At 42.2% G+C, this 288,358-nt stretch overlaps 15 protein-coding genes and 1 long non-coding RNA gene across 36 annotated transcripts in view; 11 read left to right on the top strand and 5 right to left on the bottom strand.

Moving 5' to 3' along the window:
- Positions 1–6,021, top strand: part of si:rp71-39b20.4 (potassium voltage-gated channel subfamily V member 2) — a 6,309-nt gene extending 288 nt beyond the window's left edge. The window contains exons 1-4 of the mRNA XM_056420417.1: positions 1–251; positions 374–1,007; positions 2,109–2,234; positions 5,680–6,021. The exon at positions 1–251 is cut by the window's left edge and continues 288 nt beyond it. Coding sequence (XP_056276392.1) covers positions 1–251; positions 374–1,007; positions 2,109–2,234; positions 5,680–6,009 — 1,341 coding nt within the window. The 3' untranslated portion in view covers positions 6,010–6,021. The remainder of the gene's footprint in view (positions 252–373; positions 1,008–2,108; positions 2,235–5,679) is intronic.
- A 3,986-nt stretch (positions 6,022–10,007) lies between these two features.
- insl3 (insulin-like 3 (Leydig cell)) lies at positions 10,008–10,762 on the top strand. Its single transcript, XM_056421580.1, has 2 exons — positions 10,008–10,200; positions 10,566–10,762. Exons 1-2 carry the CDS (start codon positions 10,008–10,010, stop codon positions 10,760–10,762), a joined length of 390 nt encoding a protein of 129 aa, XP_056277555.1.
- A 20,247-nt stretch (positions 10,763–31,009) lies between these two features.
- LOC130197659 (uncharacterized) lies at positions 31,010–32,422 on the bottom strand. The gene is made up of 2 exons (XR_008832512.1): positions 31,624–32,422; positions 31,010–31,463 (listed from the first exon to the last, which is right to left on the bottom strand). It is a non-coding gene; the product is annotated as an uncharacterized LOC130197659 (long non-coding RNA).
- Positions 32,423–46,077: 13,655 nt separating this feature from the next.
- kcnn1a (potassium intermediate/small conductance calcium-activated channel, subfamily N, member 1a) lies at positions 46,078–91,456 on the top strand. 2 transcript variants are annotated; one of them, XM_056420415.1, is made up of 9 exons: positions 46,078–46,135; positions 65,336–65,809; positions 70,067–70,162; positions 70,900–71,318; positions 82,030–82,171; positions 82,553–82,663; positions 83,176–83,303; positions 85,904–85,973; positions 87,186–91,456. In XM_056420415.1, the coding sequence occupies exons 1-9, from the start codon at positions 46,085–46,087 to the stop codon at positions 87,489–87,491; spliced, it is 1,797 nt and encodes a 598-aa protein (XP_056276390.1). In that variant the 5' UTR covers positions 46,078–46,084; the 3' UTR covers positions 87,492–91,456. The 2 variants fall into 2 exon arrangements, with proteins under 2 accessions (XP_056276390.1, XP_056276391.1); XM_056420416.1 differs by lacking the exon at positions 46,078–46,135 and adding an exon at positions 46,601–46,687.
- A 2,366-nt stretch (positions 91,457–93,822) lies between these two features.
- On the top strand, positions 93,823–114,705 carry LOC130197658 (uncharacterized). Its single transcript, XM_056420446.1, has 16 exons — positions 93,823–94,870; positions 95,736–95,820; positions 97,091–97,140; positions 98,376–99,572; positions 101,382–101,590; positions 101,690–101,861; positions 102,038–102,088; positions 102,431–102,543; positions 104,581–105,130; positions 105,782–105,985; positions 106,044–106,205; positions 111,294–111,436; positions 112,100–112,357; positions 113,054–113,225; positions 113,453–113,494; positions 114,196–114,705. The coding sequence occupies exons 4-16, from the start codon at positions 98,448–98,450 to the stop codon at positions 114,295–114,297; spliced, it is 3,303 nt and encodes a 1,100-aa protein (XP_056276421.1). The 5' UTR covers positions 93,823–94,870; positions 95,736–95,820; positions 97,091–97,140; positions 98,376–98,447; the 3' UTR covers positions 114,298–114,705.
- Positions 114,706–114,799: 94 nt separating this feature from the next.
- On the bottom strand, positions 114,800–123,906 carry nr2f6a (nuclear receptor subfamily 2, group F, member 6a). 2 transcript variants are annotated; one of them, XM_056420436.1, is made up of 6 exons: positions 123,196–123,905; positions 122,153–122,887; positions 120,581–120,675; positions 118,284–118,612; positions 117,855–118,101; positions 114,800–117,020 (listed from the first exon to the last, which is right to left on the bottom strand). In XM_056420436.1, exons 2-6 carry the CDS (start codon positions 122,419–122,421, stop codon positions 116,746–116,748), a joined length of 1,215 nt encoding a protein of 404 aa, XP_056276411.1. In that variant the 5' UTR covers positions 122,422–122,887; positions 123,196–123,905; the 3' UTR covers positions 114,800–116,745. The 2 variants fall into 2 exon arrangements, with proteins under 2 accessions (XP_056276411.1, XP_056276412.1); XM_056420437.1 differs by having other exon boundaries at positions 118,284–118,609; positions 122,153–123,906.
- A 10,525-nt stretch (positions 123,907–134,431) lies between these two features.
- On the top strand, positions 134,432–139,325 carry plvapa (plasmalemma vesicle associated protein a). Of its 2 annotated transcripts, XM_056420418.1 has the most exons (7): positions 134,434–134,540; positions 134,704–135,104; positions 135,719–135,788; positions 135,936–136,657; positions 137,464–137,599; positions 138,405–138,462; positions 138,831–139,325. In XM_056420418.1, the coding sequence occupies exons 2-7, from the start codon at positions 134,709–134,711 to the stop codon at positions 138,862–138,864; spliced, it is 1,416 nt and encodes a 471-aa protein (XP_056276393.1). In that variant the 5' UTR covers positions 134,434–134,540; positions 134,704–134,708; the 3' UTR covers positions 138,865–139,325. The 2 variants fall into 2 exon arrangements, with proteins under 2 accessions (XP_056276394.1, XP_056276393.1); XM_056420419.1 differs by having other exon boundaries at positions 134,432–135,104; positions 135,939–136,657.
- Positions 139,326–143,937: 4,612 nt separating this feature from the next.
- Positions 143,938–157,056, top strand: LOC130198416 (anoctamin-8-like). The gene is made up of 18 exons (XM_056421579.1): positions 143,938–144,184; positions 146,638–146,748; positions 147,935–148,067; positions 149,329–149,467; positions 149,659–149,755; positions 149,927–150,043; positions 150,219–150,346; positions 150,476–150,637; positions 151,289–151,441; positions 151,950–152,076; positions 152,308–152,363; positions 152,455–152,529; positions 153,391–153,888; positions 154,242–154,382; positions 154,481–154,672; positions 154,781–154,912; positions 155,261–155,371; positions 155,849–157,056. Exons 1-18 carry the CDS (start codon positions 143,938–143,940, stop codon positions 156,476–156,478), a joined length of 3,249 nt encoding a protein of 1,082 aa, XP_056277554.1. The 3' UTR covers positions 156,479–157,056.
- A 338-nt stretch (positions 157,057–157,394) lies between these two features.
- LOC130197655 (DET1- and DDB1-associated protein 1-like) lies at positions 157,395–160,404 on the bottom strand. Its single transcript, XM_056420443.1, has 5 exons — positions 160,115–160,404; positions 159,839–159,919; positions 159,661–159,712; positions 159,316–159,377; positions 157,395–159,211 (listed from the first exon to the last, which is right to left on the bottom strand). Exons 1-5 carry the CDS (start codon positions 160,121–160,123, stop codon positions 159,110–159,112), a joined length of 306 nt encoding a protein of 101 aa, XP_056276418.1. The 5' UTR covers positions 160,124–160,404; the 3' UTR covers positions 157,395–159,109.
- A 1,025-nt stretch (positions 160,405–161,429) lies between these two features.
- Positions 161,430–162,575, bottom strand: mrpl34 (mitochondrial ribosomal protein L34). Its single transcript, XM_056420442.1, has 2 exons — positions 162,467–162,575; positions 161,430–162,003 (listed from the first exon to the last, which is right to left on the bottom strand). Exons 1-2 carry the CDS (start codon positions 162,520–162,522, stop codon positions 161,685–161,687), a joined length of 375 nt encoding a protein of 124 aa, XP_056276417.1. The 5' UTR covers positions 162,523–162,575; the 3' UTR covers positions 161,430–161,684.
- Positions 162,576–164,569: 1,994 nt separating this feature from the next.
- Positions 164,570–170,847, top strand: LOC130197647 (protein ABHD8-like). The gene is made up of 5 exons (XM_056420420.1): positions 164,570–164,676; positions 166,992–167,818; positions 167,932–168,102; positions 168,261–168,477; positions 168,592–170,847. The coding sequence occupies exons 2-5, from the start codon at positions 167,001–167,003 to the stop codon at positions 168,790–168,792; spliced, it is 1,407 nt and encodes a 468-aa protein (XP_056276395.1). The 5' UTR covers positions 164,570–164,676; positions 166,992–167,000; the 3' UTR covers positions 168,793–170,847.
- A 681-nt stretch (positions 170,848–171,528) lies between these two features.
- On the top strand, positions 171,529–191,242 carry LOC130197641 (lysine-specific demethylase 4A-like). 2 transcript variants are annotated; one of them, XM_056420411.1, is made up of 23 exons: positions 171,529–171,649; positions 173,438–173,599; positions 173,710–173,885; positions 174,032–174,146; positions 174,308–174,501; positions 175,610–175,659; positions 175,748–175,851; positions 175,971–176,108; positions 176,247–176,464; positions 177,432–177,598; positions 177,709–178,442; positions 178,703–178,801; positions 178,996–179,110; positions 179,339–179,514; positions 179,697–179,910; positions 180,177–180,256; positions 181,484–181,539; positions 183,069–183,177; positions 187,640–187,831; positions 188,896–189,066; positions 189,224–189,343; positions 189,619–189,711; positions 189,854–191,242. In XM_056420411.1, the coding sequence occupies exons 2-23, from the start codon at positions 173,459–173,461 to the stop codon at positions 189,989–189,991; spliced, it is 3,600 nt and encodes a 1,199-aa protein (XP_056276386.1). In that variant the 5' UTR covers positions 171,529–171,649; positions 173,438–173,458; the 3' UTR covers positions 189,992–191,242. The 2 variants fall into 2 exon arrangements, with proteins under 2 accessions (XP_056276386.1, XP_056276385.1); XM_056420410.1 differs by having other exon boundaries at positions 178,993–179,110.
- A 12,985-nt stretch (positions 191,243–204,227) lies between these two features.
- On the top strand, positions 204,228–240,092 carry st3gal3b (ST3 beta-galactoside alpha-2,3-sialyltransferase 3b). Of its 15 annotated transcripts, none has more exons than XM_056420425.1 (14): positions 204,228–204,609; positions 206,892–207,039; positions 212,052–212,114; positions 212,566–212,607; positions 213,868–213,910; positions 215,218–215,310; positions 218,488–218,585; positions 221,762–221,825; positions 221,931–222,026; positions 222,212–222,398; positions 232,623–232,769; positions 234,451–234,597; positions 234,755–234,869; positions 236,915–237,002. In XM_056420425.1, the coding sequence occupies exons 2-13, from the start codon at positions 206,931–206,933 to the stop codon at positions 234,860–234,862; spliced, it is 1,197 nt and encodes a 398-aa protein (XP_056276400.1). In that variant the 5' UTR covers positions 204,228–204,609; positions 206,892–206,930; the 3' UTR covers positions 234,863–234,869; positions 236,915–237,002. The 15 variants fall into 15 exon arrangements, with proteins under 15 accessions (XP_056276400.1, XP_056276406.1, XP_056276405.1 ...); XM_056420427.1 differs by lacking the exon at positions 204,228–204,609 and adding an exon at positions 204,873–204,969; XM_056420428.1 differs by lacking the exon at positions 204,228–204,609 and adding an exon at positions 205,021–205,092.
- Positions 240,093–244,806: 4,714 nt separating this feature from the next.
- LOC130197653 (uncharacterized) lies at positions 244,807–263,936 on the top strand. The gene is made up of 5 exons (XM_056420441.1): positions 244,807–244,848; positions 245,797–246,092; positions 260,442–260,512; positions 261,662–261,875; positions 262,154–263,936. The coding sequence occupies exons 2-5, from the start codon at positions 245,996–245,998 to the stop codon at positions 262,663–262,665; spliced, it is 894 nt and encodes a 297-aa protein (XP_056276416.1). The 5' UTR covers positions 244,807–244,848; positions 245,797–245,995; the 3' UTR covers positions 262,666–263,936.
- A 1,318-nt stretch (positions 263,937–265,254) lies between these two features.
- Positions 265,255–266,841, bottom strand: ptger4c (prostaglandin E receptor 4 (subtype EP4) c). Its single transcript, XM_056421578.1, has 2 exons — positions 265,987–266,841; positions 265,255–265,851 (listed from the first exon to the last, which is right to left on the bottom strand). Exons 1-2 carry the CDS (start codon positions 266,839–266,841, stop codon positions 265,255–265,257), a joined length of 1,452 nt encoding a protein of 483 aa, XP_056277553.1.
- Positions 266,842–283,561: 16,720 nt separating this feature from the next.
- pif1 (PIF1 5'-to-3' DNA helicase homolog (S. cerevisiae)) overlaps positions 283,562–288,358 on the top strand; it is a 7,214-nt gene continuing 2,417 nt past the window's right edge. For all 3 annotated transcript variants that reach the window (XR_008832511.1, XM_056420413.1, XM_056420412.1), the window contains exons 1-9: positions 283,562–283,621; positions 283,871–284,437; positions 284,589–284,712; positions 284,990–285,115; positions 285,281–285,434; positions 286,278–286,392; positions 286,951–287,057; positions 287,795–287,934; positions 288,171–288,277. Coding sequence is in view for 2 of the 3 variants with exons in the window: in XM_056420413.1 (XP_056276388.1) it covers positions 283,886–284,437; positions 284,589–284,712; positions 284,990–285,115; positions 285,281–285,434; positions 286,278–286,392; positions 286,951–287,057; positions 287,795–287,934; positions 288,171–288,277 (1,425 nt within the window). In the remaining variant the exon portion in view is untranslated. The remainder of the gene's footprint in view (positions 283,622–283,870; positions 284,438–284,588; positions 284,713–284,989; positions 285,116–285,280; positions 285,435–286,277; positions 286,393–286,950; positions 287,058–287,794; positions 287,935–288,170; positions 288,278–288,358) is intronic.

Below are 288,358 nucleotides of genomic sequence, written 5' to 3'. Positions count from 1 at the left end.
TTGGTCCTGAAACATCCAACAACCAGGATTGGAGTCCTTGTCCTCTGTAACAATCCGGTCAAGCGTCTGACACTCTGTGACGATTACAATGTTCAGATTGACGAGTTCTTTTTTGACAGGGACCCCATGTTTTTCCACTACATCTTCCACTTCTATTGCACTAATGTCCTGTGGGTGATGGATAGTCTCTGCCCGGTCAACTTTGAGCAAGAAATGTCATTCTGGGGGTTGAAACCGAAGGACACTCCAAGGTGTGCTGTCGATACTTAACCCTTACTATATGTATTGTATAGCTTGGTCTGTTGCTGTTTGTACATTTCAAGAATTATTTTTTCTTGTAAAAATAGACAATATATTCTCTTCTCCTTCTCAGGTGCTGCCGCATTCTGTTTGAGGAGAAAGTGGACGACATCAGAGACCAACTGAAGGTGAACCAGGAGTTGATTGATGAGATCAAGCCTCACCAGGATGGCGAGGGATACAAAGCCATGTTTCTTGGAAACCTTCGGGAGATCATCTGGGACTTGATCGAGAATCCTTACTCCTCACTGTCAGCCAAAGCCTTTGCTGTGTTTTCCAGTCTCTTTGTGCTCGTCTCTATTGTTGCCATGACAATGAATACAGTAAATGAACTCGGGCAATACAAACTTGCTGGCAAAACCTACATGGAGTGGATAGAGGTATCGTCCATCCTTTTCTTCACCTTGGAGTACTTTCTGCGGTTACTCACAACATCCAACATCAAACATTTTTTGAGGAGTGGCCTCAACTTTGTTGATGTGGTGGCTGTGATGCCCTACTTCCTCCAGATCATGTTTGAGACATTTGTTATGGATTCAGAAAATGTCGGTGCAAAGGAAGACTTGAAGGCTCTGGCGAGGGTCAGTAAAGTCAGCAAGGTGCTCAAGGTTGTCAAGTTGATGCGCATCTTCTGTATCTTGAAGCTGGCCCGTCACTCCACGGGCATGAGGGCGTTTGGCTTTACCATCCGACAGTGCTCTGAGCAGGTATGGAGAAACGACACACATCTCACAGAAACACAAAAACAGTACATTCATGGAAGTCACATGCTCAAATGAAAAAATGGAAACGCAGGTTACTCTCATATAAGCTGAGTTAAAGCAGCTAAAATCACCACTTTATCAGTGGATCACATGGGGAAACTTGTACATAATTATCACACATTTTAGCTTATTTCAGATCGTTTTTGTTTTCAGGCTGCAACTTTACTGTTTTCGTCTTACTGCTCTTATCAGAGTTGTTTCAGCTGTTTTTAGCTTTGCTTTATCTGCCCCACACCGAACTGCAGACAGGCAAAGTAAACTGCCAGCTGGTGAAGATAGTGCACTATTTAGTGGCTAAAAAGAAGTATTTTCCTCAGGGGTTGGAGACCAAAACCCGAGTTAAAAGTAAAGTGAATCTTGGACTTATATTTATCAGGGGGCCAGAAATAGTGCAAACAAGTTTGATTGTCTGATTGTCTGATGATGATTTAACTTTTGATTTGTTGAAATGGTGTGATAAACTTGCTATTTGTAAAACCATACGGTATTACATTTGTCTCTCAACTCCAGCCTTGTATGTCAGGTTGCTAATCAGATATACAATGAGCACGGAAAAGGAAGTCTTGGCCCTGATATCCGCTGGCTACACCGGATTCACAGAAATAAAGCATATTGCCTCCAAAGGTTTATCCGTCGTCCTATCAATAGCCATTAGGTTCTGAGATGGCTCCGAAATGAAACTTTAATTAGGAAGAATAGCAGCACGGAAGATATTCTGACAAGTTTCATGTAGCCACCAAGATGCTAGTCTTGTCAGAGGTTAAGTTGAGGCGATAAACAGTCATTTAACAGCATAATATGTTTCTATATCCATACACGAAGAATTAGGGATGCTTTTCTTCTTTCCTTTTGTCCAACTTACAACTGTTCCCTCTCAGTGCTGCCCCCAGTGGTGAGACCAATCTAACATATAAAACAAACTTCTTCTCAAACAAGCATATATTTCATTCTTGTCTCACTTGTTTTTGGTAACGACTGTATTGCTGTTTGATTTTCAAATATGAATGGCCGCGGTTATTGACATATTCTTTTGTCGTTATTCAGGTTTGCTGTTTGTTTCTGTTCATTGCCATGGGCATCTTCACCTTCTCTGCTCTGATGCACTCTGTGGAGATGGATCAGCCTGGGACACCGTTCAGCAGCATACCAGATGCCTGGTGGTGGGCTGCGGTGAGTCGGATAAACGTCAACATCCCCATTCAGTAAAATGTTTGGCTGTGCATTAGAATTTGGAGTGCAGCATTTAGAGGATTCGACAAGCTCTTATGGCTGCCTCTTCCAGATCAATTATTCTGGTTATGAACCTTAGTAAGCTCTTGCATTTGACTCTGCTGAAGAGATGGAGGAAGAGCTCAGGAAGGGGGGTGTCAGTAGGATCTAGCAGGGGGGTGCAACAGATTAGGCCTCATGAATCATGATGTGTGCTGCCTAACCAGGCAGACAAGACAAAAGTGCACCGAGCTAGAAAGAGGCATGTTCTTAGCTGGTGGCTCCACCAAGCAATGAACCCATGACGAGATTCTCCAAAAAGGACTGAATTCTCACCTTCATCGGGCAGCAGATCTCTAACAACAACAAAAAACATGGGGACCAAATCTGTTCTCTCCTCCAAGTTAATTATGTTAGGGTGAAATACTTTTGGTGATTTCAAAGTTGCATTAGTTTTCTTTTTACTTTGAGTACATACTAACTACCCCAACAAAGTACATACTCTTTCTTTTTTTTTTTTTTTTTTTTTTTTCATTTTTTGTTTCATGCACAATACAGTATATACTATGTACCTTTCTGTAGTTAACCGTCAGATCACATTTAAATATTTTTTTTAATACAGCAGCAGGGGCAGGCCTCACTTTTAATAAATAATGCTATAGCATAAAAACACACACAAATCTTCAAGGTGTGGAAAAACACTTGAGGGAGCTTGTAAAGGCTTTGATGGTGGTGGGTGTGTGTATGATCCAGAATGTATGATGGGATGATGCGATCAAGTTCATGTTGGTCTTCAAAAGGCCTGACAGCCTTGTACATTCTTCTTCTACAAGGGCTACATGAAGTGCAGAAATGAAGGGGCAGTTTGATCTGAAAAAAAAGTGATTCTTTCAAGTGATGTTTTACATTACATCAAGTGTAACAGAGGGAGAGATTGATAGTGCACTGGGATAACACTTTGTTAAACTTTTTTTTAAAGAAATTAATCTTGAGGGCTCCAACAAAAGCTGTTTCCAAAAAGAAAAAAGTTTACAAGAAACAAAAAAAAAAAAAAAAACTCGCTGTACAAAAAACAAAAAATGGGGAAGAAAGAGGAGGAGGTTCTGAAGGAAGAAGGGAGATGGAGTGAAATCATGGTACAACGGAAAACGTCAAGTTTGTTGAAATGGTGAGAGTTGTTGAAAAAACATAAGGTTTTTTTTTAATTAATCCAGAAGAGACATTACACTACACTCTCTCTGCATGCTGGCGTGAGTGTGCATTTCCATTTCCAATTCATATATCTTCTGGTCTTGCATCTTTTTGAATTCTTTCTGGCAGCAGGTGGATGGTTAGTGGAAATAGTATTATTTCATTAAATTGATAATTATTATTTTTTGGTTTTGAAAAGTTTTCTTGTTTCTCAGAAAGACAGATATCTTCTGTTTAGAATCCTTGCTTGCAAGAAGGCAAAGGCAATCACCAGAATAAGGTTAAAAAACCTACTTTGTGGATTGGATTGATGTTTGTGACATTTTAATGGAGAGATAAGATGGAGAGCTTTGCCTTTGCTTTGAGACTGCAACAGGGAATCTTAAAAAATGGATAATTTATGTTGTTAATTTTACGTACACCCATCATTTGTTTAGAAGGGACTCTTTATTTATATATATATATTTTTTTAATATTTCAATACCCCCCTTGTTTGAATAAGTTTCAGGTTCACCCCATAATTTTGAAAGTACATACTCTTTCATGCAGTATGGATTTAATTGTGATTTACAACTTCATCAAAATATTGCACCTTTTAATTTTGACCCTCTTGTTCAAATATCCACTGTGCAGAGACTTGTGGGTCAGAATAGCCAAATAAACATTCTTGCTTGTACAATACAAAATGCAACCGTATTTTGGTATTTTTGGCACACTGCATTGGAGACACTTTGTATTTTTAAGTGCTAAATCTTTTTCTGGCATGTTAAACATTGTGGTAGTATGGATATTGGAACGCTCGGTGGTTGTTCACTCTTTGTAATTGTGATCCCTTCTGCTAAAGAACATCAGTTTCCTCTTGTGAGCAGATTTGTGGCAAAGCATTTGATTTGATTACCCCATGACGTGTCCAGCCTCTACCTCTGCGCCCAGCCAAGATGTGACAGAGTGTAACTCACTTTAAAGCAATTACTTGTTGGTTCTACAATTTTTGTGTGTGTAAGGAGTAAACAAACGAGACATACCATACTAATTAGTGGCTTTAGAGACGCTGACAGGTGGATTTTTCACATTTTGTACGGGGCCAGGCTGGATTTCTTACACTGTATCTAGTCTTTATGCTCGCCTGAGCTAACTGACTGCTGGCTTTGCTTCATACTTAACAGACACACATGAGAGTGGTACCAATCGACATATTTCAGAAATTATAACATAGAAAAATAGGGAGCGCTGCACTGGTTCAAGACACTGAGTGAATGTAATGTTAAAGTAGAAATTCAGGTGATCCTCAAGGATGTGGGTAGCAATCAAGTACGAATATAAAACAACTATTGTCAATCTTACATAAGAAAGAAGTATGTGATATGAGTAGGAAGCCTTGAAATCATCCGAGGTCCTCTGATTTGATTTGATTAGTTGTTGGATTTCCATGATGTAATAAAGACTTTCTTATTTAAAATCAGAGTGCCTTGGATGTGTTCCAGACATCCTACCAATACAAAGGACTTTTATGTGAGATGGACAATCATTTTTTGATAGTATTAATGATCTGCAAAGTGGAAATGGTGTGTAGACAAAATATTGGAGGCAAGATATTGAAGAAAACACATTCTGAATACTAAAAAAGTTGCAGATTCAATCATAGTTAATATAATTGTGTCAGGCACATTTGCAATTGACAATGTAAACAAATGGTGCACTATATTTAGCCAATTAGCTATTTAGTAAAATATTGTACTCTGATATATGTTGTGTTGCTCAGCATAATGGTCATAACATCCTCAAATGGTACTGGCTTTGTTTTAATTACTAGGGTACTTGTATACCATCAATCTTTCATGCACTCTCATTTAGGGACTTGTGTTTATCCGTTGGCAGCTGTTATTTATGTGTCTAATCCCCCCTGATACGATGTGATGCGTCTAGTCTGTGGCCAGACACAGTGATTGCATTCGAGAGCTGGAAAGTGTTGCAGGGCATTCTTGGAGGTTTATTTGACCTGTTCATTCTCAACGTTGCAACACGCCAACTGATCAGTACAAGACACATTTTTAATTGTTAGACTCTGTCCAAGGAGTTGTATTCAGGAAGACTGAGCGGCACCATGAGGATGAGCTCTTTATGTTAAATGTAAATTAAACAACAGCACAGGAGGGTTGAGCATGGGGTGCATCCTTCATGTACAATGACTCACTTTCCTCTTTTCTTCCTGTAGGTGAGTATCTCCACTGTGGGCTATGGAGACGTCGTCCCTATCTCCTATCTTGGCCGCTGTGTGGCGTTCGGCTGCATCTCTTTCGGCATCATCCTCAATGGAATGCCCATCTCCATCCTGTTCAACAAGTTTTCTGACTATTACGCAAAACTGAAGGAACAGGAATACATATTTTCAAACACTGAGCGCACCTTCGAGCTCAAGAAACATCTGCGGCGTAAGTTTGACAACTGCTTTGAACCCCAGATAGAGGAGTCTGATTACGAGATACACTATCGGCCCAGTGGCAGGCAAACTATCCGCGAGAGCGAAGAGTTAGCTGCCCACTAGCTGCGATCTCGCTCAGCCCTAAATGGCCTCATCGTCCAAGGGTCTGGATACTGTAGGACCCCATCTGCCTCCAACTCTGAGCCTATGGGATTTAAGATAAACAATCTAGGGGAGGGGAGAATGGAGGCAGCAGCACGTTGAGTTAAGCTTTAAGCTTCAGCTTTACAGTAGGTGCTGTTTGCACGCTATGGGCGATGACTCCTCTGTCAAATGGACAAGATGCTCCCATTTGACAGCTTGATTATTTTTCCAAGAATTGCCCTCGGCCACATGTAATTCCAGCGAAACAGAAATAGATGTTTGACACATGGATGTAAAGTAGTACAATTATTAAAGAGGCAATGTCAATAGCTTTAACATTAGTGTGTTCCATCTGAAGAACTGTTCGCATTTGAAGTGCTAGTAATTAACTGTTTTTGCCAACTACATGATCTCTTACAATTTAATTTAAGTTGTATTCTTGACACAAAAACACTTTCTCTTAAATATTAACCATTTTAAACACTGGTCAACTGTAGTCATTTTCTTCCACTTTTTTATGTAAGGAAATACAGTGAACATCCTTTAGATTTACATGCTCCATAGAAATATATAACTTCGCCAGTGCAAAGCTCTTCCATGTGCCATGCTTCATGTGTCAGCTTTCTCTCTGTCCAGTCACTCAGTCTGCTCCAGATAGCACCTGACTGGGAGGAGAGGTACAGCAGGCGATGTGTCTGGAGCAATCAAGACCATAGGTGTAATTTTGTTGTCAAGGATTTTACTTTTCTGCATTTGACCGATCCTTAGTTCTTAAGGAGCAGTGGGCTGTAGTGAAGTGCTCTGGGAGCAACTGGGGTTCAGTGTCTGGCTCAAGGACACTTCGACATGCAACTACGAGCGGGGATCGAACCGGCTACCTTGTGGAACATAATTACTGTATATTTACAAAGACTATTGCATGTTCAATGTGTTCAGGGGGGGAATAATCAGAATAGCATAACTATAGTTCTTCCTTGTTTTCCGAGTTGTCTGCATGCAGTGCACTTTGTCCACTTGTGTGTCAAATATACATTGACATCTTTTCTGTTTTGACACGACGGTACCCACATAATACAATTCTGAGGAGCAATTTGACAGTTATTGTGCATGAACATGTGTAACTGTATGAATGTGATAACAATTGCATTGTGTAAACAAAAAGTCCCAAAAGAAGGACGCAATATTTATATGTATTTCACTTTAAGGACATTTTTATTTATTTCTTATAATTAAAAATGTATAGACTGGTATTCCTTTTAAATAATTAGTGAAATGTATTACTCAGTTGTTATAAAGAACAAATAAACTTTCCATGTGCAAATTCCATAAATGTAACATTATTTTATTGTCATTATATTTTTTGTTGAGCATAAAAATGCAAGAAAGGAATAGGAATATATGTATGTTTTCAAGGCACTTCAAAAAGGAGTATTCCTTGCTAAATAAAAAGATCTGTTTGCCTAGCATTGTTGTATTATCACAACTAATCTCACGACCATCCACATTCCCCCAGATAGAAGTGGACCTTGAAGTCCATTGCTATTAACAAGCACTTGGCTCATTTGTCTCAGAGACGATGCGGCCTGTCGAATAGTATTACAGGATAAGGTCAGGAAAGATGCCACGGGTTTAATAGTGTCGTCTGCATCAATTAAAACTCAAGAGTTCTGAGAGATTCTGTAAATTAGCCAGGACTGAGAGGACGGGAATAGATAGTCGAGAAGGACACCAGGCAAAGGACACACACGCACGCACGCACACGCACTCACACGGTAGAGATTACCAACATGGCTGAAGGTTGGTGGTATTCAAACAGCAGACACAGCATGATTTGAATTATTTTGGAGTCAAATCAAAGTATTTTATTCACTCTCCTTTGAGCTCTAATATGTTACCAGCCAACGCGATGACATATCAGAGGACATAACAACACAACAGGTATCCCAAAGGCAGAGACACAGTAGATATTCACCGTGAGTATTATACCCTAAACAAGAATAAAATCATTCTATTAAATTCTATTTTTCTCAAATACACTCATTTTCCTCACAGGGCTTTACAATCTATACACACACGACACACGACATCCTCTGTCCTAGGACCTCACATCGGATCAGGGAAAAAAGGAAGGAACCTCAGGGAGAGCAACAGAGGAGGATTCCTCTCCCCAGATGGATAGAAGTAGAATAGATGTCGTGTGTAGAGAATGAACATCAAAACAGAGATACAACACATTAAATTCATGATATAAATGATTAATATTATGAGAATTAGAATAAAGAAGGAAAAATGCGGACTACTCATAACAGAAGCAGTGGATATAGTAGAATAACAATGACAATAAAAGCAGCAATGGTATCGTAAAGATAAATAAATCAGTACGGCGTGAGTTTTTAATTCACTATCCGACTCTGTAATAATCTCTGAAGGATATACTCAGAGGTTAAAATGCCAAGCATTGCTAGAAGTATAGTTATGACATTAAAGTGCCACCTTAATTTAATTGCATCAGTGCTGGATTTATGTAACACTTATGTTGGCTGTTTATGCAACTACACTACAGCCTGGGGTGACCATGTGTGTGAATAGCTGCGTCAATATCCTTGACATTTTTTTGCCAGTCACACTCTGTTCCAATTAACTCGCATCCCTCAAGATGTGTCAAGATTAGGCACAAAAGCAACTGATATTGAAGGGAAATAGTTCACTGTAACATGGGTGGATTATGGGACAATGTGTCAGGTTCTTGTGACGGGGTGAGGCTCAGGCGCAGAGTGACAGACTGGACGCAATATAAAAAAATAAATTTAAAAAAGCACTCCTTAATGAGGCAAAACAGTTTACAAAAAAAACAAGGTCCAAACGGGGCAGGCAGATAATCCAGGTTCGGGGCAGGCAGGGTCAACTGGCAGAACCAGGAACACGAACAGGACGACAGGAAAAGGACACGGAACTAGAGACGACAATCCAACACCAGACAAGGGAAAGACTGACACAATATATAGGGGGGGAAATACAGGTGTACGACATCAGACAGTAACGAGACAAGAGTGGCTGAGGGCAGGTGCAGGGAATTAAACAATTAAGACAGAGAAGACACAGAGGAGACATAGGAGACACGGAACACAGGAGAAACAGAACAGGGTGTTACACAATGGGCCCTTGGGCACCACTGGCCCGACAAAGAAACAATAAGGCTTTATAGTTGTTTAGCATTTGTTGTTTTTGTGTCTCTTTTGTCGTCGTTATGCATCCCTCTGTGTTTGTGTGTCTCTTTGTGATAATGTTGAGTGTCGTTGAGGTTGTTTCGCCCCTTTCCATAATAATTTAATGTTTTTTTTGTGGTAATTTTGAGTCTTTTCCTGGTTACATTTTATAAGTGCCCCTGACACTTTGGCCCCTGGCCCGTGCCCATGTTGCCAGTTATGCATGCTCTGTAAGATGAGGATATCAATGAAATGACATTAAGATTACTTGAACCACATTTAGATCAGTAAGCATGGCGTTGATAGCGTTCACATCTACTTTAGTTAACAAATGCCCAAATTCAGACCTCTGTTTCGACCCAAAGAGCTGTACAATGTTTTATATAATGTTTTTCTCAATAGCATAAACAATTTGCAAAATGTCTCACTTAATACCTCGGATGTGTTTAAGACTGAGCCATAGTTCATTGTCAGACCAGGTTTTTTATTATCTCAATGAGAGTTTAAGCCTTGAGAAGACTTTGCATCACTTACGCTGAGCTTTAGATCAGGACATGCTTTTCCTTTACCAAGGCTGAATACATATTTTAAAAGACTCTGTGGCCTCAGCATTTTAGAAACCACCGCTCCGGGTAACACACATTGACTATATAAACCTCCTCAAGCTCACCTCATAAGTTATCGCACAGCTTTATTGCTCTCTTCACGCGCATCCTCACCGCTCATCTAATCGTCCACTCTGACCAACCGAGGAGCAATAATAATCACACAATGTCTGCTGCTAAGTGTTTGGTGTCTGTCATGGTGGTGCTGCTGGCTGCAGTGTGTGTGGTTCATGCACAGGAGAGGATTAAGATGTGTGGGAGAGACCTCATACGTCTGGCTATGTTGTCCTGTGGAAACTCTCGGCTGAGGAGAAGTATCCCGGACATAGAACCAGGGCAGGTTCAAGAAACCTTTCACTGTAAGTCATTTATGATATCTTTTCACATATCAGGTGCGTGTATTGAGACCCGTTGCTTACTTAAACTGTGTTGTGGATCAATTTGAGAGATATTTAAAATGTTTAACATTTAGAGACCGATTTGAGAGTTCTTGCTGAAGGAACTTTACTTAAAAAAAAAAGTGAACTTTTTTAATGTCTGACCTCTTATCCAGTAATATATACATCGGTCTTTTTTAAATTGATAACTTAAAATACAATGTATTGTTTGAGTTAACTCCAAACCAATCTAGTTCTTCTTATTGGAGTTTCACAAGAGATTTCTATCGCAATACTATCAATTTCCAGGGTTAAAACCCAGATGTCTTTCTACGTCCTCTGCACAGGGGACCAGGATCCCTCCGCAGAAGAGCACCAGGCCACGGAGACGGTCCACATTCCTCCCGAATCTGACGGGGAGAAGGGTGTCTTCTCCTGGTACTCCCTGTCCTCTCGAGTTAGACGAGCTGCTGGAAAAATATCTGATATTTGCTGTGAGAAAGGATGCAGCATGAGAGAGTTGATTCAGTTTTGCTGGATGTAGCCCCTACTTGTCAAGCAATAACCGCATTGTCTTGACATTTTCTGACCTGTGCTGCGAGAAGCCTTTAACAAGTTGCCTTATCCTTGAGAAGAATGATTTAAAAATGTTCCAATTATGTGGCAAACACATCAGTAATTATAGACATTTGATGATATTTAATAAATGATTTTCTCTGCCATACTGTAGACAAAACAAATGACATCTTAATTTATGCAGGTTTTTACATAAAACAACTGTTTTATGCCAAAAATATTCAAATTGAAATTGTTGTTAATATAATTCCATTTGCTTGTGTTTTCTTGTGTTTATTTTCGCTGGACGACGCTGTAATAAAGCTTTTGATTATCACTTATCAGGGTTAATTTGTTATCTGTTATTGCTCAGCTGTTTTGTGATGTGTTTCTACTCAAATGAAATACAAAGTAAAACTATCAATGCAAGGTCACAAAATTCTTTGGAATAACACTATCAATAGACACAAAATGTATAAAAATCAAATATATATATATATACATATTTCCAGTCTTAATTAAATAAACTAAACTAAACCTGCGGAGAAATTAACCTTGGAATTGAAAATTAGTTTATTAAACTGGAATGCAAGTATAGACTCATGGAGGAACATGTACACACACAATATGCGGCAGTGTGTGTGCAGTTTACAACACTGGTGCTCTCTCCGATAGAGCTAAATCATATTGAGGCCTTTGGCCGAGCCATTTAGCTCCATAATAACAGAAATAATCTCCGTAAACCGGCTAGTTCCTCACGCTGAGGAGTGTATAATTCTCTCAATGGATAATCAAATGTGTGGCTGATTATCTCCCACTCTATACTGTGGCCTTCACTAAATGAAGCTTAATAGCAAATGAAATCAGCCTACAGTAACTGATTGGTTAATTGGTTTTATTTGGGGAGGGAAGGATTGCGTCGTCGTGCATGCGTACAATTGTTTTTTGTGTAATTGGTTTTAGCTGCGTGACCAGACAAAACACCCCAAGATGAATTTAAAATGTAGATCTCATTGTAAACATAATTTAGTGTGGAAGGGTTTTAATTGGATATATTTTTGCGATTAAAAACGACCCTCTCTGCATCAGAAGAGTGGAAACACCTGAGGTAATCAGCAGCCCTGGCAACACCTGAGCCTTGTGTGCAAGTACTGCATTTAAGAGTCTCTCTCTCTCTCTCGCTCTCGCTCTCAGCTAAATAAAACCCTTTTTGTTGACTACTTGTGTGTATCCCCCTTTTGTTGTTGTGGCTGTCATCCAGATTTCAATATATGGGCTTTTGAGGAAATTCTTCTGGAAATTTAAAAACTGTATGGAATCATTTGAAACCAAACTAAATAAATAATTATAAAATTACTTTTAAATACATCCAAATAAAGTGCAACCACAAATTTAAGTAAAACAAGCACGCCCTGTTTTATGGCGTGCATGCAAAAGAGAGAGAGAGAGAGAGAGCAGGAAGTTGTTTAATGGGGAAACTGTATGCAGTTCCTCTTGCTCACCAGCAGAGAGCGACAGATATCTGATTTCAAACGTGTACTTTCTGTATAGGTTTTGCCTCTGAGCAGGGTGGGCTGCCAAGGGGGATACCGGGGACTTCAGTACGAGATTGGGTTGGGCTGGTCCAATACCGGCCCTCCCTCTGACATCACCAGCCCGACTGTATTCTATAATTCACAGAACACGTTAAATTTACTCTAATACATAAAGCCAATAATCACTGACTGATATTTACTCCTCGCGATCTGTATTCACACTCATGGTTTCCATCTTCTTGACTCATTTGGGTTTAGGTGTTATTAAATGCGAGTAGGCAGCATGGCACCGCCACCAAAACGTAAAGCTAATGTTAGCGAGATAAATGTCCAAAATTGAGACTGTTATGATCTGGTCAAAGAAGCAAGCTGACGCTGTCATCGATAATTATCTCATTTAACATGTCAGCCGTAGTCACATGCTTACAATCGATGAGCAAGCTATCCATGGTGGTAGTTGTAAATAGGGCAATCTTATAATATTTTATAAGATGTCTTTTTTTACAAGATGTTTTTTTATGTCAAATAACGCTTAAATTAATCAGCTAGCTTCTTGTGCACACAATACTAACACTATAATACAATGTTAATATGTTATCTATATTGATGATTCTGCTGCTGGAAGAAGCAGCCAGGGGCCTCAGAGCCAAGATAAGCCCCAGGGCCACACGGTAATTAGTACAGAAAAGTATACTTGGATGTACTTTAAAAGTACTCTTAGTAAATCAAAGAACAATTTACGGTAATCCCTATTTACCACTCATGCTGAAGATGACAGCGACAGGGAAAGCAGCCAGGATGACAGAGAAAGTCAAGTCCAGGATGACGGGGATAGTCAAGGGCGTGATGACAGAGAAAGTGAAGGCCAAGATTGTGATTCCACACAGGAATGTCTGGCTTTAGCTAATCCCAGAGAAAGGAGCTCTTTCATCACTGGCATGTCCAACCTCACACACGTACACCAGAGAGTTGAAGAGCATGAGAAGACCCACCTACACAGAGGTTGCTCTGAGGCATATTTCCTCGGATCCTCAAGAAGCACGATACAGGACCGCAGATGTCGCTTCACAGAGAGCAAGTCCGCAGGCAAGTGTTGGAGCGCATTATAGAAGAGATGAAGCTCATCGGCTACAGAGGCAAGCAGGGAGAGGCAGCACACACACTTGATGACGACACCATTGACCACGGTAACCTTTTGGAAATGATAGTTTTACTGGGAAAGCATGACATCTGTCTCAAGGAACACCTCAATCTGAATCGAAAAGAGCAAGCAGATACACCAGTCTGGTTCAAGAGGAGGCAGAGGTGCCCTTGTCACTCCCCGACGACAACATCACCACCGAATGAAACTACCATCGCTGCTGCAGTCCGAGAATCTGGGCTGTACTCGGTCCAGATCGACACCACACACGACATGGCAGCCCATGATCTGTGCTCTGTGGTCACACAGTACATAGTATGTTCATTTATTCAATATATTCATCATAATTCTACCCTCTGATTCCAGTTTCTTTATTGTGTGGTATTTCTCTGCTGACATTCATTCCTGAAAGCTCTGTAGTTATACGTATAACCATCTGGGTTAGGGTTCGGGTAACTAGCCCAGAGTTAAGCACATTCATATAGCAAACTACCTTGGAGTGTTATAATAGCCAATATCATTGTATTACATGTCTCCAGCCAGGCAATTTGGTGGATCCAAATGTTATTAAAAAACCCCATATATGATGTAATTTCTTTGTAATCATCCAAAATAATTTTCCGTGTGTGGGTATTTTTCCAAGTAGCCACTGACTGGTCGATACGTGCGATGCATTGAGTGGGCAACGCGCCGTGTAATGAGTGGGCCGGTCTGACTTCTTTCCCCCAGTCCGCCCCTGCAGGGGGTGTTGCCGTTAAATGCCGATGTAACTGTTTCAAGTTTGATCATTACAGCCACATCGCCCCTCCTGCTGTAATGACAAGTCTCTCAAAGCTCATTATTGTAAACTGCTCAATCATCTCAAGTGATCCTTTATTTCAACAAGCGACAAGAGGGTAAATCTGATCAGAGGACACTTCTAGGCCTCAGCCCATCATTACTCAGAGCTAACAGGAGATGACACACACCAGGCTGCATGGGGCCTCTTTGATGGCTCCTGTTTTGCCAGCTAAAAATCTGCGAAACTGAAAGGGGAAGATGAAATCAGAGCCTCTATCTCTGTCTTTATATCTCTTTGTGTTGGGTTTCAGTGATCAGGAAAAGCAGCAGGACAGAAAAACACCTTCACTGAGTGCCAGCAGAGCAGCTACACTGCTCACACACACACACACACACACACACACACACTCACGCATGAACACACTTACAAAAACATACAGGCACACACACACACACATGCCAGGCAGGGGAGTGTGTGTGTGTGGACTGGTGGGTGTCAATTTGCATGTAAATGAAATGTCTCTCAGTGCTCTTGTTTTCAACAGTAAAAGTGTTGTAGAAAACCTGCTATATCTGATGTGTGTGTATTGAGGTGTTAGTGTTCATACTCTGCATGTGTCCATGTTGGGACATAAGTGTGTGTGTGTGTGTGTGTGTGTGCGTGTGTGTGTGTGGTGAGCTCTAGGGACCTGCAAACCTGTTTAAAGTCCATGATTACACTTTTCTATTAAGGCACACTTTTGTGTGTTTTATTTTGTGTGTGCGAGCAAGTAAAGACTGACCGATGTATCCGTTTCTGTGTGTTCATTATTATTATTGCTGGAGGCACTAATAAGTTACAGGTTGTCTTGTCCAAAGGGGTTGGAAGCAATTTGGTAGATGTTCAATCAGGGCCGTATCTTTTGGCTGCATATGTGTAAACATGTGTCCGATCCTTCATGTGTCCCGTCCAAGCAGCTCATTTATTCTTAGATTCATTGTGTCACGAGCATGAGAGCTGTGTCTGTGCATCACATATATTGTCCTTTTCTTTTTCTTTCCGTGCTACGTTATACATCTACACTATATTCATCTGACGGCTTTCGCTACTAAAAAAAAGAAAGACGATTTTTCAATGGAAAACACACGGAAAGATTGACATTTGAAAGATTGTAAAATGTTACTAAAGAGTTTTGAACAGCTGAAATGATTAGTCGACTAAAACTATTTTTAAAACTATTTTTAATTTATTTGTTACTGTTTAGCATTTTTTAATTATGTGATTAATCTTAATGGATTAATAATTATATTATTTCAATAATATTCAAATATCAGTAAAACAAATTACACGGTTAATTTATTAGTCATAATTGAAATCATATTAATAAATTCGTAATAATAAAAAAAGTAAACATTGTGTCAAATAATATATTAATATATATTTGTTTAAGTCAAATAACAAATCTGATTAATATGCTGTTTCCACCATGTTTGGTGAAATATATTTAGTATTAAAACAATTGTATGACATTATGGTGAGTCGCAGAAGTATTTCTATTTAAGTTGAGATTTTTTAACACTTAAAAGATGGTTACAAATAAATGGTTTTGTTTTGGCTTCATAATCCAATGGACAGACACACCATCAACCGAATATGTGTGGCCTGCTTGTGTCTAGTAAATCGGTGCCCTAACATTATCCCATATATTGTGCAACTTGGTTGTCTTTCTATTCGCACCATCCTCCATCGTGATGAGACGCGTCTGTCCTCTGTCTTGCATGACAACATTTAGAGGCCCCGACCAGCAGCGACAGCTTCAGGAGCATTGTGTGATTAGCCGTTGCTCCCAGGGGACGAGGAGAGGAAGACAGAGCCACCAAAAGAGCTTTTGTGTTGTCTCTGATCTCCCTTCATGTAGCTGCATGCTGTGGGACAGTTTTTCACTATCTTTAGCATTGTTACTATGACATTGTTATCAGTAACTATGTTACTGGGAACAAAAACTGTTGTGAAGTAATACATGTATTTTCATATTTTATCCAATAAAACACAGGCTGCTTCGAATCTCTTCATTTTATATTGACACATACATTAAGATATTATAATAAAGCTCTATTAGAGCTGTGTCAAAACCTCTGTACTCTTCATGTTGAACTCTGAAGACGGATGCTGTGGTACAGAAAAGACAAAAAACGCTGGAGGTCATCGGTGGTCTCATATTATCCTCATCATCCTCTGTGATTGTCCATTTGGTTTGTCTTTCTTCGATCCATACCATTTTAACAGTATATCATTCTTTGTAATGGCACATTTGGCTCCTGAGAAGTATTTTGCTATTTTGGTCACTGTCATTTGTTCTTTGGGGGTCTTCATTAATATTGAGTAAGTTTTATGTTTTATTCTTCAACTACTTAAATGTCCCCATATTCAGCGGGAGCCTCTGAACCAAAGACAATTATTACCTCAACTCCCTAATTAGTTTCTCGCCCTATGCAGTCTTGCATATGCATGTCATTATACCCGGGTAATCTGTCCAGTGTAAGAGCACATGCAGCAAACACACACACACACCTGCAGAAAGTGTGTGAGTGAGTAAGAGGTGGGCTGGCCCAGAAAAATGATTGCTCGAGCTGCTCTTTCACAGCTGCTCCCAATTGCTCTATTGCACCTCTTTCTCTCTGTCCACCCCTTCTTCCATCTCATCGCTCCATACACTCATGTGTGACTGGCCTGTTTGTAGCTGATGTGATGTTTTCCAAATACTCCTGTGGGAGTACTTAGCAACGCGTTGCACTGTTTCAATGAAGTCCAGTTGGAAGACGTTGCTCTGAGGATGTAGGAGAGGATTATTCTTGATGTGATGGTGAAACACTGTGAGTGGATTGAACGATGTAGTGGAGGAATCGTTGCCTTTATGGCTGTCTATCACTTTTTGTTAAATGCATTGCAGTAAAATATGTTGTCATTATTTCTGACAAATGAATAAATGTCTTAAGTGTGTTATATATTGAGACACACACACACACACACACACACAGATCTGCATCACTGGCTTGCCTCCTTCGATCCTCCTGTCGCTGTTATCAGCCGGGTCCATCTCGGGCAAGAGGCTGCTGGTAAAACATGAGCAGTGCATCCGATACACTTCACCTGATCAACGCTACGCTGCTCGTGTAGCTTCCAGTTCTCCACCCCATGGGGCTGTGGGGCGAACACAGAGCGAGAGTGCATGGGTCCCCTGGCAAGTTGAGGTGTGTTTGTACATGTTCTGTGTTTTTGTTTTTGTGGAGCATGTGTATGTGTGTGTGTGTGTGTGTGTGTGTGTGTGTGTGTGTTTGTGTGACTCGGGGAAACCTCAGCCCTGAGGAGTAGAACAACAGCAGGTGCAGTATCTTCGTACAGTGAAGTAGCTTTTTAAGAAATTGAAACACAGCCTCTCAAATTGGACCTATTTATGAATACAGAGGGTTTGGCTCCTTGCGGATACATTTTCCATTAAAGAGGGTTCACCTGATCCTAAATGACATTTTATGACTTATGATTTCTTGTCTTTGCCATAACTATTTGCCTGCATTTGAAATTTTTTTGCCATTCATTATCTATTGCTGAACATATGTCTACACTGATAGATGGCCCCGTGTTTATGTGAAGACGGCTGTCTGCGTCCTTGCAGAAGATATACTGAATAATGTCATTGTTTATCTTATAATATAATGAATAATGACATTGTTCATTTTGTGTCCTTCCCTGATCAGACCAGATTTACCGATCAGAAGAATAACGTGCAGCTCAGTAAACACAATGGGCAAACCCCCCCCCCCCCCCTCTTCCTCAGTTGTATCTCCTTTACCCTGCCTACTCCGCCTACTCTCCACTTGCCCCCTTTCCCTCTGCGTAGGTGGGTCCTCTCCTCTCATCTTTCTCTCTCCATCCATCTCTCTTCCTCTCTTTCACTCTAGCTTCCCAGCCATGCATAATTAAGTTTCAAGTAGAAGTGCATCCTCCCTCTTCCCTCCTCTATTTCTATTCTCTTACCTCCTGCTCTCTTTGGACCTACTCTGGGACCGAGTGCCAGGCCTGTCTTGTTAAGTGATAATGTTAAAATGCTAAATCACACCACCATGGCCACCACTGCCGCCGCCTCCCTCCCCGTCTCATTCTGCGAAAGGTCTCTGGTTTCACTTGGCTCTGTCATCCTATCCCGTCCCACTCATCAATACGCAATGCAGGAGCTCCATCAGCCTGTGTATTTCTCTTCAAGCGGTAGACAAGGTGATGTTTGGGCCCTGACCAACTCCATGTTCATGTGCATGTTAATGAGTTTGACGTATCAGACTTCCTCCTTTCTTCAGTTTCATGTCTTTTTCATTTATTCAGTATAAACATCGGGTCAAATGCGGGGTCTCTATTCGTCCTGTCTCCACTATACAGCAGTATAGTACATACTGTATTTTAAGAATGGGAAGATGATCTTTGCATGTGGTATAGTCAGTTTCTGTGAATAGTCTATACACCACTCTGACTCAAAGCAGAAATTCCCTGATTTAAGATGTGGGATTTTATAGAACTTCAAATCTTCAGCTGTATAAAATTGCACTTTTAGAGCACATGTATTGCCCTTTAACCTTTTTAAAATCCAGCTGCCCTGGTGGGTGAGGGTTAGGATTGAATGATTGGTTTTAAATGATAACATTAGTGTAATATTACACTCTTTGGTAGATAAATCCAATGATTAAATTACAGGTAACACAGTAACTGACATGTACGTGAGTCAGCTTGTTCCTTGGTGTACTGGGAGTTTGATGCAGGGTTATTAGTTTGGGCTTTCTGTGTTCAGTGGGACGACTGCTGTACAATGTGTTGGCTCAAGGGGCTTGAGTCAGCTCGCCAAAAGGGTAGAAATGTGATGCCATGTTAGAGTTAAATGGTCTAAATGTGTGCTTTAAGCTGGCTTGCTAACATCCACTACTGTTACTCCAAGATTCAGGAAACAAGTGTTTGTTCAGGCTTGTCAGGTGATTGAATGTACAGGCCAATGTTAAGCTAGTTGTGTTGATAAAAAGAGATAACTGGCTAACAGCCTTTTTAAATGTAACGGAACCGGGTGAAATAAAAGCATCTGATTGGTTGAAGTTTCACTGTGTCATTGGAGAGCTGAAAAGAGTTGAGACCAGCTCAACTGTGATTTATAGCCCGCTACGCCCATCACACAGCGACAAGTATTGGGCGTCAGTTTGTGGCTTCATTTCTCTGACTTCCATTGAAAAGGACTTGTGGCCTGTTGCTGCTCGTAGTGTGAACACGGAGAACAGAGACGAGCTTGAACGCTCCGTCAGTGTGGAACTGGAGAGTATTTCTTCATTGAAAGAAGAGTGGTAAAGACGTTTTTGCCCAACTTGCTTCAGTAAGAGTTTGATTGACAGATGGTTCATCCAATCAACTGCCAAGGACTTATTTTCAAACAGTTTCCAATGAAGGTTTTTCAGATGGTTCTGAGTAACAAACCATCTGGCTGGTCAGGTTACCAGATTGAGACATTTTCTCATGTTTGCTATGTATGGCAAATACCTGCTATTCCCCTGGTTTCCACTCGGTGCTGTAGAACGGAGCGCTGCAGTTTGATGTCAATGTTGTTGTGAATCATTGAACATTGAAATTGTTAAAATTCTCCAAATGAATGAATAGTTACTAGTGAGTAGGACTGATGCTGGTTCAACGATTTTAAATATAATGTGTGATTAGTTTTGGTTACATTTGTCCTTCAAAGTTTTAGTCTAGTTTTAAGTTTTAGGTGCCAAAAAAATCATTACACTTTTAATCACTAGTTTTAGTCTAAATGTTTTCTCTCAGCTTTGTCAACAATTTTTAAAGTATTCTTAGTCGTGTGTCAAATGTCCTTTTTTATCGGATTGTATTGAATCTTTCAGTTAGTCTAGTCGAGCCCCAAATATATTTAGTAATTTTAGTCAAATGTATAACTTTATTCTTTATATCTTTCTAAAAGGCTTTATCTGGTTATCATCTGATGGAAAGACTAGAACTGAAACATGCTGTTTTTTTTCAAGCAACAATACAATTTGATAATCAATAATTTCTTTCAAGATTCATTTATTATAAAATGCAGCATAAGCTGTTTAAACCGCGACTTTAGCACATTTGCTCTCAGGTCCAGTCCTCCCTTGTTAGCTTATTTTGTTTCAGTACTATTACACAAGGCAGTCTATCTTATCAGCTCATGGAGTTTTTCACATCTACTGTCCCACTGACCCTCTGGCGGCCCTGTCACCAGCTTTAAGACTTTACAGGATGTAGGTTGTATGGTTGCTCAGCCATAGTCGAATAGGGTTGGATGTCACTGAATCATATAGGCATGAAGTAATTCTGGAAGGTAAACTTGTAAAATGTTTAACATTGTTGGTAAAGGCTTGGCCACTAGACTCTCTGATTGCAGACAGAGAGATTCAGTCTTGAAACTTCCTTTTTAACAGAACACAAACGTACTCAAAGTTAACTGTTAGCTTCACTGGAGGGTGTCCAAAGAAAACCTCTCCTGGAGATCAGTTAAGTGTCTATTCATGATTATATCATGTATCTATCTCGCTGCCATGAGCACACAGAGAGGCAGTTCCTGTGTCAGACATTTCCATCGCACTCATTTGAGCCAAGTCTTGAAAATAATCCAAGGCCATCTGTTGGGTAGATTCTTCGATATGCTAATTAGGTAGTGCCAATCTTTTCTTTTTACATTGAGGCCTGAGAGTGTCTTTGATTAGGGGATTTCTACTATGTCATGGATGCTTTTTAATATAAATTAAGTTACAAATTAACCTGTAAACTCTTTCCTGGAGAGGCAATGTTATATATATTAGAATGTCCTGTTAATTGTTAAATTATAGATTTTTTAAATTGATAGAATACGTTTGCTTATAATAATAATAATAATAATCATTTATTTTATATAGCGCTTCTCAAGGCATGTCGACATCCCGAAGTCGCTTTACAGAGTCCAGTAGTCACACACACAGTCATCCCGGTGGTGGTAAGCTACATCAGTAGCCACAGCTGCCCTGGGGCAGACTGACGGAAGCATGGCTGCCAATCAGCACCTACGGCCCCTCCGACCACCACCAACATTCATTCACATCCATACGAACCGGGGTGAGGCTGCGGTGCATGTCTTTATGATGGTGGGGGAAACCGGAGGACCCGGAGGAAACCCACGCAGGCACGAGGAGAACATGCAAACTCCACACAGAAAGGACCTGGAACGGGACGACCGGGATTCGAACCCAGGACCTTCTTGCTGTGAGGCGACAGTGCTAACCACTGCGCCACCGTGCTATAAAGGTAATGGGAATGTAGATCAGGGGATGTTTAGTGATGATGAGTATGTAAAGTACATTGTCTCAGCACATCCCAATCAGCACATTTCTGGGTAACGCTTTAGAAAAGCTGGAAGTTTGGGGGTTAAATGTCGTTATGAGTTCTGTATATTACTATAAATCAGCTGTGATGTATTTCAACATATACCACTTACCAGCACTGGAGGCGTACACACAATAATGAAAAGATGTAAAGTAGGCCTTCTTATAATAAGGCTCCCAACACTACTTACAGGGGACTACTGTCCCAGTGTAATTGCCATTAAAATGAAGAATACAAGGGTTTAAGGATCATTTCTGTCTTTATGCAACGAAGTGTTGCACAACGAAAAGCGACACAAGGAAACACGACAAACAAAACGAGAAAGTAGTGCATTTTTTAAATTTTCATCAGGAGGAATGTTAACAGCAGCAACAAAAACAATAATCTGGTAGGATAATATGGTCGACGTCTAATGTGGCCAAACATGAACTATTTGACATCAGGAAAATATTATCCACGAACTTTCAATATCTTAGAGCACCGAGCATCATCGGTGTAAACAGAGATTCCACCTCCTCTCGTAACACCAGAGGACTGCACTCTGTCCTGAGGTTCGCCCATCTTGATCCAGGATGCCAGGATGGAGCCAGGTCTCTGTAAAGAAGTGGGCTCAACAGCTCCTAGCTCTACATTTCAAACTCAAATCTCAAACTGAGTAGACCTAATGTCAAAACCACACTAGAAAACTTGCCGATAGAAAACATCTCTATTGCGTCTTTCAACAACATGAAGACCCTCTCAGCTGACTTCCCCGGCAAACATTGATGGTCTACACTCCTTTATGACCTGTGCAGGTATGTTTTCCTTAATTCCTTCCAGATTGTTTTTTCAGTTTGTCATATTTTCCTTTTTTTGTAGCTTCTCCAGTGGTTTATTATTGACAATTTAAGACTTTGCCAAAATGGTTGTGTTCATGCAATGGAGAAAAACTCAAATGTATGCAGTGAATGTTAACACAGATCACCAGTTCTTAATACTGCAAATATCTATCGATCTATATATATATATATATATATATATATATATATATATATATAAATACTGACTTACTTTCATCAGTGGGCCATAGATTCAATCACTTTTGAGTTACTTCCTTCGGTGATAGAAATTCACTCAATAGACATTTATTGAAATCTAAATCTCCAAGATTACCACTTTAAAGGAATAGCATGCCATTTCGGGAATATTCAATAAGATAGAGATATTTCCCTCATGTCTGTACGATAAGTTTGCTCATGAGCATTTTTTTAAAGATAAATAATGAACACGTAATATCTTGTTTGTTTATTTCATACAAAAACTGAAGTCTGAAAACAAAAAGTCACGTGCCAAACTATTACTATGAGAACTTTCTGGAGACTTTCTGGTGCTTTGGGGAAAAGCTTGTCTCCAGTGTTCATGCTTAGCTGAGCTAACAGGCTGCTGGTGATGGCTTCATATCTACTGCACAGACATGAGTGTTATCAACCTTCTCATCCAACTCTGCAAGAGATAAAATAAGAAAATGTATCAATTTAATTGGACTTCATTAGAGATCGACTGGCAAATTAGAGTACACAAGTTATGTTGCTTGATTGTTTCTGTGGATCAGATTAAACCCTCTTCTCTATGATGTAGGGTTATTTTAAATATATAATCATATTAATAATACAATACCTATTTACCAGCAGAGAAAGCTGGCAGGCAGACGAGAGTGGGAATATATGCTGTTTTGTTTTAAGTACAGAAATAGAATTGCTAAAAGTTAAACTCCGTCCCAGCGTTCGCCCGGCTCTATGCTGCAACATAAATCTGAACATTTAAGTGGAACGTTACTTTGTTAAGTAGCCATTCACTCTTGTTGTTCTACAAAATAATGATGAAAAAATGCGTTCATTAATGTTACAGGCACTTGTGTGAGACTTGTGTAGTAGTGTGTGTGTGCATCTGCATGGTAGTAGAGCACTTTGCAAGATTGTAAAGGCCCATTACATAAAGTCCCAGTCTGTTTATGTGTATGGTTCCTCTATGCCAGGATGTCGCTCGATAACATTGTATCATACATTGCTAGAGAGCAAGTGTGTCATATACAATGAAATATGATGGTAATGTGTCAGCATCAATTGCTCAAGTCCAGGTCTTTTTGATGTCAAAATAAATGAAAGCAACAATGTCAACAAATCAAAATGTAACTACACAGACCATGAAGGATATGGATGTCTGTAGATTATGTTTCAGTCCCTGTTTTCTCTTAGTTCAATTACTCTGCTTATTCAAATCTCCAGCAAGATCTTCAGTCAGTTTCTAAAAACAGGACTGACTTGACTTAATGGGAACATTGTGAAAACAACCTCACTCTTTAACTCTTCTCTTAAAGGTCCAATCAGAAATTCTCTTGACTATATACATTGAGGAATTTCCAAATACAGTACGTAATTGTTTGAGTCACAGATGAAAAATCGGAGTTTTGTGTGCTTTATAATTGACGCAAATTTAACCTTTTTATTAAAGGCTCAAGGACTAGCTTCGACTCCACTAAGTCGGCCATTGCGGTTCAAACGGTACCATCCCTGAGCTTCTAGGACATCGGGAAGTGGGAGGGACGCATTTTGCGGGTTGTGAATGTCGTCTATAAGAAAACTCGAGATATATATTGATTAAGTCAGCCATTGCGGTTCCAACGGTACCATCCCCGAGTCTCAACAACGCTCCTAAGTGGTTATTCATTGTGTTAGTGGACTGTTAGGTAATTGGGTTAGAGGGTAGGGTTAGGGTTAGAGGGTTAGGGTTAGGGTTAGAGCCTTTTCCTCTGTATTTTAAAATATGTGTTAAACCAATCTATTTGAAATTTCCGAGTATTTAAATCCCAGAATTTGTCTTCAAGAAATCAGTAAACTGGAGAAAGAAGCTGTCCTGTGAAAAATATATATGCTGAGTAATTTAATATTAAATTATTCATTCTCATACGCTCAGCTGCATGTCTGCCCATACAGTCAGCAAATTACATGCATGGAGTGTATTCAAAGGCCACGCATCCATATGTACATACAAAATCTCTGACATGCAGCTTTTCAACCCTCCTTGTCCTTCTCACATTTAACAACAACAAAAAGTATGCCTTGAAATCCACCTCTGACTGCCGAGGCTTTGAAATACAATCCATTACAATTCATGATGAAGAGGCATCTCCTCTAAAATCCAATTGGAGATGTTATGGAGATGAACACCTCTCTTCATCATCCCTCTTTCTTTTTATCTGACGTACAAATACACAAATATGGATGGGCACACACTCGCAACAGTGTGCAGCCTCTCTCGCCTTACTGGGGGGAGGCCTCCTCTCTCTATTATTATCCGTACCATCTAATATTCATCAGCTACTGGGAGATCCGTGACGTCAATTTGATAGGCTAACAAAGCACCGCGGTGGTCGTTGTTGATGTGTGCACATGCAGGTCCTGTATGTGAGTCCACACTAACGAGGTATTAACAGTACACACGTGTGGATGAAGGCCGGATGAGCCATGAGAGTAAGAATAGACTTGTTTAGTGGTTAGGTACATGCCAATTGATTTACGCAAGTGTTTTGGAGAGGATGACATGCGATGGGTCATGTAACAGCACACGTGTCCACTTTGTGTTTCAAGTGTAAAAGCGTTCTCATACATCACAGGTGTGCTGTTAACATGTCAACACTTAACATCAACCCACTACCAAAAAGGGACTTTTATTTGTTTTGTTTTCTTCGATCTTATCAAAAGACACAATATCATGAAGTGTAAAAAATCATGAGATGAACTTAGATATATGACAATGAAACATGGGCACTCAAACTTACTGAGCCATTGGAAAAAATGCAAATGCATGCATACACCATGGAGTAAATAATGAAGAATTGAGTGTTCTGCATGGGATAATATCTTTTATAGAAGTCTTAATAAAGGTAAATATTCTTATAAAAATGCTTTTGATTGATAGAACAGATCACTGGCACAAAACACTTTTCATAGTCTCTATTCAAATGTTTTGATACCTGCATAAGTGACAAAAACAAGAAGTTCAGCTGCAAACCATTCAACAGCGGATGTTCTCACTGAATCCCACAGTGTGTCTACATGCACACACACACACGCACACACACACATGCACACGCACACAAATGAATCCTACCTCTTCCCCTCATCTCTCTTCTCTCCCTTTCTTTTTGGCATTCACCACTGTCTGTGGCAATGGACTGCACAACTGATTTATATCAAAATACATTACAGGTTAAGAAAACGGAGCCGGGAATGTGTTATATATATATATATACAAATATATATCTATACATATATATATGTATAGATATATATATATATATATATATATATACATATATATATATATGCTTGGTTCAATTTGTATGTATCGTTTACAGGCTCCTCCATCATTGCTCTGCAAAGCACCCTTTTGCACTGGGCCCCTGTAGAGATCTGGTCTTGGCACCTCTATCTATCACCCTCCGCTTGCCCGGGCCCGTGCCGAATGTGCCGGAGGGGGCATGTGTTGTAGCTGCGGGTCTCCCTGCCTCCTGCTCCCTCCGCGTCTCTGTGATGGTGACGTCAACACACGCGGTCATTTGTCATTTGAATGGTGCGGTGATATGTGTTTTTCATATGTGGGTTCATCATCCGAGCGTGACCTCTGTCAGCCTTCATCTCGATCTCAATACTACGGAGGACCCTATTCTTTTTATTACGGGAAGCAATTGGGGAATAATTGTGCAGAATGGGGGGAAGACTAGGTTGGTTTTGACCCCTGTGGCACCACTCAGCCATGCAGTGATACTTGGGTCAGAGCCATTTAGAAAACATGAGTTCAAGCCTTCTTATCCAGCAAGGGGAGCGTAATAAAGTGACTGCAGATTGCCTTAAAGTGCATCAGGGGGTTTTATGCAGTGCAGTACTTTGATTTGTGGCTTCATCGCCTGACATCATTTTGGTCTATCAAGACCATGGAGGAATAAGCCTTCTCCGCTCTGATGGCTTAATATGTCCATTTACTGGCTCTGTGTTTTTATAGATGACATAAAGGGTTAAACCCAGACAGGATGCTGAAGTGTGTGCCTTTGCATGGCTGATCGGGCTACCGCGAGACTAATCCTTTTCCTCCCAAAGTCAGGCGGATTATAATTTGAGGAGTACTCCTTCGCCCTTCACGCTCCACGATGAAAGTCACGACCTATCAGAGAGCATGGAGGGATTGAGGCGGTATAAGGCGGGTGGGTGCGAGAGAAGGTGGAGGAGCGTGGGGAGAAGGAGGGAGATGGGGAGAGGGCTTAATTAGGCCATATCACTGTGGCTCTCCACCACCACCATCCCCAGTCCCCACACTATTCCCTCAGATACCATCCACTTAATGTTGTGCGAAATCATATTCCACTCCCCAGAGAAGGGAGAAATCACAACAACAAAATGAGACATTTTAAAGAGAGACAGCACCACAGGGAAATAGACTGTTAGTGACACATGGAGGATGTTGTGGGCTGATGGATAGCAAGCACATCTGTCTGGCCCATTACCAACAAACAGCACCAGGCCCAAAACACAGCAGGCTGGAAGAGGCTCCTGCACTTCAGGCAACTAAAGACAATTTGTCCGCATTATTTCATGTCCAGTTAGTTGGCTGATATAGTCATAGTATCTAGGAAAGGCATTTTCTTTAATAAGGGACATCCTAACAAATGAAATGTCCCCCACATCTGTTTCTATTTAAATACAAAAACAGTTTTTGATCAAATAACTACATGCTTTGAAGTTGATTTAAAAACAGGCTTTAAAGTGTTCAGGCTAGCTGCAAACTGTGAAACAAATAAAAAGTAAGGCCCTCCTTGATTATAGCTGATTATTCTACCTCTAGTCATCATTGCCACAGAACTAAGCAGATATTCTAAATGCTACTCTGATACTACTACTACTACTACTACTACTACTACTACTACTACTACTACTACTACTACTACTACTACTACTACTACTACTCACTACTACTACTACTACTACTACTACTACTACTACTACTACTACTACTACTACTACTACTACTACTACTACTGCTACTACTACTACTACTACTGTGGGTCAGTGGATAGCAGGCGTGTCTTTCAATCAGGGGGTTGGAGGTTCAATCCCTGCCCTAGTCGATGTGTCCTTGAGCAAGACACTTAACACTGAATTGCTCCCTGTAGCTGCGTCTACGGTGAATGAATGTAACAGGATTGTAAGTCGCTTTGGATAAAAGCGTCAGCTAAACGACATGTAATGTAATGTACTAATGTTACATTTGAACTGATATAATAGATCAGAATACATGTGTAAAATCCTTTCTCGGTTTCTTTCTTTAGCTTGTATGCACATTTTGATATTGAGAAGTGGAAAAAAGATGAAATCCTCGTGTTCACAGTGAATCTCCAGGAGGTTTATCGGCTAATAATACTTTGTAGCCTTAAGGACTTGGGAAAATATACAACCGAGCTAGATTTGAAATGCCACTGTGTCCCTTGAAGGTTACAACAATGCTGCTATCATACTTAAGTTTATAAAGATGACGTCAGCTGTGAATTAGAGCTGCAGCCTACGACACTCGAGTTAAATTCTCGGACCTTGAAACATAAGCTGCTTTAATTCCTTAATTATAACTGTGTCTGTGTCGTTGTTATTTCCCTCAGTTCCGTTTCAAACTAGCCACATCTACTAAGATGAACACATGCAGAGCAGTACAAATGTAAACGTATTTTCAAAAGGTTGCATCGTGAATAACAAAGACACGTTGCTTCTGGGCGGGGCGTCGTCCTGCTTTCTCTCTTTTCTGAGGCAGTGAAGCAGACCGGCCGCCCGGGTCCGTGTACGTTTTGTTAGTTTGTTTTTTCGTTTCATTCCAAATACGGAATACGGAAATCACGTGGTTTTTTCGTTTTCCGTTTGAAAACCAAAAACGGAAAAACGGAATACCACCTCCGTATTTCGTTTCTGCTGTCTGAAACCAAAAACGACAGAACGGAAGTGCTTAAAATTAAGTCAAAATAAAAGCCAGTGATACATATTCGTATTAACCTTAGAAGAATATTAATTAATCAATATAAAGAATAAATAATTAAACGGGGATATTTTAACGATGCAAACACATAGCAGGGTAACGTTAGAAGAATATTAATTTGTCAATATAAAGAATAAATAATTAAACCTGGATATGTTAGCGACAGTGGTGACGACGGGAAGTTTAATATTCATGTAGCCTACACAGCAAGAATCACCTTCTCACTTAATCGTTGCCTTGTTTGATGCAACACAGTTCCTAATATAGATTAATCAAAGTAATGTTTCTGTGCAGAGACTATATTTCCACCGCAGAGTAAACGGTTCACCTTTATACCGCTAGATGGCAGTATACCTGTTATTGATACATATGTATTTAATGCCGTTTATTTCCTCTGATATTTATGTTCATGGTTAATTTCCAGCATAGTTGTATACATCATGTATTTACTTGTTTTATTTGGGTCATTTTGGAACTAAACATTCCCACATGGAAGAGTGAGGATATGATGACCACGAGGCAATACATATTGACAATTGAAAAATAAAGAGACAGTTGAGTTTTTCTTATTAAGCAGCGTTCAGTTAGCACCCAGTCACAGCACCACCTGTGCTTCACCTGTAACCTTCATTACTACATCATCATTACATCACCGGTTAATGGGGACACGTTTGTTTTGTTTTTCGTTTTATGTTTATATGCATGTGTGTGTATGTATAGTGTGTGTGTTTATATGTATATATGTGTGTATATGTATGTATATGTATACGTATGTATGTGTGTATATATATATGATTCTTTGAAATAAGTTTTAGAAATCATAGGTTAGGGCACTTATAAGCTCGTTAGCTTCAGCCTCGACCCTTCGGTCAGCCACTTTCTTCTTTTGTTGAATTATGATTGTTGTATATTTTGCTGATCGAAATAAACTAACTCATCATAAACATGTAACCTGTTCTGTTGTGACTCTGCTGTCAGTGTCTTTACTCCTCTGACTACATCACATCATCATCATGTCGTACTTTGGTCTCCAGAAGGATGGAGCTCTGTGTTGTGTGTGAACATGTTTGAGGAGCTGACTACATGAGTTATTGTATCAGAGTGAAACATGGAGAGCACAGCTCCTCACATCTCTAACATGTCTCACATAGATTTAGATAAGCCATATTCATTGGATTTGTACACACTTAAAGCTGATTCTGGTGGGGGGGCTTTATGAGTCCTTATACCAAGATCGGAAAGCTACAAACAAATACTTGAGAGTATTATGGTTAACTAGTTAGGGTCTCCAAACTAGATAACCATAATATCCTTTCTTCTTTTTCCCCTAACATGTAATATTTCTCCAGAGCAGCAAGTCATGACCTTGTTTAGCTAATAGCAACAGGTTTAGCTCAGAGCAACAGGTCGTGGCCTTGTTTAGCTCAGAGCAGCAGCTCACATGTACTTATATCTGATCCAATGACATCTGCACACTTCTAGATTCGTAAAGAAAGACAATCTTTGGTATTTTCTAATTATTTATGTCAAGCACAAGTTAACTACTCCCCTAAAAGAGGCAGCCTTCAGAATTAGTGGTAGCATTGCATTAGGATTACATTCTTGTATTTGAATTGTATTGCTGGATCTCAATTCCTCTGATTCTTCCATCTGCAGTCAATCTGCTCGCATGATTTACATCATCAAAGTTTTGCCTTCCAAGAGCTGTTCCAAATGAAAAGTTAATGTCAGATGTATGAACCGTCCTGACTGAGCTTCACTGAAGCTTTATACCTGCTACAAGCTCAGGTCAAAATGGTGTTTAGTATTATGTGATTTCTGAGGTTGGCTCAGATTGTTTATCATTGATGTTTGTTCCTGCTGTTTGATTGTAGTGCTCAGACATCAGCTGTGTTCTTAGTAAAGCAATAGGTGTCAGATTGACATCCAAACTGAGGGTGTCAGGGTCCTTAAGCTGCCCTTCATAAACAAGCGAGGTTCCCAACCACATAGGTGTTCTCCTCCAGTGGGAAATCTTCACACTGGGTCCAAATCTGTGATGTCCGGCTGTCGGGGAGACCGACTTATGAGCCTGAAACAAGTGATACAATGGTGGCTAATGTATGAAGTTATCATGGCTTCACCGCCCTAAACCGGCTGCAACCGTCTTGTGTGTGTATATTTTGGGGTGTACGTTAGTTACCTAGGTCAGAGGTCACTGAACAAGCTATCTTCCAGTGCCTTACTCACACTGGCAGGGGGTCAACACACCGTGTCACTATCAATAGTTGGTGTTTCAGGTCCAGCCTTTCCCATTACAGATTAAAAATGAAATTCGTGCCAGACTTTGAAGACAACAGAAGTGTTTATTCAAAAAGAAAATATTTCTCCCTTTAGACCCCCAACATTTGAAGAAAAGAAAAAAACATTCCGTCAGTTGAACCAATTAAAAAGCACAGACAATAACAACTTAGACACACAAAAAAACATCAGCGTTGGCAATTTCTCCTTGAGATGTCGATGAGGCCTTTGAGTCCATCTTTGAACGGTTGTGGCAGATTATTCACTGCATTGTCCAGCAGGACACTTGTATCAGGGCACTGCAGAGCAAATTCCCTCACTGCAGCTTCCTGGTCCTGTAAACTTGGAAATGGGTTGGTGCCAAAGTCTGACACTCGTGTCAGTGACCCCACTTCCTGGTCGTACCAGTCTGCAGCCACAGATGCATTTGGCAAAAGGTCTGTCGACAGCTTCTTTGGGCATCCATCTCTGGCCAAGTAATTTGGTATCCCCCTCCCTGTAATAATAATTCAATGTGGCTGTCACAACCATGCCATGTATTGCAACATGCTCCTTCTAGTATTTGATTAAACATGTTTAAGAAACATTCAAGAGTAAAACATTTTGAAAATAATTATTCACATTAAAAAAGGCTTGAAAGACCAACCAAGACATACCAGGAATCCTGTGTGCATTCCATGCTTGCACAGTTCGGTTAACACCGATCTGGGCCAACTGGCATGTCAAAGATGACACACAGAACCGAGTCATCTGGTCCTCCATGTCCAGCTCCTCCTGATCCACCAGTTGGACCAATGCAGCTTTCAACGGGTAGTTAACTCGGTTGTTAATTTCTGGCCAGATTCTCTCGATTCTGTGATTCTGTCATTGCAAAATAGAGACATTTTCAGATTCTTGATAAACAAATATTTTCCCCGCCCCCCCAGACTAACTTACTTTCACACATTTCAATATCTTCAGTTAACCATTCTGAATAATTAATGAAAGTGTGAAATAGTTATTTAATTACATGTTGATTAACTGTGTTGCATCAAACAATGCAACGATGAAGTGAGAAGGTGATTCTTGCTGTGTACATGAATATTAAACTTCCCGTCGTCACCACTGTCGCTAACATATCCAGGTTTAATTATTTATTCTTTATATTGACAAATTAATATTCTTCTAACGTTACCCTGCTATGTGTTTGCATCGTTAAAATATCCCCGTTTAATTCTTTATTCTTTATATTGATTAATTAATATTCTTCTAAGGTCAATACGAATATGTATCACTGGCTTTTATTTTGACTTCATTTTAAGCATTTCCGTTCTGTTGTTTTTGGTTTCAGACAGCAGAAACGAAATACGGAGGTGGTATTCCGTTTTTGGTTTTCAAACGGAAAACGAAAAAACCACGTGATTTCCGTATTCCGTATTTGGAATGAAACGAAAAAACAAACTAACAAAACGTACACGGACCCGCCCGGCATGTAGCGAGCAGTGGAGGCACCAACAGAGAGAGGCATGCAGCGCCAACATGCAGGGAGACGTGAGAGGGAGACTGTCAGGTAAAGATGCACGCACACACACATGCACACACACACGCACACACACGCACACACAGACACAGACCATGCTACCCCTTCACCTCGAGGACACTTTGGCAGTAAAGAGAAGCTGAAGTTAATCCCCCCCGATGTGCTTTGCCAGTTAGGGCTCTTAAAGAGGAGAGAAAGTGGCTTCACACCCCTCCAGGGGGGGGGGGGGGGGGGCAACATTATCACACTGAACATCTGAATTCACCCCATCCACTAAACGCTCCCCTCCAATCATTTCTAATGCATGCCCTCCCCTCTCACTCCCACATCTCCCACTCAATCATACCCCATGTGTACCCAACAGCACCCTCAGTCTCCTATTGTTCTCAATTTCCATCTTTTTCTCTTCATGTCTTGGTCTTTATTCTTCTCTTGCTCTTGTTTCCGCTCTTTATTCTTTATTATGTACTTTTCAAGATGCTTTTTACACCAATGTTGGCCTAATGTCGCTTTGGTGAGAACTTAACATCATTTTTGTTGCCTGATGTTTCCCATGCCCAGACGTTGAGGCTAATTATTTTTGTAGGAATACGACAAGATATCTGTCTGTATCCAGGAAAGGTGACCCCTCCACTGTATACTATCACAGCAGCTCTACTGTAAGCATATGGGATCCCATTAACGTGCAGTTTAAGTAATTGTGTTGGCAAAGTGACGCAATGATGATGAAACAGCAGGTAGTATATACGGTGTTCATTGTTTCTAATCCAGCTGTGGTTTAAAGCCATTGCATGAATTCAAGTCCACTTTATATTCCAGACAACAAGTAAGGAAAATAAAACTTGCCTCTAGATGTTCAAGTTAATTAGTAATTCAACAAAATCTAAAATATGAGGTTATGGTAAACAACAATTAAATAGTGTATTGCATGAGTGGTTATATATTAGTTTGCAGGTGTGCTTCGCAGGCGTGCTGTCTGTCTGATGGCCTGCGGCTAGCTTGAAGGTTTCACGACAATCTGGTTTGTAATTTGAGTTTCTTCATCACCTGGGCCACGTTATATACGCCCCCTCTGCAGCAGTTTGGCTGCTCGTGTTTCTCTCAGTATTTATAAGCCTCTGATTAAGTGTGTGAGTGAATAATTCAACCAGCTGGAGTCCTCTCCGATGCCTGCGTTTTCCCCCCCTTCCTTTCCGCGGTATGGTATGCCCGGGTCTCCCCCGCCGGGTGACCTGCGGGTGATGGGGAAACCTGCCACCAATGTGCCCGGAAACCCTCGACGCCAACACGGCAGCATGAGCTAAAAATAGTCAGCTGGTGATAAATAATAAAACCCCTCCCCATGTGCCAAGCTTCCCTTTACTTTCCTCCAGATTTCAGTGTGCGTGCCTAATTGTATGACTTCATTTGAATTGGCTTCTTGTTGAAGGGAAATGTAAATGTTCAGGATGTTTTATGTTTTATGTTCGGCTATTATAAGAGGAGATAAATGGACCTAAAAGCTTTAATATATCTTTCTTAAATAATGGTATTCTCATACCCCATCAGATGTGCATGTCTAAAGCCTGTTTAAATTGAGTTTTAATATGAATGAATATATTTCTCTCAGTAAAGGTTATGGACATAACAGGTCTAAAATCAGACATTTAAATGACAAAGAGTTATAACACATAGGCCGGCATGAGTAAGAATAGCTGTAAAAATACTGTGTATTATACAACTAAATGCCATTACAGGTTCATGACTGAACTCTCTGCCTGATCAGCATCCCCATATCCCTCTTATTTTCCACAATATATTTATACTTTATAAATATAAATGTCTCCCCCTCCCCTCCATCTTTTACCTTTTACAAAGAGCTGTGAAAGTCAAGTCTGGTGTAAAAAAAGAAATCGTGCTAAATCAATAAAAGCGGTACCGTCCTGTTGGGAGAAAACGACACGGCGCTCCCTTTTCTGTTTCTCCGGGCTGTCTGGTCATGATTCAAATCCCTCACAGTTGGGAGCTTTGTGTTGATGCTGCTGCAGTCCGCATGCATGCATGGGAACCCCCCATGCATATCTACACCCCCCCCCTTTTTCTCCTCCTCTTTCTATTCTCCTCTTCCATGTCTCCCTCCTCTTCCTTCTCCCCCTGCTTTTCTTTCTCTCCTCCACCCATGCACGGCTCTCCACGACTAAGAGTCTAAAAATAGCATCAGGAATCCCCCATCAATTCAGAGGGAGGAGGAAGGGGGACGTCTGTGCACACAGAAGGTCATAAAACCCCCCTCCAATGTTTTTCTTGATTTGTCACAGCTCCCATCAGCAGACCCACAACCATGTCAGATTTTATGTTTATCGTCCTGAATTTATAATAATTTGTATCGATTCTACTGTAAAGAATTTTAAACGCCCCTCCAATGATTCATTTCAAGACACACAGTATCATAAAAAAGACTTTACACAGTCGGGTTCTTATCGGAGCAGAAACAGTTGGAGGACATGGGGAGAAAATATACAAGGAGAGAAGAGGGAGCAGCCAATAGCTGTAACAATAAGCTGAGCATGTGCTTGCAAGAATTCAGAGTGTGTATTGCCCGTTATTCCATGCTGCAAGCGACAGGAGATGGCAATGACTGGGAGAGCCCCTCTTCTTAAAGGACACTATTGATTTTCTTGCTGTCATTTATAAACACCGCTGATGTGCCTTCTGCTCGGAGAGAGCTTGCGTGTGCAACCTCCATCAGATAAAAGGTATGCCTTCCCTTTCCTTTCACTTCATTCTCTTTTCTTTTAGTATTAGTTTAGAAAAGTGGGGTGGGAAAAGATTGCATGATGAAAATGCAATTACAGTCTCTAATATCTGTCGCTAATAACCTTTTATAGCCCAACTCATTTGCATTGTCACACCTAACAGCACTGGTGCACGACTTTCTTTGGAGGGATGGATTTCCTTATCTGACACAGCTACACCTTGAGGACACAGCAATGAACCATGTGTGTGTTACTGGTGTGCAGTGTGGAATATAAAGGGACATTCACAACATTAAATCAGGCTGAAAGGTTACCAGTATTGAAACTGTTTTTGTCCCTGTGCAGATGATGTGAGGTGAGATATGCTCTTCTTGAAACCATCTCTGAAGGGTGTTTCTTGATGCTTTTCATTGAAGAGTGAACAGCCCACCTCTGGCTGCTGGTGGTAAATATGGGGGGTCAGTTGGTCATCTCCTTTGTGTGTGTTGCTGCTCTGATGATGAGACAGGGACCGAGTCTTTGAACCTCTGCATTAGTGATGAGCTTTCTCTTCTCTTTATCTCTCATCACCATAGTTTACAACTGGGCAAACCTCTCTGAGGCTCTCTTGTCGAGTCCCTTTCGCCCACACAGATATGCACATGTGTTCACATGTGCACCTAAGCATAATGCCATAGCAACCATACCTCACACTCATCAGACTGCATTCTAAATGGATCTTCCCCTCTTTGTATGTCTTTCTCTTTGTCCTCTTCACGTCTACTCATCTACTGCTCCTTTAATGTAGTGACATCATTGGGCTCTGTGAACAGAAGTTGATGGTCCAATGCTTCTGCAAAGGCCATGTCGGAGAAATCAAGGCAGCTGTGTGTTGAGCGAGCAAAGAAGACGTCATGTGCAACCAGCAGAGAGCTCTCTGTCTTTGCTGCATTAACACTCATAGAGCGTGATTAAAAGGTAGATACAACTATGACGTGCAACATTTTAAAGCCAGTGAGATCATGTGTCACACAGAGATCAATGCGTTAAATAAAAGGGGGAGCCATCAAATGAAAAACAAATTATATATGAAAATGTTGTCTGCACTACAGCTGTCTACTCGCTAAACATTTGTTTTTCTGCTTGTGGATACACTTGCTGCTGACGACAATATTTTCCTCATAATGCCATTTCTAATGTTAAAATAGAAAAAGAGAGCAAATCTAATACTGCAGTAAATTAATATAACTGTGATGTCATAGCCTTTTGTTTGGCGAGCCAAAGAGAACACCTCCATAACAAGGCGGCGGTATCCGTGTGTGCTGGGGGTCGTTCTGTGTGGACGATGGTGACTAATTGCCCTCGTGTTCATCCTGTGAGGTGGACGAGAACACTCAGCCCTCATGGCTGCGTGTCAGGATTACCCAGAATGCTTCTTGAGTATCCCCTTATTCCTTCAATGGGATCTCATCTCATCTTGGATGTTACCTGACATGCCCATGCATTACAGCTGCTGCCTGCACGGCCACTTTATCATTCCCGGCACCTTGCTTTCTCTTGTGGCGGTAATAGAAAACACTTCATCACAGTTGTCCGCCTTGTGCAGACCTCTCCACTCATTTATGGGACTTTGGGATGCTAACATGTCAGCTGATATTTAACAATGACTCTCCCTATACCTGCCTCTTCCCTGAAATATGGCAGACCTGCTTATTCCTTTGAGCATCCTGAGCAGAAGTAACGAATGATCTTAGCTGCCAGAGATGCGTTCCACCATTAAGCACAGGGCCCAGCCGCCGCCGCGGCCGAGGCTGGTAGCGTGCATCTCTCAGACGCTCTGTCTCAAGCATGCCCTCGGTATCATCTCACACTGGCTGCACCGAGTGTTCGATGACGCCGCAGCCCAGATTGAGTCACGACTCGTCTCTTATCTTTGGGATCGCAGGTTGTTTATCACGTGCGGAGCATATCAGTGTTTACGCAGGCCAGCCGATCTGTCCAGCTGAATTTGTGTCACATTATTCACTGGTCTTTACACGTCGTTGCTCCTGCAGCCCCACACTCTCTATTCTTGAGGAATCACTCTAGTCATAGTGGAGTAAGATGACAGACATGGCCATGACATGCAGTGGTTGGACATACTAATTCAAGATGGCTGTCTCACTCGGTAGTGTTTTGGAAAACCTCTGCATTGTCATTTTTGGCCAAATCCTCTCGTGACTTTCTCTTTCTTTCTCCCTCTTTGTCTCTCGATCGTACGTCTGTGTCTTCACACCAGCTGTTGGTTTCACCTCTGGAGAGATTCAGCAGTAAACATGAACTTGTATCTGTAATGTAGGACGTAAAAGAAGTCAATCTCTTTCTGTCTACATTGCACAGTGGAGGTCATGATTTATTAACACATAACACTATTTAAGATGGAAATAAGCAACGATACCCAAGTGATTTTTGTTTTCTGAGCCAAGATCACAGATTTATGTTTAAATACATTTACATATGACACCCTCTATCCTTAGATCATCCATTTGGAAACCCTTGAGCAGGAACTACAAAGTTAAAACAACAACACGACGGCTCTCTTATGATAAAAGAATATATTTTGAAAGCAAAATGTGAGTCTCTGTGGACGGAGGCACAGTCACCTGGGTTATTTCCACAGGACATGGATCCACTTACATGACTGTGATCATTATCACGAGAGCAAACAAACATGCAGTTCATTGTTAGAGGGGCAGAAACTTCAAACCTAATATCATCAGGACCGTCTGGCGGTCTGGCAGTTAGAGTCTAATAAGTGGAATGACTGTAGTTTGAACCCCAGCCATATGTTCTGCCAAAGCAAATGTAAAACTGCTCCGACAGTCATTACAACCAGGTGCATTACACACTTACGATGCCAAGAACAATGAAATACGACTCAGAGGCCTAAGTATCTTTAAGAATAGTGGCTATAGAAACACATGTGACTTATCTTTCAGCGTAGATGATTCTGTGCTAAAATAATAGGCTAATCTCTGTACCTGTGTGTAATTAATTTTGGTTCACTTCACAGTACAACACATTTTCTATCTTCTTCTTCTTTTCAATTTGAAGCCTTTATGATCTATTCTGTGTTGGTGGACATGCTGTTTTCAGATATCTCTCCCACTCGGTCCGGTTTCTCTTTCTCACACACCGTGCACACTATCAGTTTCTCTCTCTCTCTTCTCTCTCACGCACGCACATGTCTTTACTTTGCCCTGGTTGGTTTCTCTTTCTCTGTAATTACAGGCTTCTTATCTACTTTGTGTGTTACGTGCTTCAGCCATTGGGCTCCTCAACATTTCCTCCTCTATCGTTTTAGTGTCACTGATCTTCTGCTGCTTCCCTGTCCAGAAGACATCAAGGCAGAGCCGCACATTATGCTTTAACATGGCTGGACTGGCACGTTCGACAGCAGTATGGGACAAATCCAAGAGACACTAAATTCTGATGGCAGCTTTTGCTAGAAAGAGGCAGTTCGAGTGAAATATGGTGCCGTTGTTATGGTTGTGTGTGTGTGCGTGAGAGAAAGGGAGGGAGGTGAAAAGAGGGAGAGGGGGAAAAGGAAAGACTGAAAGAAAATGTGGGCTGTGGCGTTCACAGCCGGTTGGTGAGTGAGTGTTTGTGTGTGTCCAGGAGTTGTAAAGTTTGATTTAATTATTAATGTGGAAGCAGTAACATTGCTTCCCAAACTAGCAAATGAAACTCCATCTTGCCAAGGAACTCACACAGGTCACAGTGATCAATTACTTAATGAAAATGATCAGGTTTCTATCGCAGCCCTGGCCAAGCTCCATTCCAAATTCCTGCAGTACTTCACGTATATAAAACAGAGTGCACCTGCAGCTTTCTTCCAGTGGTGAGGCAAAGTGTGCCACCGTTGCAGTCTTTAGACTCATCAAAACTCCAAATGGCTGAACCAGCTTTAAGGAACAGATTATTACTTATTAAGAGTGGCCAATGTATGATATACAATTTGGCACCCTCGTCGTCTCTATCCCCTCCTGTCCTTTTGGCTCAGCCTCAACTTCTCTCTCTGTACTCAAACGGCTATGTGACTTTAAGCCACAACGGTTGTAATCGTTTATCATCTCCAAACTGACTGTGAAGACACGATACTGTAAGAGGTGGGGACAAAACCCACGGTCCATTCCACAGACACAAACGTACAGTGGCCAAACATGAACCGGAGAAAATTTGTTTATCAGGCAAAGTATCTGCAAGCATCCACGCTTGGGATTTAAGTTACAAAATGGTCGTATATTTTAGATGTTCAAACTCCATATTCTGCACCAAGACATGGAATGCAATACACTGCTGTTAGAAGTTTCCCCAAGCTCAATACTGTGCAACAAACTCCCCTTCAGTCCATCAGATGACGTTTTATTAATGTGGTATTGAAAGTTCACTTACTTAGAAACCCACCACGTGGTGACCTGAGAGGTCCGATTAAAGGTTCAGATGAACGAGTTTACTAATCAAGGGGGTATCTTTTAGTTTGTCTTTTTTTAGTAGCTCTTTAATATCCATCCATATAATGCAGCACAAGGAAACTGTCCACGGAAATGGATGCACGGTTATTGATGGAGAGTTCACCTGTGGCCAGTATTGATAGGAGGAATGTAACCTTTAATCCACGTAATATATTATAACATTTCTAATCTTCACAGCTGCGAGAAATTTCGAAATGCCACGTGATGGACAGTGTCCATCCTCTGGCTACTTGACACCACGACGGAGTCTATTTTAGTGGTGTGTGTCCTAACTCCTTCAACACCCTGGACAGCGTCGTCTGCGCCCAGTCTCTCTATCTCTCTCTCTCTCTCTTTCTCTCTCTCTGTCTCATTCAGCCGCTTACCTTTCCGCTGTGACAGTGACGCCTTTATGTGAGAGCGCATGCAAACAGCAGCGAGCAGCGGCTCACACACATGCACGCTGCGAGGCAACATGCAGGCTCTGCATGCATCACCCATTCTTAATATTTCTGCCTGGTAATACAAAACCAGGCATATTCTGCTAAATTATTAAATACCAGACTGCAAGGCTCAGATTATATGGCATGGGGTAATCGGTACTGCCATATTTGTTTGATGCGTTCCTGTGGGCCAACAAGTGGAAATGGGTAATATAGATATCAAGTGTGTGTTTATTGTGACACTTTTTAGGCATCGCACTTGGATAGAAGGACACTCACTTAGAGTTAATCATGCACTAAATTGACGTTCGGGTTATATCTTGACAAACATAATGTTTGACGGGCTGGGTGACGTATACGTGATTTGTTATAATGGGTTATGGCAACATTGACAACATCAATCTATTGGATGTATTTCGATGATCGACTGAGTGCAGGATTTAAGCACCTTTCACGTCTCAATAAGTCCATATTGTAATATCTTAACAGTCGTAAAGAGTGATCGATCCGCTGCAACCTGTACGCAGGCGATGGACAGATCTCCCGTGGAAGGCGGTGTTTTGGCTTTACGGTGACGTTTTAAGGCAGGTCTTGGTCAAACCTACCAATGATACAAGTCGGTTCTATTCTGCTGGGACTGATCGCAATGAACGGTCGGAGCTCTGCGCGGCAAAGGAGCAACCACAGCGAGACGAGGCGATCAAGGGGATGCGGCATCGGTACGCGGGAGCTGTCCATCAGCACCAAGTCCCCGACGAGAAGCCAGCGAGCAGCGAGCAGAGCCGAGACCCAGTCGCCCCTGTTTTCAGCCTGCCGCCCCCGCCCTCTTCTCACCACCGAGACTGCGCTTCGACCACCACCGCCGCTCAGCGCCAGAGCCTCCAGGAGCTCCCGTGTCTGAGTCAACCCTCTCGGCAACCTGTTCACAGCGGCGACCCTCTACCTCTGGCCAGCTACGACACAGCCCAGCGACCTTCACACCGAACCAGTGAACCCAGTACCGGGCAGCCGGCGCACCTGCAGCAGGATCCCTGGGCCCCGGCCGGCTCTCAGCAGCAGCAACCGACGCACTCGAAGAAGCAGCCTGTTTTTCCGAGCTGCCACTGCAGTTTTTCCGAGCAGGAGACGAGCCTTTCTCAAAACCATCACCATCCTGCCGATCTTCTCCCACCGCAGCCCTCCCCACTTTTTCTTCCGCTTATACCACCGCCACCAACGTCGTCCTCCTCCTCCTCCTCCTCCTCCTCCTCCTCCTCCTCCTCCTCCTCCTCCTCCTCCTCCTCCTCCTCCTCCTCCTCCTCTCTGCTGTTTTCCCGGGAATCTAAAAGGGCAGATTGTCTCCAAAGGAGTGCCAATAATTACCAACAGGCAAGCATCGTGGAACGCTGCAGGGGAGGAGGAGGAGCAGGAGGGCACCGAGACCACAGGCAGTTGTTGCAGCAACAGCAGCAGCAGCAGCAGCAACAGCAACAGCACAGTCATTTAAGACTCCAACCGAGGGACCCCTCCCCTGAAGAAACCCGCGCAAACTCGCAGAAAGGGCGCTCTTTAAATACATGTGAGTCAACCGAGGCTAACAGGAGAGCATTTGAGTCTCAGACTCAGGACCTGCAGCAGCAGCAGCAGCAACAGATCCCACAATTACGAGCGCAGCAACAGCTACTGGTGGGGAGCAGCTTGCCGATCAACTACTGCGCCAGCGGCTCAGGAGAGCTATGTAGGACTCACCAGGCTCCACTGCTGCAACAGCAAGAGCAGCAGCAGCGGCAAAGCGCACTGGCGCTCTGTCCCCAGCGTCCGCAGCACTGTGAACAAGACCGCAATAAGTCTGGGAGGATCACCGCACAAGGCGAGCAGGCGCAGCCACACAGCCGCGACTCCCGCGTAACACCCCCGGTGACACAACAGGCGTACGCGGGGAACTCGTCTGCGACTGGCAGCAACAGCAGCAAAGACAGCCCCAACTACGACTCGAGCTATCACCTGTGGCCGGAGAGCCCGCATAAAGGAGAGGAGAGGATACGCATCGACCTCCATAAGGTAGATTTCTTCACATTTTTTTCTTGCAATACCGGAGCGTAATTGGCTAGGACAAAAAACAAACTGTCCTCAACGTTTCCACTCAATGACCACGCCTGTCATATGATTTTGATTCTCACATTCTCCGATATGTACGGTGTGCACGCGCGTGGAATGTGTGTATGTATCGATGTGTGTGTGTGTGTGTGTGTGTATTTGAATCGTCATTCAGTATTTGGCAGCTTTTCCAAACGCGCCGATGTAACTAACCCAATGCGTGATGTATTTGATCTAATCCGGCATTGGTTTAATTTGGTCACACAAATAGGCGCACGCACGCACAAACGTGATCGTGAACACACGCGCGCACACACACCTGTTCCATGTTGCAGTGTTGTTTTGGGGAGCCTACTGAAAATATTCTAATGACGCTCCACGGCAGCTAAATTAAACAAAGCATGTGTTGTTTCCACTGAACCGAGGGATTTCTGAGCGGGCGGGTTTCAGTATCTTGGCTTCCAGACATTGCTCTGACATAACGGGAATAGGCCTGTATACCTGCCAGTGTGAGCAGCTCCGGGCAGGGTGCTCACTCACTTTATTGTATCCAGTAGTGCTGAATGTATGCTTGGAAAGCTGCTCAACAGTCAAATACAGTGTAATATATGTAGTAACAATACTTGTAGTAAAATAGAAGTAATCAACCAGGACTTATATCATCTGGCGAAACAATTGACAGCAAGAAAATCAAGATGACAACAAGAATGAAACCATGTTGGGGGGATAATATCATGTTCGCATGGCCCTGCAGACATTACGATCGTATGTAAAGTAAAAGTGTGGCAACAAGTTGGAAGATCAGCGTGTTAAAACAAGAGAGAGAGAGAAGACACAACGCAAACAAGTTGAAAGCAGTTTGATTTAAATGATGTACAATCAATTTCTAATTATTTACTGTGTAGCACGTAACAATTCATGTAGCTTATGGAAAACTCATAATCAGGGCAAATCATTATCATGTATTAGTTGAAAATGAAATGTAATGTTTTCCCTGGCTGCTGGGAGTTAAAGAATACATTGTTTTGGATCTTGCAGATGTACCACAACAAGCAACATCAAACTGAACATGTTAAAGTTGTTGATAGCGAGAGAGGAAATGCATTACTTGCTTTTTAATGTGCCACCAGTCATCTCCCCGGAGACATCTGGTTGGCCAAACATGATAATGCTTGCTAGAACATTTGAACAGGTGTTCGTCTTGGTTGTTAAAGTAATGATTCAATATTTAAACATGACTACCAGTGTATTCCCCCTAGCACTTCCTTCAGGTGCAGGAGATGTTGTGTTTTTATATCGCAGGATAGAAGAAAAAAAAATACCTGGAGGCACTGATGAGGTGCAGCATCTAAATCATCTTTGTAAAATACTGCAGCTGTGATAGGGCTGAGCTGGCTCCAGTACAAAAGGTGGTACATTGAACCCCCTTGACACGACTTTTCTGAACTTGGCTATATTTTTGAGCATCGGCAGAACACCAACATGACCAAATGGCTGAAGGGAAAGTTCTAGTTTTAGTTTTTTTCTTCTTAGGTTGCCACCAACCTGTTTCAAGTTAAAGTGAACGGTTGTTTTGCTGAGAGGATAAACAAACCCTATACACAAGGTGAATTATGAAGAGGGACAATGTTGTCCTCTAGTTCCATAATATTGATCAGACACATATTTCCAGAAATATAGTCTGCCACTTTGTGTTAGAGCATTGTGTACGAAGTATAATCCATAAAAGAGCTTTTCTTCCAATCTGCTGTGTGAAATGCATCATATAGATGCATCAAGTTAATGGTGCGTGCATCACCTATAAAGTAAAACTCCTTTTTGTGAAGACTATAAGTATGTTGTGTGACCATTATTGAGAATAAAAGCCCATATTGGACTAATAATAGAGTAAAACGTTAGTACAAAGAGTCGTTGGTAAGTCGTAGAATAGTCCTATACAGTGAATACTCATTCCTGTTTAAGGCATCTGGGATTTTCACAAGCTGCATTGATCATGATGTCTTTTAAATTAAGTCTCATTATTATACTGGGAGATTTCTTTTTGTCTTTTCCAAACTGATCTTGCTGGTCTCTGATGGGTATATGACCTAAAGAAAGAAAAAAGCTGGAAAATGGTCAGTACAGCAGGACTATTAATACAATATGCAATAAAGACCTCATATTCATGTAAATATAGCTTTTAGAAAGATTATAAAAATGGCAATACACTATAGCTCTGGAGGCAAACTGAACGTTTATTCATAATACAACTGTTTAGACATCTGAAAAACAAATCTTAGAAGTACTCCCAGGACAAACTGAGCCTAACTATCAAACCTTTTCCACTCGCTCAGATCTGACCGTGCCAAGTATTTTGTTATGGCTGGACACGCTTATCCATTCACGGATATTTGCGGGATCGTGGTTACATCTTCTAGACTCAACCTCAATGAGACGGCCCCTACCCCCGCTCCCATTAGAAATCCCTTAACCCTTGTGTTGCCTTCGGGTCATTTTGACCCGATTCAATATTTAACCCTCCTGTTGCCTTCGGGTCAATTTGACCCGATTCAATGTTTAATGTCGGTGTTCTTTCAGGAGTCAACAAACAAACATAAAGTACCTCACACTTAAACTTGGAAAACAATATTAATTCTAATAATTTTCTGGAGATTTTAATAGCTGGGGTCATATTGACCTCAAGGGTAAAATATGTTAGTAAATATAAAGGTAACAGGAGGGTTAAACATTGAATCGGGTCATATTGACCCGAAGGCAACACAAGGGTTAAACAAAACACTTGTGACAGAACAAGCCTGGTAAAGTGTATACGATTACAGTATCCCGCCGCACACCCTGAAACTCGATGCCCACTGAAGGGATGGCAGCTATACTACATATTGTGTCCCGCCTCAATAACATTGTGCTTTGAAAGGTGCATTGCTGCTTCTATTGTGATATGCTGTGAAAGTACTCTAATGTTTGCCACTTACTGGTGACATCTGCTGCATGGACACTATATAAACACCGGTGGATTTGCTCTCGTTAAAAAACAATCTGCATTTTGAGGATACAAGGACGTCCTGTTTAGCAGAAACCTGATAACTTTGCTGTTTGTCTGATTTGGTGCCTCTCAGGGCCAGAAATGATCATTTTAATGGTGACTTACTTTTATTCAAGAAACTCATTAGCACATCTCTAGTAAAAACAAGATGTACATGATTCTTTGGGGTGAAACTCGGTTCAAATGTATATCAAGTAAAAGAAGGAATGAAAAATAAAAAAAACATAAAGCCATGGTGCTATCTCTCTCCTTTTCTGTCACATCGTTTGTGTGAGGCACACGCACGCACACACACACACACACCACAAATACACTTTATATTTGAGTATTTCATTTCTCAAGTTTTCTTCAGTTTTTCCAAGAACCAAGATTGTTTATTCCGAGTAAAATCCTCCTTTCCTCCTGTCTAAATTAAGGAACAGGCTGAGGTCATTGGGCTGCCGGCGCTCTTTAAAAAAGTAGTTAATCTTATCAGTTGTGTGTTTGTGTTGGCTTTGCAATAACGCCAAGGTTGAGTGCTCGGGCTTCGGAAACAATTGATGTGGACAGATCTGCTTCCAGCGTCATGATTCACTAGCAGGCTGATGCCAGGAGAAACATCACGTGGATTTAAACTTTCTCTATCGGTCATCTGACTGTTGTTACAGGCCTTGTTTTTCTCTAATTAGGCTCCCATGTTCCCACTGCCCTCTGTCTATAAGTGTGACAGGGCAGCCAACACCTAGAAAGTAAACACAGCTTCACTAAACAATTTAAATGTCAGACATGCGGCAGATCCTAGTTCACATCCTCTGTGATCTCTGATAATGCTCACAATATGAGCAGAGGTATGTGTTGGCGGTGGCAGCCTCTCAGTTTTGCAGCTGGCAACACACAAGCAGTAAGTATGAACATGAAGCTCTTTTAATAATTGGTTTGCTGTTTTCCCTATTTCTTTTTTGTGTGGTCCGCTGTGTTTAAGTGCTACACTGCGCTGCTGCTCTGAAATAGATTTGCGTTACCATGTGTGTTGCTATGGAGAGATCAGCCTCGTATTGTTGTGGCGGTCTCTCTCAGGGGTGTTGAGTTTGGTCAAGGAATTATGTGCAGAGCAAGATTAATCTTTTGAATTTACGATCCATTTCACACTCGCAATACCTCGTTTACAGCGCGGGCTCGCACGCATGTCGACGTCACACGCACGCGCACACACAGTGAAGGGTTACGTAGCCAACAGAAACACTGACATTACTGTAAGTGGTGTTCAAATAGTGCTCCACTTTATATAGTTCACTCGCGTTTCATGTGAGTGCGCCTGCACAAGGAGAGGTGTATTGGATTACTCGCAGTCCAGTTGAAGACAAAGAGAGGGAAGACGGCGTGTTGGGGGTTTCCTCGGTCGCTGTGAGCCTCGCTGCTCCACGGACTCCGCGGGTAGAGCCCAGCATGCCAGGTATTTGTGCTCTGCCAGCAGTCAATGCAATTTGTAACCCGGCGGTTTGACCTCTCGTGATGTTTCTCTTTTCTAATGTGTGCTGTAACTCACAATTTCTCTTTTTTTTGTTGCCAAGTGCCAACCACGGCTCTTTGTTTTATAAATGACCGCAGTTCATTTATATGCTAATTCCTGTGAGATGCCAGCCAAGGGATGCCAGGCATATAATGTATCACCTCAATGCATATGCTTTATGGCTAATTAGGGTATTGATCTGAGGCTGTCCCTGCATTAGAGCACGATCACAACACAAAGGAGGAAGAGAGAGGAGTGCAGCTGCAAGCAGATATTTGTCATCATGCTGCTGTAGAGACTCAGTCGTACAACCATTGCTGCGTGCGTGCGTGTGCGAGTGTATGTATGAAGTTGCAGGTGTGTGCGCACACGTCTTTCCACATATTTTATGATATTGCCGACGTGCAAGCTCATTGAGTCATTTCAATATTGCCCGATGGCTATTTTCAAATGTTTGTGAAACAGTGTGTTTGGTGGGAGAGCAGAGTGCAGTAACGAGATGTGAGAGATGTGTGATTTCATCATACTTTGCTCACACAATCGACTAACGCTCCGCTTGCAGCCTGCCCTTGAAAATGCCAGTTTGGAAAGCTCCTCCTGCCATTGTGAAATTCCATACGGATAGTGTTTGGTCTGTATGCGTGCTAGTCGTGCAAATTAATGCATGTTTATTTGTGATGAGTTTCCTGCTCTGCCTCCTCCTCCTCCTCCTCCTCCTCCTCCTTCTCCTCAGTTCTCTATGCCTTCAGGTCAGCGTTTGACTGTTGATCCCTTGAGCTGCTGTACTTAATTTACAACACATGATACACAACCGTTCCCCTGTAAAACTCAATCACAGCTTCCTCTGGCCACTGATGAATATTCAGTGAGGAACAAAAAGCCTCAGCTGATCTTCATCGAGTCAGAGCTACTCTGCCTTTAGCTGTTGGTAGAACATGTTAGTGTGTTACCTTTACACAAACACACTGGGAATTCATATTTAGCCCAAGCTCTAATCAGGCCTCTGTGTATTTCTGTTTAGTATATATTGTATATGTTATATCCATAAATTATATATTTTATATAAATTATATTTTTTATATATATATATATATATATATATATATGTAAATGTGAGACAGCTTTCAGCTTTGTCTCCCCCTCCCTCTGTTACCTAAAATCCCCCAGCTGGAGAAAATAAAACAGCCAATGCAGCAATAGAGTGATGTGTTGAGGGTCTTCTGAGGTTGAGTACATGGTGATGTGAGCTGCAGTAAAACATCGGTTCCACTGGACATATCTGTGGTATGTATGTGTTACATGTGGTTTGTGTGTTTTTGCACATGTACGTGTTTGGTTGTACCTGTTTGTGTGTAAGGCGAGCTTGAGTGTATCATTACCATGTGGATGCCACAGTCTGCAGATGGCAAAGGTCACATTACCTCTGTTGCAGCTTCTAGTCATGTGGAAGAGCCTCTTCTTCAGGAATCCAGTCACAACATCGGGGCTTCGTGATTAATTATGCATCTGCAGTGTTTCCAAAGAGGGTGAAAGTACCAAACAGTATGCGTTAATGGGTGTGAACATGTGTTTGCAGTCCATAAAAAAAAGCATTGATTTTATGACAATATGAATGCTGTTTTGATTTAACTTGGTTTCTGAGTGTTCACACGGTGTCAACATGAATGTAGCACCTCACTTCCTCCCTCTGTCTTTCTCCAGTTTATGTTGAGCGGTTTCTATGGTGTTCGGCTCCTAGCGTGCTGTAGTTCTTATACAGCTGCTCCTGCCTCCATTATCAGCCTCCCTCCAACTGTTAACTCTTTGATGAGCCAGCGGTCTGCGTACTTCATCTTTTGTCACTGCCATTTTCTCTTTAACCCTTTCACGAACAAAGCTGCCTTCCATCTTTTCACTTCTCTTTCTTTGAGAGAGTCTATTTTGGTTTCTGCTCCCTCGCCACCTCTTCTTCTTCTGTCAGACTGGGGGGGGGGGGGGAGGCTTTTTAAGAATAGAATCAATCTACGTTAAAGGGCCCAAGGGGCATTAGAAACTGCTGCACTTAATTTCATAACCAAAAATAAATAAATAAACCATAGCTTGAGGCAATTAGCACATTTCAACTTTCATCATGTGAGCTGGATTGAGTAGCATTAAAGACGGCTACTCTTGACTGAAGTACAGCCCCGTGTGGGGTCTGGGTATGGTTCATCTTTGAAAATAGTAAATATATCTGTGTGTGTGTGTGTATATTACAAATGTGCCGCTTTTCCAACTGGCCTTTGTCTCAGTTCACCAGAGAAAAGAGGGTGTTCACATCCGGATAAGGATATTCAATTAGGAGACGGCTGCACTCGTCCGAGCATGCCGGAGCCGGCTGGTAAGGGCTTTCTGTTAGTGTGGAGGAGCCACAAAACCGGATATCTTCTCATTTCATCTTGTCACTTTCCGAAACGTTACCACTGGAATGTCAAACATAAACTGTCTGCTTCGTTATATACCAGTTGTATTTCCTATTTTCTTCATGGGAAAGTCTCAACTTTAGAAATAATAAATGGAGAATAACTAGAATATCTGGAATAAATGCAACAGTTTGAGATTCAACTTTTTTTTATGTTGGTGTATATTATCACAAAAAACTGCACATTATGTTATTCACTGGTGTATTAAACATTGACATATTCTCTCTGAGATATTGGTGATAATTCACTTTGAACCTGAAATGCGAAAGAAAAGAGAATTACTCTGATTCCCGGTCCCTCTCTCGTCTTCTCCCTCTCGTGTCCTCTAGCTTCTCCTCATGGCTCGTGTCCTCCTTACGTCATAAATCTCAAGCAGGATGTTTCCAGGCAATTTTCCAGTCAATCTCTACTGAGTTTGTTGCGCTATCGATCTGTCACGCACAATCGGTCGTCCCGGCTTCTCTCTCCTCTATTGATGTTTTTGCCTCTGGAAAAGAAAAAAACTGTCTCGGCCTGAATTTACAGAGGGCTCGTCTTCAAATGACTCACAATCACCTCGCAATGAAAACGGAAGTTGTCAGACAGCATTTATACATTAATACATTAATACATTTGTTGAATCTCATGAGATTGAAGGGAGATTGATGAGAGGTCAACGCTGTGGGATTGTGGAGTGGGTTATGGGGCATTTAAGAGTGATAATCTCTGTGAGGAATTTATGGCCACTGTGGTCCTGTTGGGATGTCAAATAGCCGCCAGGGGAACAGTCACCTAATGAAGATGGTTTAGTCCTCTGGGACCACATGTACTAAGTCATATTTTATGCTTTTGTGGTTTGGTGTGTTTGTGTGTGTGTGTATGTCTTCTCTCCCTGACCACATGCATTATTGCTTGTTTCGATAAGTGGGTTGAAGTATTGATATGTGAGGCCATTTAGGTCATAAATCATTCTAGTTCTCAACATCATAATGTTCCACCACACGCTCTCCTTCACACTACTATGCCCTCTTACATGTGAAATCACTAATAGCATATGCACTGTTTTCTGTAACACACAGCTATACTTATACTCATGTGACACTTTGGTAGAATAGTATGAGAGGATAATTGTACAGGTCAATGACAGTGGAGGATATTAGCATTAATGCACACTGAAGGGGTTGTTTGGCACACACTTTTACGACTTTTGGGGTTTTGCCCTAAAACACATAAAATTACACTCTCTCTCATATACTACCGTTTCTTAAACATAGATATCCACATTTCTCTCAAAAACAACGATTATCTCTTTAATAGGTTAATATTATTAATAACTGTGTGTGAGTATGAAATCTCATCGATACACTACGATATGTCACTATAGTCATATTCTGAATTTGTAGTTTTACTTGAATAATTGCATTAAAAGACTGAATCTGGAAATCATATCTTGAAATTTAATTTATTAGTTTGGGACGGAATTTTACTCTATCCAAATGAATAACATTTCTCTGAAACTGTATTTGAAGTCTCTGTACTTCTACATTTAGTTCTTACAATTCAAATTCAGTTCTTTAAATTAGATTTTCTCATTTACTTTTGAATTTACTGAGACACACGTATGCTCGTCGAGGAAGAGCAATCAACTGCAGCTTCACAGAATTCTGCTCCGTGTATGTTTTGATAGTTTATTTATTGGATTAAATCCAAAGTGGCAGAAATGAGAAAATCTCATCCTTTCTGTTGCCTGGCGACTACTACCCTTGGAGGAGATCCTGCGGCTCGGTCTAACTGTTACACTTTCAAAGTTTGCTCAATAAAGTTTCTGTTGCAGCCGTTAAACAGGGTTGACCCGCCGGATTTCACAGACATTTGCAAAATGACCACAACCTCTGAAGAGCATATTAGGTGGTGGTGGAGAAATATAGTGATGGCACAAGGAGAAGGGTGTTCAAGTTGTAAGTAAAAACCAAATGTCAGTGTTGACTTATTATATTATTTAAATTACATAGGACATGAGCTATGAGAGCAGTGCAGAGCAGCCGTGTACGCTGACATGCACGACAAACTGCTCAGCTATAGCTATGCTTTTATTTGTGTGTAATTGCCTGAAGAATTGTTGAGCTTTCTTAGCTTGGAATGAGCCCTACACATGTACATGTACATGTCTTCACTGAGTCCACCATGGTGAAAATGTGTGAGTGAAACAGCAGGGAACTGCCATCCGCCGTCTGAGTGTTGTTATTATGGTGAGAGGACGACCTCTAAGCGAGGAGAACCTTCGTAACCACGATTTTGGCAATGTTGTTGAGCTTCAGAAAGCTGATTAGTGCAGCATTGAAATGCGGCCATGGTCCCATTTCCAAGCACAATGTCAAACCTTCAGGAGCAGATTTTATGGAGCATCAGCATCATCACTGAGAAAATGTGATGTGAGACATAATATTGACCTTGGAATAGGCTCTTTAAAAAGACAATGACAAGTTAAGTGCAGTTTCATATTTTTAACTTAAGGGCTGGGTTATTTCTCTGTGTTCCAAAATAGTAATTTAACCAAACTTTTGCTCTTTCAATTTAAAAAATCAATATTCTTCCTTTTTAAAAACTTTTTTACGTAAAATAAACAAAATAGAACTTAATACCATAAACAGTAACGCAAAGATCTCAAGAATCTGACAGTAACTTTTCAGAATTATGGAACTAAAACTACAAACGCTTTATGATTTAGCCAATAATAATTAGGAGTCAAAATGTAATGTAACGACCTCTATTAGCAAAATCTGGTCCATTACAAAATCCATTTGAATCCATTTTAATTAAGTGGTCCCAACCTTTTCTTGTTATCTTTTTTTCTTCTTCTTTTTTCTCACGCTCAAAAAACTGAGCTATGGCTAAAATGCGCTCTTCTGGAAACCCTGCTGCTTGGACTCTTCGACTGTTGTCATTTATATATATGTTTTCTAACCACTTGTGAGTGAACCCAAACTCACTGGGCTTCAAGTGCCCTACTGGCTCGTTATAAGTCTTTCTCTGGGAAACCATCTTTGCTTAAGTGACATTTACTGGAATATTCTGCAGCAGTGAGGGCTGTGGATGCTTTCTCTTTTCCATTTTATTAACCACATCATTTAAACATACTGTTTCTTTGGAAAGCTCAAGAGCAATCCAACAGTGATGTTTTAAGAGATTGATGAAGGTCCATTTCTGTCGAAAGGTTGCTGTAACGAGCTCCTGTTACCAGCAGGCTCGGTATTCAGGTTCACAATAGTTTTTATTCCCTGTCGGTTCATCTGACGGACTCTGTCTCCGGCTTTCTCTGGCCATGTTGCAGAATGTGACTCCGGTCTTTACATTACATTACATGTCATTTAACAGACGCTTTTATCCAAAGCGACTTACAATAAGTGCATTCAACCTAGAGTACAAACTAAGAACAACAAGAATACAGAAAGTAACATTTCCTCAACATAGTCGAACTACAAAAGTACCATAATAAGAGCTATTTATGTGCCACTGAAGTGCTAATCTGTGTTTTAATCCAGATATAGTCGGAAAAGATGTGTTTTTAGTTTCCGGCGAAAGCTGTAGAGACTTTCTGCTGTCCTGATGTCAGTGGGGAGCTCATTCCACCACTGAGGAGCCAGGACAGCAGACAGTCTGGATTTCGAGTGATTAGCTCGAAGTGCAGGAGTCACAAGTCGGTTGGCTGTTGCCGAGCGGAGCGAACGTGCGGGGGTGTACGGTGTGACCATATCCCGGATGTAGATGGGGCTCGATCCGTTCAGAGCACGGTACGCCAGAACCAATGTTTTGAAGCGGATGTGGGCAGCCACCGCGGTAACCAGTGAAGCGAGCGGAGGAGCGGAGTGGTGTGGGTGAATTTCGGGAGGCTGAAGACCAGTCGAGCTGCTGCATTCTGGATGAGCTGCAGAGGTCGGAGGGCCTTAGCAGGTAGACCAGCCAGGAGGGAGTTGCAGTAGTCGAGGTGTGAAATGACCAGAGCCTGGACCAGAACCTGTGCCACCTTCTGAGTAAGAAGAGGACGTATTCTCCTGATGTTGTGCAGCATGTACCTACAGGAATGCGTCGTCGCAGCGATGTTGGCCGTCAGGGAGAGTTGACTGTCTAGTGTCACCCCGAGGTTCCTGGCAGTCAGGTTAGGGGCCAACACGGAGCTGTTGAAGGTGGTAGTCAGGTCATGGGTGGGGGAGCCTTTCCCTGGAAGGAATAGTAGCTCGGTCTTGTCAGGGTTGATCTTCAGGTGGTGTGCAGACATCCACTGAGAGATGTCGGTCAGACAGGCAGAGATTCGTGCCGCCACCTGTGTTTCAGACGGTGGAAAAGAGAAGATCAGTTGGGTATCATCGGCATAGCTATGGTAGGAGAAGCCGTGCGAACGAATGACAGAGCCGAGAGAATTAGTGTACAGAGAGAAGAGGAGGGGACCCAGGACGGAGCCTTGAGGAACCCCAGTAGTGAGAGGACAAGGATCAGACACAGATCCTCTCCAAGTTACCCGGTAAGTGCGGTCGTTGAGGTAGGAAGAGAAAAGGGCGAGTGCAGTGCCTGAGATCCCCAGGTCCTGAAGAGAAGAGATAAGGATCTGGTGGCAGAGGAGAGAGAGGCTGCTCTAGCAGTGTGAAGCTGCTCAGAGACAGCAAGGAGGGCAGTCTCTGTTGAGTGGCCGGCCTTGAATCCAGACTGGTGAGGGTCAAGAAGGCTGTTGCTGTGGAGATAGGAGGACACTTTGCTCAAGATAGCTCGCTCCAGAGTTTTGGAAAGAAAAGGAAGAAGAGAGACCGGTCTGTAGTTGCTGACTTAAGACGGGTCAAGCGTGGGTTTCTTCAGGAGAGGGTTGACTCTCGCCTCCTTCAGAGAGTTGGGGAAACAGCCAGTTGAGAGGGAGCTGTTAATAAGATGGGTGAGAAAGGTCAGAAGGTCAGGAGCAATAGCCTGGAAAATGTGAGACGGGACGGAGTCAAGGGCGCAGGTGGATGGTCGAGCGGCGGTCACCAAGCTAAGAACTTGATTGGTAGACAAGGGGGTGAAAGAGAGGGGGATGAAGAAGAAGTTGGTGAAGTGATAGAAGATGGATTTGTAAAGGAGGAGCGTATGTCGCCTATCTTGTTTGTGAAGTAGTCGACAAAGTGGCTCGGCAAAAGGGAGGAAGGAGGAGGGGGACAGGGGGGATCAAGGAGGTTGGAAAAGATAGAGAATAGTTTTTTGGGGTTAGAGAAGGAAGACTGAATTTTGGTCAGGTAGAACGAGCTTTTGGCTGCAGATATAGAGGCAGAGAATGAGGAGAGAAGAGATTGATAGAAGAGCAGGTCTTCCGCTTGATTCGATTTGCGCCATTTCCTTTCCGTCGCTCGCAAGGTGGCTCTCTCGGCGCGCACCGAGTCAGACAACCACGGAGCCGGAGAGGAATTGCGAACCGGTCGCGTCTAAAAAGGACAAAGAGTATCAAGAGATGAAGACAGGGAAGAGAGGAGTGTGTCTGTGGCAGAGTTAGGCTGCATGAGTGAGAATGAGTCAGTTGAGGGGAGAGCAGATAGGACAGAGGAGGCCAGAGAGGAGGGACAGAGGGTGCGAATGTTGCGGCGTACAGGTGCAGGTCTTCCCTCGCTCCTTCTTCTATCCTTCCGCCTATATCAGGGAGACACAATTATTTGCAGCTTAGGCCAATAAGGCCTCTTCCAGGCACCGTTCCCCAAGCCACTTCCCCCCACTTCCCTCTACAGCTGAGCCCAACCACACCCCCACCACCACCACCACCACTGTTGCCTTTTGTGGAGAGATTGATTGCTGTTTATTGTTAAGTTGTGTGTTTGAGATTCCTCTCTTCCAGGGGTTTCAAAAACACTTTCGTCCCCCCTTTTGACAAAATGTAGACCGCCACCGCCGTGCCCCCCCACAGCACCTCTTGATTGTAAACAAGAGGAGATTTTGGAAAATTGGCATCATTAAAATCATGAATTAACGATTCGCAATCCATGTAAACTACATATCACTGGATTACTTTTACAATAAGGACAACTACACGATGACTCAAGTTCTGGAGTTAAGGAGAGAAAGGTGAGACTGGAAGGAGTCGCTCTGGAATGGGGTACTTTTTGTCAAGGTTGAAAGGAGTAATACAGTTTGCTGTCCTGCATAGGACTGTGGAGCTTCTCTGTTGCACACTATGTGTATGTTAAACATATGGGCCTTACGCAGGACGCGGTTGGATGATGTCTTTATTCATGGTGTGAAAGCTAGCCGACCACATTTTCTGGAAAAAAGACGACATCCCTTTTTCATAATGCGTACTATTTGTGTTCTGTGTGAAAATATATATATTGATGTGTGAATTAATACATGATTAATAAATCTTGGCTCCCAGGATCATTCCATTCATTACGACTTCAATCTAGAAATCAGGTTTCTAACAGCCTAGCCCCATTAATTTGATGGCAATTAGAATAGTTTCTAATGAGGCAGTAGGTGTGTGGCACAGGGAAAGTAACCCTCCATCCATGCTAACCCCAATCTCGCCAGGACCTATATGAGGCGCACACAGGTTAACATGCAATAACCTTGTTGGGTCCTAATTATAATAGCATTCTGCCTCTGTTGAACAGAGCACGTTATTAGTCCTAACAATCACACATTCCCACAGGCATGTACAAGTCCTTTTTCTCCATGGAGGTTATGTCTTGTTTTTGCCAACTTTTATGTTGTTGTTCTCTAAAATGAGGAGAGCAAGAGGGGGAGAGGGAGGGAGGCAGAGCTCTGCTGGATAAATATTTCTGTTATCAAGCTACTATCATTGTTAACTGCATGTTGTGTCCAGTACATTTTGCAGACAGTGAATTTTACATTTTACATGATAAAGTCTAATATTTAATTTGCTTTTTAAACACTAAATAGCAAAATGTATATGTATATATATATATATACACACACATTGTATATAATTAGCTGTTGTATTTATTAGCTACAGCCCTGCATTTATCATGCCTTATTTGTTTTGATGTTTTTTAGTTTTGTATTGTAATGTGCACATAGTAATATTACTCTCTCAGAGTTTGTCTATTACACTTGTCCGTCTGTGTTTTTGTCACTGTAAAATACTCACAAACAACTTAATGATTCATAGTTGGAGTGACGGGGATCTTTAAATGATGCCAACGCTGAACTAAACATGAAAGATAGCTTCTTGTTTCAGCTCTGACCTGGTGCTATTGTCTATTGCATATTTAAAGTCTAGTTATTTGCCTCCTTAAAGGTTAGAGCATCCCTGAGGCGACTCCAGTGCAGATCTTGATTTCTATTTTGTTCACTCCATTATTTGGTCGCACTTTATTTTTATGTATATTTTATTGTTGCCTTTTATTCTCTTGCCGAGTTGTCTTCGCTCTGGAGACTTCAATAAGGCCAGTGGTAGTAATGGACGCTGCATTGCAGACCCTTATCATTTGCAACTAATCGTATTTACTGAATGACGGTGAGCACTTGAGATGTGAAGGTGGCGGTCGTGAGACTTGGGTTTGTTAAATATCCCTGACCCTGCCACTATCAAGAACCATTAGTTCAATACACAATACTTTGGCACCTGAAACAGGGGTTTGTGTCTTGTCACGTGTGTATTTTCAGGTGTCGGCTTCCAAAACACCTCGGTGAAGACGAGGGAAAGATTGTGGGTTTAGTTGAATCTTGAAAATGAATCGTGGGCTGTCTCACGCTTCAAGTCGGTGCTGGCAAGCAATATTTTTGTGAATAAAATTGGCCATAATGGCTAACAATTTTTTTTTGTTCAGGCAACAATAGCTTCTTTATCATAGAGATGTTGACTCTACGAAAAAAGGCAAACATTTTTTTTAGAACCAACTGTGTTCAAGTACCCTGGATTACAAATTCTGAGCATTAATAAAGCAGCAACAACAACAATTCTCACGTTCCCACTGTTAACCCACTTGAGAGACACTAACATTACTGCAAGGCAATTGCATTTTAAAATCTCAGGTCAGTCTTGCACAATTGTCCCATCTTTAGTGTTCAATCCAAAATGCTTCCACACATTGGATCTCTTATGCTGCCATAGTTATCCATTCAGCAGAGCGTGGTAGTATTCAAATGCATCTTCACAAATGTAAACAATTTTCCTCCACATTCTAACTGTAGTTTGAATATCATGTTAAATGGGACAGCCCTAGTAGATCCCTCCAGCCATATTACAGACCATATCAAATCTCACGTCACAATATCCACGTTAAATGAACATAAAGTGGCTGTATTGTGTGATGTTTGCACAGCTTCTGTTAGAGCTATCAGTTCTTAATTACACCAAGAGTAGCCCTGGATGTGACGTCTGGTTTATATGACCTGCCAGCTGTTTAAGAAGAGTGCCTCCCTAAATTTTCATGTGCTCACTTGGGTCTGTCCCAGAATCACTGATGTTATACACTGAGAATGGACACCAAAATGCAAAATTATACATGTGAGATGGAAAATGTTTGAATGATTGTATGAGGTCAAAAGCACACTTGGCAAAGCGTTTGCTATGCCTATCAAGAGACGTGTTCGGGCGTGTCCCACTGTCACAACGTGGCTCTTAGGCCATTACAAATACGGTGCAGACACAGCAGATTGCAAAATAGTGTTTATTTAACTGAGTAGAGAAATAGTTAACGGTATCGTGTGTGGTAGCCAGTAACATCAGGACTGTCAATGTCAATGTGTGTGTAACAGAGTGCAAGTGCTGTGAGCCAAACCAAAACCAAAGTTACCGGCAGCAAAGTTCTGTGACCACTTCACCTGATGACAGATAATAACCTGTACAACGTGAGCGCTCAAGAACTTTCTGTTGTCCCTGCTCTCGGACCAGTTGCACTGCATCAGGAAATCTGCTCTCCAGGGGCAAGAGCACAATCAGTAATTAGAGGGAGGGACCGTCACCGGTAAAGTCGGTGTCCGAAGGGATCACCGCCATTATACCGCTACTCAATGCAACAGCGCCCGTGACAAGGCATCCTATCTCCCCATGCACCAAAACCTCAGAAGCCACAGCAAGAGTCGTAGGAACACCATCTCTCACCTCCCCTCTCAAGTCAGTGTCCAGCACACGCCTGCAGCACGGCCCCAGGAGAGCCACATGGCCGAGATGCCCGACCCACCCACGCACCCATTCTCCTCTCCAGGGACCTAAAACGCTGGCGATAGGCCTCAGGCACCAACTCATACACCTTAAGCACTGCAGCCTTTATTTTAGAATAACTAGAACTGTCTTTCAGACTCAAAGAGGAATAAGCTTCCTGTGATTTCCCTGAAAGGACACACCGAAGCATAAGCTCACAGTCCTCATCGGGCCAGTCTCTAGTCTTAGCTACCCGTTCAAATAGCAAGAAGAAAGTATCCGGATCCCTTTCATTAAACGGTGGCTACCAGCGCAAACTACAAATATCCACGCGATTCCCCGCAGGTCTGGGCCCCGGTGGGCCCTGCCCGTCACAGGTCAACTTGCCATCTTCGATCAGTGACAAACAATATCCCTCCAGTTCTATCTTTTCAGTCTCTGACTCTTTGACGGATTCTCTCCATTTCTATCCGCTTCCTATTTTCCTATTCACGTTTACTTTTTTCAAGTTCCATCTGCAACAGCAAAATCTCCTTCTGTTGCTCAAACGATAGTCCATGAGTTCAAAAAGACCCAGTCGTAGGAATTGGACCAGACTCTTTACCCTCAGACATAATTCCTTTCTCGATCAATTTTGACGTCATAGCATCTTTAATATTCTCCTTGAAGCGTTTATCCACTTCATCCACCACCACTGAATAATGATCTGCAATCCAGAGCAGCTGCTCTCTTGTGCACACATCTAGGGACTAAGTTTGTCCCGAGTCTTCAGGCAGCTACTTGTGGTGGGTAATTACGCACTGAAGACCGCTGGTTTAGCAAAGCAACTAGCAAACTAGCAACTCTCCTGAAACCAAGGCCATGCTCCCAAGCAGGCTTCACCCACGTTCGCCACAGCTCAACGAACCCAACAGGGAACGTCACTGTGGCTACTAGGGGAAACTCCACACTACTTTGACAGATTTAAGCACAGATCAACCTGTAATAGTCATCTGGATCCGCTGCAGCATAAACATAACGAACCTCCTCGAAGACGGATGAGGAAAGACCACACAATAAATATGAAAGGAACTTGCCGAGTAGCTCTATCCAAAAAACGCTTAAAACTAACTTTTATTTGGATGTGCATCAAATACACATAGTTTACGATGTAAACCAACCTCCAGACCATGTTTTACCATTTAGTAGTGTTGTTACGAGATGTGCCGACACTTCGAAGCGTGTGTCGAGTAATGGAGGGGGCGTTTCCTCGAAGCGCGTATCGAGGCTTGCTTCATTTAGGGGAGGAGCCAAAAATGATGACGTCCGAAGCCTCGCTGCCCGGCTGTACCACGTGTCTGCTTCGGGAAGTGGTTCAGATATTGCCGGGAGGTTTGACAGCAATATAAACCCCTCAGGCTCCACTCAGAATGTGGGTTGTTGGTTGAGAGTTTGGGGAGTTTAGAGAGAGAGATAGTTTGGAGAGTTAGGAGAGTGAGGAGAGAAGGATAGGTGATAAGATGGAACTGTTGAGAAACTTATTTCTGAATAAAAATGAATAAAATGTCCCCTGTCCTGTAATCACTGTCCAAGTTACACACGCATATTCAGTCCCCTCTTCCTAGTTACACACACACACATTCACTGTCCTCTGCCTGCTTAAGCCCATGCCATTTTCCTAAAGTGACATAATAACATTATTACACAACCTGCCGTCTCATATGATACTACCATTTTGGGAACATTTACACACACAGAATACATTCAAAACATATTTTATTATGCACATATGTGATAATTTATGTACAGAAATGATTTGGTCATACATTTTTGTAATTCAGTCATTCCCAACAGCCATAACAGACACACAAATTCAATGCATCACATTATGTGGTTCAGATACAGCTGCCTGTGATTATACACTTGGCCAGTAGGTGGTTTCGTGAGCACATGAAGCTTCGAGAAATGAACCCTTTCTCGAACCAATTGGCTGAAGTGGTTCGATGCCTCATGAGGCTTCATCTCACCATCACTAGTTAACGGTATGGAGTGTGTTAGTCAGTAACACCAGTAGTGTGTGAATGTGTGTGTAACGGAGTGCAAGTGTTGTTAGCCAAACCAAAGTAACCGGCAGCGAGGTTCTGTGACCTGATGACGGAGAGAATAACCTGCGCCCAGCAACGTGAGAGCTCAAGAACTTTGTGCTCTCCCTGCTCTCGGACCAGGTGCACTGCATCAGACAATCTGCTCTCCAGGGACAAGAGCACAATCAGTAATTAGAGGGAGGAACCGTCACCCCCACACACACATGTGAAGTCAGCGCGAGAATATTCTGTGAAAACTCTGAACGTCGGCAGCCTCTGCAATCTCTGGCACGTCTTCATGAAACACTTACAAAAGCTTCGACTTATCCAGAAGAGGGGCAGAAGCAACCATTTTTTAACAGCAGACATCCCTACAGAGATATGAGGACATGAAGTATAGGGTGATAAGACTCGGCATGCAGAGGCTCGACATTTCTACAACAAAGAAATAGCCTTTCAAGACGCTGATAACGATGACACATTTAAATTCATAGTGTTACCCCTGATACATGATATATCAAGGTTCAAGGTTTTTTATTTGCCATCTGTGCCTAGACCAGCAGTCCAGACACATCGGAATTATGTTTGCAGGGTTCTCCGAGTCAAGAGGTACAAAACAAACACACTATAATAACAATAACAGTAACCGTAGTAATAATAGAAATATTAAACATATCTAAAAAAAACACCGTACAAAAAACACACTGTACATAGTGTGGTAAAGTGTAACCCTATGTCATTCATTTTGTAGCATTAGATGCTTGAACATGTTCACATTAAAAATACATTGTTTATTTCCATCTCCGCAGCACACACAGAGCTGTGATGGAGGATTTTTTTCTATGAATGTGGAACTGTAGCCTCCGGTTTCCCTCTGTCCTTACTAGCGCTGAGTAATGATCCACATGCTGGTCAGGGATGGCCGTTGGAGCCCCGATGCCTGCTGGCCTGTCAGAGAAATGTGACAGCGTCTAGTGTGCAGGGACAAACTGGAGAGTGTAGCCTGCAGCTCTCAATCACTCCAGGGGCTGGCAGAGACACCCACCGGGAGCTGTCTTTCCTCTATTTCATTTATCTCTTTCTCTTTCACCCTCTCCATCTTTCATGTTACCTCAATTTCTGCCTTATTTTTGCCGCTCTTCCGCCTTTTGTGTTTCTCCTTTCATGTCAGTCTTGTCAGCATCCGCCTGCAATTCGAAAATTGTCCACGCTCAGATACACGTGGATCTTCTTCAACAATTCCTCCTCGCGCTGGGTTCGTAGTTACACACTGTCTGCGTCAATATTCGACCTAATCCGGTGCCTGGCTGAGGCTCAGCTTCTTCAACGAGCACACATATGCACACATACAACCCAACCACCCACCCACCCACATGCAGCACAAACATAATTAAACAGACGCGCACCCACATGCACAAACTCACAAACAAACACACAGAATTGAACACACTTGATTTTCTAATGCACACTTCCATTGTTCGGGTATATAAACCTCTAACACTGCAGCACAGAAGCCCCAGTGAAGAGTGTGGATGTTCTATTAGATATGAGCGGGCTGGAGAGAGAAAGAGAGAGAGGAGCAAGGCAGAGAGTTGCCTTCATTTAAACTGTTCTGCACTGAGGCTTTTCAATTTGATTATGAGGCTCCATTTCATAGAGCCTGGATGCTGTGTGCCATTCAAAATGAAATTGAACCTTCGGTCGGCTGGACAAGCAGCCTCCCCACGTCTCCTCTTTGGGGGCAACGCTGGCCCGCCGTGCCCTTTAAAAGCACTCTTTAGTCGGGTTGCAGGGGAAATGTTAAAATTGACAGAGCTTGGGTAGCTGGTTAAGTGGGCGAGGGTGTGGAATTGATTGAGGCTGCTTTGAGGCTTTGGAATGTGATGTGAGGACCTCCGCTGCAACGTCTGTGAAGGACTCTTTAGTTTTACAGAGGAAAACATCAGGCATACATCTTGGTATGTTTTCTTACTTCCTCAATGTGCCTGTACATATATTCTCTCTCGTACTTGTCTCTCTTTAAGCTCAGTCTTTTCCCCGATTAGAAATGCAAACAGTTGGCATTTCTACTGACTGTTGGGACGGTCGCCATATTTGGGTCAGTCCTGACCTTGTTTCGTGACTGATGATCAGTAGAAACGAGTAACTAAAGTCGAGGATGTAAGAGCAGCCTTGCTCTAGTGTCCATAATCAATCCCTTTCATTTACCTTATTGGAACAACACTTCCTGGGACCTTCTCCTTTTACATCTCAGGCTCTTATCGTCACAACTTGCCGTTTTTACTTAATCAATCGACATATCGAGTATATTGATTGTTGTTTCTAAGCATTTCTCTTCAAAATGTATAGAAATGTTTTTGAAAGGGGAGATTAATTATGTTTAAGAAAAGGCTCGTGTTTTTGTTGAACTTGGAGAATGGAGGAACCCACTTTACTTTTAAATGACTTCCTATGTATTTGAATCCATTGTTTTAGGTAGTTGAAAAGTATTTGTCAAGCACATTATTCATGTGTGTTCATTTACAATTCCAAGGGTAAAATACTTGAGAGCCCATACGGGGAGTGTTGTGTTTGTCAAGTCTGGAGCAGGAGGATTCATGTTCTTGAGGCTGTCAATCATTTATTGTACTCAGAGTTCAGAGTTTATAAACTGTGGTGATAGAACAGGTTGGCTATTAATCAAAGTGTTGGTAGTTCCCACCTTGGGCAAGAGGCTAAACCACAATACTCCAAGACCGTGTTCAGACAATAGTAAAATAAACTCCAAAAATGTCCTATAAATTCACAAAACAATGTTTTCTACAAACATTCACCATCCTTCGTTTGAGATACTTGTTATGGCATTATTTCTCAGCTATTAAAGTCCAGAAATCAAATTTACATATCAAGCTTCTCAGAAGCACTCTGAAAGTTTGACTGAGTCTAAAAATACTCAAAGCTTGGAACAGGAGCTTCAGAGTTATTTAATTCATACACAAAAGCAGGAGATTCTCTTCTGACAAGAAGTCATGTTGTGACACTCAAAACCGAAAGACTAATGATGTTTTGTAGTTGCTCAGTTCAAGTTATGCCTGAGATTCAACACACTCAAAGCAGCAGGCGGATCTACCGTGAAGCTTGATGCAGGAAAAAAGCAAGCTATTTATGTACTAGTAAAGACCTATAAACCTTTAACGAAACGTATTAAAATAGCCTACTAAAATGAACTATAGTTTTATTGCGAACACCAGTTTTATTTCTTATGGATCTTAGCCAGGAAATGCATTAGCGGATTAGTCACTGCTGCTGGCCTCCGGTCTAAGTATTCAGTGACAGTTTTTATATTGATATTACGTTATCATAGCTGTGTGTGCCTGTCCGGATGCTGAGAAGATCAAAACTTGAGTGTCACTGAGTGTAATGTGTGCGTCACTGAAACAATTAAATTTGAAGCGGTTCTAATCCTTGTTACTGCATCTCTTTGTTGACAAAAAAAAGTAAATGACAAGAATTCCCCTTTTGCAGAATAAAATCAAATCAGAAGCAATCATTTCATTCAACCCACATCTTTAAGGACCTTTCTCTTCTTTTTAAAATTTAAATCAAATAAGCAAAATTCTGCACTAAGCAAGATTTTGACCATTTTTGCCATACCCGCATTTTTTTTTCAAACCTAAAGTTCACTCACTGCACTGTCACGAAAAGTCTAAAGGGTCCTAATGGCACAGATTAAAAAGCAATTTAATATAGAAAAGGGGATTAGAAACGCTATGGCTGCACTAATCCTTAACCTTTAGCCCTGTTCTCATGGAGCCACAATATGCGCAAGACGATAACATCACAAGAATGGAGTTAGTAAATTTCCATTAGGGCCACCGTTCTTTATTCCCACGAGCACATTTAAAGGCTTTAGGCATGCTTTGGCAAGTCTAATAAAAAGGACAAGCAGTGCCATCAAACACTTGTTTCAGAAAAGCACTGTTCCATGTGAAGTTTTCATAACCCATTATGATAATCTGCCCGAGTCTCTGAAGGGCAGAGGATAGACAGCCAGATAGGGGTGACTGCTCCACAGCCTCTGGATGGATTGAACATTTTCTGTCAGCGTAACCGGGACAGAAACTCACTCCTATCTGCCAAGAAGAGCAGACATAATGGACGACTCAATGCAAGAAGAGAGAAGTCTGCATGGCATCGGGTCAGAAAATAAAAATTGCATACAGCTGATAGAGAGGTAAAATAATTTTAAAAAGTAAAATGTATTCTCCCCTATGAGAGAATATATAAATTATATACTCAATATAATATACTCCTATTTATTTATTAAACGTGATGTGAATACATGGTTCACTTTGTTTTTCTGAACTTGCCCCGAAGTTGCCCCTAACCTCAACTCTATGTATAGTATACACAATTCTTAGAGTTTCAAAGGAAATGGATTTTCTTTTTTCCTTGTTTCCCCTCTTAGGGGAACCTCACATTTGGTCTCTTTGGTACGTCTGATTGGAGAAAGTCCGTATATCTTTTTTTGGGTTCCCTGTTGAGCATCCCACTTCTAATCTCTGCAGGAGAAGAGTGTTTCTCTGAAAGGAAACAGGGTCATGGCGAGCATTAATCATTCATATCTAAATTTGTGCAGCGCAAAGATTCAATTTTCTGCACTTTGTAGGGTCCACTATTGGTTATATGGTTTTATTTTTACATCAAAGTCCATCCATTATTTAAGAAAGAAGAAAGAAAGAAGAGTATCTGAGACTTTCAAACAAGAACTGGTGATAATATGGTGCTATGTTTGGCCACATGTCCAGCTGAGCACTAAATCTGTCTGCTTTTATACCCCAAATTGTTTTGCAGGATCCTTCCTCTCTGTGCCCTCTCCCGAGCCACAGGGATGTAACTCCCACATCAATGCTATCTAAAGTCTAAACCTGTATATGTCTCTTCAACCTTCTTACAGTTGTTACACTCTTTTTGATGTGATATTTGATGTATCACTCTTCTTCCTATTTCACAGGCCACTACTGAGCAGAAGAAGCTGAGCCATGCTGGATCCAAGCCCTCCCTCTCTGAGAGCAGCGGCCGACTCCCTCAGATAGCCATGAACACCTGCAAGTACAATGGCGGAGTGGTGAGACCACTAGTGGGCAGCCTGGCGTCCTCGTCGCGCCGCAACCTCGCGGAGCTCGACTCAGAGACCCAGCCCTTGCAGACGCTGAACAGCTCCGGACTGGAGGTGGTGGTGTCCAAGGGCGACGGCGGCGAAGACCCCATCAAGGCATCCAATGAGAGCTTGGTCAGGGAGGGCAGCGGACGTAGTGGGTGCAGTGAGACGCAGAAGAAGAACAGGGACATTGGCTACAGGCTCGGCCACCGGAGGGCGCTGTTTGAGAAGCGGAAGCGACTCAGCGACTACGCACTCATCTTTGGGATGTTTGGGATTGTTGTCATGGTGACAGAGACGGAACTGTCATGGGGGGTTTACACTAAGGTAGGTTGTGCATGTGTGTGATGCATGAGTGGGAGCTTTGTATCTTGTCACTGCTTTTGTTAATTTAGGATTTGTGTGGGATTGGCAGCTGTCACATTTATGAAACGTGATTATTATCCCTGACACTGACGTACATTATCTAACAAAGGTGATGGAAATAGTGCACTACAAATTAAAAAAGATTGTCATGTGATCTATGACTAACAGTGTATCGATTGGACATTTTAGTTTTGAGTAATTCTTTGATTAAAGGTCTGGTTTCGTCACCAGTAGTTTTCTCTTGAATATTTTCTCCTTGTTGGCATCAGAATGGAGTTTCGCCAAAGGATGGGTTCCACGACCAGCGCCATTGTTGCTGTCCGTCATTCCCTCTGATACCAGCCTTTGAAATCACTAGATCACAGAAGCAGAGCAGATGGAGAGGAGGATAGCAGAGGAAATGGAATGAAGAGATTTATATTTATGGAGATTTAGGCAGAGCTAGAGAGATGCAAAGATGAAGAGAAAAGGTCAATAGGAATAAAAGATGGGAATTACGTTCAGGTTGCCTCACAGCATCTTTGAGCTTGTAGCAGATCCGAATGGAGACAACATAGCACACGTTTGGGACATGTGCGCCTCACAAGAACATCAGCAGGGCAGTCTGGTGTCAGGGCCATGGCTACCAGGTCAACACCCCTTGACCTTTTGATGTATAATTGTGTTTACTTGGGAGCCGACGTTGCTTTGCTCTGCAGTATATAATAATAATATAAAGTCACAGAACAGGTATTGTTTCATTAAAGGGAATAAGACACCTGTTTTAACAAAACAACTGGTATTTCAGTACAAAATGTAACGGGTCTTTATAGATGTTTTTTCCATGTTTGATCCCATTAACTACAAATTATGTATATATTTTAGTATTATTGATCACTTGGGGTAAAAATCCTACAAACAGAGGATCACAATAGTCTTACTTAATAGCGCTGTGAAGTTGATATGGCTAAATTGCTCACTTTGCTTGTTCCCCGGCTAGTTGCTACCTTGATCTATTCACCTGCTTTCACTTACTTGGTTCTGAATAGGCAGTGTACAGGGTGCAAGCCATTGTTCAGACGGCCCATTATTTCAAGACCCCAATAATTCACAAATATTGATGTCCAATGACGTCCTACGAAATTAATAATGATCTATTTGCTTCTGTTTGTTGAAAGGGGAATGTGTATTTTTGGAGCAATGGGCCTTCAGAACAAAACTACCGTTTGTTATCGGGAGCACGGGCTCTCAAACAAATGGACTTTTGGTCCAATGGTACATTTATCAGATTATTGGGGTTTTGGAATAAGAGCCCGTCGGAACAATGTGGAGTCCCCTGTATAGTGAGTTTAACAGAGTTTGTCACTAAAAACCACTTTCGGGTTGGAAAAGATGTTGATGAAAGTGAAAGAATGAACCAACGCAAAGTCGCCGGCTGCATAACCAAAACAATGTTATTGATCCCTTTCACTTTTCACCTTTACTGTGCAGATTTAACATTGTTGCAGGTTATTGTATGAAGCACAACACAACATTTTTCATTTACCTACCAAGCAGCCATTGGTTTTCACTCATTTTACTGTCCTGAAATGGATTTGCAGAGTCCTAAAACATATCTGTGATAGGTAATATTTTCAGGCTGTAAAAAAAGACAACATCGGGTTTAACAACATCTGGGACAAGTTGTTTTGTAATACAGATGTCGTCTCGACTACATTTGTGGGTGCTACTCATGCTAATAAGAGAGTTTCAGTGACTTTTCAGAGAACATCACAACTTCTTACTGTAGGGAAAGGAGCCTTTTGATTGTATAACATCCTTTAAAGCTACAGTCGGTAACCTTTTCATATTTACTCAAACTGTCACTATATTCTGAAAAAAAGTACATGCAACTGATAATATGTGACATCTGGTTCTTGTCCTCTTGGTGCTTAAAATGGCAAGATTCCAACACGCACGTCTCTATACTTCCACATTTTGAGTTTTATTCATGAGACTTTCAGAAATCTTGTATGTCAGCTGACACATGTTTGGCATTTAAAAGCCTTTGGTATGCTTTGACTTATCAGCATTAGGTGTACCAAACCACTGCAACATTCCTGTCGTAAGAGATGGATTTAAATTGTTAGTTTGTGTGTGTGTGTGTGAGTAAGTGTGTGTGTGTATGATAACATTGCCGTGGTAACTATATGATGGTTTAGGGTTTTCTAAGAAAGTAATAGGTTGTTCTGTGACTGAGCGTGAATGTAAATCACCTTCCATATCTGAGTGGCACAGCAGCTCCTCCTCCCACATCAGACAAGTAGCATGTGCTGGGGATGGTCCCCTTCTACATCTTATTTCACAACGCATAGCAGACACTTGAGGCTCAGCCAAGGTTTTCTGAGCCCTGAAGGAGGGAAACACGTTAAGAGGCAGTGAGCACTGGGACTGAAACATCCTCGAACCTCTGGTAGGTGGATTAATTGGTTTACTTAATGTTATTTCAACAGGGACTTCTCAAAACAATTGCAGACATTACAATGTCTTGAGAACATGTCGTCGACCTGAGGGGCAAAGCAATCTAGTTAATAGCTAAAAATACATTGTGTAATATGGACCAGCGAAGGACAGACTAATATTGAACCGCTCTCACTGTCATCACACTGACGATTCTAAACGATATTTCCACTCGTTCTCGTCATTTGTTGTTGTAGTTATTATAATAACAACCCTGTGATCATTAGCCTGATGCAGCGCACATTTCTATCCCATGGCTGTTAAATTGATTTATCAAATGGCATTTCACTAACATAGAGAGGGGGGGACTTGTGTTGTACAGGTTCCTTGATATATAGTTCCTGTGAACACACACACACACACACACACACATGCACTCAAAAATACAACACTGCAGCGCTGGCATCCAGCTGGCCTATTTATCATCAGCAACACTCACTGTGGTGCCCCCCCCCTGCTAATGATAGCTTTGCCACTTCTGCGCCTCCCATTAAGTGAAAAGTTCCCCTGTTAGTGCTAGGCTTTGATTAATTGGTAGTTTAGATGGTGTAACAGCATCCATAGATAATATCAGGCTGCTCCTGCACCTGCAGCTGCATTGTTTAGCAACATCCTGCGCTGTTTGTGTGCAAAACCCCATTATCCGTTCTCACTTAGACATTCAAGCTAATAAGTACTGTTTGTGCGTATCCTCTTGTGTGTGTGTGTGTGTGTGTGTGTGTGTGTGTGTGCCCGTGCGTATCCGCTTGTGTGTGTGAAACAGAGATATGTACCTTTTGTTGGCACACTTTTGCCTGTGCATGTGTTTATATTTGGATATTTATGCATTTCGTTTAACATTAGAAGCATTTGTTTTTAATGTAACACAACACTTCAAGATTTGAACTTATGAGTAACAATAATTACTCTCAGCTGTTGCTTGGATTTATTTTGATCAACTACCTCATTTCACCTTGTTGCTAAGCAGCAGTGGTGTGTTCAGTGTGTTCCCGATGTTTTTTGATGTTTCTTTTTTTAGTTTTTTCTGTAGTAACGAGTACTGTTTCTGTTTCAGGGCAAAAACAAGTTTAAATTGCAAAAATTAAGTAAAAAAAAAGTAAAGTAAAAGTAAAATAAAGGTAGTAAAATAAAGTAAAAATACCCAAAAAATTACTTAAAAAGTAAGTAAAAACTACTTCGTTACTATACACCACTGCTAAGCAGTAACATGTAAGGTTTATTTATTGCCATTGTACAACAGGGTTGTGCAACTAAATAAAATGTATAGTCCTACTATACTGCATAAGAGAAACACTGATAAACGGGTGCCAATGATGTTCAGGGCAGTTTTAATCGCCGACTGCAGAGCCTTCGAGTCCTGGGCCATGCACAACTCATGCCAGTTTTTTATGTTTGCAGTTAGGGTGCTTTCTATTGCACCTCCTAAAAGTTAAAAGTTTGCCAAATTAAGTTTCCCTAAGAAATACAACAAGAGAGATGTGTGATGCTATGTCAGGTTGTTTGTGTGATGCTAAAAAGTTAAAACTGTTCACTGCCTCGGCTCCATTGATGGAGACAGAAATCATTGGTTGTAAAATGATCGGCCACTCGTGCCATCTATTGAGACTAAATATACAAATGTATTTAAGTAACAGTTTATCTTGTTATTCCTTTAAGATGTGCTTGTATATATGTTAATTGTGTTCAATTAACAAGGTTATTTCTAATATATTTTCCCTGTTTTTCTCTCTCTCACCATAGGAATCTTCATACTCATTTGCACTGAAATGCCTTATCAGCCTTTCCACTGTTATATTGCTTGGTCTTATAATAATGTACCATGCCCGGGAAATCCAGGTGAGTTTAACACATACAAAATAATGTATTTTAGTCAGTATACCAGCAGATTGTGTGTGGAATATAATAATGACAATAATGTGTTATATTATAACATAACACAAGAGGAACGTTCACAAATGCAATAATTTGATTGAACATATTGACAGTCCCACCATTTAGGGTAGATTGTTTGACAATTATAAAGCTATTACAAGGTTAGTGCATAGCACCTCTTTTTATGACATTACACATATAACAATATCATTAAGTTTTCTTGAAAAATATATGTAACCCCAAAACACATTGCAACAAATCTGTTGTCCAAACCTCTGGTATTATCTGCCGTTTTCTTTGCAGCCTTTTTTATTGCATCTTGGTTTATGTTATTGTTGTTGTTGTTGTTCTGCTTGATGAAGCTGCATCAGACTTATCCCATTTGAACTAAATGAAATATGAAAATCTTATTTATCACTTTTTTTATGACAACATCATTACACCAAATGCAAAATGTCTCCTTAATTGTATTCACATTTTAATCTAATTGAGCATGTCTCCCTCAAATATTGACTAGAATTTAAAATATAATATATGGGTTTGATTCAGTGTGGTAATAATTAACAATTTGAAGATGTGGGGGGTCAAATAGAATAAAACATTTGAAATTCCAGCTTTTTCAGCATTTTCTTCAACACTAAACAAAAAAAAGTGAAGACCATTTTAAAGCCAGTCCTTGGCGTATGTCTGCTTCTCTACAGCTGTTTATGGTCGACAATGGTGCGGACGATTGGAGGATAGCCATGACCTATGAGCGGATATTCTTCATCGTGCTGGAGCTGCTGGTGTGTGCCATCCATCCCATCCCGGGCCAGTACGTCTTCACCTGGACGGCACGGCTGGCCTTTACCTACACGCCATCGGTGGCCGATGCTGACGTGGACATCATCCTTTCCATCCCCATGTTCCTGAGACTCTACCTGATCGGCAGGGTCATGTTACTCCACAGCAAGCTGTTCACGGACGCTTCATCTCGCAGCATCGGCGCCCTCAACAAGATCAACTTCAACACACGCTTTGTCATGAAGACCCTCATGACCATCTGTCCAGGAACTGTTCTGCTGGTGTTCAGTATATCCTCCTGGATCATTGCTGCATGGACTGTGCGCGTCTGTGAGAGGTAAACACAGGGTTGTGAATAATGGATGTTGCTAGGGACAGATTGAAAACAAAATGGCTGATGCATATTCTTGTGGATTACTAGACACCTTTCTTTCTTCACTCCTTTGTTACCTTGTTTTCAGTTACGAAACTGCACTGGTCCAAAGAGTTGAGATGGAATCAGGATAGGTTACATATACAAACTGTACATGTGTACAGGAAGCCATGTACTACTGCGTAAAAACACCCTGACATACGTTCATTAGCTCAGTAATCTCTCCACGACTCCCCACTCCTTGTTTTTATCGCTATTTTAAATGGTTTGTCCATAATTCATGAGTCTAATTGTTTGTTTGCTGAATGGTTTGTTTTGGTAATGCAGAGCAGCCCCCAGGATCCCCCTACCCTGTTTTCCTCCCAAAACTGCGCATCGAGCTTCGTCTCAAGGGGGCAGCAACGATTCCCCCTGAAAATGAAAGAGGCAGGGAGAATTGCAAAGCTTTTTTTCTCATTTTCATTTGCATAAGGAAATGAGACGTTAATGCTAGCTTTGATGTTTCAAAGTCATCTGTGCATATTTGGAGTAGAAGGGGGACTTGAGTAGGATGGGTGGAGAGTGGAAGGTCCTTAGCAGCAGTTCTTGTCAGACCCAAGATGAAGCTGTACATGTCCTGCATCAGCTCTATCAAAGGCTTTCATCCAGGCCCTGACTACGGATGCTCAGTGTCCTCCTGCAGCTCCCCTAACCTGCCATTACTTAGTGCCTCCCCTCCCTTCCTCTCCCTCCCTGCCCCCCAACCCCGTGTCACTAACCCCCGCTCACACTCCTTTTTCGGACCCTCAGCTGTTGGTTGGTGGGTTAAAACCTCAAAGGTTGAACTATCAGTGCAAGGAGCAGCTGACCTTTGACACCAGCTGCTCCGGAACACAGTGAGGTGTAATTGTAACGTCACCTTAACTTAGTGTAGGAACATGTTTAAAACAGAACATCTAGTTTGTTTACTATTAGTGATGTCTCATTACAGTCAACCGTAGAAAGTTACTAGAAATTGTATTTGGGGAATTTCATGGCTTTTGCTATCTATCTTTCTTATTCACAGCCTAGTAGGTCGATATTTTGGGGAAAATGCTGCTTTCACTTTCTTACTGAGAATGACTACTCTTGTGTTTGTATAGCAAACATGTAGCTGGAACCAGCAACTTGGCACAAAGACATGAAATCAGCGGAAACTCCAAGAAGTTACTCGTCCAAGCCCAGAAATAGTTTGGCACCTAGCCAACTTTAAAATGCCAAATGATTGTTTTTATACTTAGACAACAATAAAAAAAGGGACAATGAGTTAGTTTTAGATGATTTTGTTAGCTTTGCACAGAGCCTGGCTTGCAGTTTCTAGGCTTTAAGCTAAGGTTACTTGATCTAGCTATATATTGAGCTACAGCACACGCATGAGAGTGGTATTGATCGACTCATTGAGAGTCTCTGCAGGAAAGCAAATGTATTTTACAAAATGTTGAACTATTCCTTTAAATTGAATAATGAAAGTCTTGGCTAACCTTTGAGATTATTTAAATGATTGGGTCTTTTGTATCTCATTATCAAAGACCCCAATTATACAAGAACTACGAGAACAGATATCTGGCACTGCAAATCCCTAATCCTACAAAGTCCTGGGGTCAATTTGTAAATCGTAATTTAAATTAATGATTCGATGAGAAGCACAGAATCTCTAACGGAGTTTTGGTTTTCACACACATGTTCTGTGACACACTTTCCATGAGCAGTGCATGCCGTTGGTCCTATGGTTTCAGAATAACACGTGAGTTCAGTTGGGAGGATCTGTGTGTTCCTAAATTTGGGTGCAAGCATGTACATGTGTGTGAGTGCATGTGTGTGTGTGTTTGTATAATGTTTTGTTGTACTTTCTATTTCCCCACTTTGCTGCTCGTTCTATAGCCGTGGGAAAAAACAACAACTTATCATTTTGCACCGAGCTGGCGCCACTGCTGCCCTTAGTGGGGTTGGAGGGTGGGGTGGTCGTGTGGAGAAGGGTCAGCCCCTCTAAAACTATTTACCAATGATCCTTTCCAAACTCAGTATGGTAATGGAGGATGAGGCCCTCTAATTGGCAGGAAAGTGAAGAAAACAGGCGTTTAGTGGCTGTAGGAGCACAGCAGAGACCAACGGTGTGAGCAGCACTTTGAAGCAAGAATCTCTTTGCTAACTATTTTGTGTTAGGCCGGTAGGGGATGGAGGAGGAGTTGGAAGTGGAGGTGGAGGAGCAGGAGGAGGAGGACATTTGTGATAAAATGGAGCAGCTCCTTCAAGTCACCTTCATGAATCTGCCAGAGGGCAATTTGTCTTTCCTCATTTTTTTCTCTCCCTGTCCTTATGCAATTGTTATAGATCCATATTGCAAAAAAAATCTTTTTAGCAGCGACTCCAAAGATTGTCGAGAAGCAAAAGCCTTTCTGTCCTGTGTGTCACACATTACCATCCCATTGTGTGTATCCCTTCACAAAATGAATTGAACAGTGTTATAATGGTTTTGCACAGACTCTTGTTGCTTCTGCCCCAAAGATTTTGTTCTCAAGGGGAAGGCGGTTTGTCTCTGGTAGCCAGAAGAAAGTCTGATTATGCAAAACAAGGACAAATGTCAAGTAATTAGGTAATGTCATTTAGTTCTGGGGTGTGTCCTACTAACCAGCACAGCATGATTTTAATAGCCAACTATATATGAGTAATTTTATGTAGTTCAGAGCTTGGCAGGTAAATGAGGACATTGTTTCCATTGTTTGACGGTTTCCTAAATGCATTCACTCTGGTGTCTCCAGTTTTAGTTTACACCCATGATGAGTTTCCTCGTCCCCCTTCGTCCCTCCTTTGGTAAACATCAAAACAGCACGCACGTTTTTATTCTAACTAAATAAATAAAATAAGTTGGGACAAAACAAGAGGCGCTTGTTTCCCAAAGTGCTGTGTGTGGCTTTTGTATCTTCCGTTAAACGCTTCGTTAAACTGCCACATTGACCACGCTCCTGAGCCAATCAAAGGGCAGTATGGTGTGGGATTTGACGAGCACGGAGTCTACCTGGAAAATGCCTAGATTGGGGGAATGAAAGACTCACAACCAGGGGGCACAGAGGGGTGGAGTTGGGAGCAGATCGATTCAATGCTGGTCACTGGACCGCTTCCTGTTCTTCTTGATCCAGCCCATCTTCAGGGCTAACCTACCTCAACGAAGCTCCTTAACTCAGCTCTTTCTGGCTTCTCCCTCACTACCATCAGGCTCTCTCCCTCTCCCTCTCTCTTACTCCTGACTGACCCTTTGCAGATCTCCTACTCTACCCATCTAACGTGGCATGCTTTGCAGTTTTCCTCGTCCCTTTGCCTTTCCTTATCCATAACAAGCAGGCCTAATTCGGCCAGAACTCAGTTTACACACTTGTATGCATGCCTGACCTGCCTCCCCGGACTCTCGTTCCCTTTTCTCTTTATCTGTTATCTAATTCTTTTCCGTTCCTTATCTAACTCTGTTATCTGAAACAAAACGCTCTATTTCGAGGCGATGTGAGATGACTGTTTCTCACCTCGCTTTCTCGGGTGAGGACCCGGAGGCAAGCTCTCGGAAAGTTTAGCTGACTTTCCCTCAGAGCGCAGCACTGGATTATCAGGCTCTAGTTACCAGCTACACCAAGGCCTGACATCCAGAGGGTGTCATTGCTTGGATTCAGACAGCGGCAGCCAAGAACAGACCGAATGTCTAACCAGTGAAACACACACCGATGCAACTTAAACTTTCTCACACCAACCACAGGTTCACATCAAATATTGAGCTAGATTTTACAACTTAACAGTTTCCAGGCTGTAAATGCAACAATGCTCTGTCTGTTAGTTTGTGTTTAGATTAAAATGATCTGTCAGACATTGAAGAGCAAGCTGAGACTGTGGCCCCCAAGGATCACAAAATAAAATGTATACAGTTTGTTATGCATTTTTTTAATCTACAGTAAAATACACCTTTGCATTCAACTGAATCATTCATAAGATTATCTTTAAAATGAATATTCCTTGCACAAAGCCAGATTAATTTATGCAAATGCCTGCAACCTCAAGGACAGGTGAATTATCTATGGTTTGATCCTTTGATCTGATAAAAAAAAAAAAAACTATGCACACCCTGAAGCCATAGTATTGATTGCAGCCGATGACAGAGTCATATACAGAGCCTGCAAAGCATGTTTGCAAAACTGAGAATGTGGAAGTTTTAATCACCAGAGACATGTGGAAGTAGCTTAAAGTAAATAATAAGTTGTTATTATTTACACTGTTAATCTGCTGGATTTGTAGAAGTACCTCAACTAAAATCAGTTATTAATAGATTTGATGTTAGAACTACAAACAATCTTTAATAAGGGATGTAAGAAAAAGAAAGGGGAGTAGTACCCCTAAAAAGCTTGAATATATTGAAAATCAAGACCGTCTTAAACATTGTTCTGTATTTATTAAAATAGTGGTTAACTGTATTTTTATTTGCCAACAAATTGTGTACAATTCAAATACATTGATACTGTGGACCCTGTGTGCAGTAGCACTAATCGCATACCTTACACTCATTATTCAAACAGTTAATATAGAATAAAAAATACAAAATAAATGCACTTTCTATTCATCCCAGTGGGTAAATTCTACTCTGCATTAAACCCATCCTTAGTTTTTAAGGAGCAGTGGGCTGCAGTGAAGCAAGTGTCTTGCTTGAAGACACTTCAACATGCAACTAATGGGGAGAGCGGGGATGGAACCGGCTACCTTGTGGTTACGGAATGACCCCTCGCCCCCATCAGCCGACCCAAAAGAGCTGAATAAATCCATTCATCATTCACCTCTACTTTTAGACGTGTTTTGTCAGATTTAGAATGAGTTTCTGTTGAGTGTTTCCATGTGTCTCACACAAAGGAGAATACGACTGCTAGAAATGAAATCCCTTCTGAACATGAAGACTTCAAACCTAAAAAACATGGAAACTCAGGAATGTTGTGGAGCACCTGAATCGGATAGGAAGAACCTACATGTGTAACTCAGCAACAAGTGTGGCCACTCTTCCCACTCTACTTGGTATGTGGTGATGCCCTTGACCATGATGAATGCCCTTGAACACATCATATCTAGTAGCAAAATACTGAAAAATACTTTTTAAGAGTCCATGGGAACTTTTGTGAACTTGTTTCCAGGGAGTCTCTGTTGAGTGGTGTCTCCCTCCTGATTCAATGAAACATCTGTAATGGGACGCTCACTATTTCATAACCCCACAGACATAACCCTCATTATAGATTAGGAGGGACAGAAAAGGCTTTCCTTTGTGAAGGGCTCAGCTGAGATGTGAAGGTTTGTAAAGGTAGTGCCACAAGACTCTTCAAGGATTTATGGCTGCTGACGTCGTATTTGTTTGGAATAGTTTGACTTGCAGGAAATCTCATTATTACTTTCAGTGTCAAGGACTCTTTGGACGTTTTCATCCGGCATCTTTCAAATGGATGAGAATTACAAACACCCCCACTTGATTATATCTGGCAGAGTAGGCCTGGAGGCTGAACGATCTGCAAGTCAGCTAATGCAAGCAGGTCTTTACTTTTGGATTCACAGTTTAGTTGCTTGGCAGCAATACATTATTCATAATTATTAAAGTGCAATCATATTGGTGCAACAGAATAATTTAATTCCCTGCTACAAATATAATGCACAGAGGTTCATTAAGTCGCTCTTAATCAAGAGGTCGGGTTTCTGTGACAGAGCACGTCTCTCTTGGTTTATAGTTATGTTATTTGGCTAAAGTCAGATTAAAACACCCCTTGTGAGAACACCACTCAATGTTTGACTATCACAGGAGGAGGGTTCATGGGGACATGAACTCCTCGACTGGTCAAGCGTGTAAACAAATTAATGAACATTTTAATCGGGCACAAAGCCAGCAGATAGAGATGGCTGCAGATACTATGTTCTTTCCCCTGCATATATGTTTCAAATGAAGCTAAAGTGCAAGATGTTACTCAATGATAGCAGAATAAAATATAGCTGAGCTTGTTCAGTGTCCACACATTTAGATCCAGGGAACGAGGACAGATGTGTGTAAACGTCGGGTGATTCAAGGGGGCATGAGAAAAACACATTGTTTCCCAAAGCTTTCCACACAGTGTGCTTATACTTAAACGTTATGAAAAGACCAGAAAAAACACGTCAGCAGTACGTCCAGATATTGTTAATATATTTAAAACTTCTAATGAGTCAACCTAACTTACCTATTTGAACACATTGTTTTATGGGCTTTTTATCTATTATATGTTTTTTTATACTGCGGCGGCCGTTTGCTTTGCTTATTGACTTAATTAGGTCATCGTCACTTTGAGTTTAATCTGTAACTAACACACTCCCCGAGGAGCATCCCACCTTATTTGTCACCAATTTTATTCAATTCTGTTTATTTTGTATAGCTCAGAATTACAAATTACAAATTTGCCTCAGAGGGCTTTACAATCTGTACACATACGAGTAGTGTCAGCACTCACATGAACGTACATCAACGAGACTCATTGAAACATTGTTTTAATTTGTTTTTGTTTACATGAAACCAAGGTGCAGCAAGGAGAGGGGAAGTGCTGTTATTGTACGAAGGCGATAGCGGCAGCAGTCATTAGCTTCACTGTGACAGCTGACCGGCGTAGGAAAGTAGAAACAGAGGCGAGGTTGTGGTTCTTCCAAGGGAAGTTTGAAACATAGATATATAATCAGGTTATGCATTTATTAGTTGATATTAAAAGTCTCTTTCAACATATATTTATTTTAGGGACACAAAACACAGGAGTGTAATAATTCAGCTCTCTTCTGCTGTTCTTGTGTTGAAGTAGCGTGTCCGGCCGGTTTCACACACGTCTTCTATGTGAGGTGATTCACTCCAAAGCAAGATGATAATAACCTTTTAGGAATGACGCCGAAACCTTTGTGATAATTGCTGTGATACTTTTCAGTCAAAACCTTTTGGGGTTGCATGTAAAAGCTTTTCTTTTGTAAAATAACGAAATGTTGTATTATAGTGTTTTTAGTACCATTCAGTCAACATTTTGTGTATGTGTGTGTGTGTGTGTGTGTGTTTTGGCAGAGGTACTGTCAGGGCCAGAAGTATTTGGACTGTATTTTTCAAAATGTTGACTCTTTACGCATATGCAGATTATTTGAACTGAAGCAGTCAATATTTGGTTGACGTGTAGACTTTCAGCATTAATTCCATGGATATAACAAAACACACTAACCGTTTAGGAATTACAGCCATTTTTAAACAGTTATCCCCATTTTCAGAGGCTCGGAAGTCGTTGGACAATTGTTTGCCAGACGGTTTCATGGCCAGGTGTGGCCTGTGGCTGGTATGGCTGCCAATGAAACTGGTCACTGGTGTTCATTGATGATGTCACGGCTGATAGAAGTAGCAGGATCAGTTTAGAGGTGTTTCGGGGGCGATACTATCTACTCAGATTTCGCCAAATGCTGAAAAACTAATTGGTCGGAGGTTGCATAATAGCCCAAAACATACTGTGAAAACAACCATTCTTCAATGGCCAAGTCAGTCACCTGACCTCAACCCAATTGAAAATGTGTTTGACTTACTTCAGATACAACTGAAGGCAGAAAGACCCACAAACAAGCAGCAACTGAAGGAGGCTGCAGTAAAGTTCTGGCAAAGCACCTCAAGCAGGAAACTCAGAGATTGTGATAGTTATGGGTGCAAGACTTCAGGCAATCATTGACTGCAACGGATTTTTCTCAAAGTATTAAAAATTAATCCTTATTTTCTCAACTATATATGTTAGTTTGTCCGATTACTTCAGAGCCTCTGAAGATGAGGAAGATTGTGTAAACATGGCTGTAATTCCTGAACTGTTAATACAGTGTTTTTGTTATATCCATTGAATATACTGTATACTGAACGTGTACTTTTCAACCAAATATTGACTGATTCAGTTAAAACCATTTGGTGTTGCGTTAAGAGGCAATATTTTGAAAGGTCCAAATACGGATGACAGCGACTGGAAGTGTGTGTCTCTTTCACATTTGAACCATCAGTACGATTCTGTTCTTGTGTGGTCAACTCTGGCCGCTGTCTTTCCTCAGGACACGTGTTATGTATCATGAGCTGTGAATCATTCATTGGTTCACATAAACGGAAATGATCCCAGTGTCGACGAGACCAGTTGATACATTGGTGATAATTTTAAAAGATGAAAGGTGGTTGTCACCTGTTCCTATTGGTGACTTGTTTGGTTGCAGATGGAGCCAAAGAGATGATGTGTCCCATGTTGTGTGCATCGTGCGGTACTCCCTCCTCTAACCCACCACAGAGGCAACGTTTCAGAGCTCATTTGGATGTACAGAATTAGTATTATACATCATCTCTGAAATCTTTGAGTAATTGATTTTGGGATAATGCTTTATCTGCAGAGTGTCTGTCAGGGAGAATCTAATAGCGGGGGATATACCTCTTGTCCTGGAATAGGCTGAAAGTGGTGCCAGCTCTTCTCCATGCTATTCCAAAACTTGACTCAGTATATTGAGAGCCTTAAATGCTATCGATTTGCTCCCCATTCAGCCTCTGTCTCTATTCTCGTATTGCTTCTTCTGCCCTTTTCTTTTTGTAGAGTAGAGAATTCTGGAAATATCTGTGTTGAAAATATATTTCCACCATTATAAAAATGGAGAATAAAACAGGAAGCATTTACTAAAAGGTTTTATCGCAAAAAAACAAACAGAAGATGCCTTCTGCATTTCTGTCAACGCATATCTCTGGAGGTATATTGACCACAGCAGGCCTCTGTACATCGATACATCTAAAAAGGTGCAGCACATTTTTGCCTGGTTTGAAGACGACTCACTCTCTGCTCGCCTTGATGACAAGACGAATGAAATTAACATACTAGTCACTTGTAATAACAACATTTTGCCAGCTGATCAAGTGTAGCCCCCTGGCAGCTATCAAAGGGCAGCTGGCGAAGTGTTGGGATGCAGGTAAAAGAGACAGGGGTGTCAAATTCAATGAGCTTCTCCCTTTGTTACTCATCCCATCCTACCCCAATGTTTACAAAAGAAAGCCTGTCCACAAAGACGTAGAGTTCCCTTCCACCTGGTGATACTGCAGTATTTTTCAGAGGTGGTATTATCTCTAAATGGATGTCAGATTTTCCATCGCTCCCCTGCTCTCAATATACTGGGTTTGAAGCATGCAGGATGCAGACATCTTTTTTTTATTCCTGTATGGTATTGCACAGACTGCTTCTCTGCATGTCATCTCAGAAGCTTGAAACCCACTGACTGCACACTTGTTTGTCATTCTGAGGGAAAGAATTCAAGTTATCCTCGACACTTTGTCCATGAATACACATTTGTGAGAGTGGGAGTTTTAAGAACTTGAGGAACATTTGATGACAATGAACTGTCTTGGAGGAGAAGGAGGAGCGGGGGCATTTGCCTTTGCTTGGAAAGGAAAACTTAAGAAATTCTATACTTGTGCATTGATTAAAGATGATTGTTCCGGCCATTTTGAGTTCACATGTTTGGTCACCACTGGATAGTTCAAAGTCCTTCGCGATTCATAATTGATCCGGTGAGAATCCCCCTGAGAAAAGCCTGAACAAAAGACAAAGAAATGAGACTCCATTGATGTTGTCTTGTCAGGAGGATGTTGGTGAGACGTTGTCTCATAGCGTTTAATGAATATTTGATTTTAATCTCCTAGACAGCCCATTGGGAATAATTAATTAATTAGGTTGAATGAGGGTGGGTGGATAAGGCCTCTGTGATGGACTGTTGGGAATGTCATCATCAATCCAGCTTTGTACAGTGTGTGTTTGTGTTTTATACGCACTGTGGGCCTTTATGACTGACAATTCAAGCATAGCTGTCAGCTATTTTCAGCAATGTTTGAAGTGATGATTTGCATTGCCCAACTTTTTGTGTGTGTTGGGAGGGGGGCAGTGTAAACTCTATGGAGGAAGATTTGCAGCAAACCATGAACAATAAGCTAATTGTTAGTTTGATTTACTGCAGCAGTAAATGCATTTTTGGATGCTTGGTCATTGCATTTATTGGGTTGTTATATTCAAATCAAGTTTGACCTGCGGTGCTCTGTATCCAGTCACTTAAAGTGACACGTCCCCTTTTTATCATTTTGAAACATGTTGGTTTAAGTTGTAATTTCTATGCAAAGAGTAAGTGATTTGCCCTTTTGAATGCCCCTTCATGTCATTCCTCTCCCCAAATATGTTCATATTGACACTGAACAAAAACACATGTTCAGTGATGAAATCATTCAATCACTTTTATTTTAAAGTATACTATTTACTTTTTTCCGCCTGCATCCTGACCCATTAAACATGGTCCTCCATTAAACTATCTGAGGTAGAAATTATCCAAAGCCAAAGAAGAATATAACTTATAGAGTTTGTTTTTTGTTTGCTTTTTCAGAATGGATTTTTGTATATTCTGTGCCAAACTGGCTTTACAAACCAGGTGTAACACCTTGCACCGTGATTTGTTTCCTCCTCTTTCTCGATCTGATCTTCACCACCTCCACCTGCTCCACCCACCACCGCTGTTCAGTTCTCACAGCACTACGTCATGCTCACGTTCAAGAGACTGTGCGGTTTTCTCACTGTGTATATCCTATTTCTGCTTTTCTTCATCACTTCAGGTATCACGACAAACAGGAAGTGACCAGTAACTTCCTGGGAGCCATGTGGCTCATCTCGATCACCTTCCTCTCCATTGGTTATGGGGACATGGTACCACACACGTACTGTGGGAAAGGCGTGTGTCTGCTTACAGGGATTATGGTGAGTGTCTTTATTCTTCACTCAGATAAACACATAACGCTCTGACAGTCCAACAGGAACTAAACCTCGGCTCTCACGGCCAGCTCCATTCTGAACCTCCTGCAAAAAGAACCACAGCTTTGAGATAACTGTATATATATAATTCTACTCAGATAATCTTTAGAGAGTTGATAAATATGAAAAAGTCTGTTTTTCATTTGTATTTTTTTTATTTAAGTCTAATTGTCAACTGTTTCGAAAAGACGTTTTAAGAATGTATGCTGCAGAGTCTCGTTTATTTACTGGTTCTTTTTCTATCATAATTAACATAGTAAAGTAGCATTTTGAAAGCTCACAAACAAACTGTCGCTGTGTTTGTTTGGCCATGTCTTCGTGGAAAAGGGTGCTGGTTGCACTGCACTGGTGGTTGCAGTTGTAGCCAGGAAGCTGGAGCTGACCAAGGCTGAGAAACATGTCCACAACTTCATGATGGACACACAACTCTGCAAACGAGTGAGTGGCAGCATACCAATGCATTTAGTTACTTTGTTTTCTTACAACAGGATGCTGAATTGTTTGGGGGTTTGTAGAAATGACTGACCCGTAATAGTAGGTTGCATAACGATATGTGTGATTTTCCTTTTTTCAGGCTGTGTAATTGTATAGTCTTTTTTTCATCTTGGGAATCCTCTGGGATCCAGTTTGAGAGACCTTGGCTTTTGGGCCGTCCTCATCATTCTATACTATATTTTATGTTACACTTTGTCACGTTGGTTAGCTTGTGACAAAAACAACTCTTATATTTCATGGCTACAGAAATAAAGCACAATAAACATTAAATATGATAAACATGTATTCATAGAAAATTAAACCGGTATTAATGGGGGCTTGGCCTGAAAGGGGCTGAGCAGAAGCCTCTGAAGGCTACATGACACACAGCTGTGCAGCCTGGCACGTCCTGACTTCCTGTTTCAACTTAAGGCTGACGTCTCATATCTCCCGTCTTTCTCAACCTCGCTTCACAGGTAAAGAACACAGCTGCCAATGTACTCAGGGAAACATGGCTCATCTACAAACACACTAAGTTGGTCAAGAAGATAGATCACGCCAAGGTGCGGACACACCAGCGCAAGTTTCTCCAAGCCATTCACCAGTAAGTCCTGCTCTGGTTTGGTTTTGTGTTACCTGATGTGCAATAAAAAGTGTGTTGTTCACCCACAGACCCCGAGGGGAATCAAACTATAATATGTGATATAAAAAAATAGTATTTAAGATGTTTAATACATGTGATTGTATTTAATGGTATTTGTGGTACATGATATTTTAGATGAATCAATAGTTGCATTTCTTAATAATGTAGACGCGGCTGGGAATATTTCTAGAGTTTGATATAATGTCCACTTCAAGAGTACCATTTCTTATGATTGTTATGCTCACACACATGTAAACTCTCACACACACACACGCACATACACAAGCACACACACTGCAATCTAGCGTAATGGTCCTCCCTGCTCCCCTCCCCGTCTCCCTCTCCCTCCGACCCCCTTTACCCTGTGCTTACAGTGAGAAGTGTAATGGTTTCACTCGTTTCGTGAATGTTGTGGGGTTAAAACTCTGTACTGTGTTCTGTCTTTGTTTTGCTCTATCACTGCAGAGCTCAGAAGTAAGTTAAGTCTTCTATGTATCCTCCTCCTACTGTTTCCTCAACATCCTCCTCCTCCTCTCTCCATATCTGCATTTGACATGCATGAAAAAAGCGTTTGTTACAACAACAACAAAAGAAAAGAAAATGCTGGATGCTGAGTTGTTGTTTTTTCTTTACTTCAATGTTCCATTTACTTCCCTCTCCCTCCCATCTCTCCTTTTGAATGGAATGAGACACAAAAAAAATAAGCATCAACATTTTGCCACCAGTGTCACTGGTGGAAGGTTGTCTGGAGAGAACGTGTGAAAGAAAGAAACATCATGCACAGAATGAACTCGGAGCGTTGTTGGTCTGGTCAGAGGTTCATCATCATCTACGACGTACTGTATAATTTTGCCCATGATTAATATAGCAGCTCTGGAGGCTATATTAACCTGCATCAACAGAACTCATCCTACACTCCTGATGGTTTTGTGATGACATGAAATAGCACTCACACACACACACACACACACACACACACACACACACACTGTAATGTAATATAATGTAATTCTAATGAGATCTATGTGTTTGATGTGTATTATAGATTTTTTTGATTTTTTGTAATCCTTATTTGAGATCAAATGCCAGAGCTGGCATGTGACATGACGGCACACAAAAACGAGACACAACACAGGTTGTGGTTTTTTGAAGAATAAATTGTACGCTCATAAGTAGTTTTGAGCTTTTAGCCCCTATTCTTCAACGGCCATAAGGAATCACAAAGCCCAGCAAACAGACACATACGAGCTGAAACGGCTTCCCACCAAGATGGAGCCGTAAGCGAGCCGTCTCACTCTGCTCTGATTTACTGATTTGCACATGAATAAATGCCCTTGAATGTCATCCTGTCTCATAATTTGCATAACAGGGAAATTCTCCCTCTCACACATCCAAATGATGGCTGTGTGATGCCACTCCTAACAAAGACACATTATTTGCATCAGCGTTAACAGTTCTTAGAAGGCCCAAATGTATTTGATGAGAGATAAAGAGGCACAATGTTGAAGGCACCACAAAACATGTCCGATGTCATCGTACAAGTTATTTTAAATCTTTATGTTGCCGTATGTTCAGCAGTGTCATTAGGCAGTTTATTTCTGGCAAGCTTCAGCTTTAACTGTGACACACACACACACACACACACACACACCGAAAGACTCATGTTTCATTGTGCACAAGTCCCTCACAGTCACCGCACGCTTACTGAATGACCAGTGTGTGTGTGTTTATATATGAAGTCCTACCACTGAGCTGTGTGTAGCACTGACAAAGGGCATGTCATCATTTCCTTTTTTGATGTCTTTCTTTTGGGTGGAAAGAGATGGGAATGTTTTGATTTCAAACATATAATCAGGGGTTTTCTTGTATGGAAGCATATTGCATTCTTGCTGGAAAAAAGCATCATGTTTTGTCATAGTAATAATACATTTTTGGACTATATTGAGAATTGCTTTCCTCTTTTCGAGAAACCAATTTTTTGGGGGTTAGAACAAGATAATCACTCATTATTCAGACTGCAGCAAACAAATAATAATAATTAAATAAAAGAGTGATACTTAAAGCACTGCACTATAAAATGGAGAAATATATTGTTCTAACAGAAAAAAATGTTGATAAAACATGATAAACACTGTCTTCCTTTCTTTCTTTTTTTCAAAATGAGCGTAGTATGCTTCTGCAACTGTGCATGTTTTAGTTGGTTTTGCATTGACACCAAACAGGAATGCTTTTGTTTGCATACATATACATTTATATATACTTTATATGTATACATAGAAATATGTAAAGCATATGTTTATGACGCATGCACATTTATGACACCCTTTTTAATGTCTTCAGTGAGAGAGCACATCTGATAAAAAATGTGTTGTTCCTCCTCCTCCTCCTTTCTTCCCTATTGGCCTTCTCTGTCCCTTCAACACCCCCAAACGACCTGTCTCTCTATGCCCCACTCCTGCAAACACCCCTCTATTCCCCTATTCCCTCTTCCACTCTTCTTCTCCTTTGTCCACCTCCTCCTCCCTCCTCTTCCCGCTCCCATCTCCCCGGGCCTCCACCAGACTGCGCAGTGTGAAGATGGAGCAGAGGAAACTCAATGATCAGGCCAACACCTTGGTGGACCTGGCGAAGGTAAGTCTCCCATCTGATGTGATTTTAAAGTGGCTAGAATCAATATTTGGGTGATCACATGACTACTTGCTTTGGTTAATTAACTGAGCTCCAAACGTCTAACTGTTCAATGTAAATCAACTGTCTCATTTTCTCGAGCCTTTGAGCTCTGAAATCACGAGAGACAACAATGGAAACCAGCAGCTAAACTGGAGTTCTGCTGTATACTTTCACTATTAGTGTGTTGATCTTTATCTCATAACTCAAATCAAACCCAAGACAGACTGAATCCCTGTTCCCACTAACATCTTCTGGCAGTGTAAGAATGTAAGTAACTGGAGCTGACACAGTATCTGTCTGTAAGAAGGTGAATGCGGCTCAGCCTCGGTAGCTTCTGTGCTGCTGTAGAGACGTCAGCTGACCCACCAGAGGGGCCTTCAAAGGGAGCCTCATTTGATGTGGATGGCATTTGCACTCCGGTGTGTATTTTAAAAGGTTTTGAGGCCAACTCCTTTAATGTGTGTTTACTTGCCCTCACACTGCTCCATGGTCAGATCCATCTATGTACACCCGACAGAAGTGTCTCTTTGTTAAGCCCCTTTGATTTCTGGCTTTTACCGAAAACAAAAATCATTTGATTTCTGAGAAGGACTAATGTCTGAAATAAACCTTAATAATATAGTTTGTAAGGGCTGCTGGTCACGGGGCATACAATTCTTCATATACAAAACAATGGAATGTATGCTGTACATTTTATTCAATATTTTATAAACAATAGATTTGCAATAGTTTGAATAGACACATCACATGCTGATAACACACATTAACACTGGACATATTGCATCCGTTGTGGAAAATTATGGACAAGCGTTTCATTATATGAATGAGTGGTGTAAAGCATAAACATAATGTATCAAAGACATTCTCAGGCTATAAATAGATTGGACAAGCTGGTCGTGAAACAGGGGGAAGATAAAATCAATGCTGAGTGGCTGGAACTATCCAGCTCCGTCTCACACTACTTCCTGTCATTGTGTCCTTACAGACTCAGCAAGTTGCATTCAGACTGTAATTTATGGCATATACGTGTTTATTCTCCGGCCACGTATACATACTGCACTTCCTTGTAATATTAAGTTGTAAAACAGATTTGTATATTGTCTCTTCTTCTTCCTTCTTTGTCCTCCTGTTCTTGCACCTCCCCAAACACATTTTCTTTCTCTCCTCCATTAGACCCAGAATGTGATGTATGACCTGGTGTCAGAGCTGCAGGAGCGCAGTGAGGAGCTGGACAAGCGCATCGCCACATTGGAGGACAAGCTGGACACGGTGACGGGCAGCCTGCAGGCGCTGCCCTGCCTCATCTCCCAAGCCATAACCCAGCAGCAGCAGGAATTCCTGGACGGCTTTGTTCACCGCTTTCGGCCCGCCTCACTAGCCTCAGAGCGCTCTGAACGCTCTGAGCGATCCTGGACTTCCACCGCCCGCAGGCGGCGCTCTCCCTCCACAGCACCACACACCTCCTCTGATAGTGGATAACCTTCACGGACCCACTGCAATCCCCTCCGAGACCCACCTTTCCCAAACCAACTCGCCACCTCATTTTGTCATATCCAAAGCCGTCCACTGGCGAGTCCATGTCTAGACTCATAATTAATCCATATCTTGACCCCGGATCTGATCCAGGCCCCTATTCTCTTCCCTGTCATCAAATCCAAAAACCAATTCCTCTGTGACTGAGCCTCTCCACACAGGACTGGATCAGAGCTACTCCAAAAGAACAAAGACTTAAATCAAGACAACAAATGGATCCCAAAAAAAGAAAAAGAGAAAAAAAAATGTAAATGACTGAAAAACCGAGATAAAGTAGAGATATGGTTTATGTTTTAGCCATTGTATGGCTGTTCAAGTTAGCTTTTTTGTAAAAGCCCTTGTATAGTTAAAAAATGACTGAGTTCAGGGTCGCTGGGGTGAGAGCTGGCTATCACACCGGAGAGTCCTTAACCGCGAGGGGGAAGTTGGTCTGTGGAGCCTCGGCTCACCTGCTGGTCCTCTGAGGCCATGGAGGACATCCCTCCACCCATCCGTCTGTCTACCTGTTTGTCTGAAGAGGAGAGACAAACCATTGGATTTCCCTTCCAAAAGACTATCGTGTCACGGATTCTTTCCCATAGGTTAGGGTGAAAGCTTTAGACGAGGCTACAAAAGCGCTGACTTGAGGTCAGTGTTTGAAAATGCACTTACGGGGAAGAAGAAACTGTCACACAAAAGAAGAGCAAAGGGGATGCTTATGGCATTACTACTGGGTAGGAAACATGTACACAGTTGCCAACTTCAAGGTTTAAACTCCCTTGTTCTTACCGAGGGGAAATGAGAGGGACTATCTTTTTTAGTTACATATTGACGTGATTTTTCAGTGCCTGAATGTATAAATAGTAGAGGGTTATTTAATTACTAATTTCTGAGCTTTTTTATGATGTTATCAGTCTGAATACGGCATTGCATTCCTTTTTCAGATACATTCCTCTCCAAAAATTTAAAGAAAATGTCTTAATGTAATGCATAGCATTGCCTCCATTACACAGCAAATCTAAATGTTTTGAACATTTTTATTTCTTCGACACCGTCAGAAATGAAAAAGTTCAGTGAATAAGCAAAAGTGAAGTTGACAAAGAGAATATGTGTGTGTGTGTTTGTCAGAGAACAAGTTCACTTTTAGCTCAATGCTGAACACTCACACACAACTATGAAATATGTAGAAGTCTACCGTTCTCACCACCACTAATTAGAGCTTCCTGTGGTCTTCAGATAATGGCATGGCTTGAGGTCTGCTGCATATACGGCCACTCTAGCACTCTTCACTGGTCAGACTGAGACGCCAACCCTGCCCTTTGCATGGTTCTGTGCAACAATGACAATGGAACACAATCTTCCTCACATGGCTGGATGATTTTACATGATTTACATGTTTTGTTATTTTATGACGTTTATTTTTGTTTGATTGATGCCTTTTTTTCTTTTATTTATTTCAACATTTTACGAGGATACCTAGGGTTTTTATAGTTGCAGAACCTAGAGAGTTGCATTAATCTGATTCTTCAATCTTCCCCATTTAAAATGTAGAGGTGGAGAAAAATCGCTCTGAAAAAAGTGCTGAAGGAACTTTATTGAATGGGTTCCTCTGCAAATTTAAAATGAATAGTTTTTGGCAATATAATTATGAATTTTAGCCGAATGTTGGATGAGAAGATGGATAGATGGTAAATATGAAGCTACTGCTAGCAGCCGGTTAGCTTAGCTTCACTTAGCTACTTCTAAAACACATTATACCTTGTTTATTTAATCCAGGGGAAAAAACTAAATTGTAAATAATTCAGTCACATACTGGAGTCTACTCTGGTTGCCTGGCAACCTTTATGGTGCCAACACAACTCTAGGAAATAGGCCTCCCTTAAAACCTCAACTTGTCGTTTCTACATTTAAGTGGATTTTGTTACCTTTGTACGGAGACAGCCTCGAGGTTTTCTTACTTTTTGCTGTCTTTATGTTAAGATAAGCTAACCAGCTGCTCACACTTCATTCGCATTTCATATATTTACGGAGAGTGGTATCAATTGTCTCATCCAACTCTGAGCAAGAAAGTCAATAAGCATATTTCCCCAAAGTGTCAAACTATTCCCTTAACATTGCCGTATCAGGCCTCTGCGTTGTCTCTCGAAAAAACATTGAACACATTAACTTTGACAGAGGAGACATTAGAATATTTAAAATCTCCAAAGCATGTTTGAAGCATCCTTTGAAGCATCCTATAGTAGTGTGTTCTGAAATATTTAGGATCTTTAAAGTCATTTCTTTCCAAAGGTCATATAAAAAGCAGAGCAGGAAGTCTGCAGGTTAGCGGGCTAGCATGCTGTCCCAACGTAGTTTGAATGGTAGATAATCTGAGTCCCAAAAGGATGTTAGTGCTAAAAGTCATCTCTGTGACCCCTCAGGCAGACCGACAAAGAGGATCATTATTATTTGATGCATCTTAATTATTTCCAAACTGCTTTGGGTTGAATCTGGGCGAAGTCTAAACCCTGCGGGAGAGGGCTCTGGACTGACCAGAGAGCACTTTACTAAAGAACATATTCAGTTTGCTGCAAGAGGAACTTAATCAAGCATGAGTATTAGCTTTTTTCCTTTCAACTTGAGTTGATGAAGCATGACTCTTTACTGCCCCCACCTCCGGCCACTTCTCGTACAGTGCTACACCCTTCCGGTACGAAGGGATCTATCATGCCATTACAGTCTCCGTTTCAATCAGGGTCATCCAATGAGTCAGCACGGCTAATGGCCGACTATCTTGATTACGGCCTTACCTGCCTTTTCGAATCTAAGGTTTGCATCTCTTCATTACACGGCAGGTTTCGCCTCTCATTTGTCGTCTGTCATTAAGAACGCCAGTCCCCCGTAGAGGCTTCTCAAATGGCCTGCAGCAGAGATCTTTGAGTGGTTTGAATGGAATAACGACCAAATAGAAAGGAAGAAGCAGGGGAACCGCCAGCTCATGTTCCATGTTGCACTCAGAGTGGACTATTCATTTACACAAGAAAAGATCACAGATGCTGAAGTGTCCTCCCAGGAGAGATGTGGAGGTGCTGGTGTTAAGGACCTCATCCTTCTCCAGGCAGCAGGGGGAAGGCGAGATGAGAAAAAAGAGCTGGGAGCAATAGCTAATTTACTGACACGTTGGTTTTGGCCCCCGGGTTGTGAACAGTGAGAGTGGTTGTCCTGTACATATAACCTCATTGTAGATGTCGCCAAGTAAACGGGACAAATGATGAACCTGGTTAAAGTAGCTGGGTGCAATGCACAGCATGTTGCAAGTGCAGTAGAAAAAAACATTTTAGAAAGGATACAAAGGATTTGAAATTCTGTCAAATTAAAGATTATTTTTGATTAATTCGCACTTTGTTCTGCTGATGGAGATATAATCAGGTCCTGTTGTTTTTTTATCCTATTGTAAAGATTATGTTTCTTTTTCACTCCTTATCCAACAAAGTCCTGCCAATACACCATTCCAATATTTAATAGAGACACGATTTTCTCCAGCAGAAAATAAACAATGCACAGTATTTTGTAGTGAAGTGAGGGACATTCATGATGTTATTCTGATGATGGTAGATGAGTCAAAGTGATAAACACATCCTAGAGTCTTTTATTATCCTGAAGAGTAGGCTTTCCTCATAGAGCAGGAATCAGAACAAACTTCGACTGAACAATAACACAGTGAAAAACCCCAACAAGTGAAGAAATGTAACCCAATCATTGTTCTGTGTACACTGCCACATGATGCATAATGTACGTAGTAGCGCTGGATTAAATCAATTTTTAATGGATGGCAAATGGGTTGAACGTGTTCTCTGTAAACTGTTTGCTGTTCCTTCATTTTGCAGGTGAACTTTTGTCCTAGCAAGGAGAGACACCAAGGTCAAATCATTAAAGACTATCTTCAGCTATGACCACAGCTCTCTTCTTCTTTTTGGCATCTATTAGACACTCCATTCATTTTAAATCACTTATTGTGCTTTATTTTTAAATATGATTCACACAATAACAATCTGAAACTTTTTCTCGCAATGGCCGCCTCACAGAGAAATAAAATGACAGCAGCTTAAAGCCAAAGGTGAGTTGGCGCATGTGTTGACAGATGCAGAGATCACACGTCTCTTCCTGTGAGGCAGGGACATCCTAAAACATGATAACAGGAGGATGTATTGACACCAACACAAACATCGCTCCGGAGGACACACAGCTGCTGAGGCGCTGTTCCAAGATGAACTGTGTGCTGTAGGCAACGCGCACGCACACACACACTGAGCCATTCATGTTCAAATAACAAGCTGCCGTTCATGTGCACATGCACAAACGAGGCTCAGCCTGTTAATTACAGCCAACTCAGGAGGGACATGGCAGCAGACCGATATCCCACAAGAGCGGCAGTCAGTCACCCTGTCGTCGTTGCTATACAACCCCAAAGACATGCTCCTCCGCTCATCATCCCTCCTAATAGTACAGCTCCATTACATTAACTTTGAGTTCATCATTTAATGTATGATAAGGATAATGTGGGGTTTACAAAAATGCACCAATCCGAATGTTGTTTCATAGAAAAAAACTAAATGGGAAATGATGACCAATTCATCCACAGCTGACATGATGTCCTGAGCAAATAAGCTTCACAGTATTTCCTGCTGTAATAATGTCCGTCTCCTAATGAGCAGGGTTAATTCATCCAGCTACTACTTATTCTTGTGTTGGAAGTGTGAAAGGCAAGAAAAGGGGAATCAAATTACCAGGGATCTCCCCAAGAGGGTACTGATGATGAATCCACAGCAAGAAATGATTAGGGGCGGGTTGCAGAGGACTGAGGATGACCCTCGGACTGGGGAAGGACACGGGGAGGAGGGGGGGGGGGGGGGTAGAGGATCATCTGAGAGTGTGAAACGGTCCTTCGGGGACAGCTTGTGGCAGGCAGGGGTAGTCATTCATTTAATTACAGGCCTCACTTTTCTCCCTGTCTGCCCTGGGAGCTGATAGCTGGCTGCTGCATTATGCTTAATGCTCTCCGTATCACTTTCAGCTAACGTGGTTTGGCATACACTCGGGGATATCAGAGCAAATAGGAGTATCGATCTTGGTTTGGGCCTTTTTTTAATGCACAATGCTGTCGTGGTCGAGAGTGGGTGTGAAGGCACTTTTTATTCCAACAAATATGTTTGTATCAGCATCAATCATTTCTCTCTTTCCATCTGAATCTCTTCCTCCGTTGCTCATTTCTCAGAATGAACTGATACAAATGGTTTTGTCTATTAGGGGCTGCCATAGCTTCCCTGCTTCATTAAGCTCGGAAGGAAGAAAAGAGCCTTTTTGTCTGAGCCCTCGAGCCATGTTTCAGGGCTTCAAGCATGAAAGTGTGCATGCATGTATCTTCTTTGTGTATGTACATACGTGCACTGGGATACACACAATGAATACATGCAGCTTCCCATCTGTCCTCCACTTGACGGCATCGTTTCAGCTAGAGATTCCAATCTAAGATAATTTTCTCTATTCAGCCACCAATACTTACATTAATCATGTACTACATCTGTTGATGATTGACCACCCACTAGTTTAAGTGTTATTTGATTGATACTTTTAAACCCTTTGAAACGAATATGAGGCTCTTTCTTGCATCACGCCATATACTACCATGAAATCATATTTAACACGACTAAGACGCAGTGAGTTCTTTCATTTCTTTGGCAATCAAACAGATGACTGTCTGAAGCCAACTGTATCACATGGTGTGGTATGCAAGCGGACATTTAAAAATAATCTGAGTGGAGTGAATAAAATAGATTCTATTGGCTATTTAGAAATGATGTGTTTGTGTCGCATGTCTTGTATCGTACAAATGATGATTCTATTGATCTATTCTCTCTGGCCAATCAGTGGTCCAGAGTAATTAAACTCTGAGTGATACAAAGAAAAGTACCAGGTGCATTTCGCTGATGGAAAATATTTAAAAAAGAACGCTTCCAAGACAGCTGCGTCAAGCCGTGGTTTACCATGCAGGGAAAATATGTCATTAAACTTTGTTTTATCTTTGAATAGAGCCAGGCTAGCTGTCGTTATGCTAAGCCAGGGATTCCCAAAGTGTGGTGCGCGCACCCCTGGGGGTGCGCGAGCTGTCTCTAGGGGGTGCGCGAGAGGAAAAATGTAATGGCGGTCTAATAGTGTAAAAATTAATATTAAACATTCTCGGGGCTCTCAAGTGTCACGCATTGAGCGTTCGAGACTCAGTGGCGTCCCTAGGCTAAAAAACATCCGGGGCTAAAGCCCCGGATGTTTCTTTATTAGCCCCGAATGTTAATAAAAAATAACAAAAAGATTTGGCACACAAGTGGTTAACACCTCCAGGTCGCACGTGACGTCATTCACCCAAAACAGCGGAGTCAGACTGGCCGCAGGCGCACGTAACAGCAAGCTGCTGTCTGAGAGTGTTTCTATGTCTACAAATTTCGCTGCGTCACTCTTCTGGGCTAAACCCAGCGCCGCCGCTCCCATAACGCGCATCTGCCGTGTTACGCGCTGACACATCCGCGCACACAGGTGAGCACACTCTCACTAGCACCCCCCCCCCCCCCCGTCAACAACTCTTCCCGGAGCAAAAAAAAAGAAAAAGTGTGGGGGATTGGGGGTGCGTGAACCCGGTCGGGATGTAGAAGGGGGTGCGTGGCCTAAAAAGTTTGGGAACCCCTGTGCTAAGCTAAGCTATAGTCTGCTAGTTGTGGCTTAATATTGAGCGTACAGATATGAGAGTCTCATCTAACGCTCAGCAAGAAAGCAAACAGGCATAGTTCTTTATGTGGTGGGAAATGTGTCATTAGTGTTCTTCTTAATGTAACTGTGCTACTGAACTCTGAGAGCAGAGTTCAGCTCATCTTGCGAGGGACAATAGCCGGTTGTTTTGTCTCTCTCTCTCTCTGTCTCTGTCTCTGTCTCTCTCTCTCTGTCTCTATCACCTCTTAGGAATGCGCCACAACACCATCTGGGAACCAGACAGAACCTGTTCAACAGACGCCGTGGCAAGGAGGAATTAGCAAGAGGAGGAGGGTTGGGGGGCAAAGACTTCATTAATAATATGAATGTATAATACAATAACTTTTCTGGGTCAGACCTCCTAACCCTTCGTGGGGTGGAGTCCTGGTCATTCAATTGAATTATTTCAAGTTCCTGTTTCTGATTTTTCTACATCACACTTGTTTTCTCGAAGGGAAATTGCAAAGGTTCATCTCCATTACATTGGCGACGAGGATGGGGTTGGACGTGTGATCAGGACTTCATTTGACTACAGATGTTTAAAGAGAATAGTTGATTCCTCCTGGAAGGTGAGAGGCTGTCCTCAGACGGAGTTTGAGATTGTCGCTTCAATTGGGAAAAAAAGAATCCCGCCCGATGAGAGAGCATTTTGTGATGTACACAGACACTTCGAAGGGCCCTAACTAGCTTGCTCGCTCATTAGGGTCTCGGACAGACATGGCCGGGTAGCCTATGCTTGTTTGTAGGGTCGATCTTTCAATTCAATTCAATTCAGTTTATTTGTATAGCCCAATTTCACAAATTACAAATTTGTCTCAGAGTGCTTTACAATCTGTACACACAGACATCCCTGCCCCAAAACCTCGCATCGGATCAGGAAAAACTCCCAAATAACCCTTCAGGGGGAAAAAAAGGGAAGACACCTTCAGGAGAGCAACAGAGGAGGATCCCTCTCCAGGATGGACAGATGCAATAGATGTAATGTGTACAGAAGGACAGATTTAGAGTTAAAATACATTCAATGAATGTGACAGAGTGTATGAATAGTTCATAGTAGGCATATTCCACGATGGAGACCGCCACGATCTGATGACCGCATCTTTCGGACTCCAGTGTCCTCGCTCAGTACGTTGTAGAGCAGATGTGCCCTGGTATGCTTGGAAACAAACATTTGCTTTTGCTTATTCTTTTACATAGATCTGTATTTTATAATCGTACATTTGATAACAGTCGTACTAATATCTGTACTAAATGTATTCCTAAAAAGAGGAGACATTTGACATTGATACTTTTGAGTCATGACTTATTTCAAATGTTCAACATATTTATTTTACACAAGACAGGGAGAGAGACCTGTATGTTTGCTCTATTTTACATGCTCGGCCATTGCTTTATCCAGTATGACTCTCACATTGTACCGCATGTCATTTGCAGCCGAGCAGACAGTAGAGGACACGCACAGAACAACAGATGAGCTCGCCCCGGGCCACGGCCACTGGGACGCTGCACTCAGGAGAAAGTGGGTTGCATTATGTTTTTACTGTGCTGTATGTGTGTGTGTGTGTGTGTGTGTGTGTGTGTGTGTGTGTGTGTGGGTGGGTGGGAGGAGAGAGGGGGTTCACTCCAGATGTCCTTGCCTTTAGCTTTCTCTATATAAACATCTGCGCTGCCCTGGAACAATAGCTGGCACACAGGGACGTCACATGCAGCAGGAGTCAGATACAGACATCTTCATAAACACATGCAATCCTTAAAGGTGAAGTTGCAGTAAGACAGTTAGAATGAGAAAACAAACATCTGCACTTTGCTCCATGGAATGATATCTCCATATCAGGGTGTATTTTCAGAATCAGAATCAGAATCAGAATCAGAAACAGTTTTATTGCCAGGAATGTTTACACAAACGAGGAATTTTTTTTGGCGGTAGGTGCAACATTTGGACATGACAAACAACAATCATCACGACAGAAAGACAACAATTTTATGAATTTAGCCACAATGTTGTTATATTCTGTATATGTGAAGAAACAAGGCCAAAAGGTAAGCTTAGATTTTCACCGGGTAAGCCAGATTCGGAAACATTAAATGCAGCAGAGGAAAGGTAAGTGGGAAAGAGAAACAGTAACTGGGATATAGAGAGAGAGCGAACTGTGTGTGTGTGTAGGGGGGATCCACCATCTGCGTGAGAAACACAGGATGTTGCTGCCCTCTAGTGCCAAACACTCCAGTTCCCCCCGTGACAGCAACACAATATGACACAGTTGAGAAGATAATTCAGTATTTATAACTGACGGGATGATAGAGCAGTATTTTTTTACAGATCTTAGATATAAGATGTGTATAATATCACAGGGCTAAAATCAAACCCATGCTTTTCTTTAAAAATAAGTGGTATCTTGTCGAAAATCCACGAATTGAATGAGTGAATTGTCCATGTTTTACCCTCAGCTTATCAACAGAATGACGACAAATATGAACTTAGCAGTAATGATGTCCATCCAGGTTCTTTTATAAGCACAAGTTGTGGGTTACATGTGTCATTTTGGGTTCGCTCACCACCTCCTCTCCTGGTTTTTATGAACAGTTTCAGCCTCTCTCTCTTTCTCCCTCACACAGATTAGCAGCTCAGGGGCGGTTCAGGTTTAATGTTTGAGCGTTTACTCCCCCCTCGGTTCTCAACACACACAATTGGCCAATCACCCTGCATGTGTGCAACTGAGCGTCTCACACTTGTAGTGAGTCACCTGAGTGGTATCAGTAGGTATCAGTTCCTGTTTCCTCACCAACAGACGCTCAAAGTCCGTCTGCAGGACCAGAGGAACAAGCTGGGGTCAAACCGGTAAGAGAAGTGTGTTTTTGAGATGTTTGTTATTGTCTTAAAGATAAACGTGCTCTGCGTTATTATGTCACTTTGTGGCCGTTTCAAACTTCTGTGTTTCAAAAGCTCTGGCAGCGGCTTGCTGTGAGTCACAGGTCAGTTTCAACTCCGTTATCAGTCGAGCCCTCGTGGTGCTGTCGTCATGTTGTGGTTCCTCTCTGGTAGTTCCGCTGTAAACAATGCTAGTGTCTCTTAGAATTTGTATTTTTACCATCCGAACATTTCCTTAATTTATGTTCAATATAAAAATCTATTAGCAGACCCTGGAGACAAGTCTTCCAGCATTTCCATGATGGAACTGACCAAATGGAAAGAGGCCTTTAAGTGGCCTTTATTGTAGTCAATCAAGTTTAAAGATGCTATGTTGAATGTTTTAATTTTAACAATGAATCAAATACTAGCTGTTTGACAAGGCTTCCACCTATTAACATGTGATTTGTATCAGAATACATTTAATGACATCTGGTACACGGGTCTTTGCATGACTTTTATTTCACTCTAACTGCTCTCGACAGCTGTGTGACAAAGAGGGCGACTGGTTCAGTGAAAAAGCACAACAACAACAACAAAATTGCCACTCAACTGCTCTAATCAGCAGACATATACAATGAGCAACTAGCTGGTGAACAAATTGGAGCATTCTGCAGCTGAAGAGACAGATATTTCCCTCAGAGTTTTGAAACCAAAACAGAGCTAAAAGTAGAGTGAATATTGGACATATATCATCAAGGTGGAGACAGACTAGACTCTAATTAAATGCTTATGTTGCTTCATTATCTGCTAGATTTGTAAATAGGGAAATGTTTGCTAACAGGTTTGCCTTATAAACTTAAACTTAAACACCGGTATGGTCCTTTAGATTTAATTATATTTAAAAGGGGACTTTTTGCAGTATTACATGTTGTCTTTATCTGAGAGAAGGATGTAAAATGCGGATTTTACAATCACGTCTAATTGTTGTATGCAACTGAGAGACCAATGGAAGGGGATAAAAGGTGTTATGTTCATTAATCTTTCTCTTGCACATTCACAGTCGTGTAAGTTAAATCAAATGAGGCATTAAAGTCTTGTTAAACTCATACCATGTGAGCTACTGAGGCTCCAGTATGTAATTATACATCTACAGCATATAATTATGGCATATATACTGACATGCTTATTATACATAACTAATAATATATCTCTCTCCTTCCCAGTTTCTTCCTATCCATGCCTCATAAGGACATGATTATTTCTTTCTCAATGAATCACCAAAACCAGGCCACAGCATGAAAAGCTGGAGCAGTAAATTCAAGAGACAAGACCCTGGCAGTGTGGTTGAGTCCTCCTCTAGCCAGAGCAACTCCATTAGTGGCCCAGCAGGGCCTGTGTGGGTTACTCACACACCCACACCAGATGATGTCACAGATGATGTGGATACTAGCTCCACAGGCCGGACCTCCAGCACTCCACCGTACGCTGAGAAGGCGGACAATAACGTTAACATGAAGGACAAACTGAAATCCTTCATCCCTCGGTCATGGGGAGGCATCATGGATAAGTGGACAAAGGAAAGTGACAGTGTTAATGACTCTGACGCCAGCACCAGTAAGATCCAGATCCTTCCCAACGGGAGCAGAGTGAGTCCTCCTGTAAGTCCCCTGCTGGAGCGCAGGGACGGGAGTGAATCCCTTGGCAACTCTCACAGGCCTTTGCTAAGGGAGAGCCCCTCTGGTGGTCTCTTGTATCAGAGCCCACAAGAGGAATCTCTCCTGACCAGTATCCACCCTGCAGAGTACTACGCTGAGAAGCTGGAGGTCTACAACCTGAAGTACTCTTATTTAAAATCCTGGCCAGGGTTGCTCAGACTTCTTGCGGGATTTCAGCTCCTTTTTGGAGGCATGGTGTTTGCCTGCATCATCGCGTACATCCAGAAAGACAGCGAGTGGTCCAACAGCTACGGACTCTATAACGGTGCATATAACAATGGGCTAGGCATGTCTGGATACAGCTACAGAGGCCCCATGACGGCCTTTGTACTGGCTATAGCCGGAGTCTCCTGGATTATAACCCTCATCCTTTTAATGGTGGGAATGACGATGTATTATCGCACTATCCTCCTCGACGCGCCCTGGTGGCCTCTGACGGAGGCCTTCATCAACGTGGCGCTGTTTCTATTCTACATGGCGGCCGGGATTGTTTACCTGAACGACTTGAACCGCGGGGGGCTGTGCTACACGACTATAGGCGTCAACCCCATCATGGCCAATCTGTGCCGGGTTGATGGGGGACAGATGGCGGGAACGGCGTTCATCTTCATCAACATGGCAATGTATCTGGGAAGCTTCCTGGTGTGTCTGAAGATGTGGAGGCACGAGGCTGCACGAAGGGAGAAAGAGTACTCTGAGAACCAGGTACAGGTAGTTAATCAAATGTCGAGTTTAGAAGAAAGAAAATCTCATCGCTTCTAAATTTAAAGTGGGAGGGAAATTATTTTTAGGAAAAGAATGAAGCGACTTATTCAAGAGTTGCATTTCTCTTGATATGTAAAGTGATCATGAATTTGGGGGAGAGCTATGGGGGCAAGTTCCCCTTTAACGTGTAAGGGTTTTATCTCCGCTTCTGTGAATGTTTATTTCCTTCCTGTGTTTAATGTCTGTGCTACTCTGTCACACATGCTTACCGTTTGATGTTATTTTAAGTATATATGACATATCAAACATCCTATTTATTGTTGACAACAGTCAGGGATAGCATTTATTTATTGCAAAATAGCCCCAAAACAACAGTGGCAGATCAAATCCAATACAACGTTCAGTCAGTCAGGATAATGTGCAGCCAGCCTGCCGTTTGTCAGTATTGATATGTCAGCTTCTGTCTGCTGGCAGTCGACCAGGATTCGTCCCAAAGCTGTAAACTGGGCTTTTCCTGACTGTATTGACCGTGCCGTCCTCTCTGTATGAGTTGGCCAGAAATAGATTTAGTTCAATGTGTTCTGGGTTTACAAACATATGTGCGATGCTTTTTCAGAACAAAGTAATCCGAAAAACATTTGCTAATACCACCAAGCAAACATAGTTTTAAGAAATGTTAATGGTAAAATTGTTCCTCATAATTTACTATGCGTACAAAGTAGTTAATGCCTGTGTCTTAATAATCTACAGAGAGAGGTTTAATAATGGACAGGACAAGATATGCATGCATCTACACTCCTCTGAGTAGAAAACAATAGAAAATGTGAAGGACATTTACCCAGTGGCAGGTCAACAAGACAAGTCTACAGCCATGCGAGGCTTTAGGAACGGCAGGGATTTGAGCTCAATGCTCATGTCACCACATGCTCATATTGACAATGCTAACATGCCATGTTGAGCATTGTAATTTAGTATGTTTACCATCTGAGTTTTAGCAAATTGTTGAGATATTTCAGTCTGGACCGAATGGCTGAGTGATATCTCTAGATGTCTGAGGTCTTCCTCGTGTCCCCAGTGTCCTTTAGGCTTTCTTCAAAATGTTGATCGTAGAAATTGCAAGTGAAGGGTGGACGTTTCAAATATAGTTTGAATGGAACAAATCAGTTAAGCCACTGTAAAGATATCAATGTTGAAAGAAAAAAAAAGGAAACAAATTTGCGGGAGTTTGAGGAGTATATCAGAAGGCTATACGCTGTATGTGGGTGATTTAAACATCTGACCTAAGAAACATTGCTGAGAACATAAAACCTTGTGAAAGGTCTCAATAATTCATCATATTAAGACAACAGTAAGCCGGGAACATTGGACCCTAGCAGAGGCCGCGAGCGTGGCTAAAAACAAATGCAGTAGCTAACACATGTGGACAGCAGTGGCTATTGGTATCTGATCCCATTCAATTAGCCCACCATGCCCAGCAATCCATTACTCATCCAATACAATATGTTAGAGCATTAAACTCTCCAGAAGTCTATTTATTGGTGTGCCTAGTAAAAAAAATTCTGTGACAAAAACATGTTCACAGTAGATGGTCAAAATGAGGGAATGCAACTTCAGAGGCGTATTAGCTTGTCAAGGCTAAACAATAGGCAGTAATTCCTCCTCTGACATGTAACTTCAGCTAAATCTGGCTCCTAGGCGTCTTAGAGAGTGTTTTGTATTGATGACACAGGCCTGCTCACAAAATAGTGTATAGGCATTAAATAATTAGGTTCACTTTTTTTCATGATCCTTTTTGTCTTTTACCTTCAGCCCCAGGAGGAGTTTCACCAGTCCATCCCATTAACCACTCAAAAAACAAAGCGCATATCATTCAAGGATGAAAAGGATATGTCTCTCAGTAAAGATGATCTCCATCAAAAGGCCCTCATCTCTGAGGTGCAGAAGAACCCAGTCAGAGTGAACAGAGCCACAGTGTCTGAATACACCCCAAAAGTACACGTTATCGCAGACTACATCATGTGAGTGAACATTTAAACATATACAGGGTTATTATGCATATGATAAGTTATACATACTGTATGCCTCGTATTCATGTTCCCTAAAATCCTTCCCTGCAGAAAGTATCCAGGGATCAGCTGTGTGGAAGAAAAGGAAAAATACAAAGCAGTTTTTAATGACCAGTACCAGGAATACAAGGACCTTCACAGAGACATCAGCACCACCCTCGATAAGTTCAGACAGCTGGATGCCATGATGGCACGACTCCTCAGAGATGGAAAAAGCCAAGAGGTGAGATGAATGATATTTAATCTTGTCCATAGACTGAATAAACCACTTCTGTGATGGACTTCCAGGATTTAATTTGGGACATGTCTATTTTTTACACAATGCAATTGTGGTACATGTACTGTAGAGTGTTTTGTGTCATGTTAACCATTTTCATAAAAATTATATTTATCATTTAGGATCAGCAGAGGATTCAGAGCATTTTGAAGAAGTATCAGTGGAAAAAAAGTGTAAGTTTGTTAATAAGTGAGGGCACTAGTCCCATCATGTTTCCATCATGCTCACTCTCAAACAATTGAATCTGGCCCAGAGATACATTTGAGAAAACACCCAGGTAACATTTGTTTTTCTTCAATAAAGCTGTCCACTGATGCAAATGATTTGGCTTCCACCATGAAACTGATTTGGAAATTCTCATTTAACGCAGCTAGGTTGCAGAATGCATCAGGCAAGACGACAGTTAACAGAGGAAGAGGAAAAGAGATAGAGAGAAAAATACACATTTAGGTAATAGAGCTTATTGCCAATAGATTATTTTACCTGTGTGTGTGTGTGTGTGTGTCTTTTCACAGGACCACGGCTTCCTCGAGAAAAAGGAACGCTGTGACTATTTAAAAGCTAAATTAAGCCACATCAAAAACAAAATACGCACTTTTGACCAGGAAGCCATGGAAGATGGTCGGACATGAAGAAGAATGAAGAGAAATACATGCACCCAATGAGTGGACAACGCAAATAGTCACTGTTTAATGTTTTGTTTCATCAGTATATTGATCCTATTGAATATATATTTATTTTGAATGTAAAACATAATGGATACATAATCTTTGTCCAGGCATCAGCGTGACATGTAACCTGGTTTATAATGAGCTACAACATCATAAGGGCTAAATGTTGCATATATTTTTGTGTCATTACAAATCATCTCACGTTTTCTTGTCATATTTCTCATTTGTTTACACGTTCAGTGTATGTTTTAAATCAAATTGATTTCAGTGATTGCAATTTTTTTTAAACAAAATATGTTTGTGGGATAAAGGTTATTTTTTACTACATATTGTTTTTGTATTTGCACTTTTGTCATATTTATTTGGTGTATTCTCAACAACCTGGCTCTGTGTAAACAGTGAGCTTATCTTATGTGGGCTACTTTGCTTTGTTCCTACTTCCTAACTGTGATGTAATCTATGATTTGTATTCATCCTGTAATATATTTATACTTGGCTTTCATTTCACTTCAGGTAGACAGAATTAGTTTTCTAGTAAGTAGAGTTCTCTCTCACCTAATTTTGTTTCCAGTTTTCAGTCTATTTTGTCTCGTTTCACTTCCTGCTCTTGTGTGTGTGTGCTGAGCTCGTTCTGTTTCCCCTCCCCTCCTTACCTCCTGGTCTGTGTTGATCAGACCCCGCTGCAGTACTTTTTGTGTATGCCTTAATTGTTTCTGGACCGACATCCCGCCTACCAGACCCTATAAGTCAAGGCTTTGCATTCTGCTCCGTGTTCAACTCTTTACTTTTGAGTTTGTGTCTTTGAAATCACACGTGCGTGCATTATCAGAAGTGCTGTGCCACACTAATAATAATAATAATAATCATGGATAGTATATTGTTAGAGTATAATCGTAGTAGGCCTAGGCCTAGGCCGAAATGGTATGCTTTTAAATATTCATGAACTTTAAACGTATCCAGTGTATTACATGAAGAGAGTATCCTCACCCTACGCAGTGTTTAATCTTTAATATGAAAGCAGCCATATAGCTATAAAGGATCTAGGGGAGCGCACGTGGTCGCCGTCGGGTCAGCAGGCTGCACCGCGCCGCTGCTGGTCGAGGCTCACAGCCGCTCCGCGCGCTTCTTCTACCGGACAGTTTCCATCGGGGGGGGATGACTCCGTGGTCGGTCGTCGGTGAAATCCAAAGACGAGAGACAGCGACATGAGATCCACCGAGAAGGAGCAAAGCTGAGGAACGTTTTCAACAGAGCGAGGTACGTTGTGTTTTATGACCTCCCATAACTGATCAGTTCATTGTTTATGCTTTTAGAAGTTATAGGCTACTTATTGTTTATATTTGATCCATTATCTGATCTGTTGGGTGTTTCAAGAAGACTTTCAAGCATTAAAAGTTGACGCTTAACGTGTTGCTCAGATCCTACACTTAGTGGAAAGTGGACAGAAGCAAAATATGTAGACATTTATTTTGGTTTTTTTTATGTGCTTTAATCTCATCAAAAGAAACAATGTTAGTTACTTTTGTTTACTTACTTTTTTGAGTAAAATAAACAAGAACAACTGAACTGCCCCACTTGACGTAGCTTCCTCTTTTTGCCTCAGTGAGCTGACACTCAGCAGGTGCACTCAGGTAACATGTCTGCCGGCCTCCTATCTGCTTTCTGTCTGAATTATTGAAGGCTGCTGGCTTGAGTTCCTCTGGAGTGATGAAGCGTGGTCAGCCACAGGGTTCAGGGAGGTGAATGAAGGGCAAAGTGCTGCTTAAAAAACCTGACCACATCAAATTAACAAAACAAACAGTCATATGGAATATTTTATGTTCTGCCTTTACATTTTGATTTCTAAGAGTCAATTTACTCATAAAGATGTCACTCCAGAGGATTGAAACAACATATTAGATACCTTTTAATTAATGCTGCTGTATTTTCTATGAATTCATTAATACATTTCCCCCTCCCTCTTCCAGGTGGAATTACAGCAAAATCTTGAAAACCATGGATGAGCCTCGGTACTACGATAGCCCCCCTGTGTACAGCCCGCCTTACAGCACCAACTCCCAAAGCTTCTATCCCCCCAGGAGCATCCACTCTCCCCGGAGCCAGCATGTGGCCCACACCTACAACGCCCCCCCTGACTCCAACTACAATGAAGAGAAGCCTCAACACTTCTTCCGCTGGTTTTCTCCTCCTGGTTTCGTCAAAACCTTGCAAGGAGTAACAGTTCTCATGTGTTTTCTCATCTTCGCCTGCGTGGCTTCGACCCTGGGGTGGGACATGAATGGGTTTGGCTACGGGGGCTACGGTGTCGGGGCTACAGGGGCGGGTGCAGGCACGGGGTCGGGATATTATGGAGGTAGCTACGGCTATGGTGGTTCTTACATGACGCCACAATCTGCCAAGTCGGCGATGATTTCCATGGCGGCAATAAACTTCCTGGTTTCTCTGGGTTTCCTGGTGGCGAGTTTCTCGCGGTCTCGGATCATGAGGGGGTGCCGGTTCTACCTCACTGTGTTCATTTGTGATATCATCTTAGCTGTCCTTCAGGTTAGTCTCACCATGTATTACAGCCGCTTATTACAAATCCAGCAGATACAAATAATGATGTGTTTCTGGCCATTTGATGAATCTGGGTCCAGTAAATAATTTCCTTTTAGCTCTACTTTTGGTCTCCACCAACTTCTCAGATCAATATCTAGTTGTTCGGCTTCTGTGTTCAACAGTTGTTTCCTGTGTTTATCTGTTGTTTAATAATCAGCAGGTACTGAACAGTAGAATTATAAGAAAATAGAAAAAAATGTAGAGGATGACTGAAAACAAAGTTTCAGGACAGAAAATCTCAACAATGAGCTGAAAGGTGCTAAAAAGCTCACTTGAGGTGAGGGATACTAAAATGACATGTTACGGTTATAGTTCTGTGTGGGTTCATCAAGTGAACCCTTTCACGTCACCATAATTTACATCCATTGTTAATGAATGTACAAATATTGATAAATATGTTTTACTTTAGGCTTGTAATGTCACTATCGACCTAAACATCCTGTTTCAAAAGGTAAATGCATGACATTAAAGTTCTCTAGAGAGAACTAAGAGCATATCTATGGCCTCCACACAGCGAGCATCTCCTGCGTGTAGCATAGTCTGTATTTATTCATGTTGCACCATGTAGAATGAATGTGCCTTTCTTTGGACTCCGAGGGCATCATCGACATCATCTTCGTGATCGGGGTGAACCCGATGTCGCAGAGCTCTCAGAGTATGCTGTACAATCCCATGCTGATGATGTGCCAGAACATCCAGGGCAGCCCCAGCCTCAGCGGCAGCGTGGGGGCCGGCTTTCCAGGGGGGTTCCCCATGTACAATCAATACCTACATCACTACTGCTACATGGACCCCGAGGAGGTTAGTGGGATTATTCTATTTATTCTATACTGATCTATAACGCCCCCTCTTTCCCCAGACTGTTGCGTTGGTGTTGGGTCTGATGGTGGTGTTGGCCCTGAGCCTGTCTGCTTACTACGCCTACAAGACCCGCAGCAAGATTTGGCATCACGGCAAAGCTCACATCTACTGGGACGAGCCACTGGTCAGGTCGTCAGAGTGCCGGGATGTGCAGGATTGGGTGATTCATGCTCCTTATGTTTTATGATCTATTTCTTCATGATATCTTAACAGGATGAATTTGGTTTGTGTTGCGTCGATGATTGAGTTAAGATCATATACTCATGACAGTAAGTTCACTCCAGAGTTGTGGTCTATGTTTATTTCTATATATCCAGCCAGATAACAACACAAAAGCCAATATACACAACACGTCAAGCCTCTCAATTCTCGCTGGTGACCTTTTGGTTTCACACACTCAAATTACCCTGCTGCTGCTGTTTATCTTTGGCACACCCAGGTATCACTCTGACTGATCATTAACCAACAGTGATAATAGCTGCACAGACACCATTTACAAATGAGCAATAAGCAACTCAGGAAAGTGGTCAGGAGACTCTTTGATCGTAACTTGGCTCGTGGTTCAAATCCAGGTTTCCTTTTTATTTGAGCAGAAATGGACCTTTTCCTGCACACAGGCATGATCACACGTTTAAGGATCAATTTAACCATTTTAAACCAGTCGGAGAGGGTTGTAAATGATTCAGTGTACTTTACCAAAGAAGAAGCATGTATTCTTTCATTAAACAAGCAGTATTTGATGAAATTAGTCTAGTAAACGCTGTGGACGAATGAAATGAACAAGAGCTCAAATTGACTAGTTGGCAAACCTTTAATGTTATGTTTTTACATATCCTATTCTTTTCTTGAACACGAAACATTCAGACATTTATTAAGAAACCGTCAATAGTAATGTAGACTTACTGACTCCAATCTTTATATAAATGACCAAAACATTAGAAAAGTGCAGTATCCAGTAAAAGTGTTGTCAGTTCACTTGTGTTGCCTGCGGTCATCCTGTGGGTTGGATCCGCTTTGTTTATGAGCTGTTTACAGCGTGTACACCACAGCTGATGTCTTACTCACATTGGAGTGAAGAGACGCGGCAGTAAACATTACAGACGCACAGATTGAGGCATAGCATCAAAGTTTCTCAATATCCTGTGGTAAAAGCAAAGTTATCCACAGATAGACCCTTCACCATGAAGCGGTCAGCACAGGCCACTGTGAAATGTTTCAAATGACCCATGATTTTGGCGACTTTTAAGTAACGGATAATGGGGACAAGCTTTTTTGTTTTTGTTTTGTTGATTGTTTTATGTATATGTATGTGTGTGTATATATGTTTATATGGGTGTGTGAATTTGTATGCATGTGTATATGTTTATGTATATATATATAGGTATATGTAATGGTTCTCTAAAATAAGTATTTTCATGAAAGCATAGGTTAGGGCACTTATAAGCTTGATAGCTTCAGCCTTGACCCTTTCGGTCGGCCACTTTCTTCTTTTGTTGAAATTTTGATTTTTGGATAGTATTGCTGATCGAAATAAACTAAACTAAACTAAAACTAAAACGTTTCGCTTTAGAAAAATCACAGCTTTTGTAGTTTGTTCCAACGACATATCTTTGTTTTCAGAAGACAGAATAGCTTTTTGTTATGGATGGATGAAGCAGAACTATCTTCTGTAGGTCACAGGCCATCAGTGCTGCACATTCATCAGGTAGCCATGCTGTCGTAGAGCTCTGTGAAAGCTGTACAGTTGCCCCTTCACAGCGTCTGGCATTTAGCAGTGAATAATCTACTGGAGTCGTAGTGTACTATGAATGTATCATGTTCATCGTGAAGAAACATTCAATCAGTTTATCCCGCGAGGCCTCGGCCTGCATACTGAATATCAGTGCAAAGGGTGGAGCCAGTCACTTCATCGAGGTGCAGGAGGCCCATTTCTGGGGCAGTCTTGTATTGCAGTGAAGATGCTCTCCTTGCAGGGAGGCATATATAATGTATGTGGCATGTATAATGTATAAAAAGGGGTTGAGTTCTCAGTGTTGCTGTGTGAATCCCTCCTGACTGTGGTGGCGCTAAATGATTCAGTATGCGAAGGGGCTGCCACGGATTACCTTCCTGGCAAATAAGTCATTTCCTTGTGTTTTGTGCGTCATTCGTAATTAACAGAATTAGGGAACGAGTGGGGAGTGAGAGCAAAGGATAACGAGATGCATAGCTAACACAGCAGAATGTTTGAAAAGGGTACGTTGATTGAATTGAACAGGACAGTCCAATTAATATTTATCAACATGAGAAATCCACCCTGAAGTCGAAGAGGAGAACAGAAATAGGACTATAGACATGACGGGATGAGGGGTGCAGCTCTTCCTTGCAGATTAAATATCCTAGAATGATGAATGTACTCAAAATAAATATATTTGAAAAAGCAAATAGACGAGCAACAGAAAAAAATGGCAGAAGTTGGTAATTATAGATTCTATAAAGTAAGGATTTGTTCAGTTTAAATCAGAAAAAATGTGTTATCAACAATATTTATCATCTACAATTTTTATAATCAAAGAGTTGTTTTGAGTTTCTAGTGGCAGCTCTGGGAAAGTGTGAAGCCACTTTAAGTGACAAATCCGGATGTAATGAAAAGGGAAACTAAAATCTCCCCCTCTCTGTCTTCAGTCAAAGTACTTTGGTTTTTTGTAGAAAGTGTCAACAACACTGACTGGACTGGACTGGACTGGACTGGACTCCACAGCGTGGGAATTAAAATCTGTGTCATTGCACAAAGCAGCGTCTGTCACCTTTCTGCTGCAGCGTATCAGATATCCTGCAGCTTTCTGGGATTTTTTTTCGACAGAGAGGATCTTCTCCACATTCATGAGATCTATTTCACAGGCGGCTCTTCCAGACATTTGCATCAGCTCACTGGGGCTGATCCAGAAATAGGTCAAAGACTAGAAGTCATTACAGTAATGATGCATCATAAAAGACATAAAAACATGGATGACCTGCAATTTCTTGATGTTAAACTCAGACAAAACCGAAGTAATTTTAATCGGCCCTGAGCAGCTCAGAGATCAATTATCTGGTGATGTGGTTTCTGTAGACGGCATTGCCCTAGCATCCAACACCACTGTAAAGAATCTTGGCGTTATCTTTGATCGGGACTTGTCCTTTAACTCCCACGTAAAGCAAATCTCAAGGACTGCATTCTTTCATCTACGTAATATTTCAAAATCAGGCACATCTTGTCTCAAAAGATGCAGACAAATTGGTTCACGTTCGTTACTTGAGACTGGATTACTGCAACTCCTTATTATCAGGCTGCTCTAATAAGTCTCTTAGGTCCCTCCAGTTGATCCAGAATGCTGCAGCTCGTGTTCTTACTAAAACTAAGAAAAGAGATCACATCACTCCTGCACTAGCTGCTCTGCACTGGCTCCCAGTAAAATCAAGAATCACTTTTAAAATTCTTCTCTTAACGTACAAAGCCTTGATTGGTGATGCTCCATCATATCTTAAGGAGCTTGTAGTACCATATTGCCCTAGAGAGCTACGCTCACTAAATGCGGGACTACTTGTAGTTCCTAGAGTCTTAAAAAGTAGAATGGGAGCCAGAGCCTTTAGTTATCAAGCTCCTCTTTTATGGAACCAGCTTCCAATTTCAGTCCGGGAGGCAGACACAGTCACCTCGTTTAAGAGTAGACTTAAGACCTTCGTCTTTGACAGAGCTTATAGTTAGGGCTGAATCAGGTTCACCTGGTCCAGCCCCTTGATATGCTGCTATAGGCGTATAGCTGCCGGGGGACGTTTTAGGATGCACTGAATACCTATCTCCTCTTTTTTTTCTCTCCTTAAGGATGAATTTTCATCTCTCAATCACACGTTACTAACTCTGCTTTCTCCCCGGAGTCCTTTTGACTTCACGTCTCATGGGGTCATCGGACCCTATGAGACGACATAGATCCTATCTGCCTGATGGATCATTGAGGTCTGGGTCGTGGAATTCCTGCTCATGACTACGCCACTGTCCTGTTGAGACTCCGCCTACTGTTGAGACGCCGCCCACTCCTCCTCCCCACCGCCATCTGCCTGATGGATCGTGGAGGTCTCCATCGTGGAATATGCCTACTATGAACTATTCATACACTCTGTCACATTCATTGAATGTATTTTAACTCTAAATCTGTCCTTCTGTACACATGACATCTATTGCACCTGTCCATCCTGGAGAGGGATCCTCCTCTGTTGCTCTCCTCCAGGTTTCTTCCCTTTTTTCCCCCTGAAGGGTTATTTGGGAGTTTTTCCTGGTCCGATGTGAGGTTTTGGGGCAGGGATGTCTATGTGTACAGATTGTAAAGCACTCCGAGACAAATTTGTAATTTGTGAAATTGGGCTATACAAATAAACTGAATTGAATTGAATCATACAGTGAAACAGTAGATGAGACATAATGCAGTTCTTGTGTTTGTTATTCTTTTGAAAGGAGTTTTTCTTATGACTGCGCATCTTTTGCAATGCTTCTCCCCACTGGTGTGCTCTGCTGCGTGTCCACCTGATAGTTCAGAAAGATGAACAGCAGAAATGTTTGTTCCACTGATTCCACTCACACACACACACATACACACACACACATCCACTGCTCACATGCAATTCATTTGAGACACAGTTCCGAAAATTGGTTTTGTGTGTATCCATCCAATTAACTGGTTTTGATAGTAGTAGTGTGTGTGTGTGTGTGTGTGTGTGTGTGTGCATGAGTGTGTGTGTCTGGCTCCATACATGTCTGGCCGTGACACAGCATTACCCATCTGAGTGTGTGTGTGTGTGTGTGTGTGTGTGTGTGTGTGTGTGTGTGTGTGTGTGTGTGTGTGTGTGTGTGTGTGTGTCTGGCTCCATACATGTCTGGCCGTGACACAGCCTTGCCCATCTGAGTGTGTGTGTGTGTGTGTGTGTGTGTTTGTGTGTGTGTGTGTGTGTGTGTGTGTATAGAGAGAGCTCTCAAGTTCAGTGCTTCACTGCTCATGTGACAGAAAGGGTTCTTTCTTTTCCAGGAAACTCAAATGTATTTAATTTCTCTTGAGGACTTTCTCACATGTAACACAATGCTGCTTTATGTTTCAGAATACTACACATTGGGTATATTTAGATTGTGTCTGATGCATTTCTGCATGATTGGAGTCAAATGATCTGCACTGCGTTGGAACAAAGGCCGATAGTAAATGAATCGATACTGATTTCGGTCTCCTGATATCTCTGATAGGTGAACCTTGTTGGAGAGGTGCGCAGCACCCAGCAGGCACCGACTGAGAGAGCAGCACCTGACCTGAGGGCGGGGAACAGTGTGGTCTCCTACGGCAACGGAACAGTCAGCATCCACAGTGAGGGGAACTGTAAAAGCAAAAGGTGAGAGATGCTTGCTGAGCCCTCAGGACAAAGAATCACATCAGAGAAACCTTTCTGTCCTGATCCTTAAAGCGTCCACGTCTCACTTCCTCTCAGGGTTGATGACTCACGTTTGCTCCCCAGACAGTTATGAAATAATAATAACAAATCTAATATATTATTCTTCAGTTGAAATCATATAAATTATATAAGTTTTAACAAATATGTAATGATGAATTTTTTTGGATAAATTATTTATTTAGTGTTTTTGTAGTAGCTTTAATACATATCAAGTAAGCACTTTGGTGGTTTCATGGCCACAAACTAAATGTATGATGAAGACAGTTTGAGAGCTTCTTCTACTTTAATATGCTTCAGTTCAATCAACTTCAGAAGTATTCGGCTGCATGTGGCCTGCAGCTTAATAATTTGCGAGGACAGTTTTTTCAGACTCTTACATCTTAAATCTCCAAATATATACTTGTTATCCACTCAAGCCCTATTGCTCTGCATGACAACACAAATACAATGCCAACATCAACAAAGCTTTTTTCCCCCTGAATTTGACTGTAATTCCTTTGAATTCAACATAAACTCATAAACTACATAAATGAATGCAGCTGCAGACATTGAAGCATAAACACCCGATCGATCACGTAATACCTTTGTCTTGCCTCTTCATAGTTTCCCTGCCAACAGTAACCATCGGGCCGCAGATCCTTTGTACCAGAACAGCAGGGTCCCGGTGTGCTGCAGCAGCTCCTCAGAGGACGCTGACAGCATCCGGAAACCTCCTCCTGACCATGTGGAGAAGGGACAGAGAAAAGGCAGAGGGCCCCGGCCGGCTGCTCGGGAGAAGATGGAGTCCCCGTATGAAACTGGTTACACCACCGGAGACACTGCCAATGAGCTGGACGGGGAGCACACAGATTACCTCTACAGGTGGGCCTCTGCTGCCGGTCGATGCTGCCATCGGGGGGCGTTTGAGTATTTAGGAAAAGTTTATTCATACGTCAATACTACACAGGGGCAAATTGATTTTCCATTATTTCTTAAAGCAAAAAACAGGAAGTACAATATGTAACACAAATTAAAAGGGAAGTAATTTTTTAATTTAGAAAATAAATTATGGTAAAAGTATTATACACACCAAACCAAAAATGTAGGTTGCTATGAGTTACTGTAATCCAGCTGAACAACTATTATTTCATTGAGTGTTACTGAAGAGCTGTACATTGTCTACTTGCTTATTCAGATACTCTTTCTCCCATGAACATAATAAAATGTTAATTATGTATATATATATATTTTTTTTTTGTGGGGGGTTTGAGGTAGGAAAAGGCTACGTTGGCTATTTGAAGCAACAAAAGCTCAGTGACCGTTTTAAAAAAACTTTAGTTGAACACAAATTTAAGAATTTATCTGAAAGTATTTATATTATTTAGGAAGAAAATACTGTAATACTACAAATACTATCAACACAGTCAAGGCAATTTGGCCAATGGTTTAAATTATGTTCATATGACATATTGTGAAGAAGACTGATAAGTAGAGCCCCTTCTCTTGTTGCCACACTGCCTCTATAATAGACTAAATGTAATAATAATTGTAGCCTAACGTTAATATATCCCACCCCAGGCTGTACCCAGAGATAACTTCAGACGAGCAGCGCCGGCAGTACAAGAAGGAGTTTGACTCCGATCTGGCCTGCTACAAGAGCCTCTGTGCCGAGATGGATGACATCAGCGACCAGATGCACAAACTGAGCCGAGAACTGGACATGTTGGACGAGGACTCCATGAAGTACCAGGTAGAGAAAAGAAGAAGGCCGGAGCGCAGAGCGGAAACATTCAGGAGAATATACAGCCACAGCTGTTTTAATTATAGCTGAACCTCTTCGGTCATCCTCAGGATGAGTCTGTTGGACTGCCACAGAAACACAAACAGGCAGATTTCACTTGTGTGCTAGAATATCATAACATCTTGCATTGTTTATGATAGTCAACTCAGTGAGATCATTTGTACTTTCATTTTCAGGGTGTGGCAGACGAGCATAACCGACTGAAAGTACTGAAACGGGTGAGTGGAATCACATCTGTGGGATCAAAATGTGAGATTGCGTTCCAACATAGCTACAATTGTTTGATATTTTTTGGAAATGTGCTTATTCTCTTTCTTGCCCAGAGTTAGATGGGAAGCTCGACACCACACTAGTACTATTATTATGACGCTACAGCCGGCAGCCTGTTAGCTTAGCATAAAGACTGGAAGCAGGGAGAAATAGCTGGGTCAAAGGTCAAATGTATTTGCGTCTCAGCTGTTAAAACCGTATCAAATTTAAATTGCCACTAAAATGGGCAGTTCATTCTAAGACAAGACACAGGAAATAGCCCCTTTGGCACATAACCACCCGTAACACTGCAACTAGCTGTTTATTGAGATAAGCTAACGTCTAAATGAACAGTTCGCCCCAGAATCAAAAATATATTTGAACTTCTTAGATCTATAGTGTTACTCATCAATGTAGATTTTTGTGGTGTGAGTTGCATAGTTTGAGATATTGGCTGTAGAAAGTTTCCCCTTCTCCCCAATATAACGGGACTAGATGGCACTCAATGCGCCAAACATTTATTAAACAAGATGTTTCTTTCCAGAAATCATCAGCTGATTACTCGGTCTCTTTTTCTGAGCAGTTGTGGGTACTAGCTTCAGGAAAAAAGTTGTATTTTAGATTTTGAGGCGATTCTTTAATTTGTGCTTCTTTCAATGTATTCTTCTAGACGTCAGATTACCAAGCAAAGAAGAAGCAGTGCAAAGAGCTTCGGAAAAAACTTTTCCACATCAAACGTCTGGTGAAAATCTTTGACCACGGTCTTTGTTAGTGTCTTTAAAATCTGTCCTAACAGCTGAGGAAGAACACCGACAGGGTTTGACCTGAGAAAAGGATTTATCCTCCACTTTGCTCCAGTGTTACGGCTTTGCTACTTGAATTGTGAAACTGTTTGGCCCCACGCGGCCCTCCAACCTTAACTGAATTACTTTTGCAGCTGTCAGTCAATTCCTGTCTGATTAGAGCCACTGATACTTTTCTGTGTGGTTGTAACATGGCATTGTTAACATATACATTTGTTTTGATTGAAAATAATTGTTACAGTTGTAGTATGGCTAGTAATGAATGTCTGTGCTTTTATACAGAAATGTCATGAATGAGGGTATGAATGTAAATTATTTTTTTAAATGAGCAGTTAAAGATGATTAATTCACATTCATTAAAACATACATTTATTGTACATGTTGCAGTGTTTATTTGGCATTATTCATACAGATGTAATTACAACACTTTTTCAAGTGGTTTGAAAAAACAAAAACATAAAAGACACATCGTCATCTTTTGATTCTTTTAATAACGTTGCCATACATAGAATTTCAAAAACGTAAGAACTCAGTAACACAAAGATAAGAAAACATTAATAGCATATTCTTCTTTTTTTTTTCTCTCAATGACAAAGTTTTGTGAGTTGTTGCCTAAAAGAAGAATTATCCAAACAACGTCCGAAAGGCCCGGCGGCAGATCATGAAGCGGCGTTACATCCTTCCACTTCGTGTTTGAAAACACTAAATGCTAATATGTTGTACTTGGAGTCAATTTCGTTCTTTCTGAATAATATTTTACTTGTGATTTTGTAAACTCACCTCTTGAAGTCCTGGTGAACCATCAAATCAGGGCCCATCTCCTTTTAACTTTCACAGATAGTGTAATGCTTTGTCATTGAATGCCTCCAAGTGCAGTTTTCCACCAGGTTTCGCCCCATTACAGTTTCCCCTCACATCATTCACAACAGTAGAGACTCTGTCATACCAGCTCACATGGCATGAAGATAAGCTTCTTTTTTGACATCTAAACAGATGACGGAGGTATTTTTATGTAAATATATAGAAAAAAAACATTTAGGAGTCAACAGTGAAAGCAATACTTAAATGTTTAAATGAACCTCGAGTTACATAATGCAAAAGAATGAAACAGTCTCCACTTGGAGATCCAAAACAACAATTGAACATGCAAAAAGACAAAGTTGGCCTCAATATTTACACATTTCAATAAAAATGTTAAGGGGTTATGACCCCGAGACAGCAATGGTCGCCGTAAACTGGTATTTAGTTGCGTCGGTTATAAACTCTCACCACCAACTGTAACTAATTCATACATCTCAATTTGTTTGTTTAGTTCACGACAGCCTGCCGTTTCCCCAACAATATCTTTTTTTTTTTTACTAGATCCAAACAATGCATGATAGCTGAATTTACCTTATTCAGTCAGTCAAAACTCATATTACAAACACAGGAGTGAAAGTCACTTTGGGGATCTTTTTTAAAAAGATACTAAACGGATGTTTGTGATGCTCATTTCATATTTGATGCGGTCCAAATTCATAATGAATAACAAGGCAGTTGTCAAAAAGAAGGCGGTTTCTGGCGAACGACATTTACAGAGGTTTGTGTTTCGGAAATATCAGACTGAAGCATTCTGATGTCTCCTGAGGTATTACTCCACTCTCAGGGAACAACAGTGAGCCCTGTGTGATGGTCAGGCAGTCACAAGAGTCCGTGTCTCTCTTTCTCTCTCTGCTTATCATTCAATTAAAAAAAACATCTCAGAGGATGATATGATAGACTTTGGTGATTTTTCCTTGGTTTTGTTTTCGTTCGGTTCCATTTGATTGGCTGCTTGGCTTCTTCCTCGGTGCCGAGCCGAGAGAGCGCTGAACTCAATGAAGCCGTCACTTTGTCGTCTATCCAGTTCACCAATGTTCACTTAGATCCAGTTTAATCATGGTACCGTAGTGTCATAGTATCAGTGTTGTGATTAAAAAGGTCACTGTATCACAAATGGTGAGCCGGGGAAAATGAGCCCTCTGTGGGGAAAATGTTCAGTTGATTTTCAGCGACGGGACCGTTTTGTCCTCTAGATGTTTTTGTAGCAGGGTGCTGCTGCCCTCTACATGAAACGGCAGCGTCTTTAGTCACTATGGCACGTGGGTGGTGACATGACTGGCCGCGGTGGCCATATCGGAGCCCAGCATGAACAGCTGTTCTCTGGCCGGAGACCTGGCACCAGAACGACTCGGCTGGCAACAAGACACATGCAGCCTGACACCGGCTCCTCTCTTCACTGAGGCAGAGGGCTCGCTTCATGAGGGAATAGAGCGGTTACTGTACGTATGACGGCCAGCTGGCACTGCAGTTTGTTAACCACGCAGATGGATAGTGATGAGTCAGGAGGTCTCCTGTGGGTCATTGTCGTCACTAATCCCAAACGGGGGGGGGGGGGGCTACTGTCCCGGGACATACGGCCAACTGATTGAGCTTCCGGAGAGCTGCATGTCACGGATCAGCGTCTCGATGGGTGTCTTTCCTACCAGGCGCATGAAAAAGAGCTGCGAGATGAGGCTGGCGGGAACGGCGCGCAGGGCGGGGAGGCGCAGCAGCAGGCGTCCGAATCGCTGAGGCTGACTCGGGTACTGCATCCTCTCGTACTCCGTCAGAGCCACCTGAGCCTTCTCCTGCAGAGACTCCACGTGGACTGGGTCCGTTAGACCACAGGCGTCTGAGAGGGAGGGAGAACGAGGCGGTTACTTCATAGTGTGGGCGGGTTACATAAAGGGTCGCGACGAGCCGAGAGGAATGTTGAAATCCCAGCAGAGAATGTGATCTAATGCTTCTGAGGGGAACACATTCACTTGTCGTGCGTCAGCACTATACAAATGCAAAGAGTAAAACCAATTAAACTCTGAACATGTTTGTTTAAGCTAAATCTAAAAATACACAGTGCTGCCTAATGATCAGTGACAGCAGTACATTATACAGCACATAGTGCATTACTGCATTCTCATTAATATACCAGGAGATGGTGCCATAGTAGGTAAATTAAAATCTTAAAGCTGCATATTTACCTGCAGTTTTCCAGAAACTCATTAATTTTAAGATCTACAGTTGCTGGCCTCTAATGTGCTTTTTCAGACATAATTTCTGTGTGTTAAGTTCCTCTCACGGTTGTCTACAAGAGAGACAGCGCAGCTATTTTGCACATTCCGATCGGTTTTCTAGTCGTGCTTATCCCCAGCCTGTGAATACAGAGCTTTAATATCTTCTGTGGCTTTGCGGGAGCTTTGTCAAGTCGGAAAACATAACCCTCTTGATGACATCAGCTTTTTCTCAGCTTAGTCTCAAAGTCTGCACATCTAACATAAAGCTTTATGTTGAGTTTGAAAGATTTGAGAGTTTTCCGGGCAGAGGGATCTGATTAAAGACACTATTGCGTTGCTTTATGGGAAATTAAAGATCTAGTGTTTTTGGAGATGCTGAAGACTAAATTTCAAAACACCTGAGCTGCAACTACTCTAATTTTGACGATTCAAAACAGAAGAGCAGCAACAATCACCTGGTGAGAAGAGCGCGATGGCCTTGAGACAGCTGTACTCTGCAGAGTCCACCTGCAGCCGGGTCAGCTTGTCCACCTGGTCCTGGAACACCCTCACCTGGTCCATGAAGGACACCACGCGCTCAGCAGACATGGGCGAGGAGTGGAAGCCGGCCGCGGCCAACAAGGGAGCCATGTGGAGTGGCAGGGCCGACTGGGCCGCGTTGAGGATGAACAGCTCGCTCCAGCTCAGCCTCAGCAGGGCGACCTGGGATTTGTTAGTGAGTTAATCAGATTTACCTACACTGTCATCATCCATTCTTTATGTCCACTATAGTCATTGTACATTTATGTTTTGATGTGGACAACCTATCCCGTTACCATCTGATAACAAGGTAGTGACACCCAAACACATCAAACCGGGTTTGAAATCAAAACTAATCCACGAACCTGGTCTGACACGGGCAGCTCGGGGAAATAAGGGATGCTTCTGGCCCACTCCACGGTGCTGAAGAGGAGCCTGGCAGCCAGTTCACAGATGTTATCAATCCCCATGGCGTTATCTGGACCGGCCTGTTGGTTGTACTGGTGTCCAAACCGACTGCTGGGGTACGGCTCGGCACGCAGCAGCTGGGAAATGAGCTCCGACACCGGCTGACCGCCGCCACTTCCTCCATTGTTGTTATAGAAGTCGCCACCCCCAAGGCCGCTGGCGCCACCTATTGGTGTGATGGAGGGGCTGAGGCTCGGCTGAGGTGGGATGCGACCGCGTTGAACTGCTGTAGTTTAGTTGGGGTACAAAGGGGAGGAGAGGAAAGGACAGGAGGACACAGGAAGGAGATGAAAGCAAGGGGTGGTGTAGTAGATAAAGAGAGGAGACAAGGGTGAAGGACAAGGGGAGGTACAGGAGGGGGTTTGGAAAAGAAAACAGAGAGAACAAAAATTTAAAACGGAGTTCAGCCAGTGGCGCATGTCAGATTATCAGCAGACTCAATTCAAAAACTATTCTTCAAGATTAAAAAGGAGGCACAATTAAGCCAAGACTGACTCCTTTAAAGCCCCATAATGGAGTTTTTCCCTTTTAGCGCCCCCTTCAGTTTTGGAGGTATTTAACGTTTACTTCAGTGTCGTAAATACCCAGTTACGATAGATGCAGCCTCGCATACACTTGTATTGATGACCAGACAAAGTCAGAAACCAAGAAATGATGTCAACCGATAAGGTAAGAATATTCAAAGATTTTACATAAATATGACTGCATAGTTTTATTCATTGTGATATCGGAGATGAATGCTAACATAACCAAAAGAATGACAACATTTAGTTTAGATGAAATACCGATCGCGTTTTCAGCCTATATCCGTTGTTTTCTAAATGTTTGAATGTGGAGTACGTGTGATCGAATACAATATTGTTGACAACACCAAAAAGCTACATATTCATAATTTACATTGGAACGTGTCATTCATCACAAGAGACTTCGCTTGCTTCGCCCTTATTCTGTAGCTGCGAGCGTGGACTGGCACTATATGACATTGCGTAATCACTGCCAGAAAGCAGGTCGAAGTACATCCGCCCCGGATCGGGCGGCTCCAGAATCCTACATAGCGGAGTTATTTCCCCACAGACCCCCGATGGCAATAGCGGAGCCGCAAATCGCCATATTAAAAGTCATTGTAGCGGCACAATTTTTTTCAAGCTGTTATTTTAAGGTACAATTGTTGCATAATGTTACTTTAAGAGCAGCATGAACGCGAGGAGAAATATTCTCGCGCTCGTCAGGCTAGATGAAGGTTATCTATGCACATAAAACAAAAGCCTCACGCTCCATTCAAATTTTAAATATCTGAAATATTCATTCTGGAGGAGAGATACAACTTGCTATAGCAGAACTCTTACTATACCCCAACTTTTATACACACAATTTATCTTACGCTCAAATCCCCATCGCCGTGTCAGACAGCGTCACTGGTGAAACCAAGGCAGCAGGGAAGACGACTGACTAAAGACAAGAATGAATTGATGTGGGACGCATCGGTCCTTGAGCACGACACTGATTCCCCTCCAGAAATGCTGCTCTGCATCCGACCTCTGGCTGGAGGTGGTCATGAGGAGGCAAGGAGCCATAATGTGTCTCATTTGCATACTTTACGATGTGCGACACATCAGATACCCTTGTATTTAACAATCACAAACCTTCATTTAAACTACATGATTGGTTTTCTGTGCATCCATCACCATTATGCATCGCTTCAGGTGAAATCCCCATATTGGATTCTGACTGATCGAACCAACTTGGCAGAGGGTTTTTCTGTAGCTTCAGCCAGAGGCTTAATGCTCTGGGACACAGGTGTCTGAGCACGGCATCCCTCTCAGCCACTCGCACACCGGCACTAGATTAAGCCACTTAGTACACGGCATTGAGCCGACATGCATGGCTTGCTCAGCCATGACAGGGCCGAGACAGCAGACATGTGTGCCCCTTTCTCCGCACTGTGGAGCAGAAGAGGCACGACAATGACAAAGGCCAATTTAACTAGGATTGATTTGATGTATTATGCATCTTCTTAGAGCCGCTGATTGAAGTAATGAAACTGCTCACTGAAGAAATATCACTTACTTTTTTTGTTTTACACAATTCAATTGCAGTATTTGCAATACTGCACAATAACAATGCCAGTGTGCCCCACAGTGTCTACAATCCTGTTCAAAGGGATCAAATTGGATGGATCAGGGTGGACAGATACCTTCTTTGCGCATGCCAACACGGAAACACTTCTTCAGTCGACAGTACTGGCACTGGTTCCTGTGGTGCTGGTCAATCTGACACTCTCTGTTCGTCCTGAGAACAGAAACATTTGATTCAGGAGCTGTAGGAGTTGAAGCTGTAGCAAACCTTTTGAGCTTTGGGAACTGAAAATAATGATTTTGTGTTAATGAAGTGTCAGACTGTGATCTGCTTTTACCTTAACGAGTAGTTTTCTGATTTGACCCTGGTTCTCCCTTTTGATCAAAACTATCCAAATCTAATGCCTAATGTATAACCAATCCTTCTTTACTCCTCCGTGATGCAAAGTCTTCACTTCCTATTGAAGTGCTGTTGAACATTAATATTGCATCATATTTACTATAAGGCCACAGGCAACATTACCGTGCTTGGATAGCAGATGATTGTATCCTTCACTTTTACTTCAGCAACGTCACTTCAGTCACATACCTCAACTGTGTACTGAAGTACAGCCGTAAACAAATTAGTTTATTAATCACTGACTCAATAAACCCCCCAACATTTTTAAAATCTATTGATAATCAGTTTATGATGTCAGTCTTTTCTCAAGAACACACCTGACATTCTCTGCATCTCGTGGTTTTTAATTTGTTGGCTGCTGCTTTTCATATATAATTTAAAAGAAAAAGTAACATGTGGGACTTTTTTGGTCAGCCAAAACAAGCCATGTGAAGATATTACCTTGCGGTTAGAGAAATGGTCAAGTTGCTCAATAGTTATTGGAAGTCTATAGACTTAAATTATATAAATTAATTATTATAATGTATTTTTATGGTTCATAGTCAAACAAATGGAACTTAAAACTGTATGTAAAAAGGAATTAACAGTCAAAATAATCATTTAAAAAGCAGCCAAACAAGTATACATCATAGCTCTCTTAATGGATTTCTTATTTTAATTTTAACTTTTTGGATGTGGATATAGCTCTAGATTATAGAGACATCTATATTCATGGTTCCCCATGTGGCATGATTTACAAACACACTGTAGCAAAGCGGCAATCCACAATAAACCTGCAACACATTACACAATTAATCAATTAATTGTTTGCTCCAGAGCTGATGGTATTGTTTTATCTGACCAAGAGTCCAAAACACAAACTATATTCAGTGTACCATCATAAAAGACAGAACAAGCTGAAATTATCTCATTTGAGGGCAAGGCTTGGCCTAATGCTCAAATGATCAAAATATAAATATGTAATTATAATAGAAAGATTGTTTTAGCTCCATCTTAGACACCTCCTTTGACAATGTATGTTATGCGTGTGGCTACATATGAGAGATAATATGTAACCACATTGCTTTGTGTAACTGTAAAAGATATGCAAACGGTTAACTTGCCTAAATGCATGATTCATTGAGGAATATTTCGTTTAAAAAAAATGTATTAAAAAGCATATTGAGCACGAAATTGGAGGGAAAAATGCATAGTAGTGTTATGAGTTCAACATTTAGGCTACCATTTCAGCAGTGGTTTTTAATCAGACCACTAAACGGAAGAAACACAATTCCCACAATGCACCTCTCACCTGCAAGTGTAGCTGAGGTTGCGCCTGACGCTGCGCTTGAAGAAGCTCTTGCAGCCCTCGCACGTGAAGACGCCGTAATGCTTCCCGCTGGACTTGTCCCCGCACACCACGCAGTCCACCACGCACGACTTGTCCTCGTCTCCGGCCTCCATGTCGCTCCCTCCCGCCTGGGGAGAGCCGTCTTCCTCCTCCCCCCTCAGGTAGCTCTTGTCCCCCAGCCCGTTGGTGCCCCCATTAGGATCTCCCCAGCCCCCACTCACCATGGCCATCGCTTGGTTACCGAACCACGGCGGAAGAAAACGGGACAGGCAGCCAAGATGTCTGGCTGCTGTCAAGGTAACATCAATTTGAAAAAGTCCAGCGTGTGTTCGCCCTCACCTGGAGATGATCAGTAGTGTCTGCTCACCCGTGCTCTCATGTGTCAAGTCTTTTTGAGCAGGCGCTTTTCAAATAAAATAAGTCCTCAAGCTAAATACAGCCGGCGTCCATGACACATTAAATAGGCGACAGCATTTAGGAGGAGGGTGTTTGGAGAATAAGAAAACACCAGAGCCGTCCAGTCTCCTCCCACTCCACTATGACCTGGAACCAGTCTGCAGTGTGGCAACTTTTAGTGTGGCATGCCTGTGGGTTGTGATCCCTTCTTCTCCTCCGCTGCCCGGTGCGTCTCGCCCCGCTGAAGAGCAGCTGCGCGACCACGAGCCGGCGGACGGTGTCACGCGCCAGCCGGGGAACCTTTCACAGGAAACACCGAGTCAAACACGTGCAGCACACATCCCCCCCAAACGAGGGCAGCAGAGAATGGCCAGCTAATGACATGAGGTGACAATCTCCCCTCTCACACACACGCGCGCGCACTGAGTCTCTGTAGCAACAGCAATGGCTGAAAAAGGACCTCTGTGTAGCTCCCTCAGCACATGCCTGGAGAGGCTTCGGCCGCCGCTCTTAAAGCCCTCACGCTCAACCCGTCCTCGCTCCTATAACGCGGCTGTCTGCCGATTAATTCCCCTCTCGATGCCGCTGAATGAAGCCGTGGCGCGTACCTCGGCGTGGCTCTGGAGAATCAACCGGCTCTGGCTCTAGAGCTGCCTTCCATCCAGCGAGGCGGACACAGCGCTCCTCTTCGGCCGTAAATCCCGCCCGCGGCAGCGTTGTGACCCGCAATGAAGACATCACGCACACACGAGTCCACGCAACAACAACATCGCTTTCGTGTGGTGGTGGTGGTGGTGGGGTTCTTCCTCTTCCTCTTCTTCTTTCTCTTCCTCTTCAGGGCAGCGGCAGCAGACGAGGCGACGTGGACCTGCTGCTCTCGCCTTTTTAAAATGCACAAGTAGATCCTCAACACGAGTGATCGCTCTCGCTTCCCCGCTCGTTGAGCACTCCGCGTCGCTTCCTTCCCAAAACAAAAACAACAACACAATCAAGGAAGCAGGCGAGCGTCCGTCTGCTCAGCCCTCCATAGGTCCTGTGGTGCTCTCCAGGCTCTCAGGCAGGCTTCTCTCCCCCAGCCTTTTGTCAGTACTTGCCCACCAAGAACTAATGACTTGCGGCCTAGCCCGGTGTGCTGCTTTTCGTCCGTGTGTGTGGTTGTGTGTGTGTGTGTGTGTAAAACCTTTCCCTATGGCTCAAGCAAACGGGAGGTGGGGGTTGAAGGGACGGGTGCTCCTCTCCCCCTCCTCTCTCAGGCTTCAGAGTCCACAAATCAAATTATGATTGAAGAAAATGGCCACAGTCAGACAGGCTGGACTTCTCAGCGTTTTTCTTCTTTTTTCTCCTCCTCGCCCCTCTTTCCCCTTGTCTGTTTTCATCCAACCTATTTGTGTGTTGAGAGAGAGATCAAGCAAAGCGAGGGAGGGAGGAGAGTGTGTGCAGAGGGGGGAGGGGGCAGTCTGTGTCTGTGTGTGTGTGTGTGTGTGTGTGTGTGTGTGTGTGTGTGTGTGTGTGTGTGTGTGTGTGTGTGTGTGTGTGTGTGTGTGTGTGTGTGTGTGTGTGCTTCCAGGGATTTGACACTGCTATTCAAGCTCTGCGGTTTCCATGGTGCTGGCTGCCTTATACGGCCATTGGAGTCAAAGAGCAAAGAGAGTGGGCTGTGTGGGGCAGTATGCACACACACACACGCATGCGCTCACACACACACACACTGGAAGGATGTGGAGGATCTCTCTCAGAGATGCAGAGAGCATGACCCCAAGGCCTCAAAAAAACCTCCGACAATACCAGATTACCCCGAAGCAACAAATACAAGCAAGCAGAGCTCCTGCCCTTTTGTCTTTGAGAAAGCAATCAAATGTTGGGGGGGGAAGTTTCGGCATTGCGGTACACATTACAAGACACCGCGCAAAACGTCAGCGAGCTGAGCTTTATTTCTCAAAGGAAGGCTGTATCTTTCCCATTTGAATAACACTTTGATGTCACATGTGTGGGAGCAGCCCGCTCGAGAACGGCTTATTGTGCGGGAGATAAAGGTTACAGTTTTGTGGTCATTGCTCATTTGCTCAAGGCTCTCCGTCTCAGCGCTTTGTGAAGCACATCGTGATTTGTGATCGAGGTTATCCCGAGAGGTCAAACCGACTTTCACACCCCTGTAACGCTAAAAAGCCCAGGGTCAAATGCAGATAAAGGGGCGGGGAGAACGCACGGCAGCCCGGATAAGAGCTTTAAGAGATAATGACGAATCTGCTTGTAAATGTGCAGCTCTTTCTTCGGGGGGGGGGGGGGGGGATCACTGTTGTAGATATGGGGAGATGAAAGTGTCCCCTGAGAGATTCCCTACATGCTACGCGTTGTCTTATCTACAGAGTATTTACAGAGATTTTAAAGGCATTCTTCCCCCCACACACACACACTTATACGGCATTCCTAAATCTAAAGCCAGCTTTACCCCCTGGAGAACTGTGAGAGAGACAGACACGCATTGTCCTGGCCATTGTGCGGTTAATGGATCATCAGAGGGTTGAGTTTGTGTGTGTGTGTGTGTGTGTAAGAGAGAGAGTTTGTGTGTGGGTGTGTGTGTGTATGTGTAAGAGAGAGAGTGAGAGTGTGTGTTAATTTGAATGAAAGTCCCTTTAATTAGGCCACTGTGCCTGCTTATTGTGGAAAAGATTAGGCTTGTCAAATAAGGGGTGCTTGTAAAAGAGTGTGTGTGTGTGTGCGTCGGTCTGTGTGTGTGTGAGTGTGTGAAAAGATGAGATAAACACAGCTGTTAATCAATAGTTTTGTCTTAAAATAGTTTTGTTGGTTGCCTTTTGTTTTCTCGACTAATAGTAGGTATCATCTCAGTCATCATTCAACTCAAACTCTTTGAGTCACTTTTCTGATTGAACGCATACGTTTTCTGATCACTGATGTCTGTGTCAAAAGCCTGAGCATTATACTGGAGTTAATTTCAATTTTTTCATTTATTTCAGTCACATTCAGTACATTTGAGCTCTCCGGTACGGATAGGCTCGCTAATCTTACTTTAACGCTGCTCCAATGCTCCTGGGGATTTCAACTCCCACACACTGAACTTGTTCCATGTCGACATACATGTAGGTTTACCCTCACGTCGCCAAATTGCAGCAGAATATGGACAATTAATCGGTAATTTACAATCAAATATCATTTAAAGAAACGATACACTAAAAGAGATACTGCACATGCCTCTCATTACCACTTCGGGGTGTGTGTCTGTCTGAGAGATACCCCCGAGGGCGGAGCGACGTGACCTTTGAACCAACAGTCAGGAATGTAGATGCTCCCGGAGAGTAATGCAAAAATGCAAAACCGCAAATGTTGCAAAAAGATGTCCGCCAGGCTGCCAACCCAACAGACATACAGGACGCACACAGAGACACCGCAGCAGCTTTAAAGTGACTTGCAGCTAGTTTAACCAAATCGTAAACATTTAGCCATTCGTGGTGCAGGATTGGTTACTTTACCACCGTTGGCCTCAAGCGACACACAGATATCCGTAGTGTGGTCCCTCAAATATATATATATGATACCCCCAAATGCTAAGTGTATCAATGTGTTTCACAGCTGAAGTCAAAGTGGAACGACATTAAACCCAAGTTACCCAACTACATTGCCCATGACTGGTTTATGTTGCACTGCATTATATCCAGTGACAGATTGAGTGGCTATTAATAGGAAGGCATCCCATGTCCAGAATATATAACCGGCAAGGAGAGCACTACCTCCAAGTCTGTGAAAGTGCCTTAAACTTGCACTATTTCTACTGGCCACCGGGAGGCGACTCCTCAGGTTACCAAAATATTGTCCGATTTTATGGAAGTCTGTGAGAAAATGACCCCACTTCTCACTTAATTTAACACCTCAAGAAACCGTGTACATATATGTGTGTCATCACAATCTCTCCTTTCAAGTCTTCAAGACAGCATGGTGGTCAATTAGTTAATGATTTAGAGTAAATAGACCATTAGTAGGGTATGTTTTAGGGGCGTGGCTACCTGGTGATTGACAGGTTGCTCCCCCTGCTTTGTGTTTTTTCTCACATTGTACCCTTTTGGTTGGCTAAAAACCAAGATTGTGACGGCAATAACTTCGCCATCATTTTAACTTTGATCGATTTGAAGACAGTGTTTAATCATTCGGAAGCTAATTTAACACAAACATAACACTCAGAAATAGATTTCAGATTGTATACAAACCACATCCTGACAGATTGTTCAGTACATAAAGTTGAAGATGGCGTTTCTATGATAGCCCCATCCTGCCTACACGAAGGTCATCGTGTGTAGCTTTATTTCAAAGATGGAAACCTGATGGACATTTGTGTCATAAATAGCACCCCTATTTTATTGTTATAACCCTAATTAAGACAGGAGTTATTGCATTGTTTTAGCCTGTGTTAGTTTTAACTAGATGTACCTAATAAACTGGCAACTGAAGGCCGTTCCGCCTGCACCATAAAGAAATCATGATGGACACAAACCCACAATCTAACTCAAAGACCTGATCTCTATTTATTTTTACAGTGTCAACTCTCTCTCTGGCTTCTTTCACTGCTGCCCTTTTAAGTCACTTCTATTTCTGGTTTCCCAGGGTTACGTGTTGAGTCGTTCACCACCAGCAGCAGTGAGAGTACATGGAAAAACAATTCTACTCTCCAGCAGGTTAACACACATTTGTTTGCATCACCATGTTTGTCCATGTCTCTGCCAGAAGTTTTGAATTATTTGATCGTACACCTCCAGCTTCACGATGTTGCCTTGCCATACCTTTTGCTCTAAAAATCAGCTACATTCATTTTACATTTTGAATTTCACATGTCATACATATTTTTATTCCCGCACAAGCACATGTTTGATCGAAGCTGATACATTTTTAATTGATATTGCTCTTACAATTACTAGAATTTTATTTGAGATTGGAGCGGGTTTGAAGTTTTCTAGATTACTGAACAGATATGGATTTGTTTCTTGGAAGAGACCCCAGCTTAATTTATGTGTCTTTAAACCATTGATGGTATATACAAAAAAAATGTGTAACTTAAAGTTTCTATTGTGTTTTTGTGCAATGTTTTTTTTAAACCTTTAAATCTTATCAGTTGCCCTGTCTGTCATATTTGAATGAGTAATGCTGGGCTTCAAATTGTCAGACTTATTTTATAAGACTCGAGGATGTGTCATTGAACCCCATCCTTCCATCCGTTGGCATTTGTGGGCAGGTCCAAACACAAATCCCCCAGCTATTGATCCAGTTAACATTTTAACCATTTAACTTAACCTTTAATGTCTGTTACAGAGGACAAATACGAAACCTTGTGTCTAAAGTTCGGCCAGCCCTCTCCCAAAGGCATCCACAGCCACCACTGTAATTTAATCTCAGGGTGTTACTGTGTGTGTGTGCTCTCAACCGCATCAGCATATGGAAAGTAGGTCGTTACTTAAAGTAACCAGGAGGCAACCTTCTCTCTGGCACCGCGTTTTCACCACGCTCTGATGGCTGTCAAATGTTTAGAGTTACAGTGACAGCTTCACCCTGAGACCACAGTGACCTGTGACCTTTGAGGAATGGACGAGCCTGGAAACAAAAACAGAGGCCTTTTGTGTGGGTCAAAGGGAAAACATCTGTTGGGCTGAGGACACAGAGAAGAGGGGGATTAACTCTCAGGATTCATCATTAGGTCATTTGCTCCCATCAGCCACCTCTAAAGGAGGTGGCTGATGGGAGCATGTTGGAAGCCACTGTACAGCTCATTAATATGACCTTATTTTACCCATTAATGCTCCAGCGGCCTCTAGGCTCAGCAGGAAAAAAATATTTTAAAAAGCAGATGAATACAATATGAAGGAGAATTTCCTTAGTATGAATGCTGCAGTCTCTCTTATCACATCACCACAGGAGCCACTGGTCACAGTGAGTCTTTCATTTTTGGATTGAATTGGAGCCAGAATAAACGATCTGAGAGGATTGCACATCGCAGCGCCCGTTGAGAAAATCCATTTGAACAATTCTGGCTTTGATATCATTTTGCATTGTCATGATAAATTAATGTCTGAAGCTTCTAACCCCACTGAAGCCGAAGCATAGATAACAAAAGAAAGTATTTTCTCTCTCTCCACTTAAAACAAACTGGGCACACTTTTTAACACCATGTTGTTTATGTATCTGTGTCTGGTGGTCGACTCAGATATTTACCACTTCCCACGTATCTCTCAGTTACAGAGACCCCTTTATTCAGGCTAGCCAGGGGCGGACTGGGGGAAGAAGTGGCCCGGGCCGGGAGTTAATGTCAGACCGGCCCACCCAATACACGACGCGTTGCTCACTCAATGCATCGCACGTATCGACCATACCCATGCACTTAACAGTATTTTGGATGGATGAAGAAATTACATCATATATGTTTTTTTAAATAACATTTGGATCCACGAAATTGCCTGGATGGACACAAGTAATAAAATGATGCTGCTCTTGTAACACTCCAAGGTAGGTGTAGTTTGCTCGATGAATGTGCTTAACTCTGGGCTAGTTACCCGAACCCTAACCCAGATGGTTATACGTATAACTACAGAGCTTTAAGGAATGAATGTCAGTGGAGAAATACCACACAATAAAGAAACTGGAATCAGAGGGTAGAATAAGTATGAACTAGAATGGGCACTCGGTAGAGCGCATACCTTCGCATATCACAAGATTGGGCATTGAATTATGAACATTTTGGCATTAGTTGCATGCCAATTGGACAAAAATTTATCGTGCTATGGTAAAAAAAAAGAGTTTGACCTTTCCATGACCTTGACCTTCACCTTTGACCCGATTGATCCCAAAATCTAATCAAATGGTCCCCGGATAATAACCAATCATCCCACCAAATTTCATGCGATTCAAGAACATTTTGACCTGTTCATGACCTTTGACCTTGGCCTTTGACCCGATCGATCCCAAAATCTAATCAACTGTTCCCCGGATAATAAACAATCATCCCACCTAATTTCATGCGATTCGGTTCAATACTTTTTGAGTTCTGCGAAAGATTTTGATCTGTTCATGACCTTTGACCTTGACCTTTGACCCGATCGATCCCAAAATCTAATCAACTGGTCCCCGGATAATAAACAATCATCCCACCAAATTTCATGCGATTCGGTTCAATACTTTTTGAGTTTTGCGAATAACACGCATACAAATAAATAAATAAATAAATACACGGCGATCAAAACATAACCTTCCGGCATTTTCAATGCGAAGGTAACTATATTGTAGAAATTAATAGAACAGAACATCAGTGGTATGATTTTCTCACCGTTCAGCATCTGTAAAACATCTGTCTGAGTATCCATCAGCATAAGAGCCTCCAGGTGCTCTGAGCTCCTGAGCCTCTTTTTGATATATTTCAGCATCCAAAAGCTTCGCTCGCATGCTGTGTGACAGAGAGGGTAAGCAGGAAGCTGTGTGCAAGGCCGATGATGTGGCATCTGTCAGGACTCAGAACTGGGTAGCAAGAGATTGGACAGTCCTTGCAAGATGCACTTTTTGTAAACCATCTCTGCCTCATCTTCTGCATCCTCCGGCGCTGGTTCTGTTGTCTTGGTTGTGTACTCCTCAAATATTGATGCCTTCAGCCTATCCCACTCTGTCCATGATTCGATTGTGGACCTCAATCTTGTATGTTGTTTCAGTCACAAACTCATCTCGGGACATCTCTGGTCAAATCCTCCAGCTCTGCTTCTGCAGCCGCAACCATCTGATGAGCTCTCAGGATGTCCATTCCACTTGTCTGACGGTATTTAAAGACTGGTGACGTGACCTGGAATATTTACACTGAAGTTATACTTAAGTAGGATGAAAGCATACTTTTCTTTACTAATTACTGTGGCCCTGGGTCTTATCTTGGCTCTGAGGCCCCTGGCTGCTTCTTGCAGCAGCAGAATCATCAATCTAGATTACATATTAACATTGTTTATATAATGTCAGTGTTGTGTGTAACATGGTGATTTTAGCATAACAAGCTAGCTGGTTCACTTAGGCCTAAGCATTATTCGATATAGCCTAAATTATTAAAAATTATAAGATTGCCCTCTTTACAACTACCACCATGGATAGCTTGGTGTAATTCTTCATGTTATTTGGGCATTATTACCAGGAACCTTGGGGTTACAAGAAAACAGAGAACCTGTGGACAAAGCCTGACTGTTTGTTGTTGTTGTGCTAAGCTAAGCTAACCGGCTGCTGGTTCCAGTGATGTTTATCTTGTCATCTATCTCTGAGCAAGATTGTAAATACGCAACAGTATTTTCCCAATATGTTAAACTATGCCTATGATAAATATAATTTAATTTGCTGAGCTTTCGGCCTGAAACATGAAATATTGTTACACATCGGTTATAAGAAAGTACAAAGGTTCAGGTGCAGGTTTCACTGCTTTACTTAATAATTTATTCTGAAATCTTAATTTAAATTCATCAATTCTATTTTTGCTAAATCTTTAGATGCAGTTATGTTGATCTCCCACTAGGCAGCAGTGTTCCATGATAATTAATGCATGTGTGTGTTTGTATATGTGTGTGTGTGTCTGTGTGTGTATATATACACAGGTGTGTGTGTGTGTGTTTGTGTGTGTGTGTGTCTTGAATATTACATTGAGACTGTCCTCTCCTTTTGCTATAAGTCTAACAGCCGTAGTTACTTTTGTGTCTGGTTTCAATTAGCAGCATGCTGATTGTTGATCAGCTGCATGTAAACATGTTTTACAGTAACCAGAACTGAGTCCAAGTCATGACCTAGACCGAGTGAAGACTAGACCAGTGTAACTAGTCCCACAGGGCATGATCTGAGTAAGAGGAAATGTGCAATATACAAACCATAAAAACACCCTCAGAACATATTTATGACCCTTCAGACTTGAGTCGTTAGGCAACTAAAAAGAAAAAGGAAAGCCAATTTTTTACAAAAGTAATAACATGTTTGTTATATATTTATAAATATATATATGTATATATATATATATGTATATATGTATGACTCTCAAGTCTGAAGTGTCATAAATATGTGGGGGACTTCAAGTTCATGCTCAACAAACCAGGGTGAGACGATGTCAACAAACCTCTTCAGCTGACAGGAAACCATCCCTGTAAACACTTCTGTTTGCTTTGTGCCTAACAGAACATTTACATAGACACAATAGAGCGCTGTTCCCTCACTACTTGACCCAGTAAACTTAAGGATTGAGGAACACAGAGGCCAGTCCAAAAACTGTATCTTCTGTTAAAACGGTTAACTGCAGTGGCAGGGTGTTTTGTGATGAAGCTTTGGCTGCTTCACCCATGAAGTGCTGCCGAATGTGGCTATTTCACACCCACATGGGCATTTTTCGATAATCTTTTGGGCGAAGAAATAAACATCCAAACATTTGGTTAGGGTAAGCAGTTTTCAGTGGAGCTGGAAAAAAACTTGGTCACAAACAGCTTCAGTATTGTCTCTTAAAATGATATTTATTTGTGTTAACAACCTAAGTTGATAAGCCACTGCTGCTATGTTGTTAAGAAACTACATTTCTTTTATAATTCTATATACTTTGCTCTTCATGTGTTTCGGGGTTTAATGTAAGGTTGTTTTTCATAAAATATCTATGAATAAATCAAACTTTATTTCAGACTAAGGGTCCAGATATGAAAGAACATCCTTTAGAAATATGTATTCTGTCCAGGGTATAGACCTGACTGGATTGGACAACTTTGTCTATTTGCAATTCATCTTTTGCATCCCAGATATGAATGAATTTTAAAGCATCTTTTGCCATCTGTACATTTTAAAAAGCTATAATAAATAAGACTGCCAAATGGTTGGGCATAGAATGCTAAAATATGAATAATATTACAGACATTAAATATACATCATACAAACTGCAGAAGTCACTTATATCTGCTAACATCACCTTCATTTGTTTAGTAAGATGAATAAAATATGTCTTCAAGATTCTCTTGTTGTGGTGCTTACCCTGTATCAAATGGGGGGGGGGGGGGTTGAATTATTTTATTTATATTTATATCATTTATATTTATATCATTTAAAATTCTTAAAAGATCATTTTAGATAATCAAATTGGCAGATTGAACATACACCTTTGTGTATTTATGTGAAGGCCCATCTAGGGATCAATAGTCCGAGGGACATTTGTTCAAAGTGAAGTCTGATTCTCAAGAGTAACTTGAATGTTTTCACTGGAAAGATGTGTTGCTGTTGAGTTTTTTTTTTCATCGTAATTGTTTCTATATCTTTCAGCCGCACAAACAAAAGTGCACGCACTACTCATTTTACTGATGGCTTCTGATATTCACGCTGCAAATATCACAAAATGTCAACAGGTTCAACAAAACCTGTCAGCATGAGGAGCTGGGAGTAAATGTGCAGCAGTGTATTTGACCTTGTCAGCTCTCTCTTGTTGAGGCGCTCACATTGTCACAAGCTTCCATCTCAAAGTGCACGAGAGCACAGTTGGTGTGCAGAAGAGCTGCCACCCTTTGCACAGGATGCTCTTATATCCTCTCCGTACGGCATGTATCCGTTCTAGAGGCCAACTTGTTTTTGGAAGTAGCTCAAAGTGTAACACGACGACAGTTCCATGTTGCGCTGGCTTATTGCTTTAATGATTTAAGAGACTGAAGCAGAGAGCTTCTTTAAAGTAATAAAGCAGCACCTCTTAACTGGATTTGTTATATTATTTTAAACTTATTATAATTTAAAAAATATATATTTTATCATAATACAAAAGTAGTTCTTTTATTGCGTGAGACCTATCTAACTGAAACGAGGCATTAGTGAGGCGTATGAATTATGCAACAAGCCTCTTACTGATGAAGAGTACTGTGTCTGCCCAGTTAGCAACATCCCCTAGAAATCTGGGAAAGTTTAAAAGTGGCGATAAAAAACAACCCACTTCAACCTCAATCAACTCAATCAATGTGACAGCTTCTTTATTGTATTTGTCTCTGATATCTTGCGTTATCTCTTCCAAAAAGTTGATTTGGGTTTGGCCATTAACCTTTATGAATTACTGCTTCCTATAAGATGAGGTCTGGCACGTCAACAATTCCTGGCAGGAAAAAGTCGTGGCTGTGACTGTCAGTCTCCTCCATCTCGTTTTCAAGTGCTTAGTCTCTCTTTGTGTGTGTGTCTCCTGTGAGACGGAGGGCAGCTCACCCACGTCATCGGGTTGGACTGAGACTCGGGGCATCAAAGAACCACCGGACAAGAACGTCAGAGAACAACATGAGCCATTGTCCTTCTGGCCTGCTGTACACCGGAAAAGCCGTTTATGATCCCATAAAAGAAATATATAAAAAAGTTTGGCACAGTGCCCTTTTAAAAATAAATAAAAAAACGAAGGTGTTGTCACTTCAAAGGTCACCTTATGAATAACATCAAATTTAAACTTTTATATTTAGAATTCTGCATTCTCCCTTTAAAGATGTTTACTAATTTGATCAAAACTAAATTAATGTCAATGACATTTTAGGCTGATTCAAAAAAATCTAAAATGTTATCTTTTTGCTGCTGAGACCTTTTTCGACACTGGAATAGGTTAACGTGATGAACACAAACTCCAGGTTTGTGTGTGCACTGTGGATTGCGTGCGCACTGCTGGTTACTGATGATAACATCTGAAAGGGGAGAGGCAGCCAACGTTGTGGGGCAATGGCCTCTACTGGGAGGGGGCTGAGTCCAGGACAACTTCCCATCATGGGAAGTGTGTGGCCAGAGGAGTTTATAAAGTCCGACACGTGTTTACACCTCACTCACAATCTGATCAATTCTCATGTTATCAACACTCCTGAGAGGAAACGTCTGGTCCACGGCGGCAGAGCGCTTGGCTTTGTGAGAGGAAGAAGCGCACGCTTTCCACAAAGGGAGTGTGATATCCACCCGCTGGTCTGAAGTAATTCAGCTTTGAGTTATTTAACCATTTAGATTGCAGAGTGCCGAGAGGGAACTCGTCTGTCTTGTGATTTAGAGATGGACCTTGTTTGAACTCGGCTAGCCACTCATCGCAGTCCTTGAGCGTTACCACTTTTTTCTGACCCTAACCCTCTTGCCATCAGCAGCCATGTACAGCAGTGGCTACTCCCAGGTCTCCAAGTCCAGGCCGCAGGCCCAAAAGAAGATGCAGTACCAGTCAAAGGGCAAGAGTTGCGGCTACTACATGCGCATTGTCTTCTTCTTCTCTTCGCTCATCCAGTCTCTTATCATCGTTAGCCTTGTGCTCTTCCTGGTCTACGGTCAGTCGCAAGACTCAGCGTCCACGTCACGCATCCACGACCTGGAGGAAAGCTTCAGCCGGCTGTCAATAGAAAACGTGGCCCTGAGGCAGCAGAGGAAGAACCTGACCAACCTACTCAACACCACCCTGACTGAGAAAGCCCGCAATGACTGGGACTTGGCCAAACTCCGCTACTTCTCCAACATCTCATCGATCCTTATCCAAGATATGGACAAGAAGCTGGTAAGAAAGCCTTTTTATTGTGTCTAACGTGCACGTTCCTGTAAGTACGACTACATTTCACGTGTCATGTATCCTCTTTGTCTTATTTGGAAGCCGTAGAACCTTTTAACAGCCATAACAAATAAAGTGTGTATGTTTGTGTGATATAATTCACTAACTCTTGTTAATGTAAGTTAAGTTAGAGATGAAAAAAAACACCTCTCAAGTAACAGCAGGGCTTTAGTCAAGTTGAGTCTCAGAAGATAACGATTAAAGAAGTTAATAAAAACTGATTCAATGATCTAAAGAGCTTTAACATGTTATACTGGTTTCAAAAGCATATTTACACCACTGATTATCCTCTGAATGTACATTTATTTGAGTGTTTTTCAAAAAATAAAATGTAGCTCTGAGATATTCTTTTATAGTTTTCAGAATAAGAAGCAATCCAAAAGATTATTTAAGTCAAAGTGACACTTTAGTGTTGAACCCACATGTCAGAGTAAGACATAACAATCTTGGTTAAAGACTATGTTAAACAGTAAATGGCCGATTGTTGTTTCCTGTGTATTTACATTTCACAACTGGCTGAGACCAAATCCCTTAACATGTTCTTCTTTGACTGACATGAACAGCAACAGTCCTTCACTAAGATGCTCCTTTGCGAGGCCGCAGGAGGTTTGGCAGCCCGTTGCCCAACCGCATGTAAGTGTGAAGTTTCTTCAGTGCAATCCCCAAAATCAATCACAGTAAATGAGCTGTTGTCTCTAATCCTCTCCTAAAACAGCTTCCATTTAGAGAAACATCTATTTGACTACTTCCTTTCTCTTTTTCTGTTATTGTTTTGTTCAGCAGTTCTACTTTCAGACAAATGTAACTGTGGCACGATGACTGAGCGGCTGAAAGCAGGGCGTGCTCTTGTGGAGTCCAACTTCACACAAACAGCCCAGAGGATGAGGATGGAAATGGACCAGACGACCAAAGACAGGGACAGCATCAACTTGGAGGTCATCCGTCTGCGGAGGGACAAATCCACACATGAAAAGGAGGTGGAGTTCTTCAAACAGAAATGCAAAGATGACTTTTCCCAGTCCTTGAGTGGCATCTCCAACGTCTCCAAGGCTTTCCTCGAGAAGATCAATTCCCTCTTCCCTTCACACATCGCCTTCCAGCTCACCTGTCCCAAGCAGAGGGACCACCTGGAGCAGATCCGCACCAATTGCACCAGCTTGTCCATGGAAGTGGAGGACAAATTGCAGCGTTACCTGAACGTTGTGGGAGAACAGGTGTCAGGCATCCAGGCTGAGAACAGCCGCACGAAGGCAGAGAACTGGCGGCTGTCTGAGGACGACCGCTGGTGCAACAAGAACCGCACGGGCCTGATTCAGCAGCACAGAGAGAAAGTCAACAAGCTCCAGGGGAAACACGATGAGGACAAGGAGAGACTCCTGATGGACAAGATGAAGCTACATGGAGAGATAGAAGTCCTTAACAACAATGTCAAGTATAAAAGTAAAGCAATGGATCACCTTAAAGAGCAAATCAAGCAGCTCAACATGACCTGCTTGCCTAAGGTAAGAAGAAAAGGGAAGTGGCCGATGACGTGAACGTGTTGATAGCTCTGCAGGGGTAAAGCGCAGCAGCATGTTTAGTGGCCAGCAACTGAGAAAAGACAATGAGAGTTTCATGCATTGTTTTACTGCAGCAGATAGTACATGTAAGGAATGCTGATGGAGATTCTCTGATATAGCACATTGTAATGTATCCACTGGCATGTACTATACTGGGTATTGTTATATTGCATAGTTGCAATACTTAACAGCTGTTATATAGAATGATCTGGATACATTTGTGCAATATTTAGATGATTATGCGCACTTATTCAAGCTTTGTTGTCAGCAATATTTCATCTCTGTAGTGCCAGAAGACATCTTTGCTGATATAACACCTGTAGAAATACTAAAACAATAACAAAGCCCTTAGATCTTAACATCTTGGACCATATACAGGAAATCAAAGCAACTGGACAGGTTGTTGAAAATGATCCAGCTGAAGAGTAGAGGAGGAGGAGGAGGAGGAAGGGAGGGAGGAAGGGAGGGAGGGAGGGAGGTAGGGAAAGTGGCTGCCAGTAAAGTACAAACGGGCAAAAGGGTGAGAACTAGGCAACTATTTATGTTAGTTGTCTGTTTTTGTTTCAGGACACATTGAGCACCAACATGATGCTCCATGGTGTGTCCTAAAACAGAAAATGTTGTTCAACATAATCAGGTTTCATGTCGATTCAAAATATCTTTAGTTGCAGCATATCATGTCAATTTTATTTTTAACAAGTGGTTTAGAATGAGTTTTCCTCTGATTAACACTTCTCACTTTATTTCAGACAGGGCTCGCTGGATTGCCAGGATTGCTAGGACGCTCGGCAGGTACACAGTCTCTAATTGGGCGGGTCTTGGGTGGATCCAGCTCTTCCTCATCCATCTCTTCTAGTGGGGGTCAGCTTGGTGGTGCAGGGGCAGGTAGGTTGGGCCTTGGCTCATTAAACCCAGGTTCAACTGGGACGGGCTCTTCAAGCTCGTTAACTGGGGCAGGTAGCTCTACTAAGTCAGGATTCAATAAATTAGGATCAACTGGGACAGGTAGCTTCACCGGGTTAGGATTAAATAAACTAGGATCAACTGGGGCAGGTAGCTCTACTGGGTTAGGATTAAATAAACTAGGATCAACTGGGGCAGGTAGCTCTACTGGGTTAGGATTAAATAAACTAGGATCAACTGGGGCAGGTAGCTCTACTGGGTTAGGATTAAATAAACTAGGATCAACCAGGACAGGTAGCGCAACTGGGTCAGGATTAGGTGTAAAAAGCTCTTCAGGCCTCGGGTCATCCTCTGGATCAACTGGGTCGATGAATAAAAGTGGGTCAACCAACTTTCCATGGGTCGGGTTGGGGAGCAGTAACTCAGGACAAAGTAAGACAGGAAGTGGAACAGGGAGAGGACCATCACCTGGGAATAGTGGTGGAACTGGATCATCATTCGATGCAGGAAGAACAAGTGGACTGGGAGGCGGCTCAAGTAAGAATATGTCTGCAATTTATCATTTCCGTTCCGGGATGTCTTTTTAATAAGGGTGGTAGGATTCAAACTCCATAATATTAATAATAATTTCTTATCAAACTTTGATTGAATGGCACTAATGTTGGTTGTCTTTGTAGATCTTAGAAGAATTGTTACTAATATTTTCTGTAACATTGTAACTAACTGACGTAACGCAGCTTGATTGGTTGTGTCATGGTGATGACGTTGCCTTGTGTTTAACCAACAGTCACCATTGCTCAGCACCTCAAAGATCTGCAACGGATCATCAACCCGTCTGGCCCAGAGTGAGTACCAGCATCTTTTTACTTTAGGTTGAGAGTGAACCAGAAACGGTTGCTAGAGTTTTTGTTGCTGGCTCAACAGTGAATGTATTATTTATTTTTCTCACTGTCAACAAATCACATCCATTTTTTTAAACAACAACAACAGCGTATTAGTTTATCGCTCATTAGTTGATTTCCCTACTCTGTCTCAGCCCCCAAACCCACTAAAGACATATAGCTTACCAGGTCACACATATCTATCTTTCTATCTATCTATCTATATATCTATATCTTTATAGATATAGATATATATATATTTCTATATTTCTACCTATCCATTAACAAACGCTGTGATTATTTAAGTTTTCTTTCTTTCTCTCTTTTTTCAGGGAGAAACAAGACCTCTCCAGAATGTTGGGTTAGCACATCTTGACGAGAGAAAACACAACATAGAAGAGATGTATCTTCCAATGCATTATTAAGCGTAGCTAAAGGCAAGCTCCTAATATTGAGTTCACACATTATATAGAAATAAATGTACCATATATGTGACATTATTTGTGACCGTTTATACTTCGATATGCATTTAGAACAGTACTTTGAATAATGTTTGCACTTTTTTATGAAAAATGTGAATTCTGTGTTCATTTAGTATCTACACAGTAATAATAAGCGCATATTGTATTTTTAAACTGTAAATACAGAAATATAAAAGCTTTGTTTGAATGTAAGTAAATTAATTGAACCTGCCTCGTCTTTGTAAACAAAACTATTTAAGATGCGAATTATCCAAAGCAGAGCCGGAAGCCACAGTTTGTTCACATGTGCGTCACCTATTGTGTAGCTAATTATCTATAAATGACTCGGCCGCTCCTGTAATGTTTCAGACGAGATTTATTGGCAACGAGTCTTTGTCCCTTCAGCTTGTTTATGTTTACCTGCCAACCTGTGAACAGTCCATCTGAGTCAGATGGGAGGAACCTTTTGAAACGCTCTTGTATACACGCTGTCGGTAAAAACAATGTGCGCTCACTTCACTGTAGAGGACACGGATATCCATGGCCTAAATAAAATCGTCATACATCTCTTATAAGGAACACACGACGGGGAAAGGTTGGAGCTTGTCTTGGGGTCGAATGAGGGCTCTGACCTTTCCCAGAAAGGCAGACAGATTGTGATTTTAATCTTTTCTTGGTTTTTAAAACAAAGAGACGGAAGTTATTGTCGAAATATATGAACGGGGTTGTTTTTGTGTAGAAATAAATATGGGCATATGAATGGCACTTTAATTTGCCAGTACAACCCTACCATGGAGCAGGGAAACAAAGCACCATGGGAACAGACAAACATCCTGTTCGTTGCATTGTGGAAGGATGGAAACGTACTTTTAATTCAAGAACCGAGAGCGTATTGTGTATGGCGCCAATTAATAAAAACAGCACTTAGACTCTAGAGTGAAGGGAGAGCTCTTTCCTGTCTAAAGGATATCCTTTGTTTAACACCAAGTGTTTTTCCACATTTGGGATGTGCAGCGTACTGCAGAGGAGCTGTGAGGATATTATAGGTTAACTGGTTGAATGCTTCTGGGAGTCACTTTATTAGACTGACTGCAACACAGGACGCGTTAAAACCACAGCGCTTGAAAGTCATCACGAAGATGCTGCTCGACCTGTTTCCTCCGAGCACTTTCCTGTCGATTCTTGTCATTTCTTTATTCCCTGCACACAAATGACACAATTGACCATTGTTTTGCTGACACGGTGGACAATGACAGATCCTTTTAATTTGTACATATGTATTTACCCTAAACACGGTAGACCAATTTAATAAATTACTGAGCGGAAACACTGTTACTATATACAGTATATTTATATGTCTAACTTTAACAGGGATTAAACAGCGACAATTAATATTGCAAGAAGGGGGAGATAAACATCTCCCCTTTCCCGCCTTATGTTTTACAGCTGTTTTCAGTATTCGACAACCCACTGGTGTTTATTTGATTATTATCTTTAATATTATAATGACGTCAATATTATATGTCACAGTAACTCAGCCACAAACTATTTTACTGCAGGCCTCTGTCGCAAATCACTGAATAGGTTCAGGAAAATAAAAAACAACATAATACCAACCTACAATAAGTGTAACTAAGCATTCAGTTATAAATGAGATAAGATAATTAAATAATACAAAATAAGAGTGCTTATGGTTTGACATGCATCTCGAACAGTATTGATTTATAATATTATTGACACATAAATCATTTAGTTCTGTCATTGACTATAACTTTGTGACATTGCCCAAAATGCTGATGTGTGATTTTGACATCTCAGCTAAACAAATTGAACCAAAACTATAAATGAACTATTAGGCTCTCAACAACTACTCGTTATCCTATCCATGCTTCTCCTTATTTCAAGTTGGTAATTATCTAAGCCACATGTCCCACTGGGACCAGGATTGTCCAGTACATGATCAATTTGAAGCTCAATGACAGGATTGTAAACTCAATGCTGACTGATCTTTCAGGATCCTGACATGTGGCCATTGTGCTCATCCACCTCCCTCCCTCTCCTAATGGAGGAAAGGGAACGGGTGCTCATGATTACGTCCTCCTTCCTCACCTGGGATTGCAAAACTATAAATTATTTTGTCTGGCTCTTCTAATTCCCTCTTTACTGTGACTTCTAATTGCATTTCCTATCTGCCCAGCCTCCATCAAGTCCCACGGCTGCCCAGGCTGGAAAAGACATCAGAGGGCAGATACTATAGAGTTGGGGGGGGAGCGGGAAATGTTCCCCAGCACTGATGTCCTTTTGTGTTGAAGTCCTTCAGCGCAACCCTGACTTTCCCCATGACCTCTTTCTGAACGTGGAAAGGAAAACACGGGTTTGCCTGATTGCCTGTGTGTTGACTTCATGTAATGTGAGATTAATGTAGCCTCTGTTTTACGAGCAAACCGTGCAGCCCTAAGGTTGCACACGTGAAGTCGACATGCCATCCACAATGTCACGTGTCTCGCAGTTAGAGCTCTTCTACAGGCCGGATCGACATGAGACTCTTACAGTTTCAGTCCAAAATATCCAGAGGTGCATCTCCAAAAGAAACATCCAATCAGTGAGCTTAAAATGATATCATGTGTGCCGCTAACGTTGAGTGGAAGCTAAATTAAACTATTGAGAAAACTGTTTTATTTATTTTTAATTACACCTTAAATCTGTTCAACTTTATTTTGGTCTCAACTTTAGCTGACTGGATTATTTTCCAAGGCAACAGCAGATCACGTTATTAGAGAAGCCAGACAATAGAGATAAAACATGATTTTTTAGAGATAATGTTAAAATAAATGAAACTGGTTGTCCTTCTTGTAAAAGGGAATACAGAATAATAATAAAAACTTTTTGCTAATAAGCATTTAACAGCACAGTTTACCGCTGAGTTTTGTTAAATACAAATCAGAAAATCAAATTAAAAGTTATATTATATATATGATATATATATATATCATATATATATATATATACATCACTATACATTTAAAACTACTTTTTTGTGACCAATATTGATGTAAGACACAAGACAATACAGTGAAGAACTCCAGAATAAACTCTAATCCACCAACACGTTTACACCAACATGTGTTTTCCCTCAGTGTCAGTTGTTGTAAACATTGTGGATGTCGTGCGCTGAGCTGCTGTAAACCGGGACCGGCAGCAACAGTGTCCCTATTTATCTATATCATTGATTATCCATCACACAGTGAGCCTTTCTGGTGCTACGCTGCAGGCGGGGATATCGGGAGGATCACAGGTCATATAGTCTGCTAAGAAAGAACAATGGAGCTAAAGCCACTGCAGTTATTTGGGTTGCGTCCCTCACACCTGCTGAGAGACATCAGTCATTGCACAAAGTGTGTGTAAACACATGTATAGACAGCCGGGAGGTGATGGGAGGAACCCTCCTCAGCAGCAGGATGTCCTCTCTGACCCTGCGATAATAAATATTTCCTCATAAAATACATTTATAAATAACACCATTTTGTGAAAGGCCGACAGTGTTCTCAGAGAGCTCCAGTGATTTGACAAAATGTAAACAGCGGCATGCTTTTGATTTATCCATTCATCTATTTTGATCAATACTCGACATTGATAGAGCCTTTTCTGTCTTTTTGGGCTCTGCATTCTAATGAGCTCTCGTCATGTCTGTTCGTCATTTTATGGATAACAGTTTTGACTGTTCTCTGCCCTTAAAATCAATACTGGAATATGTAAAATATCCATAAATAAGGGTCACGAAATTATTTTTTGCATTTATTTGTAGAATTGTTGGGAAACCAGAACGTTAACTTTTAACCCTAAACATTTCTGTCTTTTACCATGTACTAATAACACATGTTTCCCGTGTTAAATTATTGTTTTGGGAAAATTTTGCTTTTTTGAATCAAGGCTGTCATATGTTGTAAATATTTTGAAGTCATCTGAGACTGAGATCTCTGATCTTGTGGCATCTTGGACAAGAGAGGAAACATTAGTTTGCACCTTACGGTCCACGTCTCATGTCCAACCAGACAGTGGTTGGGTTATAATAACGTAGTTTAACATTTGAATAACGTGACAGTAGCCCGACTCTTCCCTGGAAGCTTTAACTGTTCACTACCTCCATCTACTGGCCATAGAATAGTATTGCCATGATGGAATTGGAGGTACATTAAAGTGTCATGATTGTGTAATTGAGTTTCCTTATTACATGTCTAAAGGGTCTGTAATTTACTAAATTAATTAATGTCTACATCAGCAGAAAAGAAAGACCGTGTGATCAATGTGTCTCTGACATGTCAGTACATGCATTGTTAGTGCATGTTAGTGCATTGAGTGCGTGAGTATGCCCGGTTTGCTTGGTCTTGCTCTGCACATCTCTCAGAGGGGGGTTACAGCTGAGTCTTTGCAGATGTTGGCCCCCTTTGGTTCCCCCTGAGGTGAAAAACGGTGAGCGCAGTCAGCACTTTGGCCCCGTGAGCTGTGAGCATGCTGAGAGGCAATTAAAATGCTCCTGATTTAGAATCTTGCAGCTTTAATTTGTACACAGTGTAAAATCAATAATGTTTGTTTTTATTTGGGGGAGTGTTCTTCCCTATTGCATAGCACTCGGCCATTCTTAAATGCAATAAATATCAATTGTCGTGGCATTAATGGAATTTAAGACTTTCTTCCAGGCCCTGCAATCTGTGTGTTCATAAAAGACATTTTGAACACTGTAGGTTGGGCCTACATATTTGCCGGCAAATACAAATAATGGTGCATACATATACAGATGTGCAGGCATTGAGGCACCTGCAGGAGCAAATCGTGACATATTTATCCTAAAATATGATCTGAAGCATGTGCGATTGAACCTCATGCAGCTCTGCATAGCAGGACACGTATGCCATATGTTTTATAGACCTGTAGCCTGCGAGGTGTTTCCTCTTCCTCCTCCTCCTCCTGTCCCTTTCGCATGCAACGGCTATGCAATACCAACAGAGTCCTCCTTGCAGTGCGGTTTTCCAGCCCCCTTCCGGAGAGTGTGTGCAACAGCACGCAAGCGGGAGGCACCGACGCACCTGACACCGACGCTTCTGACAACAGTAGCAGCAGCGGAGCAGAGATCGACGGCAGCGACGGGACAGAGGAGAGGATGGAGAGGACGGGGCCACTGCCCAGCGAGCAGCAGCACAAGTCCGTCTCGCCATCCGGGGTGCTCGGTGAGTGGCCAAGGAAAACGGCGATACAGGCTCAGTGTAAGGCGAGCAGTGGAGTCCTGAGGGAGGTGGGCATTTGTGAAGAAAAAAGATGGGTCTGTAAAGATGTCATCAGGCTACTGGGCATGGGCAATATGGTGCAGTCACTGGTGATTGATATTTCACCCGAATGACTCACAGGAGACTTAAGGGGTCACTCGTATGGTGGTTGATGTCGGTGCGCCTTTCCTTTCCCCGCCACATAGTGCGCACTATAGGATTGAGACAGGCCCGGGGAGAGTCCGGCGTTAGTGTCCACAGGTGCATGCAGGAGGCATGTCCCGACGGGCTGTGCCACACTCTGTGCCACACTTGCAGGCTCACATGCCAGGGTCCGTTTAGTCTGGGTTGTTGCAGCCTTGAGGGTTTGACAGGAGATATGTGCCAGTGGTGAGTAAACAAACGACTGTATGATACATTCTGGATTTGCATTACGAGGATTATTAAGCAGCACTGAACATGTGATATTTCATCAACTGTATTGGTTCCATCAGGGATTTGTGGCCTTTTCAAGGCCCCCTGAAATCTTGAGTGTCCATCAAGCATTTCTGGCAAAAGGAGACACTCCGGCAGAGGAATGGCCATCTGGATGTCATTGTGACTTCAAGCCTACTAATGTTAGCTTTTTGGAGAAAATGTCCACCACATTTATATGGACCAGGACTTAGAAATTATAATATAAACATAATTGCACTTGTTTGCCCTCTTTTACATCTTTATCCATACTATTAGTGTGAGTATAGAATTGTGATAGAGGTCCAGCTCAGCTCTAGAGCATGAATGATGACCACACCAGTGTGGCCTGAAGCAATACGACAGATCACACCTTCCCTCAGCGGTAAAGAGCTGTTAACGGAGTTGTGTTTAGAGTGTGCCCTCTGTGTTTATTGCAGACACTAAATACTAAAATGCCTGTAAGCTGAACTGGTTGGCATATCCACCTGCAGGTCTGAATCTAATGTTCTGCCCGACCAGACTGCTCCCAATCCAGGCTGCCTGGATGCTTTTTATTCATTGCATGCTGGGAAAGGCACCAGACGAGCGAGCCCCAAATCTGTGACGCTGAAACGGATCATGGATGGGAAAAAAAATGATTTTTAAAAAGATGTTTAAATTGTAAATGAAAAAGTATTTTGAGAAACCTCATAACTCATAACTTCTCACATGGTGTTGTGTGATAAACCCAGCGAGGTTCTGCCAACTGTGAGACATGAAGTGGGATGCACTGGGGGATATGAGCTTATCAAGTATTAACATTGGGACCATTACCTTGATAACAAGAAGACAGATTCTAAACATTCTGTTCCTCTTTCATGTCGGCTCACTGCTGATATTTCTTCCAGTTATTGCAGTATGACTCGTTAAAGAAGGTCTGCTTTGGTTTAGTTCATATACACATTTATTGAAATTATGATATGAGCTAAATAAGGTTAAGACATGTATATTGTTGATCATTTGATAAATGTCGTTATCATTATCAAAGTATCATTATCAATCACAATTGAGTGAAATTAAAAACACTATACATATCTGCAGGACTGACTTAGAAATAGCTTTTCATCATGAAATATGGAGCGTCAATCAATGAGGATATTTAAAACAAATACCATAATGCAATCAAAATGGTAAATGATAAATATAGCTCTACATGTAATGCCTTGCCATGTTAAGAAGCTTCAAAGACGGTGACTTTGTCTATAGAGCCACAAGTGTTTTCATGAAGTCACTGAGTTGGGATGCTGGTCTAAAAAAATAATCATCTATCAAAGAGATGACAGCAGCGCTGATGGCTCTTAATAACAGGGATGAGACATGCTGAAAGCATGTGATGTGATAATGCAGTTCATCTGCAGAATATGAAATCCTGATCACGCACACTTACTGAGAGAGCGTTATGGACCATTCAGTGAACAATAAAGAGATCGGCCGGTCACCGAGTCTACTGTGAGACAGAGAGTACGACTTGAGACCAAGAACCAACGTGTGAGAGACCAAGAAGCAGTCCAAATGACGACTTCAGGCCTGGCACTGTATAGTGGGATCGGAGTGCCTGCAAGGCCTCCTTCTTTGCCTATGTCTGATGGTTTGAGAGGCACACTTGATAAACCAGTTTCATGACTATTTGCACACCACTCAGTGTACCGATCATCTATTTGTTGACATTATTTGCTAAAAGTCATGTGACTAGAGAAGCACAGTCAACCTCGGCTGGAAAATTGTTTTGACGAGCAAAACATATGGCAAAGAGATAACATCAGTGATGATACTAATGTCCTTTCATCTGTGTCCTTCATCACTCTGATGGAACATATCACCATCTGTCCGTCCCCCTTTCTCTCACACACACTGTAACACTCTGTATTCTCTGTCATGATTCTTTAACTTCATTAACTCCGGCTGCCTCCCTTTTCTTTTAGATAAACTGTTTGGGAAGAGCTTTCTGCAGGCCAGACAATATATTATGTCTCGTAATTCCTGGATGAAGATGGTGCCCACCGAAAACTGTGATATTCTGATGACTTTCCCAGGTACGGTAAGCTTAGCCTGTCCTCCCCGTTTGTCCTGTGATGAATCTCTCGCTGTAGAGAGAACTGTGCATCCTCATTCAACATCCTTGGTGGTCGGCCAGCCACTCAGACGCACGACTAGGACTTAAAATGATCTCTGGGGACGAGCAGAGCTCATCATTAAAATACCCATTTCTATCGAGCAGCGCTCTCTGCAGTATCTTATAAGAAAGCTGCTGTTTGGCATATAAATGAGGCATTTCATCACACTATCTTCGTAAATTGACTCGGAAAAACACATCTTGTAAATTATGCTGCATACAACTATTTTTAGAGACTCGCTCCAACTCAAATTTCAGTTGCTTTCATCTGTTACAATTAGACTACAAACAGTTTATGGTGGAAATCTGAAATTAGGATTGAGAAGCAAGTTGTCTTGCAAATGGGCTCAAATCATACAGAGATTAAGTGTCTCCACAGAACAAAGGCGCAGTACTAAAGTTACATCTGGCTTTTATACCTTAGCTTGTGTGTCACCTGCTCAGAGACAGACAGTTAGGAAAGGAAGGGAGATGCTTGTGGAAGGTTAAAGAAAAGTAAGAGTTGGAGGGATGGTGAGAGTTAAGAATAACATGTCTATTTATTTATACATCTTGTGTTTAGTAGACTCACAGACGTGCAGAAGGCCACCGTGAAAAGGATTTTAGGGTGCACCGGGTATACATTGAGGAATACTATTATCAAAAACAGTGAAGATTCATTTTACAAGTTCAACTGGTTTAGTGCTTGCATAGAAACCGACAATTTAACTGCAGGCAGCGCAACAGACTCCACTCACTCTTTTTTAAAATCAACCTTAGGTGTAACATGGGCTCAGTGTGAAGATACAAAAGGTCCACAAACACAGAGCAGTTGGCTTAAACTTCTGAAATCAGACTGGAGTCAGTCCACCCTCTCAACCTATAGACACATATGTGTGATGTATGCTGATACCTCTGACTATCAGCACCTCAGCACCGCATCGCTGCTTCCACGCCCTCCTGTCAGGGCGAAGAAGGATGCGTTGGTTCCAGCCTGTTCATGCAGCACTAAACTTGTACTTTTCTGCCTTTAGCAAACATGCCTGCAGACCTGTGAGGACCTAAAGTGAAACAAGGGCACATGTCACATGTCAAACTTAAGACACTACACTATTTGCTCCTTCCAGATACAATAGATGACCACACGCTGCTGTGGCTCCTGAATCAGATTCGTGTTGGAATCCCACAAGTCAACATTCAGGTTCGACAGCACAAACACACCCGGGCACACGCCTTCTTCATCACGACAACGTTTGAGAAGTAAGAGTCCAAAACTCACAATCAGATGTTGTGTGTGTGTGCATGTGTGTGTGGCCACTTGTGCTTCTGTCTTTGTTACCTTCGCATTGAAAATGCGGAAGGTTATGTTTTGATCGCCGTGTATTTATTTATTTATTTGTATGCGTGTTATTCGCAGAACTCAAAAAGTATTGAACCGAATCGCATGAAATTTGGTGGGATGATTGGTTATTATCCGGGGACCATTTGATTAGATTTTGGGATCAATCGGGTCAAAGGTCAAGGTCAAGGTCATGGAAAGGTCAAAATCTTTTTTTTACCATAGCACGATACATTTTTGTCCAATTGGCATGCAACTAATGCCAAAATGTTCATAATTCAATGCCCAATCTTGTGATATGCGAAGGTATGCGCTCTACTGAGTGCCCATTCTAGTTTGAACTGTTTTGAGTGAGACATTTTGGCATGTCCTAAACATTTTTTATCATGACATGGATTGATTTCTTCCCAATGGTAATATGCATGTTATTATGTATATTTGCATCAGTGTGTGGCAAGATAAATAATTAAAACAGACCTATAACAACAGTTACAGACTTTTAAAGCCCATTTGTGTTACCATAACATCAGCGAGGCAGAAATGATTTTGAACACGGGGCGATGAAGAAGCATTTAGCGTTCAGAAGATCCACTTTTAAGTTACTACTACGAACAACAGATATGTTCTGTGTGTTTCTAAAAGGGTGACTGGGGCTCAGTGGTTAGCAGGTCTGTCTTTCAATCAGAGGGTGGTTGCCGGTTCAATCCCCGCCCTAGTCGATGTGTCCTTGAGCAAGACACTTAAATGTAGCTGTAGCCCCGGAGCTGTGTCTACGCTGTATGAATGTCACACGATTGTAAGTTGCTTTCGATAAAAGCGTCAGCTAAATGACATGTAATGTTTCTAATCCTCCTAATGCCATGCTTTAGTGCTTTAGCCATTCTTCAACTCGACTTATCTCTGTCATCAGTGATGTTACGTTGCGTAGAGGAGTCGCTCCAGCCCGACAAGAGAGCCAATAAGTGCATCTCCCAAAATGTGAAACGGTTCCTTTAAGGAGACTTTAGAAATTTCGGAAATATCCGAGACCACGCTGAGTTATTACCCTGTCACAGTTGTGTGTGTGTGTGTTAGTTTGTTGAGTGCATTGCCTCAATGCACTAGATCTGTCAAACATCTGCAGTCCAGCCAGCACAGCCGTGCTGCGTGAGGTCTAATCTGCTGCTCTCTCCTCGCCCTCAGTTTACTGCGGGGAGCCGAGCAGATGGGCGTACACAAGCCGGTCAAACCACAGTTTGGTGGCGGGATGCGGCGCTTTTCCTGTGAGGAGGACAACATCTACGAGAACATAGAGAGCGAGCTCTGCTTTTTCACCTCGCAGGTTAGAGGTCAAAACCGTGGGCCTTGTGAGCTGTATGCCAACGCTCATACCCTATAAAATTGTTGCTTTGGATGTTTCATTAAAAGATAATCTTTGTCCGTGTTTTGCTGTTATATTTCACAAATTAATAATACATCGCTCTAAATACTATGACTTATATTTTCTATTTTCCCCATAACTTTGGTTTTCAGGAGCGTCAGGGCATCATAAAGTATTGGCTGGATAATCTGCGTGCCAAACAGGGGGAGGTGCTCCACAACATTCACTTCCTGGAGGGACAGCCAATCAGTAAGGTGTCTTTTGTTATGATTACACTTTTTGTTTTTCCTTTTTCTCTTCCTTACCTGGATAGCATCAGTACTTTGTGTTGTGGATTTTATATGGAAAGTACATCTGAGCTTTGACAAACGAATATCCCCTTAGATACGATGTGAACGTTTCACGATGTGTCCTCTTCAGTTCCAGAGCTGGAAGCTCGTGGGGTGATCCATCACATGTTTCCTCTCCATGAACAGAGGATCCTCAACCAGCTGATGACCTCTTGGGTCCAGGCTGTGTGTGAAAGGCAGCCACTGGGTGGGAATATATCAACATTATATTTGAAAGATAGTTTGGCAGGACATTAACAACAGTCCCGGCTGTTATAACTAAGCCAAATTCATACATTTTTGAATTATTATCAATTATTTTGAGACAGAACCTCTTCTCAGAGTATCAATATTAGCTGTTTCCCATTTCATTTGCTTTGCAGATGACATCTGTGACTACTTTGGAGTGAAGATCGGCATGTATTTTGCCTGGCTGGGTTTCTACACTAACTCCATGCTTTACCCTGCTGTCATTGGCTTCCTGCTCTGGATCCTCGCAGAGGCTGACCAGGTACTTAAAACCTCTTCTCATACACTTTGTCTAATTTCCTTTGCGTGATTTGGCAGCTGAAACTGCACGGCATAATCCTCCTCTCAAAGATAATAAGTAATATTTTGATTCTCTCATGTTCGCTCACAGACCAGTCAGGATATCTGCTGTGTGGTTTTTGCCCTCTTCAATGTGGTGTGGGCGACGTTGTTTCTGGAGCGCTGGAAGAGGCGAGAGGCGGAGCTGGCCTACAGGTGGGGCACCTTGGATACCCCCACCGAGTCCTTGGAGGAGCCCAGGCCTCAGTTCAGGGTGAGGATTGTTCCTGTAGTTTGAGCAGGTCGCACCTGCTGTTTTGTTGTGTTGTACAAAAGGTTTTATTCACCTGTTGTGTTTTCTCAGATTTACTCCCAAACATTCATCGTCACTTGCCAACAGAGCTGAACAGTTCTCATGCAGGAACAGTCACATTACCAACAGTGAATTAATTAAATTCAAGCTGCTCTCTCCCACTCCCACCTTCCCACCCGCTCTGAATCTCAGGTTCAAGCCTCACTGTGGGCGAATATGCTTTTAGAGATGCACTTCTGGCAATATAGCAACAGGGTTGTTCAGATTAATATGATATAATTACACCATTAAAGGCTGTTTTATGTGTTGCACCACAATCAGATGTATCTAAACCTTTTGTTCATATATTCTGAATGAATGGCCGATCTTATTCAATTGAGGTAATGCACACCAGATAAATCTCAACATGTACATTGGTGTTTCTTGTGAAATGTCTGATGTTTTCCACAATAATGTGGCACGCAACCGCAATTATAGAAGTAATGAGACCCGGCAAGCAAGCAGTTATTATGGAGGACATTTCACACAAACATTTCCAATGTATTTTCCAGTGGAGATAATCCTCTAAATCCCAACTTCTGCTTGTTTTCTCTTCCTCTGCTGTCTCTGCAGGGAGTGAAGCGCTGCAGTCCCGTAACGGGCTGTGAGGAGTTCTACTACCCGCCCTGGAAGAGAGCTCTGTTCAGATGGCTGGTCAGCCTGCCCATCTGCCTCCTCTGTCTCTGCTTTGTCTTCCTCGCTATGCTCCTCTGCCTGGAACTGCAGGTAAACACCGAGAACACCGCAAGCAGCTTCAATGACAGGAAATGGAGTTGATACAGTCTGGGTCTGATCGATGGGGATAAATTCCATTACTGGAAACGTCAACAATAATGCAACAGTTAAACAATATAAAAGACATAAAAAGTAAAAATACAGTTTATTAACGTAACATCTATAACTACCGGTAATATCAGTCTGGAAATGTGTGAATAATATAATAAGGATTCTGTGAAATGTGTGAATCTTCTAATAAGGATTGTATGAAATGTGTGAATCTTATAATAAGGATTGTTCCTGTACAACCTTTTGTACAACACAACAAAACCGCAGGTCGCACCTGCTGTTTTGTTCTGTTGTACAAAAGGTTTTATTCAAACAAAGCAAGTTAAAAAATACCTCTTACCAGTTCATATTCACTTAATAGCCTTATAAAATAGCAATAGTCATAGATATGAATAAGTAGGACTTGAATATTAAATAAAATAAAATATGTGTCATTCTTCTAATGCAGGAAGTGGTGATTGCGATTCAGGAGCTACCCAGTATCACACGGTTCCTTCCTAAGATACTCCTGGCCATTACCGTGACCATATGTGATGAAGTTTATAAGAAGATTGCCCACTGGCTCAATGACATGGGTAAGAAACACAAAACACTGAAAATAGTAAATCTGTGATATATTGTTAAATAATTACTTTATGTAAGAAATAAAATTAAAATCATACATATTTATCCATGATTGTATTCTTGGGTAGACATGTACGTATGAGTCTATTTATATGAGCTTCCTGTATTTTACATTCGCTACATGAGATCTATAAGCAGCTTTTCGACGTTGACAAATGCTTCTCTTTTAATTCTCATTCCAGAGAACTACAGACTTCAGAGTGCCTATGAGAATAATCTAATCATCAAGATGGTTTTTGTAAGCCATGCATCCTCTTCTATTTGTGGCAGAATAGCTCCCGACTGAGTGGGTGTTTGACTTTGTGTAATATCTTCTGGTTGTCTTACAGTTTGAGTTCATCAATTCTTATCTGAGCCTTTTCTACATCGGATTCTACCTCAAGGACATGGTGCGGCTTAAGGAGGTAACAACAACTGTTGAGAGTATAAAAACATTAAGACAAAATGCTGGTCTTGAACTGACTATGTTTAACTTTATTTAACATGGCCATTGCATGTCTGATAAGCCCCCTTAGTTACAGTTGCTATGTCTGTCTCTCAAGCTTTTCATGTGTGCAGTTTAAAATGATAATGGTGCCATTTTAACCCTTGAAATTCATAGTATTTTTACTATGAGTCCATGATTTCAGATGCCGACCAAAGCCGGCTTCTCAATTTAGTCATCTGTCTTCAGAGGACTTTTAATGTTACCAGCTGACTAGTAACAAAACAAGAATCTTGGGGGCCCTTCTGACCGTTCCAAAGTCGAGGCTTAAATCAAAGGGTGACCGTGCTTTTGCCGCTAGAGCCCCTCGACTTTGGAACGACCTACCGGAGGGGATGAGGCTCACAGAATCACTAACTTCTTTTAAATCACTTCTTAAAACCCATTTTTATAGAACAGCTTTTAAGTGATGTCGTCCTTTTATGCAGATCTTTGGTTCCCCTTATTTACTTGGTCTGTTTTTTAAATGTATTTATTTTTATTGTTTTTATTTCATATTTGTATCTTACTATTCTATTTGTTTTGCCTTGACTCTCTGTAGAGCACTTATTATTATTTTAAAAGATTAAAAGCTTTTTCTGCGGTTGGCTGGAGTTGTCCTAAAATGAGCAGAATAGAGTTGTGAGATGCTGACAGCCAGCTAAGAAATACAGCTTCAAAATGCCTTCTGTCAGACTGAATATCTACATCATACTTGCTCAACACTTTAGGAATGTGTGTGTTTGTTCTTTTGCACTTCTTCCACTCAGCGCAGTAACAGATGTTGTGCTACTCCTCACAGATGCTAGCCACTCTGCTGATCTTCCGCCAGTTCCTACAGAACATCAAAGAGGTCCTCCAGCCGTATCTCTACGAGCAAAACAAGCTGGGCGTCTTTACTCCCAAGGTCCTGTGGGAGCTACTTCAAACCATCATACTCAAGTATGGCCGCCTGGCTCTGGGAAAAGCCCAAGCCTCAATGACAGCCTATTCCTTCCTGGGTTCCAGAGGCATCCCTGTCAGTCACACTGCTAACGGTAACCCACAGACCAAGAGAAGAGGAGATCTGAAAGCCGGATTCAGGCTGTCCGAAGAAGAGTGGGACATGAATGACGGCAATCTAAAGCAGTGTAATGTGAGCTTCACCGAGAAGGTCGACTACCAGGATGTCGCGACAGAAGTGCAGCCAATGGATCGCAGCTTCCTAGAAGACAGTCCCACACTGATAGAGGAAGGGATGGATCCGTCCAGTATTTTTGACAGTTGTGATGACGACAGTGATTGTGAATTGCTGGATCAAGTATGTGGTCCGTTTGTTTTTATGATTTATTATCCTATTTATTTTTAGCTATGTTTCTGTGTCTTCTATGTCTACTCTTTCGACATCTTAATCAGTAATCGTGTCTGAAATTGAAACTTTTCAGAAATGTGTATTCATGTTCAGACAATACCAATTCTTACAGTTCAATTTGTCTCATGCAGTTTTACAAATTACGTTAAATCATGTCTGTGGAGATTGGTGTCAATCATCCAGGAAGTACACTGAGAGATCAATTTTAATCTATCCATTCCAAAGCTGCAGCATTTAAGTCGTCTTAGTCCCTAGAGAAATGATTGTAGACCCAGGACTATGTCACTGTGTCCTCTCCAAAGGAATCTGAATCTCTCTGTCAAAGAAGAAGGAACATTGGAGACGGGAAAGAGAATAAGAAGTCATGGATTAATCCGCCAGAAGAGCCCAAAACCGTCACCCTGACCCAGGCTGAGATTGAGAGCTGTATGCAGACATATGAGGTGGGACTCTTGTTATATATACTACATCATCTATATCCAATATCACAACAGTGTGCCCATTCAAATACTGATATGTTTTCATGATATTTGACCCCAAGGACACGCTTCAGGACTACCAGGAAATGTTTATACAATTTGGCTACGTGGTGCTCTTCTCCTCTGCGTTTCCGCTGGCGGCCATGTGTGCCCTTATCAACAACATCATCGAGATCCGCAGCGACGCCCTGAAGCTGTGTACCGGCCTGCAGAGACCCTTTGGCCAGCGGGTGGAGAACATCGGGCAATGGCAGGTCCGTGTGTTTTGTTTCATCAGAGAAGCCCTCCAGGCCGCATTGTACGTAATGTGGGCGTCTGATAGCCTGTACATCTCTCTCTCTCACTCTTTCTCTCAACAACAGACTGCAATGGAGGCCATGGGCTTAATAGCAATCATAGTCAACTGTTACCTGATTGGTCAGTGTGGGCAGCTACAGCGCCTGTTCCCCTGGTTGAGTCCGGAGATGACCATCATCTCAATCGTCTTACTGGAGGTATGCGCTGCACTGTGTACAGTAACGGCAGGTTTGCTAATAGTTTTAAAAGAAAAGACATTTTATTCCCCAAAATGACATTTTTTTAAACATTCCAGGAGAATGCAAATGTGCATGGCTTGCTTTTTGTTGTTGTGAATTTGTAAAACCTTCAAAATATTATTTTGGATCCAGGTTTATGAATGAACACAACACCTCACACAGGTGTTGGGTTTGTGTATGAGATGTTTTGTTTGGTCTGTAAACATATATGTATATATTTATATATAAAAGAATTAGAACCACAATGCTGTGCCTTGATGTGACTGAGTGTTAAGCCTGTCTCTCTGTGGTCTGGGTGGTTTACAGCACTTTGCAATCCTCCTAAAGTACATCATCCATGTTGCCATCCCTGATATCCCTGGCTGGGTAGCAGAAGAGATGGCCAAGCTAGAGTACCGACGAAGGGAAGCTTTCAAGGTATAGTTGTATCATAGCTTGAAAGACCTTCGGGCAACTTAAGGTTTGCTGCTGGCTTTATATTATATTCCTATAAACGTACCCCTTTGTGCCCCTGGGTCTGTTGGTGGGCCTTGTCCAAGAACGTACACGATGTAGCTTGTTTTGACTCTCTATAACTGTCTGTGTTTGATGATGTCAGTCTGGAAAATGTTGTACAATTGTCTCAATAGTGTCTTAGATAAGTCTTGGCAGGATAGAAAAGAACATTTAGTGTAAATACAGTTTGTTGTCTTAGCTGACTGCTGGATAGGATGGCAACTTCTTCTTCAGTGATAATGCAAAATTATTAAGGGAGACTAAAAGAGAGTCAACACTGATGTGAAGAAAGTTGTATTTGCTTCCAATGCTATCTAACATAAATGAATACTCTATCATTTATATTCATAATGCAGTCGTCTCCTCTCTCTCCCTCTCTCTCTCTCTCTCTCGCTTTAGAAGCATGAGCAGCAGGCCCAGCAGCACTTCCAACAGCAGCTCAGACGTAGGCGTGAGGAGGAGGAGCTTCAGCGTCAGGCCGAGTTGCAGGCCGAGGCCCGCCAGGAGAGCGAGCACAGGGCAGACGCCCAGCACCAGCACCACCACGACAAAGCGCCGCCGGGCAAGGCCGGGGACAAGCCGAAGAGACCCAGCTCTCTGCTGGGAAACAACAACGTCATGAAGCTAAAGCAGATCATCCCTCTACAGGGGAAGTTTTCCTCCGGCAACTCACGCTCACCTGCCCAGTCCCCAACAGGAGGTGAGGCAAAGCTCCCTGGATTTCTGAAGTTCCTGAAGTCCCCCGAGGGGAAAAAAGAGCCAGTGGTGTCAGCTGGAGTCCCCGGCTCATCTGTGACCTCTGCGGTTCCCCCTGGTGGCCAGGAGAGGTCACAGTCCCCCAACCGGACATTCAGTCCTGGGAAGCTGTTCAGTTTCAGCAAATCCGAGGGCACTGTGGTGTGTGTGAATGGGACACAACCACTGGCCCAGCCCGCCATCACTCACACAGCCCTGGAGGAATTACCCTCAAATGAGTCAGATAAAAGAGAATCAAGACATTCGACTGATTTAGAAAATTCAAAGAGTTAATACATGTTTAACCAAACTGATGTAATATGATGAGAGGAGAGCAATGTATAAATGTTCAGAAGACATTTAGAGACACACCTGTACTGTCGGAGAACAGATTAGTCACAAGGATCAAGCGTACGTCGGGGAGCGTTAGACTTTCACTCTTGATGCAACTTACTTTGCACAAAGTATTATACTGTATCTGTTAACGCTCGAGTATCCATGTAAAATGTGTACAGTGAGTGTAACTCCTTGAATGATTCTTGAGTGACATTTAAGTAAGGTTCAAATAGTGCATGACTGCCTGGTTTTCAACTGCACCAGAACAGATGAGGTTGATGTGAGGGATCTTTTTTCAAATACCAGGACCTGATCATCAATGAGCCTTTTTATCAAAGGACATGAACGGCAGCTTCCTGTTCCGAGTTTGTTTCTCATTCTTCTGCCTGTATTGAATGCATGTGGCAACATGTGCATGCGTTACATGTCCATCATGTCTTTTCAGTTGACACTTTGAAGCCATCGTATTCTTCCGCAATAGGTCAAATTATATTCACTGTGACCATAAAAAAATATTCTATTTTTCTTAACTTTGATTTTCTATGAATTATTTGACTACATAAATTAGTGAATGTACTTTTATGCTGCAAATAAACACCCATCAAGAGAAGCATTGGCAGATAATTGGTCAAATGTAATTACTGGATAGGAGACATTCTCTGGGTTGATTATTGGAAAGAGGATGTGTAAACTAGCTTTTAAAAGGAAAATAACACTGACAAAAGAACAAATACAATCTTATATAAATATCCACCTACAAAGGACGGCTTCCCCAGAAGGGAATTTACAATTCGATGTTCGCAGCATTTACTCAACACCTCCAATACGCTGTTAGAAAGATGTTTTCTCCATTTCCACACAAAACACACTGCTGTTGACTTTAAGCCTTCACTGTGTCATAGTGTAATCTTTATAAGAACAAGCTCTGAGATTGACAGTACAGTTATACATGAACTCAAAGGCAAAGCATTTAACAATAACCACATTCCCAAATTAATTAGGTGATAGAATACAAACCGTTTGACACAAGAAGAGTTAGCGCACTCTTCTATAGAGTGCCAGGGAAATAAAATGCATGTTTCTGGTTTAAACTCATACATGAGGAACTTGTGTGTATTCTAATTACATAAGCAGCCAAACTGCACATTCACTCTGTAAATCTTCTGACCGCCAAAGGTAACAAAAGTACAAAAGTAAATTAATAGACTCAAATTTCCATCTTGCCAAACATTGAACATGCTGCAAACACAATTTGCATCAGATTAATCTTTATAGATTCACAAAACATGAGGTTTTTTCAAAGGTGAAAAGAAAATGAAGCAAAATCAACTGAACTGGCTTGCATCCCTCCAATATCAACAACAAATTGTCTAAACATGAAATACCAATATGGCTAAATCTGGTGAATACAACAATCAGTGAGTCATTGTCTTGTTACCTGATAAAAGGGTCAAAACAATCACAACATACATACTATCCAGATATACAGAACTGTACGATGAGCTCCAGCCACTCTGAGCGGTTTATTTTGTCCAGCTGTCAATCCAAACAAACATTTCCTCAATGTCAATATGCGAGTTACTGTGAACGGCACATGTATAACAAGGATCGACAGCGGTACTGATACATTTTAAATTGATTTCTATCTGCAGTCATCAGCTCATCCATAGACTATTGTGCAAATGTTGTAATTACAAAGATACACACACTGCTTATAACATGGTGATCTCAAACTACTGAGCATCAAACTTGGAACATGGCTACACAATCTGCATGTCTTACTGTAGAAAAACAGTTTGCATCCTCCAGTTTGACTATTGGCTTGAATATGTCTTCATAGACACGATAACATCCATTCAACTGGCTTGCAGTTCACTTCTTCACCTGAAACGACGATGTAAACCGAGGGGTTCACTCTAAGACATTAAAACACTTAATTCCATTTAAGGCCATAAATCATTAAAAGAAAGAGCAAACAGGAACATCTTTCAGCACCCGTCCATAACAAACACAATACCAGTAATCACATCAAAGATAAGCCAAAATAACATTGTATGGACTAGTCCTTATGCAATTCAAAACAAAATTATGGAGTCGGAGTAATAACAGATGGCATGCCACTTACGTAGACTTAGACTATGTGCATATCTCAGAGAAGCTATGAATAACTACAGCTGTAAACCCTCCCCAGAGGAGCTACATATGTAAAAGAAAACGGTGTGAGCTTAAGTGAAGGAAAAGCAATGAGGGAATGAGGAATCAGGAGGTAGGTGTTATTTTCAAACCACAAACACTGACATTTGAGGCAAAGGTGTCTTGGAACAAAAGAGAACACTGGGTGAAAGTAGTAAATAAACTGGGCAAAAATGATTTTGGTTGAAGAGGAATTCTGAAAAAAAAAGATTTTTTAAAAGATTAAGACAAATATTTTTTTTAAATTATTATCATGCTGCCTATGGTCTGCAAAGTATCAATCCCTGTGTGCTTCAGTGTCAAGGCCTGGATTTGCGAACATATATTCTGCATCTGTTTTTGCATTTAGTTTGAATTGGTCCGTCTCGGCTGGCTGTGCATCGGCAGCACGGCCGTTCACGAATCCTCATCCAGCTCCCGACTTTCTGTTCTGGCAATTTTCCGTGGAGGCGCCGTGTTCTCCCCTTCTCCTTGCTCCAGCTCCCGTTTAACTGAATTCTGATAACGGAAGAAAAAAAATATTTAAAACACACCCAGCCAAAAACATTTAATTAGTACCAACTTTCACCTAAATTACATGAACTATGTTTAAAAACCTTTACCTTTTTGTCCCACTGTTGATGAAGATATCGCAATAGGATGCTCGTCTTCTCTGTGACTATGACTGAGGAGAGAAAATGCAAACACTGATTATATCAATAGAGACAGGAAGTTAAAAAGGGTGAAGAAAATAAGAGTGTAGTTGAAATCAGATGATCCCTTAGACAATAAAACCTAAACAAGTTGAGTAATGACATGTCAACCTGGAACTAAAGGTGATTTCCTCTAATGGAAGCCAGAAAAACGTATGCAACTATATGTAGAACTAATATAGCGTTACTATGATTCATCAATTTAGCTAGAGCGTGGGCTGAAGTATAAGCATGTTCATAGGTCAATGCACTTACTCTGCTCTGATGGATATTCTCGTGTTGGAAGATACACAGATGGTCGACGGTTCTGAAACAAATAGTTCCATGTTGGTTAGATTGATCTCAGACAGAGGAATACAACCACGTGACAATAGTTTTATGAATGCAGAGACACTGACAACAGCATGTTTGGGAACAACAAAAGATGACTCACTGATGCTTTACATAGAGAGTCTGCGTGGAACCTGCTAAAGTTGCTTTTGTTGTAGACTGGTAGTCCTTTCAGGAAATTTGACTGCGAGTAGAACAGAAACATGTGAACAAAAACACTTCCTGTCTGTCCCTCACATGTCACGAGATAACGTGACAGACAGTGTTCACGGTGCGTCCTGCTCTCCACAACGCAGCAGGTCTATCGAGGCTACGAGAAGCCACTAGTTGCCATCTTAACGTAAACACCAAGAAAATAACCAACTGGAGTCAACGTTACCTTCTCCATGTCTGTTCGAGTCGCGCTCGTCGCTCGGTAACAGTGAAACGGAGCGGACGTGCCTTAGCTCGCCGAGGTAGCCACTGACGTTAAGCCGTGTTGTCTTTGTCGTGGCCAAGACACCGGTATGTTTACCCGCTCGACACCTCGTTGCGACTCCTATAACACCTCGACTATGGATGACGTCAATGTGATCGCATCACTTCCCTTCAATCAGCGGGTTACTTCCGCTCTGTGAACGGCAACTACACACAAAAAGAAATTGAACGTCCTTTCGAAGCTAACTTGCTACGAGTTCACAACTCCATCTTTGTTGTTTAGTCTGCTCGTGGGCGGTTACTTTACGAGATTCAACGCACCTCATTGGTCGAATAGTGGTAGATGCGTGCCGAGTCAGAAAAAGCAACGCGTTGATTGGCTAGAAAATGATTATGTAACAGACCAATCCCCCAATACGAGCGAGTGATAATGGCATGAAGATCAGATTTTTTTTTAACACAAGTACTTTCTACAATCTACACAGCATGTCCTCCATGTTCATGATGTATTTATCTCTCTACATGCTGTTGCTTCTCGCAGCTATGAGTTGAGCAGATGGACGAGTGTTTGAAAACAATACTGATTTAATAATAAAAGCTGAACAACTCTTATTATCAATATTTAACTGTTCATATACAATGCAGAATTTAGTATCTGGACATCAAGGATATATATACAACTTTGGGCAGTTAATTTTTTCTAATAATTGCATACCATAAACTGTAAAGTGTATGAGCTAAATCTGTAACTCAGTGGTATACTCATTATTTACATGTAATTTTCCTGAAGTACATAATTCTGTTAAAGTGAGAATTCAAGAGAATGTTAAATATTTTCATTACTGTGTCATTCCGGCATTTACAGATTATTATCACTTCCATTTCTATTCTTGTTTGATGTTTAGCTGTCGAATTTGCAACAATATTTTGTCTGGAAAATTAAATGTCTCTCTGATTGAAGAGGACCATAAGGACCCACTCTCTCAAAGACCTAGTTCCCCTCAGCAAGTAACTATTTCTGTATACTGACTTCAGTTGAAAAAAACCTACAATTGTGTCACTTAAAGTATAAATGGTAGAACTTTGTACTGAGGGAAATAGAAGAAAATGTTGTACATTGACTATTTCAAAAACAAATTCAAGTACATTTAACTTCTGCAGGGGTATTTTTGATTTGTTATTATTATTTACTCTGAGAACTACTAAGATTACCCTGATCTTTAAAAAACATATTTTGCATTTGAATATAATGTAACTTCACACGAGGAAAACAAATAATTCATACAACTGACATTTAATAATAATGATCACAACTTTATGGATACAAAATAAGTGGGAAGGCAAATGCAACTTGCTTGTTGAAGGTCAGTTTTTATCCTCCTACCCATTATTAGTATAGGAAAGCCAAACCAACCTACACCAGTATCACCATTTAACCCATCACACAACATTTAATGAGCACTCAGCAGTGGCAGAATTTCTGAACCAATGTCTGTTTTCTGAAAGTCTTGAAGGTTTTCAAACAAGGTCCTTCAGTGCGAGAGTGATTTCCGTCCTTTTAACATGCGGCGCAGAATCACTTCGATGCCACCTTGTGAGCTGAGCCTCTTGATCCAGCCATGGGTCCTCTTGCGTTTGATGTTCTTGGGCTGATACTCTGTGCCTCTCTTCTTCGTCCGCACCTGCTGGTATTGCCACGGAAGCTGTTGGAACACTCCTGAACCCTCAGCTTGTGAAGAAAGTGGCCCACATCTGGAAATGTGAGGTCCTGCAGCTGCTCTGGGCACAATCCAGTTGCTGAACAATCTAATGTGAGAATTGCCAGTTACTGCGAGGTCCCCTGCAAGGAAGCTGTTGACAGATCACAGACGTTATCAACAATATTATTCTTTAATATCAGCATGACGCCACAATTCAAATAAAATATAATTCATGCCTGGTGCGACTATGTATATGTGTAGTCTCCTGCACAGATCCCATGCCCCAGTGTCCATTATAGACACAATGATGACATGTACATGTAGCTTTACAGATATAAAACACATTTCCACTATCACGTTACAGATTAGTGATAATGTAACAATTGCAGAACATACTACACACATGCCATATTATGTTGATAGGAACTGTATTAGTTGTTACTAAGCTATAATCAAATTGGTTATCACCTAACTTAATATCCTTTCAAGTCTCCATGATTAAGTAGCTAGCCATGCAGCTAACGCACCCCCTAAGCTAGCTTGCTGGTGTTAGCATCGTAAACAAACATTGTCTTTGCTGTTCGACGAGCATGAAAATACACAAACTCTGGTACCTGCTGGCACTGCGGAGTCCACGCAGTCGGGAAAGAGACGACCGTATAATGTTCATCTTTATATGTATACAGTTGACACAGACATGGGGTGAATGTCATATGGCTGCCTTCTCTGTCCGAATATAAAACAAGATGATTGGCTCAGACCTTTCAGCCAATTGAATGCCTTGTTGCTGAAATTAGGGCGTTTTGATGCCCTGAGTAGCGTTTTTCAGGTTAAACTCTCGAGCAGTGTACCGATCAACACACATGTTTTACAAATACTACGGTTTATTGACCAGGACAAAACCTCTCCCTTTAACTGGCATGATTTGAGATTATAGTGTCTGCCAGATGGGGTGATACTACACGAGGTAAGTAATTGGATTTTTATAAAAGCTGATTGGACTCACTGCCTGAGAAGTTTTACTATGAATACAATTAACAAACCTGTTCAGAGCACCTTTGACTGGAACGATTCACAATACATCACGACAAGTGCAGTCATCACAAATCAGTGCAGCATAACCCTTTTATTCACTTCTATTAACTTTCAATGAGACTCACTCGATGAATGTCATAATGTAATCTTAAGCAGTGCACTTCTGCTCCTACATCACTAGTTTCTCCAACAAGTAAATCATAGTTTTTTTGCTTTTGTTTTCCCACTTTGAATGCCATTCTAGTATGTGCCATTAATCACTGAATCTCACAATAAAAGTAATGTGGACCAAAAACAGATTAAAGCTCTGATAGTGTTATACAATTTATAGCATATGTCTTAATGGGCCGAATAAACCTTCAAGTATTTCCTGTCCAGCACACCAGTGGCCATTCAAACACTACTCCAGTGTATCTCAGACGTATCACATCATGCATCGACCATACATCTGGATCTGGTCATTTGCATGGTGACAGCATTCCATTCATGCCTCTGTTTAAAAGATTATGTTTGGATATTTCAACAAACAATGAGCATGCTTATACAAAACAATTATATATTGTGTCGTTTTAGCATGCCATGTAGTATTCGTATCACTGGTATATATGTATATATATATATATATATATATATATATACATATGTACACATTTTATAACAAGTATAAGGTTGTATGAGGTTTTTTATATATGTATTGTCTTTTACCAATACAATCCAATTTAAAATTCAATATACAATGTATATTATGTAATGTAAAGTGTACTCGTCGCACATTGTGTGTTGCTGAGTCTGAATAAGGACTATGCCCTTTCTTTGCCTAATGTGTCTGTTGATGTGCAAGCACTATTTCCTATCTGCCATCTGGCGTGTTAATTAGCCTAATTGTTTTCCAGCCTGAGAAAGACTTGCCTTGTATTTATAAACATAACATAGTTGTCGTTTTTTACATCGATTACTAAACAACAACATACACCGTTGCTCAGGCTCTCCGCCCCACAAACGTCCCAGCTGGTCCCTCCGTGGCAGGCACAGGCCTGTCCCACTAGCCCATTGTGTTGACGTGAGTTCAAGGGGAACAGAAGGACGCAGCGCATCTTAACCCGAAAGGTTATTTCACCCTTCAGTGACGCAGTAACTGTCAGGACACGTTTTCAGGTGTCAGTTTATTTTGATGCAGTGAAGATGATTTGTACCCAGGTGTAGAACTTGACATATTGGATCACACATGCACACCTGGTCGTGGTCATGTGTTCGCTTTTGAAGATCATTAGCTGGACTATCATTTTATCGTTTCTGTCACACACATGATCGCAAACGCGCGCGCACGCACATAAACACACGCACGCATTTTGCTATTCTGGCAGCCTTGGCAACAAGGAAACAACCCTCTCTCATTGGCCCTCTCTCAGTGTTCGGCTGTTTTCTATTCGCCCTCCTCACTGTCACTCAGAAGCCAGCATGCCCGGAGACTGCTGCGGATACAAAGGCGGCAGCGCTGGGTCGGATCTGCGCAGTGGATGCTGATGGAGAAAAACATCGTTTGTTATCGTTATGAGTTTCCGATTGAGATGCAGTCGCCACACTCTAGTGGATTCATGCGTTCTCATCCATTCCAGCCCAGCCGTGTTCTGTGGTAGTCTCATGAGGCCAATAAGAAGCGTTTACTACTCTGCAGCATCTCTAGCAGACAGATTGTTCCACCAAATGCAACGTTTTCTCAGTTTTGTTTGGTCGCCCTTGTCTTTCGGTGCAGAATTCTAATCACCCTAAATCAGCAGTAATTCTGCAGGTAAGGAATTCATTTGTATTGCATGATGTTGTCTGTTTAGATAGTGTGTATGCACATAGTCATCAACATCAACAGCTGCACAACAATTGCATGCATTTGCTTTGTGACAGCAACAATAATAGACATATCCATAATTTGCATGCAGCGATTATTACTATCTTTAGCAGACTGCCACTGGATGTTTTATATTTGTGATGCGACAATAGGCATGCATTGATTGATCTGTATAGCCCACAAACAATACACAATGTTGTTTGGCAAATTATTGGCCGACGAATGCTGTTTCTGGCTTGATATTTATCGGCTTGATATATTTATATTATAGGCTTGTGGAACAAGTAATGCAAAAGGAAATTGATGCACTTGGCCTTTTAAATGAACATATGTGGTAATGAGCTATCTTTTGTGAATGTAGGCATTCAATGTGAAGATATTATGTCAGAGTGTGCCATTGACTGTGTGTTGTGGAGATGGACCAGCATACTGTGCACCAAATATGTGTTACTGTAAGACTTGGCAGACATATAAACCTACATATTCTGCAATGCAGACAAATACAAATCACATGGATGAGTAACCTTCAGCTTCTTTGACTTTATAGGGTTAGTGGATCTGAGAAACCGATGGATATCAGTCAGGAGGAGAATCCCTGTTTTAGATGACGGGGCAGTTTGTCAGTGCTCATGTAGTTTTGTGTTAATGAGGTGGCAGGGTCATCCAAACTGCTAAACATGGTCAGGTGACATCCTGTTATATTGTTAAAATACTTACCATTATCACAAGTGCCCACCATGTTCGACTTTCCTCAGTGGACAGTTTGTGCCTCATCATGTACCGCTCGTAGCTGATGTGGCGAGACTGATTAGTTCATAATAAAAGGACAGAATGGCTTCAAAATGTAATTATATGGATGGATAAATGGATTATAATGAGGACAAGATTCTCTTTGATGTTTGTGGAAAGACTGGCCTCTCAGTCAACATTCACTTGGTCCCAAAGTAAAACTCGATAGCACTTGTGTTCTGACCTTCAGACCAGCCTGCCACCAACCACAACACCACACACACGCGCACAGACACGCACACACAGACCCACACACAGACACATGCACACAGACACACACACACACACACACACACACACACACACACACAAACCTTCCTGTGCAGAGGGGCTCATGTAAACCAGCTCTATTTTCCCTTCTCTGTGTGCCAGACATTACATTGAAACCATCATTACAAGACTGTTGCTTTATGATGAGTATTTATTATCTGAAAAGGCCTAGATTGTATAGATTATTATTAATTGTATTTAGAGGGAAGACTGGAAACCATGATGTAAACTACATGTCTTAAGATAAGCGATGAGCAGTAATGTGAAATATGCCCTAGTAAGGTGCCATACCTGTGTTCTGTTTCCCTCTGTTTTCACCAGAAGACAACCTTAAACTCCCATAAATAATCCCCCTCTGTTTCCTTGAGATAACCAGTCAGTGTAGGTTATGTATGAAAAATGAAGAATAATGATGCTTTACTTGCACAACTGCCAAAATGCAGTTTAGCTGCGACAGGTCATGGGCAGAAAAATCAAAAATAGTTTTCCACTTATCTCCATTGGAAGGGGTATAGTTTGGAAAACTGCCATCATGCTGTTTGTTATGAGACATGCAGTTCACAGTCCATGCATGACTGATGTTCTCTATTCATATATATATAGATCCTGCTTCGGACCATGTGCAAAGGAGGGGTTATTAATAGCAAAGTAAAGTCAGCATGTTGATACCCCGTTGTTAATGACATTGAAACTGTAGTAGAGTGCCACCCATGTGAGTGTGTTAGTGGAGCTGTTGGAGCTGCACTGACACGGGCTATGGTAGTTGGAATCTGCAAAGCAGTGTTGAGTCCATTCATCTGAGACTGTCCTTGCTCTTAGTGTGTTTCATTTCACTCTACGCTGGCAATGACCTAATGAGAGGATAAAGAAGACCGGTTCATTGTAACTGTGTTGCTAGGAAACAGCTTGTGTCTAATTTTTGTAGGAACCAAGCTGGGACACAATTACTTCTTGTTGAGCTGTTGACATTCATAAACACTGCAACAGGAAATAAACCTGAAAACATGTTTATGCATATGTTTTAAATAGAAAATAAAAAATCAGTTGAGAAAAGCTCGAGGAGGGTAAGACGCTTTATACACATTGTCTATTTTTCTTTTTAGTCCTTTTCATAAACCTACATAATCTTTTTTTATATATCTCAGATGAAGCATGTGAATAATAATTTGCTTTGTTGTGTATGTGTGATGTTGTTTACGCAGGCAGGCATCATGCTGACCAGTATCACTGAAGGGATCCTATGTTGCCTGACTGGGAAGGTTGCCAGTCTGGTCTTGCCACTGGACTCAACAGAACCCTCTGATGGTTTCGAGTTTGTGGAGGTGAAACCTGGGCGAGTTCTGCGAGTGCGGCACATCATCCCTGAGCGTCAGCCAGTAGTAACCGAAGAGCAAGTTGCTGGCAAGGAAAAGAAGGATGGAGGTGGTCATGACGGCTCTCATGAGGATTATAGCGAGAGCGTTACGGGCAGCAGTGTCCACTGCAAGAGGAAGATCACCGTCTACCGCAACGGCCAGCTGGTGATTGAGAATCTCGGTGATGTTTTGCACTCTGAGATCCTGCAGTGTCAGAATGGGGATCTGGAGCCTTGCAGCACTGTAGAGGTGGAGCTGGCTGACTACAAAGAAATGCCCTCTTCTCCAGACCCCAACCCTGTTCCTCCTCGAGTTACTCCACCACTCGGCGACCAGAAACCCGCTCCACCTCCTCGCCGCCGCCGCCGCAAGCCCAAGCGTACGGTGCAAATCGACTCCAAGAGGGTGATCTCCAGCTGCAAAGGGACGCACTCGGACGTAGCGTTGTTCTTCGTGCACGGTGTGGGGGGTTCTCTGGACATTTGGAGCAGCCAACTAGACTTCTTCTCTCGGCTGGGCTATGAGGTCATCGCGCCCGACCTGGCGGGGCATGGAGCCAGCACTGCCCCACAGATTGCAGCAGCCTATACATTTTCGGCTATTGCAGAGGACCTTCGTGCCATCTTTAAGAGATATGCCCGTAAACGCAACATTCTCATCGGCCACTCATATGGGTGAGGATTTGTGGCATGCTTTTGTGAAAAATCATTCACTTTATCAATCCATCCAGTAGAGATTAATATGCTGCTGTTAACATACTCTTTCAATCTCATTGTATCTCTTACAGGGTGTCATTTTGCACCTTCCTGGCACACGAATATCCTGATCTGGTCCATAAGGTAGTGATGGTCAATGGAGGGGGTCCCACAGCTCTGGAGCCCAGCCTATGTTCCATCTTCCAGCTGCCATCATGTGTCCTTCACTGTCTGTCACCTTGTCTGGCCTGGAGCTTCCTCAAGTAAGATTTGCATTTGTGTGGTGCCAAAACTGGCACTAGAGACAAATGACACACCCCAGTAACTTCCCTCGTCACTGACAAAACCGCATTGCTTGTTTAATTTGAAAAATGACATAGAACAACCTAAAAATGAACTTGCTCTATTTCCTGACCTCCAGGGCTGGATTTGCCCGTCAGGGTGCCAAGGAAAAGCAGCTGTTGAAGCAGGGCAATGCCTTCAACGTGTCTCCTTTTGTCCTGCGAGCCATGATGAGCGGCCAGTACTGGCCTGAGGGGGATGAGGTCTACCATGCCGAGCTCACTGTGCCCATCCTTCTGGTTCATGGCATGTGTGACAAGTTTGTGCCCATGGATGAGGACCAGCGCATGGCAGAGGTGAAGTGCATCTTCATATGGGAATGAGTGCTGGTTTATCATGTGAATGTTCGTGTTTGCTCTGCAGTGTTACCTGTTGTAATGTTGTGCCTTTCATTGTGACTCCCTTTCTAGATCCTTCTGTTTGCATTCCTTAAAGTCATTGAGGAGGGAAGTCACATGGTCATGATGGAGTGCCCTGACACTGTCAACACACTCCTGCACGAGTTCTTTCTATGGGAGCCTGACATGTCCAGAAAAGACAGCATCAAGACGGACAAAGTTGTCAGTGACTCTCTCCGCACACTGAAAATCAATAAGTCTATGGACAAATAACCATTGAGGAGTCTAGTTTTATTCCCCAACCAAGCAGAAGGCCTTTTGTGGCTTGTGTTCTTTAGGCTGCTACCAGGCCGAGAGCTGTTATAAACAGGGCCACATCTTAAGGATGCAGACGGCCACTGGTGCTCCAAGATAAAGCAGGACTTAGGCAGAGTGCCGACAAGAGAACGATGGAACGAACATAAAGATGAGAGGAATGGATGCAAATACAGTCAGTTTCCGCTTCGCTTTTTGATACCAGTGGCAAAATGACACAATACCTGGAGGACTATGTCCATGACTATGTCCATGAAATGTATCTGACTACTGCAAGATGCAAAAAGGATCAAATCTATGAATTGATGTGTGAATTCCTTCTCTTTAAATAGTTTGTAAAGTACTGCAGAGCTTCTGTTCAACCTTTACAAACTGTTTATAACCGTATTGTTGTGCCAATTTCATATCTGCTTTCAGTGGAAAACTGGCAAAATGATCTGTTGTGAATTGAGGGATTACAGATCTGATTGCTGATTTGCCAGAATAATGAAGGACAGCGTATTGTAACGACTCAAGTGTTGATAATAATAGTTTATTATCAAATACTGATAGTGGGACATGAGTAAAAGACATTAAATATATATCGATGTACATGCAAAATGTAATTAATATTTTCACCACATGCATAGAAAAATTACGTCCTGAACAACAATATATATATATATATATATATATATAACTGCTCACCTGCAATCCAGACTTCTGTTTCATTTCAAACATGAAGACTCACAATCACGACTATTGTCAATAACATTTGGCTCATTTATTTCCAAATTACAACAATATATTTTCCATATATTAACCTCTAATATAAAATCTAAATCCAAAAAGCTATGTGTGTTAAGCACAATGTTACCAATTTATTAATTCACAGCTGCATGAAAATTAAGTAATATTTAATATAGATTCATGTGAACTGGTTGCAAAAACAGATGTAAACAAAGATAGATGCTAAAAGGTTCTCTTCCTTTATTCTACCAGCCATTTTTGCAATAGTACATAATATCCTAAGGATACAAAGTACCAAGGCCCTGTATGAGTTCTGAATATGAAAAGCTGAGAGGTTTGGGTCAAACAGTTGCAATATATTCTCATATTGAAAAGTTCCCAGTGTACATCTCATTAATCAAATGACTGTTCCTTTTAATGTGTAAGTGTTATTTTTGCCTTTATTCTGAAATAATAGCAACTGCCATGAATGCTTTAAGCTGCTGAGTGTGTTCACCCACTACTCCTCAGTCCTATCTATCTAGTATCAGACAGAAATAATGAGCTAAACAGAATGCTCACTAAAAGACATTGATTGATGGGTGGTGCGTTGTCTCACAGTGGGACAGTTATGTGTGAGTTAAAGGACAGTCTTATGCTCCCTGACAGTGTGCATCTATTGACTGGAGAGTTTATATTGTTACAAGAAGCAAAAGATGTAAATTGGTAGATTTGAGACTGGGATTTTCCAAAGCTCGAAAACAAATATGTATTGAGCCAAAGGAGAAAGTCCCCTGAACACAGGGACATTTGTACTGACCATGCTGGTCTGCTATATATGCATTTTGACAGGATGCTGATGCAACATGACTGGTCTTATGCAACTGGAACAAAATAGAGAGAAATAGAATAGAAATATACTGACTTGGCACTGACATCTCAAAAACATTCTATATTCTCTTTGGACTTTCCAAAAACCAACAAGTGCTGCTGATGCAATGTACTGTACGTCTATTTTGATGTGAAAGTTCAGTAAAACTGTGTGGACAACAGGGTGCACATATACTTCCTCTTATGCTAAAAGTGTGCATATACAAATTGTCAGTGCGCATATGTGCTATATCTTTTTGTGGTTCGCAAAAATGTGTTAATGTTATTGTTGCATTTACTCATGGGAATCATTATACTGTATGTGCACTGCCTGAATGTAGATGCATATAACATTATATGGCCTATCAATAAAGTTGGATTCAGTGTATGAATGTGCATTTCCTGGCATAAAATAAAACCGATGTTCCCAGTCTACATGTGATTTTGCTTGTTTTTCTTCAGTGGGTGTTGGATGTAACAGGATCAAAGTTATTTCAGAATTTCATTAATAAAGAGTATAGGCCTACAATAAATTGACCACAATATTATTTGCTTTCCAAATTATTTTTAATAAGTACAATGTAGTTGGCTATCCACATGGCAGTATACCTAATTTAATCAATTCCCCCAAACTATCATGTGAACGTTTCATCGCGTTCTTACGTTTATTATGTAACACTAATACAAATAATGTAAGTTTATTTGTCAATGCTGGATATACGAACAGTACATGCTAAACGGATTACCTTGTAATCAGTAAACATAGATGGATGAGTTGAGACATTACTGACACATATACATATATTGATATGTTTAAAAATGTATTGCCTGAACGTCTTTTTGTTGGACCATGTTCTCTTCTAAATATTAGAAAATTGTTCCTTACATTTATAGTTTAAATCCAAAGTGCATACACATAGACAACATCTCGGTTCATGAAGATGATATTTTAAATCTTTACAACAACGAGATTTAAACTACAGTTATAATCCATGCGGACACACGGGACAGAAGAGCAGCCCTCTGATTGGCTGAGCGTGTCCCATGCGTGTTGTGGTAAACAAAATCCGAGTTGCGTGTGTATGCGTAGACGTGGTAATGGAGGATACTGTTCTATTCACTGGGGGGTTTGTTAGCAAGCTGTCTTCTCTCTCCTGTGCAACTAAATGATCTTTGTATTGATTACGATATATTTGCAACGCAACGGAATAAGGTCCCAACCAACTGAGAGGAGGCGGTATGTTGTTGCATGTCGAGTTATATTACTGCTGCCTTAGAATGTTAGCTTCTTAACTCACGATGCTAATCTGGTGGCTAAACTAGCCGGAACAGCTCCACAGCTAATGTCGATGCTAGGGCTCGGGCGGAGACTATTTCCTGGAATTGATATCACTGACATGGCAATTGGAAGTTAATCTTATTTGTATTGTCTGTACACGTCAACCTACATCCGTGTTGGATTTATAGAAATGAGATAGCTCTGTTTTTCTAACCTACGTTAACGCGAGCTGTATTCACGTTTGCTAAATGCCACACGAATGAGTAATAATGTAACGTAGCGGTAGTGTGTTCTGTAATACAGGAAGTAGTCCCATCCAATCACGGTGTTAACGTGAACCGGGCTAATAGCTACCTTAGTTGTCTTATGATTATCACTCCCCTTTCAGACACAGCACCAGAGCGAGATGGCGAGTTCACGCCAAGTACAGTAGTATACGTTAATGTCGGCCCTCGTGTGACTTGCGTTACGTTGCAGGCATTAACGTTAAAAGCGCGTTTAATACCAGTGAAAACATTATGCTATGAGATTAGCTCATGCTAAGCTATATGAACCGGGTATATTCGTTGTACGAAGTTAGCAAATGATCTAATGTGGCTGGCTGGGCCGAATTAAAGAGACGTGGGTTTAACCAATCAGAGCCGGTGTTACGGTTTAACAGGTTAGAACCGAACGCGTATGTTGTTGCCGTAGTTAGGATAGAGAACACGTATAGCTGTCCTCGTGAATGCCGCTTGGTGTCAAACCATATACACAATAATACTGTGCAAACAATGTGGCATTCACAAGAGGAGCTACGTGTTCTCTTCCTATTTTCAAAGGCTGTCTGTAACTTCGACAACAACGGACGCGGTCGGTTCAAAGTCGCCAGTTAACATGGTTGCTTATGAAACCGTAACACCGGTTGTAGTTTACCAGCCATGTCCCACCCGGCTAAGTGACGCTCTCTCTACTATTCAGAACCAGCCTGTTGTCTGAAGAAGGTGGTGGAGAGGAGGTCACTAAACACATTATTATCAATTGTGGATAAGCCGGACCACCCTCTCCACCACCTAGTGCAGGGACAGCAGAGCACGTTTTACAACAGACTGAGTTGTGTGCATATGGGCAGATACAGGAGATCATTCATCCACTGCAATAAGACAATAAATCATCAATAACTCAACCCTTCCCCTGTTTCTTTGCTACATCGTTGCACTACTGTTTTCTTATTTAATGTAATAGTATAATATCTTTGTATATATTGTGCATTTTTCTTATTATTCTATTTTTCTTTCCAATATAATGTGCATTTCTTTCAAAATGACTCTAACTGAATGTATAAATATTGCTGTAGTGAAAAAAGTTCCCCTTGAATGATTAATAAACTACCTATTTAACAATATAAAGTAGAGGTCATTTAGAATGTCCAGAACTTACAGCAACACGCACTCACCCACTTAATGATTTACCGTGTTTGAGCCGTTATCACTCAGGTTACCAAGCAAAGCAGTTAACATTAGTTAACGTTTATGTAAAAACGTTTTGGAAATTCTGAAAAATAATTATAAAAAAATATACAATTCCATATTATTATAGCTACTTACTGTTACATATTGTTTTAATCATTGAATTGTAGATGTTCATATTCGATTGAGTTATAACGTTAAGGGCGAAATTAAAGATACCCGTCTCTGGTAAATATTTGAATAAATGATTTAGGATGTATTTAATTGCGATATCTCAACATTTATTCACAATTTGCAGGAGCTTCCTTTGAGTTTTGGGATGGCGTCAGCTGTGATTTCCCAAAGCAATGGTTCCAAGGGGATCATGACTTTTTACCCCACTCCTGAGGAATTCAAGAACTTCAGCCGCTACATTGCATATGTGGAGTCCCAAGGAGCCCACAAAGCAGGCCTGGCTAAAGTAAGGACTGATCAGTGCATGTGTTCAAACGGGACATTTTCAAAGCCATTCTAGTGTTTATGGGATCATATTTGTTGGCAGTAACTCACTGTCCACTTTCCTCCTCCAAGATTGTCCCACCAAAGGATTGGAAGCCCAGAAAATCTTATGACGATATAGACGATTTGGTGATCCCAGCACCCATTCAGCAGGTGGTGACGGGCCAGTCGGGCCTTTTCACCCAATACAACATTCAGAAGAAGTCCATGACCGTGAGAGAGTTTCGCAAGATGGCCAACAGTGACAAGTGAGAATCTCATTTGTCATATTTTCTCATCAGTTATACACAAATCTGTCACATCTCCAATTGAAAGTGGCCAACTGCCTTTTTAACTGTTTGATGGTTGAAGTTAATTAATAGTGTTGGTGGGAACTTTTTTATTTGTTTTAAAGGTTCTGTAGTCCACATTATGATGACTTTGAGGAGCTTGAAAGGAAGTACTGGAAGAACGTGACATTTAACCCTCCCATATACGGGGCCGATGTCAATGGATCTCTATATGGCCCTGTGAGTTGACATTTCTTGAATTTTGTTCCTGGAATATTGCTGAATTTTGATGGGTTTTCCAATTGATATCTGTGTACCTGATGCATTACTGAACATAGTGGTGTTTACCACCGCTTCAAGTCTCATCGGTTGATTTTGTATTATCTTCTCCACTTCTGCAGGATGTCAAAGAATGGAACATTTGCCATCTTGACACTATTTTGGATACTGTGGAATGTGAAAGCGGCGTCACTATTGAGGGTGTTAATACACCCTACCTGTATTTTGGCATGTGGAAGACCACCTTTGCATGGCACACTGAGGACATGGACCTCTATAGTATCAACTACTTGCACTATGGAAAGCCCAAATCATGGTACGACGCAGGGTTTTTTTCTTTCTCGATTAGATGCAGAAATACAGCATTTGATTGTTACACATTCTTATAAAATTGTTATAATAATCTTACAAATATTGATTTACCACTTCTCATTTAAACACAGAGCGACCACAGTTGGGGATATGTGCTGGTAGAACTGAATGTTGATACACACTCTTCTCTTCAACATGAACATTGGTGTCATTTACAGAAAAAGTGGCCTTCTACATAGAAAACAGAGGCTTGCTATTTCATATTAGTGACATTACAGCATCGATGCAGCAGGCTGTTTTATTCCAGAATCCATCCATCAGTTATCTTTTCACTGCTCCTGCTGTTTAGGGTGGAGCCAATCCCAGCTGTCATTGGGCAAAGGCAGGTCGTCAGACTATCGCTGACATTTATAGTGAAACAACCTTTTGTGCTCACACGTATTTAGAGTTATCAATTAACTTAAGCTGCATGTCTTTGGAAGGCAGGGGTAAAGCCTGAGAACCCACGCTGCTACAGGGAGAACATGCAAACTCTCCACAAAGGGCCCAGCTAATAATATTAATACATTCTATTTTTATAGTTCTTTTAAAAGGTACTGAAAGGCACTTTACATGGTAAAAATAGAAGTAATAACAATATAAACAAGGCAGAGAGATGACATGACTAAGAAACGAAACAACAAGTTGTGTTTCAGAGCTTCTTTTTTAAAGAACTTTTTGTGATGTGATTGATGTGTTCAAACGAGAGTGTTTGATCAAAAATGATTCCACGGTTACTGATATGTGCAGAAGCAGGAACAGTGGAGCCTTGAGTCATGATCGTTCAAAAATCGTGTATCGAAGAATACAAAATAAAAAGCACGTGGTTGGAGGTAGTGGGGTCAGAACCAAAGAGGTGGTTGATGGTGATTCCAGTGGAACGCACCATGTCCGGGATGTGACCGTGGTTATGGGTGGGGAAGTTGATGTGTTGGGTGAGGACCAGGCCCCTCTGGCTGTGAGGCGTTAGTGCTAGCCACCACACAACTGTGTATCTCTGAGAATCTAACACCACACTATCACATCCATCATATCACTGCACTGTGACTAAGAAGACTAATTTGAATCTGCAGGTACTGTGTTCCTCCAGAGCATGGGAAACGATTGGAGCGCTTGGCTCAAGGTAAGAGACCAACACACTATTATCTGTTACATTATAAGGCTGTTCACTATCATGGACTATAACATGTATCTGCTCTCTCTCCTTCTAGGGTTCTTTCCTGGTAGCTTTCAAAATTGTGAGGCTTTTTTAAGGCACAAGATGACTCTCATCTCTCCCTCGATACTAAAGAAGTATGGCATTCCGTTTGAAAAGGTATGAGGGAGGTTATTTGTTTGAGTTTTTCTCACAGACAGCCTTTTTCTTCATACCCACTGAACAAAGCCTAATGTATTAACTGCAGTTACTAAAATGTCTTTCTGCCTCTCCTGAAGATTACTCAGGAGGCTGGTGAGTTCATGGTAACGTTCCCTTACGCCTATCATGCTGGTTTCAACCACGGTTTCAACTGTGCAGAATCCACCAACTTCGCCACAGAGAGATGGATCGAGTACGGCAAGCAAGCTGTTTTGGTGAGGACCGCCAAAGGACGGCATAGAAATCCAAACCTACAGTATTATCAACTATGTTTATCGATTACATGCAACTTTATCACCTGGAAGACTCGCCATTTGAATAAGTCTTTTTGTGTTGCTCTTCTTCCTTCTTAGTGCTCATGCCGAAGAGACATGGTGAAGATTTCTATGGATGTGTTTGTGAAGAAATTCCAGCCAGATCGCTATGAGCAGTGGCTGGCAGGGCGAGATGTGTTACCCATTGACCACACACGGCCCACCCCAGAGGCGAAGGAGTTCCTGGGCGAGTCCTTTAATGACATCAGGACCAGTAACTCCATGGAGGGCGGTGGGGATGACGGGGAGCGAAAGAGGTGCGTCATCTACGACAGAAATGCTCTTGTCTATATGTGTACTTGTTAGAGTAGTTTTTACAGTTCATGTTTGAGTACAGCTGTGATTTATTAGTCCTGTACTCTCTGTTGGGAACACCCATCGGCATGTCTGCCAAGCAAAGTCTTTTAAAGTGACTGGAAATGATCATCCCTATGATTTTATTAGTCTGAGTTTTGTGAAGTGATATAGAAGAAAGCTAGTTATTCTGTAAAAGGAGCTGTAAAACCTGACAGTACTTACTCTATAATATACAATAAATAATTATTTAATTCAAGTTACTGTCTGCTTAAATACCAGTTACAGCAGAGAAAATATAAAAATTGTACTCTAGGCAAAACAAATCACACTTTCATTTATTTATAATCAGCGAGAATTACTGGAACATGCTAATGCCCTGCTCCAAACTCGTGTACAGCTTCATCCTTTTCCCACCAAAATTAGCTTGTGGAAGTTTTTTTTCTTTCATCAGAAGAAAGACGTAGTTTAAATAGCTCACACAGTTCTGCCCCTTTCCAGGAGATGAAGGTGCCATTTTACCAGTTTGTTTTTATTTGGCCAAACTGGAGCTGATGATACCTGTGATTACTGCAGCGTTATTTCACCTGGCAATTAATTCATATTCTAACCTTTCCCACTGAAAACAAAGAACGGAGGTCAGTGGTAAGGTGTCCGTCCAGTGGGAAAGCGGCTTGAGACACCATTACACACGAAGAGCGCTCTACAGTCTTCTCTGTTGGCCGCCGAAACGTTTTACTGAAGCAAATGAAGTGGCTTGCCAAAGGGCACTCAAACATTTCAGCACTATTGGCTATTTTTTAATGCTTCAGTTTTGCGTTGTATTGAATTATAGTATTAACATTTTATTTGTAAGAGGTATTTGACACGGTTTCATTTCACAGCAGCAGAAAAAAACGAATGTCCTATGTTCCTCTTTTTGGTCCTCAGCACGACACAGAGGATAGAGACGAAGAGACACAGAGTCTGTCTGGAAGTGCCCGAGGAAGTGGTTCCCAAGGATGAAGATGAGGAAGATGTGGAGCAGTATGGGAAGCGTCCCAGGCTCAGCCTTATACCTCCACGTACCATGTCACAAGATGGCAAGAGAAATAAAGGTATTATCACTTGTGCATTACCCTTTAATTTCCTGTCGGGCAGCAGAGTGTAATGAAAGTGCGTTGTTCACCATCGCTTCCTAAATGGATATCTCTAATTAAATTTACAGGCCCACCAAAGTTGGTTGTCACACCAACCAAGCTCACTTTATTGGAGCCTTTCCACAGGAGCCTAACTCAAAGTAACAGTGATGTAGGCCGCCCCCCACATTATACCAAGACTCGTGCACCTGCGATCATCTCTCAGTCCCAGCACAGAAACGGATATTTATCAGTTTCAGCAGCACCTTCATGGACAGACGCCACCACTAAGCCGTCCCGCAAAATGGGGGTAGCCAGCCTGCTCTTCCACAGAACTCTGAGTCCAAAAGACACTCTTCAGGTGCAGAGCTACTCTATAGAAAAGAAGCAGCAGCAGCCTCACACACAGCTGCTGGTGCACAGCTATGCTAGAGAGCATCAACCCCGGAATCTCCACCACAAAGCCTGTACATTAACCCACACACGGGTTCAGCCCTCGCCACAGTCAGAATCTAAGATTATTGGTACCGACGCATCACTGAATCAGTCGGAAGCAGAGTGTCTTGTCGAGGAGGGCCAAAAGGAGGACACACCGGAAATATCGATGCCTGCTGAAGTGAAGAAGCCTGAAGTGAAGAAGCCTGAAGTGAAGAAGCCTGAAGTGAAGAAGCCGGAAGTGAGGAAGCCGGAAGTGAAGAGGCCGGAAGTGAAGAAGCCTGAAGTAGAGCTCACCTGCAATTCTACACGGAAAACACATCCACAGATCCATCTCCCAGAGATGAGCAAACCGGTGATCTACGCCCCCAAGAACAACAAGCGAAAGGTCTGTTTTGGTTTTATCCGCATGCCAAAGATGCAAGAAGTGATGTATTCACCCCATACTACTATTGTGCATGTTGGTACTAATGACAATGACTTTTTGGTGACTTTTTAATGGTGCAGTTTTTCTTGCATTACGTTTACCTACTTATCTTAGAGCCCAGTTGTATTACTGATTCTCTCTGATGGCAGAATACACTTTTTCGTTTATAATTCCAAAGTATGTCTGAATGTTTTATGTCATCTATGCTGTTCAATCTACAGAGTAACCTTGTGGATAGTGGCATGATCAGCCCGAATCACACCGGTCCTGTCCAGAAACCAATCTGTGACAAGGTGAAGGTGATCACTCAGAAACAACATGTAAGTACTTACTCGCTGTGGCCAAATTCTCAAAGGGATTGATGGACCCAATGTGGACTTGTCAGGAAATGTATGCATACAGATCTTACAATTTATTTCAATCCATCTGCTCTGTTCATTGCTACAGCTACAGCCGTATCATCCCAGTTTGTAAGTTTTATTTTTGTGTTGCTGTACACTTCTTGCTCCAGCAGGTGTCAGTAGAGCAGTCCTACTGCAAGTCTGTCGTGAAGAAGCAACAGCTGCAGGCCCAGCTCTGCAAGCTGCCCCGTCATCACCCTCTCATCAGGGAGGTGCACAGTGACAACGGTACGCAGTTGTTCATCTGCATAATGTCGTAGTATGTTGTGTGAAGCTTATTTACTAAACATCTTATTTATAGGCATAGTACAATGTCCTGTTCTAATTATCATTTCATTCATTACATCATTTCTATTTTCATTTTTTCCACACATGATCTCATCATGGCTTTAATTCTTATGCGTAATCCTCCTTCATGCACACTTGTGTTTCTGTTTTCCATCCCATCATCTGCAGAAGAGTACATAGAGGAGGAGTTTGAGCAAGAGGAGAAAGAGGAGTGGGCGAAGCCGTTAACTCAGTTGTGGCAGTGTCGCCCATATAACCCTCGGGCCGAGAGGGAGTACAACAAGAGCATGGGCCAGCAGGCCCCCTACTGCTCCATCTGCCTCGTCTTCTACACTTACCATGAGGTGACAGCTAGAAGCATGTGTTTATGAAGTTACTTTTTTATTCATGTAAACTACCATTATTTTGCATCTATAATTGTCGCATAGTTGTGCATTCGTCTGACACTTGGCAATAGGCGTTCAGTGAGGGTTGGATCCATCAGATTATCATTTAACAATCCTCTGGGCATTTTTATTTTTTCCAGTCTGACTCCGACAGTGGGAGTTCCAGCGTGACGTTGGTGAACCGTCCAGGAGGCCACCAGCGGTCCAAGCCGCTCATCCCTGAAATGTGTTTCAACACCCAATCTAGCAAGACCAATGAAAACGGGGAGGGTCAGCTGTCTAACCCCCATGTCGCCGAAGATGGGACCAGCCGGCTGGTCAGCTGTGCTCAGTGTTGTGTCCGCGTACATACAAGTAAGCCCCGTTCCTGTGATGAACAGGTATCTAATGAAATATGCCTCTTTGAAGAAACACTTTGGGGATTGGTAATTAAATTAATCTGGCATACAATACATTCAGATATTTTGTTATTCTTAAGCATAAAACTACTGTCATACACAGTTTTATACAAAAACAGCTATCTTTTAAGCCCCCTCCCTCCCTTAATTATCTTAAATAACCAGCCAAATCTGACTAATGACTGTGGGATGAAATATGTGACCTGTTCTTTTCTTCCTCAGGTTGCTACGGTGTGAATGGGGATGAAGCAGAAGTAGACGACTGGCTGTGCGCCCGCTGTGAGGCGAATGCCACGACGGAGGTCAGTTCATTTGGTTACCTTGTGTAGATGATCATTATTTATTGCTATGCAAATTATTTTCACTGCTTATCAAACAGTTAATAGCCAAACTCCAATAATACAGCAGCAAAGAGTTGCTCTTATCCCAGATCGCCTCGTGTTATAGAATATTAGGTGACAGGAAGTCCAGTGATCATGGTCAACAGTGGGGACAGAGATATGTGACTTATGCGTAAATTCTTCATTTGTGTGGTAAAAATAATTATATAGATTTTTTTAAAGATGAAATTGACTGGTCTTACATCTGTAATGTCTGCAGGTGTTTGTTTTTTCTGATTTAAAATGTATATTACTCTCATAGTTTAACATGATTAACAACCACAGCAGCTTGTGTGACACTTGTAAAGTCGTGTCTCTTTGCTCCTGCGTCCGATGTTCTGAGATGGTGAGACTGTCTCTTTCCTTTGCGCATTATTGTTTGAGGAGTTTGTTTCCCCAACTTTGTTTGTAAAATGTATCTTTGGACTTCCGATGTTTTCAGCATTCCTGCCTGCTCAGAACAATAGATTGTTTGGAAACTTGAGGAATGTTGCCCTTTCTTTAGGCACAAACACCTTTGACCAGCAGTGAGCAATGTTTCACTTTAAATTTAATTGTGACACCTCAGACTTTGGCTTCACACTGGTTCTGTTTTTAATAGAATGCAAGACATTCCTTGTATAATGAGAATTATATTAATTTATTTTATTGAAGTATTAAGGACGTCAAATGCTGTGAATTTCAAGCCGTTCCATGCGTTATTACACCGGCTAAGATCTACACCCGATTACTAGGACAATTGATTTATTTTAAAGGTTTCCTCTAATATTGTGTATATTTTACCATGGTAAATTGTGTAATATCTGTGGTGAAAGGTGTGTCGGACTAGAACTGTTGTGGGTGAAAAGTTTGAACAGAAATTGTATATAAAAACAGCATATGGAAGTTGTCAGTTACCAGAAACACTTTAAGGACTTTAAGAAAATGCAGTCTGGCATTCCTGACAGCTGCCAGGTGCACAGGAGTGTTATGTCTTTATTTACACCTGTCCATGACATCCAGTAGAACAGACTGGGTTATCTCCAGTTTCAGCTATCATAAAAATATAGAGTAGAACATCATATATCCAAACAGCAGGATTTAGATGTGATGAAAATAAAGGAGTTATTATTTTTAATAATGCATTGTTTTGCATTTGTATTCCTCCAGGACTGCTGTCTGTGCTCCCTGAGAGGCGGAGCTCTGCAGAGAGCCAACGATGACAAGTAAGAAATGCTTGCAGACCGTAGTGCTGCCACTGAAGAGCGTGACTTTTTAAACCAGACGCTGTATTACAGAAGCTACCCAACTTTGAAGTGATATCATACATGTATAGTAGTCACGGTAATCTGAGCTGGGCCCTATTTCTCGAACCTGGCTAACGTAGTTAGCTGGATAATTTTCAGGATGACAAGTGAGGCTTTTCAGTTCCACGAAGCAAGTTTTCAAAAATCACCATAGCAACACAACCAAAAATTTGAACCTGCTTCAGCGCAGGGTAATTCAATCTCGCTGGATAAGATGGCCACTCCCCCAGAAGGAAATGGAGCTCCCTTCCTCAAAGATCTCATTAATGAAGGAGTGATATTAATTAGATTAAAGTTGTATAGGCTGAGAGTTCTTATCACATCATTAAGGAATCATTTATTTACAGACCTTCTCGAGTCACATTGAACACCACACGCCACAGCTGGCATTGACTGTCTCACAGACTCTATGCAGAGCCCCGCGCTTTTTCGCGAGTGGTCAATTTGTGTATAGTGTGGTACAGTGTGGTACATTTGTGTACAGTGTCTGGGATGCAGAACATCGGCAAAGCCGCTGTATGCTGAGCTGTTCATAAAGTTTATTTAGCGTTTAAGAAACTTCTGGATGTGTTCCCAGGCCCCAGACCCACACAGATTCACACATACACACATATTCAAACTCCTACTCTATATGGTCATTTCCACATACATATATATATACACATATATATTATCTACTCATTCTGAAATAGTTGAGCCATTAAGTCGAGTGCCAGCAAGCACATTTAAAGAAATGTAATCGGATTAATTGAGGTGATTAAATTATCCGTTACATTTTCCTGACACTTGTGCTGCGTTCACACCAAACGCCTTGAGTCGATTCATGAATGCACGAGAATGGAAGAGAACAAAGAGGATTCTCATCCAGTTATTCAGACGTGTGCGTGTAAACTGAACCCGCACTTCACGACGTAACAGGCGTTTTTTGTTTGATCGTATCAGAAATGGCATATTTCAATATGTTTGTTTTCTAAATAGTTTAATCGTTTTGCTAGATCTATAATATTTCTGCTTCGACTGCTCGTTCTATCTCTGTAATCGTGTGAATATGGCACGTGAAGCTGGTCGGCCTTGAGTCTGTTATCATCTAACTAAGCAATAGTTACATCATCAAACATAATTTGATCCAAATATTTTTTTATGTTTGTTGTAATTAATGTGGGTTTACAGGAAGAGTGCATGTCGTGGACTGTGGTTGAGTTGGTTAATCTAGAGTTTGTTTCGAATGGCTGAAGATTAGGTAGAATTTCAGCACTAAAGTTTTCTTTGGTTTACTACAGCAGCCCTAAGAAGTAGTTATTCAAGTTGTTTTTTTGTTTTGTCGGGACTCCAAGTTGTTGTCTACACATTTCACTTATTTAATCCGTGCTCTAACATTTCTAGAAACATTGCTTCCTGGACATTGAGTTGTTTGTCCTGAATCCCCGTCATGTTTGCCTTTCACACAGGTGGGTTCATGTGCTGTGTGCCATCACTGTGCTGGAAGCTCGCTTTGTCAACATCACTGAGCGAGGCCCCATCGACCTCTCGACTATCCCACTGCCTCGGTTCAAGCTGGTAAGACTCGCTACAGTTCATCTGTTTAGGTTTTGGTCTAACTGCTGTGATTTAAATAGGGAGACCTGTTTAGCAGACATAACGGTCATACTGGATGATGCGATGGGCCAGAAGTACTCTAATACGAATATTCATTGTCGTACAATAAATGCACTTTGGGTGGTTGCAAGAAGTCTTTTCTATCTCACTATTATCACAATGCCCATTCACTTATTTATGGCTGCATGAGTCGGCTCTATTTTTCCACTGCCAAGTAGTTGTGACTCACACGGATTAGATTCCTGGTAAACCGAGTTGTGCTCTGATGGCATCTGTTCGTGGTTCTCACTGAGGACACATTTAACCAGAGTGAAACTGCTGTGGCGCCCGCTGGCTGTTCTTCACCACTTTCACTTCTCAATCCTGCCCCTGCATGTTTCCAAATAGTGGATGCTGTTTCAAGTACGTAATGGAGCTGTGACAGTTTTTGTTAAAGACGTAAAGGCGCAGGTTCTTTTACTTGAAAATAATGTTGACGGTAGACTGTGTCGTCAGTCACGGTCGGTCTGGAAATCAAATCGGAGTTCGTTCACAATGGCTTGCCTTGCCTCCATTGTTATAGGTCTCGATCTCAATGGATTTACTTCTAAATCAACGTTGATTCCGGGAGTGAACGCTGGCGCGTTTAGCTGCCGCTGCTCTCCGGTTATTTTATATTTTTAAAGTTTTCTACGATTTTTTGCACAGTTTGCAGCAGACCACCTACTTCTGGCGAACTAGTCTCTATCCTGGGCTTACTGTCAAGCCGTTTAGTTTAGTTAGAATTGTGTTTGCAGCGAGTTTGTCGTCCTACCTACCCGAACGCTGACAGCTACGCTGCTCGGTGAACATCTGTCCGTGGATCATGTGGATCTACAAGCTTGCTGTGAGCTTTGTGCTCCTGTGGACTGTCCTGTCCTTCGTAATACTCCCAGTCTCACCCCTGATCCACTACTTGAGCGCGGAGCTCCTCCAATTCAGATTCCACCGATCTGCTCCTCCGCCTATACTATACCACTTCCCGGACACCGCTCGCCACCCCCGCCGGAGGTACATTCACCGCGGAGCGGGACGATACCACCGCATCGATAACTCCACTGCCATTAACTCATTCTGGTCCTCAACCCGCCGCCACCCCCCGAGAAACACCCGCAGGAAGGTGGACCACAGCACGTTAGCCAGCCTAGCCAGGTCGGCTAACGTTAGCTTTACCAACCAACACTCCGACGTCAACTTTGGATTGTTCAACATCCGTTCCCTCTCAGGCAAGGGACAACTACTCCAAGACCTCCTCCTTGACCACAAGTTGGACTTTCTCTGCCTGACTGAGACGTGGCAAACCCCTGACGACTTCTCTCAGCTGAACGAGTCTGTTCCACCTGGGTTTGTTTACACCGCACACCCCCGTCTCACCGGAAGAGGAGGAGGTCTCGCGATACTTCACCGCGAGACTTGGAAGGTCTCATCAGTATCATTGCCAGTATCCCAGACATTCGAATCTGTGGCTCTACAACTGAATGGTCCTACTCCAACCGTTTTAGTCAATATTTACCGCCCACCCAAACCAAATAAGGACTTCATCAATGAATTCACCACACTTCTCACACACATCTGTTCACTGTCTCCCAACATAATTCTGTTGGGCGATCTGAATATTCACATGGACAACACTAATCATCCCCTCACTAAGGACTTCACTTTTTGCTTGGACAGTTTTGGTCTCCTACAACATATTCACTTCCCCACCCACTCTAAAGGTCACATTTTGGACTTGGTCTGTTGCTCTGGTCTCACTCCCCTCAACTGTTCTGCTGTCGATCTCCCTATCTCCGACCACATGCTTATTTAATTTAATTTAAGTTTAACATTATCCAAATTCAAACAGTTACGTGTCATATCCTTTCGCAACATCTCAAACATTAATCTAGCTGACCTCACAACAGGCATTGACAGTTTTCCCATCATCACCCCCTCACACACCTCGGACCATCTGGTTAATCTTTACAATGATAGTCTCCATACTCTGCTGAACTCACTTGCTCCCCTCAAAACCCGGACTGTCTCATTCCCCCACTCGGCCCCCTGGTTCTCCCCTCACCTCCGCCAGTTGAAAGCCAAAGGACGTCAGTTGGAGAGGCTTTCCACCAAAACCGGACTCACTATTCATAAACAGATGCACCATGCCCACATCCTCCTCTACAAAGATGCCCTCTCCTCAGCCAAATCACAATACTTTACAAACAAAATCACTGCTGGTGCTGGGAACACCAGGACCCTTTTCTCTGTGGTCAATAATTCATTCCGCCCCCCTGATTCCCTTCCCCCTCACTTCTACTCCACTGAACACTGTAACTCCCTAATGTCATTTTTTTAACACTAAAATAGCTGCCATCCATCAGCAACTGACCCCTCATACGTCCTGTTGTCCTTCTACTTTTATTCCCCCCCCCCTCTCTGTACCTCTATCCTGCTTCCAACTCCCCTCTGCCATCGTTTTATCAAAACTCATCCAGACTTCCAAGCCATCCACCTGCCAACTCGACCCCCTCCCATCCTCCCTGGTCATAAACTCCTCCCTCTCTGCTACCCCTGATAACAGCCATCATCCACTCCTCCCTCACCTCTGGTTCTGTCCCATCACCTCTCAAATCTGCTGCTGTTACTCCAATACTCAAGAAACCTGGTTTAGACCCCAACATTTTTAATAACCTCCGTCCCATTTCCAACTTACCATTTCTCTCTAAAATCCTAGAAAAAACAGTGGCATCTCAGATTCAGACTCACCTCTCCAACAATAACCTATATGAACAGTTCCAGTCCGGTTTTCGCCCCCGTCACAGCACAGAAACAGCCCTCATCAAAATCACAAATGACCTCCTCATGGCAGCGGACTCTGGATTATTATCAATCCTCATCCTCCTCGATCTGAGCGCCGCCTTCGACACCATCTCCCACTCCATCCTCCTTGATCGACTAGCCTCCATTGGAATTTCAGACACACCCCTTTCATGGCTTCACTCATATCTCTCTGGCCGTACTCAGTTCATTCAGTTAAAATCATTCACATCACACCCCTCCCCCCTCTCCTCCGGTGTTCCCCAGGGCTCTGTCCTTGGTCCTATCCTGTTTATCATCTACCTCCTCCCACTTGGACTCATCTTCCGCAAACATAACATTCAATTCCACTGTTACGGACGACACCCAACTCTATGTTTCCTCCAAACCCTCTTCCACGTTCCGCCCCCTCCCTTTGTGCCTGTTTACAGGAAATCAAAGACTGGTTCACCTCAAACTTCCTCAAATTGAACAGCAATAAAACCGAGGTTGTCCTCATTGGCTCCAAGTCCACTCTCACCAAGCATCCCAGTTTCACCCTTACAATAGACAACTCCTCGGTCTCCCCTCCCTCAGGCGAAGAGTCTGGGTGTCGCCCTCGACAGCACACTGTCATTCCACACTCACATCAACACCACCATCCGGTCTGCCTACTTCCACCTCCGAAATATCAACCGCCTCCGCCTTCACTCACACCCAACAGCACCGCAATCCTGGTCCACTCTCTTGTCACCTCCCGCTTGGATTATTGCAATTCCCTCCTCTTTGGTCTCCCCCAGAAACTCCTCCATAAGCTCCAACTGGTCCAGAACGCTGCTGCCCGCATCATCACCAAAACCCTTTCATCTGTCACATCACCCTGTTCTACAACAACTCCACTGGCTTCCCATCAAACACCGCATTGACTTTAAGATCCTGCTCCATGCATTCAAGGCCATCCACAACCTCGCCTCCATACCTGTCTCACCTCCTCCAAATCAACATCCCCACCCGGTCTCTCAGGTCTGCCTCCTCCATCAACCTGACTGTCCCCCCAGCTCGTTTGTCCACCATGGGGTCACGAGCCTTCAGCCGCTCTGCCCCTCGCCTATGGAACTCTCTCCCCCCTGACATCAGAAACATTGACTCTATCACTTTATTCAAAACTCACCTCAAAACTCACCTTTTCAGGCAGGCCTATGGCTGACCTGTTCCCCTCTTGGTTGCTCTGCTGCAGACAGTTCTGCTTTTTAACTGTTTTTCTTTTTAACTGTTCTGCTTTTTAATTGTGTCCATTTTTTTAAAATATGTTGTACGGCGACCTTGAGTGCCTTGAAAGGCGCCTTATAAAATTAATGTATTATTATTATTATTATTAAATAAGTACTTTATGATGTCAGAACCCTCTTAAATAATCAAAGGGAAGTTGTGTAATATCCTTCTGAACATATGTGTTCCAGTTCGTGTCTGGGTCTGCCTGCCTTGTACTTCCTTTGATAACTTGTTTTATCTTTCTTCCTCTCATCCTCCCCACTTGGCTTGTTTCCTTTCCTTCCCCTGTACTTCCTTTGCTTCAACCTGCCACCCGTAACTTTTCCTCTTGACCGCTACACCACATCCACGCTTGTAGAAGTGTGCATTCTGCAGGAAACGGATGAAGAGGGAGGTGAATGGCTGCTGTGTCCAGTGTTCCCACGGCCGCTGCTCCACGGCGTTCCACCCCACCTGCGCTCAGGCAGCTGGAATGATCATGCACCCAGATGACTGGCCGTTTACCGTCTTCATCACCTGCCACAGGCACAAAGCGCCCAGCATGCCAGAGGTAACCTAGCGGAACACCAGCAGGCCAAGAGTAATGAACGATGTCACATAGGTTACATTTATACGTCCTCTGTCTAGCGAAGAGGAGGTTATATTCTGGGACGTTTGAGGAGAAGAAACCGAAATCCGATCAACATGATGCACACTGATCACTCGACTTAGTTTTGCCTTTTTTACTGTACTTTTTGAGATTCATGTTAAAAATACGACACGTTAACTTTATCTTAACTTTTGAGTGGTTTCTTCTGACGACTACTATTCTATCCCACATACGGTAATGATGTTGAAACGGTTTGTTTTTTTGTTCCTCATGCCATGGAGTCATCGTTTGATGATTGGTGTTGCAGGAAGGTGGCTTCACCAGCAGGCCTGAACAAAGAGCGTGTTCTCGTGCTGCAGGGACGACCCAAACCCAGCCGCGTTCTGATACCAATACACTTGTGTTCAGCAATAATGTTTTAGTGCCAACAGATTCTCTCGCTGCTCAGTGAAAGCAATGTTCTAGATGTTTGTGTTCAACAACCGTGAAATAATTTTACACTCATAAATGAAGCTTATTTACTCTGCGGTTAAGAACATTGTTTGTTTTTTTTGCTTTCTAGAATGTTAATTTTCACATCGTCACTTTTTTAAATAAAAATCTTTATTTCCCATATGATAAGATGGTTAAATACAACTTATTTGGCACGAAGAGCTTTCTGTTATTGTAGTTATTCAACTTCCAGGGACTCTAATGATTGGACGTGTCTGTGCTGCTCAGCTTTGATTCACTAATTAGGAAGTGAGACGTCTTTTCAGTTCTGCAGCGACAGAACGAACGTCACGAAACGCTCCGTAACTTGCTGCAAAGGTATCTCCTCTGCTGGTGTGTTATTGAGCGTTGTGACCACATTGTATATTGTACCATAAAGTCATTTCAGTGTCACTCCAGCCGACTGATCATCGCTGCGTTCTCTTTATAGACCCGTGCTGTTTATTTTGGACTCCTGCCACTTATCTCTGATGTGGCTGTTAGCGCCGTGGACTGATAAGCTTTGAGGGTTACCGCTGCGTTTCTGTCCTCAGCGTAACAAGGCGTCCATGCGTGAGCTGTCCGTGAAGCAGAGAGTGATCTGTAAATACAGAAACACCCGTTACTACCACAGTGAGGTGGTGGAGCTGACCGCAGCCACCTTCTACGAGGTGGTGTTCGACGACGGCTCCTACAGCAACAACCTCTTCCCCGAGGACATCGAGGTTCGTAGAGTTGCTTCTCAACATTTACTCTGCCAAGTGTGAAGATGTTGGGTGATGACACTAAATGAGGCTTTAATTATATCGGCTTATAAAGGTTGTTGACGTCCCCGTTTCAAACTCGTGCAAAGTCCGAGTTCACCTTTCGCTCTCGTTGCAGAACCGTGACTGCGGCCGGCTCGGACCGCCGGCTGAAGGTGATGCTGTTCAGGTGCGATGGACCGATGGGCTGATATACGGAGCCAAGTTCATGGCGTCGCACTCCATCCCCATGTACCTGGTAAACCCGCCTTCAAGTCTCTCCCCGTCACACTGACACAGACTTGCATATAGTGTATCTAACAGGTCACTCGGTTAGTTCAGAGCTCATCGGAGAGTTGCTTTTCTCAACCTTTTTACTTTCTACTTTAAACAGTTAAATAAATTGTAAATGTCTTGCAGCATGTAATGTAATAGATAAATCATTTAAAGCAGCATTCCTAAAAATACACGGTGGCAAATGGACCTTTCGTGCACATGTGTATACCAGTGCCTTCTCTGACTGTGTACGTTCAGGTGGAGTTTGAGGACGGGTCACAAATCACTGTCAAGCGAGAAGACATCTACACTCTGGACGAGAATCTTCCCAAACGAGTCAAGTCCCGAATGGTAAAGTACAAAGTTTATAATCAATGTTTATAGTCAATGTTTATGCGAAACCAGCGTGTTTTAAAGTCTCCGCAGTGCGTCTTATAACACTTATTCTGTGTTTGAGATCGACAAGCACTAATCTGTGACGCTTGGTCCTCAGTCGGTGGCGTCAGACATGCGCTTTGAGCTCTTCTCCCAGAGCGACGTGAAGAAGAACTCCAAAAGGCAACGGGTCATCAACTCTCGGTACAGAGAGGACTTCATCGAGCCTGTCATCTACCGAGCCATCATGGAGTGACTTCCTTCCTCTCTCCGGCGCTCCACCTCATCAACTCACCGCAAAGAGATGCAGCTCCAGATCTTTGTTTCTTCGTCTGGCCTCTTTGTTTCTTGCTACTGCTCGTAGGAACCCCTCCTCATCGTCCTCCTCCTCTTCCTCCACTGCCTGTCAGGCTACTTATTTATAAACTACGGCTGGGACTTTTATTTACTTTAGTTTGCGTTCAATAATATTATTTGACTTGTGTTTCCCATCACACTCTGTAGATTGTTTTCTTCATCCATTTCATTATTTTCTTTTTTTTCTCAGGTAGAAACTATTTTGGATGATGATTTATGTGAAACATTTGACTATAATGTGGGAAAGATATTTATTTCTCTAGCACCAAATTTACCAACTAAAGGAAACTACACATTATACAATGGACAGTTAATTTCACTTTGTGACATTTCTTCTATAAATCCCCGTTTGCTCTTGGTTTACTGACTCATGTTAGTTTTATAAAACAGTTTATCATATGCTTGGCAATACGGTTTTAAAGAAAGTATCATTTTTCCTTCTACATTTTTTCCCTTCATGAAATTGAACAAAGGCAGGACTGTAAACTGTGAGCAAATCAGCTGTTTATTACAAAATAAAGTTGATTCATGTAGAACTCTGTTCACTTGTTACCCCAAAGAAATTAAATAGTATCTCAAGGTCACCGTTTGACACATCTTCAGGTTGTACTTATGGATCATAATACAATGTATAAAGTGATCTGTATTGCTTCTCATTGGTGTGTCAACGTGCACCTACTGTGAAGACAGAAGAAAACATCTTTCCCAGGCCCATGCCTTACATTTCAAAGGGCCTAACATACTTTGATTTTTGTAAAGCTTAAGGTTTATTATAGCTATTGTAATTAATCATTGTCACACTTTATTTATGTGAGTGCATTGAGTTTAAGAAAAAAAAGCTATTTTTGTCATGTCCTTTTCACAATCTGGAGAAAACCTAAGATGTATTTATATTTATTATATTGATAGGTTTCCAGACATCCTGTTTAAATTTTGACTCTCGTTCCCTGTTCTGGGATTAAAGAGTGAATGCTAATCTGTTTCAAATCCCGCTCCAAACAAAATGCACTTATTTTTACCTCCTGCCTCAGGAGATTTGGCATTTTGTCGACACATGGCCTCCACTATGTTTTTCATGAACGTGGCTCTAGAGTTGAAAGTTGTAACCTGGTTCCAGTTTGACCACAAATAAATGAGAAGTTTTCTCTGAGTTCTTTTGTCTCTGCCGTGTTACGTCAGACTCTTTTTAGCTTTCCTCACGTCAAACTGTCTTCTTGGCTTTTATTTGGGCTCATGTCCAACGCAGCATCAAGTCTGTACTCCCCTCGTCATCAACTGTTTGGTGTCAGAAAAATAACCTACGATGGACTTCCTGCATGTCGCACACAGAAGTGAGCCGTGCTGAGACTCGGACAGCATTTGTCTTAGGAGAGTTTTCACCAGGCCGTCGGCTGCATTTCTTATTTATTCCCGTTTCTCATGTTTTTAAATGAGTGGTGTACGATGTCTCAGCCAGAGGGCTCGCAGCTGTGCCCAAGCAGCTGGAGTCTTGTGAGCTGGAGACCTGCTGGGACGGCTCCTTTCAAGCCTCTCAGAGCTTCAGGTTGTTAGACAACTCTTGTGGAGTCTTACTAAAATATGTAAACTTATTTATGACGGTAGCCTGGTAGTTTTCTTGCATTTAACCTATAACTTCTGTGCACACTACTACTTGAGTGGTTGCTCATAATAGGATGTTATAGCATATATAAGCATGTTGACTGATATTCATCTGAAGAACTGCATTCCACGAAAAGAAGTAACCAAGAAAGAAATCTGGGTCACTGATCAGGATCAGCAAGTGTAATTTGAGAACTTGAATTCCTTTCAGTTCGACCATACTGAAAAATGGAGATCATATAATAATGATAGAAATCTCCTAAATAAAAATAGCTGGAGCTTTTGGTCATAACTCTTGAGTTTGTGTCAGTTTACATCCATAAGGCACCGACCGGATGAAGGCTCACCGTCGTCATCATTTCAGTCCCTGATCGATGGGGATCTCTTGTCACTTGTTCCTTTCTCCTTATGATTTAAAATGTTGTGATCACTGTTGAACAAACTAGCAGAGGAGTTGGATACATACCGCTGAGGTGTGTTTCATAACACTTTAATAATGCAGATATTCAGATGTTCATATGATAACTTTTTTGAATAGTCACCTATCCACATTTATATATATATATATACATACACTACCATTCAAAAGTTTGGGGTCACTTAGAAATGTCTTTATTTTTCAAAGAAAAGCACTGTTTTTTTCAATAAAGATAACATTAATCAAAAATACACACTATACACTGTTAATGTGGTAAATGACTATTCTAGGTGGAAGAGTCTGGTTTCTAATGAAATATCTCCATAGGTGTATAGAGGCCCATTTCCATCAACTATCACTCCAGTGTTCTAATGGTACATTGTGTTTGCTAATCGCCTTAGAAGACTAATATCTGATTAGAAAACCCTTGTGCAATTATGTTAGCACAGCTGAAAACAGTTATGCTGGTCATATAAGCTATACAACTGGCCTTCCTTTGAGATTGAAGTTTGAAGAACAAAATTAATACTTCAAATATTAATCATTATTTCTAACCTTGTCAATGTCTTGACTATATTTTCTATTCAATTTTCAATTCATTTGATAAATAAAAGTGAGTTTTCATGGAAGACACGAAATTGTCTGGATGACCCTAAACTTTTGAACGGTATTCAATATCTTGACTTGTTTACATTGCAGCAACTTTTCCAACTTTCACTATAGGGAAACAGCTTAACCTCAATTATTATTTTTCCTCTACATCCCTCCTTCAGTCTCTAGTCTGGCTCAGTTTCTTAAACCCTCTTATTTATGCTAGTAATATATTGATTGTCTGTTACAGAGGCTTCAGTTAGAGTTTCTTGAAAAATGCATCCTATCGGGTGTTATAAACTCGTTGTTACGTGTTTATGAACTATAGAAATGCTAAATAAGGGTTAATTTTGTGTACATATATAGACATATGCACGCATGTTTTTCAAAATTGGATAGGGTAGCTGCAAAATTCAAAGTTGAACATTTGCGATGTACTCGATGGCCGTCCTTCGACGAGACCTGCTTCCATATCTATTTAGCATTAAGTGCTCTTCACTGTCAGCGAGGAAGGGTTTTCTCCCCCTACACGCAGGAGCAGGTCAAACTGATGGAATGAAGTTCCCCGTGGGCACAGGGTCCATTAAGGATGTGTTTGCCCTGAGGAAGTAAAGAGTTCTTTGAAAATATATTGAGGGTTTCAAGTTGCCTTCATGAACTTTCTGACATTTCAATATAATGCCTCTGGGGAAGTTTTGGACCGACTGAACTTTCAATTCAAAGAAATGCCCTAAGAGTGCCATTTCACTTTCCTATGACGTAAACGGTTCGTGAGAAATTCTGCTTTCAGTTTGATAGTGGGGTGTCTATCTGATGTGGTCATTCACTTGTTGGCTGTACAGTAAGAAACGAGAACCGACATCCTGCCACCTTCACTTCCATGCAGTGCTTTTGCCCTCACTGTTACTTCCTCCAAATGACCTTTGACCAGAATACAAATCTTCCGTGACGCTTCAGAGGAGTAATTCCCCGGCTCTGGCTTCAAACGATGATGACGAGTGAAACTGCTTTCTATACCTGGGTGACCCCCGACTTTTCCTCTAACGCCACAATAAGATCTTTTGTGTTGTTGTTGGGATTGAAATATCTTGAGCATCCACTGGATGGATTGTCATCACATTTGATAGAGACATTTACTTCTAATTTTGGATTCTTTGTCAGGACACTTGATAGATCAAATGATGCCACAATCAGGTTAAACTTTTAATTCGTCCTTTATTACACCATCAGCCTCAGCTTGCTATTGTTTTTGCCTTAAATACCCTGAATATTATGTGTTCACCACATCTTTGAATATTTACCTCACATATTTGCTTTCTCTTTCTTGCTTTGGAACTCTTCGTAATCTGTATCGGGTCTTTTGCCCCGTTGGGCCCTAAATCCAATGACGAAAAACCTACAAAGACGTGCAGTTCTCTTCCGCCTTGAAGAGCACGTCAGCATCTTTGAGCTCATTGTTGTCTTCTAGCCTCTGTGCTCTTTTGGTTCACTCTCACAGCTCTCATCAATGAAGTGGTCGTGACGTTACCTTTGACTGTCCCCATGGCTTGTGGACATTTTCATCGTTGCCATCTCGGAATATTTTGTGGCCAAACAAGACCTAGCTTATTGTTTTGACACCAGTGCTCCATCTCTGCACGCCTCCATATTTAAACTCTCACACAAGCTCTCTCTCCCGTCTGGGACCCTCAAATCCCTCTGTTAGTTGGGTATTATTGTCTGCAATGGCTGCCTGCTTCAGACCAGTCACATGGTGGTCAGGTAACAGGGCTCAGGTTGCTTTGAGCTATTGATATTGGCTTTAATCAATAGTGTACAGAGGGTGTTTCCTCAGAACATCAGTAAATATAGTAGTGTCTTTGTCTTGTCGCATACACCGCCGGTGCATGAACAGTTAATGAATGGTTGAAAACACTGTTTAATTGTCATTATATTTAGTGTTTCATTCATGTCAATTGTTTTATAAAGCATTCACCAACAGCCAGGTTTATAACTATTAAACAATGCATTAAACAAATGCATGTTACGGTTTAAAGATGTGTCTGTATGTTGCAGTAAATAGGGAGGCTGAAATGAAGTGCTGCCACCCACTCCGTTTGTTTATTAAAAAGCTGTAATGGTGCAAAGATGGGACAAACCTAATGGGGTTTTGCTAATATCTCAACACAAGGATTCATTGCTTTCAATATTATCCACAAGCGTAAGATTGAGGCGCTAATTACATTTAGCTGATAATATTAATTGCAAATGAAGCAGCCATGTGTTCTTTTGTCGATGGATAAGATAAGAAAAATGATGCGTGGAGATTATATCTGTTGGTTTGCAGCAGTCATGAGTCCACAGTGACTCTGAGAATGTGTCTCTGTGATATCAATATTCGGCCTTTCTGTGAAGATGCGTCTGCACCTTGTTGTTGAAGGACTCTGCTGAGGTTAGAGGAAACGCCTCCATCCACTGTGTCACCTTGCTCATCTGTAGGAGTGTCAACAGCCAACAGTTACACTTTATTCTTATTCATCATCACATTGGAAAGTCACACTGTCGCCTCAAGTGCACCGTGTAGTCAGAGTCAGACAGTGATTAGTGATTACTCATAAGGTTATTATAGTTTAACACGTGGAGAAGATTGTGATACTGATCTTCAGTTTTATCAATAATAATATTTTCCCACCATCTAGCCATCAAAAGTCATTGACAAGTCAGAACATATAACTGACAACTCCCATAAATAATACGGCTAGTTAAATAATTCAAATAGTAGTAAAAACAAGTATAAACCCGACTTTTCTTTTAACCTTCAACTGCGTGGCTATCTTCCTGAAACACCACTCAGACTCAGCGACCCAGCTAGAGACAAGTAGCGTTCGCCGGCTGTTTAAGTTTAAGTTTCAGCTCCTGTTACAAAGGTTTGATATGTTTTATTATGCTATATCTGTTAGGCCTGGTAAAAGGCTCAATGTGTTAAGCGGACCTGCATACACGTATCTCGTTATTATAAAATGTGCAAAAAACAGTTTTCACTTTGGCATTATGGGTTTTTGTGTGTAGAATGTTGAGGAAAATAATGAATTTAATCCATTTTGGAATAAGGCTGTAACATAACAAAATGTGGAAAAAATTAAGCGCTGTGAATACTTTATGGATGCACTGTATGAGAAAATGCTAAAATTATCAAGGTAAAGACAAATAGAGGTGTTAAATAAATTTAGTTTTAATCATTTTTTAATCATTTTTAATGACGCCTAAACTTTTTTTTAAATTGGATTTTTAACCTTTTACAGCCTTTACCAAAATACTTTTTAAGGCCTTTATTACCACATGAATAGAGTATTTTTGTGCGGATGCTAAAGCTCTGTCACGGGTTGTGCTGCTTGCAAAACAGGAAACATGATCCTTCTTCAGTGACACTCGGTTTAATGAGAGATGCTGGCGATAGCCATCAAGAATCCACTGGTCGTGGCTTCCACTTTCAATCAATCATTTGGTATGTCTGTCATCGGAGGCCACGGGGAACCAGAAAAGGGACTTTACTCAGAACGGGCATGATACTGGGACTACTTTACATTTAGATGCAAGGTAGTTCCCAGTATAATTTGCATTATTTTTTCATTATATTTCTCTTACTGTTTCCCCTGAATTGGATATTTGTTCATCCTTCAGATCCCCGATGTGTTAATTGTGCTTGTGAAAGCTACCAGCACTCATGTTACTCATTACCACATCAGTGAACGTGAACTTTTCTTCCGTCCTCCATGAGGTGACCATCGGTTTGTCTATTAACAGGGACACACAGAGTTTCATGCATCACTGAGTTGCTGTTGTCAGACACCATGACCTGACCACAGGCTGATCCCTTGTATTTTACAGTCATCAAGCTTAAAGTATGTGCATGTGCACACAGGATGGGAAAGAGAGCGTCTCTGTGCGTCTCTGTGTGTCTCTGTGTGTCTCTGTGTTCGTGTCAGAGACAGAAAATCTAGATGTGGGAAAGTGTGAGTTCATAAATGGATTGACAGAAAAGCAGTTTCATGCTGTCTCTCTTTTAGATTTTAAGGGAACCTGTACTTTATATTTCAAATATATTCTTCTGTTTGATTTATTTGTCTGGCTTCATTATCAGCATATTGTATTCCTACAACTCCTCAGCTCATGATGCTGATGATGGAATGATCTCCCGTCGGGGAATAAAAATATTGCTGTTTGTATTCCTCGCTTTCTCTAAAACTGAGCTGTGTTGCTATTGAGGGACTGGACAGCACTATTCTTGTTTCTTTCCATCGGGACTTCCTGTTGTTGCCACCCCATTAGGCAGCAGATTGCAGCGATGTAAGCCTATAGGTTTCCCCCAGGCTCTACTTTATCACATGATGGGTCGAGCCCATAATCGTCTTAGCAGTCTTTTGTCTGCACACGCGCTATCTGTCACAGCTCCGGTCTGGCAAGGCTGGAAATATATTGTGTGATACTGTTCCACAAATGACGACTATGGCTGTTTGAGAGGCTGTTCAGTTGTGATTTTAATAAACTGTTCAATACAATTATCAATGTTATGAAAGAAGTATTTTCGGTTAACGACAGGAGCTGGTATGTAATAAAGAAAGAAATAAGAAACATGTGACCTTCATCACTGGCGTGTTTCTGGATATTTGTAATGTTGGCATTATTTACCGGTATTATAATTTAATTATTAACAGAGATGTAAACTAGTTGAACATGTTTATCTGTGAAGACCAGCAGAGACACGATCAGCAGACGCGTTCCCTCGTTGTGGGAGTTGACTGGTAAGACTGGTAAATCTTCAGTGGATCAACCTCAGGAAACAATGGTTTCAACAATCTAAGTTTTCTAAATTTGACTGAACATAAATGATTTAGATTTAAAAACAACATTGATCCAAAGGCAAATTTGTATAATGATTATAAATATTGAATATTATACTGTGGTTCAGTATGTCTGGAGTTGAGAGCATTGGTCATCTCCCTCCTGTTAAACTAGATAAACATCGTGTTAGTGGAACCAGCAGCTTCAAAACAACTTAGAACACAATCGTGTAACCACACGGCTGCTCCCCTTATTAATAACTATGTATTAAACAACGTGTCATACACTGACAGGTGTATTAGTTGTTGTAGATCTCTTTGACTCCACTGTTGACAACGAGTGCAGGCCTTTAACAATCTACAAGAAGTTCCCAAATCTTTAAAATGCCTTCTCAGCATGATCTGTGTTTTTACGAACTCACAACCAGTTCCTGTTTTAGAAACGGGTTTCGATGCATCCTTACAGGTTTTCAAATCCACGTTTCACTTTTAGTAAAAGTGTTAGCCAATTAATAAACAAACTAACACAAAATAAACATAAAATAAACAACATGACTAAATCAAACAAATAAAAAGAAAAGGCAAAGCACAGGCCGAAAAGTTAAAGGTGGAACTGGACAAGAACAACCGGCTGGAGGCCATTTTAAAACAAGCGTTGGACAAAACGAAGAGCCTGGCTGAGACGCATCCAGCCAGCAGACAGAAGTCGAGCTGCTGCACTCAACAGTCGAAGAGATGCAAGAACAACTGGCCAGTGAAGATCTGAGCTGGCAGACTCAAGTCCAACATGGCCGACAACATGGCCCTTAAAGACGTCTGTCTCGAAATGAGAAAAAAAGAGCAAAGGCGTCTTCGGCCAAAAGATGGCCGACAGAAAGACCGAAGTGGAGAAAGTGATCAGGAAAATGCAAGGAGGAGGAGAAAAAGAAGGAGGAGGAAAAGAAGGAGGAGGAAAAGGTGAAAACAAACAAACAGGAAAAGCCCAAATCACAAAAAGACACCTTCCCTCCTCCATCTCCCTCCCTTCCATCCCCTCCCCCCTTTCCCCACAGACGCATGGCGACACAGTGGCTGCAAAGATGAAGTGGTTTAACACTGCAGCCTCACAGAGACACCTCCACCCTTCTCTCTGTCTGGAGTTGAAGATTCTCCCCGTGTCTCTTGGTGCTCAGGTTTCCTCCCACATAATCCCAAAATACAGGCTAATTGGAAACTATTATCATCTCCAAATAGTCCTAATCATGATGGGTGTACTCCTGGTGTTCAGGTTTCTCCCAACATTTTTTAAATAAAAATAAACAATCAAATCAATGTGCTTTGTTCCCTCCCCTCTGATTAAATATATGTATTAATACACTGATAAGACATGATGGTGACTTTAAAGAAGAAGTACTGGGAGCGGTTTAAAAGGAGTTTTCATTCATGTTTTAATTGATGTTGAAACCTACTGTGGTGAACATGTGGTGTGCATGACTCAGTTATTTGGCCTCATGCTTGCTGCTCTGTGTGGGTTGTGGAGTTATGGCCGGGGGGGAAATTATTTTACCATTTTGGAAATGTCATGATAACCAAAATGCTATTCTCGCTGCAACAAACACATAACTCTTATGTCTCGTGCTCCTTTTTATGGAAGAATGAGTAATATGACTGGTGTGTATTCATTAATTTTGAACAATTTGACTTTTTAGATTTTGAAAAAAATGTATTCACATTTGGCAGCAAGTAAAACGCATGTTGCGCTTTACGCATTTAAATGATCGTTTAAGAGACTGATTTAGAGAAGGATCTAAATCCCACAACATATCCGACACAATATGCAGATTTACAAAAGTGTGCAGTATGCGTCGCGTGCCGACCTCTGGTGCAAAGGTCATATCAAAGTCCTCCTTTTGCCGTTGCTGCTACATCCCCAGACCTGTTATTAAATGAAACTGGAAAGCCAGAGTTATTTTCTCCATGTTTAAAGTGTAACAGGACAAACTGATTATTCTATCTTGTCAATAGTTAGCTGACCGTGTGTGCGGCGTGTGTTTCATTGGGATCAGGTAGTACAGTGTTCTGTTCTAATCCTCCCTGTTATTGGTTAACTCGTGTTTGCAGTGAGTGCTTAAAGGACAGTGATCACATAACATTGTGTTTCCAGCTTTCCTCTCTCTTTTGGAGGGACCGCTCTGTTTGATCATTATTCTGCCATCCAGTGCTCCCGGTCTGTTTGATACAAACACTCTGGATTAAGGACCTGACAGCCACAGCTTCTACCTTTTTGGAAATGTTAGATCATTAACCACAGGGACATATATAATTATGATTTAACGAATATATGAATGTGTCACACAAATTCATATTTAAAGCAGGGTAATATCCATGTTGAAGAAAGAACCAGGAGCAGCACTCTGCCAATCATGTGGAGAGACTCCTACACTATCAAACATGACCAAAATGAGAAGGGTAAACACTTTAAAGGCCCAAATATGGTATATTAGATCATCCCAAAAATACATATCCAGCATTGGAAATGTAACGTTTGTTTTTTGGCTTGTGTGGGAATGTTTTTTCCTGGTAATCTGTTTTGTGAAGATACAGTATCTGCATGAACATAAATAGAGGCTTCAAACAAAAACAGGAATTATTTGTTGGCCCAGAAAGAATTCATGACCTTGGTCTAGTGGGGCTGGAAATAAACGCTGCAGGGGACTCCAGGTAGGTAGGAAATGTCTCAAGCTGAGTGTTAGTGGTTAAATTGATAGCATGTGATTAATCCTCAACTTTGCATGTAAACTAATTTTTTTTTTGATAATTAAAGAAACAATTTGGTATTAATGAATATACGGTTATTTTATTTCTTACACAGTTATAATCAATACCACTTTTATCTATGGAGCGGTGGCCAGCAGGCACCTGAGTTTATAGCCAAGAAGCTCAGCTTGTCCATTTTATATTTATTTAAACACAAACATGATAAAATTGTGTTATTTTGTGAGCTTTAAATGAGCTGGTAAGCTCCTGGTTGTAGCTTCATATTCGAGATGAGACATTTAATAACAACTCACTATGGCTGTTTCTGACTTAATCTGTTGATTCATTAATGAATAACCTCGCTTTATTGTGTTTACTTTCATTATTATTCCAGTGACAGACGGATAGACTCACCGTATCGTGTTTTCCTGCCTTGTGTATGAAATACTGCTGATTCAATCAATACCATTAAATGAATGCCTCCTTGGCGACGTCTCTTATGGTGCTCTATATGGTGCATATTGCTCTTTTATTCTCTCTCTGTGCAGGTAACACATCTTAATCTCAAAAATGAATATATTATATATTGTTTGTTTGATTTATCCAAGAAAAGGAAATACGTAAACATGAAGTTGTGGTTATAGGCTATAACTGAACTAAAAACGTGACATTGTACAGAGCCAGGATAGCTGTCAATGTATGTCTAAATGTGCTTAATATGCAGTTACATTTCTGACATATAGTGACCCATTAAAGTTGTATAAGAACAGTTCAAGTTTCTGGGCACGTTGATCAAATGTGACATGCAGTGTTGATGTAAATAGCTGAAGTCTATTCAAGAAGAACATATTATTCGATCTGAAAGCCGTGACCCAAAATTATTGCAACACTCAGAGGATCTTTTGTTCTGATTAAGGAAGAATGACAATCAGCCAATCTAAGACATGCTTATATGTTGGCTGGGTTAAAGATATATTGAAACATTGGGAAGTGAAAGTGTTGTTCATTCAGATGCACTCACTACAGTCCTGGGATCTGTTAGTATCCATTAGCACTTGTTTATTTCCTGCTGCCTGACCGCCAGAGCAAAAGCCATCGCTTTGAGCAGATACTTACGTTATGATCCAAATGACAACAACCAATTATTTATGTTGTCACAGTCAAATCTGGCTCCAATCAGATGATGTCATCAAACATTAAAAGTCTGCCAAGTTGGATGATGAGATGCGAATTGTAACAGAGGTGACAGACACACATTTAGATTGGGTTTCATTGAAGTGGCATTCATTACTCAGCTTTTATGGAGAGTAGTGTTAGAAGCTATATGCGCAGATTTGATCATGCGGTTTCCTAAATGTGAGCGTTAGCGCGCAGCTGTCTGTGGGTATTCTCACTTCCATGTGAAATGTGCAGTATTATTGAAGCCTGAAGGACAGAAATGACCCTTCTGTCACAATTATTACGAGCACATGACATTATTTCCCTTATATTCATCCCCGAGCGTGTGCGCAGCACCAACCGTCTGAATACACTCGAAGATCAAATGCCAATTCCAGTGATGGGCTTGAAGGTATTGCTGCTAGTGGCACTGATTACACAACCCATCCTGCATGAAGGATACCATTTTCATTGGAGCATGTCTTTCTGTCACCTGCCACTCAAGTCTAGTTTTCTATTTGCCAGTTTGATGGTAAGAGCATTAAAGAGTGAGGTCTGACGAAGGAAAAACCATAAAATTAATGAGTCATGTTTTAAACCCAAGAGGATCAAATAAATGTGGGTGTGGCTTCATCTTTGCTCCAAGACGTGTGGATGTATAACAAAGTGAATGTGAAGACGTGTGTGGACGTGTAGATCAAACAGGAGCACTGCCCTTTACTGGTTCGAGAATAGAACAGTTAAGCTCCTTGCATTGTTTTCTTTGGCTGCTAATCTTTCCCTCTTGTATATGTAACGTCAACGAAGGATCTGTCGCCCAAGGGCCATGACGTGCTGCCAACTCACCAGGAATCCCCCGCCAGCTTAGAAAAAGCAACAACTATGATCCGTAGACACTTTAATAGGCTTGTGTGTGTGTGCGTGTTTGTGCGTGTATGTGTGTTTGTATTTTGGTGATGTTTGTGTATGTATTTTATTCTCCTGGCCCCAGATAGAGAACAGTGGGGGAGCAGATTGTATTTCCTGCTTGATTCAATATTAATAGATCGGTATGCTACTCTGCCACTCTCTGCAGTGCAAAAATGAAAGACTGCATCCCCCTCAGCCCCCCCCCCCCCAAAAAAAACCACCCATCCACCCTCTCTTCTCTTGGCTCTCAGCCCAAACAACTGCTTATGTGGAAACAAGAAACAAGGCCTTGTGAGTATCAGGGCACAAATAAAACAAGAGGAAAACTGAATTAGCAGAGTAACCTGAGCAAGCAGGCCAGGATTATGGATCTGCTGCCAGACAACGATCGGCTGTGAGAAGCCAAACTGGTATTGAGGATGACATACAGGACCCATGTCTATTAAGTTTCTTATCTGAGTACAAGTTATGCAGATATTGAAATTAGTACTTCTATTTTTAGAAGCTTGAACTAGCTTGATGAACACATTTGGAGGAACACCATGTGTGAATCTCTTCAGCCACCTCTCTACACTGCTCTGCTCTTGTCTTATATGAGCTTGGCCGAAACATGAGGTGACAATTCGTATTTCCTCGCAACGACAAATAAAACGTCTCATCATGCTCCTTCAAAGGATTTTAGTGATGGCTGATTGCGGTTTTACATGGTCCGTCACCAAGACAAAACTCTATCTAAAATGGCAGGTCTTATTCTTAGTCAGATAATTTAAGAAATTAAGGTGATAGCCAGGTATTAAGGTATTTATGTTATCACAAAATAATATTGGTTAAAGTGTCTAAAAACCATTAATGGTTGTCTCTGTTGAGACCCTGTTTGAAAAATGGATCACATGTGTACTTTGTCTACATGAAAGTATGCATTGCTTTTGATAGGTGGTTTTTCAGTAGACATTACTGATAATTGCTCCAGTAGATGGATGATGCTTTTCCAACATGATCTTGGACCAATCACAATAAACATTATTCTTGAATGAATACAATAATATGTTGCATACCTTTTCTACAAAAATATTCATTCATCCAATTGATTTTCAATGGCAGTCAATGGGAAGAGTGTCCAGTGCACCCATCCTACTTTGAACCTTAAATCATTCCTACTTTTAAGAAACTCCATTAAAATGTTTAATGGATGACTACCTTTGGTTCTTTATCAGCTTAGTTCATCTTTTTTTCTTCTTGATGAATTCCTTTGTAAATCGGTTTTCAGGGGCTATTCTCTTTGACCACCTGTCTCTGACTTCATGATGTCCTAAACCGTAGAAACCACCTCGTTGGATACAAAATACACTCATCAAGTGTCCAAATGAAAGCTCGAGTGGATATAAACATTATCATTCTGGAAGGTAGTAGACTTAATCAAAGAGCAAAGGAGCTTCCACTTGTGCAAGTAATGTTTCTCTGTAATCCTCAAAGGCATACTTAGAGCTGAACCTTTCAGGAACCAGCAGAGCCAACAAAAACAGTCGTTGTAGTGGTGGTATGTTGGCCTCTGTACCGACTGCCAAAACAAGTCAAGGTGTTTTGGATAAAGATGTGTAGCCTATTTTGTTATACCACTCGTAACCTGTTTGGTATTTGGATCTCAGCAAACTCAACTATCTCACCTGGACAGCCAATCAATAAATAGTGCTTACGGGTCACATACCGCAGAGCTGTGGGTCAGACAGTTCAACAGGTTTCCACATGCACCCGACTGCTGCTGAGCAGGGCCGCTTCAGCTGGGTGGAGGGTGGACGTGTCTGCAATAAAACCAGAATTGAGAATGACAATGCGATGTCTAACAGCTGACGTGCATCGGGGCAGCACCACGTGAAGGCACCCGATGAAAAGGTGCATTCATGTAAAGTGTGTTGCATCAGGAGGGGGGGCATCGACATTCCCGGAGATACCCCATGTGACTGTGGCTAAAACACGGTGTTGCTGTAGACCACAAAGCTGCGGCAGCTGCCGCCGCAGATAACGAGGATGTTAATGGTGGGGTTTCTTTTTTTCCTGCCAGTCTCGACGTGAACTAGAGCTGGCGAGAGAGAAGGGGAAACACGCAGTGAGGCAGAGGACTGGGGGTCTTGTGCTTGACGTTACTGATCCAGGACACACTTCATCTCGCGGATTTCACCAGGATGGCTTGGAGAGGAGGGAGAGCACGGTCGTTTTATCGACCAGTCCATGATCTAAACTAAGGCTGATATTATTTCTGACCCGAGGATTCGAAAGAAAAGAAAAAAGGTAATATTTATGATTAAACCAATCAATTAGAAACGACAATGAGACGCTGCTACGCCGTGTTTTAGTCGACAATGATGGTGGTCCATGTCGGTAAACCCGGTGCTCTGACTCTCTTCGCCGGATTACCTCCGCATTGTTCTCGTGTCAGCCTCTGGAACACTCGGGGATGTTTCCTATTATTATTATTTATCCTACGTGTGTGGACTCTCTCGGCCACGCGTTACCGCTTGCAGCTGTAACTACCTCTGCTCGCCTCTGGCCCCACAACCCCCGACCAGAGGCGCTGTTACGGGCCTGCGGATCGAGGAGAACGTCCCACTCTGCCAACGTAGCATAGCGACGGGCTAAGCTAACATAACGGTTAGCTGATTTATATCTGCTGTTCTCTTCTCGAACGTTCGCGAACACGTTGCTGCGTCCAGCAGCTGTGACGTATTCGCATCACAACGTCAGCGTAAACAGAGTTCACGTCAAAGCCCACAGGTAATCTTAAAAATAGACCTCGGGGGAGACGGAGGAAACTTTTCGCGTTGACTCGCGGGACCTCGGGATCCAGTTGGCTCGTTAACGGAGCTCGCTCGGTGAACTAACGGTCCGTGGCTAGCGTTAGAAAAGTGGAAAGTAAAGTTGGAGACTAAAGCTTTCGACACGGCCTGAAATGCAACGTTTTTGAAACCTTGCATGAGAAAGAGAATAGTGATGTTAGAAAGCCGACGGCCACTGAGACTCGACGCGGGGATGTGGTGAGTTAAAACGCTGCGTTTGAAGTCGCCGTGGGGCCGTTACTGACGTGTTGATGCTGCTAAACCACTTCGCTTGAGCTCGGTACTTGTGTAAAGTTGTCGTCAGTGTTGGACGATGTTCTGTCGCAAGAAGGCTAACGCTCGTGAATACAGAAATGAAACATCCACAGGAAATAACCCGATGGGGTGACTGAACGCATCTGTATGTATCTCTCCCCCCTGACATCAGAAACATTGACTCTATCACTTTATTCAAAACTCACCTCAAAACTCACCTTTTCAGGCAGGCCTATGGCTGACCTGTTCCCCTTTTGGTTGCTCTGCTGCAGACTGTTCTGCTTTTTAACTGTTTTGCTTTTTAACTGTTCTGCTTTTTAATTGTGTCCATTTTTTAAAATATGTTGTACGGCGACCTTGAGTGCCTTGAAAGGCGCCTTATAAAATTAATGTATTATTATTATTATTATGTGCATTTAGATGATTTATACCTATATCATGTATTCCACAGGTGACTATTTTGAGTTATTGTTTTCCGTGCATAGGCAGTAATGTCTGGTAATGTTTAGGGTGTTAACAATGTGCAGTTCAGTTAGTCAACCGATATATTTATTGGTTGTTGGGTTGAATATTCTTGTGTGTGTGAGTATGAACGAGTTGTATGTTAACCTGGTGGATAGCGTCTGTGGAATTATGATCTGCATAATTAATGTTTGTGCAGAGGCATGACTGTCTGAGCTAAACTCTGCCCCAACTCCTTGTACTGAAGTGTTGTAGTTCCTCATTTGCACTTGCCTGACTCATGGGTTGTCTTGTCAAGTGACATGTGTTTCTGGATCAGTACATGTATAATCTGGACGGTCCATATCTAGATCATCTGTGCCCAAAGCCGTTTAGAGAGCTGCGATTAATTGGATGGAGCAGTCTTTTTTTAATCACCGTAAACCAGCAATGAGGGTGGAGCATTGACCCTCTTTCTTTCTTAAAACTATCATGCTTTCTTCTGCACTTAGGGTGTGGTTTCCTGTTAACCGCATGTAACATTACTGTTTTGAACGGATGCTTCGACAACTGCTAAGTTGTGTGACCATCATCACTTCTCACTGTCTTGACTGTTTCACTCAAAGAAAATGACTGCACACATGCATCTTCTTCTGCTTATTCTACACAAACAAGTTTATCAAGATTCAAAGGAAATGAAAACAACAACAACAATATCTAATGTTATTTATTATATCTTTTTAGATTGTCTTCCTCCATATGCAATTTCATTTTCTTCAAGGAAAAGGATTATACCCACGGGAAGATATTTCAGATTCAACCTTGCTTTCAGACCAAAACAATCTTTATAAAACTACCTTTCATCCCATTTACCTACATTATATGTTCTCATTTTGGATACCTTTTACTTCCAAGCTGTCTTTCATTATGACTCCTACTTTTTCCCTCTTGCCACACTGTTTGTTTGTGCGTTGATCTTTGCTCTCACTGTATTTTTGAGATGTATAAATACACTGTACCTGTACCCTCTGGTCATTTCAGGTGATGACCTGGATGGTGCCATGTGAATGACTGAAGACCATGAAGCCCACTCACAAGCTGATGTTCGTCCTGTGCCCCATGCTGGTCCTAGGCTTTATTTACTACTCCTCTGGGAAGCTACATCTACACGTATGGGGTCAGAAGGCTCGTAAGTGACATCTCCCGTCTTACTGTTTGTAACATTGATTCAGCACATGATCATCCTTCTGTCATACTCCTTTTGAAACCTACACTACATTGAGCAAATGTGTCTGACAACTGTCCATGTTTTGCCTCTCTGTGCTGACTGCCAAGTAACCGTCTATCTGTTTTGGTTTCATTCTGCAGTCTCTTTGCTGGACCGCGAGTGTGTCAGTGTTGTGTGTTGGTGCCTCAAAACCTATATACCTGTCTCTGAAATTCAATTAGCTTTTCATTCACATCACCAGAGCGCCGGATGTAGTGCGGCGAGTGTAATCAGATTTTGCTGTATAGCCGGTGTTTGCTCCATATCTGTCACTAAAAAGCATCCCATGGGGGTTGTCTCAGAAATGGAAAGCTATTGACAGCTCACTAACATGACTCCAGTAAGAATACCCTTCTGTTATTCAAAGAGATGAAAGACTTCTCTTGCTCTCTTTTAGGCAGCATACTTATTTTCTTGTCTGCCTTTTTGTAGATCAGAGAAAATGGCATTTTGGCAGCTCCACACTTGGATGATGAAACCCTAACTCGCAAAACTGGATATGCAGCTTTTCAATTCCCCTTATAACAAACTGAGGAGGCATTTTGAGTATCTTTCAGCATAGCCGCCGTCTCACAGTGAAATAGGATGACAGCGCCGCTAAAATGTCAAACTATGGCAACTGTCTTTGCACTGAAGTAGCTGTTCATATCCAGCAGAGGGTGCCAGAAGATTTCTCAAAGAAATGTAACATTCTCAAGGAGCAGCTTTTGACACAGACAACACGCGTCTTGAACATTTTATTTTGATTGGGAGCATAGCTGGAGGGACGGAATGTTAAAGTATAAACCTTGCCGACATATTCTTTTAATATCTGTGGTCTCATTGATATCTTTTACTTTGGCTGTAATGTAACATTTGGCAATGAAACCGGAGTTAGTGGTGCAAGAAAATATTGATGCTTTTGATTATTGCAATATTCTAGTTGTTGATGCTGTATTGATTCTCAAACGATTGAGATGTTTAATTAATGCTTTACATGCAGAGGTCAGTGGCAGACGGTAGCTCGGGTTGCACAAAGTAGTCCTGTGATGTTGGATGTAACGGGCTGTAATAGATGCCACTGTTCTGATTGCATAAAAGATCAGATTGTATTCATATGGCCGTATGTTCTTTATACTATGATTTTTTTTCTTCAATGACATAAAAAAAAACTCAATATATTGCCTTTGCTGACAGTAACACAATATATTGAATTGTAACCCCACTATCATGGTATGTATCCTATCGCCAGATTCTGGCCAATACGCGGCTCAACTGGAGTTGAGATTGTTTTTTTGTATCCTAGCCAATTTGGATTAGCCTGACATTATATGTGCCCATTTCTGTCAGGACCACTGCTTTCCCAACTGGTGCCTGTGTGCTGCAAAAATAAAGTAATGTGCAACACATTGGGTACAAGGTTTATGTTTGTGTTTCGCAATATGATGATTCAGGATGGCATTTTGAAAGCGTTGCTGGTGTGGGCATATTGGCCCATCAGTTAATGCCACTATTTGCTGAATGCCAATTATCAGCAGCTTATTGTCATTGGTAATATTTGTCATAAGCTTTATTCAGACATGTCTGCCGCTCCTTATAGATGGCTGTCATGGTATTTCCCAATTGAAGTTACTCTAACAATTTTCTCAAACGTGATGATGCTGTCTAATCTAAATATCCACTGTAAATCATGAAATTCAGGAGAAAATGTATTGATGGTTAAACGGCTGGTATGCGTCTGAAGCAGTCGAGCCATGAAGATGAACGTTAAATGACTGATCTGTGTGAGAAAATGAGAACTCTCTTCTTCCTTGGTGTCATGACTTTCCTTCCAACCCATCACTGTTCTCCTGCATTGATTCCACCATGAGGAGAAAAGACTTCCAATGACCCGTGTCTCGTGTGCGGATGGAGCGCCGATGGAGCTCACATTGATGCTCTACCTTCTTTAAAAGTGTCCTGGTACATTTGACTATGACGCTGTCTCACTGTTTTGGTGCCCTGAAGCGGCTGTTGCAGGTTCTCTACTCCCAACAATTAGATGTTTTCCCGTGCCTCCTGTTGATTTAACCGACCCGTCTCTGTTCTAGCAGGCTCACATTCAGAGGGTCTTGTGCCGTGCATCGTGCATGAATTTGTCAACCGTGGCATTTCAAACCGTCTGATCTTAATCTTGCTCTGCCCGTCTTTCTACCACACTATTTTGTACTGTTGCAGTTTATCCACATTGTTGTAGCTGTGGAAAACTACCTGACATAAATGAGTCCAGATATCACTGCACGTTGCTATATACTCTGATTTTATAGAGTTAATACTTTCTCCATTTTCCCACATAGCTGGGTTTGCTAATCTAGACACTTGTCTTTAATAGACTCCTTTTTGCGTGTGTTGCATCGTTGATGCCTGAACAGCAGATGACCGTGGCTGTGGTCCGTATCAAAGGGATTTCTCAAGCAGGGATCACGGTCTTTGTTTAACGAGGCTCTTGCTTTCCGTTGCGACACTTTCCATGTTGTCAACATTGAGCCTTACACATCTATCCTACGAAGCAGTACGGAGAAATGCTTCTAACTTTGCGTTGCATGGTGTTGCAATGATATGCAGTCAGTTTATTTAAATAACTGCTTGGCGTGCTGAATGAAGCTTATATTCTTCCTGAGTTGCAGTTCAATAGCACAAAACTAAAAGAGAAGAGCTTTAAATGCAGTGGGACATGTTTGCTTTCTGCCGTGCCGCGGTGCGAGATGTTTGGCTCTAAGGAGGTCAAAGGAGAAAGGGAAGCATGTGGACGGTCGCTCCTGCCCTCTGCCCTGGTCAGCTAAACTATGCTGTCTCACAGAGAGGATCAAATCTGGATGATCTTTCCCTCATTTGAGAATTGTAGTCACAGACTAATGGAACATATCGAGGCTTATGCCGCGCTCATCGTAGACATTTAATGTATGCGGTTTTTTTCTTCTTTTTTTCCTGCAGCAGAAAACATATTTGAGATGCACTGATGTGAATTCCATGCCATGGCAAGCTGGCATCCTGTAACAAAATGTGTGTGTGGGTGTGTGCGCCACAGTGGGCTGTGATGGGACCTGCCTCTGAGCCCAATTATTGCTTGCATCTACTGCACGATTAACTAAATGTATTGGTGTGTGAGTACTTAAAAAAAGAAAAACAGTGTAAATGTGTATTCAGTCTGTGGGCGACCCACAGACTGAATACACATTTACACTGTTTTTCTTTTTTTTTGGGCACCGGAGACCCCAGACCCCCAAACTGTTCCTTGGGCAGCTGTATAGTAGCGGCCCACTTCTACACTATGGGTTAACGGCATACGCTACATTTCTTTGTGTACAATACAAGTTGATCGGCATTCTGTTAAAATGGTTCACTTGTTATCACAGGATCTACGTTTGGTATTTTGGTCATGGGGTAACCGGTTTTGGAAATATATGGCTGTGGTATTACAGCCTTGTGCCTCGACATTTTGTGTCAAACTATTATTTACAAGGTCAACAAAGAAGCTTTAAGCAAAACAATAGTCATTTTTCAACAAACCAATTGATTGGATTTTTACAAGTTTTTTTTTGTGTGGTTTGAGTGCAGTGTGAATGGAGAACTTGGTTAGTTGAAAATTAGTTTTTACAGGTAAATGAGTATTTCAGATTTACCGTCACAAGAGTGCTCCAAATGGCTTGGCCAACACCTGTGTGACTTGTCATGTTGAACTTTTGGTGTACGAAGCAGTTGCAGCACTTACTTTTGAGTTCGGGGCTTCCCGACAGTGCAGTCACTTACAGCAGCTTTCTTGCTCGTGACAGGCGTGTTAAATCACACTCGAAATAAACACCTGCAGGATGTCACACGAATGTGTTCCCGGGCCGAGCTGCTAACATTTATGCCAACGAGCCACAATTTACAACCATCTTGATTTCACACATAAACTGCTTTTCTGAAATAAAACACAGCATCATTCATGAAAATGTTGCTGTTATGACATAAATCACATTTTTTTAAATATAGATTTTCTGTATGCCTTCAAGAGGAAAAAAAATTTGTGTTTTTTTTAACATTTGGCTCATAAATCCGTAAAGATACATGATCTTTCCAAGCGGGTTTCCTATTTCACGTCCAGTGCTTGATTACCAGTGAGGTCAGACTCAAGGAGCGTGCTCTAAATATTCCTGACCCAGCTTAGTTTTCAACATGAGGGATTGCCTTGTGGTCACCAGTGACACGCCTCTACAGCTGGAACAGAGTTTGATGCTTACTCACTGGGGAATTGGATCGGCCAGAATCCCTCACATGGAGAGGCCGTGTTGTGCCTGCAGCCCATTAGAAACGAACACATGACATTTGTGGATTTAGATGCTGTTGTCACAAGAAGCACTTGTTACTCTCGTTCTGTTTTTGAAGAAGGCTTTTTAGTTTGGTCGAGCTTAATCATTCGCGTTTGGCTGAAACAACATGGCAGCTGCCCTCTGATTGTTTTGATAGAAGTGAGAGAGAAATTCTAAAACCAGTGTTGGATTTTGTCTGAAGCTAAGCCTATTCTTAATTAAAGGTCCTCAGCTTGATCTATTTGGTCAAACGGATAATGATGATTCATCTGAAAGGTTGTGTAAAGCATTATGATGCAGTTGCCAAAGTCTTTGATGTTGTATTGCATTGAGAGCTCGTCAGTCACTGCTGTTTCTTACTGTGAAACGGTGTTAAGACGGACCTTTACTCATTTAACAAGCATAAACGGTAATACGGTATTGTTGCAATACTTTGGAGGGTCAGCTTTAAAATGTTTTGTTTCTGTCTGCCTTTTGTGTGCAATCTGTTTTTGTGCGTAGCCACCGTCTTTGTTTTGCTGATGCTGGCTGATGTGAAACATCCTTTTAATATGAGGTCTTGGTTATTAGTCGCCTCCACAGTGATGATCTTTGTTCAGTATCTTAACAACCTTTTGTTTTCAGAGAGTGATGCAGAAGAGACAACTGTAGTCCTGACTAAAGGGTCTGAAGGGGAAAGAATCACAGGTAGAGGCACTGACACTCGGCCCATTTATACTGGGTGACTGTCAAACTGTTGTCGAGCGGGTGATTTAACACCGGGGTGTTGAGGTTTTATTTATGGAATAGACATTTTGACCACTCTCATCTACCTATCATCATTTTCTCTTGTTTTACTACCAAAAACGTGTGTGCTGATTCACTCATTCAGTTCTTACGGGTAACTGTCGATATATTTCTGCCATGATAACCTCAAAACACAATCGGGGCTTTCTGCAGTTAATATTCCACCTCTTTGAATAAAGATTGAGGCTCCGTAGCTTTAATCCCAGAAGGTTGAATTCTAATTCTAATTTATCATCCGCCTCCTCTTCTTACTCTGTACTGTCTGGCTATTGCAGTTGGGATTATTTTCAAGCCCAATGCTGCCATAACAGACAGACCTCCAAAGGTGCTAACTGACCATTTTGTGTTTCAGAGTTGGAAACGGACATCACCGTGGGACGAATAGTAGGCTCAGGTACATCTGCAGCCCCACCAACCGAGCCCCCTACCCATGCTTGTTATCGCTCCGGCTTTTAAAAGCAAATGACGGAACCTTTGAAAACCCTGCGATATTGCAGCACCCACATTTTGGTTGAAAAGTTGGCGATTTAAAAATAAAAAAAAGAATCATCCAACTTTGTCAGTCAGATGAGTTGCTTTCGGGGAGAAGAAAAGTAAACTCAAATTGTTAAAATAAATTACTCAATTTGGTACCCATGACAACGAGTGAGGAATTTAACCTTTGCTTAGTTGTCAGCCTTCCCGTGAAGCTGCAGTGTGATGCAACACTGCCCTCTGTTGTCTTGACTCAGTCACACATGTTTGGGAAGTGAAGCCGTCTGCAGGAGTTTTCATGCATAATACCGTCAGGTTTCACAGACCAGCATTTGTCTTACTGGTAGGACCCTGCTGCTTTAATTTCTCCCAAGCTGTTTCCGCGACTTGGCCCTTTGGCTGCTTTATGCTTCTCAACTCACTTACTTACTTACTCACTCACTCATCTTAGCTGCCATGGCAAAGTACCCATCCTCCAGGGCAGTGCTTGGATCCTTCGCTAACCAGCCGTCACGCATTCCCATTGTCCTTTTCTTTATCTTTCTCCTCCAGCTTCTTTGTGAAGACGAGATCCGCAGCCACAGGAGTAATTCCACGCTCTTCCTACTTTCAACTAAGGCCCATGTTAACGTAGTCCTTTCTCATGCTAATTCTTTAGCATTTTACTGACAGGAATTGATATGACTGTTTTATAGAATCTGTAAGTACCATTATAGATTATACAAACATAGATGCTCAAATGACTTCATTGAGATTGACATTCTCATCTCTTCATAAATATTTACCGCTGTGCTTCTTTGTCTTCCACCTCAACACTTCACCGGGCACCTATAGGCTCCCCTATGGTTGTCCATAGGTGATCTCTAACTTCTTTTCTAACTCTTATTTTAAACTCAACAGATTGTTTTGGCTGGCTTCTTCTTAACCTTGCTTGTTTGTTACAAATCCTTAATTCTAATGCTTTATTTTCTTTTACATTCTTCATTTTGTTTTTCCTGTGAAAGACGCACAGGTGGTTTGCAACTACGGCCAATGAGCTGATAGTTGAACTTCTGTACGTTGAATAAACGGAACTAATGATCCAACGATGTAAAGTTTCCAAATGCCGTACTTTCTCTTAATGCTTTGTAGATCTGCGTAGTAATTTCCATCTCTGTTCTTGGTTGTTTTTTCTCTCCAGTGTATGATAAGCAGGGCTTTCTGCTGCAGCTGGATACAAAACTGTGAGTACAAGTTTTTGCAGTCATTAATTTAATTTAACACTTCTAGCAATTCTCCATCATGTACTGTGTGGCATATGTCCAACTTGTTATATTTAGAACAGCTGAATTCCCAGTTAGTCTCTCTGTCCATTAGTTTACATTTGTTTTACAGCTTGTTCAAATGATTACTTATTCATACAGGTTTGGGTTGATTACTTGGAAAACACAAAAATGTAAACCTCCGACCAATTCATCTCACTTGATTTCTGTTAAATAAACGCATAGCGTCTCAATAGAGATCCAACCAAAACCTGGTGACAAATGTACAGGTTTAATTGGTGGTCTGTGTTTGGAGATTTGCACGAGTTTCAATGGACTTGGTTTGTTCCTCTTTATTCCAGAGCGGCTGTGGTTTGTCAGGCTGAGAACATGCGACATTGAGTTATTCCGCAGCTGTCATTGTGTCAGCGTGTCTGTTGATATGTGTACAATTCCCTGAATTGGTTTGACATACTTGCTCTAAACTGCCATGATAAGGCCCTTTCTCTGGCCCTCCCATTACCATGCAGGCAATAATCATATGCTCCCATCACCACCCTGGCTCTCACAGGGCACGTCTGTCCACACTCTGCACACACACCGTAAGCACTACGTCAGCACACACTTCAAGGAGGTTTTCACATGGGTTCAGTTTGTATAATACAACTCCTTTACATTATATCTTTCGTGTCATTAATTACTCCATGAGACCACATGCGTACTATAGTGCAATTCATCTTAAAGCTAGTAATTAGTTTTGTGACCCGCTGGTCGTCTGACAGAAAAGTGGCCCTTAGATTTCCTTCCCACCAAATCACTTCTAAGCTTTAGGCTGTTTAAGGCCATGTTGCAAGTGAACCGCATTCTAGTTTATTGAAAGGGATTATATTGGTGTAAAAGAGTTTTATAAATGTTTTTATTGTGCACAAACAGGCCCCAGTCAACTGCCAACTCAAATTTCGGGCCTCACATGGAGCTAAGACTCGGGCCTCCCTCCTTTCTCCCTGTTTATTTGAACTAGATTCATGGCATACATCACGTTATTAATGGACATGCTGGTAATTGGGAGGTTTTAGCTTTAGCACTGCCATGGTGATTATTTGAACAAGGCCCCTCTGATTTGTCTCGTCACAGACAGGTGATCTGCTAAGTTGTTGCTGAGCAACCCGTTCTCTCTATCTCTCGACCAAATTGTTAGACAAGCTCAGTTTTTGAGGCTTAGAAATGTGCTCGTGATAATCTGTTATCACGATGTGTCTGATTAATAGCTCCCTCTCTTTTATGTACAGGCCACCAGAGTTGGCATACAAGTATGGCAACATCAGCGAAGGAGTGTGCAAGCCAGGATACGCAGCAGCCAAGATGACCGCCATCTATCCCAAGTGAGAAGCATTACTCTTTCTTTGATTTCTATGTAACAGCATCGAGACTCATTGAATTCAGGCAGACTCCTTTTTAAAATTGTTTTTATACGTGCTTTAAGAACTTCACATGCACAATCGCAAGCTTCACAAACAAATCGTTTTATTGAATGTCAGCCAGAGAAAAGCATAAACTGTCACCCAAGCATACCAAAATGCATGATGTCACCCCTCAAGCCAACTTGGCCTTGAGGGTTTTGAGTCTGAAACAGAGAAACCGTACATTCCTCTCCAATCTTCCCCAGTTTCTATCATGTTTCTATAATCTTCTACCCCACCACAAAACCCCGACTGTGTCCTTGTGATCCCCCTGTTGCACAATAGAACCATTGTCACCCGAGTACAAGGTCTCCTATCGCATCCTCTAGCCTGCGAGGCTTTCTCTGTGAACGACACCAACCAACTTCCTGTCTTGACTCATTGTGAGCTTCCTGCTAGCCAGCCCACACGGTCCTCACAATCCTCCATGGCCCTCTCTTATGTCATTGGCTCTTTTGATTTTTCTATTTGACGCCTATCTCAGCTCGATCTATAGGGCATTGTCCCAGCAGCATTCTGGGAGTTAGGCTAATAGAGGGGCAATTTACCGCATTGCTGAACAATAGCCAATGGCACTTCAATGCAGGACTTGAACTAGTTATGGGACACATTTGCCGCCCCAGTCCACAAATAAATATTGAACCCCATTTATCTATTGCTGCACAGTTGGGTTTAAAGCTTTACAAAACACAGAATATCAGTTCAACAACAAATTCCAATACATTAAGAAACTTGGCATAATATTGAATACATTGAAATGCCACTAAACAACAATCGGTTGCACCGTCGGCAGTACATTGTTGAACAAGACAGACACGGTAGTTTTGAGAAACTGCCCTCTACCTGTCTGAGAGACTGTGCAACAATGTCCTCCCTCTGAATGACTTCCTCTAATCAGCCGCACGTGTCGGATCAAAGTCCCGTCCAACACAAAACCCCAGCAGGAGCCCAATGATTACTACCACCTTCCACCAGTCACACATCGGTCAATGACCACAATTAATGCTGCGCTTTGCTAGTTTGTATGCGTAAGTGTAAGTGTCGGGTTGAACCTACACAACCAAGCAGTTTGTGATTCATCACGTCCCGTCTTGAGTTAACAAACAAGATGTTAATTGGTTAACTTTTCATTCTGCGTGATACGTTTACTTGGCAAAAACAAACTATTTTTAAAGTCCTTGTTAACATTTTGTTAAAATAGGTGTGGCCTAAAGTTCAGCTGTTGGAGAAAACCTACTTAACCTCTAGCAGTGAGGTCTTCTTGTGGCTCTCCCTCTAATCGTCTCCTGCTTCCTCCATGTTTGTCTTCTCTGAAGCCTTCTGCCCTCCAGAATACGATTTATTCCCCCGCCCGCCCCTCCTCCCCGCCACCAAAAAAAAACAGTTTGCATTGGAGACTTAAATCAAGTGTTGGCAGTGAACTTGAAGCGGCACGGTTAGGAAAATATTGCCAGTGAGAGATGGACCTAGCAAAGGAAATGAGCACAATGCATCCCTGCCTGCTGGCTGTTTTGGGAGCCCTCACTTTGTATTTAACAACAAGCAGCCCCCTGTCTCTCTGCTTTGTCAGGATGTCAGTGACTGGCTATCGGTCAGGGCTCAGTGACTTGCAATGGTCCTGTGTTATTTATAGCCCCCTCTGGCCTCAGGGATCTTGGGTTTAATGAATCTCCATTTGTTTTGGCAGGACAGAAGTCTGTGTGTGCACCTGTCAGGTGAAGAGGAGAGAGCCATACATAACTGCCTCTCCTCTCAAGTCCCCTTGCTGCTTTAAACCTGGAGGATAATGAGGGTATCAAAGACCGATTAGGGTGCTTGGATGAGTGTTGAGCTAACCGGAAAGCCTCACAATAATGTCTGCCATGTTTGGTCATTGTGCTTGAGCGCTCCACATATTTCTTGTGAACCCATTGCAGTGTTATGAGAACCAGCCATCCAAGATTCCTGCTGAGAAACAATGGATGGTGCGTGTGTGTCCCCTCCTGATTCCAGTTTAAAATGTCTTTGCAAGACATTAGTCTGTTGGCTGTAAGATCCATTATTTATGGTTGGTGAGAAGTGTGTGTGTGTGTGTGTGACAGCCATCAGCCCCTCAGCAAGATGCAATGGTTATGTTGCTGGTGGTCTGGTTTCTGTTAATCTCTGTCACTGTCTTCTTGCACAAACAAAATAATACACACCGGCTCATTATAGATCTCTCAGGCGCCTAGCATTGTCTCTCCTCAGTGTGTGTGTGTGTGTGTGTGTGTGATTAAGGTTTGACATGGAAACACATGGAGCTCCATGCATGTCAACGTCAGAAAAGAGACAACTAGCGCGCCTGTTTCTCTCTCCGTGTGCAGCCCCCTATGACAGCAGGTCATAAAAACAGACCTTCATCGTGGAGCAACACTTGCAGAAGTGGCACGTAGCCCAGCGCTCGGGTTGCAGGCGTGACTAAGAGGAAATGGCTTCTTTTGATTTTAGAGCTGCAATTAATCAAAGTCGGACACACGTGCACTCATACAGGGACACATGATGAGGAAGAAGCAATGCTGGAAGCAGCAGAAACACTGGTCACAGAGATGTTGTTTTAATATCAAACTCACTATGTTTTTAATGTGGAAGAATGACTTTCTTCTCGCTGTCTGTTCTGTCTCGTGCACACACAGATCTGTCATACTTAAGGCGTAACCAACTTTTTACACACCGATTCAGTTCATTTGAGAAGAAGTCTGGCATGAGTGTCTTGTCCCAGAAGACGCATCTCCACTGTCTGCTGTGATACGGGCCCAGCGGAGAGGTTATGTTGATGGGTTACGCACTGCAGCCGCCTTCTGTCTCGCTCCCCGCCGCTCAGTTTTTATCACCCGCTTAGTTTTTAGCCTCCTTGCTAATGTGTGGTGGGGATGCTGTTGGATTAATGTCGGTAGAGCAAGTCATTTTGTTTATGTTTGTGGCTTACACTTTGCCACGGTCGTCAACTCTACTGTCCCAGTCAGAGCAGGGATTATGGGAGCCATAGTGACTCTCTATGGAGAGGAAAACAGGTGTGGTGGGTGAATTCACTACAAGTTAAATAATTTAACATTCTCCTTTTTTCTTTTCTACGTCGTGTTGCAGATTCATGAAACCAGCACCCATGTTTCTTGATCGGAACTTTAAACGTCTGACAAAAGTCAGCAACTACTTGCCTCCTTTTGGATTCAAAACGCAAGGTAAGACCATTTAATTCTATCATTACTTTGCATGAGTGAGATCTTCTGTACATTTCTTGAACTGCGGTGCATGAAAACATAAAAACATGTTTGATCTGATGTGCAGACCTGCTTGTGTGCTCCGCCTGAGTTCTGACCTTCTGAGTTCATCACCCTCGTATTGCAACACGCCCATAGGTCAGAATGTATGGATGTATTTACAGTGTAGGCCCCATAGGTTTCTGTGTCACAATAATAACTTCTGTGATGTTCATTTGTTTGTGTTGAGTTCTATCTTGGGACCAGGGAACTCGTATGTCTCCCAACACTCCAACTTTAATGTTTCCATTCACAGTACTTGTACTTGTTCCCTGACGTTAACACACTCCAGCACTTTAGATATCAAACTAGAACACAATGTCATGGGAAGTGAAGAGATAACCTCAAGTTGGCTTCACTGACATGCTCTGCCACATATTTTCCAATACTTAAAAGCAGCAGGAACAGTGAATGTTACCTTTGTCCTCTGGCAGGTTCTCTGCTGTCACACACACACACACACACACACACACACACACACAGTTGCCATCAAAAGAGCACTCCCTGTGTGAGTGTTCCACCTGGTTTCTGTTTTCACAATAGACTGCATGGCAGCCAGGTTTCCTTTATGGTGGTACTCATGTGGAGAGATGATACGTGTGGATCTTGAATAGAACGCCACAAAGGTTTCCACATTGGGAACATGGAGTGTGCTGTGTTGATTCGGTCTCAGAATAAATACTAGTATTGGGTAAAAGCCTATATTTTGCATCAATTGTTAAATACTTTTTTTAACTATAAATAAATTGAAATAAACATTTACACTTCTCTCAAAATGTGCATCACAGCCCTTTGAATAGTTGCCTCAAGGCATTTGGCTAAGATTTTCATTGTGGTTGTTCATGACTGACATTGACATTAATATAGTGCAGTGCAGATTGCACTAATGTTTGATTTACTTTGATTATGAATATTGGTGCATCAACGTAACTATATTGATGACGTTTACCCAAGCTCTGCCTCAGTCACATGGTCACACTGTTGATGTAGTTCACTGCCCGAACTTCTTTGTAACATGAGACAAGCGCAGGTGCACGAGTCCGAATACATTGGGAAAAGATAATGTCAGTCAAGAGTCTTGCCTGAACACGGTAAAGTTTGTGACAATGGACTCTTGAAGTGTGATTTGTAGGTCTGTTTGCAAGAGAAGTGGTGCCCTAATCAGCTTATTCCGAAGAGTGGTTAATCCATATTACTGGGCCTTTGGGGTTTCACGGTGCACCTATTTGTTTTCATCTCAATTAAACACACACACACACACACACCATTGTGCAACTTTAAATATGGTTAGGACGAACATGATTCGGCCAAAAGGACATGGCAAACTGGTGTCTTCAACAAAGTCCCTACAGCTGTGTGTCAGGAATGTTCAGTTATCAATATCCTTGATAAATTAGTCGACTTACTTTTATCAATCACATTAGTGCCTGCCTCAATACCACTCATCATATGATTTTTTTAAACTATTGTTTAGGCTACATGCTTCCCAACAATGCCTCTGTTTATGTGTCACACGATGCGTCCGGCCTTCCTCGATGTTACCAGGACAGATCTTTGTCATTGTTAGAGTTCCATGCTGGACCAATGTCTGAACCTCCAGCCATTTGTCTTCAGCTCTACCACGAGACATACTTTGTTGAAATGTTTACCCCGGGTACTTATAATAATTAGCTTCCATGTCGTCCTCTGGAAGGGAGTCCTGCCCATTGTGATTTTTCACTTCTCACCCGCTTGGATTCAGGTGTGGTCCTCAGCCTTATGTTTATGCTGCTCAGGGTGATGCTTGACGCCAGACATCGACACCACATCCAAACAATGGGCTGTTGCTCTGCTCTCCTCAAAAGGTTAATCATTAGGGTCGTTAGCCAGGGTGAATGAGGCTGTAATACGTCTTACAGACTGCTTTGGGGCCCCAGTCTAAACTCTCCTGCTCTCTCTCTTTACTCTAGCTTTGGCTGTTTCTCTTGGCCCCTTTTTTAACTGAAGATGCGCTATATGGTCATTATATCAAGTGAAATAGAGAGGGCAATGAAAATGCCTTTTTTTAATAATGTAACGCAGCAGGGTTTTTTGGGGTTGGATGCAAAATTGACGAACTACCATAAGTCCAAGTTATCCTTCTATGGTGCTTCCTTATCACTACAATTGTAGCGTGGATCAGAGATGGTCACGGCTGTAATCTGCACATTTTGGATTTCATGGTTCTGAATTATGTATGAGAGGCCTAAAAATGGTCTGAGGAAGAGAGAACTACATGTTGTATCTAATGCAGGGAGCATGACTCCAGCAGAATACCCCTTAGACCATGGCAGGAATGTGTGCTATGGCTAAACATCCCCGTTTCTCACCCTGCGATCAGAGGGGTGCTGGCTCCGCAGGGAGACGAGCTCAACATCGCCCACCTAACCAGGAGAATGTGCTTGTTTGAAAACAGCATTCCTCTCTGAGTGCTTTTATGGGAGAGTTTCTACATACACACGCATACCGTCCTGGACCCTGTATGTCTGTTTCTCCCAGATTCACTCCCCAAGAAAACAACAGCTTTTTGCTCTCCATAATCCTGTCATTGGTATTCCTGAGGGCTGATTGGTCACTCCTTATCTGTGACTGAATAAACGGAGAGAGATGTTCTCCTCCCAACTGTCTTAAGACCACCTAGATTGCCATATCTCTCGTGGTATGTCCCAGTTATTGGCCAGTGTGTTTGTGTTTTTGAAAGAGCAATTCCATCCATTTCAGATTTTCTAATATTTCGTTTAGTTATTGGCTGACATCACCTCATCGGTGATTTTCAACTGATGCACTGCTCCAGTGACGGACCCTGACGATTGACTTCTGATTAAGCTTTGACACAAGTTGTATTTATCCGGTCTCCCATTTATTGCTAAGAAAGCAATTATCCAGCCGTGTGTGTGTGTGTGTGTGTGTGTGTGTGTATATGTATGTATGTAGTATATACAAACAAACAGCTGTGGGCAATAAAATAATCTACACAAGTATTAACAGTTGGTATGGTCATTTAAGACGTGCACTGTACGTGACAACTTAATGTAATCTTTATTGTCCCATAATGATGGTTATTTGTTTTGTGTCTGCAGAGCAAATCATCGACAGCATTTTAACTGCCACAAAAAATTATGGACTTGGAGAGGAGCTGGACAGGTAATTATTGCTCTCTCCCCCCCCCCCCCCCCCACATCAACAGGTGTTCCTGTTTTGTTTGTCCATAACTTCCTAATGTCAACAACTAACCCTCCTGCCCTGCAGTCTCGGCTGTAAAAGATGCATCATTGTGGGCAATGGGGGAATCCTGTTCAACAAGTCTTTGGGCTCCCGTATAGATGACTTTGATGTCGTTGTGAGGTAAGATGAATGCATGAGTAATTTGACAAAAAAAGATACCCATAAAACATACCATTTGTGATATTTAATAAACTCTTATTCCATGAACACCTGATTTAAGTGCATAAACGGTAGATGATTAATCAATAAAAACTCCCAGGTGCTAAACTTCTGTGCCAAGGAATTTTCTTGTTTTGTTCCGGCAGGTTGAATGAAGCTCCAGTTAGCAGTTATGGCAGAGACGTGGGGACCAAAACCACCATTAGGATTACCTATCCAGAGGGCGCTATCCAGAAGCCCGACAACTATGAAAAAGATTCACTATTCGTCTTTTCCGGTTTCAAACCACTGGATTTCAAGTGGCTCCGACAGATGGTCTTTAAGGAGAAACTGGTAAGAATGCTTTTTAAATCATTAATATGTGAAAATCGTGAACATATGAAACACACACACACACACACACAATCTCCATAAGATATGGGAATGGCACCTCACAGCCACTGAACAACCAACCATCAAAGTCTCTTTCTAATTTAGGATTCTTTCACATTAGGTGCTTGGCACTCACTGCAGAGAATTTCTACTTCTCTGAATGTCAGTCTGAGTTATGTATTTAGTTTTAGCGGAACATAGCAGTCTAACCTCTGATCACATTCTGTACATTCCTTCTTGTGGAAATGTAAAATGTATTTTTAAAAGAGTTGGGAGAACATGTATTTTTTTCTTTTTCCTCTGGTCATTTCTGCATGATTTTTTTTTTTTCATGGAGTTTGCCATCTATTTGAAATCAGTATATCTATTACAAAGTAGTAATGCAATGGACAGCCTCACTATTTATCGGCTTGCTGCAAATTCTTCTCCCTTCTCCGTCACCAAGGGCTCGTTCGGGGGGAGGTAATGCTGGTTTTTGCTGAGCTGTGTGTCAGTGCAGTGTGTGCGGTGCATGCAGAGGAGCGGGGCTCCCACCTCCTTCACCCGGTGAGCGGCATGGAGGGAGGCGGGCGCCGTTTCTCTGCATGTGAATGCCCGTGCTGCGGTGGCATAAAAGTACAGGTGTCCCTCCGGGGATATTACGTGACGAGGCATTATCGATCCACTTGAGGGCGGATTCGAGCACAGATGCTTTCCCTTTTTTGTTTTTCATGGATTTCAATGTGCGTTCAGCCTCAGGTAGCCAGCTGGAAAGCAGATGGTTTACTGGAAGTAAAGCAACAACAAATATATTAATAGCCCAACACAGTTTTAAAATCTTTTTTTTTAGTCATGTATTTAAGAAAATTATTTAAATGGCATTTGTATAGGATTTATGTTTTATTCTGTCAAGCCTTTTGATCCATATATATGATTAATTTACCCCCTGAACCAATCTTTTGAGTGTCCTTCAGAACTGTATTACTGTCACAGTGGATGTGAGTTGGCCTCTTAATCTCAAAGGTTGAGCTGAACGACAGAGCTGGCTTTTCCTTTTCTTTCTAAGTACAGTAGGCAGGCAGTCGTATTTAATGACTCCTCTGTCCTTTATCCATTGACACTAAAAAGGCTCTCATGAGCACTTTTCAGATTCTTCTTGTTAAACAGTAAATGAGATTATATTGAGTCCGTTCAACTCCAGGACAATGGGAGAACTTAGTAAAAATTCAATTCAGTTTATTTTGTGTTGCCCAAAATCACAAATTACAAATTTGCCTCAGTGGGCTTTACAATTTGTACACGTATGACATTCCTGTCCCAGGAACTCACATCGGATCAGAAAGTCATTAAAATACAGGTTGTTATATTTGTATATTCTAAAGAACCATACCAGTGTTTTTACACATTTTAGCATATTTATATATATATATTTCCATAGAATGGTGTGTTAAAGGTGGTCAATTCAAAATTCACAGCATTATTGGCAGTAAATCACTGTCTATGTGACGAAATAGTGGAGTAATGGCCTCTTGAACAGCAAATGAAGTCCCTCTCCGTGTTGTAAGCTGATCTCCTCTGTGCTTTGTTGGTGCACTTGAGTGTGTGTGTGTGTGTCCCCCACTAGCGAGCTAATCACCACTGCTCTGTGTCCATAACGCGTATGCACACTGAGCTCTGTCAGCACTGTTGTTGTTGTCGTTGTTTGCACTGTTAGAACTCTGACCTGCCAGCCGTCGTCTCGGCCATCACCATGTTGTCAGTTCCCGGAAAACATAGATATGATGTACATTTTTTATTTTGCAACTTTTTATAGATGTGTAAACAGATTTGTATTCATACCATTTTTTTGGCATTACTCTATCTAAATTATGTATATTTTTCTCTGGCAAAAGTCACTGCAATATATATTTTAAAATAACAGAAAATGGTTTTAAAGCGCAAATGTAGTTCTATAAAATATGCTGTGTTGGAGCAAACCTTTAAAATCCTTTAAGATTGTACACGGGCAGAATATCTAAACTCTGTTTTATCGCTTGCTTTGTGAGGAATGCCTCTGTCCAATATGGCAACCACAGGCTGGGGAAACCTGGTTTATTATCCAGCCCAGCTGTGTGACTTTGAGGGAGCAACTCCCAGCTGGGCTTTTTACAAGGTGACATTTGTCAAAATCATGTGAGTAAGGGAAGGGGAGAAAGGACGGTACCATTCTAATACAGGATGGAAATGGCATATGATATCAAGCTGAAACTAAGTGATAGTGTGAAGTTGGATTAGAGATTGAGAGAATAGAGGACAGCTAGATGAAAAGGATAAAGTCAAAGAGGGTAACGGGATAATAGCTGGGGAAAAGAAAATGAGCAGTGGAAGGTAATAAAGGAAAATGGAGGAAAATGGCTTGCTTGGCTGATGGCCTCTCCAGCCTTTGATAGGGCCCAGATTCTTCTGGCAAGTCAAAAGGAGAGGACAGTGGAAATGGCTGCTCGGGATAATTGATCTGGCCCCTGGCGTCTGACTCGGCCCTCTTTGATCTGCTGAGGGGGGAAGAATGTTTCTCATAGGTTAAAAATCAGCGAACATAAAAAAGAAAAATCCGTGTTTGGTCAGCCTTGATGATATGGAAGAAGTGAACTGACCGATGGGCAGAGATTTCACTTTGGACCAATGTTTTATTTTATTTTTTGTACATCTGCAATAGTTAATTTACGATTCTAGAAATATAACACTATATGTAACATTTTTCCAGTGCAATTGACTCCACTTAACATGTTTTTGTATGACATTAAAGATCATTTGAATTGCAGCATATTAGATCAGCTCAGTAAATCCTGTCACTGTCAGAAATATCATGCACCATAAATACGCACGCGTGCCTTCTGTGGATTCTGACTGAAAAAAGAGACATTGGATTGTCCCCCTCATTACCAGACAACCGGTATCTAAATCAATAAAGGGTAACTCTGTTTGTGAGTGATACTACGTACTTTGGGATATACGGCAGGATATCCTCACCAAGTAGCAGCACGCATCGCTCCCTTTGCTTTATGTCCACTTTAGTCCAGCCCAGTGGGAAATGTAATGTAGCTGAGGTTCGCTGTCCTTTTACGCGTCTTGGTCCGGGAGGGGATTTCTTTGTGTAACTTGCTCACTCAGAGCTGCAAGGGATGCAAAACCTTTTCACTCTCCTTCTGTGGAGATGAAAGAAAGTGTATTTCCTTCTCCTTTTAAAAGGTTGGCGGGTGGTGCACGGTTGTTGTGCAGCTGCCAGTGACTCATCCAGCCAGTTGTGAGAGTGCTCTACGATCCTGCGCTATTGTGCCTACAAATGCCTACAGCCCAGTCTTGGATGGTTGAACAGAATACAAACTAGAATGGGCACTCGGTAGAGCGCATACCTTCGCATATCACACGATTGGGCATTGAATTATGAACATTTTGGCATAAGTTGCATGCCAATTGGATAAAAATTGACCGCGCTATGGTAAAAAGAAGATTTTGACCTTTTCATGACCTTGACCTTTGACCCGATCGATCCCAAAATCTAATCAAATGGTCCCTGGATAATAACCAATCATCCCACCAAATTTCATGCGATTCGGTTTAATACTTTTTTAGTTATGCGAGTCACACGCATACAAATAAATAAATAAATACACGGCGATCAAAACATAACCTTCCGCATTTTCAATGCGAAGGTAATTAGAGAGGCCATTTTCCAATCTGTTATTTCGTGTTTTGGACACTCTTACAAACTCAAAAACTCCAACTCGCTCTCAAGTCCAGATTGGCCAACTTGACCGTGGTCCTCATCAGATCTGAGACGCAGCTCTCCCGCTGAATGTGTCGTGCGTTTTGGAGCATCTACAATTGCTATACTGCAGCATCACAGGGCTTCCGACTTCCCTCATTACCACAGGTCCACGTGATTACGACTCAACGCTGTAAAGTCCGACCCCACATACACCGCCGCCTGGTTGATTGCCCAGTTACATATTGTTTACAAATGTGCTCAAACCAGTTTCCACAATTGTCTATATTCTTGTTTTTCCCTATTTTTGTAGTTCTCTATTTTGCCTGCATGCACAGCACACGCTCACGGCTCATGCACACACAGCCGCAGTTGTTTGTATATTCGGGGATATTTTCAAACGGAGTCGGCGAAGGATATACAGCCGGTGGTAAACACTGGTTCGAAGGTGGAGTGCCGGTGTTCCATCGTTCCTGTTTGTTTACAGGAGCTCTCCCTGCTCTCTACAGGCCACAGAAATCAATGATGGATGGAGACAATTTGAGGAAGAGTGCTTCTCTTTTAATAGAAATACAACCAGGGGTTCAGAAATATCAAAATATTGTAGTGAAGCCAATATTTGAAGAACATTTCACAGCCCTTGGGCAATGGCAGAAATTCAGCAGGAAATTATCAAAATAGCCCATTGCTTCATATCACTGACAAATTTACCAAATCTCCTTCCGGCTGGCATATTGTCTAGACGCATTTCCGACTTTTAATCTCTAACGATCAGTTGTTTTGTGAGTTTATAGATATGTCTTTTTAACTCTATCATTGAGGACACACGGAGGAGAGAAATAACAGCTATATGTCTCGATTTTAAGTCTTAACATCTGTGCAGAAGCCCAAAGTAGCATGCATACATGTATTCATAAACATTTACATACTTGTAAACATTGATTTTGAACATGATCCAAGTGACTAACATAAGGTCCGGATGTCACTGATTACCGTGAGTGTTGTGTTTCAAAAATGAGTCGCCTACCGACCCTATAATGACCAACACTCAGACCTGTACTCTGGGTTCCTGTTCGTGGTGTGTTTTGATGCAATGGATGTTGGGTAATTAGACTTTAATGGAACTTTCACATGTCAAAAATAGGTCACTATCGGGATTAACTTTTCTTTTTTTGTGTCTGATACCAGTGCTCCTGCCAGTGCAGACCATGTTGAACATACAAGTCTTCAGGGTGACTAGCTGTCAAGTGACGGCACTGTTTTCACGTTTGCCGTCATGGGAGTGTGGAGAAGAGGGTTTCACACACTGGGTAACCGAGGAGAAGCCTTGAAAAGGGAAACCACTGACCTCAATGAGGGCAGAGTTCTTGGTATGTGTCAAGAAAAGAAAAGGCAAATTGGCAAATGCTTCAGATTCCGAGCCAACAAAAGGCAATAAAATAACCAAAGCTGGACAGAATTGTACCTCTCGGATTTTCAGAAACTGTAATCCCCCGCTGTGATTGAATCTCAGCATTTAGCAGCTATTTTCAACATTCTTCCTGAAATGGTTCCTCTTCAGTGGACCACTTATGTGGTGAGACACTGCAACTTGTAAACTCAAAGGTCTAACATGTACACGGTGCTAATGACCTCCAGAACAACCGTGATAGTGAGCAATTCGTGGCTGCCGTTTTAGTTTTTAAATTGCTCGAAGTCGACTTTCCAGAATCCAGTCCACCTCGTTTGAGTCATCCTCTCCCTGAGAACCAAACACAACCACATTCTCAGACAGCCAGATAGAGCTGCTGCCTGTCGGAGGAGGACGGACATCTGTGGCGTTCCAGCCGTGTTCTGAGATTATTCTAGAGAACACATGAGAATCGCAATGCAGGCATATCCTGTATCTGGTGACTAGATGGTCTGGCTTTATTACATGTGGCTGACAGAGTGCAGAGTTTGTTTGTGTTTGTTTACACTGAAGCGCTTTAAAGCCACCTGTAGGACTCAAGCAGATGTGAAACCTTTTGTTCTTTCCTCTCATATTACAGTTCTGTTCACTGCTCCACATCGTCCCCCGGGAACTTTTAAACTAAGCTGTCTGCTTCATGCATGGAGGCATTGTTGGTAAAGTTTCATGGCCACACTAAAACCAAACTACACTGAAAGCCATAAGTGCAAGGCTGGATGAGTCCAGACACTAAACCAAGCCGTTTCTTATTTAGGCATTTTGAGCACAGCTACATTAGGGGAAATAAGGTTATTTATTTATTCCCTTTAAACATTCATGTCATTGTTCTTTACAATATCTCACGGTCCAGATCACGTCTTCCTTCGGTTTGATCCCCTCACTCGTTTTGGCAGTCGTCTTGTCCATGCCCTCGGACATCGTCCCGCTCTCATCCGGGCTTTAAGCGGTGATGGTTTGTATAGTTGTGATTTTCCTACAGCTGTGAATTCACAAGACAAAAATACTTGCCACGCTTATGTTGGAACTGACAACCCGACAGAGAAACTGAGTGCTTTTATAGTATCGGTGTGCTTTCAGTGATGCATTAACCTCATTGTGTATCAAATTCACTTGGGAAGCAAAGCAATTAAATATAAATGTTCTATGTTAACCTTACTTCCATCACATGTTCCAAGGTATTCGTTAGTTTGAGGTTTGAATGGTGCTCTGTTGCATCATCTAGCTCTGCTCTCTTCGTGGTCTCTTGGTAACGATTCAATGGCACCTGACTGGAGAATTAGAACCACCAACTGTTCGTGATGTATCCCAACTCCTAATGTTCACATAACAATGGTGGATGGAAATGGGCACATTTTTTAAAATTGTTATTTTGGCTAAATTCTGATGGAAACTTGGCTAATGTCAACACAAGTTGATTTGTAACGTCTCGGCTTACTTTCCTCTGACTGAGTGAGTGATGTCGACCTCTATGGTATATCTCCTTGCATTGCAAACAATTAACTCTCCCAGGTCAAGGTTGTTTTAACAGGTGCTTTATTGGAGCACACGGCCTTGTGCACTCACTTAAATCTAATAATCCAGACCAATTTATCCATAAAACTGTCGTAGGAGAAGGGAAACAGCCATTTCCTCTCTCCATAGCCCAGCGACAGCCCAAACACCAAAGCCCCACACTTCTGTTCACCTTAGAGTGTGTGTGTGTGTGTGTGTCAGGGTTTGGCGAGTACGTGGTGGCGCAGCACTCTGCAGCTTCCTGTTCTCTTATGGTCAAATGCCACTACCTCAACAATGTCTCTCTTGACTAACTAATCCCCACTCGTGTGGAGGTTAGCGGTGAGTCCGCAGTGGAAGCCACACCCTGTTCCCTGGAGGCTATTTGCTTTAAGCTTCGAGTACGTGTTGTCGTTTAAGTCTTTGACAAAAGGTTCCACTGTTGCTCATAATTAGGGATGGGTATCGTTTGGGTTTTTTCCGATACCGGTGCTAAACCGGTACTTTTAAAATGATACCGGTGCCTAAACGGTGCCTGAACTGATACTTTTTTTTTTTACGCACAATGAGGACATTAAAAACCTCTTTGGCCATATTCCCTGTAGAAGCCGTTATCATGGAGCACTGACACACAACGGATATCAGACTGTTAACATTCACAAGATATGTTCTCCATTATATGATGTGATATGTATTGTCATGTGCAGACTTTATAGGGTTAAACCTGTCACTGTTGATGGGCAAAGAGAACAACCAATCAGAGGGACTGAAGATGACACGTGACAAATAAAGTTTTGCTTCTGACAGCAATTTACAATGAAACAAAGTGATGCCCCACGGTCTTTATTCCTCCGTCATTATATTCCCGGTAACACCGGGTATACAGCCGGGATCGCTGGACACCAACACATCTGCTAGCAGACTGTCTAGCTTAAACATCGTTATAATGGCTAATTTATTATTTCTTGGGCTACTTTTATGAATGCAAGACTTGCAATCAACGTTACGGTACTAATCTGAGTTCAGGCTGCTCGTCATCATCGGTCTCCACGTGTTCAGGGGGACCGGTGACGGTCTCCCCATCGCGCCCAGCCTGACGCTGGTGTGCTCCACACGGGTTCACGTAGTCACACACGGCGCAGCCTCCGCTGTCAAACTTAAATATGAGAGGCTCGTAACCTGCTGACAGGGCGGAGTCACCTGAGAAGTTCACAACAATAGTTTTTTTCAATTTCAATCGGCTCAGGCACCGGAAAGAAGCACCGAAATGTGCGTTGCGTTTCGGTCCGGGTAATACCGGTTGTATTGGAACCAGTACCATATTGGCACCGGTTTCCGGAACCCAACCCTACTCATAATATATACATTAGTTTGAACCGTTTGTACATTGCTTTTTTAATTAGAAATCACCGTGACACTCTGCAGTTCTTCTGGAGTAGTTTAAGAGCTGAATGAGGATGGCGTGATGTCATTAACTTGACCTCCCCTGTCCAGGTCCTAACGGATGGAGGTTTGAGTTGGTGACCTTTTTTTAATGTAAGCAACTTCCCACATTCCTAATCTCATGACAGTACCCACAGCCCCCTCCCTCCTGACAGCCTGAACCCTTGCGTACTAATTGCTGTTACATTTCTCCAAACCACCTGTACTTTGCCAGTTCTCCGAATACCTTCAAAGAGATCCCCGCCCCTTGACATTTGCATCTACCTCATTGCTGTGTAAAGTGAGGGGCGTGTGTTGCGTGTAATTAGCTTCTCTCCTTCCTAGAATAATTTTTAAAAAGCGCATCACTTTCTTTTATTCGGCGTACACAGCGGCGCACATATCCAAACAACGCGGCTAAATAGATTCCTGGCAAACACAAGCTGTGTTGACAGCAGAGATGAGCTGCTGTTCCTGTCGCAGCTTGCCGGAGGCACAGAGCTGGGCCCACGTTCAAAAAGAGCCGCCACAAAGCCACAAAGCCACGAGACTTGTTGTTACTGCCTCTGCCAACACACGCACACGCACACACACGCACACACAGTCGTGCATTTCTGTATCAAAGGCGGCGGGGCTGAATCTTCACTATTTGAACAGGTGATTCCCATTTACTTCTGCGGACTGTATCGGCTTCATGACTTTTAGGAAGTCGCACTGTCGGGAGAGTCACTCCCACGGGGCGTTGGGAGCACATTGGTTGAGTTTACTAGTGGAGGTCCGGTTACCTGTCACAGCTGTGAAGGGGACAGGATCGTTGCCTCCGCTGTTGAGATCATTTGTCTGAGTTTGTGTCTGCCTCCTCATACTTGGTGGCTGTCGGAGTAAGACTGAGCTTAACAAGTGCCTTTCATCAGTTGCATAATAATATTGAGATGGCTCCGGCGGCTTGTCGGACAGGTTGCCCTAATGACGGATAATGATTGCTTCGTGACTCGCAGGTGTGATTTAAACCAATTCATTTCAAATGCCATATTAACCCATGGATGGTTGATCGGGAGAAAATAACAACGGATACTTAATATATAGGGTGTTACCATGCTTTTGTGGGGGGGGGGGGAGGGAGGTTGTGTCTACCCCAATGCTGATACAAGACCAATCCGACCCCCAATATACAGTGGAACATATGTTGCATAGGTCCTATTTTCAAGAAAAAAAGGCAGTTTCAATGTTTGATTCACCAAAACCAAGACGGATAAACATTCCATTATCCAAACCGCTTCTCCTCTATTAAGGTCGCGGGGCGCTGGAGCCGATCCCAGCTGACGTTGGGTGAAGGCAGGGTCACCTGGACAGGTCACCAGTCCATCCAGGGGCACAGACAGAGACAGACAACCATTCACTCTCACATTCACACCTACGGGCAATTTAGAGATCAATTAACTTGAGCTGCATGTCTTTGGACTGTGGGAGGAAGCCGGAGAACCCGGAGGGAACCCACGCTGCCACGGGGAAAACATGCAAACTCCACACAGAAGGACCGCCCCGACCGGGCATTGAACCCACGGCCCTCTTGCTGTGAGGCGACAGTGTTAGCCACTCCACCACCGTGCAGCCCACAGATAAACATCATAACTATATAACAAATAAGTTCCTTCATATTGTCTACAGCTACTGAACCTCTCAGGAGTGTAACGCACTCTACACTCCAGCGCAGCTTCACCCCTCACCCACTGCTTGTTTCTCTTCCTACCAGGAGTCCTAATTACTGATGTCCTGCGAACCCTCGCCCTGACTTCATCCATTACAGGCCCAAAGCCATTTCCCTAATTAATGCTAGTCGGGGTCTGGCTTCTGGTTGGCTTCTGTGTTTTATGTCAGTGTTACCGAGGATAATCTCACTTTGATGTTGGGTTGGTAAATTGCAGTTGGCTGTCCACCATCATGTGAATGTTGGTTTTGTGTTTCATGCACATGACTCCTAGCCCTGCAAAGAAAAACAGTGCAGTATTTATGTTGACAATGACGAATTCACAATCTTCTGTTTTCCTTCCCCTCTTCTTTCCCTCTGTTACGATCCATTTCCTTGCCAATACTTCAGAGGGGTACAGAGGGGTTCTGGAAGTCGGTGGCCCAATATGTGCCTCGGGAGCCGACGGAGATGAGAATCCTCAATCCCTACTTCATCCAGGAGGCTGCCTTCCAGTTCATCGGCCTGCCCTTCAACAATGGCATCATGGGCAAAGGGGTAAGACTCGTGCAAAAAGTCATCAAAAAGGCACGCACTCGGAAATTGGATTGTGTTTTTCAAGGTAACCGGCCAAATGGAGAAATCTATATCCTTCAGCGAACACGTATTTTCATATTCTAAACACCGCACATTGTGCTGAAATGATCACGATCAACCATTTTACTCTGAAGCCAAGGTTGTGTGACGACGGCATCGCCCTGTAATCACACCGTTGCCTTTTTTAAATAATTGGTGGAAGGAAAAATACAAAATGATTCTGCAGGCATTTGATCAGACTACTGATCAGAGAACAGCCGTACCAAAGCCCTTGGATGTACTTTTTGTCAACCTGTAGAGGATCTGCGCTTTAGTTGTATTTCACTTTTTAGTGCTTTGTACCTAACATTTTGTTTCTGGAGGAAGTTTTTAACCACAAAATAGGAGTTTCACTCCCATTTTCAAAATAAGAGGGAGAAGTAAATAAAGTAATTCAAATGTTGGAAACCTGCTCCAACCCCAGTCGAGTCTGAGTTCTACAGCACTTAATTGCTTTTAGTCAATGTTAGAATATGAAACAAGTGCTTTGCTCATAGAACACGTTTGTCTGGACTCGAGACTTCTCAATCAGCTCTGGACCAAACGAGATTTGGCTCAAAAATAAAGTGAACACATTTCCGTTGACCAGCCACAGGAGTAGAAGGCAGCCAATATAAAGTAATGTGGTTTGTATTCAATTTATATTAATTTGGGTGTTTTTATGGCAAGTAAAGAGGAATATTGTTGAAGAATTGGAGAAGACATGAGCAGTGCATCACCATAGCTCTGCCCTCTGGGGCCACCAGAACACCCCTGTATGAACTCCACTCTGCAACATGTGTTCAACATGTGGGCATCTGGTGTGTGTGTGTGTGTGTGTGTGTGTGTACATTTGTGTCTGGGTGTTTGTAGTGCTGTCTCATAAAATACAGGCTGCAGAGTTGTATGATTTGGCACATTCTTTCCCCAGAACACTTTCCTGTCTATCTTCTGGCCATCATAGTTTATGTTGGAGTATGTAGAAATTAATGAGGAGGCCTATTTGTTATACTAGTGTTTATGTTGAGTGTGTTTGTGAATGTGTGTGTAAATTAATCTGTATTGGAACACGCAGTAGGGGGCTGGCCAGCTGCTGGCTCAGCTCCACCTGCCCTGAGGGCTGCAAAACAGGGTAATGATTTAAATGGGGCCTCCCTCCACTCTTTCCCACTTTTTTTTTCAACACACCCACTTTTTTTGTCAACCTCTCTCTTGTTCTCCAACCTCCACACACAGCCCCTGTACCCCCCAGATCTCTGGCTGCCCTCGGCGCTTAGGAAGCCCAGTTCAACCCTGTAGATCACGGTGTCGTAGCAGGGGTCTGCCGGGTTCCGTGTAATAGTTAATCACCAAGTGCTCAAAGTCAGTGAGCAGCGGTGGAGCAGAACAAAGACCGAGGTACAAAGGAGGGCGGGAAGCAAATACACGAGGGATTAGACATGCGTCTCTGAACTTGCGTTAAAAACCACGATCGCTTTCAAAATGGTCTGAAATTGGTGATCCAGCACATTCTTTTGTCAACACGAATCCCTGCGTTGGTATGAATAACACTTTGAATCAACAGATGCCCCCGGTGCGTGTGCGCTGATGTTCTGATAGCCTGCATCTGTTTATTTAACGACAGAACATTCCAACTTTGGGAACAGTTGCTATAACGATGGCACTGCATAACTGTGACGAGGTGGCGGTGGCCGGTTTCGGCTACGACATGAACACGCCCCACGCACCTCTGCACTACTACGAGACGGTCAAGATGTCCGCCATTAAAGAGGTGAGTGTCCGAGCGCCGCGCTGCCCGGTGTGTTTGGGTGCGTCCGTCAAAAGGTACAAATATATGCATTTGTTTTGCTTTTTCTCTTAAACCTGGTGTGACATTCTCTCCATGCTAATGAGATCAATATGTTCTGGCTTCTTTCTTGCCACTGAAGAAACAAATGACTGTAATCTTTGATGAGGAGGGACCACCAGTCCTGTGGATGAGAGGGAGGGAACTGGCCTACAGCCAAAATACATTCACGACAAAGCCTTCACTGTAGTCTGATGGTAATATTAGTATTATGGTTATGCATGAATTGAACTTTTCTCAGCTTTTGTATTGCATCCGATGGCAATTGATGAGCAGTTAATCATGAGGCTTGATGAACTTTGTGGCTTTCTGTGTGTAGTTTCACAGATTGGATCCGCCTGCAGATCATCTGGTTCCGTCAGAGTTTATTCAGATACGAGCGTTAGAGCTGTGAAGCTGGGGGGAAGAATGTCTGCAGCATGTTATATTCTCATATAGTGCATTTAATGCAGGTAACCAGCCTATTTGGTGTAGATTCCAGTCTAAAAAAAGCTTTAGAATGATTTGAGCGTGAAGGAAATTGTAACAAAATGTAATTGCATTACTTTCAGTAACTGCAGTGGAGTTTTTGCATCAGGTCCATGTCACTGCATCATATTAGAAGCTGTTGGGCAATAATTACATCTCACTGAAACTTATTTCATTGTAAATATCAACGCATAGTAATCCCAAGTGACTGGGTAATACACGTTATTCTATGCTGAGACAGGAAAAACAAATGATAAAACTAAATTTAAATAAGTTGACGGCTAAATTTACTCTATTTTTGTATCCGTTAAGACGAATAAACCACGGGTATTTATTTTATAGTTCATGCATATTCGGAACTTCTCTTGTAACCTTTTACTTGAAGAATCATGAAGATGTAAAACTATAAACTAAACTACAATTAAAAAGAGTGACAAACAAAAGGCTGAAGCAGAAGAATGAGTTCAATCTAATTCCCCCGGCCTGAAGTGGCGCTGGTCTTTCGTCAGTCGCTGTGTCAACACGCTAACGGTTCGCGCGTCTTTGAAGAATCCTTTTCTAAACGCCCTCATGACTGATCTCCCTCCTCTCCATCAGTCAAGTCTTCCTCGGTGTTTACACTGAAACCCAGTGGAATCAAAGATGTCACCCGTGTGCCGACGTGTGTAAACCATGAGCTCGGCATGATGATAACCTTTGTCTAAACTCTCAGTGAACCGTTGACACTTATTATTATCATCTTCATGAACATTGTCATCAGCCACACATGGCTAATTAATGGGAATACTTTTTTGTTTGGAACATTTTAAACCGCCGCCACTCTCTGGGGCCGTTTGATTATCTGGAACCACATGAAATGATCTTTGTATTATTAAGAGTCTGTTTCCTATGTGGACGGAGGCTTGAAAGATCCATGGAAACTGTGTAATTAGAGGAGAAACATGAAATTGATGCATGTCACATGCATCCCTTCAGAGGGTCTGATGCTACTGAGGTCATCTGCTGTATGAGACGCTCCAATATCCTCGATAATGTTATATCAGAGCTAATCAAACAGAGGGAGACTATTATTATTATCATTTAATATGTTGACATCGATAATGGATCAAAATATTCGTTGTGCATTCAGGAGGCTGCTCCAAGTAACACACGTACGAAGCTTTCTCACCCAACTCTGCAGTTCCCCTCGGCTCCACTGAGCTTTTTGCCTTCTGATTCATTCAAGTTGGACAAAAACATCACAGCTCTGGTTCTTACGTTCATTGACAAAACAATTGTAGCCTATTGTTCCTTTTGGTCCTACCGGGACCGTCGCGTAGAGCGGTCGGAGGTCCGATCCACAGGAGCATCAGAGAGTTTTGAACCAGCAGGGACAACCTTATGCAGCGCTCCACTTGTTTCTCCTTCATGTTCCTCCTGTATGTTGGCTCCACCCTTTGCCTCCTTCATTCGCTTTCTGGCTGTTCCTCAGTCTCTGCATCCCAACGCACCACACAGGATCCGCCGGCTCCTGTTGCATCTCGGCCCACAGGACTGACTCCTCATAGCGCAGCAGGGAGCCGTGCTGGCCCAAAGTGGCTTTACTCAATAATACACACACACACACACACGTATGGACACTGGGAAGAGGAAGTCCTGAACCTGCAGGTTTCGGTTCACAGAGCGATGCCTTTGGAATGCAATCTCCCGAATGCTGATGTCGTCGTATTCTCTCAGTGATCATGGGTTATGTCTTCTGTCACTAAATTATATTTGTCTTCCGCTTCTCCCGTAGTCATGGACACACAACATATCCAAGGAGAAGGAGTTCCTTCGGAAGCTGGTGAAGGCCAACATCATCACAGACCTGACCAACGGCATCTGAGTTTACACGCTCCCGGTCTCCCGCTGCCTTTCCCAACGGACGACGCAACTGGAAACTGAGAACTGGGTCGTCTCTGGGAGAAAAGAACCCGTAGAATCCGGATGGCCTGCACACTGACTGGGTTTTTCATATCAAAGGAGATTATTTAAAAATAAAAATAAACAGACACAGGAGTGTTTCTGTGGTGTGCTGCACACATGTGCCTTCTGAACCAAAGACTCCTGCTGATTGAAGCAGGGCGTGCAGAGGGTGCACACGGGGGGGACTGGATCTGCTCCGGTCTCATCGCGGGACGGTGGCGGGAAAGCTCTGCCGGCCCCTCGCTTCAACGTTGACCACGACCACCCCAGGAGTATCTCGAGAATGAAGAGTCGGATGTCAGGATTTAGCCTACCGCACTGGCTAACTTGATGAAGGCACACAGGAAGAAGGTATTCGCCGGAGTCTTCGCAGTGCCAAACGTACCTCGCACAGGGGAGAGGCCGTCCTCCTCCTTTTGCTGCCTGAATGTATTCACTTTCTTCAGTGTAAATATCAAAAGTTTTTACTGTGCTTTTTAACAAGCTGCAGCAGCCCCCCCATCCCCGACCACCATTTGTCCATTCATTCATTCCTCTTTTTTTCAAAATGAACATTGGCAAAGCCAGTTGACAGTAGATAAATCATCACGGGTCACCTGCCAGCAGTTAGTGATGTTCTCTGTTCTTTGTCTGTAAGGTGACGATATTCGGGGAGCGATGGAGCCGGCTCTGCACAGAGTGGCTGTGTCGGCTCGTACCGGGGCAGAGCGCACTGACCAGAGGATGCTTTCTAAGATGCTCTAAATGAAATAGCATTGAAAGCACTTATCAGGAAAATGTTTATTTATTATTTTGGTGAGTCTAAATTATTTTAGCCACGGGACTATTTGTTTTGAGTTGACCCGCCCTGGCGGGTGGGACCAAAAGTCAAATTGGGACACTGCCTTTTTCTCTTCCACCTCTTTGTAAACTCCTCCTCCTCCTCCTCGTCAGTCTTCTTCACTTCATCAGCTGTTCGGCCTCCAGGCTGCAGCCGGACGCACGGTGACGTTTTCTACTGTCCATCCCTCCTCCAACCTCCCGTTGCTGCAGATGTTGTTCTTCAGTAAATGGTGAAATCTCGGATTGTAGAATTTATATATATATATATTTTTTGGTTGCTTTTTAGGTCAATTTATTTTATATTGTTCCTAAGTCCCGTGTTTTGGTCACCGGCACGCCTGCTTTCTGTTGCGAGGGTTTCTATCGCTCCGCCTGTTTCCTCAGACGGCGTCATCTTTGAATTTAGTGGCTGAAGTTTCTAAAGCCAAATAAAACCGATTCATCGAAGAATTCAGTCATTACGGTTCTTGGGCAGAAGCCCTTGATTTGTGTGCTGGATGCAGCTCATGTTCACGATGGCCGCTGTCTTTAAACTGAGAAGCTCTGGGTGTGGATGGTCCCTCCGTCTGAAGGCCGGTGCTCCCAGGCCGCCACACTGCAGGAGCAGCGAAGGGTTCAGGACTAAACCATCAGACCGTTTGCTCCCTAAAAGAAGAAACTGTTGGAATGTCACGTCTGTTTTATGAAGTGAGTTTGATCATCTTAATCTCGTGATGGTGCGTTATTAAATCCTGCTTTACCAAGGCGGGGTTTTGTTTGACAGTTTTCAGATGACAAGTCAAGGAGCTTTTCGCCTGTTACCCGTTTCTCCTTCTTTGGAAGAGCACATTGAGTCTGTTGAACACACGGGTTCACTTCCAACACTCTTCATCAATAAGCTGCTGCTGCTTCATCCGCTGACCACCAGCTGACCATTGCCGTACCGGGAGGCGCTCTGTGCCTTCCGCCTCATTCCCTGAGGACTGTGGCGAGGAGTTTAACGTAACGCAGCTGGTCCCGTCTGTCCGGGTCAGGACGGCTCACCTCATCCCTCTGACGGGGGGCTGTTTCATATCTGCTGTGTATATATTATAGACAGCTTTAGGACGCCCCATACTGGTTGTTTTGTGTGTTTTAGCAAACAAACCACATGTTTAAGCTTATTTTAAATGTTGCTGCTGACGCCAGTTGCGATGCAGAAAATGATCTTCTTTTCTGGTCCATGGTTCTTCGTTGTGTTTGTGCGGCTCACCGATACGATGGCCTCTGGCAGCGTGCTGTGAGAGGCTCTGAGTGACTCGTGAAGGTCAGTGTCAGTACTGTGGGAGCAGCGGCTGGACATCTGTGGCTCTGGAGGGAGTTTCGTAGGAATCGGAACGTGAAGGATCCAGTGTTTTAGGAGCTTGACTCACTTGGGACAAAGTCAGGATATCTTCCTCTGCTGCTATGATTTTGATTTCATTTATTTTTTAATCAGTCTCTTGAGAGACCCCCATTTTTAAGGAAGTGCACTGGACCACCTCTTTAATTCTTGAATGTTCGAACGTCCCTAAATGCAGGAGAGTTTGAAACTGTCTCTGCCGAGTGCCGCGGGACCATGTCACTAAAATGCATATTAAATATAAAAGAGGCTGCAGTAGATTATCGATGACAAAGAGGGGATAATAGTGTACTGAGATTATTAGGAAACAAATCTTTTATGTTTTGGAAACTGGTCATTAATTTGGTCAAATGTGTAGTCGCCGGGCTAAAACGTGCCAAACCACCAGTTTGGTCTTCAAACGTTGAAGCAGACCCTCGGTTGGAGTTTCTTTTTAGTTTTTTTTTCTCCAGGTTTTGAGTTTGTGCGCATGCTGGTGGAGTTCAAAGGGTTTGGACCCAAATCGCCGCTTCTTCATAACCTGTTCACGCAGAAAGTATTCGCTTCTGTCATTCATCATATTTATAAAAACATTTTTTTACATTTTACATTCCACCATCAAAAGGAAGTCGTAGTGATCAAAAGTGTTACTGGGTTCATTTATTTTTTTCTATACAGTTATAAATGGCTTTCTGATACTCAATAAATAAGTTTGTAATGGATATCTGCCTGTGCATGTTTCCATCTTTTGACAGATTGGTGCTTTTTTGTATTATACTTTATTTTGTATATACATATTTCTGTACACTGTGAATTTTCAGTATCTATAGTAAATATTTTTGCTGTATTGGGTCTCTGTTTTATCAGACGTGCGTGTGTCAAAATGTGAGAACTGGTGGCCTGAGCGTCTTCTCGGATGGCCTTCGTCTCGTCGAGGGCCTCGTGTTGGGCACTAAACTATCTGTGTGTCACTTGGAGCTCACAGTGAAGAAGAGGGATGGAACCGAGGAGAGTGAAGAAGGGGATTTCCTCTTGTGCTCTGTTCTCTGTATCTCCGACCCTTCACAGCCAGAGGAAATCATTTTCCAAGCCTCCATCCACCGGACTTCCTCCCTAATGTACTCTCCTTTTTTCTCCCGTGTGTTTATATCGGTCCCACTCTGTCCTTCGCCGACTCACTCGCTCCCCTCACTCCTCTAAACTCAGTCGTTCTTTCTTGCGTGTTCCTATCGCTGTCGCCTCTTTCTTTCTCTTCACCTGCTCGACTCTGAGATCTGGTTTCATTGCTGAAGCCACGCGGGACTCATTCGAGACCTGTTGCGCACACACACAATAAACACACAAGCGATTCAGCTGCAGCCGCGACTCTCACACACACACACACACACACACCCGGCGCCACCATAAACCAGAGGAGCGTCGCTGGGCCGGATTGAGAGCAGGCCGTCCAGCTGTGGCTGCTGTAAGTCGGTGAGAGGGAACGCTGAAGGCCCCTAAAGCGCCCCTGGACCGTCCCATCCTGCTGTTGATGGGGTGCCGGCAACCTTCGGCCCCCACGAGTCACGCCTCGCCGATCCCCAAACCCACCTTGCGCTGGCTTCTCTGACTCCACAGATTTCCTGGCCTCCACAGGGTGGGATTGAAAGCTCACGCTCTCGCAGCGGGAGGATATTTGCCACCTGGGATCTCCCGCAGGCAGCTGGCCAGGCGGTCGTTGCCGGTCATCCGGTGGACGGGGCTGTGAGCACGCCTGCCCCGCTTCAGCCGATGGGCCTTTTATTCTCTGAGACAGGTTTCCCGCCCCACCTCCGCTCAGTCGGGTTGGAACGGAGGGGCCACGACCTCTGGGGCCAGAAATTCAAACTCCTTGTTAAAAAGAGTTTGAATGGGGAGAGAGAAAGAGAACACCCATTCAGGCACCTATTTGTTCCCCTTTGTTTACTTAATGCCGGGTCAGCTGAGGGAAAACAACATTCCCTTCTTTACCCCGTGGCCCACATTCTGTCCCGACCCCACAGGGTGTCGTCCCATCGGCCTGTAAACGTGCTCAATAATCATTACTAGTGAATATCAATAAATGCAGTTCCAGAATGACACATTTCAAAGATTACGTTAAATTGTTCAATGCAATTCAGTTAATTATATTTATCACAAAAAGATAAGGAGACCTTGTTTGCAGTGTGTGATCGTCCTTCCTGCTGCAATGATAACACACGACCTGGAAACGAGTGTGGAGCATCACGCTGGAAACGGCTCAGCAGCGATGTGGCCTTCAGGGTGAAGAGGAGAGCATAAATACATTTGACTACTTTGGCGAAAGCAACACTTTACTCTGAAGACAGCAATACAATTAAAAGTAGCCAGCTGACATTGTTCATGTCTAACTATTATATAGATGCATATATTACGTCCATTATTATTTTCATTGATCACAACAAATATTCATCTCTTCAGTCTACGTGTCAGAAAAAGGAAAAGTCCCCTGAATCCAAAGCCACATCTTCAAACTGATGATCGCTCACATGGTCTTCATCAGTAGATGCCGTTTGTCATGGAGGTCGAGATCAAGGACTCGCAAGTGAGATGTAAAGTGTCTGATCCTGCTCGTTGCTGAGCTTTCTGATGACGCAGCATGAACTTCTTCAGCAGATGGAGTGTTCTACTAAATGGTCAAATGACTGTCAATCGTTTCAAATTAATTTAGATTTACATTTGTAATGTCCACATCCATCTTCTGATGCAGATCATGAGAGAAGGTTGAGAGCAGAAAACTGTCCCATTGGAACAAGTGATCGTCAGACTTTGACTGAGGCGTCAGGATGAAACCGATTCAGACGTTCATGTCCCTGTCTGGATGGATTCACTTCTCTATCTACTGCCACCATCAGGGCAACATATAAATGGGTCAAATATAGTTGTTTATGATGAATAATGACATTCTCATCATGCTCAGCTGGACTTTGAGTTGTGTCTTCACTCTGTTAGCATGTAGCTTTGCCTCAGTTTAGCCTCAGTCATTATGACTCGTTGTGTTGCTTAATATCAACTGAAATGATTAACTGATCATCAGAAATGATGTTGATTCAGTTTTTATTTTTAAATGTAGCTGTATACCACCTTGTGATACGGCTGCAGCCAGAGAGACACACTGAAGTACCACCAGTGCTGTTGTGTACTCCGCTCCCCCTCCATCCGTCACATAACGCCTCTAATCAAGCCCCATGCCGACTGCTTGATGGTTTGTTTGTTTGTATGGACAGTGGTGCAACAAATCTGGAGGACGCCTGCAGGAGCGCAGCTTGCAAATGCTTTGATGAAATGTAAATTACTGCAGATTTATCCGCGCTTCATTCACTTATTTGCTAATGTGGAAACGCGTTGTTATGGAGTTCACTGTTTTGCAGCTACAGTATGACTTTGGCTTTGTTTTACACATTTAGCCTGAGGGCTTTGGACGGTGTGCTGGATGAGGGGAGTTCCCACTAGAAAAGTGAAAACAAACTGGTAAAACTGGAACAGGCCCAAGAAAAGAAAAGCACCGTTTGGATGGAGAGAGAGCAAAGAAGGGATGGAGAGGAAGGGGCGGTGACCTGTGCCTCCAGAAGAAACTGGAGACACCTCGGGGGGGATTTTAAAATACTCTTTAACCGTCCATCACATCTGGAACAGTCACTCTCCTTTCTGACTCTCCCTTCTCCCATGAGCACCGTCACCCAAAATCAAAACCACCCACCCATTCCCCCACCCGGTCCTGAACTTGGATGGACTCGGCAGGTCCAAAGTCCCAAGCCAGCACTCGGTATCCATAGAAACGGATATGTACATCCCGCAGAGAGAAACCAGACGCATGATACAAATAACATTTGATATCTTCTTTTTGCAAATTGTGCTCATAAATCCAGTTCTATATTCAAACAAGGAAATAAAATATGACTCCACTGATGTCATGCTTCTGCAGCGTGGCAGAGATCAAATGTGTGTGTGTGTTTGCGCATATGTGTGTGTGTGTGTGTGCTGAAGAAATATGCGTGTTGTGCTTGCATGGGGTTTAACTGGGTGTACAAACATTGTCATGCTGTAAATCCCTCACAATGCCAAACGAGTTCATCGCCATTGCTCACCGTGATGGATGATGTGGACACGCGTGTTCAATGTGCGGCCGCGTGGTGGCGTCCACTGAAACTCTGCCACTGGCCTGCTGACTTTACAGAGTGATTCATTTTTATTGAAAGCCATTTTTCTCTCTGGAGTTTATTGTCTGATCTTTTTAAGAGGAGCACTGATTGTTGGCAGGCAGGTCCGTTTGATGTGTGTGATAATGTGTGTGTAAGGAGTCCACATCACTCCTTGTTCTGGGTTGACACAAGAGGGGAAATAAGTTTAGCAAAGCTTTCTTTGACCTCAACAAGTCACATATTATATGTTTAAGATCCGGGCAGGTCTCCCTTCCCTTCTGCTGTCGTTGAGCTCATCCTTTTTATCTGACATTCCTGCATGTCATGCACCTCAGCTGTGTGCATTGTTGCCTTGTTGTCTCTACTATTAATAGCACCGAGGGATCCTCCCTGCATTTGTTTCTCTCTGCGTGGAGAGTGGGCCCAAAGAGGAAAGCGAAGGAGCTGTTTACCCAGCCTTTGTGCTCGGCGGGCCTCAGTGTTTGCCCTGCAGGGAGTGCCTCAGCCGGAGGGCCTTTCCGTGCACCAACGGGTGGGTGGGAGGAGAGCGGCGGCAGGACAAAGCGAGACAAACACGCAAATTGGAAGGGCGGAGAGTGGACGGGAGCTCGGCCAGTGAAAGGTGCGTGGCTACTGGTGCAGGGGTCTGTGGTTTGACGGAGGAGACCTTCACTTACTTGCATTACCAGGTCTGGTAAAGAGGTCAGGGCAGGACGGACTGGGCAAACATATGAAACAGTGTGTGTGTGTGTGTGTGTGTGTGTGTGTGTGGTGAATGCAATCAATGAATCATACGTGCATGGGCCCAAGAGGTCAGTGGCCCCCTGGACCAGAGGTGCTTTTTGAAGTGACTGTAAATATGTCTTGTTGGAAAGACAATCAATAAAGAGAAAGTAAACTAAAAAGAGGCACGGCTGAGTCTGTTGGTGTCTCTGAGTCTGTACCCAGGGGCCTATACTGTCTCACAATACACACGTGACTATCCAAACGTGCACTGTGTGTGTGTGCGCGTGTGTGTGTGTGGGTGTAAGAAGAATACAGTGGAACACGCAACACTTATGTCAGGGAGTGCAAACACTGAAGCGCAGATGTCACTCGACGGTTTCTTCCACTGGAGCACTTTAACCAGAAACGCTCCATGACCGTCCTGTGTGACAATTACTCCCTCCCTCCCTCCTTGCCTCCATCCCTCCCTCCCTCCTCACAGCGCAGGAACAAAAAGACATCTGAGCTGTGTGGATGGGGAAGAAAAATCACAGCACTTTGTACAGCGGCCACCGCGCTCCGGTTTCACAAAGTCTCTGACAGGCAGAGCCGCGCGCTACTTTTACGCATCGCCTCCAGTCCCGCGAGGCTCTGGAGACGGCTGAGAGGACACCGGAGCGGCGCAGTCTGATCACTGGATACCTGAGATCACAGTAAGATTAAGTAAGTTTACGACACAAGGACAGAACAGAAGCTTGTTTGGAGGCGCGGACTAGCTGCGTAAAAGGCGTGACTCGTGGACTTGTTGAAGAAACATCGTTTGAAAGACAGAGCAAAGTTTGTAGTTGTTCAGTTTGAACTTTACGTTTAAATCCGCTGGCGCGTAAAAGAGAAGAAGTAAACACGACTTTTGTCCTCCATGAGGAGCCCGCGCAGATCTCTCCTGTGACGTGTTGTCACGTCGACCTTGACTTCACTTCAAAGTGACGCAGAACATGTTGTGTGACATTTCCTGCGGTGATATTTACTCATTAACCATGCGAGCTGTTTGGGGGCAAGACCGAACAGGTTCCTGGAGGTAGGAACATTGGAAGGCATGCCTGACAAACTGGCTTCATTTCATTACACGATGGTTGGACGTGAGTCAGCCGGGAGACGGCACGAATAGCAAATTGAGGACAAACACATTTTACACCTCTGTAACTGCCGCATGTTGCGTGTTTCTGTTCCCGCAAACAAACTTCTACCTAACGAGCTTTTATTCATGCAGCAGTCACTCCTCACGCCAGTTGTAAAGTGTATTCCTTTACCTGGATTGTCTTCCGTCCTCCTTTAAAAAGTAATTTGGTCTCGTATTATTTCTTAACATGAAAATATATTTAAAAACTATGAATGCATAGGCTATATATTTGCGACAACTTCATACATTTCCTGTAGAATTGGTCAAATTTCAGGATTGTCTTCATAAGCAGTGAAATATGAAGAAAACGAGCTATGATTAATTCCACACATCTGATTTTTTGCTTCAGGCTATTTGCTGGACATTTGTTATAAATATTCCCCTCTAGCTTTGAATCCAACTTGAAGTCCCCTTATATTAGTCGAGAGATGGATACAGTGACTTTAGCGCGCAGGCCGACAGTCTGCATTCACCACTCTGTTCTTGTCCAGGCTGCTGAGGCTCTGCGTGAACGCGTGACAGGACACCGGACAGAGAAAAAGGGATTTTGGCCGCATACAAAACGAGGAGGAGGAGGCGCCTCTCGCGTTGGAGCAGAACCGCTTTAGATGGATTCTTCATGTTTGCTTCAGCCTCAGTGGAGACAGCCCGCTCTGAACACTCACGAACCGTGACAATAAGGTGTCAAACATGGCACACCGCAGCCTATGGATAGCCACAAACATGAGCTGCGCCCAGTGTGGAAGAAGCGGCGCGCACTTGGAACAGAATGCGCACAGGGCAGTTGGTAAGGCGGCATTCAAATTATATTAAATTGTCTCTTTGGATATAAGACAATACCGTTTCTAAGAATGTGGTTGGATAGCTTTCAGCTTGGCTGCGCTATTCTTGTCTTTGTGTGTGCCGTGACAACACTGACGTGCGCTTTGATCTTTGATTTCTTTTGACATCGGCGGCTTTCTGCTGAGCTCCGATCCTCCCTGCACACACCTGCCAGCTGTTTTAGGCTCCTCTGGCTGTGGGTGTCAGTGTGACCTGCACTCAGTGTGGGACGTAATTTAGTGTTTATCGGGAGCGTTTGTGAAATGCGGTCTGGGAGGAGGATGGCGGAGGTATTTGTTCTCAGTTTACGACGGGAAGTTTTGTAATTCATGGTCTGATATGTTTACAAGGTTCCGGAGGCGACTCTGAATTGTGGAAAAATATGAATCAAAGTGGCTGTGTTAGTGTGTGCTAGCGTGCGCGTCTGTGTGTCTGAGTGTCTCTTATGGATAAGGAGATAACGGTGGCAGTTAGGAAGTTCTCCAGTGTGACCCTGTGTGGTGGGCTGCACATCCATATCAAAGTTCTAGACACACACACACACATTCAGCTGCATCCATTCCATCTCTCTCCTCGCCAGTAGGGATCAGGGGCAGATCAAGTCTGTTTTTAAGCTTCAGGTGTTTTGACGAGATGTAGGCCAAACATTTCTTTTCTGTTTCAGTTGAACCTTTTGATTGCTTCAGTTGTGCGAACATAAACCCACTCTGAACTCTTGGGTTTTATCTTTGGCACACTCACTCACAGCTTCAGTTATCTGAATCTAAATGTGCAGTTTGTCCTCATGTAAATGAACCTGCATGATGCATCGGTGAACTTTCATGCTTTCTCTCTGACTCAATTGCCCACCCGAGTCGCTGAGTCATGTACATACAATGTCACTCATGCACGCAGATGAGGCTCAGTTGAGGACGGCCTCTTGTTTTTGTTCTCCTTTCTTTCTCTCAAAACTGTTGTAATTATGGAGTGTGTGTGTGTGTGTTTATGTGAGAGAGAGCATTGGCATCACCTGAGACATGTCACACATCCCCAGCAGGCATCCCCGACTCAATGCCTTTAAAATGTGAGAAAACATGTTGTGAAACAACCTCGTTTTTCTTTACTCGTGCCGTTCAAAATCGGTCGTTTGTTCTCAGGCTGAACATGAGAGCGTCGCCTCTGCTTCAGGCATCTCGCACTCCCCCGTCACGCTGCCACAGCTTTCACTTCCTCCAGTCAAAGGTCGCGGGGTCAGCGGCCCTGCCGAGGGTCAGGTACAGCGGGCCGGCGTGTTCTCTTCACCAGCAGCCTCCTGATGTGTGGTCTGGTTTGTTTTAACTGGCATGTGGTTTTATGAAAGCCAGCGGGCCGTTGGCTGGTGTTAGGGGTTTAACTCTTTCTTGCTCTCATGGCGTTCATCGTGCTGCGAGTCGGACGCAGAAAGAGTCGGTTGACCACGTGTGACTAAAATGACAAAATACGTTCTCCTTATAACAACTCATACAGAAGCATCCTCATGGAGACGTTCAGAGCCACTGTGGTGGTAAACGGGCTGCTTGTCTTCCCCGTCCAGCACAAACACACAAAGCTTTAAAATATTACTCTCATGTGTAGCTTAAAGACTGAGCCGTAATACAAATAAAAAACAGAAGATTGCATCTTTCTCATCAAATTTGCCAAGAAAAACCCCAAATGTACCTAGCTCCCCTATAACCGAGCAGAAAGTAACAACAAATTCAGTAACCTTTAGAGTTCATTAAATACTAAAAATAAATACTAAATAACAATATTTAGAATATATATATATATATATACATATAATATTGCATCTTTTGGCTGACCTTGTTTACATGTCAACGTTTACATACACCCCAAATCCTCCATCAGTATACCACTTGATTTAAACAGGAATCATTTTGCCCTTTTACAATTCAGTCACTATATGTTGAAGCATTTTAAAGATCGTGGTTCTGTTCTTACATCACACTTCACACTCATTTCAATTCAATGTGGTTATCAAACTGGACTCCGACAGTCCTAAGCTTCTCAATATTCCAGCTCCATAACCCGGAATACAATAGTTCATAATAGTGTTGGAGTGTAACGTGGAAAGGTTCACTTGTGAGTAGTGTGTTATTAAATGTTCAGGATCAGGCGTTCTCAAAGCACTTTAGAGATTTTTGATGAGACACAAATTATCAGATTAAGCTCTGAATCTTGTGTTATAACTTTAATTGCTCTGAAAAAATATACAATAAAGACAAAGGAAGAAGTAGGAGTGACCTTAATGGGGTTGGTGGCACATCATCAAACACACTGACAAGCTTCAATTCTACCAGCAACAGATTATTCTTAAATATCCAGCAGTGGAAAGAGGGCACAGTCCTTTAGGATTAGCTGAGAACGGTCATTAAAAGATGGACGTGTGCGCCGCGGCCTCGGTGTGTAACGTTCCTCTGCTTGTTTTGTCCCCGCACTAATGGAGAGAGTGAGAGAGATTGATTATGCAACCTGAAGTGCCACAGGGCAACTCCAATCTGGAAGTGCTTAGAGTAAGTATGCAGTGAACCACGGTGATTCCTTCAGGGCAAATTGAAGGAGGCATGATCTGACAAAAAGGAATTTCAATTTGTTAGATGTATTCCTTCAGACAAATGTCTCCCATGCTACTTATGTTTTCTAGGTCCTTGCTTTTCGTAGCGGTGAACAATCTTGTGTAAGTACACAGAGGGAATTATTTCTGTCTCTGATCTTGAATTGTTTTGTTGTTGTTAAGCATTTTGGCTTCTTCAAGTTCAAACAGCTTAAATTATTTGGGCCAAAGCAGCAGTTAATACTTTTGGAGCCGCTGATGAAACGTAGAGCGAACTCCTGTCCTTATCGCAGAATCTCCCTCCTTGAAACAACTTTTTCTCAAAAACGCAGAAGAATGTTAACTAGCCCAGCAGTGTGTTTGTGTCTGTGAGAGCGGTTTTTATTACAATAAGCTGTATTCTTCTGAAATTAGCAGGTCGGATTCATTAATCATAGCGTCTGAGGGCGGCTTTGAACTATCAGGCCAGGTCATTAAACCCAGTCTGTCTGGGGCGCGAGCGGGCGACACGGAAACACTTTGGAGAGCCCTGGTTCACCCACAAGACACACTAATAATGACCTGTGTGTGTGTGTGTGTGTGTGTGTGTGTGCGTGTGTGTGTGTGTGTGTCACAGATGGCCACGTTTCTGAGTGCTACGTTCGGCTCAGTGTGGGCTTAATTTGGAGAAATAACAACATAAGATGGGAGCAGGAAAAGGTTGCATGGGTGGGAGGGGATTTCAGTGGGTGTATATGTGTGTGTGTGTGTGTTTGCGTGTGTGTGTGCGTGTGTGCAAACCTACTATGGTGTGGCTATTTCACTTTTACAAAGTGTATTTGAAAGAAATAGTTGGGAAGAGACCAAAATGAAGTAACTAAGAGTTGTTCTTCACATGTATTCAATGTGTGGTTTCTCTCTATCCCTCTTCATCTCTCTCCATCCCTCTTCATCTTTTTCATCTCTCTCCATTCTTTCCCGCTGTCGTCTACGCGGCCTTTTAAGCGCTGCCGCTTTCACACACACCAGAAAGTGAAACCCTGTGATCATCGCTCCAACGAGGCTACATTGTGTTCCCATTTAAGGTGAGGCTCACCCAAGCGCTCTCTGGGTCCCTCCCTTTTAAAACCAACTTAATCAGGCAGGAATTTGGGTGATTAGGGCTCAGGGACGCTGGGGAAACTTCCTTAGTGAGAAACAAAGTGAGGAAGAGCGAGGCGGTGAGGACACAGATGTGTCGCATCAGGAGCGTCTTCATCGCTTCACTCTGATGGCGCTGCCCCGTCTGATTGGGTCACAAGACTCTTCTCACTCTGTTGCACTGGAGTGGTCATATAGTGCTCACTGCACATGAGGTCAACTTCCCACTGACCCTGTATGCTTTGTTTTGGAGAAATCTTGTACGTTGGGGAAGTTACAGCAGGTTCATCACACTTCTAACTAGGAACATGTATCACTCCTGGCTTACAGTTTCACTTCAGGAAACTTTTTTTGTGTGTGCATATCAGCATAGTCGTAGTTTATAACAACGTTGTCTTATTTTTGCAACCGTGTTAAGAACCAATTGACTACATAATAAACCGGTTTAGAACCTGAGTTGACATCACAACAAGTAGTTACTCATCCTCTACATCTCACTCTTCCTGTGGTGTACCGCAAGGTTCAGGTGTAGGTCCATTGTATTTTCTGTATACTTCATTGCAACGCAGACACACTCAGACCCGATGACCCAAGAAGCCTCGCTGCTGTCTTCATGTTATCAACTGTTGGATGGCACAGAATGTTCTTTAACTTAATAACTCAACAACATAAATCATATTATTTATTCCCCTGAACCCTAACAGTCCCTTGGAAAGTGCATCTGTCTGTTCACATAAAGTCTACTGCCAGAAGCTTAGGAGCACTATTTAACTCAGATTGTCAGCTTCAAATCGCAAACGTTGTCCGGTCCTATTTCCTCTAAATTAGAATCATCTCCATAATCCAACCAATCCTTCCTCACCCTGACCAGGAACAAGTCATTCATGCATTTATCTTTTCAAGACTTGACTACTGTAACTCCCTTCTTACTCTCATCCCCCAGGAGTCACTCTCTCTCAACTCAGCTCGCTTCTCACTAGTTTTAACAGACAGCATCAAGAGGCGTCTCTTTAATGGATGGTGCGATTTAGAATTAATTTAAAGATTTTATTGATCACTTTTGAGCAGTTATGGGTCCTGTCCCAAAATAAATAGAATAAATGTGGACCCCCTATGAGCCAGCCTGCAGCATTAGATAAGAAGTGGGGGTCTTCTGGCGGTTCCAAAGTCGAGGTTTAAAACTGAAGGCGTTGGCTTTGGATCGACCTACTTGAGGAGGTGAGGCTCACAGGATCACAAATCTCTTTCAAATCTCTTCTTAACACACAGTTTTACAGACGGGCTTCTTTGTGATGTTGTTGGTTTTACTGCTTTGTTTTATTGTTGGTTTTCCTAAATTATTTAATTTATTAATTTGATGTATTTAATGTACTTTATGTACTTAATTGTATCATATTGATTGGTTTTATCGTCTCATTGTATTATTGTACCGTTTTATCAGGATCTAACTCTTACCTTAGTGTTTTGTTGTTGTTGGGCCTCCCTGTTGAGCTTTCGGTAATTATTGCTTTGCTGTTTTGTTTGTCAAAGCACTTTGTTAACTCGGTTTTCAAAGGTACTATAGAAATAAAGTAATTTGTATTGTTATTATTGTTATTATTATAATATACAGATGTAGAGCATTTTCAGTCATGTTTGTGTCAAAATAAAAAATGTGAATCCAGGATTCATTCTACTTTTAGCTCTGTTTTCCGTCTCCGTCAACTCCGTGAGGAAATATCTGGCGCTTCAGCTGCTAATTGCTCCACCATGTTCACCAGCTCGCCACTAACTGCGTCTGCCGGTTGTGTTGAGCAGGTAGTGCAGAGTAACAGCTGCAGGCTGTTAAGTGAGGCAGATAAGAGCGCTGAGAGAACCTAAACAATAAAGTTGTGGGGTCTGAAATCAAAACAGTTCTATAAAAGTAAATGCTCAGCATGCAGCTGAGAGGGGAACAACGGAGCTGCGCCGTAACTCCATGAGGGTCGACTCTTTAGGCTTTATGCTTCGTGCTTTGATCCACAATGATTTTGGTGAGCAGCTTATTATAACCATAACAAAAACATGTTATAAGTAAGCTATTAATGGAAGTAAAATAAATGAATTAACTACAGCTGTCCATGCTGTAGTACACTACTTATCCATTTATGAGTGCATGAGGCAGAAACATTAAATCCGGATGTTACAAGGACTCTCAGCCAGTTAGAGTCATGCACTGTTGGAAGAATGAATGTAGTTTAGTGAGTTTTATTTTTTGTATAATTGAAATGTTATTGACAGGTTGATGAAAACAGCCATGGGATGAATAGAGGGAAGCTATAAACCAGAGTACCTATCAACAAAAGTACCTATAAACCAGAGTAAATAAACCTATAAGAGTAAAAGCTGTTATTTGGCACATTTACCAAAGGAGGTATGGTCAGTCGGATAATGCATGAATAAGATCAGCAATGTATAAACACAAAGGAAGAGTTTACATTGCATTTTGGAAACCAGCTCGCTGGAAACATCCAAGGTGTCTGAGGTATCTAAACTCCATTTAGTTGCCAAAAGTTTGGCTAGTCCTGTTATACATCGGTCAGTTTCCTCTGTTACAGCCTCAGCCCTGAGAACGTGTTTCTCCTCGTGGCTGAGATGATGATGGCATCTCTCTCTCTCTCTCTCTCTCTCTCTCTCTCTCTCTCTCTCTGTGTATATGCAGTAATAATGCCATCAGGGTTGCAGCTCGAGGTTAATGTGCTGGACATAGACGACACTTTAATGCCCCGTGGAAACTCATATTTTACCGTTATGTTCTGACCCCTCTGACCCCGATGCTCTGATGACCTGCAGTGACTCTCCACAGCACCTTTCGGCAACTTGAGTTTACATGCGTGAGGGCGTTAATCCAGAACTGTTGCTCTTCAAACGCGATGTTCCCCAATAAAATTGCTTCCTCTATCCCAGTAAAGAACCATTAGACACGTTTCTCCAGAGCGCCTCTCTTTAGTGGGGGAGAAATCTGTAGGGTCAGTCGAGTGACTCCCTGACCACTCAGGTTTATCATTTGGCAACCAATAAGTTTGCCTCTAATAGCTACTTTTAACGAGGACCAGGTTGGACTGTTTAACCCTACAGGGAAAGCTTGAAAGATCTATTGTTCTCCATAATCTGTGTCGAGTTATCCCGCCACAAGCTGATAATCGGCAGAATAATCACCATAATATTGAGGATGTATCTTAAATCTGCTTTCATTTGATTTCTTTGCTTGGCTACCGGCTGTTGGCACATCAGTGACATCTGATCATGTTCTAAAGCGGTGAGCATGTCGGTCATTGTCGTCTACTTGTTGATTACAGGTTCAAGATTTACTCTTCTTCTGCTCTATTTTGGTCTTCATCCTCTCATGAGGGTCTTGAGCTGCTAAATGCTCCATGATGTTCACCAGATAGTTTCTACCTAGAAACAGAATGCTGATGAGAAGGAACCAGACGAGTGGAGCGGCCTTAAACCCAAACAATATGCTGAAATACATGCAACCGCTGCGGAGAGCATAGCCGGAGAGTTAGTGGATCTTTGGTCATTAGATCAAAGGTGTATTACTTATAATAATATATTGACGACAGCAGATATTTATTAAATCTGGTTATGTGAATAATTACAAAATAATGGACTGCATGACTACAATTCTGATAATCCTTAAATTGCAATAGTCCAAAGATAATTATTTTTGTCATTTAGAATACAAAGCGGCCAAACCTCACGTTTTAGAAACTGTAAGTGGAACATTTGACATATAAATGGTTGATACATTAATTCAACATTTAATTCATTGTAAAAATAATTTGCCATCTGACTAGCCAATGAGTGTCGACAGCTAGAATAAAAAGAAAAGAGTCTGCAGCCATGCTAGTGTCTCTGTGCGGCTATCTGTAGGATGCTAACACCATCACAACGACACTGCTGATGTTTCAGGTGTGTGATTGTAAACTAAACCACAGAACGACTTGAAACGTCGACCTGATGGTGGAGATAGAAAAACGAAAACTCAGGGGGCCACAAAGGTCAGTACAGGATTTATCCTCTGGGGAATTTGAACATCTGTGCAAAATGTTAAGGCAATCCGTCCAATAATCCAACAGTCCTTTAGTCCAATAGTCCAATAGTCCAACAGTCATTTAGTCCAATAGTCCAATAGTAATTTAGTCCAATAGTCCAACAGTCCTTTAGTCCAATAGTCCAATAGTCATTTAGTCATTTAGTCCAATAGTCCAATAGTCCTTTAGTCCAATAGTCCAATAGTCATTTAGTCCAATAGTCCAATAGTCATTTAGTCCAATAGTCCAATAGTCCAACAGTCCTTTAGTCCAATAGTCCTTTAGTCCAATAGTCATTTAGTCCAATAGTCCAATAGTCCAACAGTCCTTTAGTCCAATAGTCCAATAGTCATTTAGTCATTTAGTCCAATAGTCATTTAGTCCAATAGTCCAACAGTCCTTTAGTCCAATAGTCCACTAGTCATTTAGTCATTTAGTCCAATAGTCCTTTAGTCCAATAGTCCAATAGTCATTTAGTCATTTAGTCCAATAGTCCAATAGTCCAACAGTCCTTTAGTCCAATAGTCCTTTAGTCCAATAGTCCAATAGTCATTTAGTCCAATAGTCCAACAGTCCTTTAGTCCAATAGTCCAATAGTCCAATAGTCCTTTAGTCCAATAGTCCAATAGTCATTTAGTCATTTAGTCATTTAGTCCAATAGTCCAATAGTCCAACAGTCCTTTAGTCCAATAGTCCTTTAGTCCAATAGTCCAACAGTCCTTTAGTCCAATAGTCATTTAGTTCTTTAGTCCAATAGTCATTTAGTCATTTAGTCCAATAGTCGCTGAGATATTTCTGTCTGGACCAACGCAGCGGGTCGGCCGATGGACACTAATACATGGAGTCAGGCCCAGCTCAGCCCTGCCCATGTTATTCTAATAATAATAATCCCCTGACAGATCATTCCTCTCTGAGTTTCCCTCCCTGCATGTTTTTTGTCTCATACGGGCCTGAAATAATTTTAGACACCTGCAGGCTCAGATGTTGTCAGTCAGTTAATAAAACCTCTTGGTGGGAGTGAAGTCATCAGATTCACCCCTCTCTTCACCATCTTCCTCCAGGCTGTGGAGTGTCCACACCTCTGATTAGCCCTCTAGTGTGTGTGTGTGTGTGTGTGTGTGTGTGTGTGTGTGTGTGTGTGTCTGTGTGCGTGTGCGTGTGTGTGTGTGTGTGTGTGTGCGCTAAACCAGTGTGAGAAAGTGAGAAAGACGTTGTGTAGCGTGTGTGTTTTTGTGAGAAAGGATTAGGAGAAAGAGGAAGCAGAAAAAGCACATGTGTGCACATATGTGGGTGTTTGGGTGGGGCCCTCCCCACCTATCTGAACCGAGGCATGGGACCTGCTATCTGTTTCTCATTTCGCCGGCGCTCTGTGGTTTTAAAGCAGTGACAGGCCTCAGAGTGGAAACTGGCACTAACGAGCAATTACATCCTGCCTGCCTGCCAGGGATTATGGGATTACAGACTGACCGGGCTTCAGTCTGCGCTCTCTCTCTGCACTCTCGTTTTGTCATTCCCTTGCTCCACTTTGTCTCTATCTGTCTTTATCTCTGCTTTTCGCCTTCTCCCCGTTCAATGGTTCAATTATCGCTTTCTCATTTGTCTCGTTTTTTCCCCTATTTTTTAAATTCTCTTTATTCTTATCATGTGATTTTTAAAAATCGTATTATCTTATTCTTTCTATCTCTATCTTTTTCTCCTTTGACTCTGTGGTGGCCTCACATATAGTAAAGGCTCGCTGTCATTAACTCCTGGAGGGTGGAATCGTTTTAGTCGGAAAGGGGAGAGAGCATATTTTATAAGAGAAAAATACATTCAAAGTATATGAAGCTTTAAATGAAGCATGATGGGAATGATAAACAGTAGGAGGGGATGAGATGAAGGAGAACGTGCAGGAGAACATGACTCCTTAGCATCATATTAAAGTGTAAAAATGATAGTCTAAAAAAGGCACAGTGTTTTCTGCACTTGGATTTTTAAAAGTCAGAATTGTAGGTCTCTGGGTTGAACCCTGAATGGACCACTGTCATTGTAACTGTACGAGAGAGATTAAAGCAGCTACACAACCCGTTTCCACTACTCTGGATGCATCTATATGCAGAGCTTTGGGGCACATGTAAGTACAGCAGATATCATCACGTTCCGTGGGACCTCCGCAGGTTTCTCAGTGTCTGGTAGTGATCAGACGGCTCTCCTGGTGTTCTGCCTTTCTCTCCTGCATCTCCTCTTACACTGCAGGTGTCTTTTATTGAGCCAGAGGTGATTTAGTGTACTCTTGTTTTTCTCCTCGCTCTTGCAATCAGGCACTGCGGTAGTGACAGGTTAAAGCTGAAGGTCAGATCCCTTCACACACGTGCATGCGTTCACGGCGGAGAGCAGAGTGTGTCTCTAATAGCAGGTCATGATCAGAGAAGTTAGGCCTTTAGAGGGAAGAGAAACGCCGCGGAGCTCGGAGCTTTCTTTCTTTCTGCTTTTTCTTTTTACAAGGTGAGAGGTTTATGGCGGCTCTGTGGGCAAAGCAGCCTGAGGACGTGATGGGATACAGTAGGCACCACGATCACTAATCAGAAACACGTTTGTGTTTTCGCTCTGCTTCTTTTCAGAGCAAAGATGTGTCTCTGTTGAGAAAAGTAGTTTTAATAAGAGTCTGAATTAATTATCTTTAAAACTTGTGCACCTTTAAGGCTGAGTATGAATCATTGTGACAGACTAAATGAAACACTTTTAGATCTATGTTTGGACAGCTTAAAGTGCACAAGGGAAATGTGTTTATGAACCAATGAGCTAGTTTAATGAATGGATTAAATAAAATAAATGTTGACTTGTGATTTAAATAAACCACAACGAATCACAACGAATCTTGGCAATGTAGTCCAAGGCTGCAGGGGCGGCAGTTCCTCCTGCTAGTCAGCAGGATTAGTTTATCTTACTTTTTCTCCATTGTGATTAGATTGTAAAATGTGGTGTTAAAAAAGCATTTTAAAGGGAACTCTTAGGGGAAGTCTTATCCACTTATTTGGTTTGTACCTCTGGTGTTTGTCTCGGCTGATACAGAAACGCCTGCAAAGTGTTGCATGCCACAATTTAATTGACAATGATTCGATCCTACGTCATGTTGTGTTTTCTAGCCCCCCCCCCACCACCACCACCACAAGGACCCTTAAGTCTACCGCACTGTTGTGCACATGTATGCCCTTATTCACACACACCACACTCAAAGAAATGACTCATTGGATGAACTCAATTAAATTGTTGGCAAGTTTTCCATCCAATAATTATATGCAACTCCAACTCAAATTTAGCACATCAGTGCAATACAATGTAATTAAGTTAGTCCAACTTATTTGTATCAAATACATCTAAAATAAAATAACGATATTCATTAAATTAAATTAATTTGTGTTTGTCCAACTCAAAATATAAACTAACTAACTAACTAAGAAAATATGCAAACTCCACACAGAAGGACCGCCCTGACTGGGAATTGAACCCACAGACCTTTGGCTTTGAGGCGACAGTGCTAGCCACTACACCACCGTACAGCCCTGAAAGTGTGTTCACCTCATGTAAACAACTGATTCTCAGCTGGCGCATGCGCAAAGGGTAGTCCTCAATGAAACACATTTATTTTGAGTTGATATGCACACCATCTAACCTAAATAAATCTAATAAATGAAATAATTCATACATTTTGTGTTCCACCCATGAAATATAAATATCTATTTTTGTAATTGATTTATTTAAATGTATCAAACAATATTTAAATGTGTCACCTCGAAGAAGGGCTTGAATCGTTTTTGTGAGTGTAACCTAAATAAATCTAATAAATGAAAGTATTCATACATTTTGTGTTACACCCATTCAAAATAAATATCTTCGTTTTGTAATTGATTTTTTAAAATGTATCAAACAATATTAAAATGTGTCACCTCTAAGAAGGGCTTGAATCGTTTTTTTGAGTGCACCAAAAGACTTTTCAGTTGGATGGGGGACGATCACTTCAGCGCTAAACTCACCTAATCTACAGCTCAGCAGATGAAAAGTTATGCTCCAGCACAGAGTTCATTTAAAAACTCTACGGTGCATTATTATACCCAAAACAAAATGAAACTGATTACAGTGTCAAGTATCGGTGTATACGTGCAGGCTGCTGGCTAAATGTCCGACTGTGACTCTGCCAGCTCCTATTTGTTGAGGTAAAACGGTACAGACGTGGACGGCTGACAAATCAGTGTTGAATTCTATCATTGTTTGTTTTCATGAGGTAATGAGTGGGACACAACATGATAAAGCTCTATGTAAACACTGAAAACAAACATTTTTGTAATTATATCAACTGTGGTGGAACCCGTGACTAATTGGTAGTGAATTTTGAAAACAGGGACACACGTGGGATTTACAGACATTTGTGGTCATTTGCAGGAGCTCGGGACGCCCAGCTTGAAACGGGTACAAAGGACATTAAACAGTCTTTGTAAAAGCAATTCAGAGCAGCAGAATAAACTCTGGAAGTAGTAACTGGCTTTGTGGGTTGTACTTGCTTGGGGAGGGTTTTCCCACTTAACTGACTGAACAATAACGGGAGCGCCGAGGACAGTGGAAATGCAAGGAGACGAGACCGCTCCCTGCTGCAGACGGACTGGACGTCTGATGGACGAACCACGTGCTCAGCTTCCTTAACACGGCGTTGGATCTGAAACTGTGCACACGCCATCAGTATTCTGGTGTCAGTCTGGAGCTCTTCAGGACCAGTGTCCCGCTCCTTCTCTCCAGCCCTCGACTTCCCCACCCACCTCATCCCAGAAAGGCTGGAGGCGTCGGGCTGTAAACTGCTCCAGAGTGCCGGAGTGAAATGAATCAGCAGACAGGCCCACGAAGACTCCCAGCTCGCTGATCTAAAAGGGGCTAAACGCTCCCAGCTGTGGTTCTAGGGATTCAAAAGGGCACCTCTCCTTAGAGCCAGGCGCGATCTTTACTCCTATGTCGCGCCTCGCACTGCTGAGACAAAGGCAGACGGAGGGCTGAGGAGTCGGTACACTTTGGTTTTAAGTTGCAGCCCTCTGTCTGGCGGTCTGATTTATGTCACTTCTTCTCCCCTCCCTCTCCCCCTCCTCAGCATCTGTAACTTTGTTCAACCTTGACTGGATCGCCTCAGCTGGAACACGCAGGATTGCAACATGTCTTATCTTGACCTGGGATCTGTAACCTTGTGTCAGTCCTCCATGTCATTGCACAGACAGACCTGTGAGGATTGTTTTTGACTTTTATATATTAACATGGTACATTACATATTGGCGAGATCTACAAATACATGCTTGAATAAGTTTCTGTGGTCGCACAGTGTTGCTGTAGTTCAGCGCAAATGTTATACAAAGCCACTTAGAGATGTGGTTTGGAAGTATCTGTGGGCACAGGGTTGTTTAGGAGGGGAAATGGATCATGGCAGATTTAAAGTGGTCAGACACTAGTGCAGACATGCTGATTGGCCAGCAGGCATGCTAACTTTATTTGTGTAGCATTATTCAAAACAGAAGCCCTTTACAGGAGAAAGAAAAGTGAAACAACATGACTTCTTGTTTTAACAAGACGGGACCGAATTGGGCTTCTCTCAGAAGGAGATCAGTGGTCGGCCCACACAACTCTTACGATATAACCAATTTATTGATATGAAATGCATCAACAGGGTTTTCATGATTAGTTGGTCAAAATCTGCAATTCCCTTTTAAGGGGGTCACCAGGCAAAGTTTTAAGGGGTCACCAGACGTTGGTCCAGACTGAAATATCAACACACTCCAGGTGGATTGCCTTGTCGTGATGTGTCCAGAGGATTTATCCTAATAACTCTGGTGTTCCTTTGACTTTTCCTGTAGCAATACTATTCTGTAGAGCTGATGCACGAAAGATGAGAACCATATAAAAGTTACTACTTTTGAGCTGAGCTTCACATTTTGGGGGCCACAAAGCACCCGAGTGACCTCATGTTACGGGATGTGCGGTTGCTCCGCAGCCAGCGGAATCCTCGAAGCTGCACGTACCATATATAAACATCTGCCTCCGTGATACTTCTTATCACCTGTCCTGCATCTGTGTGATTTTTTTGTCTGGGACCTCCGCGAAGTGCTCTCGCTATGCCTGGTTCCCCCTCCTTGTACTTCTGCCACAGAAATAACCCTGAAGAAGAATGCCTTTGACAAGTGTATATCGCAGATGCTGCCTTTTGTTGCCGGACCAGGGCCGTTTGCATGGATGTATGAACCGACAAGCCAACACTAGCCACGCTAGCTGGCAGCAAACACTGGCCTTTCACTGAAGCAGCAACAAACACGATGGCCTGATGCACCGAGGACGTGATTTATGTGACATGACGGCTCGCTCTGGGGCCCGCTGCGCTGTTTTTGTTTAGTTTTTTACAGTATCTGGACAAATGTGAATGCGTAGACATCATATTGCCCGCATGTTGTGCCTTTAGTTTATGTTAACCTTTTCAAGGGGAGTTCTGGGAGGAGCAGAGTTGACAGTGTGAAGCCTTGTTCTCGTTCTTGTTCTTACATTCCTCTCTTTCTCTCTACAGGTGGGAGCAGATGGAGGGTTCGGAGGAAGGATAGACAGGAGATTACCTCTGTAATGTCAGCTAAGGCCAAGGTTTGTCAGAAACAGACATCTAAAAAGCAATATGACGTTTTGTTTTTCCTCCTCTACTTTTTCTTCTGTCACTCTGTACTTTCTACCTCTTCCTAAACTCCATCTTTCTCTCACTCTTTGTTTGACGTTCTGCCTCAACATTAAATCACCATCTCTGCCAATAACCCGGCCTTCTCCTTTGCCTATAAACCAGAGGGCCAGTTGTGTGAAGGTTTAAATGGTTCATGAAATCCATCCCACAAGGCTGAGAACTAAGCTTCCCATTAAACCGTGTCATTGCCGAAGCTTTCACTGCTAAATTATAAGCCAATAGACGAAGTTTGATCAATGCGGAAAGACCGCAATTATTTGAGGAGTGGAATCTACTAGATCTACTTTGATGAAAAAGGCTTAACATAAAAGTACCGCTGTAGCTCGTTGGAAGAGCCGTGTGCTTCATGTGCTCATGTGCTCTGTATCATCTCATTTCTTTATCTGTTCTTATACCTGTAAAGCCCTCTGTCAACGTGTTGCTAAGTACACGGTTACGACGAAAGCAAAAGACCAAACTGCCCATTCATCATTCAGGAGAGCTCAAAGCCAACAGCAGAACTCTCCGTTAATCTAAACTTTCTAGAAATAGCTCAGAAAAATGTGTCCTCAAAAAATGTATTTCGCAGAATCCTTTTTAAATTCTGGCGATGAGGTTGATTTTCTTTGTGGCTGAACTAACTGAGAGAGGTATGGTCATGTCAGTCAGCAGTGGATTCGCTCAGCAACATAACAGCGAGTCTATCTCGGTTCAAATGTGGATACAAATACAACTACCAGCGCCTCTAAAGCTCTGTGCTAAACACGCAATATCTAGTTTGCTGTTGCAACTGAAGTATTTTAGTTGAATGTGATTATAAATCCACTCAAAACGGCATAAATCAAGATTTCTGTAGAAGACGTTAGACAAGAAAGAAAATGCTCATTCTGACAGATGAAATAATTATACATTTTATAAAGTATTAAATTAGAATATAAAACGTACCTCATAAAATAAAATACCAGTGAGTGTCAACGCTTCTCCAATACAGCAATAAGAGCACTAGTTATTAGTTACTTTCATGCCATGGGTGGTTGCATGCAGTCAAGAAAGTCATGTGTGACGTCTGTCTCCCGTAGGTGCTGCTCTGGGTGCTACTCTCTCTGCTGCCTCTAGTGGAAGGAGCTCATATGAAAGCTGCTTCTGCTGGCGTGGGATCAGACTCGGGCCACGTTGGGGGCCTGCTGGCAGGCCAGGAGGAGAGGGAGCTTCCTGTGACGCTACCAGAGGTGGTGGAGGACGAGGAGCAGGAAGACGGCAGTGAACCTTACTCTACTTGGCACACTCTTTATGGTATGCTCTTGTGGAAGTGTAATTTACAACACATCTGTTTCACCAGACAGCATTAATGTGGAAAGAGGGCATGAGCCTGGGGATCGGCTCTGTATTTCAGTCATTAAAATATATGTTCACAAGATGTAAAGGGTGACGAGTCTTTTTCAGTCAAAAGGTAGATGTGACATTGTAGTTTTGCAGGATCATTTACATGTTAATGCTCATCATTTCCTGAATCAGTATTACTTTTCATGTAACTCCCTCTGACTACCACTCCTCTTTTCTCTCCATTTTAGAGCCCTTTGTAATAGACGAGGTGGATGACCATCCCAGTGGTCGCTGGGCGGGGCGCTCTCCCCGCTCCTCTGACCCCTCAGAACCTCAACCCAAGGGATCACCAAAGAAAAAGAAAAAGAGGAAGAAGAAAGAAAAGGAGGAAGAGGAAGAGACAGGAAGAGTAGGTAGAAAGGGTAAAGGTAAGAGCAGACAGCCGAAGCAAAACAGCCGGGACTGCCGTGTGGAGAAGAGAGAGATGAAGGTTCGGGACCTGGGCCTGGGGTTTGACTCGGATGAGATTGTCCTCTTCAAGTTTTGCGTGGGCTCCTGCCAGTCCTCAAGGACTAACTACGACTTGGCATTGAAGGCACTGATGGAGAACGGCTCGCTGCCCCGGCGCACTGCCCGCAAGGTCAGCAACCACCCCTGCTGTCGGCCCGACCGGTACGAGCCCGTTTCCTTCATGGACGCCCAGACCACGTGGAGGACTATCCAGTCGTTATCAGCAGCCAGCTGTATGTGTATGGGCTGAATACAGAGACGAGGGAGAAGGTGACTGGGGGGGCGTCAACCCATCCTGAGCCGAGAGGAGTCAAGAGGCTCAGGGTGAGGAAGACCTCGGTACGGGGAAGAGCCAGAGGGCGCCACTGTTACACACACACGCAGCGAGGAAGTGACGGAGGCTACTCGTTGGCTTCCTGTGGTGTATCTCCTGTTGAAGAGGTCTGGGTGCAGCTCGACAATTGAGGTCAAAGGTCAATATTAGAGAGTGAGGGGGAAGTCATCAGGGAATCGCTGCCTGGATTTATTGTTGCATCTTCAAAGAGCGAATTGTTTTCAGCTGATTGCAGGAAACTCCAGAGCAGTTAACAGGACTGTTCTGCTCTAGCTGGACGAGGCCTGAAGGCGGAGGCTCAAGAGATATAAAGAAAAGACGCAATTAAAGGACTATCGCTGCCTTTATATTCGGACAAAATAAAAAGACTGATGTGATATTCACTATTCCTCACGGTGACGTCCGCTCCTCCCAAAAACATATCATTTTGTTCCACATGAAAACAGAGACATTACGTTATATCGTTTCTATGTTCAGGTGAACTCAGCCAAATGGATGCCATGCATCTTCATGTATTACTGTATAAAAGTAACATGTATTTATTTCTGATATTTCTGATAAATTATTTATTTATTATAGCTTCATGTGAGAGCTGTTTTATTAACTCTATATTGTAGATAACTATCTATTTATTGCCGGGATTTACATTTCATGTTACTTCTGCTTGAAGACGGTTTTTAAAAGGTGCATTTCCACATTCATCCAACACCTCATACACTTGGAGTGGACAGATAATTATGTGAAAAATAGAAATAGACTTTTGTGAAATTAAGTGTTTTTATTAAAAATGGGGGGGAAAAAACAAAATCCAAAAGCTCAATTTCTATCTTACATGTTTATGTATGAGAATGTATGTATGTATGTATAATAGATCACCAGAAACAGATTTACCGACATTGAAATGATGTGGTTTACCTAATACATGTTTTTTTCTCAAGAGCACCTCACATATTAGTCTCACAGGGTAATGACATCACCGTTTCTCCAGCAGTCTCAATGCAGAATGGATGTACAGCAACAAGAAAAACATTTACACTGCAGGACCTCAACGTTTCTCACCTAAAGTGATGATTTCTATTTAGTTAAACACTCCCTGTATGTCACATTATTATTATTATTGTTATATAAAGTTTTCTTTATTTTTGTATGGCATTTTCCTCTAAGAGAATAAAGTTTTTTAATTTACATCTTGTCATCACTGTTTTCCTGAAGGCTTCTGACTGCCATAATGATTTTTCATGTGAGCATACAGGATCATCATCACGACCTTTTTCAGTTCAATTTAAAGGGGACTTATGTCATAGAGCCACCTGCTGGTCTCAAATAAACACTAAATTGGGAATCTGTGTCCAGGGTGAACTTAAAGAAGCGTTGTTGGCCTGCCGTCTGTCTGCTCAACCGAGAATGTTTGTTTTGGAGATGATTTCTTGATCTTGAAACAGCAGAACAGGTCAAATTAAGTGGTCAAGCGAACACCACATGCAGTTTACAGAAACAGCATTTATTTTTCTTTCTTTAAAAAGATGATGTTCACGTTGGCTGTTATCAAATCATTATATACAATTGCAATATAAAACAAGATATAATAATTTCAAAAGGTCTACATTCAGTTGTCCCTGTATCATGCAACACAGAGTAAATTAACAACGCTTAAAGAAAAATTAAATGTAACGACAACATATAATGAATATGTATATATATATATATATGGGGAATGGCACATATGGATATCAAACTCTTGCGAGTGTCACACCCTTTACCCATAGGGTATGATTATAGAGCAAACCAGGTTCCCATATTGTAGATGCAGGTCAGATGTAAGTTCCCTCTACAATTGTACATGCAGTTTATAGCTGGTGTGTTATTCTGAACCTCGAGTGGAGACATATTCTGGTTGATATACGGATGATGTTGGAGATGCACATCGTGGATCACTTAACCTTCAAACAAAGATGTATACATTAGATTTTGAGAGCGTTGTGGTTAAATCCCTTATGAGGGATGTACGGTGGCCGAGTGCGGACGTTGACTGAAACGGGCCGTTTCATTGCTAAAGGCACAACATTACCATTTGTAATAGTAAATTGCTTACCACGTGTCAACATAAAGTGTTGTTTTTCTTTCCATACCTCCTGAACAGAGGATCATAATGCAGAGAACATACTCCAGTCACGCGCGCACCAGTAGCGCAAATATGCACGTGTTTGGGAAGTAGTGAGCGAGCCTGCGACTGAATACACATGAGAACTGGATTATACTGCACACATGTGGGATTTTTTGTATTTCTATTGTTACACCTCTTCTCCTTTTTCTTCAAGACTCAAGGTAACAGGTCTTATGGATGTGGTTATTTATTTGAAGTTAAAATGGTCCGCAGGTGGTTGAAAAGCACCCAAAGAGATCCAGTGTGGAGTGTATCTCTGGCAGCGGATTGACTCACAGTTGAAATACAAACTGCTCTGTCTAACTTTGAAAAAAATATAAAAGGATGTTAACACTTCTTTATCAAAGGCTTTTCGCTGACTGACATGAACTCGGTGTGCTGAACGTGCAGGTGACCACGTCCACTTTTCTAACGTGCGCGGACAGGAGCGGCGTTGCACCGCGGCCTGGAGACGACTTGGCCGCCACCTCCTGTTTGGAACCAGCTGCTGCTTCCTCCTCACACCCGAGGATCGCGGTCGACTCGACGCTGAACGGGTGGAAGTTGACCCGGGCGGTGTCGTACTCCCATGCTTGTCTCATCGCAAAGTCTGTAAACGATTTATTCTTGATGGACACCCGGTGTTCCACGTCGCTTCTGAAGCAGGCTGTGCGTAATGACGCGTAGCTGGTGTCATTGCTGTTTAACGACGGAGGGGAGTGTTGACCTGCGACCCAACCGATGTTGTCCCCACGTCCGTCTTTAACTTGGGACACTGTGGTCTTCAGCTTCTCGCAGCCTTTTATCAACAGGTTCTTCCGGCATAAAATGTACACCCAGGGGTCCAATATGGGGTTAAATGAGGCAAAGCGGATCGCCAGCATGTCGCTCCGGTAGTCCGGCTTGCCTCCGGAAGAGATATAAGCAGGATCGTAAAGCTGGTTCACAAAGATTCGCACCTGTCAGATAGAAACATGGACAGAGAATATTTAAGAAAGCTTTTTTCGATCACAGATAAAATAAAAAACAAGAATAAAAAGTGCTTGGCACGCACATTGCTCAAATATCGTAATAACATAACCAGATGTCCTTACCACTAAAGGGATGGAGCAGACCAGGAACACGATGGTCATGAGGATCAGAAGCCAGAACATTTGAATTTCCGCTGCTGAGGTGACCGAAGGCAGCCGGGGGAAGCGGCGACGTGATCCTCCCTGCTCACAGGACTCCGTCCTGACGATCACTGACGTCTGGTTCATCCCCACCAGCGACCTGCACACCGCCAAATTACACAAAACGGTCACTGCGATCAGTACCAGCATCACGCCGCCGTACAGAAAGGAGTAGCAGGCTCCAAGTAGATCCATCGACCTCCAGTCCAGAAAACACCACGTCCCGGGAAAGTGCCTGACGTGCTGCCCGAAACCAAAACTAGGCATAATGCACAATAAAATGTTAGCCAGGTAAGTGAACAGGAGCGCAAAGCGCGCCATTGTCCGGTCTATGTGTTGGGAGTAGAAATACGCATGGTTTATGGCCAAGTATCGTTCCACGGCCATGGCGCACAGGATTGACATCCCGGCTGAGCCGAAGAAGAGCATGGAGAAGGAGAAGAAGTGGCAGAGCAGCACTCCTCCTGGCCAGCGGTTGGCCACATATGTGGCGATCACCACCGGGCTGGTGAAGCATGTTCCCAAAAGATCCGTCATGGCCATCCCGCAGACGAGTGTGTAGAAAGTGGTTTCTTTCTGCTCCTTTTTGGAGATACACAGCACAACGATGGCGATGATGTTCCCCAGGACACCCACGGCGAACATCGTGGCTGAAGTGACCAGAGACTTGGACTCCAGCCTCAGCGCAGGGAACACGCTGTGGTTGTGGCTGAGAGAGAGAGGCGGCAGTGACGCGTTCGTGTCCAGTTCTCCAAACGCAAAAGTGTCGTTAATCATCATTAAAAACCAACACTGTACACAAGGATGTAAGTGCAAGGGCTTTCCGCAATGTTTGAACACTTGCTGCGTAAATATAAAGTGCTTGTCAAAATAAACCAGTCGCTATAACACAACACCCTGAAATACCGTGTGTCCAAAAGAGTATATACACATAAAAGAGCTTCTTCAGTTCAGTTGGCAGGGTGTTCGTCTCCCGCTGTGCCCACATGAAGGTGTGCCGGCAGTGTTGACACCGCTCGCGCTGCGGGTATTTAAGCGGTCTGATGTCATGAGAGTGACGCGCGGCTGTGTGCGCAACGAACCGCAGGTTCAGGATCACATTTCTGCAGAATGCCAAAGAATCGATATTCAGTATACCTTTCATTGCTCTTCATATCAGCCTCAACTCACTAAATACGGGAGCCAAATGTCAGCATCTGATCAGACCACTACACATCTGCTTTTGTAAAAAATAAAAATTAAAGAAAGAAAGAAAAGAAAATCCGTATGAATTTCCTCTGACTTACTCATCATCGTCCGCGATAAAAAAGAAAACAACATAGGCTATATTTTGGATTAATAGTTTAAATACATATGGAGGGTCTCAACGTTCACCTGAGATATCGCAATATGCTGCTAGTGCATAACCGTAATCCAATAGGTTGGGAAGGTTCACTAAACATATGCATCTGTATGACTACATCTCGTCCATGAAATAAAGACAGCATGTCATAAATCCCAAACTTCAGCACCAAGGTCAGCGCCTTCAAGACAATCAGCACCACGAATACGGACAGTCCCCCGCTGCTGCAGTTTAAAACCTCACACTCAACATTTATTCACCCATTATTGAACAGGGTATGCTTGTTTCTCTCAATTGCAATCGATGGCACAGAAACACCATATAGTTTGAAAAAGCAGGAGATTATCCATTTAACCCTTCATTGAGAAAGAGTTTGGGAGATATTGACCTTCAGAAATGTTTACAATGCACCACTGAATGCATTTATTATGCGATTTTTTAATTTTATTCGGCCGTATTCTTCTTTGGAAAATTAAATTTAAAATCCAGCCCAGTATCATGGCAGGGTGTGGGATTATCACGTGTTGTAATCTCCTGCTTGTGTGTACACAAAGACACAGGACAACCAACCAGGAGACGAGGGTTCGGCTCTGCGTGGCTCAAAGTCTTGTTGTGGTTTTGTTGCCTCACCCTAAAATGCCTAAATCTAACTATGCATATTTATTTTTTGCTCAATAGGTTTTAAAGCCCTGAACCTCAAATTAGTTTGGACATCTTATGTCGACCTAAAAAATAATTCAGTCCAAGGAACCAGAACAAAATACAGATTGTTGTCCTTTACACCAAGCCAGTGAAGGTCGTGAGGGATTCACATGCTGCAGTGAGACTGTTGAAGAGGAGCACTTGGCATGTGCACACGTTGCTTAATGAATCACATCAATAAAGCTCCGAGCCTCTTTTGCAGAAGAGGAAACTTGGGGACACACAAAGTGAAACTAATATGACATTTCTGTCTTTACAGCCCCACGTCTTTATGGGTTGGCTGGTTTTGATCTCGGGGTTTTGTGTCACATGTTTTTTAGACTAAAGCACAGTTTCAGCAAGCCTATATATAAGAGAAGGAAACATCTAGTATGATTTATGTGAGTGGCTTTTTAGAATCCATGTTGTTGGGGGGGGGGGGGGGGTTATTGAATCTAAAAGCTCCTATTGAAATGGTTGCTCCTCTGTACGCGTCGCATCGTCTTTACAGAACATCCACTAAACTAAACACTGCTCACAGCCAGACTGGGACTTCTGACTCAAACAAAGCGCTACACAGGTGCCGTGCTTTCTTTTCACCGTTTGAAGGACTTGGATTTTCGACCAATGAATCTTAGCTCCAGCTGGTTTATTTCAGGGTATCGATTCCTGCGTAACTTTCATTCACAGGTTGTGTGTTGCGCAGCTCCATTTGCTCTTTGTCTGTCTTATAGATTTTTCATAAGCTCTCCACTTTGGTGGGGTTTATTATACCATCCCTTCTCTTTCCCTTCCTCTGTAGTTTAAATCGCATATGGCTCACAGACTATATTATTATTTCAGGAGTAATCTTAATCAATAATTAAGGTATTTTCAGATTACGGTGCACTATGCACTTAATTGGGTGAAGCTTTAAAATCGATAATCGAATGCCATCACTAAACTTTTTGAAACACTTCAACATAAACAGCTTTAATCACTGTTTAATCAAACTAAAACAAAGTTGAGTATCTGAAAAACTGACATTTCAGACATGAACCCGATTGTTATCATATAATACAGAATATTATTTATCATTATTTATTATTATTATATTATTTATGTGAACTGAGAAGACCATTGAGACAAGGTATCTTTTACAAGGAAGTCCTGATTAGTAAAACAATAGAAGCATGACGTTACAGTACAACTAATTATACAGAGCAGGCCCTCAATTCATAGAAAACACATGAATTTAAGTATTAAATACAATTCTGTGTTTTCATGATGTTTTTGAGGACCAGAAAGTATTGTGACCTCGTGTAATGGGAATTTGATCAATAGCGAAAAAGGCGTAAGATGTTTGCCAAGAAATGCTTCGTAGTAAATACGTAGAAGTTCCTTCTCGATCCCACAGCCCCTTGATATGCTGCTATAAGCTGATAGGCTGCTGGGGGATGTATTAGGATACACTGAGCACCTCTCTCCTCTTCTCTCTCTACTTATGGATGAATTTCATCTCTCCATCGCACATTACTAACTCTGCTTCCTCCCCGGAGTCCTTGTGACTTCACGCGCCCCGCCCAGACACACCCCTCCTTCCCATCTGCCTGATGGATCATGGAGGTCTGGATCATGGTCCATGCCTACTACTAATTATTCATACACTCTGTCATACTCATTGAATGTGTTGTAACTCTGTAATGATTCCTTTTTGGGGAGTTCTTCCTGATCCTATGTGAAGTCCTGGGACCGGAGGTCTATGTGTAGAGATTATAAAGGCCACTGAGGCAAATTTGTAATATGTGTTATTGGGCTATATTAAATAAATTGGATTATAATGAATTGAACATGGCCACACATGGTATTACAGTTTTTTTCATTTGCTAAACGACAGTGGGCACAACTGGAGTCACGTGCAAAACTCTAACTCCAGTCTGCACAGCAGCAGTTCATGTGGACCAAACTCTAGTTTGTTTTTCATTGCTTGAACACAGTTTTCAAAACTCTAACACTTATCCCATGACTTTAACCACAACCTGCACAACACTGTGGATTTACAGCACTTTGTTCAAATGCTAACACACTGCTGTCAAAACTGTGAACCACACATTCAAAACGGAATAGAGTTCAGCCTTGTGCCTTTCAAACACTGCTGATTGCAATTTCAGCTGAAAGGCTAAGCAGGTGTCTTGTTTTAGACTTGTTAGTGAACACACACACATATATATATATATATATATATATATATATATATATATATTACAGTATATATAGGTAGAGCTCAGAAAGACTCATTTTGGAAATGGAACAAGGAAGACGGGTTCGTGGAGGGAGAAGGGTGGCAGGGAGGAGTGGAGGAAGACAAAGAGCTGTTATTCCAGATGAAATAAGGGCTCCACTTATAGAGCATGGAATGTAATGTCGTGAACCAAGTGTTTGGTCACCACCCACATGACCAAATGTCTCTTTTGGAAGCCATGCGTGCCGGATGTGAGGACACGAGTCCAGAGGACTGCCAGGGATGGATCAGGCCCTCCAGAAGGTTCTTCCCCAGGTGCATGGCAAGAGAGAACATTAGATGTGATGTTGATGACAACATGTGGCCTGATGCTAGAGAGGCAGGATTAGCCCCTCAATTATTTGTTCGAATTACAGTATGTACTTTTAGTTTCTACCTTTTTTTTCTCATTACTGTAATTCCGTAAATTACTACAGACTATTGAAGCAAACTGCTATATTTAATTTACCTTAAAGAATTGTTATGTTCTAAAAATAATCATAAATCATGTGAAAGAATGTCACTCTTTTCTTTGAAGAAAATATTACTTTGTTTGAAGTCACTGAAATTGTTCAAACTGTGAAGATGAAAAGTTAGTATTTTCTGTATTGGTGTTTGATGCTCGTGTTTTTACTCTGTGTGTTCTGAGTGACAGTGTGTGTTACCTCAGTGTGTTCTGGGTAACAGTGTGTGTTACCTCAGTGTGTTCTGGGTAACAGTGTGTGTTATCTCAGTGAGGGCTGTGCAGAGTGTTTGGCTGCACTGAGCGTGTTTTCAGCCATGTGTGAAGAGTTGTGTTGCTTGGAATGAGTTTTGCAGGTGATGTGAACTGTTTCGCTCAGGTGACTGTTGGTAGTGCAGACTGTGGTTAGAGTTTTGCACATGTGACTCCAGTTGTGCCCGCTGTCGTTTAGCAAACGAAAAAAACTGTAAGTTATGATTTAGAATAAATAGTCAATATTCTTTAATAGTTACTACAATCAATAATAGTGGAAGTGTTTTCCTGAATTACATAGACATTCAACACAGTGTATTCCTTTAGTTACATTTTACAGTTTTTTTCGTTTGCTAAACGACAGCGGGCACAACTGGAGTCACATGTGCAAAACTCTAACCACAGTCTGCACTACCAACAGTCACCTGAGCGAAACAGTTCACATCACCTGCAAAACTCATTCCAAGCAACACAACTCTTAACACATGGCTCAAAACACGCTCAGTGCAGCCAAACACTCTGCACAGCCCTCACTGAGGTAACACACACTGTCACTCAGAACACACTGAGAGTAAGAACACTAGCATCAAACACCAATACAGAAAATACTAACTTTTCATCTTCACAGTTTGAACAATTTCAGTGACTTCAAACAAAGTAATATTTTCTTCAAAGAAAAGAGTGACATTCTTTCACATGATTTATGATTTTTTTTAGAACATAACAATTCTTTAAGGTAAATTAAATATAGCAGTTTGCTTCAATAGTCTGTAGTAATTTACGGAATTACAGTAATGAGAAAAAAAAGGTAGAAACTAAAAGTACATACTGTAATTCGAACAAATAATTGAGGGGCTAATCCTGCCTCTCTCTCGCATCAGGCCACATGTTGTCATCAACATCACATCTAATGTTCTCTCTTGCCACCTGGGGAAGAACCTTCTGGAGGGCCTGATCCATCCTGGCAGTCCTCTGGACTCGTGTCCTCACATCCGGCACGCATGGCTTCCAAAAGAGACATTTGGTCATGTGGGTGGTGACCAAACACTTGGTTCACGACATTACATTCCATGCTCTATAAGTGGAGCCCTTATTTCATCTGGAATAACAGCTCTTTGTCTTCCTCCACTCCTCCCTGCCACCCTTCTCCCTCCACGAACCCGTCTTCCTTGTTCCATTTCCAAAATGAGTCTTTCTGAGCTCTACCTATATATACTGTAATATATATATATATATATATGTGTGTGTGTGTTCACTAACAAGTCTAAAACAAGACACCTGCTTAGCCTTTCAGCTGAAATTGCAATCAGCAGTGTTTGAAAGGCACAAGGCTGAACTCTATTCCGTTTTGAATGTGTGGTTCACAGTTTTGACAGCAGTGTGTTAGCATTTGAACAAAGTGCTGTAAATCCACAGTGTTGTGCAGGTTGTGGTTAAACTCATGGGATACGTGTGTAGAGTTTTGAAAACTGTGTTCAAGCAATGAAAAACAAACTAGAGTTTGGTCCACATGAACTGCTGCTGTGCAGACTGGAGTTAGAGTTTTGCACATGTGACTCCAGTTGTGCCCACTGTCATTTAGCAAATGAAAAAAACTGTAAGTATTTGCAACAGCTTATACTACACCCAGACACACGCACACATACACACACACACACACACACACACATGGAAACAATTAGTTCATATAAGGAGGAAAGGAATCCACCAACACAGGAAGAGACCGAGAGCCACAACATCCACCACCATCTAACATTAGATAGACATTTTTCTCATTGTATATGATGAATTCTTTCATTTCCACAGATCAGATTATCTGCTGCTACTTCTGCTGCAGTTGTGTGTGTGTGTGTGTGTGTGTGTGTGTGTGTGTGTGTGTGTGTGTGTGTGTGTGTGTGTGTGTGTGTGTGTGTGTGTGTTCCCTCCATGATGTAATAACCCCGAGCTGGACGTCATTGGCTCTGATAATACTCTCTCTCCCTCTGCACACACACAACCTGAGGGACTTATGGCCCACACATTATAGGCAGACATGGAATGGGTTTGATAAGGTTTACAGTAGTGTGTGTGTGTGTATGTGTGTATGTGTGTGTGTGTGGGGGGGTCATTGGTCCTTTCACTCAATATGCTCTTTGGGGATTCCCTATCTAAAGGACAGGACCTCCATCTCTTTTCAGAACCGGTAATCAATAGTCCCTGGAGAGTATGTGCAGTATGAAAGGATGTTGACGATGATTCACACGTTCATTAGACTGGCGGCTGATATGTGGAAACCACACATGGTGCTTTATTGGTGTTGATGGTTTGAGTGGGTCCCTCAGTTCTCACTGAGCAGTACCACGCAAGACTTTGGAAGGTTTTCACTGCTCATTAGCTTCGAAACAACATCATCGATGTTCTGTCTCGAGGGAGGTCTTTCATCTGTTGATCTGCACGTGACGCATTTGCAATCAAAAGGTCAGAGAGCTTTATAGGCGTACGACTGACCTGTGAGTAGAGCAATTCCTTTGTTCCATATGATGTGATGTTAGGATGAAAATGATCTCAACTGTGATCTTTTCAGCTAAAACCGGAAAACACAAATCAACAGGTTCTGTGTCTGGGCGGCTCCCAAACACCTCATTTTATTTGTAACCTCTGCAGACTGGTGTCGAGCGATAGTTTTGTGAAATATGCTTATTTCACTTCTTGCCAAGAGTTAAATTAAAAGTTTGATGTCATTCTCATATCTGCACAGTAAATATATAGCTAGCTACAGTTAGCTAACATACAGACATGGAGGTGGTATCAATATCCCCATCTAGCTCTCTGCTGTTCCAAACTATTGTCAAACTATTACATTAATATATTCAAATCACATTTGCTCCTTTTACTTTTTGTTCAATATACAAAGCAACTACAGTTAACTAACCCTCACAACCTGTACAGGTGAGAAGACAAAGAGGCACAATAGGCTCACAAATGGTGGAATCCTAAGAAGAAGCAAGAGACATCTCCCTCACAAACACATGGAGGAATTGCTAAATGTGCGTCAGCAAACAATAAAAGTGAACCAACAGAACAAAAAGAGATTGGAAAAGGTGGAGCCTCTTTGTTTCTCCCCCTCATTTAGTCACACTCTGCATCTCCTGAGGGATCCTCCGTGACGTCAAGTTTCCTTTCTGGGCAAAGTGAAAGAACGAGACCACGTGACGGCTCCACGTCGGCGACCGTCTGCGCTGCTGCTGTAATTTGATGGTGATGCTTTCTTTATGCCGTCACACCGCTCAGTGCTGAGCTTACACTGCTGCAATGTGATCACCCGGCTTTATTTGGTTTGTCTTCTTCCACCACTGCTGCCTTTCCACACAGGCCTTCAATCACACTGCTGGCTCCGCTGCAGCCTGCCAAGCTCATTACACTGTGGAGCTAAGGCTCATCGACTCTCTACTCCATCTCATTTCCTTCTCTTTTCCCCCCAATGGCCAATTAAGTCCATATTTTCATTTCGCTTTTAACCTCACTTCCACCTTTGTATCACGGTAAAGGTTTTTGTCAGCTAGTTAATTGAGCTGCTGCTTATGTTTCCTCACTGATGTATGTACAGTCTTCTGTGTGTAGGCCTACGATGTGGTCTATACATCAGTGCACCAAAAGTAATGGATAGTTATTTTGTCATTTAGTCTGAGTGCTAACATCCCGCACCTGCCCAGGTGGGCATGGGTACACATGTAGATGTGTACATGTGCGTCCCACACATCTCCAGTTTATATGATATGATATGCCATTTGTGATAGATTATTCTGGTGTTAAACTTAAATAGAATTAGAAAAATACACTAAAAAATGTTGTTTAGTGGGGGGATGGCCGGTAAGGTCATTTAGTAGGATTTGACATTTTTTAGATACTGGTATATTCTTCCAGTAAAATGTAGATAAAAAGAAGATTTCCATCTAATCCAGTTCATATAGATTCAAATGGATTTTGTGTCTGAGCGCTTACACTCTTTTATTTAACCCCCCCCCAACTGACTCGGCCAGCTCAGACAGAGTGCAGCAATCAGAGCTAATGGTCCTCCACACGGTGTTTTCCCATCCTGTGTCAGGTGGCTGCTGGATATTAAACATTTTTATCATGTGAACCGCACAGCTGAACACTCATGCAACTACGAACACATCTGTGCCAACTTTTTGACAAACAGATGTTTAATATCTCAATGTGTCTTGGGAGGCATTGAAATACTTTTCTGGGATGTATGTGTGTGTGGTTGCGTGTGCATGTGTGTGTGTGTGAGTGTGTGTGTGTGTGTGTGTGTGTGTGTGTGTGTGTGTGCGAGTGTGTGTGCGCACAAGAGAGATAATGTAAATGATACCAAAGTACATGAGTGCACAATTAAATTCAAACAGTACCACCAGTGTGGTTGATATTAATTTAAAATCCTGATTATATTTTAATGTTTCACCTTGATACATAGCTGCCTCAATAGCATGGATGAGTAATTGTGTGTATATACAGGACTGTCTCAGAAAATTAGAATATTGTGATAAAGTTCTTTATTTTCTGTAATGCAATTAAAAAAACAAAAATGTCATGCATTCTGGATTCATTACAAATCAACTGAAATATTGCAAGCCTTTTATTCTTTTAATATTTAATAATTTTTTAATTGCATTACAGAAAATAAAGAACTTTATCACAATATTCTAATTTTCTGAGACAGTCCTGTATAGCTCATAGTTTTCATTTCAGACAAGGACTGCATCTGTGACTCAGTCACACGGTGACTCTCAACCCATTCTGCGTCTGCAGGTGTTTGTGACTCATACATGCAACACGTCTAAGTAAACAATGTGTCTTTTATTGTTGGCTTGAGGAATCAAAGAATAAGGCCCTCGTCAGTTTTGGTGGTTTAAATCGTCAGACCACTCAAACTTTTTGACTGCATTCAACCAAAGAACAATGGTTTAGTACGGATTTGTTTTCATGACACATATTATGAAGTTTCAGGCAGATAATAATGGGAACAACTCGGGTAACAACACAGCCTTTTCCTTAAAACATTTTTTTTTTTTATCTCATGAACTTCTGTCATTTTATGGAAAATGCACAATACAAAAGTTTAAAATCTGTTTCTTCAGTAATATTAATGATTAGTGAGATTTCTTTATTCACACAGTGCGGACCGCCCTCGGCTCAGTCAGGTGATGTTAATCCTCAGTATTATTAGCAGCCATCTCACCTCCTCTTTCATCCAGTGGAACCCCTAAACAACATTAACTACCACCTCCACAGTCTAGTCTGCCATTATCAAGCACTTAATGTGAATCCCATCATAGTGTCCTCAAAGTATCCGTTTCATACAAGTGAGCCATTGAGAGGAAGAAATCACATTATCCACATCATTTTCAGTTCAATGAAACTAAAGGGGTTAATTAAACTACATGGGGGATAGGTTTCATACCTTTCTAACGTAGTCACAGCATCTTTCATTGTGTTTAATGGAAACAATAGTATGATCTTTATCGGGGCATATAAACACTATGAAGGTAATTAATGAAATATCTGCACAAACCAAAGACACAATACACACACTTAGCCGAGATGGAAGAAGATGATGTTACATAGTTCGTGGGCAGTGAGTGGGATGTCGGCATTGAAAGGAACAACCTCCAACATGTAATGAACAACAACGTGCAGAGTTAGAGGCTGCAAGGGTTGGACTCTGGGACAAAAGATGAGTGATTGTTGACTTCGAGGTTTGTGTGTGTGTGTGTGTGTGTGTGGGGGGGGGGGGGTATGTTTGTGTGTGTCTGTGTTTGTGTGCTTCACCCTCTGGGTTTAACACTCACAATCTGTGGGAGCCATCCTCCCACAGAAAACCTGCAGAAAGGATATCATACAAGTGTACAGACAGCGCACGCTCGGGTTGGTGATTTAGATTCACTGCCAACTGTCACTGTGAAGGTTAAGATCTCATTTGAAAAGCCACTCCACCAAACAAAAGATATGCTCATTCTACCTAATCTACAAAAAAAACTTATTCAATTAAATGAAGAATTACTTGATTTCTTTAGTATTTTGTCAAAGTCGTAAAATGTCAGGTCTCTTTATTTATTGAAATCATTTGACAAGTCAATACTATACGGTGGCTGCAAGCCCAAGCTTTCATGCTTTAAAAAAAAGAAAAACGGCAAAAAGAAAAGACAAACAATGGTGTCAAACTAACACAGCAGCAACATACACATTGAAGGAGAATGATTTGGCCAAACTGCATGTTCAATACACTGACAGATGTCCTGAAAGTGTTAAACAGACTTCCTAATTGGAAATAATGGATGTTAGCTGAATCACTTTCAAAGGCAATTAAAAACAGTTAGACGTCTGTGAAACCGAGTGAATAGCCACAGAGATCTGGTGCCACGGGCAAACTAATTAATTAAGGAAAGGGTAAGTCTCTTTTCTGTCATCATTATCTTCGCTACCAGTAGAGCCACCCCACTAACTGAAGTATTTGAACTGCATCAGTGACACCAAACACAGATGCTGCTACAGTTGTTGACTTCTTTTTTCGGTGTCAATAAATAGATTATGTTTCTTCTATTTTGATCAAATTGTTTGAAATATCTCACAATTGTTCTGCGATTTTCTTTTTTCCTGCTCTCTGGCAGCACCAGACACCGGCTGATGCACTTCAAATGTCTCTCCCATCTGTCCTCAGTGCTTCATCAAGAGAAAAGAAATGAACATATGTCACAAGCCTCAGATAAACTGATCAGAAGTCTGAAGAGTTGAGATAATGAACATGGTGCAAAACAACTAAACTGGAATTTATATTTATTCTCAACAATATATCACTCAATTGCAACTTCCACCTGTAGTGTGTTATTTAGAAAACATCATAGTTCTAAGATATGGATTGGAACAAACGTATTTCCTTCTGTTAAGTCACCTCTGCTTCATCCTATTTTGTTTCCAATATTTTGCATGAAGCAAAAAAGCATAAATTGCTAAATGAAAAGAGCAGGCTTTTATCACAGGAGATGTAGCGTTTCCATGGCAATGGCCTGATGGCTTGATCAACAAATATATATTTTTTAGATAAAGAGCACCTTCCATCCATTATCAGCCGCTTATCCAGGCGAGAGCACCTTATTAAAACAAAAATGAAGTTGTGTCCTCATTGAACAAGAGGAGAGAAGGGACATTATTGATGACTAATGTACTTTTCTTCTCTCTCAATAAATCTGTGATGAACCGTATGCAGTTTATAGAGAATGCTGCTGCCAGAATACTGACAAAGACAAATCGACGGTCTCATATCACACCGATACTCAAGTCCCTTCACTGCTCCCTGTAGACATGGGATCAACTTTTAAATCCTCACTTTCACATACAGAACACGGCCAGACTCCTTCATACGTGGCTGAACTGCTTCACCCGTATTCAACAGCCCGCCATCTCAGATCCAACCTCCAGAACCTTCTGTCGGTCCCTCATATTTGCTTTAAAACTCGTGGGGACTGAGCTTTTGAGGCAGTAGCACCAAAGCTGTGGACCCTAACCCTAACTCTGCCTGCACCGCTAAGCTCAGCTGGTTCAACAGCATCATTTAAACTCCTTCTCAAAACATCCCTGTTTACACTGGCATTTGGTTGATTTGAATATTATATGGCCTGCTTTTATCTTCTCTGTTTTTTTATTTAAGTTTTTTTCTTGTTGAATAAAGAAACGTTTTATTTTATAATTACAGTTCAATCTGAATCCACAAATGTAGGAACAAGGATCTCACATGACAACAAGAAGACTCAGACTAATAATTTATTGACCTCTTTGAAAGAAATTTGCCCTCAAAGTCTGAACGCAATCAAACACTCAGAATAACAATAACAGCCAGAAACCAGATGTAGACTAACAAGAACATCACAACAACACAATTATGTCACAGACTGATTAAGTAACTAGGGTGAACAATAGTTTATTCTGCAGAGTAGTTTCTGTAGAGTCTAGTCATCTGCGGCCAGAGGGGAGGAACGAGCAGCTCGTGGAGTGTTTTGTGAGCTACGGTCACTGCTCTGAAAATATAACCATGTACATTTATAATCACATAACGTGTAGAGTTTACTGAATACTTCTGGTGTCCTTATTCTTTGCCTATATTATTTGCTCAAGTTTTGTTCCCCTTTGCAGCTTATTCTTCAAAAACACAGTTGGCATATCAAATGTTAGGCATCAAGATGTGTGTGCTTTCATGACATCCCTTTGTCTCTCTGGTGGCCTCTCATCCTTAATGTCTCCATCCACCCTGATTAATGTACCTTCTTCTCAAGGCACGTCCCTTCCCTCAAAGGGTCTAATTGCCAGCCATGGTCTGAGATGTATGGAGAGGATTGGTCTATTACTGTACCGGGGACCATCGTCAGTCAGCCTTTGCGTACTCTGCAGGATGAGTCATTGGACATATTGTTCCTGTCCTGAAATAATGAGCCATCTTCTTCTGAGGGATCTTCTTCATGAAACTACTGTATATGCTTATATATATATATATATATATATGTCATAGCATGCAGAAGCAATTATTATTATTATTATTATTATTACCCTTGTATCTCAAAGATTCTAGTAATACAGCCCGGAGGTGGGTATGTATACAAATAAAAATGTCTGTACATCTGGTCCTAAACTATTTAACTTGGGTAAAAGTAAAACCTTCATAACTCACTTCTTCCTCAAGCTCTGAGTCAGCCAATAACAGGCTTCCAAAGAGGACATGGAATTGCATCAATAATCACAGTTTTATGCACAAGTTACCCATCATGCATTGTAGCACACATTATATATGTAGTGAAGTCTTGCATGCATATGCAATGTGGACGTCCAGGACCGGCTTAATTAAATATATTAAATCCATTTTCTAGGTTATCTCACAGATTCTGACTGCTAATTTGAAAAATATAATGCAAAGCCTATGTCACATTACGTCTAATTTTTACATTATGCTGAGTTTAAATAGTAGAAGGATACTGAGCTGTGGAATGGAAATGTGTGGAACAAATGGGAAATGTGTTTTCAATTTGACCTCATGAATGTACACTCCATTGGACAGACCTTCCAGAGAACAAATGCCTTGTTGGGCCATATGCTCTGATCCTCCACATTGCCTTTTGTACCCTCTGAATGAGAAGCCTTCTGTGCATGCTAAATGTAGTTATTGACACAAAAGCCCTCTCCCCCTAATGGCAGTATTTAAATGTATGTATTGTTGTTATCTTACTGCATTCAAGATGAATTACTTTACTTAAAGGGCCGTATGCGACACTCAGACTATTATATCAAATATATAGTATATTGCTGATGTAAAAAATAAATGAAAGTAACTTTCAATTGAATTATGTTCTATAAAGAATCACCAATGCAAGAAATGGTGATCCTTGATAAAACATCACCTCAACACATTTTCAAACATATCCTGTTTCCTTTTTGACACGTTTTTCCAGTGGAAGACTAACACAAGTATTTTGACAAACCTTTTCGGAGGACTTCTGTCTCATATTTTTTTGCGAACAAGTTAAAACTCTATCAGCAACATTTAGTTAACATCCAACAAACCCGAGAATGTTTAATTAGCTAAAAAACACTTGCTGTTAAAATGTCGTGTGGGAATGCCGTGACTTTCATCCATATAATGCATCATATTGTATCAGTTTATCATTTGTTTTGTACATAACATGTAAATAACTGTAGCTATTAAATACATATAGTTAGGTACGACGTTACAAAAACTCTCTTTGAAATGTCGCAAAGCAAAGAGTAGCATACAATGAAAATACTCAACTAAAGTATAGGGTATCTGAGAGTTATACTGAAGAATAGTACTTGAGCAGGTACATTCCACCACTACAAATGAGCAGTTGGTCAAAGCATATTAAAAAAATAACTAAAGACGGTTGTTGTACACGTGGCAAGTGTTTTTGTGTGTGTGTGTGAGAGGCCATCGTGTAAGTGAACCACTTTCACCAACAAACTTGTTTTCACTCTAAACAAAAAGATTAAATAGAGGTTTTGGAACTAGAGGAAAGCTGCTTACTATATAAATATTACATTTCATGTCCAGAGCATGAGGGGAAGTATTGAGTAATGAGTAATTCAAAATGAATCAACCACACACAGACTACAGTTTTTGGTTTGGAGCGGCTCTTTCCCACCTTAGAGTTCATATGAAAGAGCAACACACATAATTAGCTTGGAAGTAGCTCTGTGGACATTTAGTCAGAGGGCACGGGTGTGGGTGGGTGCATATGTGAATGGTTGGGTGGATGTGCCCTTTACTTTGACAAGGTACAAGGAAGGTCTGTAGCTCCACTGCACAGAAACACTTGATGGCAAAGGCACTTCGAGAGGAAAGCAGAAAAAGGAAAGACATAAGAAAAGAAGAAAAAGAAAATTAAGAAACCCCTTATGCAAATGTTGCTCTCATATAACACCATTTCAGTCCCGTTGCCCTGTCTTTCTGTGTTTGGCGACAGAATAAAACTTTCATTAGCATGAGTCAAACGGGCCAGCAGAGAAACTCAATAGAGCGAAGCGTAACATTGTTCTGCTTCATAAGTATGTCAAGAGCACAACATCAACACCCACACTACTCCATACAAACATGCATGTTTATGTTGTGAGTCTTTTGTGTGGCCATTGTTATTGGCGTCATAATGTGATATCAACACATCTCTCTCAGGTCACCAATAAGGTCACTGTAGGATTCTAGAAAGTGAGAATCACCAACATTCATCTTTTGTTCACCTAATGATGAGAGTACTAAAGGACAGGTCCACATTTCAAATAGTGTCCCGTGTCCTCTCGCTGTAGAGAAACACTCAACTCTTATCAAAATATGTTCTAATGCATATTACTGCTGAGAGGCTCTGTGGGCTCCAGATGCATTTGAAACAACATGGTGAATGTATTACTTAACGCTTTTAAAAATCCCCTCATGTAATGCACATTTGATGGATCTTTCCATGTTCACATAATGCTTGGAAATCAATATTGCTGCTGTTTATTTTGTGTTTATCTGGGAAAAAAAACCAGTATATTAAAAGTTGTTGTTTGGGCAAAGCCATGTGATGTGTTGTGCTCATACTGACAGCATGGGCCAGAGTATCTGCAGTAACATCAGAGGCTAGTGTTTACTATAAATGTACCTTTGGTTCAGATCATAAAAGCCCAGTGAACTTAAAACCCACATGTTGGAGTCCACAGCCCGCAGGGGAACAAATCACCACGTCAAGTAAAATTGGGGAGGACGGCCTGACGCAGAATGTGTGGCTTTTCATAACAGGAATAAATCCTCCTCAAGATGGAAAAGTTTGTAATACTTGCTTTAATTGCTGAGCACTGGAACATTTATAACCACAGTCTTCTGACTTAGTCATAGCTACATTTCAGTGGACATATCTGAGAATAGACCATCTCCAATGCTCCAAATCAGAAAAACAATTAGTTAGTCACCTTCAAATGTTGTAGTAGTCAACCTTGTCTATAACAGCCGTTCGACTGTGAACGTGTGTTCTCCCCCCTTAGCAGGTTCTGGAAGGCTTCACACTGTCAAACAAGAAGTACAGCTTTGTCAAGATGATAAATGGTTTGTTGATATTGAGGGATGATAAGGGGTGAGAGATTATTAAAACATATGGTTGTGATCATGCAATGCAATAAAAGAGAAGCCACTTATTGATATTTAACTGTTTTTTAAAAACCATTTTCAATCATAACCTAGATAATGAGTAATCATGATCACATCTGAATGGAGACATTAGAGATGCAAACCTTGGATTGATGACTTGACACTGAAAAGAAAAAAGATGTTCCCCTTTAGTCCCACACCGTACATATTTAATCATAAATCATTTAATTCATAGTTTGGCTGGCACACAACTGCACACCTAATTATAAATTATTGATGGTCCCATAGCTTTTTATTTTTGAAAATACATAATAATGTAGCCTACTTGATAGCACCACTTCTCTCTTTCTATCCCTCCATCAGCCATCCTTTCATTATCTCCACATGACCAGTAAACCAGCAGTAGATTATCACTGTGACCTCTCAGTGAGAGCAGACATAAACAAAGAAAATCATTAACACTGATCATGTGATTTATACACACCATGTCAACCAGTTAAAATTACAACATTTCACAGTGAGGGTGACAATACAAATAACAAATGACCTACATAAGGAATAGAGAAAACAATACTGTATGATATTTAAATAATCGTATGAATATCACTGTTATTGTGAAGAGGTTTGCTATTTCCGGATAGCCATGCGTATTTCACATAAATGTGACGCCGCAGATCATACCACCAGCGATTGGACGGTGCAGCCACAGGGACGGCCCTCCTCGTTCTTTCATTGGGTACTTTATTAAACCCCCTCTTCCTGATTGGCCCAGAGCGTCACTCTGCTATTGGCTGAATTCCCACAACGAAAATTTGAAAACCGTTGCTCATGCTCACGGAGTGAGAGCTACACGGAGAAAGGAAGAAAGACACCGATCGGGACGTAGTCTGTTAAAAGACAACGGTAAGAGCTGAATAAACGTTTTCCAGTCACTATATTCAAAGTTTAGTTTGCTGACGCTGTTATGCTTAATTGTTTCGTTATGATCTAACTCAGCAGTGTCAAATGTTTGTGTTGATTAAATTAAGCACAGCTGCGGTGATCTTACAATGCTGCAGTTCAGGGAGTTAGCTCTTCATTGTTCAAATCTCCATCTTAAATCGCCTGAGCAAGCGGATTCCCCATTAATTAACTGTGAACTCTTTTATTTAGCAAAAGGTTTCAGCAATGTTGGACCGGGAGGACTGTGCCCAGCTGCAGTGCTGTGTGACGGTGGAGCACCTGAACGCCTGCGGCCAGGCCACCCGGAGGCAGGTCATCCGGAAAGCCTCGGTGATTCTGGGCCGGAATGAGTTCCAGGACATTATCCTCCGGGTCCACGACGCTAAAGTCCCGCAAAATTACCATCTCAAAGAATTCAAGCTTTTTACAAAGTTCGTCAGAGAAGGGAAGTGCACCGTCAAACTGCTCCCCGAAAACATCCAGTTGCTCTTCTCCAACTGCCCCCCTGACCGGCTGAACCTCTTCCTAAAAACCCTGAGCATCAAGCACCAGGCCCGGATGAGCAGCAAGCCGATGACCGACCGAGAGAAGCTCAAAGCCGGCCTGCCCCGCAGCTTCGAGGCCATCAGCCCGCTGCAGCAAAAGGATATCCAGAAGGTCAATGAGCTGAGGAGTACAGAGGCGCCCAGAGGGCTGACCGACCGCACCAACAGGACCACCGCCGCTGGAAGAGGACAGCAGGTCAAAAGGTCGAGAAGTGACACTAACTTCAGCCCAGTGAGTGGAACACACACACACACACACACACACACACACACACAATGGAACAAAACGTTATTTAATCTTGTCTAGCAGACATGTTACCTCCTGAATTAATCCCAGACTTTGTCTTTTGTATCTCATCAGTTGAATGTGTTGATGGTTTCAGGTGAAAAACAACCCGAGCAAGAAGCCCATCCTGTCTCTGCCATCCCGTAAGCTGAATAAAGAACAGGCCGCTGTCCTGACTGCTGTGCTAAGTGGCAAGAACGTCTTCTTTACTGGAAGTGCAGGTGAGTGTGTAACAATAACTATTAAAAATACATTTTCACACAACAACAACAAAAATATGTTTGCTTGATACATTCTGTAGAACTGTCTCACTTCATGAAATATGGTATCCATTATTGCTACTGCTTTTTAGTAAGTACATTTTGGGCAGTTTGTTGTTTTCATTTTCGGCAAGGGAATTTGACGTCAATATTTTTATGACACTTTTTGGGCGGTTTTCCTCTGGCAATAAGGGACATTTTTGGTTTTACGCTCCTTTAAAAAAAATGTGTTTTACAGGTACAGGAAAATCCTTCTTACTGAAGAGAATCATGGGGTCTCTTCCTCCAAAAAGCACCTTTGCCACAGCCAGCACAGGAGTGGCTGCATGTCACATCGGAGGAACAACATTACACAACTTTGCTGGTGAGTTGTCGCGTCCCTGAGGAAAATAAATGGACTTGATACAAATATGTCTCTGTAAATAACAAATACGTGGTGGGAGATGCACGGGTTATTTTTCCTGTCAACAAGTTACTATATACATATTATCCCTTTATTATACCTTTCCTTTGCTCGTGCTGCCTCCAGGTATTGGCTCCGGCTCTGCCCCGCTGGAGCAGTGTATCGAGCTGGCCCAGAGGCCCGGGGTGCTGCAGCACTGGACCAGCTGTCGACACCTCATCATCGATGAGGTGTCCATGGTGGAGGCCCAGTTCTTTGATAAGCTCGAGTCGGTGGCAAGGTGAGACGACGCTGATGCTGCAGAGTATCATGAAGCAGGTTACAGATGTGGGTTTTTGGAGAGTTTTAACATGTGTTGGGCGGTCTGTGGGTCATTATTTATTGCTAAAGGCGTGTGCATATTTTCTTATGATGTATAAAATTGACTGTACAATATGTAGACTTTTAGCATGTATTTTCAAAACATACTCGATGCAAAATATAATCACATTGACAGTATTTTATACGCATTGTTATCCTGAAACTATTTAATATCATATTTAAGATACTGTGCTAATGTTAGCTAGCAGCGCTAACCACAGAACTAAATGATGCATTGGACTGATTTATAAATGTGTACATAATACACAAATTATACAAATACACGAATCTGTCCACTGGTTGATATGACTCATTAAAGCTCTTTCAGTCTGCTTGTGTACACAAACCCATTTTTACTATATTAAACAAACTTTTGAAAAGTAAAGTAAGGTTTGAGCTGTGTATTGAACAATTAAATAGACTAGAAGTTATAAATCTCTATAAAAAAATGTTTTCATTCAATTTCCAAACACTTTGGTAACGCTTGAGATTTTACAAACTCCTTTCCGAGACTCAAATGTCCGTTCACATTATGGCGTTTGTTTTCCTGATTACTGACAGCATTTCTGTACAGTTGGACTTACAAGTTGCAAGAAGAAGTTTAACACATTAACAACGGCCATAATAATTCCAATTAGCTTTTTGTTACAACGTATGGTTCCAGTTAGAATAGGTAATTGATTGGTGCTCTGATTTTGAAACTGTTAAGCAGTGATATGGAAGTTGTGCCACTTCACTTCATCTTCTCGCTGCCCTCTTGTAGGTCGGTGAGGAGGTCCACTCAGCCGTTTGGGGGCATTCAACTAATCATATGTGGCGACTTCCTCCAGCTGCCTCCGATTTCTAAAGGAAAGGAAAAGGCCAGCTTCTGCTTCCAGGTCAGACCACCGTGGATCTAAGAACTTACCTATTTGTGTTCCTCCTTCATTTAGTAACACTGGTCAGTAACCTGAACGGATTGGTTAAAAGCACCGGTAAATGCATGTATGAAACAATAAATTATATTGTTTACATTTTCATTACGAGAACATTTTTAATCCTCTATCATCCATTCTGATTTAATGCAACAATAAAGCAATATATACTGTTTTAATAAAGATGATGTAATGAATTCAACAGAATTATTTAACTCGTGATATGAGATGTGTTAAAAGGGAATTATATTTTTCTGTGTGTGCTTGTCTTGTCTAAATGGAAGTAAACACTGGGTATAAAAGGCTGCTGTGCATTGGGACTGTAGAGGTGTTCCTATTTGTGTGTTTACATCAGTGTTCCTGATAGAACCTGCTAGTCAGTACCGTTTCAAGTCATTACAAATGTTCCTGGACTGTTCCCATGAGTCAGCATCTGTCCTACACACAGTGTGTACTTCCTGAGGAGCATTCATTGATATTAGTATTATCATTTCTATTGTATACAACTTTCCCCTCCTCCAGGCCAGAAGTTGGCGTAAGGTCATCCAGGTCAACATGGAGCTAATGGAGGTGTGGAGGCAAACTGACCAGTCCTTCATCTCCCTCTTACAGGCAGTGAGGGTGGGCAGGTGATGTAATGGGCACTTATCTCACACACACAGGGGCGGTTTTTCCTACAGGTGGTATAGGCAGCCGCCTAGGGCGCCATTCAGAGAACTGCGCCCCCATCTATATCTCCAACCAATATTTTGACATTTAAAAAATAAATCTAACATGAGTTGAAAACGGAAGGGGTACGTACCTCCTTGGTGTTATCAGAACATGCTAGCACAGTGAGGCGTTTGGTTAGAGTGTGTGTGTTCAAGAACTTTGAAGAATTAGTGAATAATATGTGCCACAAGTGACCCAGACCTTCTAAGATTGTTGTTTGCCAGCCATCAACAGAACAGAAAACAAAAAAAACATTATTTGCAGGCGACGAGGGAGTGAATGTGCACCTGATCAGGGGGGCGTGGCCGGAGCGTAGTTCAGCACAGACGTGACATTTTCTCAGGGATTTTGTTCTTTATTTTATGTTCGTTCATTGTTGCGATCGTTGTTCTGTTTATTTGAAAGAAATTCAGTCTTGCAGGGCAAAATAGCTCGCCTAGAGCGCCAAATGTGCTAGGGCCGCCCCTGCACACACACACACCGTTTCATTGCTGAAATGTGTTCTTTGTGCTGCTAATATGATTCCAGTGCACACCCATTACCAAATGTACATTTTAATGTGTTTATGTGCGTAACCAATGCCTGTCAAGCAGTTGCAGGTTTTTCAAGAATATCGTTTTCTAAAGGAAACGTTATCTTACTTTAAACCATTCAGGGTGACGGAGGAAATCACAGCGAAGCTGAAGAACAGCGCCTACCAGCCCATTGAGAGAGACGGCATTCTAGCGACCAGGCTGTGCACGCACAAGGACGATGTGGAGCTCACAAACGAGAACAAACTCCAGCAGCTGCCAGGTCAGACGTGTTCTCTTTGATTAGCTTTTATTTTTCCGCTTGAACAGGTGTTACTATGTTTGGCTCAAATCACAGTAAAAATAAGCTTGTTAGGAACCTATTTCCACAAGATATTTTCAGTTTCAGCCAGACAATAGTTATTTTCTGAAGTATCTGTCTGCCTTTTTGATTTGTTAGCAATAGCTTTACGTGATTGTTTACGTTTCCTATGTCGTGAATCTTCCCTCGTCCCTCAGGGTCAGTGCGTGTGTTTGAGGCCCTGGACAGCGACCCAGCCCTGGGGAAAACGATCGACGCTCACAGCCCCGTCAGCAGACTGATCCAACTCAAAGTTGGAGCGCAGGTGAGCGTTTGTTGAGACGTTGCACTTTTCTTTTGTTTTGAGCGTACTGTGCTCAATTTGAGTGAAGACGCTGTTTGAAAT

The sequence above is a fragment of the Pseudoliparis swirei genome, chromosome 8 (assembly GCF_029220125.1).
Source record: "Pseudoliparis swirei isolate HS2019 ecotype Mariana Trench chromosome 8, NWPU_hadal_v1, whole genome shotgun sequence".
Taxonomy (NCBI): Eukaryota; Metazoa; Chordata; class Actinopteri; order Perciformes; family Liparidae; genus Pseudoliparis; species Pseudoliparis swirei.
Note: the sequence above shows the minus strand (reverse complement) of the source record. Positions and strands in the feature narration are given on the sequence as shown.

Bases quoted from the DNA above. Each gene is read 5' to 3' on its own strand.
- ptger4c (XM_056421578.1), bottom strand. From the start codon at position 266,841: ATGATTAACGACACTTTTGCGTTTGGAGAACTGGACACGAACGCGTCA. The intron at 265,852-265,986 runs GTAAGGACATCT...TCTATCTGACAG, and splicing joins TCTGCTCCATCCCTTTAGTG to GTGCGAATCTTTGTGAACCA.
- insl3 (XM_056421580.1), top strand. From the start codon at position 10,008: ATGTCTGCTGCTAAGTGTTTGGTGTCTGTCATGGTGGTGCTGCTGGCT. The intron at 10,201-10,565 runs GTAAGTCATTTA...TCCTCTGCACAG, and splicing joins GGTTCAAGAAACCTTTCACT to GGGACCAGGATCCCTCCGCA.
- LOC130198416 (XM_056421579.1), top strand. From the start codon at position 143,938: ATGCAACGGCTATGCAATACCAACAGAGTCCTCCTTGCAGTGCGGTTT. The intron at 150,044-150,218 runs GTGGGAATATAT...TTTGCTTTGCAG, and splicing joins GTGTGAAAGGCAGCCACTGG to ATGACATCTGTGACTACTTT. The intron at 155,372-155,848 runs GTATAGTTGTAT...CTCTCGCTTTAG, and splicing joins GACGAAGGGAAGCTTTCAAG to AAGCATGAGCAGCAGGCCCA.
- nr2f6a (XM_056420436.1), bottom strand. From the start codon at position 122,421: ATGGCCATGGTGAGTGGGGGCTGGGGAGATCCTAATGGGGGCACCAAC. The intron at 120,676-122,152 runs GTGAGAGGTGCA...TTCTGTTCTCAG, and splicing joins AACCTCAGCTACACTTGCAG to GACGAACAGAGAGTGTCAGA. The intron at 117,021-117,854 runs GTGATTGTTGCT...CCTCCCTCTCAG, and splicing joins CATCGCGCTCTTCTCACCAG to ACGCCTGTGGTCTAACGGAC.
- mrpl34 (XM_056420442.1), bottom strand. From the start codon at position 162,522: ATGAACATTATACGGTCGTCTCTTTCCCGACTGCGTGGACTCCGCAGT. The intron at 162,004-162,466 runs GTACCAGAGTTT...ATCTGTCAACAG, and splicing joins GGACTCCGCAGTGCCAGCAG to CTTCCTTGCAGGGGACCTCG.
- LOC130197655 (XM_056420443.1), bottom strand. The intron at 159,713-159,838 runs GTGAGTCATCTT...TATTTGTTTCAG, and splicing joins ACTCTCTATGTAAAGCATCA to AACCGTCGACCATCTGTGTA. The intron at 159,378-159,660 runs GTAAGTGCATTG...TTCTCTCCTCAG, and splicing joins AGAATATCCATCAGAGCAGA to TCATAGTCACAGAGAAGACG.
- LOC130197658 (XM_056420446.1), top strand. From the start codon at position 98,448: ATGAAAAGCTGGAGCAGTAAATTCAAGAGACAAGACCCTGGCAGTGTG. The intron at 101,862-102,037 runs GTGAGATGAATG...TTTATCATTTAG, and splicing joins GAGATGGAAAAAGCCAAGAG to GATCAGCAGAGGATTCAGAG. The intron at 102,544-104,580 runs ATGAAGAAGAAT...AATCTTGAAAAC, and splicing joins GCCATGGAAGATGGTCGGAC to CATGGATGAGCCTCGGTACT.
- LOC130197647 (XM_056420420.1), top strand. From the start codon at position 167,001: ATGCTGACCAGTATCACTGAAGGGATCCTATGTTGCCTGACTGGGAAG. The intron at 167,819-167,931 runs GTGAGGATTTGT...TATCTCTTACAG, and splicing joins CTCATCGGCCACTCATATGG to GGTGTCATTTTGCACCTTCC. The intron at 168,103-168,260 runs GTAAGATTTGCA...CCTGACCTCCAG, and splicing joins CTGGCCTGGAGCTTCCTCAA to GGCTGGATTTGCCCGTCAGG.
- plvapa (XM_056420418.1), top strand. From the start codon at position 134,709: ATGTACAGCAGTGGCTACTCCCAGGTCTCCAAGTCCAGGCCGCAGGCC. The intron at 136,658-137,463 runs GTAAGAAGAAAA...ACTTTATTTCAG, and splicing joins ACATGACCTGCTTGCCTAAG to ACAGGGCTCGCTGGATTGCC. The intron at 137,600-138,404 runs GTAGGTTGGGCC...TTTAACCAACAG, and splicing joins GCTTGGTGGTGCAGGGGCAG to TCACCATTGCTCAGCACCTC.
- st3gal3b (XM_056420421.1), top strand. From the start codon at position 211,880: ATGTTTTGTTTCTGTCTGCCTTTTGTGTGCAATCTGTTTTTGTGCGTA. The intron at 212,115-212,565 runs GTAGAGGCACTG...TTTGTGTTTCAG, and splicing joins TGAAGGGGAAAGAATCACAG to AGTTGGAAACGGACATCACC. The intron at 234,598-234,754 runs GTGAGTGTCCGA...TTGCCACTGAAG, and splicing joins AGATGTCCGCCATTAAAGAG to AAACAAATGACTGTAATCTT.
- LOC130197641 (XM_056420410.1), top strand. From the start codon at position 173,459: ATGGCGTCAGCTGTGATTTCCCAAAGCAATGGTTCCAAGGGGATCATG. The intron at 175,660-175,747 runs GTAAGAGACCAA...CTCTCCTTCTAG, and splicing joins ATTGGAGCGCTTGGCTCAAG to GGTTCTTTCCTGGTAGCTTT. The intron at 179,911-180,176 runs GTAAGCCCCGTT...TTTCTTCCTCAG, and splicing joins TTGTGTCCGCGTACATACAA to GTTGCTACGGTGTGAATGGG.
- kcnn1a (XM_056420415.1), top strand. From the start codon at position 46,085: ATGTGTTGGCGGTGGCAGCCTCTCAGTTTTGCAGCTGGCAACACACAA. The intron at 46,136-65,335 runs GTAAGTATGAAC...CCTATTTCACAG, and splicing joins CAGCTGGCAACACACAAGCA to GCCACTACTGAGCAGAAGAA. The intron at 85,974-87,185 runs GTAAGTCTCCCA...CTCCTCCATTAG, and splicing joins CCTTGGTGGACCTGGCGAAG to ACCCAGAATGTGATGTATGA.
- LOC130197653 (XM_056420441.1), top strand. From the start codon at position 245,996: ATGGCACACCGCAGCCTATGGATAGCCACAAACATGAGCTGCGCCCAG. The intron at 246,093-260,441 runs GTAAGGCGGCAT...TTCTCTCTACAG, and splicing joins GAATGCGCACAGGGCAGTTG to GTGGGAGCAGATGGAGGGTT. The intron at 261,876-262,153 runs GTATGCTCTTGT...TCTCCATTTTAG, and splicing joins TACTTGGCACACTCTTTATG to AGCCCTTTGTAATAGACGAG.